The sequence below is a fragment of the Candoia aspera genome, chromosome 15 (genome assembly GCF_035149785.1).
Source record: "Candoia aspera isolate rCanAsp1 chromosome 15, rCanAsp1.hap2, whole genome shotgun sequence".
Classification (NCBI taxonomy): Eukaryota; Metazoa; Chordata; class Lepidosauria; order Squamata; family Boidae; genus Candoia; species Candoia aspera.
In genome coordinates, this window is record NC_086167.1 from 10,798,101 (window position 1) to 11,086,458 (window position 288,358).

General features: G+C 44.2%; 3 protein-coding genes across 12 annotated transcripts; 1 reads left to right on the forward strand and 2 right to left on the reverse strand.

Moving 5' to 3' along the window:
- Nucleotides 1-948: 948 nt before the first annotated feature.
- Nucleotides 949-40,318, reverse strand: TXNRD2 (thioredoxin reductase 2). 3 transcript variants are annotated; one of them, XM_063315286.1, is made up of 18 exons: nt 40,151-40,317; nt 35,054-35,119; nt 33,610-33,666; nt 32,560-32,704; nt 31,525-31,599; nt 30,665-30,743; nt 29,591-29,653; nt 29,205-29,275; nt 22,595-22,614; nt 21,070-21,161; nt 18,967-19,141; nt 12,025-12,161; nt 9,761-9,856; nt 8,972-9,064; nt 7,690-7,761; nt 6,726-6,823; nt 4,654-4,864; nt 949-1,421 (listed from the first exon to the last, which is right to left on the reverse strand). In XM_063315286.1, exons 1-17 carry the CDS (start codon nt 40,221-40,223, stop codon nt 4,741-4,743), a joined length of 1,536 nt encoding a protein of 511 aa, XP_063171356.1. In that variant the 5' UTR covers nt 40,224-40,317; the 3' UTR covers nt 949-1,421; nt 4,654-4,740. The 3 variants fall into 3 exon arrangements, with proteins under 3 accessions (XP_063171356.1, XP_063171357.1, XP_063171358.1); XM_063315287.1 differs by lacking the exon at nt 949-1,421 and adding an exon at nt 3,814-3,928 and having other exon boundaries at nt 40,151-40,318; XM_063315288.1 differs by lacking the exon at nt 949-1,421 and adding an exon at nt 3,986-4,004 and having other exon boundaries at nt 40,151-40,318.
- Nucleotides 37,401-62,440, forward strand: COMT (catechol-O-methyltransferase). Of its 8 annotated transcripts, none has more exons than XM_063315289.1 (6): nt 48,503-48,746; nt 49,238-49,412; nt 57,979-58,267; nt 58,819-59,012; nt 60,924-61,055; nt 61,536-62,440. In XM_063315289.1, exons 2-6 carry the CDS (start codon nt 49,344-49,346, stop codon nt 61,713-61,715), a joined length of 864 nt encoding a protein of 287 aa, XP_063171359.1. In that variant the 5' UTR covers nt 48,503-48,746; nt 49,238-49,343; the 3' UTR covers nt 61,716-62,440. The 8 variants fall into 8 exon arrangements, with proteins under 8 accessions (XP_063171366.1, XP_063171365.1, XP_063171361.1 ...); XM_063315290.1 differs by having other exon boundaries at nt 49,238-49,385; XM_063315296.1 differs by lacking the exons at nt 48,503-48,746; nt 49,238-49,412 and adding an exon at nt 37,401-37,425.
- Nucleotides 62,441-74,725: 12,285 nt separating this feature from the next.
- ARVCF (ARVCF delta catenin family member) lies at nt 74,726-236,439 on the reverse strand. The gene is made up of 17 exons (XM_063315283.1): nt 236,344-236,439; nt 169,939-170,097; nt 154,445-155,052; nt 141,906-142,405; nt 136,552-136,735; nt 120,864-120,981; nt 119,271-119,442; nt 112,774-112,845; nt 89,000-89,127; nt 87,612-87,762; nt 85,306-85,498; nt 82,904-83,015; nt 81,710-81,800; nt 80,000-80,053; nt 79,227-79,318; nt 78,323-78,437; nt 74,726-76,018 (listed from the first exon to the last, which is right to left on the reverse strand). Exons 1-16 carry the CDS (start codon nt 236,362-236,364, stop codon nt 78,336-78,338), a joined length of 2,757 nt encoding a protein of 918 aa, XP_063171353.1. The 5' UTR covers nt 236,365-236,439; the 3' UTR covers nt 74,726-76,018; nt 78,323-78,335.
- Nucleotides 236,440-288,358: the final 51,919 nt, after the last annotated feature.

A 288,358-nucleotide genomic window follows, 5' to 3' on the forward strand; every position in this document is an offset into this window, starting at 1 on the left:
TGGAGCACCATCTAGTGAAGCACAGTTTGAGACTGGCAGTGTATGCCATTTTTAATCCTTTTCAACAGCTGCTGCTTTTAAGAAATTCTCTTCTTGGCAAATCTGTTCCAGGGAATCCTACCCAACACACATTCCTCGCAAGTGGAAGTATTAATTCTCACTAAGTGGATTTGAATCAGGGGGGCAATGCCAAAACTCAGGTTTTCCCTTCTCTTCCTTGCAGACAGAAGAGTCCACCAAACTGTTCACGCTGTTGTGAAGCAGCATTTCCTTGGGGGGGCTTTTGGGACAGGAGCCTAGCCTAAAATTTGAGCTTTAGCCCAAAACTTTAGCAAGAGTTCTGGACCCCTGGAAAGGGAACTGCAAGTTTCCGCTCAGTATTTGGAGACGTGTCCGAGCAATGGGGTTGTTAGCGCCTTGAAGAGGCTCCCATGAATTAAATGAATTTAACTTTAGGACTTTCTAACGTCTCTCTCTCGGATTTTATGTTTATATTTTTATTTAAGAATATTGTTGTTATTGTATTTTAATCTTTATTTATTCCCGTTTTATTGGAAACCGCCCAGAGTCACTCTTTGAGTGAGATGGGCAGTGATGCAACTTGAAATATAAATAAGAAAGAAAGAAAGAAAGAAAGAAAGAAAGAAAGAAAGAAAGAAGGAAGGAAGGAAGGAAGGAAGGAAGGAAGGAAGGAAGGAAGGAAGGAAGGAAGGAAGGAAGGAAGGAAGGAAGGAACAAACAGACTGGAAAGGACCAATTCTCCTATCGATGGTTTAGTGTTTTGCTGTTTAGGTTTTGGTTTTTTTTTGGTACTGGAAAAATCAAGAAGTGTGGTAGAGACAGGAGAAAAAAAACTAGAATACAGTGGCTAAGAAAATGGCAGTCTATTTTATACTTTTTTGGGGGTGGGGGGGGAAGCTATCACAAATTAACCACAGCCTCTACCAGTTCAGGAAAAAGATTTTTTTTTATTCTTCTGTGAAATTGCCTACCATAAAGTCAATAGAATTCCTTGTGTTTAGTAAGGAACCAGCAAGCATCAGACCTGTGTTCCCCAGCATGTGGTTTTATACACAAGCCATCATTAGCTGGCATTCCATGATTCTGAGTATATTCCTCAAATGCACAGATATCTGCACACCCAGGAAATTTTCTGCAGTGTTGGTTTGATTGTTGGCATCAACGCGAGGCTGCTTGATGGTGCTGCAAATAAGCCATCCCTGTGGGGTGGGGGGAGCAAGGCAGAACTTTTCAGAAAAGGAGCAGATCTCTTTGGTTTCCATCTACCCCTGCTTTGGTACCAGTTCCAGTTCATCAGCATCAATCTCGGTTTGTGCATAAGACGAAATAAATAGGAGGATTGGAATCCCCAGAAATAGGATCGGTTCGCAAAAGGCATCAAGGGAGCTGGTCTCGTGAGTCTAAAACAACAGAAATGAAATATTTGCAGCGTGAGGATATTGATTTCAATGGGAGACTTAGGTAGAGGGAACACAGATTCGTTCCAAAAAGCCATACGGAGGACTGACATGAGGTCCATCAGAACAGAGCTACTCTAATTAGTTGGAACGTTGGTTATCAAAATGTAGATTCACGTCACAGCCACCACGCAGTTGCAGGTGGTTTTACAAAGAGTTGGCCATGGCCAAAAACTCAACAATGGGAGAAAAAAATAAATTCATCCACACAACTCAAACTCTTGGGAGCCTTTTAAGTTCCAGAATGAACTTAATAGGCTCCCACAACATAATGGAATTTGGATAAACAGGGGCGTAGGGGAACCAGCAAGGCATTTGCTAAGCCTGACCTTCCCTAAGTTGAGAATCACATTCTTTAAAGCTAGATTCAATATTCTTCCATCTGCACTGCTCCAAGGCAGGAATAACAAAGTCCCCATAGCTGAGTGTACCTGCCCAAGCGGTGACAAGGAAGTAGAAACCACCTCACATGTACTGCTACACTGTAAATGTTATAGGGATATCAGGTCAATCTACATTTTGCCCCTAATAGATAAACTCCCTGGGTATCCAGATCATTTGTACGTGAACTATCTACTTCAGGACCTGAAACCATACATTACGTGTACAGTTGCCAAATTCTGTGTTGCTGCAATGAAAATAAGACAAATCCAGACAAAGAAATGACTCCCTATTTTAAAAAGCCCTTTTAAGTTTGAAATATTTTAATTGATAAATTGTCAGGGGATATATATTTTTACTCTTATTTTATAATTCCTAACGTCCTAGGCTCACCCCGCTAAGCTAACAAATGTAGTACTAATATAGTAACAGCAGAGTGAACGCTGTATTATTGTGTGATATATCTTATTAGTTTGTAGTATATTACTATATTTCTTTGTTTTACTTTGCTTTTCTCCTTTTAAATTTTGCTGGTCGTTGACCGAATAAATATGATTTGATTTGATGTGACTCTTTTGCATTGGAAGGAAGGTTGTTTCGGCCATTGGAGGCCATGTAAGGGGCGGGGCCACAGCAAGCAGTGGGTGGGGCCAAAGCCAGGGTGGGCGGGAACCCTTTGGAATCCTGGGGCCCCGTTTTTCCTCTTGCAGAAACCATCTTCTGCACCTCTCTCTCCCAAGCAGCAGGTTGCAGGGAAGACCAAGTTCTTACCCACACGCATACACACAAATGTACACCCAGATCCAGATCCCTCATGCTGCTGTCTTTGGAGAGCAGCAACTTCATGCAATGCACATCCAAAAAGGAACTAGGATTGTGCAAGTGAAAGACAGGACACAAGAGAAAAAGAAAGACAATCCAACCGGATCTGATTTACACCAACACCATCCATTAGACTTCTCCATACCTTGCTTCCACCACATTCATCCACTTCATACATTGCCCTTTCTTCATTAAATCCCTCTCTTTCTTGGAATCTCAACTCCATCCAGCCACTCCTTTCTCAGCCTTCATCTCCACCCCTTCACCCTCCCTTGCTTTGAGATTCAAACCTGTGGTTTCCTTGTTAAACTCTCCCCCTGTCCTGCAGTTCTGAAATCTAGCTGTGGAAGCGAAGTCAGAGAGAGTACTGCACCAAATGGAACAAGATGCTGCGCCCATTCCTAGACCGAGAGGCTTTGGTCACAGTGGCTCATGCCCTCGTGACCTCCTGTCTGGACTACTGTAATGCGCTCTACATGGGGCTGCCCTTGAAGAGCATTCGGAAGCTTCGACTGGTGCAGAATGCAGCCGCACGGATAGTAAATGGCGTCGGGTACTCGACACAAGTAACACCACTACTACGTGAGCTGCATTGGTTGCCGGTGTGCTTCCAGGTGCAATTCAAGGTGCTGGTTGTCACCTTTAAAGCCCTTCGTGGCTTGGGCCGGGTTACCTAAGGGACTGCCTTCTCCCAGTTATTTCTGCCCGTCCAATTCGATGTAGTAGGTTGGGTACGCTGCAGGTCCCGTCAGCCAGGGAGTGTTGGTTGGCGGGAACTAGAAGGCGTGCCTTCTCTTCTGTAGCGCCTGCCCTCTGGAACATCCTCCCTCCAGAAATTAGGATGTCCCCAACCCTGCTGGCCTTTTGTAAGGCCGCGAAGACCTGGCTTTGTGCCCAGGCCTGGGGCCTCGAGTGTGTGGACGGTCCCGTCTCTTGGCTGTATTAACATCCATGCATTGCTCACTTGGCAGCCATGTATATTTATTTTGTATTTATTTTGTATTTTAACTGTTTTAATTGTAATTGTTTTAATTGTTTTATAGTTTTATTGTTGTAAGCTACCCAGAGTCACTTGCTGAGATGGGCGGCTATAGAAATCAAATAAATAAATAATAAAAATAAAATAAATAAGATGTCAGAATCACCTTTCCCAAACTGGTTTCAACCTCCTCCACGCCCATTCTGATCCCAACTAGCAGGGCCCTGAAGTATTGGATGGAGGGAAGTATGGTGGACCCAAACTTGTACTATGATGAAGATATTTTTCATTACAACAGCCCAAGTTTCTTAGATGTTTTTGCAGTAGCAGATTATCACAGTTGTCTGGAAATAAGGAAGGACAGTGATATATCTTTATGGCTTCTCCATGGCATACAGCACATGCACAGACACACAGCATTCCTCAAGTGCTTGTCTTGGATTTACTGATCCCACACACTCTGGGGTGAACAAAATTGGGTCTCCAGATAACCTTTTCATCGTATTGGAAATAAACACCAAGGCAGGGGTATCCTCATCCAATCGCTAACAATAAAGGTCACCTGGGATGGCATTTTTATTGGTGTTTTCCTTGCAATGCTGCCCATTTCATTATCATTTGATATCACTTAACTCCCTGCCTAACCTCTTAGCCAGCATCTCCACCTTCTGGTTGAGATGGAAATAGGAAGCAGACCATGGGGAAAAAGTATGTTCTAGAGTTGGGAAAATAGGAGGCAACGCCTATTGGTTCCTTCCACCTAGAAAAAAAAAAACATGGAATATTTAGGGGCCCAACCAGGTAGCCAGTTGCCTGGGCCCTTCTCCCCAAGTCTCCACTCTGTTCCCCACAGCTTCAATCTCTCTTCTTCGTCAGTCATGTCAAATTCCCACTGACCTTGCAATCTAACACACACGATTACTGGATTATCCCATTCTGGGGGTTGGTGAAAGACATTCTAAAGAGACTAATGAAAGAATCAAAACAATGGACCTGCAGATGCTGATCTGCTCCTTCCTTCTCTTCCAGGTGCTTCTGCCCCACACACTTTCCTTGGTTAACCAGGGATGGCATTTAACCTCAGCAGCCCGTGACGGTTGGATCCAAGCCTGATCGTTTGGTGATGTGCAACTTTGCGACTTCCTCAGCACAAGTTGGGTGAATCCCAACTGTCTTCATCATCTGAGAATAAGTAGCACCACATCTGCAGAAGAAAGGGGAGATCAAAAGAGAAGAAAATGGGGAAAAAAGGAATCTTTGTGCTCTGTCTGGCGGAGTCTGCTCCAATCCCAGGCACTTTTCTCCAGAATTAACTTTGTTCATTTAGTAGGAAAGCCCACTGCATTCCAGGGTTGACCATATTGGTTGAGAATTGGGAGGGAGAATAGTCCAAAAGATCTATTGTAGGGAAATGTCTGCAGAGCGTTCAATAAGGAGACTGGGAAGACCATTCGAGTCCAGACTTATCCATGGGGATCACTGGGAGGCCCTCGGCAAACCATTATCTCCCAATCTTTGTCACAGAGCTGTTGTGAAGATTAAAAAAACCAGGAAAGTGAGGGGAAAACGCTTTGGAGCAACAGAGGGATAGAACTCTCAACCAGATTCATGGTATACCTACAACTACTTATAAAAATCCACGTAAGTTGAGATTCATAATGAAATGAATGCCTCCTTTGCAGCAGAAGCAGAGACACACTTCTTCAGAGTTCCCTTCCGTCCAGAATTGGCCAGAAATTGTGCCGTTAACAATTATGGCCCGGAAAACACAGTATTCCATGGTTCCTGAAGCGCTTCCCCATATGCGATCTTTAACAGGGTCTGTTTACCTTCTGGTGAGATTTCAGGGAGAAAAGGAAAGCCATGGTTCCCACCCAATGGTCTATTTTCATTTCTTAAGACTTAACTCTGTCCAAACACTAGAGGTCAGCATCGGCAAGAGCAAGGAGGGCACACAGAAGCACACTCACACAGACGGAGCAAAAATAAAAGTTGGCTAAACTGAAAAAAAAACCCCATCCATATTAGGCCAGGCCTTTTATAGGCCAAAGACCATCCCAAATGGACTTTGCAGGGGTAGCTATGAAAGGTGAACTGATTTCTGGGGGAACAAAGAGAAGAAATGGTGTGTCTTGAGCAAGAACATGCTGCAACATTTCACTGGGGTTCCCAGTGACGGTTTCTTAATCTAAACAAAGATCCGACACAGCCAAATCTTCTTCAACTTGTCCGGGTGCTTTTGACTCTTCATGGCTGGAGGGACATCCTTTTTGCCAGAATCTTGGCTGCTGCTTCTCTTAAGCTCATGGGATGTCAGAGGTAGTATTGCACCATCTTGCCTTCTGCCAGCCTTTCTCTACTGCCTTCAATTCTTCCAAGCGTGACAGTCTTACACTGGTTGTAAGTCGTGTTATTCAGCACCGTCGTAAGTTTGAACCGTCACTAAACGAATGGTCATGAAATGAGGACTACCTGTAACTTTACAAAGTCTTTTGGGTGGGGGTGGGAGATCATGGGCCATAACATAATAGATAAAGATTTGAAGAGAGGCAAAAACCTGAAGTTTCCCTCCAAAGTTTTGATGATTCTTTGCGTCGAAAAGAGAAATATAAGCAAAACAAGCTTTTAGTCCTCTCTCTTTTAAAGAAAAGCTTCTGAATGATCATTTATTATCCTGAGAATAGGGGGGGAAAAAAAATCAGGAAACGCTTTCCCCCTTTGTTATACTTTGAAGAGTCAGCAGCTGGACTGCAAAGCTAATTTTTAAATTTTTTTTGCAGGGGGAGGCGGATCAAAAACACAGCTTCTGCCAAGAAACCCATTTTGCAAACATGAATACAAAAAGCTGATGTCCGTTCCTAAGCTCCACTTTTATTAATAAAGGATGCCCATCTTTTTCATCAAAATAGAGGGAATGAGAGATAAAAGAAACCCAAAACATTGGGTATTAGTTAGTCTGGCCAAAATTGCAACCGCTATCTTTTTATTATTTTGCAGCGACTTGAAAGAGCAGCTTTAGGAAACAAGGTGGCCAGGGGCTGGGGGGAAACATTCTTTCTACCTACTTGATTCCAAGCGCAAAGCCCTGAATAACTTCGCCAGCGCTTGGGCCGATGAAATGAAGGCCAAGGATCCGCTGATCTTTCTCACGCAGGCACACCATCTGCAAAGAATTCACAAAGAATACGGAGATTGCAACTAGCCAGGATTAGAGAGAGACCAAGATGAACGAACTGAGCTTACAGTTAGGTTTGGGAGCCACAAGCAAACTCCCAATGTTACTATCACGCCCTAATTTTTAAAATAAGGGACCTGGAATGAAATCAACGACAGAAAAGGGATCCCATCAGCAATGCTGACATTTCTTGAAAAGAAAATTGAGTTTTTGTCCCAGATCTACCCACCCCATAGAAGTGGGTCCTTGGGCCAGAAGTTGCACTCCCCTGCCTCCCTTCTCAAAGGCTGCAGCTAAAGAATCAGAATTTAGTCAACAAGATTGTAGGGTCAGCAAGCTGGAGCCCAGGCTTTACATGTCGTTCTTGGTTCAACTTAGTTTAGCCTTCTGGAAATCTCTTAAAACATGGCTTTTCCAGCAGCCTTGGGGATCCCATGAAAACAGCGAGCCTGCAAGATGGTTATATTGTGTATAGGATGCTGGTCCATTCTCCTGCAGTCTTACTTATATTTATGTTTAATGGTTTTTAATGTTTGCCTATACATTTTTAACAAGTTTGTTGTATGCCACCCAGGGTCACGTTTGTGAGATGGGCAGCTATATAAATTTGATAAATAAAATCAAATAAAATAAAACAAGTAAAACAAAACAGAATTCCTTTCAAGTACAAGGAATTTGTTCCAACCTCTGCCAGAGATCTTTCTCTCCCCTAGGGGGGAGTGGGGAAGGAAGGGCCAGGAAAAAACACAGGAAAAAGGTGTGTGTTTTTTTAAAACTCTCCTACAACCCGAGGGGGGTTCGATATAGATCATAAGCCCCTTGAACTGAAGGAAACGTTACGGATGCCAACTTACTTTTATGTAGCACTGATTAGCATCTCTTTCTGCCACAACAAATTCCAAGGGTTTATAAAATGCGTGGTATACCTGAAAGAGAAGCATTACTCGGCTCCAAAGGTCTAAGTTGTTCATGGGCAGGGTTTTCATAAGATAAGCAGGTTACTTAACTATAAACATGGGAAGGAGCATGCATGATGTTCAGGCACATGCATGCTGGAGAAAGCTGCATGTGTCATTTTATTTCAGATTCCTTTCCCAGGGTCAGCCCCACCAGGTAGATCAGACCAGGAAATTAATACAGGCAGTCCTCACTTAATGACCGTTTGTTTAGCGACTGTCCAGAGTTATGACGGCGCTGAAAACATTCCTTGCACATACAACTGTCGATTCAGGCGACTGGCAACTGTCGCACATTTACAACGATTGCAGCGTCCCGCGGTCACATGATCTCTATTTCCAACTTTCCCAGATGGCTTCCGATAAGCAAAATCAATAGGGAACCAAGCAACTCACTTAACAAACACGTGGTTGGCTAAATGACCAAATGGTTTGCTTAACGACCACGGTCATTTGCTTAACAGCTGCCGCAAAAATGGTTGTAAAATTTGTTCTGGATTCGCTTAACGACCCCATCGCTTAGTGACCTAAATGCCAGTCCCAGTTGTGGTCGTTAAGCAAAGACGGCCTGAACCACAGACAGGCTAAAACTACTTTTATTGAGATTGGAAATAACAACAGAACCCTGCAAGTCTGGCTGTGCTGTATCTCTGCTCATCCCCACCCTCTTATACCCCACTGAATCAGGGAGGCATCTGCCTGAGCCCTTCTAATCGTTATCTGGAAGTTCTGGACTGAACAAATGTTTCATCCCCTTTTGCCTATGAAACAGCTCCTTCATATCTCCATCAAGGTCATCTTCCTTACTCTCTACACTCAGGGACCCCTGCCCACCCTGGAATATGGATCTTGCTATTCTCCCAGCTGCTGTGTGCCAGGCTGGATTAAGCATCCTTGAAATGAGCTAGCTGGGATTTAATGGGGATTCTCTTTTGGGGGTTCTCTATGGAAGGTCACCTTGTGTAGCAGAAACGGGAACAAGCGCTAACTCATTCCATCTTATTCCACCGTTCTGCCTGAGACAAGCCCTCCCCCACAGCTCACCTCTCCTAGGTCTTATCTCGCCAGCTTCTAAAATTGGGATTCACCCCAAAGGCTGAGAACCTCATAGCAGTACACACCACTGCAGCGTAAACTGGTTACACCGCTCTGCTGACCAGAAAACTAAATGATAGCACACCTCTATGTTGTCTGGACCATACCGGTTGACGGCTGCTTCTTCTGAGATGCCGACGCTGCCGTATTCTAGAGGGGTGAAAACCGTTGTGGGCACCTACAGGAAGAGTGCGAAGCCATACCATTAGTCATGATCCAGAGAGATTGGGTCTTCCTGCATCTTGCAATTTCAGCAACATGAGCCTGCAGGATCTAATATCTCCAGATACTTCTCCTGGGGATCATTTGTAATAAGAAAATACTTTTCACCCCCAAAATGAAGAGAATGAAGGTTCCTTCAGAGAAAAGGACCAGTCTCTGGCCTCATGTCTATTTTCAGAAAAGGATCTAAGCATCAAATACAGTACAGTGAGCATCTACTGACCTTCTACATGTAATCCTCACTTAGCAACCATTTGTTTAGTGACAGTTCAGACTTATGACAGTGCTGAAACAAACGACTTACGACCGGTCTTCACACGGCCGTTGCAGTGTCCCCACAGTCCTGCGATCATGATTTGGGGGCCTGGCAACCGGTTTGCGTTTATCACCGTCAAAGCATCACATGGTCACATGATTGCCATTTTCAACCTTCCCAGATGGTTTCTGGCAAGCAAACAGCCACGGTGATTCACTTAATGACTGCCGTAAAAAAGGTCATAAAATAGGGTCAGATTTGCTTAATGACTGCTTCGCTTAGCAACCAAAATTCCAATCCCAATTGTGGTCTTTATGCAAGGACTACCTATAGTCAAGATGGGCTTGTCACTGGCCATGCCTACTACAGCTGCCATTTTACCGGCAGACTACTCACATCGTCATAATCCATGAGTTCGGAAGAGAGGCCAAACAACCGCCGAGCCAACAACTTTCCTGCAGCAATTGCTGTTGGTGTTAATTCAGGGCGGCCCTTTAAAGGGAGGAGAAAATTAGAAGTGATTTTTACAAACTTTCTTAAAGGAGGAAGTGGGGTGGAAGAGGAAGAATCAACCTCCAAAACCTTCCCCAACCGTTTCAGTTTACCTGTTCGTCATTTTAGGGCTTCCCACTTCTAAATTCATTTCCCCTCATCCATTTTTTAAAAATAGTCCATGCAGAGGGAAGGCAGAAAGGACTGCCCTCACTCGGATTTCGCTTCAGGCCCACCAACCTCGTTAGCTTTTTCTGGGCTTGCGTTCCAGCTGTCAAGTTCTACTTATTTGCCACTAAGAATTGCCCTGTGCTCTGTTCTTCCACCCAGCCATCCACCCCCCAACACTTGCCCCCGCATGTTTGCCTGAAATGTGTTTCTAACTCATTTCTGGGGCAGGAAATACAAATGTTATTTTGACATTCCAGAATAGAACAGAACAGGAGATCAGAGAAAGAGATAAAATTTTAGAAAGATTCTGGCACGCATTCTATTGGAAAACGAAAAGGACAGCACCTCCCTCAGCTAATTACTCAAACACCTTAGCAGATATAAGCTTGGTTCTCGGAAAACAGCAGCCTTTGAAGAATTCCTTAAATAAATCGTTCATGCAAATGCTTGCTTTGCACCCAGGTGCAAAACTATCATGCCCAGGAACTGCCAATCTGAGTTGTTCAGGATTTAGTGGGAATAATATATTCAGTGATGCACCTCCTACAAGAATTAATAGAAACTTTTCGATTGAAGTTAGGAAGACACTGGATTGTGCACAAGGCTTCACAAAGCCTGTCCTGGAATGATTTTAGAAGTGGAACATGCCATGGCTGGTCCTCGGATGTAAGCTGCCCAGAGTCAATACTTATGAGTTAGGTGGCCGTTCTTTACACCAAGATGTTAATTGGGAGCAATGCCAGGCTAAACTCTGGGTACCTTCAGGAAAGTCTCCTTCAACTATCTGAGCCATCTCTCCCAGGAGAAACTGGGGGCAGTACCCCAGTTCTGGGAATGCTGAAAGGGACCAAGGCTGGAAGGCATCATATCTCCACGATGGCCCCGCATAACCTCTGGAATGGTCCCACGGAGGCAAAATCAGCTCCAGGTGTTGGGGTGAACTGTGAATCAGGGTGGTGTTAGGTTGATCCTATTTCATTTAACTTAACCTTAACTTTAACTGTCTTTGGATGAAGGACCTCAATGTATGCTGCTTTGAGATCCTGAAGGCAAGGGGCCGGCGGGCTAGAACCCTAACAAATAATATAAATGAAAGAAAAATAAAGTTGAATGCTGCTTCCATCAAATCCACCTCCTCCCTTGTGGGGATCTGTCTACTTTTCGGAGTCTGGCCCCCAAAGGCCGCCTGAAGGCTCAGAAAAAAACTTTGCACACCCTGGTTGTATTCAAATCACCAACACCCAGAATTGTGCTGCTTAGAAAGCGGACTTTAACGAGTTGCAAAACCTATTTATTCCACAGGCAGAAATGATATGGGAGAGATCGTAACAAGGCATGTCAGGTAGTCACTGACCTATGAGGCTGTGCCTGATGAGAAACAGTAATAACAGCTAAGGCTGTGTGTAAAGGGAATTATTGTTTGAGGTGGGGAGGGAGTAATATTTATTTCTGGGACTGAAAAGCAGGGCAAAGACCCCTCAATGCTTATATAGGTAGTCCTCAACTTACGACCATTTGTTTAGCGACCATTCAAAGCTATGATGGTGCTGAAAAAATGTGACTTACAAACAGTCCTCGCAATTACAACCATCAGTGTCCCTGCAGTCACATGATCACAATTTGAGCATTTGGCAACAGCTGCGCATTTACGATGGTTGCAGCATCCTGGGGTCACGTGATTGCCATCTGCGACCTTCCCAGCCAGATTCCAACAAGCAAAATCTATGGGGAAACCGCACGATTTGCTTAATGACCACGTGATTCACTTAATGACCATGGTGATTTGCTTAACGGCCACTGCAAAAAATGTTGTGAAATTGGATGCAGTCATGCGATGCCTCGCTTTATGACCACACTGCTTAACAATGAATTTTCCGGTCTCTATTGTGGTCGTAAATTGAGGACTACCTGTATATAATGCACCATGGCAGCAAATAGATCTGGGTTATTAACCAGGCACCAAAGGAGGTTCCCTGTTATGTTCAAAATGTTTATACCTCAGTTATGTCTCCAATTGCAAAAATATGGCATATTGAAGTGACTTCTCCTGCATCAACAAGGATCTTCCCAGTCTCGGGGTTGGTTTTCACACCAACACGATCCAAATCAAGGGCTGTGGTGTCTGGAGCTCGGCCTTTAAGAAAGGGAAGGGGAGGGAGAGAGATACGATGGTTAAATCAGACCAGTTTTGGCCATTTCCAATGTAACTTCCCTGATTGGTGTTTCTAAAATACAGCAGCAAAGTTGAGGCAGAGATTGCAAGACCTGGCATAAAGTAACTGTTGATCCAGCTGCGGGTGATAAAAATATTAAGACCTGGTACTCGAGTCTGTCTTTTTCCTCTTCCCTCTTCTTCGCCTTTACCTTTCCCCTGACCAATCCATCCATCTCTTTATTTCAGCCTTTGAGCAGCAAGGATCTATACACTCTAACGATAAACACAGATCCACCTAATTATTATGAGAACTTCCATACGAAACTACAAAGATTAATGTTTTATGCCTCTATTAAAATATTACATTTCTGCCAGAATAAAAACAAAGGAATCTAATAAGACAGCATCCTATATTAGCTAAAGAAATAGACAAATAAGCTGTAATAATCGGAATTACAGTACTGAATAACTAGTGACCGTATCAACTTTATTGGTCATAGTTAGTTCTTACTAGCAACCAGATGCTGTCGGAGTTTGCAGGCTGCAAATTTTACACATGTATATGTTATAGGGACGCGGTGGCGCTGCGGGTTAAACCGCTGAGCTGCCGATCGGAAGGTCGGCGGTTCGAAACCGCGCGGCGGGGTGAGCTCCCGTCGCTAGTCCCAGCTCCTGCTCACCTAGCAGTTCGAAAACATGCAAATGTGAGTAGATCAATAGGTACCGCTTCGGCGGGAAGGTAACGGCGTTCCGTGTAGTCATGCTGGCCACATGACCACAGAGGAAGTGTCTTTGGACAAACGCCGGCTCTTGGGCTTGAAACGGAGATGAGCACCGCCCCCTAGAGTCGGACACGACTGGACTTTACGTCAAGGGAAACCTTTACCTTTACTATGTTATAGCAGGACCACAATCATTGAGGAGGAAGGAAACAGAAAATAAGTTACCTTGTAAGTAATGGAGATACAAGCACTACAAACGGCCCTACAGATTGTTATTCTTAATTTTCTCATAATATCGCCATTTAAGACGTTTATTTATTCAAGACATTTGTATAGCTGCCCAACTCAGATGTGACTCTGGGCAGCATTCAAAAATCATTAATCAAAAATCCGAAAGAAAAGTAACACATACCGTTGAAACAAACTAACACAATTAAATGGAGATTGATTAATTCGTTATAATCTATTTTAATCTCATCCATCTGGAACTCAACTCAACTTGACTCACGTGCCCACAGAGTCAGGGCCAACATTATGCACATGACCTTGAGTTGTACAAAACACAGGCAGGAGATAAATTACACAACAACATCATCAAGTGTATATCAGAGGGGAGATCATTCCATAGAATGCCACTGACAGTTAATTGCTGGTCAATGACCGAAATAAAGAAGTTGGTTGATTGATTGATTGATTGATTGAAATCTGATAGCCAGGACTGTCTTGCTACCAATAATTACAAAATTCTTTCTTTGAGGATTCAGTGTCAAGTAACAGTGACCATATTTCCTTGGTTAAAAAAAAAAAAGGTCCAATCTGAAAGCAGTTCATAAGGGTTAAAAAAAAACCTTAATGGTTTAGTTTAGAACTTTGCTTTACAAAGGAAAATTCAAGAGCCAAGCCAAGAAAATAGATAATTAAATTAAATACATCGAAAGGACAGCTGTCTGAAATAAAGGACCGTCCTTTAGAATAATAGACGTATGGTCCCCATTATACAGTTGATAGACTGTAGTGGAGAACAGCTTGGCGACCTCAAAGGGAACACAAAGCTTGCAGATCGGGAGATGTTAGAAAGCAAAATCCAAGTTAGGGTCACCCTTCTGCCTTTTTAAAGAAGCCTGCATCCATTTGGGGAGCCCGTGCAGCGCCCGGGCGAACAGTCTGTCTGCCAGAGCGAAGCTGTACTGTTTTGCGTTTGACGTGGACAAGGAGGAACGAAATGGGAAACAGGCTTGCATTCGGAAAACCAGGGGTGGTAAATAAATGGGGGGAAGTTGAATTAAAGGTTTATATAGTTGCTTAGATAGATAGATAGATAGATAGATAGATAGATAGATAGATAGATAGATAGATAGATAGATAGATATAGATAGATAGATAGATAGGAGGGAACAATTGTTTTTGGCAATGGGACGATTTATAGAAATAATGTGCTTTTCGGTGGATTTAGAGTAAGGGACTAATTATGGAAATTGCTGTATTTTCTTGGGGTTGGAAGTCGGAAGTCACTGTAATGTCTTAAAAAATCTTTTTTCGTTTTCTGTTTTTCCACTTGTTCTTTCTCTCTCTCTTTTCGCTTTTTTGTAGTTTTTTTTATCTTTGCTTTAAACTTAACAAAATTTGTATTAAAAAAAAAAAGGGAAACCAGGGGGAGGGGTGTTCACATATTAAGGTGTTTGATGTCAGCACAGGAAACGATTAAGCTGAAGGGAGACCTAGGATTGCATTATAAATAAACAAACGATGCACTGGACCAGCCTTTCTCAACCTTTTGACCCTGGAGGAACTCCTGAAATATTCTCCAGGCCTGGGGGAACCCCTGCCCATTCAGGCTCAAAGATAGGCCACGAGTTACAAAATCATTATATCCGTTCAACGTGCAGGCCTGTCTAGATGCATTCACAGTGTTCTTAAACTAGAAATAAAGAATGAAACTTCCCTCTTTAATGTGAAATTGCCCAAAAATGAAATAATTTTTTGAATAAATCGTGATCTTCCAGGGAACCCCTAGTGACCTCTCGCAGAACCCAAGGGTGCCACTGACCCTGGTGGAGGAACCCTGCACTGGACAGCACATCTGCTGAAAAAGCCAGCATCTACACACACACACACACACACACACACACACCCCTAAACTCCCAAAGAAAACAACTGTGTCACATCTGAATGGCTTGCCAAAGACCCCTGTGGATGAATTTCAGACGGAGAATTGATACTTCCTTTGGGAACACTGATGGATGCTGTCGGCACCCGTTATCTGTCTGTCTTTTCCCCTGCGCCCCCCTGCAGGATGCCAATTGGCTGTTCCTTCCCCTGCCCTCGTTCTTCGGCCCTGATGTTATCAGCCACCAAAAATAATCAACCCAACAAACCTTATCTCAGCTTGGATGTGAAACAACTTCCTACCATTCCGCTTCTTTGTGTACAGGGAAGGAGATCTGGATGAGCATGGCAGATGGGCAGCTAACGGGGGATTTTCGAGTTTCCCCTTTTCCTCTTCCTCCTCCTCATTTTTTGGAAGGAGGGGGTTGATTGGTTTTAAAGGCCCTGTTGCAAGGCCCTCCAGCAGGTTAGTGCTGAACACTCCAGCAAAAACCACAGAGGAGCTGTAAAATAATGAGTATAATAATTTTGTAACTTCTGGCCTTTGAGCCTGAATGTGCAGGGGCTCCCCGAGGCCTGGAAAATATCTCAAGGGTTCCTCCAGGATCAGAAGGTTGAGAAAGGCTGTTCATTCTTTAAATTATCCCAAGACTCAGATGATTTATCTTCCTTCTCTCAAGTTGCATCTTTATAGGATATCCATGCCAGCATTTTGTACCTACAGCACCAGAAGTACCCAGAGTTGCAAAACTTTGAAGTTCTTAAAATATCTCTTTGGTTCAACGTGATGTGTGTAACAGTCCGTGATCAAACTATGATACAGACACGCATACGACTCATGCACTTCTGTAGATAATAGTCTACAATCCCTAAATCCACAGAGGCTCACAAACTGCTTCTGCACAGCTCTGCTGACTTTGGAATTTCTCAATTCCGCTGGGGAGAAAGCTGGAAGGGGACGCCCAGCAGAGGCTGAAGGCATGTTGCAACAGATGGACTTGATCAAAACAACACAGTGCAGGGTGGGAGCATCATAAAACAAAACTATTTTCTTGGGTAATCAAAACTGATGTGGTTGTCCATCTGGCTATGTAACTCACCTTTAGCATCAAATACTAAAAGCTCTTAGATCAGCCATTTGCATTAAAAAAAAAGAGATTCCCAAGATGAACATGGGCCAAAAAAATCCCCCTAACCCAAGGCAAAATGCATGATATGCTAACACAGAGTAGGAAATGTTGCAGGTAACAGCATACTTAAGAAGGATTATATTTTTTCAAACTCCAAGGGACACAAGGATGCTGTAAGGTTGCATCGTAATGAGAACTTGGATTTTGTCCTTGTTGTTTATTTAAATAACATTGTAGCCTTCTTTGGCTTTAGAAAACATAGCCTAGTCAATGCAAAGTGTTTGATACTTCATGAAAACAAACCATACAAAGACCAATGAAAATATCTTTGGGGTCGGATCTAGACGAGCGATGCAACCCTACATACCTCTATTCAGCCATAGGTCTTTTTGGGCTCAAACTGAGAATGGGAAGCCTTGACCTTTCATTCCCACAATCCTGGGGCTTATGGGAGTTGTATTCCTACCTCTCTGGAGGGCACCGATTTGGAGAAAGACTAAAAATAAAGGGCCAAAGATTGACATAAGGAAGGCCAGTATCATCAACATTTGAGGCAGTACTACTACTAGTAGTAAGAATGGTAGTGATAATATTATTGACACTTTTGAACTTTGGTGTTGGAGAAGAGAGCCAAGACTACCATGGCAGCCAAGAAAACAAACCAATGGATCATCAAAGAAATCAACCAGAGGTCTCGCTCAAGGCACAAATGACCAGGCTCAAACTATCCTACTTTGGACACATGATGTGAAGACCCAGCTCTCTGGAGAAGGCCCTAATGCTGAGAAAAGGGGAAGGAAAGAGAAGAAGAGGAGGACCAGCAGCAAGGGGGATGGACTCAGTTACAAAAGTGATGGGTGCACTGTTGGAAGACCTGAAGGATCAGATTAGGGATAGATCACCTTGGAGAAGGTCTATCTTTGTAGTCATTAAGAGTCAACCTGACTTGATGGCACATATTCAGTCATTCACTCAATCAGCCTGGCCCATGCATGGTCATCAAACCTACTCAGGGCACTAGCCCCCTTGAAAACGAATCGCTCTCTTCAGATGCAGAAAATGTAGGCCTTATCAGCCTGGTACTGTTTGTAAGACTAGGCAGACTAGTTAGATCAACAGTCTTTCCCGTAATGATGTGAGAGCTGGACAATAAGAATGGATGACCGAAGAAGAATTGAGGCATTTGAATTGTGGTGCTGGCGCAGATTGTTACATTTACCATGGACAGTCAGAATAACCAACAGAGATGTGCCGGACCATATAAAACCTGATGCATCATTAGAAGCCGAAATTGTAAGACTACGGCTGACTTCCTTTGGCCATGTCACACGTGCAAGCTCACTAGAGAAGTTGGTGATGCTAGGAATCGTTAGCGGAACAAGAAGAAGGGGCAGGCCAAGAATACGCTGGCTCGACACCATAAAACAGACACCAAGGTGAGCATCCAGCAACTGAAAGAAGCCGTGCTTGATGGGGCTGCACGGATTGCTCTTGTCCATAAAGTCGCCAAGAGTTGGACACGACTGACTGGTTAAAGCAGCAGCAGCGGCAACCGTTTGTAACTCTGCAGATGACTCTTCGCCTGCGTGCAATTACCGAGCGCATTTCAAGTCCTGGGATTTGTTGTTTAGGTGGTGTAGGGAGGCTCAGCAGGTGCCCGATTTCCACCAAGCTCAGCAAGCTGTCCCTTTTCACTCAGGGTTTGTGATGGACACATCTGGAGACAGGAAATGCTCCCCAGAATGAAGTTTCCCAGTCGGTTAGCACAGACACCTGGCGTGACTGTGTGGATAAGAGAATTAAAAACCAAGCCAAGCAAAACCAACAGTGAATCGCACATCAATTAGGCAGCTTTAGTCCTTAACCAACTTAATCCTCAGTCCCTTGGGGGATGGGGAGTGCCTAGACTTTAGCTCTGGATTTGGAAACGGCAGGGATGGGGAGCTGGATTGGTTTGCCCCAAACGGCTGGAGTGAAAAACTCCTGGCTAATGAGCAAAAATAAAAGACTGGGTCTGTTGTGGAATCTTAAAACATCAGTTGTGTTTGCATTCCAGGGCAAGCCGGGGTTCTTCAAGACTGTAACTTCGCAGGGAATGAATAAGCAGGCTGATGCATCTCCCCCAAACCGTACCATTTGGCTCCTGCAGCTGGTGGGGGCAGCTGGAATCAAGCCAAGCCAAGCCAAGCCAAGCCAAGCCAAGCCAAGCCAAGCCAAGCCAAGCCAAGCCAAGCCATTGATTTAGAGGGCATGTAGTAAACCTAGATGGCTTTGTCACAAGCCAGAATCCAAGGTAATGACTTGTGCAGGGAGAATTATCCAAGGTAATCACTTGCACGAAATATTCATCAACCATGAATTGAGTTCACTAGGTTTCTCAGCTGGGACCGTGGGCAAAAACTAACCGGGATTAATTCAGCAACTGACACATTCAAACTAATTGTTCTCATACCAATTTTCAGCCCACCCTGTGCTTCCCAGAGCACATAAAGCCACAAGGATGTGGGTAAAAGACTTGGAAAGAATTCCTGAAGCCATGCTTTGCATGCTTTCAACAAACGGTTAATTTAAAATGCTTTGGCAAGATGGGCAGTGAAGAAATGTGAGGAATCAATCAATCACCCAGTAATTCAGAAAGCTAAATAAGTTCTCCCCAAGTTGTACAACAGGGGCTAGCAGGAATATTCCCATTCTCAAACACATATATCAGGGCACCCATGAGATCATTCACCCTTGCAAACCACCCTTTGAAGTTAAAGCTAGAAAGCTCGGGCTTTGTAGGCGCCCACCTGGCCCAGGTTTCACAGGTATTTGAGTTGCTCTTACCTACTGCCCATATCGCTGTATCAAACTCATCGGACCTTTCCTTGCCAGACTCAGCATATTTCCACGTCACGCGCAGCCGGCCATTGTCCGCCTCCTTGACCTTCGTTGGGCTGCATTTCTTTAGAAACCGTGTCCCTGAGGCTTCCATGTGATTCGTCACAAGGCTGGCCATTTGCTACGAAGAGACAATGGTGACACAAAGCTTAATCTGTCAAAGCCCTTGGTGCAGGAAGGGGTCAAAAATGGCAGTGTGATCAAAGTTCTGCCTTTTTTTTTACAAATACCCCGCACACGGGCCTACTTCATGGCACCCAGATATTAATTACTTCAAAAAAAATTAAGCAAAAGAAAGCACTGGGCCAGAACCCCACCCCCAAAATCCAGTTGATAAAGTCCAGGTATTTATCTTAGAATTGTAAAGTAATGGAAAACTAAGTTTCAATACCACTGATGCTTTACTATTGTTTGATATTATTCGCAGGAGCCAACAGGCGACGGCTTCATCCCTTTCTCTAGAATGAAAATATCTGGAATTAGACAGCTGAAAGGGGGATCTTTCAGAGCGGCCTTTCTCAACCTTTTGACCCTGGAAGAACCCTTGAAGTATTTTTCAGGCCTCGGGGAACCCCTGCACATTCAGGCTCAAATACAGGCCAGACGTTACAAAATTATTTTATCTGTTTCATGGGTAGGCCTGTATATATGCATTAACAGTGTCCTTAAACTGAAAATAAAGAATGAAACTTACCTATTTAAGGTGAAGTTGCCCAAAACTGAAATAATGTTTTTAAATAAACTGTGATCTCCCAGGGAACCCCTAGTGACCTCTCAGGAACCCTCAGGTAGAGAAACCCTGTCTCAGATGCTCAGCTTGGAAATACTTCAGGGAAGGGGATTCTGGGTAACCTTGCAATGTTCAAAACTTGTTTTGGTATAAGCAATAGGTGGAGGAGCAGGATGCAATGGGACCCACTGACTGCTATTGCTCTGTGGCCCGTACGGTGTCAGATCTTTGAGGAAGTCCAGAAAAGACGCATGAACCATGAGTGCTAACACCACCTTAATTTAAGTTGCAGTAACAGAATCTTGCAATTCTGAAAAGTACATCTCTCCCCTCCTCTCCTTTTACTTTCCAGAAAACTAGGGAGGGTCCCCTTCTGAAATGCTTCCCACGCCCTTTTTCCTTCTGTGGGCTAAGATACCTTTTGCATGATAGTTGTCTAGGCTGCGGCTCTTCCCCCCATCTCTCAAGATTATTCTCACAGACCATTACGTGGAGGCAGGGGAAAAGGTACTATTTCAATTTGGAAAAGGACAGTGAAGGAGGACACCAATTTGCTTGCTATCATGCTATGAGAGCCCTTGGGAGGGAGTGAATGAAACCACGTGCCAAAGGGGAGAATGAATGGGGAGGGAGGGATGACCTTCTCTGTATGGCCTCTTCCTCAATCCTCAACCCAATCAGGAGGCATAAGAGGGAATTTGGGGTGGAAAAACCAGAATCAGCAGTAGGTTTGTTAAGGGTTTCAAGAGCAGAATGAAGGCCGCAAGATGTATATTTTGAAGATACATAAAGTGAAGGCATTTTTTGTTATTTAAGAACGTTAAGAATCACTGGGAAAAGATGTCTCATAAGCTTAAAGGTTTTTAAGCTGAATGTGTAATTAGAATTGGAATTTATCCCTTGTAACTCTCCCTGCGACCCGAGTTCGATCCCAGCGGAAGCTGGATTCTCACATAGCCAGCTCAGGTCGACGCAGCCTTCTATCCTTCCGAGGTCAGCAAAATGAGTACCTGGCTTGCTGGGGAAGGTGACGACTGGGGAAGGCGATGACTGGGGAAGGCAATGGCAAACCACCCCACTCTAGAGTCTGCCAAGAAAACGTGAAAGCAGCGTCCCCCCAAAGGGTCAGACATGACTCGGTGCTTACACAGGGGACCTTTCACACAATATTTAATAACCCAGTCATTCAGGTGATCCTCAGACTTTTTCTCTTACCATGATGTGCCTCGAGCAAAGGAATTGGGCAACCCTCTGCCAACAAGGGATCAAGTTACTGTAAATCCAAAAAAGCAAAGCAGGTTAGCAGCAACAGAAGCTACCTGGTCAAATCCTCGAAGCGGGATGCTCCTGATCATAACGGTAGTGTCCAAGCCGAGGCCGGTGAGAAAGCCAGCGCACTCGAGGGAAACGTCTAGTGAGCGCCCGGGTCAAGGAAAAAAATCCTGCTTGATTTTTGAGAAAGACAAGATACGACGCCGAAAAACGGCAAGACTGACGAGAGAATTTGGAAACGGTCCGTTGCATCCAGATAGACTGAAACCTCCTATTCTGTAACGTTCATTTGCAACCTTGAGCTTTAAAAAACTGAATCAGCGCTGAGTATCAGACACGTCCCTCACTCGTTTTCAGTGATGTTCCTGCCTTATCTGTTTTGCCCTGCCATTGTGCAGTTCAGTGTGTCTGCCTGTGTGAATGGCAATTTTGTTCTTCCTGGCGCAAAGTCTCTATTTTAAAATCTTGTGCAGAACTGGACAATGTGCCAGGCCGGTAATTCAACTCTTAGGCCAAATCAAAACACTAAGCAAACAATTCTATGCATATTTTGGCTGGAATCTGAGAATCAGACATGATTGAATGGATTAAAAACAAGGCCAATAAATCTGGCAGGTTTTTGTCTTGTTTTGTTTTAAACAGGCATGGGAACAAAATCATACAGGTAGTCCTTAACAACCATTTGTTTAGCAATGGTTCGGACATACAAAGGTGCAGGAAAAAAAAGACTTATGACTGGTCCTCATAATTACGACCATCACAGCATCCCCCCGTCATGTGATCACGATCTGGGCACTTGGCAACCAGTTCGCATTTATGACTGTTGCAGCATCCCATGATCACATGATCGCTATTTTCAACCTTCCCGGCCAGCTTCTGGCAAGCAAAACCAATGGAGAACCATGTGATCTGCTTAATGACCATGTGGTTTGCTTAATGCCTGCGGTGATTTGCTTATGACCACCACAAAAAGATTGTAAAATCAAGTCGAATTTGCTTAATGACCGCTTTGCTTAGCAACCAAATTCCAGTCCCAATTGTGGTCATTAAGTGAGGACTACCTGTACTGCCGATTGCGTGGTTCAACCACTAGCCACATCATTTAACGCCTTCACAGTTCTCAAAACCCCGATGAAGGTCTGCAGGAGAAAAAGCAGATTTTCATTCCGAGCTTAGTTTTAAGCTCAGAATGAAAATCTGCTTCTTCTCCTGCAGACCTCCTTCCGGGTTTTGAGAACTCTGAAGGCATTAAATGATGTGGCTGGTGGATGAACCACAGAATCAGCAGAATTATACAATGTGGCTCTCGCATGGACTAAACTGTTTTTTAAAGGCAAGGAAACCTGATGGAATTGCAGATAGGGACATGTCTTTGGACCAATGTATGAATCTGCTGTAGTGCTGTTCCCTGATGACGTCCTCGCTGTGGATTTCAACTTGCAGAAAGTGGCCGAAGGATTACAGAGCCATCAAAGACATGCATGACAATAATAATAATAATAATAATTATTATTATTATTATTATTATTATTATTATTATTATTATTATATGCAGCTTAGTATAAAAGATACAGCTGGCTCCAACAACCAACCTGTTGAGTGAACAGAGAGAGAAAAAGAAAGAACACTTGAAAATCAAAACAAGTTGGTGCCTTTTGTCAGAACTAAAACAAATTCTTCTTAGCAATTCCATCCACTAAGTTTCCAACAAAGAGCAGCATAAATCGATCTCCATTGACCCACAAACATCACTTTTCACACGTGAAAGGGAGGGAAGAAGGAAAATTTAAAGCAAAACAGCCTGCTCAAAAGGTGAAACAGCCAAAAATGACGATAAATCAGTGTTTCTCAACCTTGGAAACTTTAAGACCTGTGGACTTCATCTCCCAGAATTCCTCAGCCAGCCATGCTGGGGAACTCTGGGAGTTGAAGTCCACAGGTCTTAAAGTTTCCAAGGTTGAGAAACACTAAACTAAATGCTCCCCTTGAGCTAATAAATGCTTCTCAAGGAGGACTTTAAGGGTTTTTAAACCTTCTTAAAAGTTTACTAAACATTTCAGCAGTTGGGCCTGTTGGGATTCTACCACTGGGCTGTGCAAGATACTGTAGAAGCGACAGAAACGGGGGAGATTTTCAGGGCTATCAAGCAAAATGTCACTACCAGAAGACCTGAAGGACCAGGCGGGGGAGAGATCATCTTGGAGACAATCTTATCTACATGGTTGGGAAGAGTCAACACCAACTTGAGGGCACGTAAGCAATCAAAGCAGCGCAAGGAAAGCAGCCTGCCCCTTTCCAAACTCATTCTCACAACCCAGGGTTGCAGCAGCCACATTTAAAAAAAAAAAATCACATCAGAGACTATAACAACCCATTAAAAGCACAGCCAAAGGCAGAGGCAACAGATAAAAGATCATCTTGGCCTGAAACCACCGCCGCAGGGCAAGCTGAAGCCTGTCGAAATAAAAACGTCCTCTCTTTCCCTAAAGAGAGAAAGAAAAGAAGCGATGCAGGAGGGGAATTCCTTCTGCAAACAAAACTTTTTTTTTTTAAAAAAAGCTCCCCTGACAGCAGAAAAAGGAGGTGGGGGAAGCACCTTCAGATGCAGGCCTACGATTTAATACCAGTAATTTGTATGCAGGATGCCGCCACCACCCCTTTCTCAACGGAGGAGATCCTCCCTTTTCAGCGGCGAGAAATGGAAAGAATGCACAAATATTGTGCACCAAAGTGACAGCTCCTCCGGTAGACAAGCCAAAATGCGGGTGGCCAAGTCAGCAAGACAATGCCGATGTCACCGCTAATCCTTACAGGTACTAATCATGTAATTCCATTTTGGAGGAGGAGGCAAGCGTGCTCCTCCAGGGCGGCTGCGCGCTGTCAGCGCTCCGCTGCAAGAGTCGAAAGAATGCGCCTGCAGGTATTTGTTGGAAGCAATCCACACGAATCTTCTGCAGACAAGAAGGCCTTGCAACTGTCCGGTTCTTCTAAACTGGGATTCAGCACAGAGAAACAAAAAAAAAGCGGGGGGGAGGCACTGGGGAGGATCAGACTGAGATTTGGCAACACAAAAAAACGAGACAGCTTTGACGGAGGAGAGATGAGCAAAAGGCTCCTTCCTCCTTTCTCCTTGGGGCCGTAAATCTTGCACGTTTCTTAAAGGCGCTGAGGCTGAAGGTCAACACGTGGGTTCAAAAGGGGCAGATCATGCTCCATCGCCTGTTGGATACCACATGTGGAAACCTGAAGGGGGAATATCTGGGATCCCCTTGGAGCTCTCAGATGGAGAGTGAGGATTTGGAGTTACACATCAAGGTGAGGATGAAGACATAGAAGAACCCACCAAAACACGCTAGGACTGTCTTGGCTAAGCGGGGTCTCCCTGGTTATCTGGGCAGCAGAACTCCTGGGCAGCCAACCCCATGGCATTCCCATGGGAGACCCTTGGAGAGCACCAGATTAGAACAAGCCACGCTAGATGGAGAAAGGTGAAGGTCCAACCCAACTGGAAATTCTTTATAGCACTGTAGCTTGCAAGGAGCTCCTTACTGGCCAGTCTGGGGCTGGAAAATATCCCACTGGTCTGGGCATTACTGCCCACATTACCATCTAGCAGTCCGCAGCCTCCCTGGCTCCCACGCTTCACTCGATCCCAAGGGGAGACCTCAGGACAGAATTTCTCCTGCTGGGCATGTTCAGATTGGGAAGTACAGCCAGCCAGGGAGGCTGCAGAGTGATGGAAAGATGTGTCACAGGAAATCAAGTCTCCTGTGATCTGCAGCCTCCCTGGCTTCCCCCATCCCCACCTAACCATTCGCAGCCTCCCTGGCTTCCCCCATTCCCACCTAACCATTTGCAGCCTCCCTGGCTTCCCCCATTCCCACCTAACCATTCGCAGCCTCCCTGGCTTCTCACATTTCCATCTAATGATCTGCAGCCTCCCTGGCTTCCTGCCCTTCTGCTTCAATCCCAAAGGAAGTCCTCAAGAGAGAATTCCTCCCACTGCTTGGGATTTGGACAGTCAGGGAGGCTGCAAACAGATGGAAAGGTACGTCACAGAAAAACCACACCAGCCATGGTGCTCTCCAAGACTTCCAACCATCAAGTGAGCTCAGAAATACTGCTATGAAAAATCTGAGATAAACTCTCAAGCACCCTGAGGAGGGGGGATGTTCCTTCCACAAGGGAGGAAAACTTTAGAAAACCCACAACAAAATTAAGGGCGGCTTTTCAGTCTGACTAATCTGCTTTCTGGCTCTGAAGGAACAGCCCCAGCCCATCTGATTCTCCTCAGCACCTGAGGATAAGGCAGAAACTTTGCAGTGAGAGATCCAGATTTGAACTGAGGAGGAATTTCCTCACTGTGCGAACTATGAAACAGTGGAACTGCCTGCCTCCTGAAGTTGTGGAGGCTTCACCGCTGGAGGTCTTCAAGAAAAGACTGGACAGCCATTTGTCCAGAATGATATGAGGATTCTGAGCAAGGGGTTGGACTAGAAGACCTCCAAAGTCCCTTCCAACCCTATGGTTCTACGATTCTAGGGCTCTATGATTCTAGGGCTCTATGATTCTAGGGTTCTACAGTTCTATGGTTCTAGGGTTCTAGGACTCCATGACTCTATGATCCTAGGGTTCTAGGATTCTAGGGCTCTGTGACTATGATTCAAGGGCTCTATGATTCTAGGGTTCTAGGACTCCATGACTCTATGATTCTAGGGTTCTGTGATGATATGATCCTAGGGTTCTAGGACTCTATGACCATGATTCTAGGGTTTTATGATTCTAGGGTTCTATGATTCTAGGGTTCTATGATTCTAGGACTCTACAATCCTATGATTTTTAGGGTTCTATGACTTTAGAGTTCTATGATTCTAGGATCCTACGATTTTACGATTCTGTGGTTCTATGACTGTACGATTGTAGGGTTCTATGATTCTAGAGCTCTATGTCTCTATGATTGCAAACACTGAACCAGAGCTGGACGAGGCACCTGCATATTACAAAGCTTGGGGCAAGTCTCTCCTTTCCAAACAGCCTTGATCAACCACAGCCAGGCCATTTGCAAAGCAACAATCCACAGAGATGAGTTCTTAAAAAAAAAATCATAGGAGCACGGAGAAGGGGAGACCCATTTGACGGAACGGTTACTCAACACAGGCTCTGGCAGCCTCTTTCCCCGGCTCCTGCAAAACACGCTTGACAAAGCACAGCGTTGCTACTGTACCCCTTTGGGCTTATTTTGACTAAAGCTGAAGAATGCAATGTATACATAACAGGCAGCTTCTACCATTACACTGTTACAACATGCAACAGGAGGATGGGGCCAAAGCGACGTTTTCAGAGAAATCTCTCAGCCGCGTAAATTGTTTGCTTAGTTCTTTTTCAAACACCCGCACATGACACGCACGCTGATTCCCCTGGCATCAATCAGGGCCTCAGAACTGTATGGAGATTGATGACTGCAAGTTCCTTTTTCACCGGAGTCCACCACCACCAGAGCGGTGCTAGGCTTGCCTTTCTTTTTTCCTGGATGGTTTTCCAAATGTGCATAAGCAATGATGGTCTATTTGGTTGTTCCCTCCCTTTAAATAGCATGAGATGGTCATTGGGGCATTATTATCAGGAAAGGGCCCGGGGCCCACAAAACTCGGGCCACCGCTTGCCTCCACCTGCAGGCTGAAAAACATTGCATCCATCCTTCGTATTGATAAACGTTGCATCCGTCCTTTGTATCGTACTAAAATGCCTGCAAGCAAATCACCAAGCTCAGAGAGCACCAAGGACTCTGCAAAAAAAACCCCACCCCAAGCCTCTCCCAGGCTATACTCAAAATGCAAGAAAAAGGAATCAAAGCAATAAAAAAGACTGACCAAAAGTCAGGCCCCATCGGCCAATCACAGTAAGTTTTATGAATCAATGAATAGATAGATATCATTCATATATATATATATATATATATATATATGTGTGTGTGTGTGTGTCTGTGTGTGTGTGTAATTTTATAATTGGTATTGAAGAAATTTTCAACAAAGGAAAAACCGTAAGAGGAAATAAAGATTATAAAGAAAAATCATAAGTATAAAGAAAAACTGTAAGTAGAGAGAAAGAAAAAATAGAAAAAGAAATAGAAAAAGGAAAAGGAAAAAGAAAAGAAAGATTATAAAGAAGCAGCTTCTGATCTTCTCGACAGCGGTGATAGAGGCATTTATATTTTGCCCTCTCTCAAAGGTTGCATCACAATTTTCTTCTTTCCATAAGCTACCCTTTCTAATTTTCAAACCCATAAATCACAAGTTCATTTCCCTCTTTTTCCAGCAAAAAGTCCATAAGGGAATATGAATATATAGATATATGTATGTCTATGTGTGTGTGTATATATTATATAGGGACGTGGTGGCGCTGCGGGTTAAACCGCTGAGCTGCTGAGCTTGCCGATCGGAAGGTTGGTGGTTTGAATCCGTGTGACGGGGTGAGCTCCCGTTGCTAGTCCCAGCTCCTGCCAACCTAGCAGTTCGAAAACATGCAAATGTGAGTAGATTAAAAGGCAGGTAACGGCGTTCTGTGTAGTCATGCCAGCCACATGACCACGGAGGAAGTGTCTACGGACAAACGCCGGCTCTTCGGCTTCGAAACGGAGATGAGCACCGCCCCCTAGAGTCGGACACGACTGGACTTCATGTCAAGGGAAACCTTTACCTTTACTATATATTATATATGTGTGTGTGTGTTTAGAAAAAAACTTATTGCACTTGGGAATGTTCAAAGATCATGCATCAAACAAGTAAGGAAAGTGGCAACCGATCTGAACATTTAATGTAATTTATACAATAAATTCACTATGGGCCTGACTGGAGGGTGGGTGAAAGGACACAGCTTTATCCCTACTAACCAGCCATCCCTCGATTTCTCATCCTCTGTCCCTAAATATAAGGGCTGGACTGTAACGGCATCTTTTTTAAAATCCCTTCTGATTCTTCTGCAGCAAACCATCTGCATCTCTCCGACTTCCCACCAACTAAAGTTCCTGGAAACCAATTCCTGCTTTCTATATTTCAACCCAGCCAGGCTATAATGAACAATAGTGGTATTTCCCTCCATAATAGCCAAGACAATGCAGCAATGGAAGTAAGATCGTTCCATAACATAAACCCTTGCTGCCCTCTCATGGTTCCCGCAGGGGCAGCAAATCCAACACAGCCAGGAAATTGGACACTGAGTTTGGAATTGCTGTTGCACATTCAGTATAAATGTACATATCTGCAGATCGGTTAAAGCAATGGTGCTCCCCGTAGTAGCATATGGCTGCGAGAGCTGGACCATAAGGAAGGCTGAGCGAAGGAAGATCGATGCTTTTGAACTGTGGTGTTGGAGGAAAATCCTGAGAGTGCCTTGGACTGCAAGGAGATCAAACCAGTCCATCCTCCAGGAAATAAAGCCAGACTGCTCACTTGAGGGAATGATATTAAAGGCAAAACTGAAATACTTTGGCCACCTAAGGAGAAGACAGGACACCCTGGAGAAGATGCTGATGCTGGGGAGAGTGGAGGGCAAAAGGAAGAGGGGCCGACCAAGGGCCAGGTGGACGGATGACATTCTAGAGGTGACGGACTCGTCCCTGGGGGAGCTGGGGGTGTTGGCGACCGACAGGAAGCTCTGGCGTGGGCTGGTCCATGAAGTCACGAAGAGTCGGAAGCGACTAAACAACAACAATCCGCAGGTCGCTGGCTTTAGATACGTATGTCTCTGTACAATCTGTAAATCACAGTCTTACGTATTCTGAATTGGAACCTAGGTTGCTGGCTCTATCGAGTTAATAAAGCGAATGGCAGAACCAAAATGCCAAGGGGAGAAAGTTTATATTCAGAGGAAGAAAAGGTACAGACATGCTCAAAATTAAGCTTAAAAGGATCAGTCGACGTTCATCTGTATTTATTCAGTAATGTCCCCATTTTTGCACAAAACCTTCTTTAACGCAAATATTCCTGCACACGGTTTTTGTGCGGGGTATTGCACCGCAGGCTTTGGAGAAATGCCAGCCCCAAAAGACAACTCTCTTTTGAACCCAAATGCTAAATACTAGATGAGGAAGCCAGGAGGGACCTGCATATAAAAATGCAAACCCCATAAAATTCTCTCCCTCCCCAAACGATTAAAGAAACAGTCCTAGAGAGAGGAGACTTACGTTTTTCCAGGGGATTTTTTTAGCCAGAAAAGGTCATCGCTTGTAATTCCAAATTCCCGTGCCCCCGCAATCTGAAAACAAGGAAGAATTTTCTGCAATATCCATGAGAAAGATGGACATGTAAAGGTCAACCTGGCTGAAGAATTAAATTGGACACTTATCGCTCTCCATAACCTGAAGTTGTTTTGAAGGTTTTTGGTTTTGTTCTTTTTAAAACTTATTGTTGGGGCATATGTACCAAATGACGAGAAAGGGAAGTTGTTTAAACATCTTATGGATCACACTTTTCATATCAGAAGTGGTGTTTATTGGGAGATCGGAATGGAACCGTTTCTCCACGGGCAAAGAAATTAAATTCCAACTAGGACCAAATTAAGACAGGTTACCTCCGTAGGGTATCTTGGTCTCCCACCAGTGGCAAGTACTATCTGGTCTGCCGTGAGCAGGATCTAATAATAATTTACAGAAAAAAGAAAATCAGGAAGAGAAATTCAGACTGAGCATCTCTAGTCCATCCTGTGTTTTAATCTCACACTGGGAGAACATGGTTATCTCCAAACGTACAATATCACTGCAGTTATAGGCCGGCAGACTGGCTCACACAGTGGACTAAAAGGGATTTTTATTCCTGGTTTGCCAGACACTTTGCAAGGGCTGGGCCCACCCAGAAATCACGATTGACAAACCCCAACAAGCTGGTTCGATGGCATCTGAGGGGGAGGGAGTCAAAAAAGTCAAGATGGCATCCGCATCCACATGAATGAAGTCCCAATCCTTGTATGGGCACCTGGGACACATCCCAAAGGGGCAGTGCTTAACTTTTTAACACCATCATAACTTTTTAACAACCCCCTCACGGATGACAAATGACAAACCAAGAGAGTGACCTGGATTAATTTTTTCCTGCTGGATTTACAAAAGAGGCTTGTTAAAGCCTTGAAGAACTCTGTGTGATGGGACAAAGAAGAAATGAAGAGAAATCAAATTCTACAGTCTTTGAATGAACTAAAGATTAAGACTGTTAGGAGTAAAAGGAAGGAATATAAAGATGGTTTATTTGATCAAGGTTAAAAGAAGGTATGTTGTTACTTTTGGCTACCCGTTTTGGACTTTCTGCGGACACCAGGACTGAAAAAATGATGTTTTATGGATTTGTTTACAGATGAGATGGGATATGAGATGAAAAGATAAATGTTTGTAACCTTAGAGGGGGTGAAGAGTCACTAAATTTGTTTATACTTGTTGTGATGAAGGTTGGAAGTCACTTCCTTATATATTTCTTTTCTCTTCCTTTATTATATTCTTACTTTTCTCTTGCACTTTTTACCCCTTTCTATTCTTTCTTTAAGTTTAGTTTGTATTACATTTTACTATTATAATCAAAATGATTAATAAAAATTGTATACACATAAAAGTACAAGGTAATCCCCTTATTAAAACACTCCCTTAAGTCTTCCTACCTCCTTGCCTCCTTTTGCTACCCCGCGGATGGTGTGTGCATCCACAAAACTGCCTTTTAGGTTGAAGTACTTGACTCTTCTGTAGGAGAGAGAGATGGAGTGGGAGGAGGAAGAGATGAAGATGGAGGAGAAGAAGAGAAGGAAGAAGAGAAGAAAAAGAAGGAGGAGGAGAAAAGCAGTAGTTGTAACAGCTACAGGTCCACTCAACTCCCATGTCAGACAACTGAACCATCTTCCATGCATTTTGCTCTCAATTAAGCACCTGAGATCTAAACAGCCTTAGGAAATCACTGTGATCAACCCTAAGTGCCTTTAAAGGCAAAGCTGTACCAACTGAGAGCCAGCGTGGTAAAGCTGTTGAACGAGGAGTGGAGAAACTCAAGTTTTAATCCCTCCACAGTCATGGAACCTCACTGGTGATTTGGGGCCACACCCTCTCTCTCAGCTCAACCAACCTCACAGGGATGTTGTTGGGTGCATGAGTGCGAAATAGGCCTTACGCTATGCCTAGATGTAAGCCATCCCAAATAACATTCCTAAGTACAAATGCTAAACCAAGGCTCCTTGGTTGGAGCTCCATATTCCAAAGAGAAAATTTATTAAATACAAAGAAGGGAGAAAGGATTAAATACGTGAGTAATCACATTCAAGGTATTTAATTTTAATTTCCTGTAAGGGCAATGGAGTCAAATCAAACTTCGTTTTCATCCCCTTCCTTTGTCTAGTGCACCAGAGATCATCTTCCCCTGCAGTCTTTTGGGGAAGGTGATCTGTGGTGCACTAGACAAAGAAAAATGTGACAATCCAACCCTGCTCCAAACTGAAGTATTTGGAGGCAGAAGGAAGAAGGAGGGACTGACTTATCTTGCAGCTGCAACCTGTGCCCCCAATTCAAGGATTTAACGTAGTTCTGGACTCCTTTTGCCATCACAGACCTGGAGGAAAAAGGAGAAAAAGATAACAAGGCCAAGAAATAATGGATTTAAGGGACAGGAAGTGATGGATGTTGGGTGGGGGCGGGGCGGGGCGGGGTGGGGGGGACAAAACTTCTAAAAATGACAGCATTGTTATTTTTTAATTAGAATATTTCAACACAGTAAAAGTATACCAAACAAAAAGAAGATAGAAAGTAAGAAAGAGACCCTTTAGGGACTTTCTGCTGAAAATGGAAAAAAAAATGAACTTGTGATTCATTGGTTCGACGATTAGAAAGGGAAGAATACGGAAAGGAAGGAGCTAACCAGAGAGAGAGAAGATCAAATATAAATGCATTTATAACTCCTCCAAACAAGAGTGAAAGCCTCTTCTATTTCTTTTTTCTTTTCCTTTCTTTTCTCTTTTATTCCTTACTTATTCACCTATCCCTTTTCTTTTTTTTCTCTAAATTTGTATTGTTTTTACTCTGCAAAAGAGCTCTCCAATACAAATTAGTAAAAGAAAGTAAGGAAAAGAAAAGAAAAAATGGTTTTCCACTTCTAAAACAAGTGCTACTGGTTCCAATCATCCCAAATGAGCTGCAGTGGTGTTTTACACACAGGTAGGATGCAAATGAGGGACGCGGTGGCGCTGCGGGTTAAACCGCTGAGCTGTCGATCGGAAGGTCGGCGGTTCGAAACCGCGCGGCGGGGTGAGCTCCCGTTGTTAATCCCAGCTCCTGCACACCAAGCAGTTCGAAAACATGCAAATGTGAGTAGATTAATTGGTACCGCTTCGGCGGGAAGGTAACGGCGTTCCGTGAGTCATGCTGGCCACATGACCCGGAAGTGTCCTATGGACAACGCCGGCTCCAAGGCTTTGAAACGGAGATGAGCACCGCCCCCTAGAGTCGGACACGACTGGACTTTACGTCAAGGCTACCACACAGGATGCAAATACGGGGAAGAGATTTGTCTTACCAGTCGTGGCTGACGCGACGGGGTACGTTCCAGCCATAATGTTGGGCATCTCTGACCGAATTCCCCAGGAGAGCCGCTTGGTGCATCAACTTCTTAGGGATGCAACCCACGTTCACACACGTCCCGCCAAGCCCCCATTTGGTTCCTGGCAGAAGGGAAAAAGCCACACCCCCATTCATTGGCTGAGCTTGTTCTCAAGGCAAGCACCTCGTTCTCAGATCTTATCACACCCAACAACGCCCCACCCGTATCTGCTGCATTTAGGGACTTTGTGAATGATCAGGTGTCATGTATCCCATTTCAATGTTCTGTTAACATCGTAACGTTTCACATGTCAAGTTCTTTCCCGTGTTCCTTCACCCTCCAGGGTTTTTCCATTCCTCCGCCCTCTGTTGTTTAACAGCCTTGGAATGTGTGTTTGGGTTTGCGCTCCTGTTCAAGGTTACTTTCCCAGGCGCGTCTAACGGTTCCTAGGACCTGGGAGGGGGTGCACACTGACGGGGGATTGGGGCAGAACTTGCTCACAGGCAAAGCTTTTAAGTTTGCATTTGGCGCGCTTTTGCTCATTCTCAGCTTTCTCTGTATTTGCATACTATTCCTTTAATAAATCAGTTATCTTTAAGCCCGAGCTTGTGAGACTGAGTATTTGGGATTAGGCAACCATTACATAAAGCTGAGAATCATTTCAATCATCTTCCGCTAGCCCCGTCCAAACGTTGGATAAGAGGGAGCGCTAGCGATGACCGACCAACAACTTCGCGCGAGTGAAGGGAGCAAGGAAGAGCAGGAGCAACCATTACATCAGGCCTCTACATCAGCACAGAGATGGAACACAAGACAGCACATGAAGACCCATGAAAGAACAACACCATCAATCTACCATGGACACTGTTTCACCCACAAGGACTCCTTCATTCTGGAAAATGGGGGCAAAGTAAAACTTTTCATTTCACCCACAATATCCAACAGAAGTAGAGAACTACAGTAGGTCTGGGTGACTTGGATACTCCACAAGAACTGATTATGCGATGCGCTTGGATGGTTCCTTACCTCTTGGAGAAGGATCCACGTAATCTAGGACAGCTACCTTCTTTCCAAACTGGGCAGCTTAAACAAAGAGAAATAAAAAGTTGCAGAAGTGTTAAAAGAAAAGGGTACGGTCATGGTGATGCTCCCAAACTGGTCCAAAGATGGTTGATGCTTTAGATAAAGATTCATCTGGGCCTTATGCGAGATGTCTCAAGAATTCCCTCCCATTATAAATGGGGTTTATAACTTTTTCTTGTAAGTTGTTATATTTGCTACTGACCACTAGGAGGCACTACAGGATCAATTTCAGCCTTGAGTACCAATACAGGAATAAAACTGGTCCTATAGAGCCTCTAGTGGTCAGTAGCAAATACAGCAATTCTGGGAGAATTGTGCACAAGAAAAAAAGTTACTTTGGCTTTAGGGAGATGGCAAGGAGACAGATTCAACCCCACCTATTTGCCTTGTAGCAAACAGCCACCTCGCAGCTGACATGCACAGCAGCCAGTCTGTCAAAGTAGCAGCGACATGCTTTCTTGTTGTACAATATAAAAACAGAAACTTGAAAACTCGTCCAAGTTTCATTCTGCCCCATGGCTTGATGTGAAAACAGCCTTCCAGATGTGTTCAGATGTCCCTTCTCTAGGCTGGGAATTCCCAGATCTGTAGGCCCTCAACACCTCCAGGGCCATCCTGTTGAAGATAATGAGGATGGAAGATCTCCATGCCAAAGCCCATCTCTGCTTAGGAGTGGAAATAGCTTCATTGAAGCATGTTTGTAAGCTCAGTTTTTATTCTGTAGACCCATGTTGAGAACTATTAGGTTGATATATAAAAAATTGGCATTATAGACATGATTGCAATCAATCAGGACTGGGAAGAAAGATATTCTTAGAAGAAGTTGTCAACTAGTCTCTGTTAATGATTTGTACATTTTTGTTTGGGAAAGCAAAATGTCAGGATGTGCCAGTTCAGCTCAGTTCCTATAATGGTATGTGGGAAAGACCTTGGGAGACGGGTTAAAGAGATGCTGCCTATTGAATGGTCAGATAAGAGGCAGCTTAGCCCCCAGCTGGATAATGGGTGGGGCAAGAGGCTCAGAAGGGACCCGCCCTAGTTTCTCAGGCTGAAAAGGAGACAGGGGGGATGAGTCTGAAGGGGAGGGTGATGTAATGGTATGTGGGAAAGACCTTGGGAGACGGGTTAAAGAGACGCTGCCTATTGAATGGTCATAAGAGGCAGCTTAGCCCCCAGCTGGATAATGGGTGGAGTAAGAGGCTCAGAAGGGACCCGCCCTAGTTTCTCAGGCTCTAGAGGAGGAAGCAGGGAGGGATGTGCTTTCAGACTTGCAAGATTCTGTCAACGTAGCTTGACAATAAAGTAGAATTAGCTCATCTGGTTGTGTTTCCTGTTTGGTCCACCTGGTAAGGCTGACCGTTCCACACCACAAATCCCATCTACAAACCTTCTTTCGCACAAGCCAGCCCCCCAGAGCCGCCTCCAACAACAAGAAGATCATATTCATTCTTCCCTGTATAAAAGAAATAAAACATTTTTAAAAGCAGTAGATATTATTAAATGTCTACCTTCACCTTGAAATGTAAGCCCATGAACCATATTTATATAATGAATTGTAATATCATAACTTTGTTTCTGCACTTTTTTTTAAAAAGCAACACTATTCTGGAGAGGAGGATACAGAGGGGGGCTTTAAACCATCTTATTCCTTTTTTCCCCATTTTAATACAACAATCAAAGGAAAAGAGAACAGAAAAGGGGAAAAAAACCAAAGAAAAGAAAATCAACAAAATCGGGAAGCCAACTGCATAATTTTAAGCACTCCTATTCAATATTGCTAACCAGAAAAATATGCGCAAAGGAAAAATGTGATTATAGCTAAAAAAAAACACCAATGACTCAGTGTGAATTAAATAATATTTAACTATAAAATTTCCAAAGTTATTTGCTCTTTATTTTGCGGTCAGAGCCATTTTCCACCCTTTGAAACGACCCAGATCATAAGAAAGGCGTATTTCAGTTTTCAAGTGTTTTGCGATAACAATTCTGACCCAAAACAACAGGATTCTTGGATTCATTTTCATCTCTGAAATGGTGGAAGTCCACCCAAGATTCTCTCCGCCTCCTCCTTTTTGAATTTCTAAACATCAGGCTGAACAAATGGGGGGGAAAGAGATAAGTCACACAAATATTTGTCATTCAATTTATACATCCCAAATCTGTTGCAAAAGCAGAAAACATCACATCATGTTGGCCACACGCCACATCCAGCAGGAATGGACGGGAAAACAGGAAGAAAGTTACAAGCAACCAACGCAAGAACGTTCAGGAAATCAAATGCCACTGAGTAGTGCAGAAAATTGTGAGCTGGTTTGAGGTGTGTGGGATTATCAAGGATCACAAGATGCACTTGCTGAAAGTGTGAGAAAGGGGGGATAGCAACGTTGTTTTTGCAAGGCCTACAACAGAACAGGACTTGCTTTCTCAGTAACTTGCCAACTGAAGCTGGCTTTCTAGTAGCTAGGCTTGCTTGTCAGTATATTGAGGATGTGGGATATGCGGTTAGGGGAAACAGGAGACTGTATCTCCATAAGGGCAGGTATAAAGGAAATAAGCTGCCTAACCGATGCTGAAAATATGCTCAAAACCAGTTCTAGCGAACTTTGTGGTCAGACAAGACCTACTTACTCCAAGGGGGCTAGCTGCCTTATAAGGAAAAGAATAAATAGGGGACTGGGGGAGGTAAAAAGTGAGGAATGAGAGATATAAACAAAGGTGGGACTTGCTGCAAAATCTAAGGCATCTCCGATAGGCTGTGAACTCCCAAGTACCTATCCAGTGGGGAACAGGAAGAGGGATTTCACCGGCCTGGGGTAGGGAATAAAACTGCATGCTTTGTGTGAAGGGGTGTGCCTATCTTGGCTGGGCGCCCATCTCGGCTGGGCACCCGTCCTTGCGAGAACGTTAATAAAACCTTTTTGCTGCTTCTCAAGACTTTGTCAAATTTATTCCATGAGGGACTTTTCCCACAACAGCAGGACCAAGGATATCCAAAATATTTGTTTAATCCAGGTTTCCCAACCAGAGGTCCATGGCACCCTAGGGTTCCGTGAGAGGTCCCTAGGGGTTCCTCGGGAGATCACAATGTATTTAAAAAATTATTTCCAATTCGGGCAACTTCCCATGAAAGAGGTAAGTTTTATTCTCTATTTTTAGTTGAAGAGCACTGTTCATGAGATAGACAGGCCTACCCATGAAACGAATAGAATAATTCTGTAACTTCTGGCCAATCTTTGAGCCTGAATGGGCAGGGGTTCCTTCCCTGAGGCCTGGAAAATATTTCAAGGGTTCCTCCGGGGTCAAAAAGTTGAGAAAGGCTGGTTTAATCACACAAAAAGAACCTCTTCCACAGGTGTTCTAGCAACCAACTTCTTCAGTTCAGGCACGTATTTATTTTTGTAACTTGCACTTGAGAAAACTGCTGAGATGGTTTGTCCATTTGCCGAGATGGAGAATTGTGCAAGAGATCAGCAAGTATTTATAAATATGATGTACCCATTCTGGTATTGTAGCTTTAATCTCAACCACAGAAAACCAAGCCTCACATTCCAGACTTGAAGTTGGAGTCCATCCAGTTCTTCCCATTTGACCCCATCATCATATTTCTGGACAGCAGCTTAACTAGCTCAACAAAGAGAAAGAAGAGAAGAATCAAGGAAGGGAACTTCATGGCCAGTTGAGGCATTCACCTGTCCTGCTGAGAATCAGAAATCGTTCCTTCCTGACTACATACACCTTCTTCAACCAGCAGAGGAAAAGGTAAGGATTCTTGCTGAAGCTTCAATATTCCAGATCCCCCATTAATCAGTTGACAGGAAACATTATTTAATGCAGGAACTGTTGATCTATAGCTTAGAACAGCCTTTCTCAACCTTTGGACCCCGGAGGAACCCGTGAAATATTTTCCAGGCCTCGGGGAAGGAACCCCTGCCCATTCAGGCTCAAAGATAGGCCAGGAGTTGCAAAATTATTACATTCATTTCATGGGTAGGCCTGTCTAGATGCATGAACGGTGTTCTTAAACTGAAAATCAAGAATGAAACTTGCCTCTTTAATGTGAAGTTGCCCGAATTTGAAATAGTTTTTTAATAAATCGTGATCTCCCAAGGAACCCCTAGGGACCTCTCGCAGAACCCGGGGGCGCCACGGCACCCTGGTGGAGAAACCCTGGCTTAGAACCATATCCAGACCTGCTGTGGGTAGATCCTGCCCACAATCAACTTTGGCCCTGTGCACTAGCAGTGTGTATCTAATAGATTACACACTAGGAAGCCCTAGATTGGCATTGCAGCTGTCTGGGCAGGCAAGATCAACCCAAAGAAATAGGTGGGTCCACGCCGATAAAAGTGCCCAAAAGCTGAGTGAGTCAGCAGCAAAAGATGCTTCAAATAAATATTTGCTTTTGGCTTTAATAACAATTAAACACTGTTAACATAGCAACACCCCATTAACTCACTCACTTCCCCTTCCGTGACATTAAAATAATTGCAATTCGGCAGGAACTGTTTGAGGACTTTTGGCAATTGCCCAGCTGTCTCAAGGACGCTCCGTTGGTGCACATTTGTCGTTTTTTAAAAAGTGATCCATCCTGGTTTCAGAACCCCTTCTAAATTCACAGCGAGGGCTTCAGCTTCCCAAGCAAACGAGGCTTGCTGGTTTCCACAGAGGATCATTTGTCTCTGCACTTCCATCCTGAACATTTCCGTGGAAAAAAATTACTTGTTTCTGGGCCTTCCTTCACACAAGCTGTCCCTTGCAGTCAAGCCGTGTTTATTACTTTGTGGAGAAACAGCCCAATTATCGATCCATTTATAACCTGCCAGGAAGCCATGGGTATCAGATAGCCAGGAAGTTTACCCAGCCTGTTTCTTTTTGGGTGTTAGAAGCAGCTGATATGGTGGGTAAGTCAAAATGCAATTAATTTTATCGTTGTATTGAGAAGCAAGCTGAATTGTGGTTACTGGTTTATACTGCGTGGGGAACTACATCTGTGTGTCTGTCTGTGGTATATCTATATCTAAGGACTGATATTTGAAATGTTTTTCGTTTTCACACCAGGCACATCACTGCAGCAATGATCTTTAGGAGAAACAGAAGATTGGGCTAATTTTGGGGGAAGGGAGGAAAATTATAATCTTAATGTTTGAATCTTTACATAAGCCATAGAGCCAGTTTGGTGTAAGGCATCCAGGCTAGAAACCAGGAGATCCTGAGTTCTAGTCCTGTCGTGGGCACAAAGCCAACTGAGTGGCCTTGGGCCAGTCCCCCTCTCTCAGCCCCGGGAAGGAGGCAATGGCAAGCCACTTCTGAAAAACCTTGGCAAGAAAACTGCGGGGACTAGTCCAGGCAGTCTCCGAGAATTGGACACAATTGCATGGATTGAAAAAGAAGCCATACTGAAAATTGAAGGACAAGATGGTGATTGCAAAGTTGTACCAATCCTGGGCGCACCATTCACACAATGGAACTTGCTTATTAACCATATAGTCACCTATATCATGCCTTCAAGTCAGTTTTAACACTTGGTGACTGCCTGGACAAGCCTTTGCAGTTTTCTTGGCAAGTTTTTCAGAAGTGATTTGCCTTTGTCTTCTTCCTCCTATGGCTGAGAGAGAAAGACTGATCTAAAGTCACCCACCTGGCTTTGTGCCTAAGGCAGGACTAGAACTCCCGGTTTCCAGCCTGGCGCCTTAACCACTGCCCCAAAGTAGCACTTATATACAATGTCTATATAGATACAACTGTTGTTAGCAGTCCAATCACCTATTTGTCTAATCAGAAGTAGCTCATCCGGACTGCATCCTATTTTGATTTCTATATATGCCCCTTTTGCCAATCCAGATTGTTTTCTTCTTGACCTGGCCTGGGATTCTCGGATCCTCTGTGTTCACACAACCCACAGAACCACAGACTAGCTGGAACTGCACAAGGTGCTGCCAAGGGGACCACAGGCTGCTGCTCCCCTGGGTGCCAGCCTGTATTTTCCCCAAAACCAAGCTTTGCAAAGCCTTGGCAGGTTTCAAGCTGACCATCCCCAACGAAGTTGTTTGAGAAACCGAACAAGGCTGAGCACCCTCTTTGCAGATGTGGCTGGACTGCAATTCCCATCTCGCACAGCCAGCCCACCCCCATGGGCCAAGCCCACCCCAAGAAGCAACCCACTTCGATTTCATGGGCTCCTTGGCAAAGCAAGGGAAAAAAGCAAATTTCCATCCAAGCAAACTGGCTTCTTGCTCCCTTTCTCTCCCCAACTCTCTGCTAGAGGGGAAGAGGCTGCAGCAGGCAGGAATGCAACCGGCGCAGCCTTCCCAGGCAAAGCGAGGGAGGGTCGGACACGCTCGACCAGTTGAACGTCTGCCTGTGCAAGCACTGGCAGCTCTGCTGGACATGCGGGACCCCTTTGCAAAGCCTCTTTCCCCTCCCCAGCCCAGAAGGAGGGCGACCTCGGGGCACCTGCACCCCGCGTTTGCTCTGGGGAACCCACCTGCCGAAAGAGGCCGCGCCGTACAGCGGAGCCAGGGCTCAATCCGGAAGCGCCCTCGCCAGAGCGCCGCCATGTTGTACGGCAGCTTCGCTTCGCCTCAGGGCCCCTGCAGGGGCGCGTCGTCCCTTTGGAAGGTGGCTTAGAAAGTGCCTGACGGCTCCTCCCGGCGTCTGCGAGGCTGCTGCCTTTTCCCCTCCCGGGGAAAGAGAGGGCGAGGCGGAAAGAATGAGGGAGTTCCCGCCCTCATCCTCACGGCTGGAAGCGCAGAGCCTCACGGGCCAGGCGGACGAGGTAGGAAGCAGGCACTTGGTTTGGCGCCGATACCAGAGGGGTGCTTACTTTGGCCCTCACGGGGGGGGGAAGGAGGCGGAGCTTGTGCTGATCGAGCGGGCGTGGCGTTTGCCCTCTGCATTTCATTATTATGGGTACGGTGATGTTATTACGCTATTTATTATAACTACTGTATGCATGTCTAATACAACTAAAACCTTAGCAACATTGTTACTATATTCTTATTTATTGTTTCTTATCTGATTCAGCTCTTGCATTGCATCCTTTTTCTGTTGTTTTAGAATGGCTTTATTTTCAGACGTTGCAAGGCTTGGGGGCTATTTTTAGCTGTCCGTCCAAAACTTCCTATTAATTAATCCAAAATAGGAGGGAAAAAGGATTTGCCACTTCTTTTCTGCAAGGGGCTCCTTTCCTTCTTGGCCGGCAGGCAGGCATCCAACCGGTGCAGATCTCCTTGGCATTAATGCAGTAGGTAGGGGAGAAATCAAACTGGGGAAGAGTCTTATCATATATTAGACTCTAACTCAGTGTTTCTCAACCTTGGCAAGTTTAAGATGCTGGCTGGGGAATTCTGGGAGTCGAAGTCTGGCTGGGGAATTCTGGGAGTCGAATGCTGGCTGGGGAATTCTGGGAGTCGAAGTCCACACATCTTAAACTTGCCAAGGTTGAGAAACCCTGCTCTAAATAATTAATATTTTTAAAATTCAGAGTTAAGACCGTTTCCCAATGATGTTTCGCCTCCAAACTTCGTTGTTTGGGGTTTACTTAAAATATTCAACTGTTTTTATCGATAGTAACTCATCTCCCGAAAACTGAAAAATAGATATTGCTGCAAGTATGGATTTTCTCTCATTTATTGCTGTTCATGCCAGGGGAAACATGATCTGTTGAACACCTGCCTGTTAAAAATGCAGGAACAGTTGTAAGAAGAGAGGTGGTAGGGGTTTATTCCTTCCTCAATTATTGTGGAAAATATGTTTAAAAATCAGAGTAAAGGGGAAAGGAAGGGAATCCTGTCTCTTTCTCAGTGGGGTTCTTTGTCTGGAGCAGGCAGACATTCAACACATGCATATTTTCCTTGTTGCAAATGTGGTGTTGGGGCGGCTAACTGCTTTACAGAAGTTTTGATCTCTCAAATGTTTGTTTGAAAACTATCACAACCCAATATCAAAAGAAAAAATGTAGCGAGCGAAAAAGAAGACATTAAGTATAACTCAAGGATGTTATTGTTACAAGAGGGTGTAACAATATGACAGTGTTTTTAAATACTGTGTTTTGCTTTGCATGCCTGGTGTTTGATAAATATTTTTGGATCAGAATTCTGGGGCCAGGCTGGTAACCATACTAGGAAAAATGTTGGAACAGCATTTAGGAAGGAGAACAGAAAATAGTTCTCAGTGCTGCTGAAACCTGTATCAGTATAAAATACTTGGCTGGTGGTGCCAGGACTGAATACAAGTTTTGAGAAGAATGGTTGATATCTGTTGGGAAAGTAATTCACTCAAATATGGGGGTGTTTCCAGATGGAACACCTACAGGCCAAGAATATACTACAGCAGCTTAGCCCAGCTTTTCTCAACCTTTTGACCCCGGAGGAACCCTTGAAATGGTTTTCAGGCCTTGGGGAACCCCTGCCCGTTCAGGCTCAAAGATAGGCCAAAAGTTACAAAATTATGATATTCGTTTCATGGATAGGCCTGTCTACATGCATGAATGATGTTCTTAAACTGAAAATAGAGAATGAAACTTGCCTCTTTAATGTGAAGTTGCCTGAAATTGAATTTTTTTTTAATAAATTGTGATCTCCCAGGGAACCCCTAGGGACCCCTCGCAGAACCCGAGGGTGCTGTGAAGGTTGCCTTATTCCACAAAAACACAGACTCACTAGCCAGGGCTGAGGATATCTAGTTTATTAGGAATAGAATGCATACACGGAGAAAGACGGGAATGAGCACATGGCGTGCGAGGTAGCCGGTAAATACCCGCGGTGCGGACCTGCTCCTTCCCCACCCCCCATTGTCCCAAAGTCCTGACCGACGGTGAACCCGGAATCTCGATGGGCGATCAGGGGGCGATTCCGGAGTCTCGATGGGCGATTAGGGGGATTAGCGCTGATTACCTCTGTCCTCTTCCTGTGTCCGGAGCAGGTGTGTCCCCCGTGGTAATGCAGATATGTCAGGGAGATAGGATGATGGCTTCCCTGGTCAGGGCAAAGGTATGGCTCCTTTGTCCTTTATTTGTATTTGTCTTTTAGTGCTTAGGGACGCGGTGGCGCTGTGGGTTAAACCGCTGAGCTGTTGATCGGAAGGTCGGCGGTTCGAAACCGCGCGGCGGGGTGAGCTCCCGTTGTTAATCCCAGCTCCTGCACACCAAGCAGTTCGAAAACATGCAAATGTGAGTAGATTAATTGGTACCGCTTCGGCGGGAAGGTAACGGCGTTCCGTGAGTCATGCTGGCCACATGACCCGGAAGTGTCCTATGGACAACGCCGGCTCCAAGGCTTAGAAACGGAGATGAGCACCGCCCCCTAGAGTCGGACTCGACTGGACTTTACGTCAAGGGAAACCTTTACCTTTACCTTTTAGTGCTTATGAGATTAGCACTGATTCTTTCCTCTCCCCTCCCCTTCACCGGAGGGGCATGTTCCCCATTGTGATGTATGTATACATTGCAACAGGGGACATGACAGGTGCCCAGAACCCTGGTTAAGAAACCCTGGCTTAGCCTGATAAGAAAAAAGACCAATGAAGCAGCAGAAAAACGAGGGTTGCATTCACACATTACCTGACACCATTCTCTGCTTTACACACATTCATCTCTTGTCCTACAGATATATGTGAAGCAGGCCACCCAGGCTGTTGGCAAGGGAAACTGAGACCCCTTGTGCTTGTCATCTTTTATCTTTATGTTTTATTGATTTTATTGTAATTTCTTGTTTGATTGTTGTGAGCTGCCCAGAGTTGTTGAGAGTCAGGCTGCATGCCAGTTTAATTTAGGGTTGGTTGCACAGTCAGCCAGATGTTTAGACTGGGTTTGGCATTTTTGTCCATCTAGCTAGTCCTTCCCAAGGACCTGGGATAGGCAGATGTTGTGGTTTAATAATATTAAAGGGACCGTCGCAGGATGTCAGCTGTTCCAGGTAAAGCTGCCTTTTGCAATTGACTGATGGTGATTTTGGCAATGCCAATGTTTTCAAGTGGGGCTCCAGATGGTTTGAAATTGCACTCAAGGCGCCTATTATTATTGATACAGTTTAATTTATCACTATTACTATTATTATTACACACAACGTGAAATCACAGCTGCAGTTCTTTAGCTGGTGTTGGCCTTCATTCACATCGAGTTCTTTCCAAGAACCTAGGATGTTGTAATGGATCAACGCAGTATATGTGTGGATCCAAGCATTGTGGCCTTTGTAATTGACAGATGGAAATTTTGTCAACACACAGATTTTCTTAGCGCCGTCCAAGACTTTTTGGTATCCAGCATACCGATAACCACTGGGACCACCATGGCCAGTTTATGCCATAATCTTTCAATTTTGATTTTCAGATCTTGACACTTCGTAATCTTCTCCAATTCTTGGTCTTCTATTCTACTATCCCCTGGTATTGCCATATCAATTATCCACATTTTCTTCTTTTCAACCACAGTTAAATCTGGTGTGTTACACGCCAAGGGTTTATCAGTTTCTTTGGAAATCCCGCAATATTTTAACCTGCTCATTTTCGACTACATTATTATTTTTATTATTTATTCAACAACTCAGTTTGTAGAATTGTGGGTTAGCATAAAGTATCCCCTGGAATCTGTGAATGGGGCAGGTTGATTACATAGTTAAAACCTGGCTTGGAAGCATCCTTCATTCAAAGATTAAAAGCTCTTGAGAACTGATTAGGGCTACCTTATGACCAGCTTCACACATGCTAAAAATCCCTGCTTTAACTTTAGTGGACTTATCTCCCAGTGCAACCTGATTGCACCTGTCTTTGCCTAGAAGAAAGTCGCACAATGACCAGGTTCCCACACCCTTTGTTTAACTGTGGTTTGTTGAATAAGCCACAGTGAGGTGGAACAAGCTGCCTTTGACTTGATGCAGGATGCAAACTCAAGATCTTGAAGGAAGGAAGGCTGAAAGAAGAGGGAGCTTTAGCATTCATCACAATGGAACTTTTAATATTTCGTTGTCACACTAACCTTGATTTCCCAGTGCTACTACCACCAAATATATTGTGGTTACAAAGCTGTAGTTGTTTATGCAATTGATTATCTAAATCCATGCATTATATCCATATGCACATTTACTGATTATTATTAATTGCTAGAGATCCCTTTAATAATGCAGAAAACCAGCTGTTGCAACTGGCCACCTTTAGATCTTTAGTCTTTTAAGTTATTAAACTTAAGTTATTAAAATTATTATGATGCTTTCGAATACCATTCTACTTTATACCACCTTATTACAGTTCTGAGCATTACAGTATTAATCTCACAGCTTCTCTTAGATTGTAGTAATATAGTGATTTTATATTCCGTATTAGCCACTTTTATTTACCTTCAATATTATTCTATAATAATTATTCTGGTTTTGCATTTTGGTTTTCTGTTTTAGCCTTTCTCTTCGTTTTTAAATGTTTTAGACCATTTTAAATTGCCCAGAGTCGCTGGGAGTTGGGTGGCATATACATTTAATAAATTATTATTATTATATTTTCTATTCTATTCTATTCTCTATTGTTCTGTAGTTTTACCCAAATGATCTAAATCTCTACTATATTCAAGTTTGTCTTTAAACTCTTAAAACAACAATCTTAACTGTCATCGTTTAAGAAAGCGAGTGAAAATGGTTTGCACTGTTTTTTTGCAAAAGAAATTTGGGAGGATCCACAGCCGTGTATCACTTGCTCTCCGTGACCTCATTGAAGGGTTTAATTGCCAAATAGGCTGATGAAGTCACTGCAAAATTTATTTTCTGGTTTAGCAAGTTGATTTGACTTATACTTAAGCTACAGTTCAGACTTCCAACAGTGAATATGAAGTGCTTTTTTTTTTTAAACCAGCGTTAAAGGCCTAGAGGATTTGAAAAGTGGGGTCTACATAGGATCGATTCAGGATCAGAGGCCTCTGTTCCCTCTGTGGAGTACTGCTAATTACAGGTTTTTAAAATGCTTTTCTTTAAAAACTGACTTGAAATCTAGCGTCGTCCTTCACATGTTTGTTACAATCTCCTTGTACTTGTATGTTAGACAAAAATAGTGCAGTGTTGTTTTCTCCTTTATGAATGTCTTCTTCTTCCTCTCCTTCTTCACCTCCTCCTCCTCCTCCTCCTTTTTCATTTTTAAGATTTGGTGAGAAGGTATATTTGACCTGCAATAAATCACTCCTCTTTGGCTCGATTATGGTTTCAAAATCAAGCCTTCCTACGCTTGACTCAGAGTTTTCCTTTGGGATCATGACTAATCAGCTCTTTCTGCTTTGTTTTGATTGCTTCCCTGATTTAAAACTATCTTTTCAATAACGTCCCCCCATTTTTACCCTTAAAAAAAAACACACTTCAGAGCTGGGCAATTTGAAAATGCAATGGTAAACAAATGCTATAAATGCAGCATTAAAGATTTTATCACTTGGCTGAGGAGGACAGACTTGGCTTAATGCCTGAATGGCCAAGTTTGTGGGTCTCCTGCGGGAGTGATTCTCATCTTAAGGAATCCCGAATCCCAAAGATCTCATTCCTTGGTTCTGGAATCCAGACGCCATGCAGCCTTGAGGAAGGCCTTGGTTGGCAGAAAGTTCATATACAAGCAAGCTGTTTACGAATTGATTTTGTGCCATTGCTGTAGATTGTCATTATTGTGCTTTTGCAATGAATACAAACTGGGTAAAAAGTGAAGGTGTTGTGAACACTAATGTAATGTGTAAAGTCACTCCCCTTTGCCCAGATGGATCTAAACTTGCTCACCTGATTCAGGAAGGCATCGATCCAAGGCCAGGCCAATATACTTTGCCACCTAAAATAGAAAAGCAAATACTGCCAGCCCCAAATCCTTCCCCCCACTGAAGATGGCCAAATTATTTTGACATAGAAAATGTCCCAATCGCATTTTCTGTGTCTAGCAACACACACGTGCTAATGAATGTAAAGCCATTGATCTTCTGGAACAAGCGACACTTGCCTCCTGAGATACTTGCTTTTCTCTGCTTCATCACCAAGCCAACCTGGCAAAGGTGGACTACGACCTCTGTTTACTGAGAAACAAGTAGCAGTTCTGACACGTCAGCATTTACAGCTCTCCAGAGGAGCCATAATTACGTATTGTGCAGATGGCAATGTGTACTGGTAATCTCCCCAGGGAAGGGATAATCGTGTACTCAGAATGGATCCCTTTATCCTGAAAAAGACCTGAGAGAGCAAGCAGAGCAGAGAAAGATTTGGTTTATTTGGAGCACAGCCCACTGTGAATTTTTTTAGGGATGCAAATAAATATGAGCTGCAAAAATTTGGTTGATCTCTAGATGGCGGCACAAGGTCTAGGTTTCTCTGTGTGCTTGCTGCCCTCTACTGTTTGGCGGTTTTTCAGCTCCTTTCTGTTTTTTTTTTAATCCATTCAATAGAGCCCAATTCTCGGAGACAGCCTGCACAAGTCCCTGCAGTTTTCTTGGCAAGGTTTTTCAGAAGGGGTTTGCCCTTGCCTCCTTCCCAGGGCTGAGAGAAAGTGACTGGCCCAAGGTCACCCAGCAGGCTTTGTGCCTAAGTTGGAACTAGAACTCACCATCTCCTGGTTTCTAGCCCAGTGCCTTAACCACGACACCAAACAGTTCCCCATATTGTAATTTGATAGATGTAGACTTCTATATTCTTCTGTAGTCTTCCTGATGTAGTCATACTGACCTTTTATGATCCCCTACACCCATCTAATGCTCCTACCCTTTTATATACTGTAGATAGATAGATATTTAATCCATTCAGTCGTGTCTGATTCTCAGAGACTGCCTGGACAAGTCCCTGCCGTTTTCTTGGCAAGGTTTTTCAGAAGTGGTTTGCCCTTGCCTCCTTCCCAGGGCTGAGAGAAAGTGACTGGCCCAAGGTCCCCCAGCTGGCTTTGTGCCTAAGGCAGGACTAGAACTCACGATCTTCCAGTTTCTAGCCTAATGCCTTCACCACTACATCAAGAAACGTATGTTTCTATGTTATGAAAAGGCATGTGCTTTTGCAGTCTTCACACTTCCTGATTGCTCAGCCTAAGGGCTCCAATCCTCAGAGCATGGACCTTCTCTTACTGGAAGCCAACACTGATCTTTAACTAAGCTAGCAACGTTAAGATTGGGGTCATGTTCTGCAGAGGAGCAAGCAAAATCCCTGTGGGTTTTTTTTTTTGCAAATGGTTCGACTGCTTGCAGCCGTTTCCATGACACCTCGTTTGGGAACTGTAGGCTTTTGAGCTGGATGCCTTTACGGGTTAAAATAAATTCCCAGAAATTCAACCTCAGGGTATCCTTGGGAAGAAGATTCTCACAATGACTAGGACTGTGGCATTTTGCGCCGAAATGCCTTTGGTGAATTGTTTTCAGGGAATCCCAGCAGGAAGAATGCTCCTGAGGGAGGAAGGGAAGATGGGCCAAATCTCTCTTAGGGGTGCAGATGTCCATCCTAGACTGATGTTTGCCACCCAGAAGGATTCAGGTCTTCCAAACATGGTCCACAGAAAAGGGGAGCAGGAGATGAGAAGATCCTTCAACTCACTCTGATTGGGATCAGCTCTTCCCAAGGTGTGGTCTCAGACTACAGCCCCCATCACAGCTGGGGATGATAGGGTGGGAAAGGCTCCCCAACCAAGTGTCTCCAAAGAGAACTTCTCCTCCCAGTTCCTCACCAGCAGAGCTGAAGGCCAAGAGCTGCGGGGAGCCGAACCTGCCCTCTCGCCAACTGGAGCCGAGCCGATCAGAGAGCAATCTCACAGCACCTCAGCCCTGATGGATCCGGTTGGATTGAGTCAGCCCAGGGGTGTAGTTAAAGCTCACCTGACAAAACACGGTAACCAAGAAACGAGATCTATGTCAGAAGAGAGCGCTGCTGGCCCCAGCCAGGTGGTGCCGCTCGAGGTCACCATGAGAAAGAACTGGCTGTGCCAAGCCGAGGAGGGTGATTCAAGAGCGGGGGCAGGAAGGGGCAAAGCTGGAACCATCCCTGGACCCACCCCCACCCCCCAGGGATGTGATCTACTGGGACCAGAGACCACAGTTCATTGCTTAGGCAGCCAGGAAGAACCCACATTCCACCAAGGCACAGTTCATCCTGTCCAGAAAGGTACCTGCTTCTATTTTTCTCTTCTGTAGACCTCGATCTGGGGAGTGGGGTGTCTCTGTTTCAGCTGGATGTGCAGCTGAGTGGCAACACCCCTGTTTTTCCAAGGGCCGAAAGACGGGAGAGGGGAAGAAAAAAACCGTTGTCTTTCTTTCCTCCCCTTCTGCGTGCCCTGCTTATCTCCCCTGGAGAGGGAACTTGAGGACCCAGAGGGGGGCAGATTTCAGAATGGCAATGCTGGGGAAGCGGGGTAGAGGCAGAAATGCAACAAAAAAGGCTGGGCTGTAAGCAGAAAACGTCGTGATCTTTGATACTTAGCTGCAATCCGATGCATGTAAACGGGAGGGATTTTGCCCAAGAAATAACAGAGCGTGCCAAGTTGGTTGGATGTTGGTGGTGACTTGACTTTAAAAGCAGCTGAATTGTGTCGATTTCGGGACCTCCTTCTTTGAAAATCCCCTCCTGTTGTAATCTCTCTCTCTCTCTTTGTCAAGGACAAAGCAGCAGCTGATTCTCTGGCGTCCTGGAGACACCAGTTGAACTGAACGGCCTCGGCCCATTGCAATGGCTTCTTTCTTTGGCTGAACAAAAACTCTTCTGATGTTGAAATGGTTTCAAGCCCTTAAGTTGCTTCTTCCAGAGGTCTGCCTTTCTGGAGCTTCTCGCTCTGTAAGAGTGCTGCACCCTTGTTTTGTGTGGTCCGTTTGTTTAAAAGATGCTGGTTACATAAATTGCACATTAGCTTTCTTAATTTTTTTAGGAAGGAAGGAAGGAAGGAAGGAAGGAAGGAAGGAAGGAAGGAAGGAAGGAGAGAGACAGTGCAAGCAGATTCAAATCTGGCAGTGGACTTAGACTTTTGGTTAGAATGAGCAGCACTGTTCACTGTACTCCTTTTAAGCGTGTGGTTTTATTCTTCCTCCCTGCTGGTTGTGTCTCCTGAAACCTGGTTTCACCACCTGCCCAATCTGGGGGAGAAGAGCTATCAAATATGTTGGGCTTGAATGAGCTTGGGTTTGAATCTCTTTCTCTGTCTTGGATTTAGAAGGTGTTTGGAGGCAAACCTTAGCTTCCTCATATATTTCACCAGCTTGAAAGTGGCCCCACCCAAAATATGCTTCGAGCCATCACCCACCAACGGTAGGGAAAGACAAAGCTTGGTGCAGGAGAATTGCTTCCTCAGATGCTCCATCATGTCCAGCTTGGAAAGGATTCCTCTTGTCAACCTCCCTTCCAATGGCCTCCTCTTTGTTCCTGTCACATTGACATCAGCATATCTGGTAATTCCAGTTAGGGAGCAGTTATACTTTAACGGAGGGCCCATAACTTAGATCAAGATGTCCTGAACTAAGAGTTCTTCCTCTCTCTCCTGGAGAACTTTCGTAAGCCACACCAGGCAGCACTGAACCAGCTGGAGAACTGGTGGGACTCAGTAAGTAAGGCGACTTCAGATGGTCCAGCGAATCGTGGAAGAGGGAATTTGATGTGATGCCTGACATCTAATTTGGGGGTCTTTTTTGTTGCCTACTTCAAAGCTGTTCTGCAGAGAAGCCTGCGTGGGCATCTAGAACAATGTGGTGGGTTTGAAGCAAATCAGAATTTGAATAGGCCCACCAAGGTAGGGGAAGAGATTTATGAAATTGGTGTTTGTTTTGCAATCGAGTATAATTTATAGCAAGAAAACGGGATGAGGAAGGGAAGTGGATTTTTCCTCTCTTTTCTACCTCCCTGGTTAGCTGCTCCTCTCTCCTCTATTACAAGTTTCCACATCTTTGGACCCTGAGTTGGCATTTAAAATCTTGCTAGCCACAAAACGCAAGGAAGTCTTGAAAATAAGCTTGCGCTGAATCTTTCTGAGTTGATTGCACAGAAAATATTGAACGGAAGAAATGTGTTTATAATGTGGACAATGCATTCAGGCTTCAAGGAGGGTTTTGATTGGTTGATTGATTGATTTTGGTGAATTTTGGAGGTGATGTGATAAAGGGGGAGGGAAGCATTCCGTTTTAATTTGTGCACATTTGCACGTATCAGCTTTCTAATAGTCTTCGGCAAGGTAACACTTCGCAGAAAAAGCAAATTAAATTTGCAGGGCGTTCTGCAGAGAAACAATCCTGGAAATCCCCTTGTGAACTTTGTGAAAAATGTCAGAATTTGCTGAGATGGCAAAGCTGACCGGTTTGGTCAGAGAAATAAACCACAAAAGCTGTTTTGAAAGGCTGGAAACCTTACAGGGACTTTTTGCTGAAAGAATTAAAAAACATGATACGATGATTTATGGGTTCGAAGATTAAAAAAGATGTGGATCAAGTGAGAAGCTGAAGGGACTTGTAAGATTATAAGATTGTAATTGACTGTTGAAGAGAAGGTTGGGAGTCATTACATTTCATTAGTTCCTTTTCTTTTTTCTTTTCTTGCACTTTTTTCCCTCCCTCCCTCCCTCCCTCCCTCCCTCCCTCCCTCCCTCTTTAGATTTGTCTTTTGCTTTGTGTAAAATTCTTAAAAAATAAAAAAGAAGAAATCCAAGGAGTACTTGTGAACCAAGACTGCACTCTGTTGTGAAAGTGTCTAGTGATGAGTAATAACATATCTTGAATGAGATCAAGAGTCTAGTCCTCAGGCACTGTTTCATGGTGATATACTCTCTACTCAGTCTGCAGGAGAATTCATTTCAGTGAAAATAAATATTTTAAAAAGCACTGTATATTTTCTCCTGCCTGGGCAGACATTGATTCGAGAGAATGAATAACACGTAGATCAGTGTTTCTCAACCCTGGCAATGTTAAGACGTGTGCACGTCAACTCCCAGAATTCCCTAGCCAGCCATGCTGGCTGGGGAATTCTGGGAGTTGACATCCACACCTCTTAACATTGCCAAGGTTGAGAAACACTGATCTAGATAAAATTGCAGTTCTTTTCTTAATATCCAAGGTCTTCTACTCCTGGTGAGACCTTGCAATAACCTTTTAGTAAACAGGCATCTTCCATAAGTACTCTTATTTAGGATTTGCTGGAGCAGAAAAGCACTTGTTGGTTGCCTTTCCGCTCCAACCAAACAAATATATAGTTTCCTTGGATGTTATGTTGTCTTCCTTCCTAGTTGTAATTTGTTGGAGTGTTAAGCAGTTTATTATTAGATATTTGCTAAATGGTACAGGTCATAAATTGAATTGGTATTGGGAGAATATTGATCAGTGGGCTGAAATAAAATTAATGGATGAAGCTAGTTAGCGTTAATGTGAAAGGGCTCCAAGAAATCCAGAAACAGAATGTAATCTTAGCATATTTAAAATAATTAAGAGCAGATATAGCTTATCTACAGGAGACTCATTTAATGGAAGAGGATCATTCTCTATTGATGAAGGATTGGGTAGGACAGGGAAATTCCAGAATTTCCAAGTAAACATACAAAGTTCCCATTGGGAGCAAGAAATATCCTAATTTCACAACTGGGTAAGTTCCCTTCCTTGAGTTCAGTCTTATTTTTTTTTAAAGGTGCAGGCCAACTTTTGAACTCTTTTGCAAGCCAGCAGTCCAGGTTGTGGGTTGGGGCAGGGCAAAGCAGTGTGTGTATTCCCCCTTGTTTGAATAATAATAATAATAATAATGATAGTGATAATAATAATAATAATAATAATAATAAATTAAACTTGTATGCCATCCGACTCTCAACAACTCTGGGCAGCTCACAACAATCAGACAAAGGAATTGCAATAACATCAAGGAGAAATAAAAGTTGGACCAAGGTGGAGGAAGAAAAAAAAGGGGGGGGGCTCTTCCCCACCCATCTTGGAATGAAAATCATAGCTTTCAAGTGGAAACACTAAGCCAAGATAAGTTAAATAACTGAAGTGCGCAACTCTACGTATAGAATGCTTCTTTGCTCCATCCATGAATCCCCTGCAGTCAAGTGACACCATTCACCTCCCAGACACACTACGCCGGCACAGAATGAGCTGAAAAATAACACTTTGAGATCAGCAGATGCTTCCAGGATAATTTCGTAGGGCTCTCTCAAACTGGGGTGGGGCCTGAAATATTTCTTGGGGGTAGTATCCATGCTTTGCAACATTCCTAATTCTGTGCATTGATCTCCAAGGCAGTATTTGTACAATCTGTGATTATTCAGCTTGTGGGGCATAGGAAGGAGGCTGGGGAGGGGGCTGCTTCCCAGCATTCCCTTCTGAGATAGTCCTCCCATTTTACCTAATGTAGATAGGGCTGGAGCCTAACCATGCTAACCAGTTTTTTTTCCTGGGTCTCGGTTTTTCATGCCGAGAGCAATGTTGTATTAGCCGTGGTATGGGGTGGCCTCATTCCCGTTTCCTCCCCTCTTTCTCTCCCCACTTCCCGTATCTGACAAACTCAACTTCATTCCAGGAAAGACCCACGTGATAACCGAACTGATTATCCCATAAATGTCTCCTGGAAACTAAGTTGTCTTGAACAGAATTCTAGGCTTCCGTAGAGAGATTAAGTGAGGTGGTCGGAGCATTGTGGTTCTCCAACAGTCTCTTTACAGAGCTGGGTCCTCTTCAGGATCTTCAACCCTTTAGATCTTCTCCCAAAGTGAGATGGCAGAGAACCACAATGCTTCTCCAATGATCTTTTTACAGAGGTGGGTCCTCTTCAGGATCTTACTTCAACCCTTTAGAGCTTTTCCTGATGGATTGAGTAGTCCTGCAGTGCTCGGCCCAGAGCCTAGGGGTGTTCAGGGCAATTTCCAAAAGCTATCCAGATTGTGGCACCCAAGGTGGTTGCTGAGGAGCAAACCGCACCATCTCAGCCTCTCCTCTCCTCCTTCCTGCTTTTCCTCTACCTGCTGAACTTCCTTTTACAACCTGGCTGATAAGAAGCTCTCCAGAGCACAAAGCATTTCTTTTTCTTTTTTAGCACATTCAGGATTCAGGAAGTGGCCTTTCATTGTTTGCACAAAGCCCACTTCCCAGAAAAGCCACCCTTGGCATGCAGCACCGTCTCCCCAGTGCAGAGTTGTGGGCACCCAGCTCCATGTCCCTGGGGGATAAGGGAGGAGGGTGGATTCTCATCCCAGCCCTGGTGCCAGCCCCAGCTGCTGGAGCTACAACCAACAACAACAACAGGGTAATCTAGGCAGTGGAAAACAGCAGGGCTGGTACACAAGGGAAGGAGATCAGACTGTGGAAGACAGGCCTTGGCACTTCCAAGTGGGGAACTCTGAAACCAGCCAGGGCTAAGTCAGAGAACAAGCAGGTATTCTTATATTTCAAAAAATGGAGGCGGAGGAGGGTGGGGGAAAAGCCAGTCACAAATCTTTGGGGAGCCCCTGCAAGAGATGGGGCTCAGACGTTCTTCTCTTTTGGAGTGGTCGCTTGTTTGTGACCTACTACCCCTTGATGAGAAGGTATCACATTCTATGGAGAGCCAGCAGAAGCCCTAAGAGATACGATAGGTGTGTTATTTCAGTTTATTACTATGTCCACAGGTTTAGATACAGGCTTTCTTCTTTTTGGCCCCTTCGAGTCAGCGTTGACCCCTAGCGACTGCTGGACAGGTCCCAGCAGTTTTCTTGGCAAGATTTCAGAAATGATTTACCATTACTTCCTTCCTAAGGCTGAGAGTGAGTGAGTGGCCCAAGGTCACCAGCTGGCTTTGTGCCTAAGGCGGGACTAGAACTCATGGTCTCCCGGTTTCTAGCCTGGTGCTTTTAACCACTATGCCAACCTCTTTGCTTTTGAGTCATGCTTGAGTCCGAGTGACTACATGAACAAGTCCCTGCTGTTTTCTTGGCAAGATTTCAGAAGCCCTGGCCTTCCTCTTCAAAGGGCTGAGAGAGAAGGACTGATCTAAAGTCATCCAGCTGGCTTTGTGCCTAAGGTGGGACTAGAACTCACAGTCTCCCAGTTTCTAGCCTGATGCCTTAACCACTAGACCAAACTGGCCCTCCTGACTGCCTGGACAAGTCCCTGCTGTTTTCTTGGCAAGGCTTTGCAGAAGTGGTTTGCCATTGCCTCCTCCTCTCTCTCCTAGGGTGAGAGAGAGGGACTGGCCCAAGGCCACACAGCTGGCTTCGTGCCTAGGCAGGACTAGAACTCACCATCTCCCGGTTTCTAGCCTGCTTCCTTAACCGCTACACCAAACTGGCTCTCCTAGACATATAGCACCATTGTATTACTCTCTATTCATCTAAAATATCAAGTTGAGCTCAAGTTTTCCCCGGGCTGGCTGGGGAATTCTGGGAGTTGAAGTCCACCCACCTTAAAGTTGCCAAGGTTGAGAAACTCTGCTCTAGATAATCTGGCAAGGGCAGTTCTGTTTCTTAGTTTAAAAGTCAGCACTTGATAACTGCCGCTTAATAAGTAAGGAATTACATGTACCAGGAGCAAGCTTACACATTCAGCATTTTAATTTTTTTTTTTAATGATCTGACTCAGCCTTCTAGCTCTTGCAGTCTTCTAAAAGCAAGGCATGACCTCTGGATGAAATACCTTTCCTAGTCTCTCTTAGTTCGTTACTTACTTAGTCTTATTAACTTACTTGAAAGAAGAGATTCAGATGCTCTTCTAGGCAGTCTGGTGTGGTGGTGAAGGTCCTGGGCTAGAAGCAGGGAGACCTGGGTTCCAGTCCTCCCTCCCCAGCCAAAGAAGCTCCTGGATTCTCCCAAAGACCCACAGCCAGTGTGGGGTAGTGGTGAAGGTGTGGGATAAGGAGTGGGGAGACCCAGATTCTAGTTCCCCCTCAGCCACAGAAGCTCTCTGTGGGATTTTGAGCCTCCCTCTCAGCCCAGAGGCAGAATGGTGGTGAAGGTGCTGGAGAAGGAGTGAAGAGACCCAGTTTCCAGACCAGTTTTTCTCAACCTTTTGACCCTGGAGGAACCCTTGAAATATTTTCCAGGCCTTGGGGAACCCCTGCACGTTCAGGCTCAAAGACAGGCCAGGAGTTACAAAATTATGATGCTCGTTTCAGGGGTACGCCTGTCTATAGGCATTGACAGTGTTCTTGAACTAAAAATAAAAAATGAAACTTACCTCTTTAATGTGAAGTTGCCGAATTTGAAATAATTTTTTTGATAAACTGTGATCTCCCAGGGAACCCCTAGGGACCTCTCGCGAACTTGAGGGTGCCCCAGAACCCTGGTTGAGAAACCCTGTTCTACGGAAGGAAGTTCCCTGTGTTTGAGCCAGTGGCTCCTTCTCAGCTCAAGAGACAGGATGGTCCAGTGGTGAAGGTGCTGGACTAGGAGTGGGGAGACCCAGGTTCTGATCCCCCCTCAGCCACAGAAGTTCACCAGGTGATTTTGAGCCAATCCCTCTCTCACAGCCAAACCTACCTCACAAGGCTGTTGGGGAAGGAGATCTTCATGGAAGATTATTTCAACACCTGGAAGCAGCACAGGATGGAAGCCAAATAAATGAACTGAGTAAACTTGTGAGATTAAGCTTGTGTGATCAACCAACCAGACCAGGACATTTCCTCTAGAGATTTAAACTTGGCTCAACTTTTCCCCGGTTACTACCTTCCACACCGGTGCAGTGTCAGTCTGTCTGGTGGGGAGCATGGAATGAGTCTCCAGAAATGGAGACAACTTGGAAGTCATGGCCCTTGCCACTTTGGCAACGTGCTGTGGGAAACTCAAAGTCCCTGGAAGGACCTGAACAAAGAGATGGGTGAACAAATGCCTGCTGTGTTGCAAGGAGGACATGTCTCCATGGCAACTTTAATTATGTTCTGGATTAAAAATGTGCTTTGCATAATAGTAGGAATTTTAATGAGAGGAGGTGGAAATGTGCTGGTTGATTCAGAGCCCCTCCTTCTCCATCCCGCATGTAGCCAGGCATTGTCTTGTGCCAAGCAACCAAGGAGCACAGTTACACTGAATTCCCACCACACTGGATTCCCTGCTCTCTGCAGCATTCCCTTTCAAATGTGATTATTTTGGATTTTAAGAGTCTGGGGGTAGAATCTGGGCAAAGCTTGTATGCAAACAACTGGCCCCCGGTGATTTGCAAAGTAGGGGCGATAGCCAGGACTAAAAGTGCAATCTGTTGTTACATGAGATTTTTCCTGAGTTTTTTCCCCCCCTTCTTTGGGGTTTAGTTCACATGTCTGCAAACAACACAAAAGTTGTCAAGATTCCTTCTGTTAAGTTTTTCTTTCAATAATAAAGGCTTGCTGAATGTTTGCAAGTGGGGCAGCTTGTTTGTTTGCAGAAAAAAATTTTTTTTTTATGGCGAGGTGTGCAAAAAACAAGCTGGTGTTTTTTCTGTCTTCTCCTCTGAGCTCAGTGAGGGGCAAAGTCCCTTCTGATTGGAACAGAATCTGAAGCTACAATATGATCTCCCTCCAGTAATTTTTTTCACCCTATAATAGATTACATTGTAGGCGTGTTTTGTTTTAAAGTTAACCAAAGCAACAGAGTTTTAACGTCCACTGTTGCGAGCTTTAGAAACACATCTATGCAGCTGTTGTAGCTGTTTCTTTTTCTTTTTGTCTTACTTCCCAGTTTAGCATTGAGACCTGGGATTTCCTAGTGGCCTCCCATCCAGCTACTGTAATGGTATGTGAAAAAGACCTTGAGAGATGGGGCAAAGAGATGCTGCCTAGGGAATGGTCAGATAAGAGACAGCGTAGCCCACAGCTGCATAATGAGTGAGGAAAGAGGCTCCGAAGGGACCTTCCCTAATTTCTTGGGCTGTAAAGGTGCCAGCGGGAGACTTGCGCTTTCAGACTTGCAAGATTCTGTCAATGTAGCTCTACAATTAGATAGAATTAGTTCATCTGGTCATGTTTCCTGTCTGGTCCACCTGGGAAGGCTGACATCTACTAACCAGATCGTGAAGGTCAGCCAAGCGCTCCCACCTTCTGAGACTTGGAGAAATATGGCAACTTATTAACAGAAGCACATACTAATGACAGGATCTTGTGACCATCTTCTTTAATTAACCTTAGCCAGCTAGAAGTATCCAGCTGTGGTGATAGCTGCTCTATGTTAAGTCAGATCACTGCTCTTGTTAAGTTTTTGGATCGATCTTTTCCAGGGCTACCTGGAGATGCAACACGTGTACTTTTTTCTATGCAAACCATTGCTTTCAAATTGTAAGGGGAAAAAGTCCCAAGTCACCATGCACTTCGAGGCCTTAAGGTATCCCCTGCTTTATTCCTATCTTAGAATATGTTCATCCTTAAAAACCCAGCAGCGTCTGCTTCCCTTCTTTCTGCCACCTTGACTGATTGTTTGCTTTCATCTCTCTCGTTCCAGATGCTGGAGAATTGGATATTGACCATCCTCGTTTCATTAGGCGTTGGCTCTGTGCTGGTCCTGGTGGCCACGTATATGCTGCTGAAAAATAACGTCCATGCCAAAATCTTCTGGAATGAGCTCGTTTTAGAGAAGATCACCAACTTCGTCATGGATCAAAGCAAGGAGCAGAGGATTCTGAATTCAGTGTCGTACAATGCCGTCAAAGGGGATCCGGAGAGCGTGTTAAAATGCATTGATAAGTACTGTTCCCAGTACGAATGGGCCATGAACGTTGGGGATGAGAAAGGTAATTGATGCTTCACCTTCTTAAGAGATTAAAAAGAAGATGTGAGAACAGATGGAATATAGCTAGAACATGGCCTCACTGCAGACATAGGGGAGAGCCATGTTGCTCTCAAACCTGGCAACATTGAGACGTGTGGACTCCAACTCCCAGAATTCCCCAGCCAGCATGCTGGGAGTTGAAGTCCATAAATGCTGGCTGGGGAGTTCTGGGAGTTGAAGTCCACACGTCTCAAGGTTGCCAAGCGTGAGAAACACTGCCCTAGGCCATTACGGCTCATCCCCCTATGCGGTCTTCAGTGAGAAAAGGAAATTTCACTCTTTGAGAGGCAGCAGATTCTGAAATCCATCTGAAATCTTCAGAGAAACCAGAGTCCATCTGCTCATTTTATCGTCGTGGTGCATCGTTCTTCCCCTGCATGGAAGTTCAATCTGACTTGCACTGTGAATCTTCCTACAGTTTAGTACATGAAGTTGCTCCCTAGGAATCAACAAATGCCTAATGATTTCACTAAAACCAACCTTTCTTCCCTTTTGTTTCTCCCCCACCCCCAGGTGTGATTCTAGACAAAACTGTTGAGGAAGCCGACCCATCTGTAGCTCTGGAATTTGGAACCTACTGTGGTTATTCGGCCATCAGGATCGCTCGCCTTTTGAAACCCAAGGCTCGCCTTCTCACCATCGAATTCAACCCTGAATTTGCATCCATTGCAAAAGAAATCATTGAAATTGCAGGACTCAGCGATAAGGTCTGGGTGATGCTGATGTAGTGTTCTTCCAAGCAAGGCAGAGAAGGGTTTTGTTTGGTGGTTGGTCCAGTGAATTTTCTTCCTCCTTCCTTCTTAGTTTGACGACGATGCTATCCGTTCAATCGTGTCCAATTCTTGGCAATTCTATAGACCAGCTCTCTCCACATTTGCTGATCTTGTCCAGTTTCTTTAGTTGCTTCATGCTCTGGCTGGTGATAGGGTCTAGCCACTGGGTTTTTGGCGGCCTTCTTAGTTTACTTAGTACCAATTCAAGGCCAGGGATTGGGCAAAGTGACAGACCTTCTCAGAAGTCTGGAGCAGCCCAGCACTTGTAAATCACCTAGCCATGATAAAAATAGAAAATGGCATAGAGAAAAAAAAATGCACCAAGAATGGAGAGAGAATGGGAACACAGTGAAATATAGCAACTACAGTAATTTTACATTTCTTTAAAAAGTGTTTATATTTAACTCCATCCCTTTCCTTTTGAGACCCAATTACTTTCAGACCACCTTTCCCATCTTGATCCAGAAAAATCAGTGTTTCTTATTTCCTTCCTTCCTTCCTTCCTTCCTTCCTTCCTTCCTTCCTTCCGAACTTCATTCTCCTTCCCTCCCTCCCTCCCTTCCAAGTTCATTCGCCTGCCTGCCTGCCTTCCTGCCTTCCTTCCTTCCTTCCAAAGTTCATTCTCCTTCCTTCCTTCCCTCCCTCCCTCCCTCCCTCCCTCCCTCCCTCCTTCCGAACTTCATTCTCCCTCCCTCCCTCCCTCCCTCCCTCCCTCTCTCCCTTCCAAGTTCATTCGCCTGCCTGCCTGCCTGCCTGCCTTCCTGCCTTCCTGCCTTCCTTCCTTCCAAAGTTCATTCTCCTTCCTCCCTCCCTCCCTCCCTTCCTCCCTCCCTCCCTTCCTCACTCTTATTTATATAGCTGCCCATCTCATAGAAAGTGACTCTGGGCAGCGTACAATAAAAAGAAACCATAAGACATACATTAAAACATTCCATAATAAAAACAGCAATATATTCTTATATATTCCCCTGTTTAGTTCTGCTGCAAAACACCACCATTGCAGCTTTTTTTTCCCCAAATAATTTTATTAATGATTACAAATAGAAAGAATAAAAACCACCAAGTTGGTTAAATGTGTGATGCAAACACAGCTGCTGGGTTGTTAAGCTTTTATGAGGAAAGATGATTAAAAATAAAAGTGGGGAGGGGGCTCAGAGGAGCCATTAAGCTGGACCCCGAATTTACCCCTAGCTTGCTGGGATGGAAAACCAGGCAAACATTGGATCCCCATTTTTGGGGAAAGGGGAATCCCAATCTTAAAATGGAAATCTGTTTCCTTTTTCTGCAAGATTCGAAAATCCCTTCGCAGGTGAAAAATCCAAGAGGGATCAACTAGGCACACTTGAGACCAATGTTTTTCAACCGTGGCAAGTTTAAGATGTGTGGGGAATTGCTGGCTGGGGAATTCTGGGAGTTGAAGTCCACGCATCTTAAAGTTGCCACGGTTGAGAAACACTGCTTTAGACTAAGAAAGCTGGAAGTAAGAGCTTGTTAAAAGAAGTAAATTGACATTATGGAAGGTTTTTGATCGATGGGCAGTCTTGAGAATGGCTCAGGTTTGAGGGGCCCCTATTCTGTGCTGGATTTTTTTCCTTAGGTTAGCCCTCTATGTGCTTTCCTGGATGGGGGAACGTTGGCATCATAAGCCACTTTAATTTCCCAGAATGCTCTCTGGGAATTGGGAAGCATTGTGGGACTATGCAAACAGCGTCCAGATTTAATTTTCCACCACATCAAAACAGACAAGGATTAGGGGAAAATTTGAGACCGATCCCAGCCAAGGGTCCTGGGAGCGCTTTGGGGGCTCAGCCTGTGCTCAGACCAGTTCCCTGCTCCTGCTTGCAGGTGACCATCATTGAAGGCCATTCACAGGACATTATCCCTCAGCTGAAGAAGAAATACGAAGTGGAAACCTTAGATTTTGTCTTTCTCGACCACTGGAAAGAGAGATACGCCCCAGACACTATTCTCCTTGAAGTAAGTTAATTTTATCTTTGGAAATCTTGAGGGTTGGGACAGATTTCCCTTTTGTTCTCCTTAAGGGTGTTTTCTTCCCTCCTCCCCTAAACACATTTGGCATTTTTGCAGCCTGGGTGGGGAATCCTTAGAGCCTGCTACTTTCTCCCTCTTGGGCCCGAGTCTTATTTTGATGGGCAAGGAGAAACTGAGTTGGAGGCGTTTTGCTTTTGCTCCTAAAAGCCTCCCTTTCCCCAACCACTCTAATCCAAAGTTCTAGGGTCGTCTTTCTCAACCTTGGTGTGGGGACTTCGACTCCCAGAATCCCCCAGGCTGCACAGCCATTGCTGAGAACTCTGGGAATTGACGCCCAAACATCTGGAATTCACCCAGGTGGAGAAAGAGTATTATAATCCGGTTCTAAGATGGTTCTCAAAGTCCCTAATCGCAGTAGAAGTTGCTCAGAGAGGGCTAAATCTTTTTCCTTGCCCCTCTTTGCAGGAATGTGGCCTCTTGCGCAAAGGCTCCATCCTTCTGGCAGACAACATCGTCTACCCGGGAGCTCCGGAGTTCGTCAAATACATTCGGAGCAACAATCGCTTTGACTGCACTAGCTACCCTACCCACTTGGAGTACATGCAGGTGGAGGATGCCATGGAAAAGGCCGTGTATCTGGGATAAGGTGTCGGGGAGAGGAAACTAACTAGGGTTCAACCTCTGTGTGTACGTGTGAGCACGTGCAACTTAGCTCTGTCGCATTACTTTTCCATCATTTGGGGCCTCTTGCGAGTTTCAGATCTAGAGCTGGAGTTTAGGTACCAATAGCCAAGACGACTCAAGATCCACTTCCTACACCAGTGTTTCTCGACCTCAGCCACTTTAAGACGGGTGGACTTCAACTCCCAGAATCCCCCAGCCAGCTAACGGCTGAGGTCGAGAAACACTGCTCCAGCCTATCCCTTTCATTATCGTATGGTTTGTGAGCTTTATTTTTTTGCTGCTTAGTTTGAGTTCCCCAGCGCCACCCCAAAGGCAGAAGCTGGCTGTGAGAACTGTGAGAACTATTCAACAGTGGAGCAGATTGCCTCTTGGTTGTGGGTGCTCCATTGCTGGAAGTTTTCGTGAAAAGATCGGAGAACCGTTTGTCCAAGATGGTATGAGGATTCCTGCCTGGGGCACGGGGTTGGACTAGAGGACCTCCAAGGTCCCTTCCAACCCTGTGATTCCAACTCCAGGGGAGAAGGCCCATTCTTGTCTTCTGCAACCCAATAGGACCAGATGATCTTTTTCAGAAGTGATTGGGGATTAGGGGACGGACAGATTATCTCCTTGCCAAGAATGGTGGTGTTTTTGTTGTTTTGTTTTGTTTTTGGCAAAACGTGGAACACAATAAAATGTCACCCTCACCCTGGCTGTCTTCCTCAAATGCTGCCAGGACTAACCATGGAAAGGCTGAAGAGGCGTCTTTGTAGGAAGGACCCCAGGGGAGCGATGCTGGGCGAAGAAAGCCCAACACTGCCACAGGGGCTGAAATCCACAACCTGTATCCCGGTCACACAGTAAATGTGCTTCTTTTGTACTGTGGAACATTTTCCAAGCATACGCCTGACCTCTCTTAAGATGGAGCAAAGAAAAGAGAAATGTCTTTACCTTAATCCCCATCAGCACCATTAGAAAGCACTTTCAATGGGCTGCAAGATTGTTCAGATGCTTTTCTTCCATCGCTTGAGAAGCCCAAAGGCTGCTTAAAGACAGTTCAGAAGGCAAAGGGGGCATAACAGCCACGGAAGAAACTCTCAAAATTTTCTGCTGTCTGTGAACAGGTAGGCCAGTGCTTCTCAGCTTGGCAACTTTAAGATGGGTGGACTTCAACTCCCAGAATTCCCCAGCCAGCATGCTGGCTGGGGAATTCTGGGAGTTGAAGTCCACCCATCTTATTTATTTATGTATTTATCAAATTTTTATCACCGCCCATCTCCCCCTCAAGGAGGGACTCTGGGCGGTTTACAATAAAAACAGAGTGAAAATTCAAACAATTATAAATACAACAAATACCTAAAAGTAAAAATGGAATGAAATCCAGATGGCTGAGAGTTCTCTAGCAGTCCGGGAGTATAACGGGCCTTTTTAAAATCATTCTAACTTCTTAAAGTTGCCAAGTTGGAGAAACACTGAGGTAGGCATTAAGCTACCAGTAGACTATATAGATCATTCTGATCGATTCTATATATCCCTCTCTGTAACACTGCTGAGTACCAAGAGCCGGATAGCTCCATCCTCTAATGCCCTATCTATAGTCGTCTGAAGTGCAAAAGTCTGTGAGTTCAATCCCTGGTAGAGTGGTTGAAGCCCACAGAGAAGTTCTGGCTACATACATCTGACCAGGCCCAATCAAGTTGACATGGGTTGGGTCCTGCCTGCTGCTCCTCAAAAGAGCTGTTAGCCCAGCCCTATCCAACTTGATCTTTCCAGGATTTTTCCATTCTACTCCCCCTTGCTTCCCTATTGGCTACGTTGGCAGGGGCAGATGGGAATTAAGAGTCCCAGCCACTTGGAGAAGGGCTGGCTTTTCCACTCTTGGGGAACTAAGCCAAAGCAGCCAACAATTCTTGCTTGGGGATGGATGGATGGATGGATGGATGGATGGATGGATGGATGGATGGATTCAGCTGGGGCTGCATCACTGCCAGAGACCTTGGGGGTGACACCAGATTGCAAAGAATGAAAGAGAGGGCATGAATATTGGGTCCTCTTAGGGGGAAGCAGAGACAGCCGAAATGAGGAAAGGCACATGGGACACACTTTGCCAGTCCTCTGCAGCAAAGAAATCAATAGAAGAGATGGAAACAAAAAGGCCAGAACACGTCCTCTCCAGCAGCAAACACCCAGATAAGCAAGGATTAACACAAACAATCAAGGAGACAAACAATACCCTAATCAAGGAACTACCAAGGAGAAAACCACACCCCACCAACACTGGCAGGGTGAGCTACTGTATATAAACAGGGAGCAAAGCCCACACTCACCAGCACTGATGATGTTGCCTAGTGGGGCAATGAGACGTCTGCAAGCCAACCACCAAGCTCAGAGAGCACCAAGGACTCCATACAGCAACTCAGCCTGGGAATTCTAGGCATTGTAGTCCTACCTGTCTGGAAGTCCCTGGTTATTGCAAAGGGGCTCTGAACAACTTCAATTACGGTTTCCATTTTAGAGATTCAGCTATGATTGCTCGGTACTAGAATGATTAAATCTACCCCAAAGTGACGTACGTTCTGCACGACTGACAGAGGTGTCTTTCTATAACTAACTCTGCAGATTTATACATAAAATTGGTGGTCCCCCCCTCCCCTCCCTGAAGGCATTGCTCTTTAAATGGCTGCCTTTCCATTACATCCTTAGCTTCTCTACATTATTACAAACTTTTGAAAACCCTTGGCCCCTTTTGTTCTCTTCCAATTTCCTAGTATCCAAACCGCTCCCCCCACAAAGAAATTAGGGAAGCAGAGTGTAATAATAAAACAGCAACAAAAACAAATAGAGGTAGTCCTCTACTTATGGCCACAATAGGGACTGGAAAATTGTTAAGTGTGTTGGTCGTTAAGTGAGGCATCATGTGACTGCACCCAATTTTATGGCCTTTTCCCCATGGTCGTTAAGCGAATCATGTGGTTCCCCATTGACTGTGCTTGTCAGAAGCCAGCAAATGGTGATCACATGACCCCAGGATGCTGCAACTGTTGTAAATACATGCAGGTTGCCAAGCACCCAAATGTTGATTATGTGACCACAGGGATGCTGCGATGGTCATAAGTGCAAGGACCAGTCGCAAGTCACCTTTTCCAGCACTGTCGTAACTTCGAACAGTTGCTAAACAAATGGTCGTAAGTCGAGGGCTGCCTGTAGCAGAAAGGCTCAAGTGTAAACAAAAGACCCACCAGAAGCCAAATGCAATTTAAGCTTCAAATAATTTCACAGCCAAATTCCATCGGTCCTGAAACACTTTCCCTTAAGAAGGGAGCCAGTGCAAAACATTCAAATCTTCCACCCCCAGCTAGAGTGTGCATTTTTCAGATAAGTGATCCTAAACAATCCTGACAATCCTAATTAAGACCAATTAGCTAAATAAGAAACATTGGCAAATCCCAGCAATTAAGGTGGTCTGTTAACATGGAGGAAAAAAAAAGATTAAGGTCACGGATAGTTTTTCCCCCACTGCTGCTCGTTTATTCAGGACTCATTTGATTTGGTTTAATCAAGTCGAGCAAAATCTTCCATGAGAAGGGTAGGGATTTGCTTGTAATGCTGGAGCTTGCTCATAAACACAAGGAGGAAGAACAGTGATGCAGAACCAAAATAACTCAGAATCCATTTTTGATGGTCAGAATAGAAATGGTACATGCCGTATGGAAGAACAGAGGTAAAACTGAATTGTAGCAAACCTTGCAGCTTGCTTGTTACAAATACATTGATTAGGGATTAGATGTTTGGTCTCCCACAATCACCTGACCTTATGTTGGGCATGAAGGGTGAACACACTCCTGTCATCATTCCACCCTCAAAGTTTTTTTTTTTTTTTTAATCTTGCCAGGGAATTTGCGTTCTACAAGATGACCCCCAAATTGCAAAAATCCAAATGCGTTTGCAAACAGTAATTTGATTGCATGAAGGGACTTCCTGCAGCAGGCTTTTAAAACCCACAAGCATCAGCTCTTTATTTCTTCAAGCCCCAGATTTTCTCTCTCTAAACAACAACTTGTGAGAAGAGGAATGCTTTCCCAACTTTTTTTTTTTTTTGGCACACTCACCTTATACGGTACAACGACCCTTGTAAAACCAAGAATTCAGGGTCACCGTTCCCGATCACCTGTTGTCTTAGCTCACTTGAAAGAAGGGCAGCAATTGATGGGGGCGGGGGGAAGGGACCCAATACTTGAATTATTCTCAGATGTTAGATAAAAGGGATGGAAAGAAGAAAGAAAAAGCAACAGGGTGGTAAAAAAGTAACAGGGCAAAATAGTTTTTGACTATTAAAGCTTAACACTGTGAGCTTGGAAAGCAGTTTCAGACCAATGCATAATGAATCACATTTCCAGTTGATTTCCTTTTGGACTATGGCCTTGTTTTAAACTTCCTGTAATGACCAGTATGCTCGAGCATTCACTCAAAGACAGTCTGGAGACTTGTGCTCAATTAACTGTTTAATGAAGCGAAGCATTCCGGTACAATAAAAAAGTTGTGAATGACCTTTTCCTGCACATTCTGCAGTTTAAAATCACAAACCTCTATTCCCCCCACCACCACACTCCCTGCTTAGGTATGCACCCCTCCCCGGTACCAGCAGATGGCTTGAACGGTTTCTGCCTGTTGACCTTGGCAAGGGGCATCTAACCCAAACAATATAATTCACACTCCAGTCTCGTTGCCCCTCCCTGCTGGCGATTCGCAGTCTGCTGACATGGGTTTCTGGATTTCTTCAAAATGGAAGCAAGTTCGATCAGCTGTTGTATTGACATTTGGTCGAGGAGTCTGACAATTCCCTTTATATCATCTTGGTCCTTTTTGCACTGTGAACTGCAGACCAGCCCAGGAATAAAATAATATGATCCAACGCAGAGGGGGAACTGGAGACCGGAATCTGCTTGCTGTTAGCAAGAGACGTCAGAGGGATTCCCCTAATTATGCCTAAACCAAGTGGTGAACTGGATGCAGCTAATATCTGAACCCACCACAACTGAGTATTTATTTATTTATATCCCACCTTTATTATTTTTATAAATAGCTCAAGGCGGCACACATCCCTAATACTCCTTCCTCCTCTTTTCCCCACAACAACCACCCTGTGAGGTGGGTTGGGCTGTGAGGGAGGGCCTGGCCCAAGGTCACCCAGCCGGCTTTCATGCCTAAGGCGGCACTAGAACTCACAGCCTCCTGGTTTCTAGCCCAGCACCTTAACCACGGGACCAAACTGGCTCTCAGTTTGAGTTTGAGTATCAGATGCACCAGCTTCCAAGTTCAGCCTGCATTTCAAGCCTCCGTCTTCTCAGACCGTGAGACCGTGATAGGCTCCAAACGAAAAGGTTTTGAGAGTCGTAAAAGGGAAAAATAAAACGGGGAAAGAGAATGCTTAAATTCCACGCCTTGCTAGCAGCGTCTTTAATTCAGCATATTTGGGAAGAAAGGAGAAGGTATTTTCTAAAAGTCCTCCCCACCCCAGGTCTTGGCTAAGTGAGACAGGAGTCGGTAGGTCATGGATCATTGAAAAAAAAAATCCCTTTTTTGCCAACTACCCTTACATTCCCCCAACCCCAATTTTGCTCAGGGAAAGCCGAAAAAATGGAGGTGACGCAAGTTCATTCCAGGCATCATTTATTGAAAACACACCAAACTGTTAAACCTACACACCTGGTTTTCATCAAGCATTCTACTTGTCAGGGTTACGGAAATTTCCTAGAATAATATTAATACATTCGGGTTATGTTAAACATTGGTTGTGTGAAAGCAAAATCCATCCCCCGCTCCCTATAGTTTTAAAACCCAACTGATCTGTTTCTTGTACAGTACAAATACAATGCAAAAAGGGACCATCCACCCACAGCCTAAAACTACCGCATTGGTCTTGAGAAGGTTACAGAAAGACAAGTGTTGGTTTGGCTTTTTTTTTTTTAAGGGTTAGGGTTATGCCCTACCCCTCACCTCATCCCTAATCCCCCCAACAAGAAAAAAATTTAAGGCACATGATTGTTACAAACACATTGATTAGGGGTTAGATGTTTTGGTTTCCCACAATAACCTGACCTTACATTGGGCATGAAGGGTGAACACACTCCTGTCATCATTCCACCCTCAAAGTGTTGTTTTTTTTAAATCTTGCTTGCACTGAAACCATTTCTTTTTTCTTGCCAAAGCTATTATCTTCCCCTTGCAGGGCAGCCTAAAGATTCTTCCAGCAGTTAAAAAAACAAATACATTTACAGGCTTATCACTGTCCAGGACTTTTTTCAACATTGTCCCCAGTTAAATGCAAAGTTGGTTGGCACATCTCTGCTGCGGAACAACACAAGTTACACACTGTTCACACGCAACTGACTATTTAATCATCTGGCGCTCACTTAACAGATGTAGCAGAAAGGGTGTCAGAGTCCTGATGTGGACCACAGTCCTGTACCACTTCCGAGTGAAGTGAGGGGCATGTTTTCTCTGCTTGCATCGTATGCAAGCAAACAAGAACAAGCAAGCAAACAAAAAGTGCTCAGCAGACAGCAAGCTAGCACAGTAAGGCACAGGAGGGACTACACCTGTTCTTTAAATCATTCTTGTAATTATTTTAATTTTACTTGCATAAGCAGCTTTTTAGGGTGTTTCATTTTCCAGCATTTTTAAAACAGATTAGAGGATTTGCACCTTACCTTCCAAATTGCTCCTCACAAACGCGGATGGACCAATCTGGATATTTTGATTTCTCCCACATTTTTTTAAATGAAAAAAACAAGATTTTTAGCACGGCGAACCCAAGATTGGGTTGGCAGCATTCCAACCCCAGATTTTAAAAACGAAGCAATCCGAGCCCCTTTGCTTGGATTGCTGAACTGGTTTTGCTTTATCCTAAATGTCATTTTTTTTAAAAAGAGGCACATCTGAATTTCCCCTCAGTATGTATATAAATGTTTGTGTCTGTGTGTGTGTGTTTTCTCTAATCCATGCTGCCTGAATGTAAATGCAACAGGGTTGCGTACCAAAACCCATACTTTTCCAACGTTTGTGATGCTCTTTGCAACTCACCAAAAGAACACAAATACTATACACTAGGGGAAATCATACACAAAAAGTGCATTGCAGCAGGAGGAAAATTGACCACAAAATCTTTGCATAAAGGTAGCCCCCACTTAACAACCATTTGTGTAGTGACATTTTGGACTTACGATGGTCCTGAAAAAAGTGACTTACGATCAGTCCTCACACTTACAACTGTTCCAGCGTCCCCGCAGTCATGTGATCACAATTTGGGCGCTTGAAACCGGTTCGCATTTATGACCATTGCAGCATCCTGTGCTGATGTGATCACCATTTTTTACCTTCCTGGTCAGCTTCTGGCAAGCAAAATCAATGGGCAACCGTGTGATTCACTTAACAACCACATGGTTTGCTTAACACTTATGGTGATTCACCTAATGACCGCTGCAAAAAACGTACTGTAGAATCAGGTTGGATTTGCTTAATGACTGCTTTGCTTAGCAACCGAAACTCCAGTCCCAATTGTGGTTGTTAAGCGAGGACTACTTGTATTGAAAAACACAAGAAATACACAAAAGCTACATACATGTTTTCATGCAGGCCTTTTTTAAAAAAAAATGTTGGATTTGCAAAGTAGAAGGAATCATTCGAGGGGAATGAGAAAATTAGCAAGGCCAAATTGATGAGTATACGCATTCCTCTGTAAGTCCTTATTTCATTTCCTATGCCATCTGGCTGTGTTAATAAAACCACTCACTCTGTAGCTCTGAGGTTTTGTCTACCACCTCAACCTGTTCACATGTATTCAAGTCTGGGCTCCAAAGATGGCTTGGCTAATTTCGGTTGGCAAAGTCAACGTGAATCATATATGGAGACAACTCTTTGATCAACTCAAAAAACCAACGCATTTTGGCAGATCCGGCCCAACAATTTAGTTACGGACCTCCACAGGGAAAGAGATCCACCGTAGCTATATTTGTAAAGGTAGGTGAATCAACACTGGCTTCAGAAGGCCGGAACAAAAGATAACAGGAATGGACTGCACCCTCCTGCTTTGTTGAATTTGTCAGTCTCGTCAATGTGCAAACACAGATGTGTACATAAGCTGTACGCAATATGGATGCTTTCCCAATCACATAAATGGAAACACAAGGGGTGAAGAATGGGGTTTAGAAGCACAGAGGGGCGTGCAAAGTTGAAACTCGGCAATTCTGTCATACCTTCAACCTCCGAAGCCAAACAACTTTCCAGACTAGATAGCTCATTCACATCGAACCACCCAGTCAACTTGGATGCTTTCAAACTCAGCTGACGATTCAATGATCTTTTCTATTTTCCCCAACCTGAAACAGCTTTCCAGATCGACTCAGTGATCTAATTAAAAAAACCTGGATCAGTTGGGTGACCTGAACAGCATCAACAATTGGAATCACATCAATGAGTAATCTATACTTGAACTGATGTTCAAACTGGATCGAGTCTGATCTGCACATCCCTCTAGTACTAAATTCCACTCCCTTCCCAACCATACACTTTGCTTACAGACATTTGCTATCCTGCTACCCATATATTGAGAGCTCTTCCACTAATGTCAAATTCCTTGCATGTCTAATCCTACTTGGCCAATAAAGTATTCTATAGCTTTAAAAAACTACAGAGAGCACTTCAGCCTTTTTGAGGGTCCATGAAAAAAGGACTAAAATGGAGATCACCACCAGATCACAAATGTGGGCTGCTGCGCGGGCGGGTGGGATGCCCACACACTTCCCTACAGTATCCCAGTGTGGGAGTCAGGAAGGAGTGTCCTTAACATTACTTGATGATGTGTCTAAAGCCAAATCAAAGTGAAGATGATGCTCCTTGCTTTCACTCTGGACTCTTGTGCGATAGAACAGTGATTCTCAATCGCAGCAACTTTAAGATGTGGGGATTTTAACACCCAGAATTCTCCAGCCAGCATCTCGTGGGATTTCTGACAACGCAATCTCCAGCAACCCTAAACTTTAAGACAAGTGACTGTGACAACAATAGAGGGCAGTGAGGGAACATTTTGTAGAATGGTCTTCTCCAAAAACTCTCACCTCCAAGCCAAAAGCGTGACTCTGTAGGTCCAAGGTGAATGATCCTCAAGACTGCAGATACCACTGCCTTTTGGCTAATTTGGTTCTACCTCTTTTTGAAGAACAACGGTGGTTCCACATCTGGATGACTACTGAGTCCAGAACCACATCCAAAGGTTCTGAAAACATGGGGGAACATCTTATCTAGTTCATGCTCAAACATAATGACCAAGGATTTCTCCAAGTTGTTCCAGCAGCAGATGATAAAACAATAGATATCTAGCAACACCTAATCAGTTCTGCACAGATCGCCCAACATCTGCACAACACTATATAGAGCAACGATGAAGCCCAGCCCTGTAGCAATCTCAAAGCAAGACATACATTTTGTCAGACCGATTGGACACTGTTTGGGCTCCACGCACGTCGAGAAAAACATGGTGTGGTATGAACGCAGCCATGAGATAACTCCCTGCTGAAGGAGATCAAGTTAATCCCCTGGGGAGACGTCCTAAATGCCTTGGAAGCTGCCCCATAGATCAGGAAGGCCAGAGTAACACCCTCTTCTTGACAACCAGCCCTCAACTTCACAAACCTGGAATACACCTGAATTTCGAAGTCACGTTTTCAACACGCAAGGACCAGAAGTAAGAATGGACAATGAAAGTTTGCAAAATGGATTCTTCCTTTTTGACCCTGCCTAAGGAAAGCTACTGGGGAACAGCAGCCCGACAGCATGGCCAAGAGAGTGACGTTTGACCTACGTAGCACCATACAAGAGGCAGGTTAAAGTCACCCCTGGAGATCCAGAAAGGAGGAGCAATTTAAATTCCCATTTGAACTCCTGGCACTCATCACCAAGGCTTTTTCATGGCCCATCAATATCTCAACGTGCAACTGACATTAGCAGGATGCAGCAAAACAAAGCAGCAGGACACAACGTGATACACAGGACACAGCACTGCAAACACTCCCAAAAAGCCAGCGGGCGAGGCGAGCGTAAAAATAATGTTTCCTGCTGAAAATGGAAGAGATCTTGAGCTTTAGGTGGTTTTCTCTGCAGTCTTCACCACCACCCCTTTCATTTCTCTCCTCTAAAGAGGTATTTATAGATGCTTTCCAGTTTTGATTACAGTGAGCGGCCAGCCCAGAGAGGGTTTGGATTAGGCCTCCAAGTGAAGACTAGGTAATCTGGCTCTTTATCAGTCCAAGCTAGGAAGCCAATGGTTTGTAGAAGTGGCATTTCAATGGATCCAGAGAGGAAGAATTTCTCCCTTACTATAATTTATCTCACAGCATCAGGTTTCAAAACCATGGAAATGATTGCAACTTTACTGAAGGGAATTCTTGGCCCTCTTGGCCTGATGGAGGAGATTCTTGTGTTGATCCAAAGAGCAGCTGGGTTCAGTTCCTCACCCCACCCCACCCCACCCCAAAAGAAGGGCCAGAAGCTTTGGCCCCAAGAGCCATAATTCAGAAGGAGCGATACCAGCCAGAAGCAACAGTATGGACTCACAAACATCTCCTGCCCATCCTCCTAAGTGGTAAAGCTTTGTAAGCAGAGCAAGGTCTTGGCAGCTGTTGAATGAACCTAGGGACACCACCAGGACTTAGGGATCAGTGAGCTTCTTCCTTTTTCCCAAGGGGAAAAAAGCAAACCAGCAAAGGACAAAAACTGAACTAAACTCACTGTTGGCTCACTGTTCAAAGCAAGCAACTCTGCTCAAATCTTTGGGGACATCCTGCGCCGACCCAGTGGGGACCGGCGGACTGAAAGTCCAACTCATTGCAAGCCACTTTGTCCATTAGCAATGGATGCAAGTCCAAGTATGATGCTGGTTCTCACCATCCTTCTGGAATGATCCTTCTCCACACTTTGGTGGGAAAGCAGAGTCTAGGCAGGGTGCGCATAGCCTGCCCTGGATCCCCGAGGGCCAAATGATGCAGAGAAGAGAAGGGGTGCTCCTATCTCACAGATACTGCCAGTTCAGCAATGCAGAGATCAGGTGAATAGGCAATCAAAAACTCAGACTGAGATTCCTGCGCTGGTCCTTTCCACCTCCAGTTCTATGTTGGAGGACTCTTAATTTTTTTGGAGGGGAGGAAGAGAGACATGTATCTCCCCCCCCCCTCCACATTTGCTCTGGGTTCTATGCAGCCCAGATTCCTGATTTTCTTCTCCCTCTACCTGTTAACTTCTCAACAGCTTTTCATCCATCATACCATTAGACACTACAAGGAATGTCTCCTAGGAATGTGAAAATCTGGAGAAAAAGAGAAATCTACAGAAAATGAAAATTACTAGGGGCAGGGAGAAGACCTTGCCTTCTGCTAAGTTTTTATATTCATAAAAGGGAATAAAACAGTCCCATTTTTCTCTGTTTTATTCCCACCCTCTCCAATTTCAACTTCCTTCCTGCCACAACTTAATAGAGGAGCTGAGTGATGGTTGGTGAGAAAGGCTACCCAGATGGCTTTCCAAAATGCCACTGGGCTGATGCAGGCTTTAAAAAATAACAACCACACCAAAATATGGGTCATATTGACTTCTAACACAGAGAGAAGGGAACCAGCTTTAAAAGTCCAGTCTGACTTAAGCCATTCCCTCCCACCAGCCTAAAACAGAGCAGACTCGATTTTGCTAAAACCTGCGGACGAGCTATTTTTTCTTTTAGAAACCAACGCCAAAAAAACCAACCAACCAACCCAGAACAAAAAACCCCACAACCTTTTTGTATACAAAAAAGAGAAAAAGAAAATAAAAGACCGATATTTGAATTTTAAAGATGGTATAAAAATGTACAGCTTCAGTTAAGAAACAGGGTTTCCAGCTATCAAGAGTAGAAATATGAAAAAAAGCACCACTGAAGGAGTTTTGTATCAGAATCGATCCGTCCGGAAGGGCTGGCCCCCGAAGGCCTACGTCCTAAGCAGCTTGATGATGCTGCAAAAGATCATATTTTTAATTAAAAAGCAACTTTGAACAGCAGGACTGAGATGTAGGAGGGAAAGAAAGAAGGCCCAGTGGTAGATATTGTGTCTGTACCATTCAAACTGCTAAAACAGCACCAGCTTTCCCTGAATCAAAGCAAAATGCTTTTCTTTGCTACAAATGTTATTTTATGTTTGGCAACCTAGTTTCTGCACAACAATATATAGATATAGATATTTATTTATATATGTCATTCATGTCAAATTTTATTTTCTTTATATTCCAGAAGATACAAAGCTCTTGATGCTTGCTTCCCACCCACCCCACCCCCTTTGTTAACGTTTTCTTTCCTTTTTTTAAAATGGGTTTTGATTTTTTTTTTTTTTTTTTTTACAAAAATGTGAGATGCTTAACTAATACAGGAATTTTTGTTTCGTTTTATTCTCCCCCACTGACCCCCACCCCCACCCCCTTTTCATGTTTAAATTACAAAGGACACAGCAGGCACTGAAATTCACCCAAATTAATCTTGCTGGACTTAAAAAAAAAAAAAGAAGAAATGTGCTTTCAAACCACACTGTTTCAGTGAACATGGCAACCAAATGATTTTTAGCAACAATGAAGGAGAGAAGCCATCCGAATCAAAAACTGAAAATCCTGCTTTTGTTGTCTTTTTGCCACAGACCAAACCCCAAAGAAGTTAACATGGTTCAAACTCAAAAAGATCACTATACATTGTATAGGGGAACCAAATATGATCGTATGCGCCAGGTGCCTTGACTGAATCCCATATGACTGAAATTTTAGACAAGCTTCCACACATAAATGTCAGTTTTTTCAAGTATACAACTCTAATTACAGACTAAAAGCACTAATCTTTTAGTTTCATGGAACTGACCATCAGATCCATGTGCCTGACAACACCTTCACTGTCCATACATGGATAGTTTTGTTTTTGTTTAAAAAAAAATCCAATCAACAGCAAGTTATTATATATCTCTTTGTTAAAAGCATAGTGAAAATAAAATATGGGATAGAGCAGGGGGTAGCAATTGTTTTAAAAAAACAACGACAGAAAGAATCGATGATTCGAGTGTTTGGGGGTGTTTTATCTTTCCCATGAAGAAGGTCCCACCTTAAGAAGGACCTTGGTAGAGCGTTGTCCATGGTAGACGGCCTACGCAGACATATGCTCCGGCTCACGATGGGCAAGTCAGATCAGCTTCAACCCACCATGAGCAGGTTGGAAATTAAGAAAGACATCATCCACCATGAAAGGTCAGCCATGCTGAGTTGAGATTTTTGTTAGCTTCTTTTTCTGATCAAGGAAAGTAAAACCTCAGTCGAACCATTTATACATCAGTTTGCTACGAACCATTACAGAAGTCAGAAAGGGAGATGAATTGTACACCAAGAATAATAGAGATCAGCACAGTGTGATACCATTAACTCAAAAAGCAGATTATGAGCTCACATCAATGTCGGCTCCCACTTTTTTCAAGCCTGACAACCACAGATGCATTTTTGTTGTTTTTTTCTTACCCTCTTTTCATCCAAACCACTCCCCCCCCCCTCAACTCAGCACAAGGATCAAAAATAAAACCTCAACAACAGCCCACAAGAAAGGACGGGGGGGGGAAAAAAATCACCGTCAATCTTGTTTTTCTCTTTTTAAAATTCACAGTTCCGAAAGGAAGAAAGAACGATACAAAGAAAGAAAAAGGAAAAAAGTGCCGGTTTTTTATAACAACTCTACTTATCATATCAAATATCCTGGAGATTTTCATTCGTGTGAACTTCCTTTCTGTTCTTTTTTTTTTGTCCCCACCCCACTTTCCTTGTCTCTCAACCTTCATCTCCTAACTTGGCACCATCTATGCTGAAGAGTCAATGAAGAACCAAATCCGTTTGATGTAAACTTGCCTTTCTCTTTCTGGATTTTGATTTCTCCTGCTGGGAGGTGAGAAAGATCAGTTTTTTTGTTTTGCCTTCTGTTTCTGGATGGGAATGCAAGAAATTACTCCAGAGCAGAACGGTCCAGGGCACAGGGCAAGCCCTCCAGATTCGGTGGATGGTCTTCTCCCCAACACTCAAATCTGCAGCTTGGTTAGTTTCACTGATGCAGTCAGAATGGCAGTGATGGGTAATGCAATCCTCTGTGGGTATGTGTGTGTGGGTATGCGTGTGTGTAGAGTCTTCTTTTAGTCGAGGAAAACAATGACAACAAGAATCGTAAAACAAACGGCTGGATCTTAGCCCTGGAAAAAAGAAGAATCAATGCTGGTTAATTCCAAGGACAGAGATGGGGAGATAGGTTTTGCAGCCAAAAGATGGGGAGGGGGAAACAGAGCACCCAATAACTCCCCCCCCAAAAGGAACATGTGGAGTTTGCCTCCCCTCCTTAAAGCAATAATCCCATCCCCTACTTTCCATCTCCATGGTGGGATCTCTTCCTTTATGAGACTGATTGCGCAATTGCGGCTTCTTCCCTCATCTCAAAACACCTCTGATTTATTTTCAGGCTGGATGGATGCCCCATGCAGAAGCTATGTCAAATGGTACCTTGGCCAGGTGATTTTCACAGGGTTAAATGTCCTTACGTGCTCTGAACGCATGGATAGTTGGGGCATGACCAGCATGTGCTAAGATGGTGGCTTAACCAGCCCTACCATTAGGCACAGCAAAGTAGCTTGCTCCAGGAGGTGGGCTTGGATGGGGGGCCAAGTCCCTACCCACCACTCTTCAGACCTCTGCCCAGAACCAGCCCTGCCTGGTGGAGAAATGAAATACACTGCATTGTTCTTTTTCCTTCAAATGAAAGCAAAAGGAACAGCTTTAAGAGAAAGTCTGTGCAGAGAAAAAGCTAGAGGGACCATGACGCTGAGGCTAGGCAAGACTGACTCTGCCATTTGGTACAGAGCAGAGACTGGGAAGTGGCTCCAAGGTGTTAGAGGAGAAAGCTGTGTATCATGCAGCCTGGCCCACGCTAACCTGTCACCCTTAGGTGTAATGAAGGATACTGTCCCACCATCTTGACGACACAAAGTTATAATCGTCCAAGCCAACTAGTATGCAGAATGAGGGGGAGGGGTCCTTTCAGAAGTGATTGCAGGATGAAAATGATGAAACAAATGCAATGAAGGCATTATACAAGCTCTGCCCCTTTGGGGTATGTGCATGACATCATGACATGCATATCAAAGGGGAGGAGCATGCAGCACCACACTTGTTCCCTCATTTGCCCTCCTTCTCCATGGAGATCTCTGGTTCCATTTCAACCTAGGTAGCAAAAGGTCCTGGCTCCTCCAGAAGCTACCCAACAGCCAACTTTCCAACAGCAGTGAGTTCTAGAAGAGAAGCTGAATTTTGCTGGCCGTGGAGGTAGACTGTGAACCAGCCATAGGCAAATACAGCTCACAACAAAACTTTGAAAGATGTTGACCTCGATGACCATAAATGGATGTAGAAGGTCATCTTCGTCATTGAACCTGGTGCAAGAAGCTGAACTGTTCTTCTCCATTCCTTCTTCTCAGTTGGCCAATAACAGACAAGACAAACACCAGTCTGGGGCTCCAAGTTTCCCCCAGGAAGTAAACTCAATAAGGGGACTGGAAGGTCTAATAGAATCTCAGTTAACTTCTTTTCTGCAACTTGGGATGCAGATGTCCCTTTCACCAACCAACAGTGGGGAGCTTCACTGACCAACATCATTGCTGTGGGAGATTGTGGGAAGGCTGCAAAAGGAATGGAACAGAATGCGGACCTCAACAATCAAGAGACAACAGAAGAGAATATCTGTAGCTCATGGTTGAACTGTGCAATCCTTGGTGGTCTCTGAGCTTGGCTTGCTTGAGTGCAGATGTTTTGTTGCCCGACTGGGCAACCTCTTCAGATGTTGAAGAGGTTGCCTAGTTGGGCAATGAAACATCTGCAAACAAACAACCTTCTCAGAGAGCACCAAGGGCTCCACAATCACGAGGCAGAAGGTGAGTCTGTTGACAGCTTATCTCATAAATGGCAGCTTAGCTCAGGTGCAGAGAAATCTGGGAAGAAGCATTCAAAGCATTCAAAGAGGCTCTGCCTTAATGACCTCACTAACTGGCGCACAAAATTTCTACTACTGTTTCCAAGCGTTATGTCAAGCCCCAGGCAGCTGGGCAAGATCAAGGAAGCCAGACCTACACAGACTTCAGGAAGGTGCACTTCCATGCTAGTCTGGGGTAAATGTAGAATCTTGGAAACTGTAAGAGGAATTTCCCACTTCATCTACAGTAAGGTAAAGATTGTTTGTACGATCTGAAGTGCTTCTTCCCAGATTTCTCACCACCCAGGTTGAGCTGCTATTTGGCCCATAAGCTGCCAATGGAGTTGCCCTCCATCTCTTGATTTTCTGTGTCTCCTTTCCCTTTCAGCCTTCCCCCAACCTCCCTCAGTTGCCTTCCTTACATCTGCCTCTGTCTCGAAAGGGGCCAGTTCGGAGAGAGAACAGACAGTGATGCAAGGTCATGCAGAGACCGTGTCAAGTTAATCATAAGTGCCAAGGATTGTGAAAAAGAACCTACCATGCATGCAAAATTAGACCCAGGAGTCAACAGGCTGGGGTTTAGAATCCCGTGTGTCCACCAGAGTCACTGAGGGCCTGTTACTCCTGTTAATCGTTTTCCTGTTTGTGTCATTCTGCAGCAAACAGGGGTGAGGCGTTAAAAAGGCAAAACACAACAGATTAATCAATCAATCAATCAGACAGACAGACAAACAAACAAATCAACCCATCCATTCAAAAGGTTTGCAAGGAAGCATTAGTGCTGAGACAGGGAGGGAGAGGAAGAGAAACAGAGGATCCAAGAGGGCTCCTTTGCAAATTTCAACAGTAATTGGGGACGCCAAGCAGATCAGCGGACGCTGGAGCATGGCTGACACTCAAAACATTGGTTCTCATGAGCAGCTGAGCCAACGGATTGCAAATCCTGGAAAGCAACAGCATCAAACTCCTGTGTAGATGTGTGCATGCATCAGAATTGTAGATAGTAGACTGCTCAGCGTCGCCATGGTGGCTGTAGCCCGCTAACCCAGAGAGTGAAATATGGCAGAGAAACTTAACCAGTATTTCCTGCTCGGTGGAGCCAAGGAACACTTACGAAGGATTGGACCACTGTTCCAAGGTCAAATGTAGTTCTCTGCCTGAGAGAGGTTGCACCCACCAAGTTCACTGCAAGGAGTTTGCACCTCTCTTGCAAAGAGCAACGTGCAAAGCCTTCCTCGCAACACTGCAATTGTCAGAAGTGCACCGGGAAGAGCACTAGAAAATGTCCTCCTGTCCAATCTCATTTCAGCTCACAGCGATGGTCCCTTGGAAGCCCACACATGCTCTGTCCCACTCCATCCTGCATCCTGTAAGTGCATGGCAGGCCAAAGACAGGTTTGCAAGGAAACTGCGGTGTAACTCCCGAGAGACCTGCTTCCTACCTTTAGTGGTTCTTTCTCCGACGCATCCCCCATGTTGTCATTGGCTTTATATTTCCGCTCCTTGTCCCGGTGATCGATGGTGGAATAGCCATCTGTAAAGAACAGAAGCTGGTTGCCAAGAGAGCAGTTGCGTGGCATGAAATGAGTGCCTTTTCAGCTTGGTCAACACCTGTCAGCCCTTCAAGGTAGTCCAGACAAGAAGCACCAACCAGGAGTACGAAAGCTACCTTTATTGTAAGGCTACATTAAAAGAATCTTGCAAGTCTGAAAGGACATCTCTGCCCCCTCACTGCATGCCTTCTGTGGGGCTAAGCTGCCTCTTATATGTCCGTTGCCTAAACTGATCCTGATCCCCCTCCTCCTCATACACAAACACTCATTATGGTTCCAATTGAAGAGAATATTTGAAGCTCAGGGTTGAACTGTGGAGTCCTTGGTGCTCTCTGAGCCTTGTTGTTTTCTTGCAGATCTTTCATTGCCAGACTAGGCAACATCTTGAGATGTTGCCTAGTCTGGCAATGAAAGATCTGCAAGAAAACAACAAGGCTCAGAGAGCACCAAGGACTCCACTCATTATGATTCTCCTTCCAAGCCTGACTGATCTTCATGGGCCTAATTTCTGCATAGACATTATTAAACTTTGGGGAAGCAATGTTCTGCTCCAAATGTCAGACTCATTTGCTTAAATAAACTCCTGGAGAATATGCAAAACTCCAGAGTGAATGACAGGATTTACTATCAACAGTGACGGGAATGGGTTGATCCACCATTACCTGGCCCAAGTTCATCCATCGGAATCATGTCCCGGCTTCCGGTCTTCTCATTATCTATAAAAAGGAAGAAACGAAACTCGGTTTTTGTGAGATCCAGATCCCAGACATCATTCTTGAAGAACGAATAATTCACTAAGCGAAGAGGGAGAGCTTAAGCCGATGTTTCAGGCAGCATTTTTCAAACTTGGCAACTTTAAGATGTGTGGACTTCAACTCCCAGAATTGGTTGGGAGTATGCCCAGCATGGCTGGCTGGGGTGTTCTGGGAACTGAAGTCCACAGATGCTGGGTGGGGAATTCTGGGAGTTGAAGTCCACACATTTTAAAGTTGGCAAGTTTGAAAAACACTGGTTCAAGGTTTGCTAATACAAGAATGAAGGATGTGAGGCAATCTTTAGGCGCTTCACCAAAGTACAAGTACTGTGTAGAACACTAGTTTTGAATCAGTTGTACAAATTACTGTATGTTTTCTATTCTGTTTACAGAATGGATGCTTACCTTTGAAACCCTAAACAGCTTGAAATGGGCAATTTGAAGAATCGCTTCTACCTTTAAGAATGCCCTGAAAGTTTATTTCAACTACAGCCTGTCCTATTTCAACTACAGCCAGTTGACCAGTCCTGGTCTATGGATCAGAATCTGCCTTGCTATAGTGGGATCCTCTGAGCCTGGGAACAAGAACGGATGTTTGCAAAACACTGCATCAAAAAGAAGAGATGGGCCTTCTGGTCGTATCTCATAAACAGACAGAGCTCCCTCTTAATCAAGAAAGAGCCCAAAAGAGAATCAAAATCATCTGTTTAGAAAGAGGGTCAAAGGACTAACACGCTGATTAAACAAAGGGGCGGGCGGGCTAAAGTACACACATGTCCAGTTTCCAAGATATTGTAACCTAATCCTTTTTCCTTGCAATAAACCTGGTTCATGAGGTTTTATGAGGGCTTAACCTTCCTGACAGTTAAGGGTCTTGAAACTCACAAGGGATAGACATGTGCATCAAGGATAAGAAATCCAGGAGAGCAGGGAAGATAAAATTTCTGCCCTTTTTAGGAGGCTCAGCTATTTGTAAAGCAACAAATCTGACTCCACAGTAAAGGCCGGAAGTATTGCCCTTACTCAGGATGGACTATGACACCACAGCAGAGCAAAAATCCCCCCCCCCAAAGTTTTTTTTTGAAAGTGAAAAATGGTCAGTACAAAAATAGTTGGGACAGAGTATTAGAAATGAGAGCCAGCTTGGTGTAATGATGAAGGCATCAGCCTAGAAACCAGGGGAATGTGAGTTCTAGTCCTGCCTTAAACACAAAGCCAGCTGGGTAGCCTTCAGCCAGTCATTTCCCCTCAGCCCTAGGAAAGAGGCAATGGCAAACCACTTCTGAAAAACCTTGCCAAGAAAACTGCAGGAATTTGTCCAGCCTGTCTCCGAGAATCAGACACGACTGAATGGATTAAAAAAATATAGTAACAATTCAACAATAAAAATTGCAGAGTGTCCAATTTTTCCAGTGCTGTGGGCTTAATTTTGCCTTTAGACTGCAATTGGTTATGAGCTTGCTTTTTTTTCATTTTTGCAAAAGCATATTCCTTTTCGTGGTTTGGGGAACGGCCCAGACTGTATTGTCCATGGGGTGACATAGAAATGCAATCAAATAAATAAACTCCCATCTCGCTTGGCCCCAGTCACAATTACGCCCCTGGCATGAGCACAGACCTTGACTTTTATCCACGAGAGGCAAAGTGCTATCATCATATCCAGATTTACAAGAGCTACCTTTGGATCCCTTAGCAGCGGCCGACGCAGACTAGAACATTGAAGGGGGAAAAAAAAAAGGCCGTAGTCAGCAATCTGCATGCAACTGAGCAGAAAGCAAAATCCATTTTGAAAAGCTATCATGAAATATCCATTTCAGAAACAACACCCCCCCCACGCCCTACTTCTTATTTTAATCCGTAGCTCAACACTATGTCAGCACAGGAAAGCCTCACTTTTCAAGTCCATGGTTATATGTAAGTACTGCGGTGACCCCAGGCCACAGCACAGGAGACTTGTGCTATGACAACCGATATTTGGGGACACTGGCACTTAACCCATTTGTTTTTAAGCAGTTGCAGTCTGTGACAATTGCCACAGACATTCTGGACAACTGCGTCGGTTGAAAGTTTAAATGCAGAATGTGTTTAAATTGATAAAATAATAATTACGAGCTGTCTTGAGCGTGGCTCTTTGCTCTCCCGAATTAGATCCCATCACCAAATCCTGATACCGGTAGTCCTCGGCTTATGACCATTTTATTAGCGACCATTTGAAGTTACGATGGAGCTGAAAAAAGTGACCTACAGCCGGCCCTTGCGCTTATGACAGTTTCAGCGTTCCTGCGGTCATATAACCAAAACTCAGGCACTTGGCAACTGGCATGTATTTACGACGGCTGCAGCATCCCAGGGTCATGTGATCGTCATTTGCGACCTTCCCAGCTGGCTTACGACAAGCAAAGTCAATGGGGGAAGCCGGATTTGCTTGACAACCACATGATTTGCTTAACAACCGCAGCGAAAAGTCATGAAATTGGACTTGACTCACATAATGACCACCTCGCTTAGAAGTTGCAGTCCCAATTGTGGTCGTAAGTCGAGGACTACCTGTACCTGATTTCCCGGTGACAAGATAATATTTCCCCCACACTTAAGAATACAGAATATAAATGCAGACACAGTTTTATATAGTCCAGTGACATTAATGAATCTGGATCTCCTTCACCTGGGAAATTCGGTTTTTAAAATCATCTTGCACACAGCATGCTGTTTTTATTTGTTTTATGCCAAGGAAACATGGAGGCCAAAATGAGTTGAATTCTTATCTGCTCTTACTACAATTCTCAGCTAGAAACTGCATGGGTTTTCTTACCTGGAAATGGGATTTATTCCAACCTTCCTTTTGCAAAATACTCCGTAACTCTTTGTAACTCCAGGTCATTTGAAGGACATGAGAGGCTGCCTTCATTTCTCTGGAGGACTGGCTGATTTTGAAGAGGTGGGAGATAAAACACACGGACACAAAAACAAAGCCAACAAACATCATATGCAGAAGAATTGGTCAGCCAGTCTCTTAACCTATCTGTAAAATTATTTCAAAGAACTAGCTCTTGGACCTTGCAGGATGTGGTGGAAGACTCACATGGGAGACTCCAAGGGAAATCCATCTGTTCTGATCTACCCTGTGATCAACTGCTAGGTTTAGAATGGATCCAACAGATCTGAGACTGATAAAGCAAGTCCAGATAGTTTCATCCAACACACTAAAGCTGATCACAGATTGTAGAAGACAACTTCCTTCTACTGACCTATCTCAAGACAACTTAAACCACCAGGAATCCATCACTTGGAGCTCTCCAAGGTCCTGTTTTCATTTGCCCTTTCAACCAAGTGGAGAGCTACAAGCATCAGTCAGCCACAGAATGGGAGATTCCCGTGGTCATATTTATCCCATAATAAATTTAGTTATGATTGTGGAGTCCTTGGTGCTCTCTGAGCCTTGTTGTTTTCTTGCAGATGTTTCGTTGCCAGACTAGGCAACATCTTTAGTGCACTGAAGATGTTGCCTAGTCTGGCAACAAAACGTCTGCAAGAAAACAACAAGGCTCAGAGAGCACCACGGACTCCACAGTTCAACCCTGAGCCACAAATATTCGCTTCGATTGGTTAGTTAGGATTATGATGCTCTGATGGCATGAAAAGGTCAGGGAAGATCTGCGCTCCCAATGTAGTTAGCATGCTTCTGAGAAGCATCTGCTTGGTCAGTGTAGGAACTGAGGTGCTGGAGAATTGATCAAATCAAGGAGCATCCATAGTCTATGAATGTGCCATTTGTCTCTCTGGGCCAATCAGAGGATGATGGACTAGAATGCTGGTCTTTGAGTCAGGCTAAAAAAAACCCACACCCTTCCTCTAAGCTTTTCCTTGAGTCACTGCTATGAGTTGGGCCACCGTATTAATCATTTAAATAAGTAAATACTAAAATAAAACTGCTGTGATCCAAATGAGACCATTTTCAGATTATCTTCCACCTCCTTACAATGGCTGCATACCAGCCTGTTTATTTTATTAACAGTCTGATCCCTGCTGCCCGTCTCACTGAATATCCAAAAAGGACAAGCATTTCCCATTTTGCCAATATATGTCTGGATTAGCTTAAATGATGAGGCTTGATAAATGCATGCTCAAGGCTGAGGAGGAGAGCAGGCAGCAAGGGAATCTGTCCCGGGATGACTGATTGGTTCATCGGATCGATTTTGCCTCGGTGTCAACTCAGCCTATTGCAAAGCACTGGTTGAGAGATGCATGGGGATGGCATGTGCTTTAAATGCTCCAGGGCCACAACTGAAAAATGAGGGGGCACTTGCTTCTTTAATACAAAAGACTGGTGAGATCTGGGGTTTCTTGTTTCGGGACCATCCATCTCACAAGCTTGGGACGCTCCACTCAAACAGGGACTCTCAAAACTTTGAGCCTGGCTCAGAATGAACAATACATAGGATAGGGTTCAAAATTCTTTCTAGATGCAGGAGACATAGCTCGGTGCAAGCAGTGATAGAGGACTGACATTTGCATGCCAATGATCCAGTTCCATCCAAGCATCTCTACTTAAAGAAAGAAGGATTTGGTAAGCAGGTGTGGGCACCTTGGGCCAGTCACACTCTCTCAGCCCTAGGGAGCAGGCCAGGGCAAACCACTTCCGAAAAACCTTGCCAAGAAAACTGCAGGGACTTGTCCAGGCAGTTGCCAGGATTCAACATTGACTTGAAGGCACATGCACACACAATTTCTAGGATAGAAAACCTGGTAGCACGGCATTTTACAAATATTTGGGGTTTCAGTTCCCATCACTCCTGGCAAGCATGGCTAATGGCATCCGAAATTTAGCCTGTAGCAATCAAGACAGCCACTAGATGGCTGCAGAGATATAGGAAACTAATTCTGTGCTGCCATCTAGTGGTCATTCATGGTTTTGCAGCCCCAAACTGTCAGTCCTACCCTGTGAGAGTGGAAGTCCACAATGCCTGGGAACTCCAGACTGCAAAGTTCTGCAGGCTAGACCAGTGTTTCCCAGCCTCGGCAACTTTAAGATGTATGGACTTCAGTTCCCAGAATTCCCCAGACAGCACAGCTATTGCTAAGAATTCTAGGAGCTGAAGTCTACACATCTTAAAGTTGCCGAGGCTGGGAGACACCAGGTTAGATGATCTGCTCAAAAGTGACCTTATGTCTTGATATTCTTGTACGTTACTGGAATTCTTTTTCGATGCTAACCTTGATTTGCTGATAGCAACCAGCTTCTGAATGCCTTGCGTCTGGATCAGGGACCTGGCATTTTCAGAACTGTCAGTAATAATTTCATGGATGGTATTCAGGACAGCAACAATGGTGTCCTCTTCTAGGTTTTTTGATGATCTCTGCTGCCGACTAGGCAAATTCCTCACCAATTCCCCCATGGCGTAGCTACCTGAAATTAGAAAGCATGCCTATCAGTGCAAACCAACTCTTATTCCAGAAAAACAGGGCAGCTATAGCTGAAGGTAGAACCCACAGGTGCAATATGAAAAAGTCCCTAGTTCATTTTCCAGTACATCTCCTAAAAATGTCAGTGAGGTTTAGAATGAAATTGAAACTGATTCCAGGGATCTTGCAAGCCAGTTTAATCTCATGTTTCTGAGTTCCATCCGCAAATTTGTGTTTGGCATCTAACTCATTTTCCTACAATAAAATATACTATTAATCTTTGTTGGCTGGACTGGGTAACTAATTCTCTTCTACATTTGACTGTAATTAGTCCAATGAATCTACATGAGTCCTTATGGAATACTGGTCATTATGCACTTGTTTAAGTGGTAACAATGGTTGGTTGCTTATCCATATCAGCATCAGGATCTTCCTCTCTCTCCATTTAAAAGAAAGACTTGCAGATCAGATGTTAGATGTTGTTAGAGTAGCCCAAGATGGTAATGTTGGAATTATCAGGGGTCAACTCAGCATTGTCTCACAAGCATAAGGGGGTCTTTCTAGTAAACGCATCTCTATTGTGCTTATGAGATGTCACATGGGTCGCCTGATTTCCACTTCCTCCTCCTCCTTGGGTTTGGGGATTATCAATCTCCATTACCTCTTGGGCACACCTGCAAGCAGGAGGTGCTGCAGAATGCAGCTCTCGTCCTTTCATCTCACTTGCACACAGACATTTCTATTTCCATAGAAAATGTCTACAAAGAGCCAGTGATGAATAAGTGCTTTCTACTACGAAGCTAATTGTATCCAGATCTACTGAATAAAAGTAAGCTACCTTTCTTCTTCTTCTCTTCATCTAACTGCTGTGGGAAGACTGAATTCTTTTCTGAATGCAATTAAGCTTAATGTGCAAGTTTCTTTTTTGGTTCACGCTTCTGCTTTGCAAGATGGTTGTTAGCTGCTTGGAGTTCTTTTATTACCCTTTAGAAACTCCATCAAGATGTTCTTAGAGTAGCCCAAGACGGTAACTTCAACGTGGGCAAGAGCAGGGCCCAACTGGGACCAGATTCAGAAGTTTTCAGGTTGAAATGGGTGTCTTAAACTGCCCCCAAATTAAAAAAAAGGGGGATTCTCACAGTTTTTGCTCCCACCCAGTCTAGCAACCAAGAAGGGGCACCTCTGGGATTGACCATTAAACGTTTTCTTTGATTAATTTGTTAGTCCTGCTGCCTCAACCCTGCTCTTTATGTGGTTGCCACCCAAAAGAATTGCCCACCCTTGCCTACAGGAACAGAACAGCTTCAGAAGAACATTTTTCACAAGTTCACAGATGCTTGCTTCCAAGGAGCTGAGAACTTGCCCCACACCGCAGGAGAGAAGTTAGGGATTTAAACGAACAAACAAGAACTTTTTATCCCTGGTTACAAATTCCAGGGCTGCCATATGCAGGTAGTCCTCATTTACTGACTGCCTTGTTTAACAACCGTTTGAAGTTACGATGGTGTAAAAAAAATAGCAATGGGACCAATCCTCGCATTTACGACCGTTGCAGCATCCCGCAGCCACACGATCACCATCTGTGTGTTTTGCAACCAGCTTGTGAGAAGCAGAGTTAACAGAGCAGGAGGAAGTAAAATTGTAAATCATGGTCATGTGATGTTTTGCTTAGTGATGGAGTTGCCAGTTCCAACTGTGGTCACTAAACGAGGGTACCTGTATTATCCTTTGCAACCCATCATTCAAACCAGGGCTGGGGAACAGCTGCAAAGACTAAGCATTAATGCCAACAGAGGTGCCCACATTTTTGCTTTTTCCTGACATCTTCAGAATGGCCCTGCTGGGTCAAAAACAATGCTGGCTTGTGTTTCCCAGCAGTCTCCTCAAAAGAGGCAAGCCCTCTGCTCACGCAATTTTCCCATTTTAAGCAAGTGCTCGTGAATTTTCTTTTGCATCCTAAAGCCAAGCTGTTGCTTCTTCTCCCACCTTAAGTTAAAATCAGGTTGAAATGGATCTGGATGCCTTCCATCTCAGAACCGGCTGTGCACACTGGGCCTCCTAAAATAGGATCTCTGGAGGTTCTAAATCCAGTCACCTTGGAACTATGCAGAACTCACCTATGAGATCCTTGTTACGGCGGTCCATGGAGAGGTTTCGCAGGGCAATGGACACTGCTCTCACCACCTTGTCTGAATCTGACTGAAGGAGCTCCACCAGGACTGGAAGTCCTCGTTCCTTTCGCACCGTTGCCCGGATGTAGGTAGACCACTGTTCCAGAAGGAAGGGAGAAAGAAAAACACAAGCCACTTAGAGGAGTTACCAAGACTCAAACAGAAACTCAAAAAGCTGGGCTAATCTGTACTCTGGAAGAAATGAAGACCATGCTTGTGGTATAGAACTTCTAAAGACCAAAGCTCGGGAAAGTGGAGAGGTATCTCCTGGGAGAGAATATGGCTTAGTGTCTTTTATTTCTCAATGCAAAGCTATGGTCCTCCTAACAAAATTGATCAGTGGTTGGGAGCGTGACTTACTTCTGTCTGAAAAGAGTAGTTTTCCCAGGATGCTAGAAGACGATAATAGACTTTCCCTAGATCTTGTTCTCTAGATGTCTTGGAGTATAAAGAGTAAGGAAGATGATCTTGTCAGAGATCATTACCCAGATCCATTACCACAGCGACGGGGAAAAATGTGGTTTACGTCCAAAACAAGAAGAAGTCGTGCACAAGCAACTCAGGCAGACACCTCCCTAATTCACATGAGTATTGGGGGGGGGGGAGTAAAGCACAGTCAGACTTGTAAGATTCTGTTACTACAGCCAATATTAATAAAAGTAGTTTTAGCCTTCCTGTGGAGTTGATTTCTTGGGCCTGGCATCAATTTTGCAGTTTGACTGTGCTGACTTGGGAAGTTGCACACTGCTCAGAGTTGGTTGTTTGGAACAGCTTATAGGCCCTGGTAAGTAAGCAAGTAAGTAAGTAAATAAGTAGATTACCAACCAACCAAGTAAGCAAAGTAAGCTCTCATACTCTTGAAGACAAAAATATAACATGTGTGAGTGTTTATTAAGGTAGTCCCTGAATTTTCCAGCTGCTGATTTAATTGCCCAGGGCCACAGAAACTTTGAGAAACACTACTACAAAGGGACAGCCTTGTAGTAAGACTCAGGTTGGAGTAAAAAATGACTGGGAACTCAGTTGCAGTTGCAATGCATCTTGAGGGCATTAAGTGGGAAGGCTTGATTGAACCTGGTTATCTGCCTCATTAAACAAGTGGCATATGGAAGATGGGCAGTTCTTTCCCAAGCTTTTGATGGCATTAAACCAGTGTTTCTCAAGCTTGGAAACTGGAAGACCTGTGGACTCCAACTCCCAGAATTCCCCAGCCAGCACTGGCTGGGGAATTCTGGGAGTTGAAGTCCACAGGTCTTAAGGTTGCCAAGTTGGAGAAAGACTGCGTTAAAGAAAACCAAGGAAATATTTGCCATGAGAAATAGGATTTCACTCACCGTCCAGTTTCCAGCACTGAGGTTCTGCAGAGCACCAGCCGCTGCCTCCAGAGTATTGAAATTCTGACTTTCGGTGAGAATCGAGAGGTAAAGCCGCACGACTTCTGGCTGGTAAAGCAATTCAAAGCCTAAAAATGGAAGGGAGGATGCAACACTGAAGGTCTGACTCGGCTTCTGCAAGAATGGTAGTCTTAGCTGATTTGAGCAAAACAACCATTTACTACAGTGTTAGTGGACAGGAGCCACCTCCTGATGTGTACAGAGTTATCTTCAGTTGGCAAGGGTGCGCTTCTATCACACATACTCATGCACGTGTGAATACCCAACACACACAACCTTTGCAACAGCTGCTTGGGCACAAGTCAAGCTGAAGTGGGAAGGGCATGGGAGAGCCAATGCGCCCGCTGCATTTCCAGCTGCCTTCTGAATCTTTGCACGTTGAACATGGAAGTTAGGAAAGACTTTCCAAGCTGGTAGACTAAACTACCAATCAGAAGAGACAGGTTGGCATAGTGGTTAAAGGCACCAGGCTAGAAACCAGGAGACCGTGAGTTCTAGTCCTGCCTTAGGCACACAGCCAGCTGGGTGACCTTGGCCCAGTCGCCCTCTCTCAGCCCTAGGAAGGAGGCAATGGCCAACCACTTCCAAAATTGCTGCCAAGAAAACTGTGTGGACTTGTCCACGTAGTCACAAGGCGTCAACACTGACTTGAAGGCGTCAAAACAAGGATCCAGATCGGTGTAGTGGTTAAAGGCACTGGACTAGAAGCCGGGAGACTGTGAGTTCTAGTCCCGCCTTAGGCACCCAGCCCGCTGGGTGACCTTGGGCCAGTCCTTCTCTCTCAGCCCTGGGAAGAAGACGACAAGGGCACACCACTTCCAAAAACCTTGCAAAGAATGTTGCAGGGCTAATCCAGACAGCTGCAAATTTTGATTTCACACTAATCTTACCAGAACAAGCGTTTGCCCATTGAACATGCTGACGGTGGAGTGGATACAGATTAGTGGGTGGTATTGGTATATGCCTATGACCCTTCCCTGCTGTAACTCCAGACTAGCTTCTGGATCTAAGGCTACTCAGTCTTCCTGCCTTGCCCACTTAGCTGCCATTTTGCTTCTGGCCCCCCGAGCCCGTTTTTGCAGCTCTCACAGCATTGCGAGAATTCCTCTGGCACACAGGAGCTATGCTTTGCGTGGCTGATGCCTTTTTTTCCTACATACACAATATGGAAAATAGATGGACTGAGCCTCCCCAAGGTTTGCGCAAAACACACTTCTGTATCATTCCCACAGAACTGGAAATGAATATACAGCTAGTCTTCGCTTGACGAGCACAAATGGGACCAGAATTTCAGTTGCTAAGCAAAATGGTCATTGAGTGAATCTGACCCAATTTTTTGACTTTTTTTGCAGCGGTCATTAAGCGGATGACTGCAGTCATTAAGCGAACCACACGGTCGTTAAGCAAATCACACAGTTCCACATTGATTTTTGCTTGCCGGAAGATGGCTGGGAAGGTCAAAAATGGCAAACGTGTGACCACGGGGACGCTGTGTTGGTCATAAGTGCGAGGACTGATTGTAAGTTGCTTTTGTCAGCACCGTAGTTCAGTCCAAACTACCACTAAACGAATGGTCATTAAGTGAGGACTACTTGTATGTTTAAGCTGAAAACTGTAGCTACCTCTACTTTTCCAAAGTACCCCTTTCCCCACTCTTAGCTTCCCAAAGAATAAATGAATGAAATATTATTTTTGTCCTCCTTGACAAAGATCTCTGGGGTTGTTGCTATTCTTATTTTACTTCCACAATTTTAAATAGACATTTTGCCTCTTCGCCCCATGTCTTTAGAGACAGCAATTGCCTTTGTGTCAGATCTTTTACACGGCCTCCTGTTCAGCCTCCTATTTCCAAACCCAGTAAGGGAGCCCTTCTGGCATTTGGAAATTCTTAATTCAGTAATTTTATTAAGAATTATAAATGAAAAGAGTAAAAGCCAATGCAAACTACAAAAAAATACACACTGGAAAATACAAAAGAAAAAGAAGGGAGGTGTGGAAAAGAAAAAGAAGAAAGAAAGAAAGAAGAAACAAGAAAGGAGAAAGAAGAAGTAACTTCCCCCTTCATCCCAGCAAGTAAAAACAATTTTAATCGCTTATCACTATCTCTTGGCAGAATCTGGAAATTCTGTTGCTATTGTTGGCCTTGAGAATTTTCCAATATATCAAATTTCTCCCTGCAACCCATTTCTGTAAGAACACTGTAAATTTCACACACACACACACAGCTCACCGGCACCGCCAGCTCAAGGTTTAAGGAAAAGGGAGATCCAATTTTTATACCAAGCTTTTCGTCTGTGAGAAAGGGATACATCAGAGGTGACCTGCTCTTATTACAGCAGATGGGCAGAAATCAAAATTAAGGTGCCCTCAGCAGCTCCTGCTTAAATATTTCCAATGATAGCAGAGTCCATCCCCTCTCTTAGTCACTGACCACACTGGCAAGCTGTTCCAACCACTGGGATTTTTTCCCCTTAATTTTCAGTTCGGCTCGGTTTTCCTCCAACTTATGTCCACTGTTCCGTCTCCTCTGCATGCATGCAGACTCGCTTCTGCGTGGAATTGATATCTCCTGGCCGTGACTTCTTCTCAAGGTTAAACACACGCAGTTCCCTCCCTCACTCCTCATAAGGTTTAGTCTCCAGCAACCAGACCATCCTTGCTGCCATTTTCTGCATCTGTTCCCATTTCTTTGACTCTTTCTTAAAACGTGGTATCCAGAATTGATCGCGATGCTTGAGGTGGAATCTGACCAAGGCAGAATAGAATGAAAGCATTAACTTCCTGGCCAGAGGACCATGTGGGTCTTGGTCGAATTTCAGAAGCTACAGAAGGTGGCCCCTGGAGGACAAGCTGCCATCATTCCCACCATTAACCATCCAAACCCAGGAAAGAATCCCAAACTGCTGAAATTCAATAATACTGCTGATTTTTTTTAAAAAATCAGGTGTCGGAGGCCAGATGCAGGAGGTTTCCAACCTTTCAGCTACTCTTTCTGAGCAAATGAGCAAGGACAAGACTGAAGATCAGAGAGGAGGAGGGAAGAAGAAGGAGAGGAGGAGGAGGATGGAAGAAGAAGAAAATGAAGGAGTAGGAGGAGGGAAGAAGGAGGAGGTGAAAAAGAAGGAGGAGGAGGAGGAGGATGGAAGAAGAAGGAAATGAAGGAGGAGGAGGGGGAAGAAGGAGGAGGTGGAGGAGGAGGAGAATGGAAGAAGAAAGAAATGAAGGAGGAGGAGGGGGAAGAAGAAGGAGGTGGAGGAGGAGGACGGAAGAAGAAGGAAATGAAGGAGTAGGAAGAGGGAAGAAGAAGGAGGTGGAGGAGGAGGAGGAGGAGGAGAATGGAAGAAGAAGGAAATGAAGGAAGAGGAAGGGGAAGGAAGAAGAAGGAGGTAAGAAGAAGGAGGAGGAAGAGAAGAATGGAAGAAGGAGGAAATGAAGAAGGAGGAGGTGAAGGAGGAGGTGAAGGAGGAGGAGGAAACACCTCCACCACTGTGCTCTGATTCTGACCTCCTCTTTTTGTATTCTCCTGTTAGCACAGACATCCCAAGTCAGGTGAACAATATATCAACACTTCCTTTTTAGGTGATGAAAAACAACATACTTCCTGCAGGAGAAAGCGAAGATAGGATGAGGAGGAAGAAAAATGAGAAAAACACAGCATTGATAATGCAAGTTAGGGCTTATGAGAGTCGTTGATTCTTGAAATGGTGATGGGCTACAGCTACTGCCATCCAGAGCTATGAGCCCTGTAATACCACAGAGGAACTGGACTACATTATCATTATCTTCACCCACAGATAAAAGACTTTATAATAGCAGCAGCTGGGTGCTCATCTGCTATTACAGAGGTGCATTGGATTCTGAGCAGGCCTGAAGACTTTCCTTGGATGGCCACCAGATGGCCATCAAGGAATCTGAAAAACAGGGCCATCGCTGCAAGGTCATACGAAAAAGAAGGATGCGTTGTTGAGAAAGTGCCCTGTTGTTCCTGAACAACTAGGGAAATGTGAGACAAAATGCCGAATGAAGGTCTCAGCAAGGGAAACCAACATCAAAACACCCCATGGAGAACATCACCCTCTAAAAGCCCAGCCAGAAAGTGCAAGTCACATTTTGTGCAGCCGAGGGACCAGTCTGCTCCGCTGTTATTCTCCACCTGCGGAACCCATATGCAAACAACGTCAGGGTGTAACTAAACCACTACTTTCGAAGGGGGAGGAGGAGGAGGAGGAGATGGTGGTGGAAAGTATTACGATTTTGCTTTTAAATATAGCCTTTCTGCAATCAGATCTGGCTGCCAAATGTGTAGCATGATAGATGGAAAACTCAGCTTAATGCTGACTTTGATAAAATACAGGAATGACCTGCTGAAAGAAAGATGGGGGACAGGCCATGGAATGCTGAGAAGGAGAAGGACCAAGCAGAATGCCCCACAGAGGTGCAGCTGAAAACAAGGAGACCATTCTGTAATGTTAGGAGCTGCTGCAGACAGAATGCCTCAGCAAGAAAATCGTTCAGCAATAAACAGCCTTTTCTGACATTAAGGAACTTACTGGACTTTAAGGGATCTGCCTGGTAGCCTGCTCCAAAAAGTAGGCAGAACTGGGACAAAAAACCCCAAATGCAAGTTGATCTACTGATTAGGTGTGATCAAGTTGGTATTGACTCTTAGCGACCACATAAAGATACCTTCTCCAGGATGATCTGCCCCAACCTGGCCCTTCAAGTCTTCCAACGATGCACCCATCACCATTGTAACTGAACCCATCCACCTTGCTGTTAGCCACCCTCTTTCTCTTTCCTTCCACTTTTCCCAGCATAAATGCAAGTTTATTTAATGTAATTATGTCACATTACAATTTGTTTGCAACTCTTAGAGGAATCGGCCAGAGTCCCTCTGATGGGAGGAGATGCACGGTGACAAATGTGATAGATAGATAAATAAATAAATAAATAAACCTTTGGAGATGCACTTATGGCTTTTGGGGTCACACAAGGCATTAGATTATGGAGCTGCTTTTAGGGGGCACATAAAGTATTAAGTTAAGGAGCCACACTTGAGGCTTTTAGCAGGCATATAAGGCATTAGGTTATGGAGTCGCACTTAAGGCTTTCAGGCATATAAGGCATTCAGTCATGAATCTTCCTCCATGTGATGAGTTATTACAAGAACTACAATCTGCAGCGACTTCCAGAGCTTTCCATAGGAACCATTCTCTTTATTTCTGATGTTAAGGAATGAATGACACTATTTAGGAAGATGAAAAAGGTGCAGGAAGCGCTTGTGGGCCACCTCGATGTTCTTTTCTTGGAAGGCAATGATCAGATAAAATATCATAAAAATAGAATCAGTCCCCCCCCGTCCCCACAGTGTTCTGGAACATAGGCCCTTTTGTTTGATTTTTTCTAGTAGTCATCCATGGTAGAATAGTGGCAAATTGGCAGAAATGTAGGAGCTTCTGTAGAATAATCACTGTCTCCTGACACATTTCTGACGGAGACAATATAATCATGAGCGCGCAATTGGCTCAGTTCTCAGTCGGCTTCCCAATTATATGATGCACTGGGGAACTTGCCATTTTCCCAGGATTTTGCATGACCCTCCAGTTTGCTTTGTAGCACATGTTTTAGTGCCACTGCTTTGTAGCAATGGGCAGGTGACCATCCTGATCTCTTCAATCAAACCAAGGAAGGGCAGTTTCACGTAATGGGGAGGTAAAGGTTTGACAGAAATGGTTCCTGCGCATCTTACGACCTTCAGCCGCCTCTTCGTGAACAGGAATCTTCCTGGTGCATAAGTACATAGCACTGCAGTACAACATCCAGTTCAATATGCTGATTTATAATCATGGAAGGAGCAAGAATCTCTCCACCATGGAATCTGATGTGGAGTAAGTGTTAGCAGATTGAGTTTGTATCCTGAACATGCTTACCACCAGGTTGGGGACCATCACAAGAGAACATGGAATGCTCCTGGCTTCCAGACCTCTGGTCCATTTTGCCTAGTTGGCCACTTGGTGCTGTCCAGGTGTTCTGGACTACAATCCCCACAGTCTCTTGGCACTGCTGGCTAGAACTGATAGAAGTTGAGGACCAAAACTGTACCTTCTCAATACAGATGGTAGCAACACTTCAAAACTTCAAGCTGGAGGGCCCTCAGCTTTTCTGGACATGCTATGGATTCAGTCTAGAACTTCCTGCAAGCAAGCATGATCTCTACTGCTGAGCCACAGCCAGTCTGTGAATTATCATCTTCGATTCACACTGGCTGAAAGGCTATGCAGATCCTCCTGTTTGGGCTGGGCTGTCGTTTGTGTGACCAGCTCATGGTGACGGTGTATATGAGTCACCTTTTGGCTTTGACTCTTTAGCTCCCTTCTTACAGCTGTCTGCAGATCAGGCTTGGCAATGTTACTTGACCCAGATGCACTGCTGGATCATCTGGATCATCTTTGGAATGCAGCAATTGCAAATAAAAGCGATAGAGAAGTGAAGCCAATGCGAAGCAGCTCGCCAAGGCCTTCAAAAGGACCTCGTCTCTCAAACTGCCATGCCAACCAGCAGGAGGGGAGAAGAGCATGCATGCCCACTGAGTGCTGTGCCAGGCCATTGTGCTTCCTGCTTCACACTGCCAGGATTCCCCCTGCCAATGAGCAACAAGATTTGGATTGGCATGTCTGAAACTGGCATTGCTAACCCTGTGCTGGCATTAGGGCCAGTTGAGGAAGAGGTTCAAGAATGACGTATTCTAACCCAGAGTCTTCCTGCTTTTGAAGCTAGGAAGCTAGAGCAAACAAGGTTTATCTCCCCACCCTGGCTGGCCAAGCTCTCTAGGGTTAGTGGCAGTGGAGGTTTGTGGGCAGTCACGGAGTCCGAGGCTGAACTTTGTGGTTGTTACTGTATATTCATATTTCTTTCCCATCCTCTGATCAACTGCAGACTGTGTGGGGCTGGAAAAGCAACTGAGATAAAGTATAGGTCCTGGGATGAAGAGGGAGAAATAGAGCAGGTTGATGTTGCACAAGGATGCCACCAGCATTGGAATCCAAAGCCCTTTCAAGGCAGGAGATATGCAGGATATGCAGGCCACGCAAACAGCCTTATTTCTCTAATAATCTCCCCAGGCTCGCAATTTACCATGGATTCTTTCAAGCCTGCCACACTGGATGTTAATGGATTCTTTCGTTCCACCTTTCCCAGCTCCAAAACATTTTATTTATTCAACTGTGGAGGCAAATGGTTTTGCTTCAAAGCTAGATGAGGACGGGAGGGAACACGCCAAGCTGGAATGCAATGCGGTATCTGCAAAATATCTACACAAGGAGTCCTTTAAAAAACTGAAAAATACGTCAAGTCTTAAAAGTTACATCAAGTCTCCAGAATTACGGAGGTTGGTGCCCTGCAGCGCATGGATGAATTTTGCCTTGAAAGCCCATCCAAGCCACACAATTTGTAGCTTGTTGGGCTCTGCTGCTAGTAGACAGCTTCGTGTCTAGACAGACGGTTGGCTTAGTTACATAATACTTGGCTATTGGCCAGATAAAGGCAAAACTGAAATACTTTGGCCACATAATGAGAAGACAGGACACCCTGGAGAAGGTGCTGATGCTGGGGAGAGTGGAGGGCAAAAGGAAGAGGGGCCGACCAAGGGCAAGGTGGGTGGATGATATCCTAGAGGTGACGGACTCGTCCCTGGGGGAGCTGGGGGTGCTAACAACCAACAGGAAGCTCTGGCGTGGGCTGGTCCATGAAGTCACAAAGAGTCGGAAGCGACTGAATGAATAAACAACAACAATTGGCCAGATTGACCAGGGTTTATAGGAACTGTAGCTCAGACACATAGGGAAGGCTACCAGTGGCTTAATTTGGTGTTAGATCATGTATGAAAAGCCTCTAACTAGACTGCTTAGAAATTAACTCTAAATATTCCACTACAGATGGTCTTGACCCATCTCTCTGTATCAACATGCAATTCAGACACAGGTAGCCATCAGAACTGGTGTTTTACAAGAGCTGAATCTTGTAAAACTAAGACTAGACTAGAATCTAAGTGCTAAGACTAGACTAGACCAGACCAGACCAGACCAGACCAGACCAGACACAGACAGACAGACAGACAGACTAGAACTGTTGGGATCCTTTCAGATGTTTTGAAGACGGCTATCCCATCCCTCTGAAGTCTTCAGAAGAAAAGACTTCAGCGGGATGGGATAGCCGTCTTCAAAACATCTGAAAGGATGTCACGGAGAATGTTCTCTATGAACCCAGAGCGCCGGACATGGGCTAGTAATGCATTTAAACCACAGGAAAGCTGATTCCAACTGATTCCAACTTCCAAGTCCCAACAGTAAGAGCATTTCAACAGGAGAACCGATGGCCCAGAAAGGTGGTGGTCTCTCTTTTGCTGGCTATGTTGAAGCAGAAACCCAACTCAAACTACACACTTCCCTTGCAGAAGGCTCAGTCCACAACATCTTCAGTCAAAGCCATAAAGCGACATGCTCGGAAAGAACATTCTGGTTAAGCCCAAAGAGAGCTACAGCCAGAATTAAGGACACAAGGAATAACTGTGGAGTTCTAGAATACAAGCATGGAAAACTGGGACTCAAAACCACCCAGGATAGAGTAGAGAAGACATAGGGTGACACTGAAAGGCGAGCTAATGGTAGTATGCTCATCCCAGCTCCCTTTTGTGCAAGCCCAGATGTTCTAAAGAGGGCTCTAATCTTCTAAGCTTCCTGCAGGCTGGTGGCGCAAGAACTAAAAGTGCTAAAATCTAATGGTTTGAGACACATAGACTCTACTCTGTATAAGGCAACCCACTGCCAAATCAGAGTGAGGCTTCTGAACTGGGGAACGTTCTCATCCTCGGTCCACAACCCAGTTGTTGCTGTCTTTTGCTGAAACGGTCAGAGGTGGTGCATCTCAGAAGAGTGAACGGCCTTGCAAAACACAGCCTTGATCACACTTACTGAAGTTGCTCTCTCTAGAAATGAGCAGGATGGAGTCTCTCTGAGCCTGGTTGTTGTTTTGCAGACGTTTCATTGCCCGACTAGGCAACATCTTCAGTGTGGACAGGGAGAGGGCCTTGCTTTCAGTTTATATACCATGGCTTGCCCTCCTTGTGTTGGTGGGGGTGTTGGTAGGGGTGTTGTTCTCTCCTTGGGAGTTCTTTGACACCCTCACCAACACAAGCAGGGCAAGCCACATTCCCTGTATATAAACAGGGAGCAAATTCCACACTCAGCAGCACTGAAGACGTTGCCTGGTCTGGCAATGAAACGTCTGCAAGAAAACAACCAGGCTCAGAGAGCACCACGGACTCCACAGTTCAGCCCTGGGCTACAAATATTCGCTTCGATTGGTAATGGTCCAATGTGTATTTTAAGCCACTCAACATGGACATCTCTCTGGGCACACTGCAACATAATCGTCTGCCTGCCCTGTACACCCCTAAGCCTCTTCATCTGCCCCCTTTATTATGTCTTGCTCCTTGCAGGTTAGACAGTACTTTATGTTCAGTCTAACCCGCGTTCATTTAGCCCCGCGTTCATTTCTAGTTCCTGATGGTGCTAATTAGCAAGCCTTCGGTCTGTTTCTGAATGCAAAGTTAGAAACTGCCGTTCAGCTCTTTTGTGCTCTCCAAAAAGCTGTCACATGTCCTTTAAATCCCAAGTCGTTCTGAAAAAGCCTCTTGGCTATATCCATCACACTGTAGCAGGCAGGCTACCTGGATGACTTCCTTGGGAGAGGAAGAAAGGGAGGAAGACCAAGGGGTATTTGAAGAAAAGAGAAAAGAACACTAAGATTGGCACTGGAGAGAGGGAGGGAGGGAGGGAGGGAGGGAGGGAGACAGAAGAAAGTGAAGGGATGGAGGGAGGAGGGAGGGAGGGAGGTAGAGAGAAGGAAAGAAGGGAGGGAGGGAGGGAGGAGGGAGGGAGGTAGAGAGAAGGAAAGAAGGGAGGGAGGGAGGAGGGAGGGAGGTAGAGAGAAGGAAAGAAGGGAGGGAGGGAGGAGGGAGGGAGGGAGGCAGAGAGAAGGAAAGAAGGGAGGGAGGGAGGAGGGAGGGAGGGAGGCAGAGAGAAGGAAAGAAGGGAGGGAGGGAGGAGGGAGGGAGGGAGGTAGAGAGAAGGAAAGAAGGGAGGGAGGGAGGAGGGAGGTAGAGAGAAGGAAAGAAGGGAGGGAGGGAGGGAGGAGGGAGGTAGAGAGAAGGAAAGAAGGGAGGGAGGGAGGAGGGAGGGAGGGAGGTAGAGAGAAGGAAAGAAGGGAGGGAGGGAGGAGGGAGGGAGGGAGGTAGAGAGAAGGAAAGAAGGGAGGGAGGGAGGAGGGAGGGAGGTAGAGAGAAGGAAAGAAGGGAGGGAGGGAGGAGGGAGGGAGGGAGGTAGAGAGAAGAGGGAGGAGGGAGGGAGGGAGGTAGAGAGAAGGAAAGAAGGGAGGGAGGGAGGAGGGAGGGAGGGAGGTAGAGAGAAGGAAAGAAGGGAGGGAGGGAGGAGGGAGGGAGGGAGGTAGAGAGAAGGAAAGAAGGGAGGGAGGGAGGAGGGAGGGAGGGAGGTAGAGAGAAGGAAAGAAGGGAGGGAGGGAGGAGGGAGGGAGGTAGAGAGAAGGAAAGAAGGGAGGGAGGGAGGAGGGAGGGAGGGAGGTAGAGAGAAGGAAAGAAGGGAGGGAGGGAGGAGGGAGGGAGGGAGGTAGAGAGAAGGAAAGAAGGGAGGGAGGGAGGAGGGAGGGAGGGAGGTAGAGAGAAGGAAAGAAGGGAGGGAGGGAGGGAGGAGGGAGGGAGGTAGAGAGAAGGAAAGAAGGGAGGGAGGGAGGAGGGAGGTAGAGAGAAGGAAAGAAGGGAGGGAGGGAGGGAGGAGGGAGGGATGTAGAGAGAAGGAAAGAAGGGAGGGAGGAGGGAGGGAGGGAGGTAGAGAGAAGGAAAGAAGGGAGGGAGGGAGGAGGGAGGGAGGGAGGTAGAGAGAAGGAAAGAAGGGAGGGAGGGAGGAGGGAGGGAGGAGGATGGATACCATGATGATTTTGAAAGAAAGAAGCAAGCTAACTGACTGGCTCTTGCTAGGAAGGAGCCAAGCACCTTCTTGGTGCTGCTGCTGAAGTGGTCAGGTCGAGATAACGCGTCTCTCAGCCTCTCCCCGCCTCCCTTTCCACGGACACAGAACCAGAGAAGCCCAGGCGGCAGAGCCACCCCCCCCTCCAAATCTCGACATCAGCGATGAAAGCCTTTGCCGATGGTTCCCAAAATCCTGTCTTTCCTACCAGACAGGATCCTCGGCTTACTGCTGGGGGCAGGATTCATTCTTAAGGGCCTCCTCCGGATTTAGGAATCTGTATCAGCAGCAGCCTGGTACCTCCAGTATTAGTAATGAGATATTGTATCAGATCATATCAATACCCAGCACTAAATGAAAGCAGAGCCAGAAAGTTCTGAGCACAAACCATCTGATTGGTGGAAGGAACAGACCTTTAGGAAGTTTGGGGGCAGTTAACACAACACCCAGTGCTGAACCCGTTGCTGGTGATTTGTGGATACAGAAGGTAGGAGGGCCTACAAATGCCCTTGAGATCAAAGTTCTCAAAGCAAGCAAAGGTTCTGAGAAGGAAGGAAGGAAGGAAGGAAGGAAGGAAGGAAGGAAGGAAGGAAGGAAGGAAGGAAGGAAGGGAGACAGGAAGGAAGGAAGGAAGGAAGGAAGGAAGGAAGGAAGGAAGGAAGGAAGGAAGGAAAGGAGACAGGAAGGGAGGGAGGGAGGGAGGGAGGGAGGAAGGCAGCCTCTCTAGCATTCCCACCAATCCCAGGAGAAGCCCCAGGACTCCAGGGGAGCCAAGTACTTAAGGAATGCCAGCTGGGTTCATCTACCTGGATGGAGATCAGGCCACAAAACTATTAAAGTCCTCTCTGATGATTGTAGATTTTAGCTAAAAAAATGTTTTATGATACATCCTCCCCGCACCCAAAGTGAGGCTGGCTTGATCCCTGATGATTTTCCAGAAGTCCCTCAAAACCTGGCTGGGTCACCAGGCCTGGGAATCCCAGTGGACCAGTGAGACACTGAGGTGGCTCCCTTGATATCAACATCTGCTCTTAGCCTTGTGTTTCTTAAAGATGATGATGATGATGATGATGATGGCGACAAAAATGCCAAATCCAGTCTAAACATCTGGCTGACTGTGTGACCAACCATAACGTTTCACAGAGGAATAAAAGACAAAGAAATGGAGAAAGTCACAAAATACAAAGACCTGCAAATAGAAGTAGAACAACTGTGGCAAAAGAAAGCACAGATAGTACCAGTAGTAATAGGTGCCTTGGGTGCAATCCTCAAACATCTGGAGCACCCCTTGAACGCCATCAGCACTGACAAAATCACCATCGGTCAATTGCAAAAGGCAGCTTTACTCGGAACAGCTGACATCCTGCAACGGTCCCTTTAATACTACTAAACCAGAACATCTGCCTGTCCCAGGTCCTTGGGAAGGACTCGCTAGGTGGACAAAAATGCCAAACCCAGCCTAAACATCTGACTGACTGTGTGACCAACCCTGATAAGGTTTTTTATGTATTAATTGTTTTTACCTTGTACGCTGCCCAGAGTCACTCGTTTGTGAGATGGCCGGCCGTATAAACTTGACGAATAGATAAAATAAATAAATAAGGAAAGCAATAGTCTAGCTTGACCTTCCCCGGGCAAATGTTCTCCAGATGTATTTGATGTGCAATTCCCAGAATTCTCACCATGGAACACAGGGAGCTGTAGTTGCAATGCTTCTACTGTGTTCCACTCTCCTTGGAGAGACGTTCTCCTGGACGTTCTCCTGCAAAGTTCTTCTTGATTGGGCGCTTTCTATCTGACTCGTCTCTCCTAACAGTATTTCAACTCCCCAGCTGGGTTCACCTCCTCCAAGCCACCGCCCTGCTAACTCTGTCCTTTGGGGTCTGATCCATCCATCCGCCCCAACAGCGCACCCAGTTCAAGGTCATTCTCCTCCTCTGCCAGAGAGATTAAGTGACAATGACCACCAGGAGCAGCAGCTGTTGGACCAGGAAGTCCTAAGGCTCAGGAGAAAGAGGCCTCTTGTAGAAGAACAGACCTCATAACAGATTGCTTAACTCCTAATTCCTGGTGCCAGCTCTGGGATGCATTTATGGCTACCCATAAACCTCCTGGCCCCCAACGAGTCTCACCTTGGAGGGCTCAGAACAGACTGCAGGGCGAGGGTGCTGTCTTCAGCAATCGGAGGAAGGGCTGCAAGCTACCTTAGTTATTAGATTAACCCAGAGCAGGCCGCTGCAGAACAAAATGACATGACAGAGAGCAGACAGGATGTAGCTTGCTGCAGCGGGTCAAAATGAACTGGGGGCAGAGAGAGCCAACCGTCACAGGGAGCAGAAGGCTTCCAACCGTGCCTCCATTTCTGCTTGTGAAAAGCTCAATGAAATGACATGTAAAAAAAAGAAGGGGGGACTAGAGCCACCCCCAGCACACTCAAGAGGTTGGGGGAAGGCCAATCTAACTCTTGAACAACTTGTCCCCGTCTTTTCCATATTGCGTTTCAAGGCCTCGCGTCCAATTCCACCCGCATGCACCCCCAGTGGCTGTGAAAACAGATGTCTTCCCCCTCCTTCCCTCTTCAAAAGCTCTCAGCAGTTCCTGGTGATAATGAGATCCTCCACAGAGGTTGCTGCTTTGAAGTCTGCACTAACAGAGGTCTCCAAGTGGAATTCATTACCTGGAAACGGTCCCTTGGTGTCACCCTCAGGGCTGTTGGCTATGAGTCTTAGAAGCAAGGGAACCTGGGAAGGGCCAGATTCCTTCTCTCCCCCTCCCCACAATGCAAGGCCATTGGGAGGTTGCCATGCCATGAAGGTCTGGGACTTCTGGGAAAATAAAAAGGGCAGCCACTAACAAGGAGGCAGAGCTGGCTCGGACACAGGAGGGTAGAGTAACCTGAGTCAGATGCCACCATATGCTAGAGGACAGCAGGACCTACAGTTGGGAGAGACCTTTTTGCTAGGGTGGGAACACTAGGCTGCTGTTCCAGCTGCAAAATTTCCAAGCACATGCCTGGATCCTTTTGCAACCTGCAAAAGTCCAGGGTTTGGGCCCTAAAGAGATTTGTTCGCAGGGATCTCTACAGGCTGGATTCTACACACAAGCTTGCAGGAAAGGTGAGGAAGAGGTAGATGGCGTGGCTCATTTTCAGACCCAGAGAGGTTATTTTGAGCTCCCACAATAGGCAGACAATGAGACCACGGGCAGGCAACCCCCTCGGCAAGTCCAAACGCAATTCTCCTCTGTTCCCTCCCCCCACCACCTCCTTCTCGCCTTCATCCCTCCATCCCCTCTCTTTCACGCTCAATAAATTGCCGGCACTAGGAGATTTAAAAACCGGGAAGGTGAAGAATTATCTCGCCCTTTTTTCTCTTGCATTCCCTTTTGCTGCACAGAGATCGGCTGCCTGTGTTTCTCAGTTAAAAAACCGGCACGATCAAAACATGTTCCTGCTTCAGAGAATTCCAGAGCGCATGGTGGGCTTGAAAAAAAAGAAAGAAGAAGGCCTTTCTTTATGTTTTAAACCTTAACAAGCAGCTCAGGGCATCTGGTTTGCAAGCTAAAATGTGCCCTCTCTGTCTCTCCAAGCTCAAGTCTTTCTTCCCCCCTCCCCAAATGATAAATATGGATGCTTCAGCTGCATTAAAGGTGGCAGCATCCAGATATAAGGAAGAAAAGCTTTAGAAATGCTTTGAAGTGCTTGCATACAACAAAAGGCTGTATACAGCCACAATTCTACTAAATTGGTCCTGCAGATGAGCTCACCATAACAGGCATCTGCTTTGCAGGTTTAAGATCCCCAATACCATTTTGGGGGGTAGATAGGTTGATTTATTGATTGATTTATCAAATTTATATGCTGCCCAATGATTCTGGGATGTTAGAAGGTTTGGAAAGATTTTTGAAACTCTAAAGATCCATTGCCTAAACCATTAAGTTGGGTTGTACACAGTTCAGCAATAATTCAAACACTTCAAAGGCCCTACAAAAAAATTCCATTATGAGGTTATGTGGGAAGGAATTGAGCATGACCTGAGATCTCTAAAATATGCCTAATTGACTCAACCAATTAAGAGGGAGTTAGATTTAGCCCCAAAGAAACCCAATCATGCACAGGGTCAAACGAGCTCTTCTCTTGACTTTTCTGACTTCTATGACCAAGACAAAGTCCTAGAGAGGCCACGAGAAACAAGACCTCTCTAGGCACTTAGTCCTTGTGGCTGTTTTCTTGTTCACTAACTCCAGTAGCCACTTGTAGAATGGTGAAAAAGGGACAGAAGATTGGTTAAGAGTTTAAATACTCTTGAAGGTCTCCAACCAGACTGTCCCCAGGGAACTGAGTTTATGTCTCCTCTAGACTTTCCAGCAGTTTCTCCTACGTAGGTAGCCCAGTCATCTGGCCAGGGGGCAGAGGAAGGAAATTCTCCTGCCTCAGCTGTTTCAGAGGGACCGGGCCCTCTGTGTCAGCAAAAAATGTGCTGCGCCAGCCAAAACCAAGCCTAATTTTGTGAAACGGAGCCTCGTCCTTTGTGCCAATTTTGCCTCGGCACCCCTGCTGCTTACAAATGACCCTTACGCTCCTTTTAGAGAGTGGGCCACGTGTTTGTACTGTTAAAATGTACACTGGAGTGACCGGCTTTTCAATTTTATTTTATTTTTATAATAATTTAATTAAGCATTACAGCCATACGGATAAAAACTAATCCAAACTACAAACAAAATAAAAAAATAAAAATAAAAACAGAAAGTGCAGGAAAAGAAATAGAAAAGAAAAAAAAATAAATAAGAATATAGCCAAGAAAAGATATATATATATAAAGAAGTAACTTCCCCCTTCGTCACCAGAAGCACAGACAATTTTAAAAATTCATCACGTTCTCTTAAAATACAACAAACAAACTCCATCCCATATCTGATCTCTTATCTATAAACAAATCCTTAAAGCCTCTTCCTGCAGCAAAAGTCCATTAAGGGTTACCAGAAATAACATCATATCTGTTTTAACCTTAATCAAATAAACCCACTTCTATAAGCAAATCCTTAAAACCTCCTCATTCAGGTGTGAATGAATGGAGTGACTGGCTTTTCACGGATGAGTTATTCTATTGTTGCTGCTGTTTTCCTGAAACAGCAGAGAAGTGACATGGCAGGGCCCTGAATGGTTGGGCACAGAAGGACGTGTCCCTTCTTGAAATGGGACTGGGTTGGGCCCTGACCGATTGGGCACAGCCATTTGGCAGAGGGACGTGCCCGTCTTGAATGGGACTAGGTTGGGCCCTGACCGATTGGGCACAGCCATTTGGCAGAGGGACGTGCCCGTCTTGAATGGGACTAGGTTGGGCCCTGACCGATTGGGCACAGCCATTTGGCAGAGGGACGTGCCTGTCTTGAAATGGGATGAGGTCTCATTTGGCCTCTTCATAATTTCCTTTTCTCCTTGGCCTTTTAAAGCCAGAGTTAATGCAGACATCACACCCCATAGGTCAAAAGCTTTCTGGAAAGACCACAGTCTTTGGAATCGGTTGTGGCTGCCATGACAAAAAGGAACATTTAAAAACAAATTTCTACAAAGAGCTGCCACTGGGATAAGACTTTAAGCACTCCACACCACACCCCCAACCTTGCTCATTCATTACCCCACAAAGGAAGTGGCAAATGTCCACACTGAGGATCACAGACTTTGAAAGGCTCATTTAAGGCCATCAAATCCAGCCATTTACTGAGGGGAGAAGTCCACCTCAAAGCATCCAGAGTTGTTTTGGGCAAGTCCTAAGACAGAGGGCTTTATTCATGAAATTGCTTCAGTTGTCATGCCCTTGGCACAGCAAGGCTAGCCTCTCCTTCTCTGCCTCAGTAGTTCCCATGTGAATTATTTGGGGCGCAAAGAATGTCAGCAATGCCTCTTTCCAGATATCACCCACCCAACCACCTGCCCGTCATCAAAGCATGGGTGAAACCAACAGAGGACTGATTTTCCGAGGGCCGATTTCCCTCCTGTAGATTCCTCTCTCCATTCTAAGAAATTTTAATGACTCTGGTCTTTTAAGAACTGCTAGATTTGGCCAGGATTACAGGGGGATTTTTTTCAGTGGCCTGAATCATTCCATAATGTTCTTACTGTTTCTTGCATTCTGTAAAGAAAAGCCTGGAGATTTCCCCCCCTCCACTCGTATGTAAATCACTCTGGAGATTCTCTACATGGAAAGGCTGGATTGAAAAATAATGTTGCATAAAGAAATCAAACCAAGCAAATCAATGGGAAAGGACACAAGGCAACTTTAGCAAACCTGCAGTGGGAATAAACAGTACCACAAAATCAGAGCTGGCAAGCACGTATGGTCCGCTCCCAATGGTCTGTGTGTGATCGTCTTTTATTATCAGAGAAAGAAGAAAGAGTAAGAAATCCAATTCTGATTTTTTATTGATCAAGCAAGAAAGGAAGGTCAGATGCTCTAGAGATTTGGGTTTGCAAAGCCCCAGCATTAAGCTAACAACCACCCGGATGGCCCCCCTCAGTGAATAAAGACGTTCTATTTGGGCAGCCAATTTTTTCCAAAAAGGTCTGCAATACTTCTCTTGCCTTGAGAGACTCCTAGCATTGCACGGAGCCATTGCAGTTAATGTTGAAACTTATACAGTAACTAACACTCTCCAAAGGGAGGGGAAAGGGAACGTCTATAAAGATCTCGCAGGAAAACCATTTGACACCTGCCCTGTTAAAACAGGTATCTGGGCAAAACAGTTTGAGGTAGTTATGGAGTCTCAGACTCATCCTCAGGACATGCAACAAACCAATCAATACTTAATAAGCTGGGAAGCCTCCATGAAGTTTTTCCAACTGTGGGATGCTGTGAAAATGCATTACGTACAGTTGAACAATGTACGAGATACCTAAACAATTCCTGCCCCCACACATACGTATATTCTAGGCTTGTGCTTCTTAACTCAGATTAGATAGGCCAATCAACCATTTCTGGTGAGTTTGCATCCCAGGAACTGAGGAGGGTGTGTGTGCGTGTGCGTGCTGTCTTTGTGAATGCTGGAATAGTCACGAAAAACAATAATTTAATATCCAAGTCATTTTCACCCCACCCAAAAGCACATCCCAGTGGAAGTATAAACCATTGTATTTACTGCAGCTGATGCTGAAAAGAAGCCAACTATTGTTCAACGTCTGTTTTTGTGATGAATGAAGAGGATAAAATTTAATGTAGTGAATGGGGAGGTAGAAGAAGTTCTGCAAAGATCTGCAAAAAGGAAGGGGGAAAGTGCCCTTCTATCCAAAATAATAAAGTTCTACTGACATAAGGCATTGCAAGACCGATGAGGAATTATTAGTCCTTTTGCAAATTATGAGCACCACAGGGGATGATGATGAACAACATACTTAGCAAAACCACAGAAGTATGAAGCTCTTAGCAGCCCTGGTGAGAATTCTCAACCCTGACCGTGAATCACAAAAATGAACTTTCTTGAAGTAAGTGGATGCCATCTAGGTCTTCAGAGCCAGGGTTAGGGCTAGGTTTTCAGAACAAGCCTAGTCAACCGCCATGGTCATCCAAGTGTACTGGTAGATGAGTGGTAGCTTAAGCCCCAGTGAGCATAAAAGAATTCAGAGATGACTTTGGGGAGGACATGAGAGGACCATTAAGGAGGGAAGGAGGGAGTGAGCCTGGTGGCTTGGAGAAGAGATTATTCAATCCAGAGATAGAAGGAAGTATGAAAAAGAACCTCAAGGTAACCCTGCCTTGATTTTGTTTCATCTAAGATGGGACAGAGAGACACTTGGACAGGCTACGCTTTTACAATATTGTTAATATATCCTACAACAATAAAGCAGCATTCCTGTTATCCTTGCAATGTCTGTTTCTTGACCTGTCTTACCTCAAAGTGCTGACAATCGTCCACTTCTGGCAAGCAAAATCCACAAGACTTTCTCTACACAACAGAATGGAAATGGACACTTCCTTCAGTCCTTGTTCTGATTATCGTATTTCCTCTCTGCCAGTTCTCATTGCCTCAAGTCTGACTGGCACTTGTACCCACCTGGCCCCATCACCAGCTCTCTTTGTAAGACCTGCCATCCCTGTTGGGGGTGGGGGGGAAGCTGGGTTGGCTGTCACATTCTGCCACAACAGGAGCTTTCTTGATCTGGTGAGAGGAGATTGTATTATTTCTGCAGGTCAGTTTCTAAAGACAGGATGTCACTTAACTACTGCATGGGCCTGAATAAGCAGCCTCTATATTGGAAGTGTTGACAGAAATGTAGGAAAGGAGAAATAGAGAAAGAAGTAACTGGCTCTTGTTATAAAGAAAAGAACAGAGAAGGAAGGAAGGAAGGAAGGAAGGAAGGAAGGAAGGAAGGAAGGAAGGAAGGAAGGAAGGAAGGAAGGAAGGAAGGAAGGAAACTTAAGACTGGCACTAGGAAGGAGCACTTGCTAGAAGGAAGAGAAGAGGACCTAGGACAGAAGGAGGAAGGAAGGAAGGAAGGAAGGAAGGAAGGAAGGAAGGAAGGAAGGAAGGAAGGAAGGAAGGAAGGAAACTTAAGACTGGCACTAGGAAGGAGCACTTGCTAGAAGGAAGAGAAGAGGACCTAGGACAGAAGGAGGAAGGAAGGAAGGAAGGAAGGAAGGAAGGAAGGAAGGAAGGAAGGAAACTTAAGACTGGCACTAGGAAGGAGCACTTGCTAGAAGGAAGAGAAGAGGACCTAGGACAGAAGGAGGAAGGAAGGAAGGAAGGAAGGAAGGAAGGAAGGAAGGAAGGAAGGAAGGAAGGAAACTTAAGACTGGCACTAGGAAGGAGCACTTGCTAGAAGGAAGAGAAGAGGACCTAGGACAGAAGGAGGAAGGAAGGAAGGAAGGAAGGTAGGTAGGAAGGACAGAGACTTAAGATTGGCACTAAGAAGGAGCACTTGCTAGAAGGAACAGAAGATAACCTAAGTCAGAAGGAAGGAAGGAAGGAAGGAAGGAAGGAAGGTTAAGAGCAAACAAACAGAATCTTGACTGGCAGAATGGAGGGAGAGAGGGACTGGCAGTTGCTTGAAAGAAACTGAACACTTGGAAAGAAGGAACACTGTTCTTTCCTGGAAAGAAACACCAAAAGCACCTCTTTCTGGTAGGGTGCAAAATGAACCTAAACAATTCGGCAGAGGGATCCAAGCAGAACCCAAAACCACGGTGTGACCCAGTTACGTCAGATTCAAATCCATCTCGACTTTGAGCACTAAGACCCTTGGGCAGGTTAAGGTTTCAGGACCCTGGACAGTTACAGGCAAGAGATGTGCTTTGTCAAGGCCAAGGCTGAATCCTGGACCTTTTCTTCTCTTTAGGGAAGTTACATGAATTGTGTCCACATGTCTCCCTCCAATGCCTTGGCTCCTTCCCACAGAAACCCTCCATAGGAACCACTGGACTGTAATTTTTAATGTGAAAGAAAGGGGTGGTTTGAAAGTGGCAAATGCTCATATTAAGATGTGGGAACTGAGAACAGAGCGATTCTGCTCACTGTCTTTCCTTACCATCCTTTCATGAATGGGATACAACATCTTGTGAAATTGCCAAGAAAGCACACGCAGAAATGAAGAGCTTTCTTCTTTGCCTTCATGTTCTGCACCTCCATCCTACCCAATTTCCAAAATTCATTTTTGGGGTTTGCTTCAGCTTCAAAACCAGGAACACAATGTCCTTTAAATCCACCATTGTTTAAACAGACTACAGTGCTGCAAACTATTCAAAAGGCCACTCTGATTAAAGTCCCGTGGAGAACAATTTGGCTTTTCAGAATAAAGGAGAGGGGGAAAAAGTACATGTACCGTTTCCAGCTCCCCGAGGCTATCATCAATATTAGATCGATTCGACTCAACCATCCCTTTTCTATGCACATACTGTGAAAAGGATCCTGAGAGGTCTTAGCTTCAGGAACAAAGCTTTCCTGCAAAACGGATTAACGTATCTTTCTGTTTGCATATCCACCAACACCCAGAGTGTCTTGAACATCGTTGTAATGGGGGCAGCTCCACCGCTATGCTAGAAATGAGCAGCAACTTGGTGACAAGTCCTCGGTCTGTAGATGCTTCCAATTCCTAGCCCTGCTGGAACTTTGAGGTGGAATCTGCCTTCAACTGAAAACTCGATCCCTCCAGATAGATCCAGCTGGTGCACCAAATGGCAGGCGGCTGTGAGATCAGTCATCTCAGACAAGGAGACAGCAGGAGATGGAAGACCGGGGACAAGGGAGCATGAAATGTTGGGGACAAGCCAGTCTGAAGCTGTAAAAGAATCTAGAGATAACTTTGATGAGGGAATGCAGGAATAGTTAAGGGAGGAGTAAGGACAACTAAGCCCTGGGAAAGAGGACCGCTTAAGAAAGAAACTCAAATTAGCTGTGTTTTGATTCTGGATTGAAGATGAAGAAGGAAACTCTTCTCAAGATTCTGTTGTTATACCCTACAACAATAAAGTAGCATCCTTGGAATCCTTGAGATGTCTGTTTCCTGATCTGGTCTGCTTCAAAGGGCTGAGAGAAACGTTGCTGTCATTCGTATTGACAATAAACAATTTTGTTCCTCAGAGTGAGAGTCTAGGAAAGGAATGGAAGGCAGAGTAGAAGCAGAAGGCGAGTCTGTTGACAGCTTATCTTCTAAACCAGTGTGTTTTTTTAGAACTTGGCAACTTTAAGGTGTGTGGACTTCAACTCCCAGAATTCCTCAGCAAAGACAATCCTGGGAACACTGCCTCATATTTACTAAATGGAGGAAGGAGAAGCAGGTCCGTTTCATGAGGTACAGAGTTCCTCAGACTGGATGCCATTACAGAAAAGACCCTCTTATACTCAAGAGCTTCACCTTCTTTAAAGGACACAAGCACAGCATCTTTTACAGATCTTAACTGGCCAGCAGACTCAAATATACAATTCTTCATCGTTCATTCTGACCTTTCCACAAAAGATCCTTGAGTGATTACCTCTATTATTTCCATTTGTTGAAAAATATCCTGCCTAAGGTACATGTTAATATGAAAAAGATTAATGTACAATGCTTGGCTTAACACACACACACACACAGCATGTCATGATATCATTCGAATCAAATCCATTTGATCATTTAGAACCTTTCTGGTCTTAACAGTGAGTCTTGGCTTTAGCTGGGAATTAATCTCATCTGAAAAGAATTAAAACTCCATGCCACAGATCTGACTTTGCCATTAATAGATCAGAAACTGCCTTTTTATTTTTGCTTATTTGATGGAAGAACCCCCAATCCCATTATAAACTAAGGGAACCACACAGATTTTTAAAAGGGAAAAAAAAATTAGAAATAGAAGACACATCCCTAGAGCCCTACATTCCAAAATACGTCCTGGAACCAACCAGCAACTCTCCCTAACTTGCTTCTTTTCAAGTCTGTCTTTTAAATAAAGGCAAACTTTCATGGCTTCAACTTTTCCCAAAATCTAGACATGATGCATATAAATTCAACTGGTATATTATGTCTAGGTTCTCCCTGTAGGCAGGAATGACTCACTTAGGTGGGCTCGCAAGTCATCCAAGGACTTCAACGAAGCAATCTTAATCAAAGAAAAGTTAGAACTAAAGCGTTTTGGCAACGGCTCTGATAAAAAAACAAGGCCTCTATAAACAGCATTCAAAACACTTTGTGTCTTTCTCCTTCCCACTCCATCTGACTATCTGGCCCTCTCTTTCTGGGGGGCTGTCCCATTTCCATCTCACCTTTCCTTTTGCAACCCTCCGATTGTTTATTGTGTTATGTGAGGACGAACCCTCACATCTGGGGCTCCCCAAGATTCAGAGAGAATTCCAAAATCCCTTCTGCTACAGTGGGAGATGGTTTACTGCTGCAATTCTGCATTCATGGACCCATTCCTTGATGCTCACTTGCTCTAGAGCCTCCTCTCTCTACAGTGGCCAACTCAGCTCAAGGACAGTGACCCCTTCCACCCACGCCATTTCATCCAGGCAACTGAACGGTTGCTCCCAGCCCCACAGGACCCCTATTTCCATTCTCATTCATGCCACAGCAAGCAAGTTCACCAATTGGTTCTGGAAAAGATAGGTTCTGCTTCATTGCTTTTGATTTAGAAGAACATTGGCATTTTGCTTCCTTGCCTTTTCAAGGCACGTTCTTGTGCAAGGCAAGGAAGAAATGCTGGCTTTTTTAAGAGGAAGAAGGAGAAGAAATTAAAAACACATGAGTTTCTCCACATTGTTAGGGCTTCATTCAGACCTCAGTCATGGCAAGTCATGGATGTGTATGGGTCACCAATTAGGAACAGTCTGGAAAAAATACAGACTCATGCCATTCATCATTTTCATCCCCTTTTGGGATGCTGAAGAATGTTAAGTCCTTGCTAAGAAATGAAATGATCAAATCTGCAAGGAAGTTGCAACAATCAAGGGGGAAAAAGTTGTAACTAAAAAAAGTTCCTTATCATCCTATAACCTTTGATAGGAGACTGGATGAAGAGATACTTGGTTTGCAAAACAAAAAATCATTTCTCATCAGTACAATACTATGCATGGGACAGAAGCTTCCTCCGAATGCCCATTTCAGAGGGAAATTAGAGAAGCATGAAATCGAAGGAGAAATACTACATTTTTCATGCTGCTTCTGCAAAACTTAGGAACCCACACTTGAGTCTTTGCTGATCTTTGAATTACCTTTTGCTGACTCGGATCGCTTAGGTAAATCCAGTGTATCAAAGTTCCGGTCCACATCTCCATTCTTCTTTCCTAAGCAGAACACACAAAAAAATGAGCAAATAAACATGATTTGGTGTGTGAATAAACCTAATCCATTCCCACACCACCCCGAACGAGGACAAACAGAACACAAAGTGCAAAATTACACCCCCACACCCCCACCCTGTATCATCTGCACATGCATTTTGCACTTATGTAAGCCTGGGACATATTTACTGGGCATGCAAATGAGCTCTTCATGGATTAGCAGAAATGACAAACATGTGGTGGGATGTATGATTGACTCTGACATTGTTTACTTATTGTTTACTGCGTTTGTATTGTGGTTTTCTTCTAGAAACTCAGGGCATCTTGGGATCTGCCTTTATTTGACCTCCCTGTAAGTAAATTGGATTGGGAGAGAGTGGCTGGGCCAGAATTTTCCAGCAATATTAAAATCAAATGGAGACTTGAATTTGGATTTCCCCAGGAGTAATCCAATATCATAACCAGGTTCTAACTATATTGATTGATTGATTGATTGACTGATTGATTGATCAAATTTAGCCACCACCCATCTCCCCCAAAAGAGGTACTCTGGGCAGTTTACAGTAAAATATATGGCCTGACTCTAGTTTTTTCTAGAAGTCCAACAAAATGAATTCATTTCTTTCCAGTCTTTCAAGCCAATGAGAGGCCTTAATACACAAGAATTTATATCTCATGGAAAACCTTTAAAAGACTTTCCTCTCAAATCTAAACAAATGAAATGTAATTCCAAAAGAAAAATCAGCTTTTCTCAAGCTGAGAAAGTTACCTGCCTAAAGGCAACCAAGTGAGGCATTTCCAGACACAAGGTCAGCAGGATTTGGTTACTTTAAAAAAAAAAAACTTACCAGGAGGAAAATCTCAGCAAAGGAAATAAATAAAAATAAATAAAGTAAAAATTCCTTCCTGAGGTTCACAAATTCAGGCATATTACAAACATAAAGCTGCTTTTAAATGGTTTGGCAATTTCTAGCTCCATCGCTTGGAATTGTATACCTTGGGGGAAATTCCTGGTGGAAATTTTTGTTCAATGCATCTCATGAACACCCTTTAAACTTCTTCAAAAGCTAGCTTGATGGGGTTGGAGGAATGCCACAAGGAAACAATCAAGTGGTGGAGAGTGCTCATCTTTACTCCCCTCTCCATTTCCCCTCTAACAAGTCATCATCAACAGCAACCATAATATTAAATGGATATGCTGTCTGACTCTCAGCGAATCAAGCTCTTATCTGCCTATTTTGGGTAAACATAATGATCCAGATTTAATGGGAGAGATCAGATTGTGGATTTTTATTCCTTCCAATCATACTCATTGTACCAGTTAATTTTCATTTGGTGTCATACACATTTCTGCAGCCCAAGTGGGGTAGATGGGGTTTAACGGAGGAATGGCATTCCTTCCTAGCAGCATGCAAGGTTGAAAGAGAGTCCCCAGATTTCTCTCTTCCTCAGCCAACCCAGCTCCTGACTTACTCTATTGACTACTGCAAAAAAGGGAAAACACTGAGTGAAAATGAAAAATTTTCATTTTATCAATGACCACGTCAGGAAGGCAGTGGGAGCCTACTTCGGGAAACAGCCAGCACACCGCTAAAGCAAGTTGTCAGGCACTGTGACAGAACACCACAGTCTGGAATGACAGCCAAGTCAAGCTGCTTAGCTAAGAGGAAAACTCTAACTTGTTGCTCCTCCCAGCTGTGGAAATAAGACGGGATTTTCTGCCAGAATGGAAGACAGCGCCGGAGAGGCAAAGAGACAGAAGAGGAACTTAGAAGAGATAAGTTTCAAAACCAGAGAATGCCCCTCTCCATTGCATACAACAAGCAAATTCCATTTGTATCCGTGATTCGTATCTTCCTGAAGGTCCCTAAATTCCTTCCCTGGGCATGTCCAGTTTCCACATTTCCACCTGGGCATCTCCTGGGACCATGTCCTCATTCCCTAAATGATCCAATGGCCAAAGAGCCTTGTAATTCTCATTCATGTGAATGAGCTCCAATTTATTCCAGAGTCACAAGCGTGAGATGGGTGGCTATACAAATAAACAAACAAGTGAGCAAAAAAAATCTAGGCTGCACCCAGACAATCTTGAGTGATTGGAAAAAAAGTGAATCTGGTTAAGAGCTGATTAGTATCAGGATGGGATACCAGAAAATTGCAGAGTTGTAGGCTAGACTGAGAAATTAAAAGAAGTATTCCAGAAGGTGGCAACAGCAAATTGCTTGGCTATTGTTAAATGCCATGGAAGTCTTTAAAAAGCAATTAAGACTTAGGAAATAATAATAATAATAATAATAATAATAATAATAATAATAATAATAATAGTAACATCCTCCTCCTCCTCCTCCTCCTCCTCCTCCTCCCAGGACCTTGGGAAGGACAATAGGTAGACAAAAATGCCAAATCCAGTCTAAGCATCTGGCCGACTGTGTGACCAACCATAACGACTTATTAAACTTCTATGCTGCCCCACTCTCGGTGACTCTGGGTGGCCTACAACAATCAAAGGAAGACATTACCATAAAATCAATAAAACATAAACATGAAAGATGCAAGTGCGATGAAGCAAGGGTCTCACTCTTGCCAAAGGCCTGGGTGAAGACCCCATAAAGACCTAGGCTTATTCTTCAGTCCCACATATAAAGACAGAACGCACGTCAAAATGAGAAGCAGTGATGGGTGACGTTTAAGCTCTTCTTTTCTCCCCCAAGCAAGGGTCAAAGAGAACTTCCTGAAATCTGGTTAGTTCTTACTTGGTTCATCTTGCCCAGCTGTGGGGCTTGAACCTCACTGCACAGAATCTGCATCCTAAACTGCATTCCATCCATGAAATGGGCCAAGCCTATGTTTGCCTAACAAGGACCAGAGTGGCCTCATTCTTTGGGCATTGCTGGAAGCATCTCTCCCTTTCATCTGGATTCCTGCCCCAAGCAAGGGGTGTGAGATTCAGTAGCCTTCCAAACCTACAGTTCTGTGATTCCCTGGACAGAAATAGGAAATACAAATACGCTGCATTTCCAGGATCATGTGTGTAAAGTTGGGCCCCACAGACATTCCACCTGGCAGGAGGGTGAGCTGTCTTTGCCCAGTAACACATGCGTCACGATGCACGCGTCTTTAATAAAATATCTTTACGTTGTCCCAGAGATGAAAAAGGAGGAGGAGGAGGATTTTTTTCCCATAGTAATGAAGAAGGGAAAGGCAAGGAGAAGGAGAACTTTTTTTTTTCATACTGTAGTAGAAGGAAGATGAGATTTTTTTTTTTTGAAGATGGAGGAGGAGGAAGAGGAAGAGGGGAATTTTTTTCATAATAATGGAGAAGGAAAAGGAGGAGGAGGAGGAGGAGGAGGAGATTTTTAAATATAATAAATAGTAGAGAAGAAGAAGGGGAAAGGAAAGGAGGAGAATTTTTTTTCACAATGAAGGAGGAAGAGGAGGAGGAGGGGAAGGAACACAACTTGCAACATTGCTTGTTGGGTCCAGCTCTTCTGAAATCTGCCCTTTCTTCCCCTAAAATCACCCTAAATTCATCGTAGCCTCTTGCATACCCTGGCAGTGGAGAAAACAAGCAGGATGGAAAAAAAGGAAATGATGCATGCAGACAGGAAAAAGCGAGGCAAGAGACCAGCCATTGTTTCTCCCAGCTTTTATCCTTATATTGAAGGGAGGAAGAAGAGAAAAATCTAGCCAAGTGGGGAAAAAGGAAGAAAAAAGAAATGGGGACCAGGGGGAGAGAGGAGAAAGAGACGGACACTCACCTTGATTGAACCATTCCTCTAATAACCAGAAAAGCAGCCCAAGTGGGGGGGGGGGAGGAGAGTGAAAACAAACAAAAGTTTTCAAAAAGCGAAGGCTAAACCAAAGGGAAAATCAGACAAGAACTTGCGCAAAGCCGATTTTAAACCTGTGAGCTGAGGCAAGCCAAAGCTTTGAAGTATCTGAGATGGGAGGGGGCACCTTGGCTCTGCCCGCTTCCCAAAGGGCTCCTCTGTCCCCGCAGCTCTCCTTCTGGCCTTGATTTGGGGTGAACCCACCCAAGACTGTGCGTTCTCTTGGGAGGGAACCAAGAGTCGGCTACCTCCAACCCAAATGGGATTCGCGGTGGGTAGAGGAGAAAGGATTTTGGACCACCAGGGAGAAGCGGGCAAAACCTTTATCAGCTGCTGATGGATCTTGTGCACAGGACTGGCACAAGACAAATCTGTAGGTTGTTAGCTCTGGCCTCATTTTAGGAGACTAAAAAATGGGGCTGGCTTGTAGTGGTTGGATCAACATATTCCAACTTGGTCATCAATCCCGTAGATCTGGCTCTGGACTTTCTCTCTTTGAACTGCATTATTCAATGCTACTGGGGTAGAGATGGTCCTCGACTTACGACCATTCGTTTAGCGACCATTCAAAGTTACAATGGCACTGGGAAAAGTGACTTGTGACTGGTCCTCGCACTTACAACCGTCACAGTGTCCCCGCAGTCACGTAATCAAAATTCAGGTGCTTGGCAAACAGTTTGCACGTACGACGGTTGCAGTGTTCCGGTGTCAGGCGATCACCATTTGCAACCTTCCCAGCCGGCTTCCGACAAGCAAAGTCAATGGGGGAAGCCGGATTTGCCTAACGGCCACGGCGATTCACTTAACTACAGCGGTGATTTGCGAAACGACCACGGCACAAAAGGTCGTAAAATTGGGTATGACTCACTTAACAACCGCCTCGCTTAGCAACAGATGTTCCAGTCCCAATTGCGGTCGTAAGTTGAGGACTACCTGTAGTATGCATGTATGTGTGTGGTGTGTGGTGGGGTGCTGGTGGTAGTAAATGTGCTGCATGTACAAATGCAGCCCATCAGGGGAACTCATTTTAGACCAGTGTTCTCCTTGGCATGTTAGTTTCCTACATACAGAGATAGCTCTCTATGGCAGAGCATCCAGTGTTGTGTGCCTCCATCTGTACCCTGAACTGATACACACACACACACACCAGAGTATGCCAGTGCTCTAAATTCCCCTTTGGTCTGCCAAGTACCTCCACCTTCTCTCTCATTCTTTGCCATAATGGTGGTCAGGTATCTGGGCTTGCCCAGCAGCCAAGATCACTGCTAAACGCTTCCTGGTCCAAACAGCGGAGCAGCTGTTCAGAAAGGTGCCAGATTACCAAAGTCTGTGCATTCACTGCGAGTCGATCCTGAAAAACCTGCACCGTATGACCCTTTAGGTCTCAGCCACATGCTGGCCCGGTTCAGCCCAGATTAAGTTAAAATGACATTCCAGGGAAGGATCCTGACTCAGGGCACAAATGCAAATCACATCCTGTATTGTCTTGCTGAAGATATGTTCCAAAGCAGGTGTACAGAGATGCCTGAAGATTGGATTACTTCTGCTCATCCCTAGCTCCTAATCTGGAGGCAAATGTTTGCTGGGGCGTCTTTTTGGACTGGAAAAATTTAGATAAATGTATGTGTCCTTGCCGCAGCATATTCTCGCATGACCATTGCCGTGGCATCATGCTGTGACCTCACCCCGGCTAAAACAATAGAGTGTGCCTCCCTGTGGATTAAGGTTTCAACGACTTCCCTCGTCACTGGCAATTATTCAGCACCCTTCTGTAACCCTGATCATCCAGATAGGCAGGACTGCAACCCCCAGAATTCCCGGCTAGCCTTGGCCATCTTCTTAGGGAAAGGACCCAGCAGGAATCTAAACCTCCTCCTAAGGGGTTTAGAGTCTTGAGTATTGCACAGTAGAAGCACAGTTCCTTAAAACAGGACGGCGACATGCAGAGAAAAATCAGGAGTCTGGTAGCACCTTTTCAGACTAACACATTTTATGAAGAGACAGAAGCTTGTGCAGCAGATGCCAAACTGAAGCAGCTCACAAAAGCTTATGCCTTTTAATAAAATGTGTTAGTCTGAAAAGGTGCTACCAGATTCCTCCTGATTTGGGGCTACACCTCAGATTAACCGCAGACTAATATGGCTCTCTTCTCACAATGCCTTCAAATATAGACAGACATTCTTGACATGACTATCTCCCTCTTTAGTTGGAGAGGCAGGAGGAGGAGGAGGAGGAGAAAGAGATTGGTAAGGGTAGAAATAGATAAGGGAGGGCAGCCGAGCAGAGCAACCATCTCCCTGATCAATGAGTTCCAAAGATCACGCTGAAGAGGAAAAATTCAGGAGAGATTAAAATCTGCCTGCAGTTCCAAGCAGGAACAGGAAAATGGTGGCTTCTAAGATGTCACTGAAATGCGACACACAGCATCCCGGATCATCGACCAGGCTAGCTTGCTTGGAATTCTGGGACTTGGAGTCCCAAGGCAACTGGAGGGCACCACACTGGAAAAGGCTGGCATAGGCCTAGCCAGTTCTGCAACGAGATCACCGGCTGGGTGTAACCTGCCCCATCTCTCCAAGACGGTAGAACGACACACACCTTTGGCCTTTTTTCCACCAAAGCAGCCTGCATCATCTTTCTTCTTCTTCTGAGTTCCTCCAAGACTCCCCAGTTGGTTGTTTTCTAGTTCTCGGTACTTGTCGGCTCCGGGAACTTCTTTGTGGACGTGGTAGGAGAGATTCCTCATGATGCAGATGCAGTTCTCTACCGACTGAGGCCAGGAGGTTCCAAAAGAAAAAGAGGTAAGACGTCACAGAAGCGTCACAATCTGAAAGGTCCTCAGAGATGCTGCAAAGGCTTTGAAAAGGCAGAGATCACGACCTTCACCCAAATCAGACTAACTTCCACCTAACCTAGGATCTCCTACTCTGGCTGGCTGTGAATCTTCCATGGTGTCAAGCCAAAGAAGGCTCTTTCCCACTCCCTGCTACCCTTTCCAATGGAGTAACCAGCATAGCAGGCCAGCAGAGGAGTGACTTCTAGCTTTTAATAAAAGGAAAACCCATCAAAGCAAACACTCACCATTTGTAAAGTAGCTGGAGGGAAATGATATTTTACAGTATGCATCTGTGCTCCCGCTCAAAGCCAGAAAGCCTACACGGGAGGTGGGAGCCCTGCCCGTCCTCTCTCCAGGTTCAATCTCTAGCTAATGAGTTACAGATGGCAAAAAAGAGAAAGACCACGGGGCAGCTTGATTTGTTAGGGCTTGTTGAGGATCTGGAAGCAGCAGCAAAAGTGTCTACATTCCACATGGTAGCTTGGCTGGAATGTGTCCCGGTCCCTGCCCACCCCACCCCAAAACATACACACATTCACAGACTGCCAGCAGCTGGGCAGTAGAGGATAAGACTGGTAGGTAGAACTTGGCAAGCTTGATTCTGCACACCTTTGGAGAAGGACTCTGTCTGAAACCTTGGCGAGATGGACTTGAACAGTGGTAATTGCCCCAGGTCAAGGACCACTGGACCAGTGGTTTGGCCCAAAGGAACAGAGCATTCTGACTTCAGAGCAGAGGCCTTATCTCAGGCCATTCCTCATTCCTCAACTTCAATCATCACCTACTCCATCTAAGTCTGGAGAAGACTTGTACATCAAATCCACCCCAACTTGGGATGAGAAAAGACCCCAAAATTCTAGGACAGGTGGGTAAGTTGTAGTGCAGGAGATGATAGGACTTAAACATGATGCTAAATCCTCCTGTGATTCGCTTGACTTTGCCTTAGCTAGCTGTGTTTGCTTTAGGCCCGAAGGTGCCTAAAGATCCAGCCTGGCAACTGTGGCTTATCCAGCAGATTGTGGTGAAGTGACTGTGGCAAACCAGGAGGTGCAAAAGGAATGACCTTTTAATAAGAGAGGACCGAAATTTTAAGAAGCAAGGCCTGGTTGTTTTTTAAAGCCAGCATTACCCACAGATTCTCTGTTGAGGGCACAAGGTCAGGGAAGGCTGTTTGAAGCATTTGCCAGCACAATCCCCAGCCCAACAGGCAGAAACATCTAAACCTCCATGCTGAGATCATATGCCCTCAGCACATCCCACGTCTTCTACCTTCTAAAAAAATTCACACCTAATAAAGGCAAGGGTTTCTCCTCCAAACTATGACTCCCTTTCAGATAATGGAGCCGGGAGATTACCTTGTTATCTGTATCTTTTTTGCCCACTGCAGACTGCAATGCATGAAGAAGAGCATCCACCAAGCCTTCACATTCCCGGAGTCTTCGGCGGGCTTCAGCACCATCTGAACTTACATTTCTGCAAAAAAAAAAAAAAATTACTGAGGCACATGCCTTGCCCGAGCTTTGCAACCACTTAAGCAAGCTCCCCATTTTAGCACATCTATTACAGTCATCAAGACTCTAGCCCAGTGTTTCTCAACCTTGGCCGCTTGAAGATGGGTGGACTTCAACTCCCAGAATTCCCCAGCCAGCCATGCTGGGAGTTGAAGTCCACCCATCTTCAAGTGGCCAAGGTTGAGAAACACTGCTCAAATCATTCTGAACTGGCCAACACATTTTTAAAAATTCATCATTTTCCCCAAGGTGGTATAGTGATTAGGTGTAAAAGAATGTAGAACCTGGGGAAGGAAGGAGTGAGCAGTTATGGGCGGCATGCAGAAAAGATGATACAGCCCTAAGAAAGCGGGAAGCATGAGAAAGAAACTCAGAATAAACCCACTTTGATATTTTTTGGTATAAAATGGGACCAAGAGGAACTTGGACAGGCTTTCCAGATTTATGTCAGTTCTTTGAGATAGGCAGGTCAAGAAATAGGTATGGCAGGAACTCCAAGAATTCTACCTTAGACTAAGGTAGAATAACAGAATTGTACTACAGGTAGTCCTTGACTTACGACCATTCACCTAGCGACCGTCTGAAGTTACGACAGTGCTGAAAAAAGTGACTTGAGGCAGGTCCTCACTTACAAATGTGGCATGGTCATGTGATCAAAATTCAGGTTCCTGGTGACTGGCTCACACTTATGACGGTTGCAGCATCCCGGGGTCACGTGATCACCATTTGCAACCTTCCCAGCTGGCTTCCGACAAGCAGTCAATGGGGGAAGCCGCATTCGCTTAATGACTGCAGTGATTTGCTTATTGACCATGGTTATTCACTTAATGACCATGGCAAAAAAGGTCATAAAATCAGGCATGACTCACTTAACAACCACCTTGCTTATCAACAGAAGTTCTAGTCCCAGCTGTGGTCATAAGTCGAGGACTACCTGTATGAAAATTCTGATGAGGTCCTAAACACACTTAATTGGAGTAATTTCCTTGAAAACAATAGGTCGCCCAGCTAACAATGGAAACCGGACTTGTCCAAATAAAGAAGCCATCTATTTCATCCCTCTCCTCATTTTGCAAACTGTCCATTTCCTTCAAATTATGTTTGACCCCAACCGCATCTGCAGATGACTTCAGAAAGAGTTGCATAATTTTCAGCTCAGAAGACAGATCCTAATATTTCAATCTGTGCATTTTTGGAATAATTCATCCATCCACCTGAATGATGACATCTGTACAGTGAACGGTTTCTGCCAGACACGTCTGTATAACTGGGAAAAATACATCTTTTTTTTTTTTAAACAAAACCAAAACCTTTCTCTCTCCATTTCTCACGCCTAATTTCAATTCCCCTATCTGTCATTTCCTAAACTGAAAAAAATATAAGACTTCTCACTTGAAGTTTTTCTAAGTTGCATCATCTTATAAGTTGGCAATCAGCTCTCACCAATTATCATGGCTCTGGAAAGTGTGGCTTAAAAAAGACCATGAGGTCAATGCCCCTTTTGTTTACTTCCTACCCAATCCAGCTTTAGTTAATATCAATGAATGGACTAAGAGGGTTGCCTGTGTGCAAAAGGAAAAACTAAGACCCATTAAAGACATAGAACAATTAACTAAAGCTAATTAACTTGAGCCCCTTTATAAAACGTAAACTAGAAATCCAAATACTGGGATGACACCTTGAAGCGATCAACATGATAGCCACTTCCAAACCGCATGAACAGAAATGCGACGTTTTTATTTAAAGCTTGAAGGAGGGACAAAGCGGTCATTTAAAAAAAAAATAACAAACCACCTGGAGCTGTTTGTAATTTTGGACTTTTTCTCCTTTTTTTAAGTCCTTCCAGTATACATTTTAATTCTCTCTGGTTCTGAAGCCCCCTTCATTTATGGCAAACCTAACAGAATTTTAATGAAGAAATGATCAGATTACTTCCCTGAAACAATTCCCGCCTCGCTAATTTTCTGTCACCTCTTTGGAAGAGAATTTTAAGCGCATCGTTTAGGCCACCGCACTTCTAAAAACATCAATTTTTGCAGATATTAACCCTCCAGGAAAGCAGCGATAACTCTGCTTTTTATTGTCTTACATTGGTAAGCATTTGAATTAATTTTCTGATTAGATGACAAAAGAGAAGATGTGGTAAAGCCCTGGAGCAAACTTCATGGAATCCATAAAAATCACAGAAACATAGATTTGGGAGAAGCAACTTAATCCCCTAAATTTAACCCAGTGCTGAGTGTAACCCTCTGCTTGAATCCTGCCATGGGTACACCTTTGCAATAATGTAATGCTCTCTCCTCCTTTGTGAAGTGCCACAGTTAGATCTTGGCTTGTGCAAGAGGCAACGAGATAGTCCAGCTTCTTTCAAGATGGTTCTGTTCAGAGGAACTGGACTTCACTCCCCAGAAAACATGCAGCCACTAGAAACCTGGAACAATTTTTATGGCTTCTTGACCCCAGAAGCTTCTATCTTATCTCAGCACACAATAATTCACGGACCCTTGCTTATACAGGCGGTCCTCGCTTAACAACCTTTCGTTTAATGACGGTTTGGAGATACAATGGGGCTACAAAAGTTACTTCCGACCCGTCCTTGAAGTTATGACAGTCGCACCACCCCTGCGGTCACGTGATTGCTATTTGGGCACTTGGCTCGCATTTACAATCGCTTGCAGCGTCCCATGGTCACATGATTGCAATTTGCAACCTAAGCTGGCTTCTGATCCAAAAAATCAATTGGAAATGATTGATTCGCTTTACAACTGCCGTGATTCACTTTACATCTGTGGTGACTTGCTTCACAACTGCCGCAAAATGGTCATAAAATCGGGTCTGGTCACATGGTGCCTTGCTTCATGACATCACTTAGCAACCAAAATTCCTGTCCCTACTGTGGTCATTAAGCGAGTACTACCTGTACTCATACCTGTGAGGCTGCCATCTTGGAAAATGGCAGCTATTTCTCCATAAATTCCGCCCTGCAAGGTTGACGTGACTAAGATAAGAAAATCTGCAATGTTGGATCCTCAAACAATTGTCTCATGTACTTTTTTTGGGCTAGCCATACAGCCAAATATGGATTCATACTACAAGCAAGATTTGAGTTCTGAATTCAATGCTTAGGCACCTCCAATGATGAGAAATCTTCCCCTGTCTCATCTCCTGGTAATCCTGTGTCACCTTGGATTTGCAGCAAAGATTTCTGTTTAAAATTAGCAGAGGAAGCAGACCCCACAAAGTGTACATAGACGCACTTAAATAAATGGATTGCCACTTGTAGGTAGATGCTTATGATTTCACCAACCAACTTCAGATACTCTTTCTGTGTTTGGCTTTCCTTTTTAAAAATGATCATTTCCCAGAATAAACAATTTGACTTGGATTTAACCCATTTGACATACTTTGGGGTCCTTCCTCCCTCCCTCCCTCCCTCCCTCCCTCCGTCTTCCCCTCCCTCCAATGTATCATGCAACCTGCAACTAACTACGTGTTCTGAAACCATAAAAGTAGAATTGATCCCTCCTTAGCCTGATCATGCTTGAAGATCTCCAGAAGACGTCTGCCTGTCTTTCGGTCCAACATCTGAAATAACTTTGGTGGGAAATCAAAAAAATACCCACTATCTACTATCTGCCCACTGTTTAGAAGAGCAGGGTTAGGTATTCTTCTAACCAGCCAATAAATCTTCCATTGAGAAGTCAATCAATAAGTGAGAGAGGACAAACACTAGAGGGATTTCCTTAGTAGCTGCTTCTTGAGCTTTGCAATTCCTTGCCATGGGCAGGTTGTTCTAACCCAGCCCAACTCCTGCTTATGGGACCTTCTGGGAAGTGGTTGTCCCAACATATCTTCAGGTCTCCAGGCTGGACTGACTCTTCCCCAATGACTTTCTACTGGCAGACAAAGATGTGGCAATTCAGACAGGTTGTTGGCTGAATCCGCTGATGTATAATTACTATAAATATTGCAATTTGGTCAACACTGTGTTGCAAATTGCTTTTTTGTTGCAATATGGTGGTTGGGTTTATTGACATTTTCTGCCTGGTTGCTTTTATGTTTAAATTGTTATTTTGTATGTTACCATTCCCTGACCATCCACAGATAGAAAGGAGAGGTACATATTTTAAGAAATAAAGCAAAACACTGCTTGATAATGGGTACCACAAAATGATACGTCTGTAGACTTTTGCTATTTCCCGCAGTAATGTCAGATTTATTTACACTATCTGAAGAGCTAAATTACTGCTTTGTATTGGTCATGTCTTTTGTATTGGCCATGTGACAAGGCCCACCAGCACGGCACAAATATTCCATGTACCATAAAAAAAAAGGCTTTGTAACAGACATTCAGTAACATGAAAAAGATTCCTAAAATTGACTAATTAATGAAATATACGTCCACAGCAAGAAGAATATTACACATTTTGAAAATGGCCCAGTTTTTTCAGTGCTGGTAAAATCTATGGGCTATGTACTTTTTCAAACGCTAGCCCAGTGTTTCTCAACCTTGGCCACATGAAGATGTGTGGACTTCAACTCCCAGAATTCCCTAGCCAGCATTCGTGGACTTCAACTCCTAGAATTCCCCAGCCAGCAGTCCACATTTTAAGATGCTGGATGGGGAATTCTGGGAGTTGAAGTCCACACATCTTCAAGTGGCCAAGCCACACATCTTCAAGGGAAACACCACGCTAGATAGAGGGCTCATCCATATAATGAGTTCTTGTATGTATGGGCAGAAAGACAGATATCCAGGAGATGAGCCAACTCAGCCTTTCTCCTGATATGCTAGCTTTCCACCTACAATGATTTGCTTGCCTAATTTATGCCTTGGAGAAGGTGAGCCTCCCCCTGTACTTCTGAGCAAGCGCAGACTTCACATCTCAAATGAAGCTGGAGATCATTGGTCGTCATCTGCTATTTTCCTTTGGATAGATGAGGCAGGGGGGCAGCTTTAATTGGTCTTCTTAAGGGTCTTCTGCAAATCCACATCATATATACAGAAGGGCTTTCTGTTGACTCAGACTGTTTGTCTATTTGGGTTGCGTAGTCTGGCTTGCTAGCTTGATCTTGTAACTGGGGATTGACCCTTGGACAGCTTTCAACCAAACAGAATGACAGCTCCTTCATAATCCTGCAATACCGCCTTATTGCATTCCTCCAGTTGGCTCCCTTGCACCAGCCAAGCTCCTTCTCATACCTGCAGAGAATTCTGCCCCAGTGCAGCACCCCCATTCCCTATCTCCCCCCTGCCCCATTGACAAACATTTCAGGAGACAGAATGAGCTCTGCTCACTCCTCAATTCCCGTTGCCAACCCCCAAGGTAAAATAATGCAAAGAGGATCTTGTGTTATGGTTGAAATATCTACTTTCCTTAGGAAAACAAGACAGAATAGCCTTGAGTAAATGTTAACAGAAAAGTAAAATCCTATTGCTGGAGAAATCCATCAGGCAGAGTGATGGGGAAGGGTTAGTGTTTGCGTGGGGGAGAACACTGAAAATCTGTTCCCGGTGCAAGGACATCTGAAGGACTTGGAATCATCTGTGAGTCTCCAGAAACACTGACTGCCTTGGAGGACAAGCACACCTCAAAAGTAATTTGTCAAAACTATCATCTCAGAAATGTTTAAAGAGTTGGAAGGATTCTGCGTTCACCCCAAGCCCATCCACCCCCAGGAACATACACACAGGCCTATAAACAGCTGGGTCTGTAGCCCTGCAATTGTCTCTTCCCACCCTTTGCTATTTGAGAGCTTTGAGGACACAAAACGGCATGCAGATTCTTCTTCCCCTTCTTTTTTTAATCTTTGAAGGCACCCTTTAAACTCGACCTTTCTGCAAGAGCTTGGCTTTGCCCTCCTGTCACACTGAGCAGCTCACAGAGCCTGCTTGAGGAGAATGACGGATTGGGGAGGGAAGGGGGGTGCCAGCTCAGCTCTGGAATTTTTAGTTTGCTTTGAAAGGCTGCTCTTGGCTCAAGATGCCACGCATATTTGTCACGACGTGAACAGCGCCGGCAGGGTCCTTTTTTTCAGTCACCTGGTGCAATGTGGTTACAGTTACAGAGAGAGACAGTTGGTTGAAGAAGACAGCAGCAGCAAGATATTAGTCTTCAGCTAAATGTCTTTGTGGCTGCCGCTTTTAGATTACTTGTGGTCCTCCTCAAAGACCTGAGATGAAGGGCAGGAGCAAAGAGGCTCCCACCCTGGACCCCCAGCTTCCGGACTGTAAGTTGGAGCCACATCTGCCCACCAACCCTGCTCTCCAGAACCAGCATTTCACCGCTGCTTCACTGGAAGAGCCTTATTATTATTCACGGCACGGTACCTGAAGTACCCATGTCCTAGAGCAGGGATGGGCAACGTGCAGTTGAGGTGCGCCCTGTGGCCCCCAGCACCCTATTTGTGGTTCTCCAGCACCAAGCAGCCATGTCTGAGTGACAAAATGGCCCAATGAATGGCCAAATGGGAACAGGGTTGCTGTGACCAGCCTTCTGCATGACACAGTGGCCTAGAGGTTTTGAATGTTTAGATTCCTGGTTTAGGTACAGGTAGGCGTTACGGTTTTTAGTTTTTAATTTGATTATGTTACTGATAATGTTATATTTATCTTATCTATTTGTCTTGACTGTTTTTATCCTAAGTTATGAAGCTGGGGAATTATGAGCAGAGTCAGTTTAAGTGGAGTGGCTGAAAAGACTTGCAAATGAACAAACAAATCCTTGGACAGGCCCTCCCCTCCCTCCCTCCCTCCCTCCCTTCTCACTGTCCCCCTTCCCTTCCCCTCCCTTCCCTTCCCTTCCCTTCCTCTTTTTGCAAGACTTCAAGGTAGAATAGAAACAAGACATTTTTGGGATCATAAACCTTTTGAAACCAGCCTCAGATGAAGCCCTGAAAAAAAAAAAGGCCTGAAATTGTGCCATTGAAATTTAGCCATTTTCTTGCTAAAACTTGGCAGCAGGATTTTGGACCATTTTTGGCCTCTGGGAGAAGGTGTAAGGGTAAATCCAGAAACACTTTGCTTCCCATTCCCACTCCTAGCCACAGTCTCCTTCAAAACAGAGCAATGGGCTGGAAAGATTTGGCTCTGCCTCTTCTGGTGACATCACTAGCATAGCTTCTCCAGAATGACCTTCACAACACAACTGTCCTTCAACAGAGCAGCAGTCATTCAAAATGTCTCCTGCAGCTGCAGGATGTGACTTAAACAATCACACCCTGGACTGCGCCTTGGTGTCCATGTGATCGGTCTGATATTCCTGAGCATGAAGCAATATTAAAACTGATGCATCTCTTCCCTACACTAACTTTTAGAGTCAGAGAGCTGAAGCTTGAAGCATGGCATCTTGAGAACTTATCCCTGGATCCTGCCGAGAGCTGAAGAAAGAGGAATCTTGTTCTGATGTTCACGGTAGTGCCCCAAGGTAATGTGCAGACCAGAACTACTTTAATGTATGTTTCAAAGTTGCTCAAGAAGCATGAAAGGGCTGGGTGGAACTGGGCCATGACTCTGCAGTTAAAAACAATGCATAATTTATGGCTATTAGCAGGAAAACGTCAGGTGCCTTCAAGCTCAACTCAAATGGTTCCTACAGAGGCACAAATACGCTGTCTTGCTCATGATAAAAGCCTTCGAACAACCAGATGCTGTGATGTTGGACAAGACTGGGAAGTTAATTCAGATTCTCCTTCAGCTCCAGCTTCTTGCTCATTTCTTGCAAATTAGGAATGGTAGTAGATTCCAGTCGCAAACTAATGCTGTCCATCTCCCACAAGCCTCTACACAAACACTGCATTTCAGCCCAAACCCTGCCTAGCAGAATACCATTGCAATGTTCCCACAGCTTGCAATGCCCAACATTAAGATCAGGGAAAACTCATTTCAATGGACCAACTGCAGGGATGGAATGTCCATTATTCACAAATGTCCACTGAATATTGAAGTACATCATATCAATCTACTTCATTTGCACACCAACAGCATTATGCAAACCCCGCAGATCCTATTTGTAGCAATTTGCAATATTGTCATGCAAATCACACCACTTACGTAATAACATTACACAAGTGACATGAATTGTTCTGGAAATTTGGTCCTCTGGATCAGAAGTCCATTGCCAGTTTGGTCTAGTGGTTTAAGGCACCAGGCTAGAAACCAGGAGTCTGTGAGTTCTAGTCCCGCCTTAGGCATGCAAGTCAGCTGGGTGACCTTGGGCCAGTCCCTCTCTCTCAGCCCAACTCACCTCACAGAGTTGTTGTGGGGAAACTAGGAGGAGGAAGGGGTATTATGTATCTTTGCTGCCTTGAGTTATTTATAAAAATAATAAAGGCGGGATAAAAAATAATAAATAAAAATTGCATTGAGGTCCATTAAATTAAAGCATCCCTGGATGGTTTAAGAATAGGAATGTCTGTGCTTTCCAGAACATGCCATTCCAGGGGCAGGTCAGCAGTTTCTGGAAGTAAATCCTCTGAACTGGAAGCTGTTCAAGATGACCCAAAGTACCCACGGAACATCTGAAGAAGGTCCAGCATTTTAGCCTAGTCTACTGTGTTCTATGAGCCTACTCAAGTATTGTTGAACTTTAACTCCCAGCATCTTCAGGGAATATGGTCAGTGGTAAGGAAAGTTGGGAGTTCCTTTCATTTTTTCTTTTCTTTTTTCTCTTCTTTTTGTATACATGCAATGGTATATTTTTGAAAACTGAGTTATGGGTTTTGTTCTAATTTATTACCTAGTCATAGTTGTATGAGGGGACGCGGTGGCACTGCGAGTTAAACCGCTGAGCTGCCGATCGGAAGGTCGGCGGTTCGAAACCGCGCGGCGGGGTGAGCTCCCGTTGCTCGTCCCAGCTCCTGCTCACCTAGCAGTTCGAAAACAGGCAAATGTGAGTAGATCAATAGGTACCGCTTCGGCGGGAAGGTAACGGCGTTCCGTGAGTCATGCCGGCCACATGACCACGGACGGGTCCTTAGGGACAACGCCGGCTCCAAGGCTTAGAAACGGAGATGAGCACCGCCCCCTAGAGTCGGACACGACTGGACTTTACGTCAAGGGAAACCTTTACCTTTACCTTACATAGTTGTATGAATTTATTCCTACCCAATAAAGAGATTGAGAGCAATCTGCGTTGAATTGTAAGAAGCATTTGGACATCAGGAGGAAGGAAATAACAGGCTATGACTATGCGGCACAGTTCTACATCAGCTTAAGATGCCCAACTCTATCTAGTGGTCAGAAAGCTGGGTAAAAAAATGCAGGCGCCTGCTCATCAGAATCAGGATGTGTTGGATGTCTGCCCCAAATGTGAATCACTGAACTGGGCCTGGCAGCTTTCATAGTGAAAGACCTTCAGCCCTATTAGCAGAAAGACATCAGAGTGGTGGGATTTTTCCTGGCAAGGAATTAAGGTGGAGAAACTATAGACCAAGATTGATCAGGACTGAAAAATACATGTGGGTAGGATTGTGTGCTTTAGCTCTATCACATTCCTAGCCAGACCAGCCCTTCCCTGCTCTTCTTCCTCATCTCAAAGGGGGTAGTAATGCAGAGGTGAAAAATGAGCTGTATTTCTTCTGGGACAAAAGAACTTGCACACCCATGTAACTCTCATGGCAACAATAGGGAAGTGGTTTTTCCTTGTCTTCTTCCAGGATGCCTTCTCAACTTCCCAGTCTACATAGCCCTGGGGCTTCCTGAGGATCTCCCCTCCAAGGAATAACCAGTTCTGATCCTACTTAGCCCTTCAGGATCAACTAGATATTGCCACCTAGCTGGACCAAAGCCATTAGGCTAGCAACACAATAAACATTGTGCAAAAATATTTACTGTAATGACAACAGCTTTGAGAGTAGTACATGCGTGCTGTGAAGCACCATCAATAAGTTATTGAAAACATGCTCTACAACCTTGACCTTTGAAATTCAGCTCCATTTTCCCTACTTAACTGTTTCTTACCAGGGCTCACCAGTGATCAAAAGAGGAAGAAAGTCTCCAAAAAGGCCCAATCAAACTATACATTCTGTTTATTCTAAACAGCAAAGCAACCCTCCCTTCATCTTTAGCACTATTCATTAAACCTTGGGTTTTTAGCTCTAATGCTATGTCGGAAACCGTAAAAGAGACAAAGTCAGTCAAACAGATGACTGCAAAATTTATTCTCAGCTGGTGTCCACCATGTTGGTGGCATGTTTAGAACTTCCCAGCAGAGAGAAGCATTTATTTATCACACCGTGGGAGCATCAACACCAACAGATCTAACAATCTGGAGTTCTTGCAGAGAATATTATTCCTCGTGCCCCAGCCACAGGGACAAACAACAGGGAAATGGGCCTGAAGATCAGCCATCTAAGTTCAGTTTTACTCCAGATGCCATCAAGGTTATATCCACCCAAAGGAAACAATATGGTACCTCTAGCTGGAGAATCAGAGAACTAGAAGGGATCGCTGAGCTCAAGTCCAACTTCCAGCTCAATGCAGAATCCAAATTAAAGTATCTTCAGACTAACATCCAGAGGAAGTTAGCTATCTTCTTTCTTATTGGTTCTTATGTTTGATTGTTCTTAATTCTCCCTACCTTTCCATCAGAATCTTTCTTCCTGTAATTTAAGATCATTATTTTCACACTCTGCAATGCACGGAAATGGGCTGATGCCTTCTTTGGGGTTGATGCATCTTCAGACGATTTAAGGAGGGCTTAAATCTTGCTCAGGCTTCTCTAACCAAGAGTTTCTTCCAGAGGAATAAGAATTCCTATCCCCTTAATTATCCTAAGAAGTCTGCCTGATTCTTCCTAAACTGCAATGCCCAGAACTGGATGTTCTGCTGGCTCTGATTTCTGTACTAGCCTTTCTCATCCTAAAGTATGGTTTCCATAATGTCTCACTAGCTAGGAACCCAAAGCTACTTTGGCTTAGAGATTCCAGAAGAACTTGAAGACCTGGTTCTGCCACCTGGCTTGGGGTAGGAGAGGCAACGGTTCTTCCTGGGGTTGACTAGCATCATAGAGCCATCCCCAAGAATAACATCTGCGCTTCTTGGATTCTGCATTTATTGTACTTATTTTTTTCTTATGTATACTGGCTGTTGTTATTAGAATTATATTTTTATGGTTTTAATTATGGATTTTATTGTGAACCGCCCAGAGTCCCCCTTTTGGGGGGAGATGGGCGGTGATGTAAATTTGAATGATAAATAAATAAATAAAAATGAATCCATGTGCGTGTATTTACACATACACAGATACTCGAAATCAAAAATCCGCTCCAAAAAGGCTCGGTAGAAAAGGCGTATCTTTGTTTGGCAAGGAAAAGGCTTTGTCATTTTGGCGATGCTCATGGTACGGCTTTACAGCTCTAATCCGGATTGCTTCTTTAAAAAATGAAAGACTTTATTTACAAAATTTGTGTGCTGCTTCAACCGTAGACGCTAAGCGGCTTACTGCTAGTGTAACACAACCATCGTAGCAAGAACAACAAAGATTAATTATCAAACCAGCATAGCGGCAACACAGTTTAGTTATCCAACCAAGAGCTCCTGCATCATGTGCCGCCGACAGCAATCTAGCATGGGTCAAAATGGGTTCCAGGTGATGCTTGAACCAAAGGTCTTCTTGGAGGTGGGCGCAGACCCCTTGCAATGGGGGAATAATCCAATCTATTAATGAGCTCCTGAACCATCTGCAGAAGCCAGAGCACTAAATTAAGAAAACAAAAAGGTCACTTCTAATATTTGCTTAACTATAAAGAAGTCTGGTGCATCTGTATGAAAAAATTACTATGCCTGGATCCTACACAGAAGGCTAGTCTGTTCCTTAGGGGATCAGGAATTTAGGAAACAGCTAAAGACCTGGTTTTGTAATTATGCCTGGGGCGGGAGGGAGAGTAGCCATTTCCGGGGATAGTTAGTTTCTTAGCAGGACCCAGCTCTGCCTGCAAATCATAAAGAACTTTTAACCATTGAGGTTTTTATTATATTTATTGTATCTGTATTATAGGGTTTTATAGTTTTATATTTTTATCTCTCTTTTATTGTAAACCACCCAGAGTCCCTTTTGGGAGATGGGCGGTGATAAATTTGATTAATAAATAAAAATAAACAAATTAATGATTATTCCAGCAATGGGGCTCTATAGAACACTTTTCATTACTTTCTGCGTCTGTAAAGTTATTCTCAGGGGAAGCTGCTGGGCTGAAAGTCCAGCACATGAAAATGAACAAGACATTTGGCAGGCCCATATTAATCAGTGGAAACGGGACTGAAGTTCACTCCAGTCTCGGGAAGATTTAACACAGTTCCTTTTATTAGCTTGGCCTGAACTCTTCGCCCTCGTCGTAAAAGCTGATCAATCTGAAGGGACCTAGAAACCAGAGAGGGAACGAAAACATCTTTTTATAGACTGTAGGAAAATGCTTCTCAAGCTGAAGATGGTTGGAAACGCAGAAGTGTTTAACTCTCCCAAGCCTTGGATTCGTGTTCAATTTTAAGCTATCCCCAAATGAGCCTTGAGTGGGGAGGTTCTGCCAAATGCATTGATCAGATGTTGTTTAAACAATGGATATACCTCCTCCCAGATAAGAAAACATATCTCAACACAATGCACAACAAGAACATTTTAAAAAACAACACACACATTAATGGATTAATGCAAGGGGAGGAATCTTATTTCCTCTGTGTCATTAATGCAGTGTTTCTCAACCTTGGCAACTTCAAGCTGTGTGGACTTCAACTCCCAGAATTCCCCAGGCAGTTGAAGTCCACACAGCTTGAAGTTGCCAAGGTTGAGAAACACTGTGTTAATCTAATGGACCTTCCATTAAACTTTAAAGAGGAATCAAAATTAACGTTTTGTTTTCGTCCTCTTTCTTTCTCTGCCCCTGCTTATTTTTTGGAATATCTCCCAACAGCTAAAGGCAACGGTTGGTACGAATATCAAACCATGATCTACCAACCATGGTATGTGTGAGTGTGTGACATTTTGGTAAACCGAAGCCAAACAAACTATTTTGGCTAAATGTGATGGAGGAAGCCAACCAGAGTTTGTGAGAATTCTACCCTCGCAAAGAACACAGTGTGTTTCTCTGTCTTGGGAACTCCAGATGAGTGGACTTCAACTCCCAGGATTCCCTACCTGGGTGGCCATTGCTGAGAATTCTGGGAGATGAATTCCACATGTCTTCAAAGCTAAATGGAATGGCAGTTTTCCTATTCAGACATGGCCCTAACCTCTTCAAGAAGCTGGCTGGCAGTTTTTCAATGCCAGACTTTGGGGTGTTGCCCAGCGGGCTGTGGGGGTGGGGGGAAGAACTGCTGCACAATTCACCTCCAAGTCCCAGGAAACCCCTCCAAGAGAACATTTATTTGTCCCAAAGCAAAAGTGCTCGGGACCTTATGATATCATCAGTGCACAAAAGCTGGTTTTGCTATAGCACATCTCTAAGTCCTGCTAAGCTAGGAACCTGCCAATTTAGGAAGCTGTAACTTCCAGAGCAGGATGCCAAAAATAACATGATATGTTGGCAGGCTGTTAAAAGTTTCAGGGGAGCTGGTTCTCAGGATTGCAAGGTGCACTCCTCTTTTGAATTGCCACTTTGGCCTTCACCTTGGTGTCAAGTTATTTAGCTTTGAAGCAATAACAATTTTAATATTTTAAGAAGACAAACAGCAATATAGAACAATCAAGCAGAAAGCAATGCCCTAATCAGGAACTACCAAGGGGAAAACCACACCCCCATCAACATAGGCAGGGCAAACCCCACACTCACCAGCACTGGTGATGTTACCTAGTGGGGTCATGAAACATCTGCAAGGAAACCACCAAGCTCAGAGAGCCCCAAGGACTCCACAGTTCAGCCCTGAGCTACAGAGATTCTCTTCTATCGGAACTGGTTTTTTATGATTTCATGGAAACGTCAGATTCAAGGAACTACCACGGAGAGAAACAATCAAGCAGACAAGCAATCAAGTAGACAGACAATACCCTAATCAAGGAACTACCAAGGAGAAAACCATGCCCCACCAACACTGGCAGGGCGAGCTACTGTATATAAACAGGGAGCAAACCCCACCCTCCCCTGCACTGATAGGGTTACCTAGCGGGGTAATGAAATGCCTGCAAGCCAACCACCAGGCTCAGAGAGCACCAAGGACACCACATTTCAGCCCTGAGCTACAGAGATTCTCTTCTACTAGAACAATATAGATGAGTTAGAAATTATTAGACTGTGATATATACATTTATATCCATGCATTCTATTCCTTTTCCCTTTTTTCCTTTATTTTGTTTTTTCTGCTGCTTTTCACTTAATTTCCCCCCCCCCCAGGAATTTGTCTCTGTGCAAGAAGTTAAAAATACCCATCTATTTGTTTCTTGCATGGATGATCAATCAACATTTGCCACTGCTCTGTCAGCATTTACAAATCTCTATTATTACAGGAGGCCTGTATGCAAGCTAGCAAAGCACATAAAATACATGCTGAGTGATTCATTTCATTTTCTCTTCTTTATTTATATAGTCCTAAAAACTGATCAAACGTAAAACAGAATGTCTGAAAATGAGGTCAATCAATCTTCCCCCCCCCCTATTTTATTTCTTGCCTGGGGTACTGCACTGCACATACACAGACATGCTGCAGGTTGATTCAATGGTCCAGAAAAGAATGCAATAAAATAAATGGATGGATGGATGGATGGATGGATGGATGATAGATAGATAGATTAGTCTAATTTGTGCCTCTTGAAGCCATGTGCAACCCAAGATGGAAGATTGCAAAGATCAATTTACAATAATTTCCTTTAAGTAAACTGTGTTTACCTGTTTTGCAACAAACCAGGAACTGTAACTGACAAACCGTATTTTGGATCATCTTGGTTGATTCTTAACTCTAAATGAGGAATAAAGGACTCACATAATCTTCAATCGCAGCACTTAAAAAGGAGAAAGTGTGTCTTGTAGAAAGAGACAACATTCAGGCATATCTCAGATTGATATAACTTACAAACCAAGCCAATGTATCTTCCAAATACCAGTACATAATATCAGTGTATGAAAGTAATTTTTAAGACATCACTGTTTAAACCTGACACCAGTATCTGGACCTATTTCTGAGCATATACCCCCATGTAGCAGACCTTACGGAATCGCATCAGAGCTGTAAAAAATATTTTTAATGCAAAACACTTCTGAATTTAAAATACTCCTTTTCAAATATGAAGCAACTGATCCACTTCCCAAACTGGTTGTTTCAATCACTCTGAAAAAGTTCTGATTTCCAAATTGAGCCATTTTGAGCTTAAAATACTTCCAAAATATATTGGCCTACTTCAGATGCAAGACTGCTATTCTATATGCAAAGATAACTATTTTCCATGCAAAACAGGCAGGTCAAATTTGACCTTGTTCAAGTTTGAAAGATATTCCCCACTGTTGTTTTTAACACAGAGACTGTTATGTGCAACTGAATGGAGTTCCTGCTTGACGTCCTATACCTTGCTTGGCCAATGGAACAATTGTATGGACCCATTCTCACCTCAGACACCCTGACGTGTTTTTGAAGACGATGGTCCATTCTGCATCCCGAGGCTTTGAATCTTCATTTGGCTCATTCTCCCACCCCGAATGGGGGATGATCACTTCATTGGTTAGCGTCTGAAGACCATGGTTAATGATCACCATTTTGAGGGGCTCGTAAGATGACAGATTCCAAAGGGTGCCTTGAACAGGAGAAAACAGGAGAAAATAGTCAACAGACCTTGCCACAAACCATATACAGGTTGCACTGTGGTGGCACAAACAATGGTCTGAAAGTGGGACATTTCAAGAACAATAAATGTACAGTGTGTTATCCTGGTTAGAGGATTGTACTGGCACCAAGCCCTAATCAAATATGGGTGCCTTGAAATTATTACCCACAATGACTTGGGTAATAGTCTCTTTTTCTCTCAATCTCTCACCCCAACCTACTTCACAGGACTGTTGTGAGGGAAAAAAAGCAACATTGCAGGACTACACAGAGGCAACACTGAGCAACATCAAGCAAAGGTGGGACAGAACTACAATAAATATAGCAAACGAAGATTAAAAATAAATGTATGTTGATTTCATCTACTCCAACATACAACAGAAAAAAATGTTTTCCTGGCAAAAGCAGTTTTGTAGCATAACTCTACTGGTTAGTTTGGTGCTGAAGGTCACACCCTTGAAATGAAGGTTCTCCAGTAGTTTCATCCAAAGTCAACCTTGGTTGACCGGGGGACTGAAGTAGAGAAGAAACCACAGACTGAAGGGCCAGAATTATTGTCAAGTTAATGAGAAAGAGATAATACAGCAGTAATCTCTCCAAACATCCTAACTGAATGCTAAATGAGAACATTGAGGGTCATAGGAATAAGATTACCATGGGATCATTAACTTTCATAATTTGAGTATGTTGCAAGAACAGCCAGGAAAGAAGGAAGGACACATGTCTTCTTATTTCTTAAATAAAAGCAACAAACTCAAATACCTCCTCCCATATTCATTCCATCAAGCCAACCACATAAACCAGATGGAAAAATTACTGAATTGAGCCATCTCCTAATCTGGGTTGGAAGTTATGCTCAGGTCTTCCTTGCAACAAATCAATGCCTTCTCACATCTCAAGGGCAACAGCTTTTTGGCTTCAGTCCTTTTAGGAGTATTGTTAGAGGAAACATGTCCCAACAGGAATTTTATCTTCAACCGCCCAAAGCTTAAGTGGCACTTCAGCTCCAGAGCCTGAGACGGCAAACAGATCTTGGATGATTTAAAACGCACCTCTGTCCAATGTGACCTCTGAAAGAGGCTTGTCCCTCTCTGAGTGGGACATAATCGCCGTGACTCACCTGCATTATGCTTCCAAATGGGCCTACTGCCAGGTTAACGATGGAAATGGCAAAAACAACATCAGGGCAGGTGTGAGAGCCACCAGACTTGCATCCATGGCTGATGGGGCTAACAGGATAAGCCACAATGGTGTATTTTTGCCCAGCCCTACAAAGACTCTGCTGAAGTTCTATCTCTGTTGAAGCTCTACCTCTCCTTCAAAATGGGCCAACTGTTAGCTCTTCAAAGTAGACCACACTAGGAAGCCAAAGTTATGAATGCTAATACTACTTTTATTACATGGTTACAGTAACAGAATCTTGCAAGTCTGAATACTCCCCCTCCCTCCCTCCCTCTTTTCGTTGTGAGAACTAGGGAGAGCCAAGCCTGAGACGCTTTCTCAGATTACATTTCTATTTTGAACTCAAATTTCTTTTATCTAATGGTTGTCTTGGTTGCGTCTCTTCCTCCTGTTCCTCTTCCTCCTGTTCCTCTTACAGCCCATTCCACCAAGAGAGCTAATTCTGATTGGCCTCCTGAAGGAATATAGCACTATCTATGCATCTATCATTCAATTAATTATTGGGGTTTATTCTAGAGTAAATGTGTCCAAACTGGACAGTCATAACCTAAGTAGGTCTGCCTGAAGCCCTTCTCACAGGGAAGCATGTAAGAGGAGAGCAATCATTAGCTCATAGACCTAGACTTAGTCTCTGGTAGGGTGTTTCTCAACCTTGGTAATTTTAAGATGCTTGGACTTCATCCCAAAATTCTAGGAGTTGAAGTCCACACATCTTGCCTAAGTTGAGAAACACTGCTCTAGAACTGGTGCCTCTGAGCATATACAAATTGCCTACCCCTTGCCCCCATCTCCGCAGTAAGGAGCAAGGCCATCTTGAAAGTCAACCACGATTGGAGACCAGTGGTCCTCCAAGTCTTGTTGATACTCCCAGCATTGTGTGTCATGGCCATGCTGGAAATGGTAGGGCCCCTTAGCTGCATCTGGAGGGCCCCAGGTTATCTGAATATCTAAACTAAATGCAGCACAAAACCACAACTGAAATCCACCTTCCTATCTTTAATAAAATGCTACAGCACCGATGCTTGCTCCCCGCCGGAGCGTTAATCATCACATTTATTTCCCTGATATATTTGGCTTCCTGCATCAAAGCTTATATGCACACACTTGGCACGACAGCAATTACAGTAATATGCCTTTTTAAAAAAGAGTCAGCTTAACATTTAAACATAATATAACAGAATAGAATAGAATAGAAACTTTTCAAAAAGAACCAATTAGCTCCTGATGGCTAGCCATTCACGGTGAAGGGAATGAGAAAGTAATCCCAAATCCATTTCAAATCACCGAAGTGTTTTTTTTTTTTATCTCCTTGGCTAACTAGAAGGTTTTGTTTTGTTTTGTTTTTAATTCACTTAACGAGCAAATCTGTGAGGAAACATTAAATTATACAGCGGCCCAGCATTCTCCAACTAGCTGGGGATCATGGGAGTTGTAGTTAGATGTTCTTTGAAGGCACTGATACACAAACTCAGCATGTTGTCACCGAAATGTAATCCGTCGGTTTTATCCATTGAATTCTCTTTTCTTCCAACATACTATGAAAGAACACTGCTTTAAGAGCATCTTCCCTTGCTGATGGATGGTGAGACCACAAGGCTTAGAAAAAATCAGCTTCTCCTTGTGGCTCGGCGTCCTTGTCATCACGCATATTAGTTTTCAAGAAATGCACGAAAATGGTTTGCACACCAACCAGGCGATTCTCTTTGATTCCTTCCCTAGGAGTTATTGTAAAGGGCCGAAGATTTCCAACCCAATGCATTTCAAAACCAACTAGTATAAACATCAAACTCAAGAGCAGAAAAGGTTATTTTTGTCGTTGTTTTTTAACGATTGCAACAGCCAAGCCCAATTCAAAAACGAGAAGATACTGCATTACATATTCACTTTGCAAATCATTCAATTTGTGGGCCCAGTGACGAAAGACTTATTCAGATGCTTGGCTTTGCAATCACCGATCTCGATCAGTCTGTGGCTGCTTGCAGGCTGGCAAAATTTGGGCAACATTTTTGGCACTTCCCAAACAAATAAATAGCTTGTGATTGGCTTAGGGTAATTTTCAAGCCATACCAGTATGGTCTGTTTAGCAAACCAAGACTAAAATTGTGGTTTAGTTTAACAAAGGAGTGAAGTCCCTGTTTTTCTTCAGCAGGTGACAGTCAACATACACCTAGGTAGGGGAGATTGTCAAGAAATGGGCATCACTTTCTGTTTTTATTTGGGCAGTCCTGCCAGAGTGAGGGCATTAAGCAATGCTGCCCTCACTCCAAATTGGCTTCACAGCCATGCTTTCTGCTCTCATTCCGATGCCCTCTGAATATGGGGGGAAACAGCATTCAAGAATTATAATTCCTTCTACCTCCAGCTGCAAAAAAACTCTATCTCAGGAAACTTTACGCCCTGCTACCAGTTCCCAAACACTTCCAGGGCAACTCAGCAGTGAGCTGAGCAATAGATTTCCTTTAACAATGGAAGTGCAGCGAAAAGCCACATGTTGCAAGCACATGTCAAGAGGCCCGCTCCCGAGACAGCTTTCTTTGAAAACAAAAGGCGCACGTTACCATTTCTGCACAGCTGCTGAGTCCCCGCTGCAGAGGAGAATGTGAGAAGAGATTCAACGCAGACCCAGAAATGGAATTTCTGCTCTACAGGTTCAGGGCCTTATTTGTCACCAAGCATCAGGCCGCAGCTCTGGAATATTTTCAAACTATCCAAAGAATTACTTTGCAATAAATACCCCAAGGGGAAACCAAAGCCAGTTAAGACGCCTAGCTTCTCCAGCTGTTCTCCGAGGCAGAGTAATGAGTTCGCTGCGACTGGGTCTCCATTGGGAACTTTTATTCTACACCAAGCCTTATCACGCAGGCAAAAGTCAGATCATATGCTGCTTTCCCAAATCATTTTTTTTTCCCCTTTAGGGGCCCCTGTTCTCATTCCGCTCTGCGTTGGGAATCAGAGAACAATCAGCGGAGATACAATGGGGTCCCGGGAGATAGCGCCCGAGTTGAGGCATAAACAAAAATGTTATGGATTGTGGCTGGTTCCAAATCAACTGACAATATAACCAATAACGGCCATGAGTTTGCCAATCACACCACCCTAAGTTTTAATCTAGGAAAAGACACTTGAACAGAAACACCCCCCCCCAAAAACACCACTGGACTCACCACAAGTGAGACCAACAACATAATGTGGGTGTTGAACCTCACCCCCTACGGATTCACTTGGCTGGCTAAGAACAGCCTTTGCTATGACTCTCAGGGAAGCCTGGAGGGTCCTCCATGAAAACTGCAGGCTAAGGAGTGGGAAACAAGTAGGACATGGTACTTCTTCAGAGTTAGAAGCAGTACACTCCTTGATATCAGTCTGGGGAGTGAGTTGAACTGAAGGGACTACAGGTAGTCCTTGCTTAACAAACATTCATTTGGTGATGGTTCAGACTTACGACAGTGCTGAAAAAAACAACTTATGACTGGTCCTTGCACTTAAGACCGTCATGTGGCAACCAGTTTGCATTTATGACTGTCGCAGCGTGCCGTGGTCATGTGATGGCCATTTTTTTACCTTTCCTGGCCAGCTTCTGGCAAGCACAATCGGTGGGGAACTGCACAATTCGCTTAACGACCACGTGGTTCATTTAATGCCTGCAGTGATTTGCTTAACAACCACTGCAAAAAAAGGTTGTAAAATCAGGTCAGGTTCGCTTAATGACCGCTTCGCTTAGCAACTGGAATTCCAGCCCCAATTGTGGTTGTTAAGCGAGGACTACCTATAGTAGTACTTCCAAGGTCACACAATGGGTGGCAGCCAAAAGCCGTCCCCAGCTGCTTCCCAAAAATGCTATCCAGGACCATGCCTAGTTAGAAGTTGGATGGGAGACACCAGGGAAACCCCAACATCATTGACAAGACCTGGCCAGAGATGTATGAAAGCCCTTCTAGGAAAAGAAGAATCCAACTGACCTGTAATGAGCTCCCGCACTTCCATATCGCTCGTCTTGCGCAACAACCTGATCAATGCCGGGATCCCATCACAGTTCTTGATCGCCACTTTGTTCTCATTATCCTTCCCAAAGGATATGTTCCGGAGGGCCCCACAGGCTTTGCGGTGGACCTCCGGCTTCGGGTGGTCAAGCAGGCCCACCAGGATGGGAATGCCCTTGAGATGCCTCACATCCTTCTTGATCTTATCATTCTCGTAGCAGAGGTGCTGGAGGTAGGCTGCTGCGTTCGACTTCACGGGATCGATGGGGTGGCTGAGCATGGCAATGACTTCGGGGAGATCTGGGTCGCGCCACCGGGGGTCTTTGCGGATGCTGTCGATGGAGGGGGAGCGCTTGCCCAGGCGGTCGATGCTGGCCATGCTCCCCCTTTCCGGTTGCGCCAAAGGCGCTGCGTAGCTGCCGTGCAAGTACGGGATCCTCTCGTTGACGATTTCGCTCTCAATCGGATCCTCGTAGCTCCTGTTGAGAAAGCAACGACAGCAAGGGATGGGTTGCGTTCTTAGGCTGAGCAGCAAAAAGGCACACCTCTTTCGACTTCAGGGCAAGCTAACCGCTCGGGCTAATTCTACATGCTTGGCCAGCTGGGGCAGGAGGAAACCAACCAAAGTTCAAGTTAGGCCACGTAATGCCCAAGTACGGGCAGCTTACACGAGACTCAGGTGGCCCCAAGCTTGCAGATTTCCAACAAGGTGAGTCTGCTGAGAATTTTGATGCCACGTTTCCTTGAAAGCAGGAGAGGAGCCTCCCACGAGAGGGCACGGGAGTGAGAGCCGTGGCTGGGTCACCTCGGGCAGCATTCGCGAGCCATTGCTTCAGAAAGGCTGCTGAAGGAGACTCCTCTCCAAGGAGCGCATCCTGACAGTGATCCCACCAACCTGGCTTCTGCGCACACAACTGGATCGCTTGCAGACTCTGCCTCCTAGCTTGCTCAGGCCTGCCTGACCGTTATTCAGGGTGGCCGGTTGTCACATCGATGAGTTTATTATTTTAGGGGGTCACGGAGCCCCAACATTTGAGAATTCCCAGTTTCACAGCTGGTGGGAAGCCAGCCTTTGCCACAGGCTTCGTGGTTTATGCAAAGCCAGGATTAAATGAACCCTAGCTGAATAATGCAGGAACCCCAGCGCCGCCATTGGCACGTTTTCCAGCCAAGCAACACTACAGCCAATTGCCAAAAGCGTGCTTTTTGGTTTCTTGGCTTCGGAGCGCTGCAACGAACCCAACTGCACAGAGGCATTTCCCTTCATTTCCAGATGACTTCATCCCTCGATTAAACCTGGATTACATTAGCCGAGCCTGAACTAAAAAAAATAAAGGCTGATCGCTTCCGAGTGTGCCACCAGACAAATGATCCGGTCAAGTCACTATAAGAAGTCTGATTTAAATAAATAAATAAATAAATAAATAAAGCTGTAATATAAACTAAACAGGAAGTTTAATGGATACGAAAGCCAGAACTGAAGGCAGCGAGGAGGAAGGAAGGGAGAGGGAGCGAGAGAGACCTTTTATTGACACCCTTATTGCAATATGTATAATTCATTAGTTTTCAGGGCTGCGATTTACAGTGTCTCCGCAGCCATTATGTCTGCTTTTATGCAGGAGAGTGGTTTCCATTCTTCAGCATAAAGGAAGATAATAATGTTACATTCATATTAACATTTTTCCTTGTGAGAAGCAAAAAGCCTTCCTTGAGTATTAAGGAACGCCGAGAGAGAGGTAAACCAGATCTCCCTCCTTATTCACCACGGGGTGGACGTGCATTAAGCCCGGCTTGGAGTTGGGCTCCGAAAGCTGAACTATTTCCTCCCTTCTCAGATACTGCAGATTTAATTGAGCATCCTGCAATGCCCCTAGAGGTGCACAAGGCATCTGCTAAATCCCCAGCTGGGTTTCCCGGCTGAGCCTCCAAGCAACCCTTCTCATCCACTCGCTTCCTCTTTGCTCCAGGGACCGGGATGGGAAGAAGAAGAAATGGGTTTCTTCCGGGGAATGGTTCACCGTCAGGCGAAAAGAGGTCGGAGGAGAAAGGGAGAGAGAGAGAAAAAACATGCTCCCTTCCATTCCGTAGCCAGAGGAGCAGGAAAGGTGGTTGTGGAATGATTACGACTCCCGGAAACAAATGCAGTGCAGAGAGTAAAGAAGACGACCTTGATGGAAAGGCACAGGAAACTGATGCCTAGGCAAATGGGGCTAACGCATTTCTAAGTCCAGTATGTCCAGATAACATTCAGAAGCGGCTCAGGCAGACCCCTCCCTAACTCACTGAACTTTAAGGAGGAGGAGGTACAGGGAGTCCTCGCTTAACAACCATTTGCTTAGTGACAGTTCGGACTTACGACAGTGCTGGAAAAACCAGCTTACGGCTGGTCCCCGCACGTACGACTGTCACAGCATCCCCGCAGTCACGTGATCATGATTTGGGCCCTTGGCCACTGGTTCACGTTTATGACCATCACAGTGTCCTGTGGTCACACGATTGCCATTTTCTATCTTCCCGGCCGGCTTCTGGCAAGCAAAATCAACGGGGAACCACGTGATTTGCTTAACCACCGCCGCAAAAAAGGCAGTAAAATCGGGTTGGATTCACTTAATGACTGCTTTGCTTAGCAACCAAAATTCTGGTCCCAATTGTGGTCGTTAAGCAAGGACTACCTGTACAGCACAATCAGGCTTGCGAGATTCTGTTATAGCCAATCTCAATAAAAGTAGTTTTGGCCTTTCTGGGGAGTTGATTTCCTGGTCTGGTCTACCTGGTGGGGCTGGCACTCTGAGGGCTTTTGCAGCACTGTTGCCAACTTTCAGGGACCCACCAATTTCAGAGAGTTTGAAAGTCCTGGCAATCCTTTTTCCAAATTTTCAAGGTGATTGCTACGTACTTGAAAGCATAAAGTCTAAAGAATCCCACAACGAACCGACAAGAGGATGGAAGGTAGATGTAACTGGAGGTTTTTCCACACTATCCAGACAAAGCCTCATTAAGGCTTCTTGGACATGTGTGAGTTGTCAACCGCAAGCAAGAGGATGGTGCGCAAGTTTTCAGCACGTCTGCCACCCCCAGCTTTCTGATCTGTGTATGGAAATCAACGAAGGAACATAACACAAAGGTATATACCAGGCTCAATATCACACTGCATGCGCCAGCATTTATTTTTGCCTTTCAGAGATGGCTTGGAGAAATCCAGTAACTAGGCCAGTGGCGTTCCATCTTCCAAACAAGAGCAGAGGGAAAAAACCCTGTTCTTGGAAGGAGAAAGGATGCGGCGAGCAGTGCCCGAGTCCCAGTAATTGATTGCCCTGCTATTAAATTCCTTCCAAAGCGCCTCTGTTTGGTCTTTGCTCCTACCAACCAAAGCCTCTGTCAGCGAGTCCATCACTGCAAAACCAACAGGATTACAGACCCCACTGCTTCCCATTAGCTCTTACAGGCACTGCCCTTCAAACAAGATTAACCCTTGGAAACATCGTTCCCAGGCAGACATGATGCACACAGGGGAACAAAGGATGCTCTCGACTCTGAATGCAAGCTTCCTTTCCTTTGCACAGCCTCAGGTATGCATTTGATGGAAAACTCTTCTTGCAATTTTAAAACTCGGGGGAGGCCATTATGGAAATGCGTTTATCTAGATAAGGGATGGTGTCGAGGTAGCTCTTGTCTTCTGTTGCCCACAGTGAACTTGGCTGAGATTTTCTGGGGTCTTATCTACATTTTTGTTATCTCCAATTTAAATGGTGTGGCTGCTGAAGTTTGACATGGGAATATAGATCATTCCCACTTAGCAGACCCCCATGAATATACCTCCTAACCATCTCCAGAAATGTCAGCCTGCCTAAATTCCTGGCACATTCTGAGAAAATAGCCGTTCCATGCCTTGTGGAAAATGCCACTCTGCTTAAGTGAATTTACTGAATAAATGATCGTTGGTTGTGTTCATGCAAGACACTACACTCAGTGTGAACAAACCCTACAGTGCTCTTGCATGGTGTATGAATCAAGATAGCTTTCTCAAAAAGAATACTGTATTTCTTATGTATGTTTTTAAAAATGATATGCATATATTTGCAGACAAAAATGGAATTTCAAAGGATTTGCAAAGGAGTTTCAAAGAAAGCAGTTCAATTGAAGTTACACACCAGATCAATACTACAGTTCTCAAATGGAGACACCACCATTATCCTAAAATCCAGTAGTGCAATATTACAGAAATAAAAACAATCTATATTCACTTAAACAACAGGTAAATATACAATTGATCAAACTTAGCAATTTCAGCATGGAAAACTCATGAGAGTGAAATAAGGCAGGCCCAGAATCCTGCCTTTATTAGGATAAATCTTACTTTCTAAAAATACACCTTAAAGAGACATTAAGGTGATTTCTTTCTCAGTCTATTTTTTTAAAAGCCCACAGACCGCCCTCTAAATAGATGAAACACAGAGGTGATGGCCAGAGGTAGAATTTGGGCACAGTACAAGATTTTACAAGAAGGAAATACCTTGGTGCTGAAGTACCTGATGCTGATCGGTAGTCTTCACATTCCTGATGAAAACAGAGGGTGGGAAACTCAACATAAATGTAAGATAGTAAATCCTTCTGCCCACCAAACCTGGCTAAGTTACTTAAAAATATGTATTTCCACCACTTCTATAAACATTGTGGCTTCCTCTAACATGCCACAACCTTTTATTACTGTGTATTGGGGGCTGATGGAGTTTTGGCTGGCTGCTGGCATCAAAGGATGAAGTGTTACTCTACTCAGGCCTAAGTTTGTTAGTTCCCTGATGAAAAGTGAGCTGGAAACATCACCTAAAGAGGCTTCTATGTGGACTTTGGGGAGGAGTCAGCCTGCAAAACGTGAGTAAAATTCAAAGGATGCATCCCAACAACCAAAGATCCTTAATCTCCTGGGTCGTGGTGAGTGCTTTTTTGTTTGTTTCTTAAGCTTAAAAACAGCCACAGAAGAGATGTTGGGGACAGAGTGAGCACCAACCCTTTTAATCATTAAGCCTATTAACCCTAAGAAAGGCCTCCTACAAGTTGACTTGAATTCCTGGCGACTTTATGGACAGCTCCATCTAGTTTTCTTAGGAGCTGGTCATTGACACCACTTGGCACTAGGAAGGAAAATGTATTAGCTGCCCAAAGTCCCTCTTATGGGGGAGATGGGTGGTAGCAAAGTTTGAATAATAATAATAATACTTATTATTATTATTTGAATAATAAATAAATAAATTATCCCCACCCAACTGAGCCGCCTTTTTATATCTTGAGAGATAGGAACATAGGATCCTGGCTTAGACCACTCCAGACTTTTCTCCATTCACCCCAATATTGTCTACTCTGACTTGAGACCGTTCTTCAGTACTCAGCCCAAAAGATCATTCCCTACTTGCTCACCCTTTACCACTGTGCTCTAGTCCTTCCAGTGATCACAGTCAGATTTCACACACCATGGTTAATTCAGTCCCATGCTCCCTCATCCCACTGTCCAAAACTGAGCCAGAGATTCAGTTTACACATCCCATTAAGCCATCCGCTGGTTTCTTTGCTTTTGGCTTCGCATGCTGAGATCTAAAAACAAAGCTTAAGGCTGTGCATGTTGTGTAGGCTCAGCCAACTGTGGTTTATTTGCGCAACCATGGCTTAGCAGGATATGTGAAGGCCGGCACAGTAGTAGTTTAGATTAATCCATGGCAGACAGCCCTATCAAAGGTAATCAACCAAGGGAACGATGCGGATCTCCCATGTTCAGAGGCAGTATATCACTCAATGCCAGTTGCAGGGGAACAGCTGCGGATGAGATCTATCACTTCCATGCCATGCTGTGGACTACCCACTGCCATCTGCTCAGTCTTTATGAGAAGCAGAAGATTATGGCCTTTTTCTCTCAACACATAATTAAAACAGAATTTGCTTCTAGAAGACCTAGTAACAAATGCCAACTTGAATAGCTCAAAGAAGCTTCGACAAATGTGTGAAGGGCAGGGACTATCACCGGCTAGTAATCAAGATGGATATATATGTTACATCCAGGATTAGACAAGTCTCTGGTTTGGGAACATGAGTGAGTACTATGCCCTGGTGACTTCCTTGTAGGTTTCTCAGATGCTTTGGGTTTACCACCCCAGATACTGAATGTTTTCTTGAATCTCTACTCAGATGCAGCCCTGCCTTTCTCTCGCAATTATCATGGGACCAAAATTAACTCGGGCATATACATTTCCTGGCACGCAGCAAACGAAAAACTGCTTTTGTGCACTAATTTATATTTGCAGGCGCTTTCCGAACCAACTGTTTCTATTCTCTCACCACCTCCCAATCTATATTCAAATGTGAGCGTGTTTGGAAACTGGGTCAACAGTGAGGAGAAAGAGAAAGAGAGAGAGGAAGGGAGCATCATGCAAATGACTAGCTACCTGCCTGGTTAGAGACCGGTGGAAAATGGCAACCCACAATTAGGACAAGGGGCACAGCTATAACCACTGGAACCATCACTGGACAGAACTGGATTGTTTTGCAGTGTAAATAAGAAGAACCAAGATGCTTTGAGCATAATCCAGTTGATTAAGACCAGGAAGCATCAGGAATCAGAATCCTAGAGTTGGAAAGCGTCACGTAGGCTGATGGACCAACAACTTGCTCAGTGCAAGAGCATTAATTAAAACTTCCCCAATAAAAAAAGGCAATCTGCCTTTTTCAAAAGCCTACTTTTACTATTACTCTTATCTGGAAGGACAAGAAGTGACTCATTTGGGCAGGCTTGCAAGAAATCAAGACCTTCTGGTGAGTAGTATTTATTGAAGAACATCAGGAAGCCACAGTGAAAGAATTTCAGCAACTGCTATCTTTTCAAGAGCACGTCTTATGTACACAAGGCCCTCTTGCATACCATTTTTCTTCTCATCCTACCTAACTTGGCCCCCACTTTTGAGTGGTTTGGCTTCTCTTCCATCAGCCAGATGTGCTAGCATTACACTGACCGTGTGAGAACTCTCTCTCATTAACTCATACAAGTGAAGGTTAACCTTTGAAGCTGCCAATATTGACCTAGATTACAATGGTCCTCTTCTAATGCAATGCCCATAGTCCCTAACTTTGGCCATGCTGGCTAAGAGTCAACAGATCTGGGGAACACAAGCTGCATCAGTGCACCTATTCATGCATCAAAGTTTACCATCATATAACTGAAAATGAACAAAGGACCTATTGCTTGCTTTAAAGACCTTCTCTCATTCTCTTGTGGTGCCCACCAAGCATAGATACTACAACCAAATGTGAGGTATAAATATCATAGTTTTCCTGTGGGTATTTTTCCCCTTTCCTGCATGGAATCTCTTTCTTCCCATTGCTGTTTTTCCATTATTCAACTTGGGCTGTCAATCTTTTGGGAACAGAAACATATTTGTACCATTCCAGAGTCAACGTCCATTGTAAGAAACTGTATGTGGGACTCCCTGGCATTCAGAAGGAAATATGGGGCCATTTATGAATTGAGAAGAGTAGGTAAAGTAGGTTTACACCTATGTTTTAGTTGTGAAATTGGTTGCCAATTTCTGGACCAAAGTCAAGATACTGGTTTAACCTGTTAAACTGGCTTAGCACCTGTTTATTACAAGATCATCTCTCTCAACCAGAATCAGACCATCTTGTGCATTCATCCCCCAAAGGGCTGCTGAAGGTCCACATCCCATGTGATGTGAAAGCAGTGGGGGCCCAGATATTCCCCTTTTTGTTGGTGGTCAAGATGTTATAGGATACTTTACCCTCTGTCTTGTTTTCCTTTTCCAGACTTTAAGTCCGTATTGCTTTGATGGGCTTTTTATGCAAATAATGGATCTGGGTTACTTCTGTAACTGACTATCATTTTTTTCCTATGTCGGTTTATGGTTGGTTTTACTTTTTGACAGACTGTAAACCATCCTGAGACTTACAAAGTGGGGTGAGATACAAATGGCTGCATAAATAAATAAATTCAGGTTGTGAAGCCAAGAGGTAATCAGAGCGGGTAGCGCCATTCCAAAATGAGTGACGTTCCTGCAGAAGAGAGGGCTCCATCTTGGTTTGTTTCAAAATGCTCCAAGAACATAGGCTTTCAACACTCCTCTGCCAGCTGCACTGTTTATCTATGGGCCAAGTTTCATTTATCGGTAGAATTATTAACCTTTCAAGACTTATTGAAAATCAATCCCTTCGCTCATTTCTAAATGGGAAGAAAGCTGCTGGACTCACACTTCCTATCCAACCATGGTATCACCAGAAAGGGGGAGAAAAGAAAAACTACAGTAAATCAGCCAAACGTGTCACTAAGTGGAGAAATGGATGTCTGGGTGATTGTAGCAAAGCAGTGATATCTTGACAGCTGACGGCCCACTAATGGATATTTTCAGAAGTTAGCAGAAACAGGGCAGTATATCACATAAACTGGATCCCTTGCTGCTAATTGAGAAGAAAGGCGACTCTTGGTTCTGATAAGGTGGCTTCTCCAGCTTTTGATGTCTACAGGATAGAGTCTGAGCTTCAGTGACCAAACCAGCCCAATGCAGGGACAAGAGAAGGCTGAGAATTAACATAATAATAATAATAATAGTAATTTAAAAATCAAGGCTATCAGGATAAATCCTGACCTAACAAGTATGGCCAAACATCTGAATAGTAGGTTCTTCTTTCCCTATTAAGCGACCATCTTTCACCAACAAAAACCAGGGACAATTCTTCTGCAGTTGGAAACCACCCTTTTGAGCATTGTTGTTGGATTGTAGACCTTGGAGGTAAGGCAATGCTGGTCCCGTTTTAGATCCTTTATTTCTATGTTGTTTTTGGCCAAATTTGTTTCTTTTTCTTCGTTTTCAAGATGAATGAAGTTTATGGGAGGTTTAACAACCCCGTTGGGCTGAATTTCCCAGTCTTTGGCAGTTTGTTATCAATTTTTCATGGCCTGATCTCAGGTGGCTTTGGAGGGAGTCACAAAATGGATGGGCCCCAAGATCATTCCATCAACATTTGGCAGCAAACTACCAAGTAACAATGGTGGGAAATTAACCAAGGGGGTCTAACTGGGTTCGTGTAATACACAATCGCATAAAAATATTAGACATCCTTGAAACAGTATGAGATGATGATTAGGAATTCTCATATAGTAACGGGGAGGCCAATGTCTCATGACTTTCAACAGATAAGATTGAGAACATGTGCTTGGCTCAAGGTCATCCTTAAAGCATGATATCTCTGGCTAAGTGGGGACTTGAACCCATAGCTCCTAGTCTGGTTCTAGCCACTTAACATTACTACCAAGGCAGAAGGGGAGGGTGGACAGAGCAAACCCATCTATAGTATCTTGACTGAATTTTGCCAGCAAAGTTGTGCCCTCATCCCCTTTTTTCCCACCAGGTTTGAGGGGGACCCAGTCTACCACCTTTTGCTGAGCAGGGATTTTGCTTTTAAGGAAGACGAATAAAATCTATTTTACGAAGATACCCTTGCAATCAAGGGTTAATAACTGGGACCTTCATCATTGCACAGAAATCATTATTTATTGCCAGACATTCCTTGGCAGTGAAAGACAGACTAATTTAGTCATGCAAAAATCGCTTTGAGAATTTCTGAAGTCGGTGAGAGACGGTGCTTTCAACAACAGACCCTGCACATGCCTCTTTATGTTTCTACAAGGTGCATTCAAATTAAGCTGCTTGATAAAGTCCCTTGATCGTATTTAAATAAGAAGTCTCCAGTCCTTTAAATGTGCGAATGTATCAGCAATATAAAAGAGCATTGATTCTTTCGTTGCATCTAATCTTGCAACACGGGGACGAATTTCTTAGGTTGATGCAGTATTCAGCAGGGCACACTCCACAATGGCTCTAATTTGGAAACAGTGGTTTAAAAAATTGATCCAGTAGAAGTGAATCAGTGCTCCATTTACAAAATGTGGGATAACTTTCTAAAATGTGGGGGAAATGAAACTATAGGGTGCACACACATTTATTAGTGGAAACAACTGCACATTCCTTGGGTGGGTGGGCACCAGTCCTCAGTACAAGGTCAGCTGCTTATTTAACAGATACTAGAGTGAAGGAAGGAAGCATTGTCACATGGCATTACCCCAAAGCCAAATCCAAGTAAGGGCAATGCTCTCTATTTCCTGCCCTTACTCATGAAGCCAGATCTGAGTGAGGGCAATACTTCCTGCCCTCCTTACTCACGAAGCCAAATCAGGGTGTAAGCAAGAGAAGAAGACAAGGTAACCATCATGTATTAGGGCTGGCAATAGGTATGTCATACAACCAAGACCAAGTACAGACATAATCACTGATACTTCCTAGATCATAAAACTATTTCATGGAGCAAAGGCAGGAGATTCTGAGATTTATTTTAAATAAATAAAACCAAGTAGCAGAAAAGCAAGCCTTGAAGAGCAAGGTCTTATAAAATCTGTACTCCTTCCTTCCCTCTACTCCAAATGCTTCCTAAGGCAAAGAAGCAAGTTTTGCAAAGGATCTTGTTGATTGTGCTTGTTAAATCAATGCAATGATTTGATTATTCATAGATTATATAAACATGAATTCTACGCCTGAAGAGCAGTTTCCCCAAAAGGAAAAAGCAGTTAAATTCTCTCCCTCCCCGTCACATATACACATATCATACATACTCAGTGTTCAGGGGCTTGATCCCCAGGACTTCCAAGAAAGGCTGGGAAATTGTCATGCCTGCCTTTGATCTCCTTCTTGAAGGAAGAAGAGGTGTAAGGAGATGAGAACCTGGATCAAAATTGGGCTCAAGGAGATCTGATCCCTTCTCTACCAGGAGATCCTACAGCTTGAGTCTGTGATCCAACTTCACAGCCACTGAGCCAACAAGAAAGTCCTTCATCCAATCAAGGAGCAAAGGGCTGAGGGCCACAGAAGTGATCAACTGCATGGTTTGTCTTCTTGATAGAACAGCTTCTTTGGAAGTCAAAATCATGCAGAAATAATAACAGGCATAGCTTGAGCCTGGGAATAGCCAGCGATACAATGCTTGAGAGAGCTATCTTAGAACAAAGGGGTTGCTAGAAACAATATCTGTGCCCTGGGTTCAGGACCTTCAGTTGTGACTTGGTTACTTGGACTTCCCAACCCTGTTCTGATGCATGCAACTCAGCCAAGTTCTTAGCCCACTTCCTTCAGATACTGTACTGAATTTGGAGCACTTGACTTACGGAACGGATTAGGATTACCTTTCTGCCTCAAAGCCCTACGGAACTGCTCTGTGTCCTCACAATCCTGGCCACCTGACTAATGTCTGTTCCTGTCACTCCTGATGAGTCTGCAAGGTAGAATGGATACTCCACCCTGAATCCCCAGAGACTTGCAATCCTGGTCAGAGTAGACAATTGGCTTAGTTTGCAGAGCACATTTAATCAGGTTAGTTAATCCATTTTCTAGGCTGCCATAACACACTGAAGCATACCTCACTGAACAGGATGGGTTCAGTTCAATTCACTAAACTTCCCCCAAAGTTATTCATGGTTAACACTGATCAAACTTAGTATGTTATGCCCATACCACCACCAAATATTTAACACTTCTAGTTCAGTGTACTGTATGAATACAGTCAGCTATGAGCCAAAGAGCTTAATGACAGATGAATGAGACAGACGGCATCTTACCAACTTTCAATGATTAAATTCTGGGCCTTGGATATAAGTGTCTGGCTAGTTGTATTCATCGACTGGGATACTCCTGCTAGTGCAGTATTATTGCCACCCAAAACCTCATCGCTTTTTCAAAGCACAGTAGGGATAGAGACCCCAGACAAGCATCAAAGGTATTGATAAAGTGCCACATGTAATCAGACAACTGTTGCATATGGTAGCGAGGGCTTCTCCACCATCTGTAATGGTCTGTGGGAATGTCCTTGGGAGACTGGGAGAAGAGATGCTGCCAAGGAAATGGTCAGATAAGAGAGGGCAGAGCCAGCAGCAGGATAGCGGGCACGGCAAGAGGCTCAGGTGGGATGCCTTGTGTGATCTCAGGAAGTTCCCAGCAGAAAAGGGAAGTGACATAGCCACATTTCATTCTCACAGCCCACAATCTGTTTCCCCTGGGAACTCAGGAAGCGGGGATGAGTCTGAAGGGGAGGGTGATGTAATGGTATGTGGGAAAGACCTTGGGAGATGGGGCGAAGCGATGCTGCAGGAACGGTCAGATAAGAGAAGGCATAGCCCACAGCTGCATAGTGGGTGGAGCAAAAGGCTCAGAAGAGATTTTCCCTAAGTTCTCAGGTTGTAAAGGTGATGGCGGAAGAACTGTACTTTCAGACTTTCAAGATTCTGTTAATGTAGCCCTACAATAAAGTAAAATTAGCTCATCTGGTTGTCTTTCCTGTCTGGTCGACCTGGGAAGGCTGGACCTATCAGCCCTCAACCTCTCCTGCAAGCCAGATCAAGCAGACTTCCACAGCTACTGCAGGACAAGAGTCACACAAGGAGTGGCCTACCATCAACCATCTAGTAATGCTTTTACCTTCCCTTGTGAGGTCTCCCTCTCTCTGGGATCCCGGCCAACGTCCTCCGATTGACGGTGGAGTACTCTGGATCTAGCTCATACCCTTCATCATCAACCCCAAGGCTGCGGTTGTCATCCTCAAGCCCGTATGGCTCGGGTTGGAATCGTTCTGGCTGGGAGCGATTCAAGTCTGCGTTACTCCCCGTTGGCACCTGGGCTTGTGGCACAGGTCCATAGTTGTCCCTCCTGCTTGGCAAAGTGAAACTCCCATCCTCTGGTCGGTAATTGTTCCCAGGAACGTAGGCGTAATGTGGGCGGTAATTGACGCTGCGCGACAAGCTCCCGTAGTTGTCAGGGAGGTCGCCATAGCCGTTGTGGCTCACGAATGAACGGTACTGGCCATCGTGACCATCAGGATAGGAATCACTGTAGCTGTTGTAAGCTCGGGTCAAGGTGGACGACGCCTGGGGTGTGATGTATCGTTCCCCGTTCTTCGTGTGCCTTCGGTCTATGGAGTCGGTGTAACTACCCATGGGAGAGGATCCATCCATCACGGGGAGGCCATCTGGTCCGAGGGGGACTTGGCGCACCGTTCTGGTTGTGACGGTTTTGACCATTTTTGTCACCTGCGGGGCAGAGAAAGAGGGACACGGACATAATTTATTTTTTGTACACCGGTGTGCTTCAGTGTAAACTGTTTTCCACCTACACATCTGCACAAATGCAACCCGACCCAAAGAAACAGAGGATGCGCCTTTTGCCATTGGTTGGTATCACTCACAAGGACGCTGGACGTGCTCTGCAAAAGATCCAGGTCTATCTTAGCCAGCCTCCTGTTCATCCCCTGGCCAGTCAGATCACAGGTGTTTGGTAGAAGCTACGAAGTCACATGTGATATGACATCATCATAATTCATGTCATTTATCTTGTGATGTCACTTGTCCCACCACCATGGACAATCTCGGATCAAATACCTTCATGAAGTCCCTACACCGGCAGAATATGAAGCCAACACACTTCCCTGCAGTTTTTCTTTTGCACCTCCTAATCTGGAGGCATCATACCACACATAGTCCCCTAACTGTGTTTAGTCAACACCTTTAAACTGGATCAGTTAAAGACCCAGTGGCTGCATTCACACAACATGCTATATTTTGTTAGTTTTACGCTTGTTCGAAGGTTAATTGCATGTGTGTGTGTTGTGAAAACCCATCACATTTAATGTATGATTCAGTGGATAGAGCAATAAAACCTGATGCATCATTAGAAGCCGAAATTGTAAGACTACGGCTGACTTCCTTTGGCCACGTCATACATACAAGCTCACTAGAGAAGTCGGTGATGCTCGGAATCATTAGCGGGACAAGAAGAAGGGGCAGGCCAAGAATACGCTGGCTCGACACCATAAAACAGACACCAAGGTGAGCATCCAGCAACTGAAAGAAGCCGTGCTTGATGGGGCTGCACGGATTGCTCTTGTCCATAAAGTCGCCAAGAGTTGGACGCAACTGACTGGTTAAGGCAAACAAGCAAGGATAGAACAAACCCAGAGAATGGCTAAATTCCCATTATATGTGAAATCTAGTCAATTACAGGTAGTCCTCATGTAACAACTGTTCATTTACTGATGGTTCAGACTTACAACGGTGCTGGAAAAACTGACTTATGACTGGTACTCACACTTGTCTCCACGGTCACTTAATTATAATTTGGGCACTTGGCAACCAGTTCACATTTATGACCATTGCAGCATCCCGTGGTCACAGGATCGCCATTTTTGACCTTCCCAGCCGGCTTCTGGCAAGCAAAATTAATGAGGAACTGCGTGATTCACTTAACAACCACATGGTTTGCTTAATGCCTGCAGTGATTCGCTTAGCAACTGCCACAAAAACGGTCGTAACATTGGGTCAGATTCACTTAATGACCTCTTCGCTTAGCAACCAAAATTCTGGTCCCAATTGTGATTGTTAAGTGAGGACTACCTGTCTGCTTATTCAGTGAACCATGGTAAAGCAAACCAGGTCTTAACATAAAGACTGAATCCAGAACCAGCACTGTAGGTTTAAGGCTGGAGTGCTTCACTCCATTCTGGAGATGCTATGGACTGAAAGCTTTGATCTTGCCACGAAGTTTCATGAAACATGACCTTCCTTTATAGGGGAGAAGCTACACATTATCTTGCTTCAAAATCGTGCACCAAAAGTCCTCTTTAAGACCTTCCACCCATATCAACATGCCCCTTGGCTTGAGACCCATGCAGGCATTCACTCATCAAGGGGGAGGAAGTGGAGTAAACCACTCTTTATGACACAAACACATATTGTCAAAGGAACAGGGCAAACACTGCATGTTCTGTGAATGTCTGACACTGTGGGTGTTTAGTATGCATGGGTAACAAACACCACACAAAGCTTTGAACAGCCAGGAGTTTATGAACAATATTTATAACCCCCAATGGACAGTATGAGTTTGGAGATGAGCACAGAGGAAAATCTGTCTTTAGGCACATTTTTTCCCCTGCCTTCCCTGTTCCCAACTAGAGATTGACTTGAATCCCAAACAGGATTTACCCAGAAACAAAACACTTCACCCTCCCACCAAGGTTGGGGCAGAAAATTCCACAGAGCCTTACAGTAGCAATAACAAATACACTTTTTGGATGAGCGGTAAAAAGACTTGCTCACAAAAGGAGAAGAATGAAGCCATTTAATTTAGTTCAAAAGAGAAATCAGTAGATCAATAAGCAAAGGAAGAAGAGAAAGACCTAGAAAGTGGGATCAGATGCTTAAAAACGGTTTTAGGACACGTTTGCAAATCAATATGTGGCTGAAAAAAAGTTCCTCTACACTCTGAGCCAAAGTCCATCAGACATCGGATCTGTAGCACTGGGAAACCTACATTCAACATGCTTAACGATTTAGAAATTATGCAAGGGGAGAGAGAGGAAAGTGGAGATATTTTGACCTGCAATAACTGATTAAAATAGATAGACCAAGCACCGGAATAGCTAAGTCACTTCAACAACCCTCTGCAAAATAATTAGAGCTTGTTTTGAGCTGTTCCAAACATATGGTCCCTCCCTATTCCAGCACCATGTTGACAAAGGAAAGAGAAATGCAAACCCACCCAAGCAGTGAGTGTCTTCTTCTAAAGATAGCTTTGAGCAACTGAGATTTGCAAAGTATACACAACATAGAACCTGCTGAGATCACCACTGGTGGAGTAATTAAGGGGGTTGCAGACAAGCATGCAAAACTAGCTAATGACACTACAGGAATTACTAAGATCTCCCTCCATCTTACGGAAATGTCTTCATCAGTAACAAACCTGCCCACTGCATTTTCAGACTCCCCCCCTTTAAAAAACATTTTTATTTTTTCAATACAAATTAGGGAATCCCAGCTCATACCTTTACTTTGTTTTAAGAGCTAAGGGGCACCTCAAACAACCTGCCCTTAAAGGGTCTGATAATTCCTAAGGTGAAAGAGAGCAAACACAACAGAGTTAGTCTTCCCACAGTCTTCTAAGACAACTTTGCTGGGACAACAATTCCCAGCCAATATTCCTCTGTCCATGGTCCTGACATCAGCCCATCTTGCTCAACATCTCTCAGCTCTTCACTGAACACTTTCTCTTCAGGCCAATAAGGTTTTTATGATTGGCACCAAGACTGGCAAGGCAAATTGGTATGTAGAAACAGCCACCAAACTCCACTCTCCCATGCCTTGATGATGTTACCCATGCTGGCAACGAAAGGACTGCAAGAAAACCTCCAAGTGCTGAGAACACCAAGAACCCAACAGTTTTCAACCCTGAGCTGCATATATTCTGTATTACTGGACATTTTCCTGAGCTTTGCACCATCATAGAGAAGAACCGTGGGAATCTTTCTAAGATCCTACGTGCAGAGAACAAGTTCTGGGCAAGGAAAATAAGCTTTTCTTCTTGCATCATAGCTCTGACAAGGGGGCATCAGGAGGAGATGGTTGAATGTCTGAAATGAATGTCCTGGAACAGGAGAGGACGCTGTGGGAGACATGATGTTGGGATGTTTAAGGTATTATAGAAATAAGGCTCCCAAATAAGTTCTAAGAACAAAGAGGCTACTGATGTTGGCAGTGAGGCATTGGATGGATACAAGGGAACCCCAGTGGAATGGCAGAGTGATCTTCTCCCAGACATACAATTGGGGTTGACCCTGCTGGCCTTTAGAAAGGATTTAAAAACCTGGACCTTTCTTCTAGTGTTGGAGCCTCAAAAAGGGGCATCTCCATCTGGGAAGAGTAATAATTGCTGGTTCCTGATGGTCTGTTAAGGGGTGCTTTTATTTTAGTTAAACAGTTGATTGGTTTGTGTTATTTTTTTGTAAAGGCAAGCCATCCAGAGTCACCTTGTTTGAGCTGGGCAGCCATGTAAAAATCAAATCAGTAAATAAAAATGGAAGACCAGCGATGATGCCCCATGATACCACGATGCTCACAAAGAACAAAAATGCAGGACGTGCCACAAGAAAAGCACGGGAGCTGCTTCGGAGTCTGCACCACCCTCCTGGAAATTGTGAAGAATTAACACAACCCCACTGGCCTACTACCCTTCCTGCACCTAAACCCTAATAAATCAATATAACTCTCTCCAGGAGCACCTAACAGAAACACTAATGCCTCCCTCCTCCCCCCCCCTTCATCCAAATGAAGCTATCCATTTGGACTTGTTAAGAAAAAGAAGAAAGATGCTTTAGATGGATGCAGCACTTGATAGAAGCTGTCAAAACCTGAAAGATCCTTTTGTCTGACTCGTGTCATAAAACACCAAGTGGGGAAGGAGGAATCACTCAAGGATAAAAGCATTTTGACATTTCTGAGCTTATTTTTTGACATCCAGACTGTAAAATTATGAGGCCAAAAAGGGACAAGCCATTATCTTATTAACAGAAGGCCGTGAAAGAAGGTGGCCTCTTGAGGCCGATGAAATGGGAAGTTCAGGCCTCGCAACCCAATGGCCATTTTAATTGAAAATGGCTTTGCTTTTCAAAAAGGGCGGGAGGAAGCCGGGACGTTTCTTTCTTGAAGAAATCACAAGGAGGGCCACGATCAACTGAAGAGATTAAACCAAAGAGATTAGACCAAAGAGATTCAAGACAGGGCAACTCTATCTTTCTTGTTCTCCTGGACTGAGCACATGTTTTGCTCATGGTCTGACCTCTTGCTTTGCTAATGGTCTCTGCATATTTTCTCCAAGGCCATCTCTGAGTTCCTCTAACTAAAATACCTTCTTGTCCAGGAGGATCTAATGGCCACCCTACTGGTCAAACCAGCCTTCCCAAACCTGATGGTCAGAGATGAGGCATACCTGGAGGCTATCTGGTGAGGACCATCACTCTGGGGTATTTAATTAAAAAGTGACACCTAGAGTCAAGTGGTCCACCATGGAGAATATATGCTGCCCCATGTAATGCGCTAAAATGGACCCAAAATCTTGAGATCTGATCTGTGCTGAAGCTTCTCCTGGGTGAGGAACACATAATTACTCACCGTCTAGACCTCTTCTAGATGCAAAATCTACAACAGTTGTAATTTGACCAAAAAGACACAAACTCCAATGACTGCAAAAGGAGTTATCTGCAAATCAACTGGGCCTCTCAACTGTCACGTTTTTGAGGAAAAAAAGGAGTGGGAACTTTGCTGGAACAAAACCTGGGCCATGATAATGATCCAAGAGATGGTGCACAGAAGAGACGTAAAGAAATTCTTTTCGTCCAGAAATCCTTGAGCTTTAAAACACTCGCTTTAATCTGCCGCAGTGTTCATCTGCTGGGAAACTTAAACAGCCTGTACCTTCCCGTGCAAGGTCACCTTTCTTGGTTTAGGATGTGAAAATGTTGGCCTTCTAATCGCAGTCACAAAAATGAATGAGCGATGCCTCCAAATTAGTCCTTTGGGTTTGAAAGCTACCTGCATAGAGTTAGAGACCGAAAAATAGCATTTTTCAGCCTAAGACCCTCTAGATGTGAATTCCCCTCACTCCTGGCCATCCAAGGCATCTGGCAAGCACTAACTAGAATAAGGCAAGTGAGCCAAATGAACAGATTTACAGAAACTTCATGGTCATCACTGCTCAGAGCCCTGATGAACTGATGCAGCAGATAAAAGAATGCACATGTGCGTATATGTCTATGCGGGTGTGTATACACACCCACCTCTTTTTCTGGACTGGAATGACAATGGCTAATTTCCATTTTCTTTTTTCTCTTTCTGTCCACTGACTATAACACTATTCCCATTATTTACAACTGCTAAGATTTCTCTTCTTTCCCATTGCTTGGATAGCAGCTTGCTGAAACTCATTGTTTAATGTGGCCTTTGGCAACCTTTTGACCCTGGAGGAGCCCTTGAAATATTTTTCAGGCCTCGGGGAACCCCTGCCTGTTCAGGCTCAAAGATAGGCCAGAAGTTACAAAATCTGCACATTCAAGCTCAAATACAGGCCACACATTACAAAATTATTCTATTCATTTCATGGGTAGGCCTGCCTATATGCATCAACAATGTTCTTAAACTAAAAATAAAGAATGAAACTTACCTCTTTAATGGGAAGTTACCCGTATTTGAAATAATTTTTTAAATAAATCGTGATCTCCCAGGAAACTCCTAGTGACCTCTCATGGAACCCGAGGGTGCCACAGAACCCTGGTTGAGAAACCATGGTTTAATGTGTTGTTTTTAACCAAGTTTCAGGTCTTTTCAAGCTGCTGTTTCTGCTAAGCTGCTGTTTTCAGTAGGAACTTTTTAGAAACTTTGCAGATAACCTGTTGATACATTCTCTCCTCTGCGAGAAGTTGCAAATCAACCCAGGGAAATCAGAAATGCAAGTTAACCCAAGCTTGAGGGATGAGGCAGCTGGGTTTCTTTTGAGCTCTAACTGAAACCAGAGTTTCAAGATGAACACTGTTCTTGAGACTGGGCGGGCATCACCTGCAGGGACCTATGACAAGCAGTGGGGCAGGAGAAAGGCTCTGAGGACACTGCGGTTCTACAAGGCTCACTGCAATTCCTGAAGTCCAGAACCTTCTTCTCTTCCCGCAGCCTACATCTCCTCACTCTTCAAATTGTTCTGCCCTGTAGCTCACCTGCCCCAAGGGAACCTCAAAAACTTGCACCCCTGTGCATGGGGCAAGAATTCCTAGGCAGCTTTTCTCCAACTGGTACCCAACAGGTATGTTCTCACCAGCCTTGAAAGCTTCCAAGCATCTCCATCTAAATCCCATACATCTCCAGAGTTAACGTGAACACTGAGAAGATTCCCTCAACCCATTTACCTTCTTATTCAGCATCTCAAGCAGTGGTCAGTGGCAAGCTTCTTCCTCAATTCTGGAGTTGTACGTTGAATACGCTCCTCCTGAGTACCAGCTACTGGCAACACTGGTGCATCTTCTAATCCCCTTCTAAAGCTGTGAACATGGATTATTGAGATGGAACCAGCAGATTCCATAATCCATGTAAGGGATGTTGAGCCATCTTGGAGTGGTTACTTTACCTTGAATCTTAAAGGGTGAGGATTATGAACAGCAAAGAAGGATGGTTCCAAGCTCACCTTCCCTCATGTTACCAATTTCCATAGATGAGATTTGGCACTTTTTCTGCCTGGCAAAGTCTTGAGTTTTCTAGCCTATAAGAAGTGATTCCAATCATTGGAACACAGAAGACCTCCAAGGTCCCTTCCAATCCTATGATTCTATGATTGTACAGCCCTTTTCCTGTTCTTTCCTCCAGTTTTATCAAATAACATTCAAATAAAGGCAGGGTTTATCTAAAAAAAAAAAAATGCAATACAGCATTGCAAGATTGGCCATGCCATAGATGTTTACGAGGACATTACAATATCAGCAGTTGTATTTTCCTTCTCCTTCTTCTTAAACCTCCCTAGAATGGCATTCATTCCCACTTTATTCAGCTTTGTTCAGATGATTTTTCCCCATCCCCAGAATTTGGGATCAACTGACTTTGCTCCCAAACGTGTTGGAGTCGTTGCAAGAAAACACAGTATTTTCCACTGTATGTGTTCTTTCTTTCCCTGCTAAAACCAAATTGAAGTCACGATCCTGCATGGTTTAAGTGCCTTCTAATTTTATGATTCATAGCTACAGTGGCTGTAAAACAACAACTGTAAGAAGCAAACATGTAATTTGAAAAGCAATGTTTATCTAGCATTTAAAAAAGTGCAGTTATGGTTGGCTTTCAGGAGAGCAACTCCAGGGCTGGTTCCTTCTGTTGTCCTAAGCCAAAACATAGGATGTTTTTGGCTTGGCAGATTGTGCAAACTCAGTCCTTAGGACTGGAAACCATAGTTCATGGCTTAGGGTGTCATACCAATCCAGCCAGCTGCAGTTGATCTAATAAACCATGGTTAAGCAAATGATGGCTTCACACACCGTGTAAACCTAATTGCGGACTTTTTGAAACTCTGATCAGACTTCTGCTCCTTTCACAGCTCGGTGCAAAAGAAACTTAGAAAAACCCGTATTACCATTTAATCAAGTATCAGATTATCTATTGTAAATATATTGCAGAAAAGAGCTGTGATTGTGCCTTAGGAAGGAGACAGGAAGCACACCCAGATAAACTAATTCTACTTTATTGTAAGGTTACATTAACAGAATCTCGCAAGTCTGAAAGTAGAAATCTCCCCATTACAGTCCAAGAAACTAGGGAGGGTCTCTTCTGAGTCTCTTGCCCCACCCACTATCCAGCTGCAGGCTAAGCCGTCTCTTATCTGGCTGTTCCCCAGGCAATGTCTCTGGGCCCAGTCTCCCAAGTCATTCCCACATACCACTACAGACTGTCTCTTCTATCACAAGAAAGGAAGGCTGGGGCCCTACAACACACTTGATTATTGAATCAACTCACTTTCTGAGTTCCCACAATGTACTGACCCCCCATAACTAACCAAATGGGCCACATGCCCTGTGACCCCAAGTTTCTAGCTTCCTGAGGCTTTCAATGACAGCTCCCCTTGGACGATTGGGAGGGAGCAGATATCAATGTGGCATGCAAGGGATGCCTTCTGGCAGGAACGATGGTCTCTCCAAAATAGGATGCTTGCTATAATTGAAAAAGATTTCTCTGTCATTTTAATGGGAAAAGATAACAGTACTGTATCCATTTCAGTTTTGATAATTCTGGCTGTAAACATGTTTCTTATCAGTTACATGACTATTCTGGGCAATCCCTATCACCCATGTGCCAGTCTTGTTTTATCTAGCTGATAGCACACAAATGAAGCATGCTTCTGAAGTGCAAGGCTTAGTAAGGTCCTCCCCTTGGCTTCATCTTTTTTTTTTTAATTTACCGATTACATTATAAAATACAAGTAATAGCCAAGTACAATGCTATTTACAACAGGAACAGGAAGCGACCAACACTGTAATGATTACAGGAAATTAAAACATTCACAACAGAAAATGTGTATCCATGTTAAATATGATTCTGAGATGTAAAAGGACAGAGGGTTGCTTCAGTGGTGCAGATAATGCTGAATTTAACACTGATAAGAAGTTGCAAAGTACCGCGAGCTATTTTGTAATGTGAAAAAAGTGCAGATATTTGAGCTTAACACTTTGTATTTATTGTTATTTATGAGTACTGAAAGAAAAAGAAAGGGAAAAAAAAGAAAAAAAGAGCATCCTGGGAAATGTAGATAAGTATTGAGTCTCTCTCTCTGCCTTTCTCTGTACTCCCACAGATTTGCAGTGCTGCTTTATCTTCTTGTATGGGTCAAGGTCTAGCCTCATCCAACCTACACCAGAGCCAACGAAAAAGTGAGAGAGGAGAAAACGTGAGCTCCACCTCACGTCTACCTTTCCAGCTCCTCCAAGATCAATTTCTATTTTGGTCATCTCAAAACCACAGGGATGATTCATATATGCAATGGGCAGGAAGAGAACTTTTCCAAACATAGATTCAAAATAGACGGAAGGGAGGGAGGGAGGGAGGGAGGAGAATGAACTCTGGAAGGAAGGAAGGAAGGAAGGAAGGAAGGAAGGAAGGAAGGAAGGAAGGAAGGAAGGAAGGAAGGAAGGAGAATGAACTTTGGAAGGAAGGAAGGGAGGGAGGGAGGGAGGGAGGAGAATGAACTTTGGAAGGAAGGAAGGAAGGAAGGAAGGAAGGAAGGAAGGAAGGAAGGAAGGGAGGGAGGGAGGGAGGGAGGGAGGAAACTTAAGACTGGCACTAGGAAGGAGCACTTGCTAGAAGGAAGAGAAGAGGACCTAGGACAGAAGGAAGGAAGGAAGGAAGGAAGGAAGGAAGGAAGGAAGGAAGGAAGGAAGGAAGGAAGGAAGGAAGAGGGAGGGAGGGAGGGAGGGAGGAAACTTAAGACTGGCACTAGGAAGGAGCACTTGCTAGAAGGAAGAGAAGAGGACCTAGGACAGAAGGAAGGAAGGAAGGAAGGAAGGAAGGAAGGAAGGAAGAAGGAAGGAAGGAAGGAAGGAAGGAAGGAAGGAAGGAAGGAAGGAAGGAAGGAAGGAAGGAAGGAAGGAAGGAAGGAAGGAGAATGAACTTTGGAAGGAAGGAAGGAAGGAAGGAAGGGAGGGAGGAAGGGAGGGAGGGAGGAAGGAGAATGAACTTTGGAAGGAAGGAAGGAAGGAAGGAAGGAAGGAAGGAAGGAAGGAAGGAAGGAAGGAAGGAAGGAAGGAAGGAGAATGAACTTTGGAAGGAGGAACTTTTCTACTTAGCTTTTTTTCCCCAAGATTAGTCAGGTTTTGGGGTGTGCTTGGCCTGCAGGTAGCATTCAATCCCAAAACTAGGTGGGACTGGAATGTCAAAGAAGGCATGGCCAGGACAGAAACTAAAGGGGAGTAAATATGCTAAAAACTGAAATTAAATTAAACACTATTCATATAATGTAGGTCAACATGTTTAATCATTTTTTCCATCTTATCTCTTTAAATATTGCTGTTTAATGGCAGCTGTGGAAGGACCCCTAAGAACATTTTGGGGATCAAAATGTGGTTTCCCCCAAATCCTCTGAATTTGGGGGACTGCATGTGACCAGGTGTCATGAGTAAGGATGGCGAGCAGGGGGCTCCCATCCAGACTGTTAAGCGCATGCGTAGCACTGAGGAATTAGGTAGCCATTCAAAGAGACACAGATCGGAACCGCCTTAGCCTTTGGGGTTTATATGGCTGGGGTTTTCCCACGCTTCTTCAGTTTGTTAGGATTCCTGTTATGTACAAGCAATAAAACATTAGAGACCAGTTCCTTGTCTCAGCGTGTTTCCTGGCAGTTAGGACATCAATCCTAACAAACTCCTACTCCCATCGAAAGAGGGAGGAACAAGAAGTTAAGGAGAGACATTTGGAAATGTCTTCAGAAAACCAAGAAACGCTGCTCGCCATCCTTACTCATGACACCAGGGGTTTCTGACTGAGGAGCCTTAATTAAGCCTGTGAATCAAACTGTGACCCAGGTAAGAGTGACCGAATTGTTATCTCTGGCGTGTCTACCAGAAAAAGTTAACATCCTGACAATAGAGCAGTGTTTCTCAACCTTGTCAGCTTGAAGATGTGTGGACTTCAACTCCCAGAACATCTCCAAGCTATCACAGACACAAAATCTCAGCAGTTCCATTCAGGTATTAACAGCATTGGGAAAACCACTGCTAAAAATAAATTGGGCATAAATAGCGGTAGGAGAGCGCTTTGTCTTGTATGGCTGCAGATGTGCTGGCTTCCAGGTGAGCTGATCTAGCTTACCTGGATGCCCAGGTGGAGTCTCTTCCTGCAGACATTTGCATTCAACCTACACAAATGTAGAAGCTGAGATCTTCTGAGCAACCTGCTGGGAAGAGGGGCCTGATCCAAAAGGCTCAAAGGGTGAATACTCCAGAATATCTATCTATCTATCTATCTATCTATCTATCTATCTATCTATCTATCTATCTATCTATCTATCAAATTTATCACCGCCCATCTCCCAAAAGGGACTCTGGGCAGTTTACAATAAAACATAAATAAAAATATAAAACTGTAAAACACTATAATACACAATAAAATAAATATAATATTTAATTGGTTCATACAAGGGTTGAACCAACCAGCCTTTGCTTGAAAATTCAGGGCAGAGGTCCCTCTGCTATCTCCACAGGGAATTAGTTTTATGGTTGTATTGCTCTTCCGCTAGGAAGCTTTCCCCAACATTCAATCATCCCACATCCTGCACCATGGGTGATGGAAAGGATCTTCTTCTGTACAATGTCTTTTCAGATACTTCAGGAATGCCATCATATTCCCCTTCTGTAATGGCATGTGGGAAAGACCTTGGGAGACAGGCGAAGAGATGCTGCCTAGGGAATGGTCAGATAAGAGACAGCATAGCCCAGAGATGGATAGTGGGCAGGGCAAGAGGCTCAGAAGGGACCTTCCCTAGTTTCTTGGGCTGTGAAGGATGTGGGGGATGAATCTGAAGGGAAGGGTGATGTAATGGTATGTGGGAAAGACCTTGGGAGATGGGGCTGTAAAGGAGATGGCGGAAGAATTGTACGTTCAGACTTGCACGATTCTGTCAATGTAGCCTTACAATAAAGTAGAATTCACTCATCTGGTTGTGTTTCCTGTCTGGTCTACCTGGGAAGGCTGATCCCTTCAGCCTCTTTTCCTGTCCTTACTTCCTGCTCTGAAGCTATTCTAATTTGTCTAAATCCCTTCTAAAAGATGGACCAAATAGGGCCATACAGTGGATTCCTGCATTGCCAAGAAGCCAGACTAGTTCACCTCCCCTCCCAGCCCTTCTGTTCTACACTTCAAAGCATCTCTTCTTTCTGTGCATCCTGCAGATAAATCAAAAAGACTACCAATGTAAGCACAGATCTCTTCAGTCATCGGACGGGAAAGAGAATGTAATTGAGTGGTTGAATCCGGAAAACCAATTCACCTTTCTACTGCAACCCAACATATTATAAGCTGGAAGCAACCACCACCAAACAAATTTGCATCTAGCTTTGGGATAATATCTGGGGATAATATCTGGGGATGGCTAGCGCCCTAAGTGATTTTGAGTGGCTTGCAACACTCACGGACTGATTAAAATCTCTTGCCACTTAGTTTTTACTATTTTCTTATTTTATTGTATTGTTGTACTGAAATGGTTTTAAGTTTTAACTGCATTTTATTGTAAACCGCCCAGAGTCCCCCATGAGGGGGAGATGGGCGGTGAATAAATTTATAAATAAATAAATAAATAAATCTACAAGACATTTTTTTTTCTTTGCAGAGCCAAAATATTCTGCCTGTACCTTCTTCCCTCCACCCTTTCCTTTCACTGTAGCATATACAACAATAATAATTAAAAAACAACCTGTACAGCTTAAATACAGAAGACCAGTACAGAACAGGATAGAAAGCTACCCAATACAAATCACCCTTTGTTTACAGTAATAACTTAACCCAAAAGGAGGGACGAAATTAACTATGAACTCTGGCAATCATTCTTTAGCATTCAAATAAAGAATCCAGAAGTAACGGATAACCATAACAGCTCTTATCTTGAAGGGAATGGAAGATGTAAATAGCTTAATAGCAAGGAAGCAACACCCATAAAATATCACAAAGTGATCAGTAATCAATAGCAGCAAAGCAAATGACAAGAACACAAAATGCAAATATTTGAACGGCTTTGCAAAGTAATCTTTAAAAGTGAGTTAGAAATAGGGTCCCCGGGGGAGGGAACAGAAGAATTTGTTTTGCCAGATGCCTCCTCTGAATCTCCATATAGGGCATATCTTTACGTTTTTGTTCTGTTGTTGTTCTGTGGACTTAAATTCAGAGGTTCATTTGATTTTGGATGGAATATGTAGTTACCATAGCAGGTTGTCCTTGTGGATTCTATCATCTACAGAGGTCTGTAATCCCATATGAAAGACATCAAAGCCGGTAGCTGTCAACACATCTTGTGGCAAAGAATCCTACAGGGTAACTAAGTCACTGGATGAAACACACAGTTTTTAGGACAAGTGCCAAGCTTTTCTTTTCTCCCCTCCTTCCTCCCAACTTCCTCGCTTTCTTTGTGAGCCATGCCCTTAAAATCTGGGGGGGGGGGGAACCCACCAGGGCAGGAATTGTCTCACTATAGCTGTTTGGAACTCTTTGGGGTTCTCCATACATTACTTAATTTATAAATATTCTTTCCTGTTCCATTCACAGGATTCTGGGCAGCTCCACCAGACATTCTGGTAAAGCCGTAACAAGATATGCCTGGAGAAATCATATTAAAACTAAGATTAAATTGGAACGACAACAACAACGCTTCCAAAACAGAACAAAAGATGCCCAGGGAGAATGTACTTTCACCGCACATACATAGTGGAAGTGTTCTTCTCAGCACCTTTCAAACAGAGTTGGGATCCTCCAGATCTCGGAGGACAAGCTATTCCAAAGAGATGGGCTGCTCCTAAGTGGGCTTGTTTTCAGGCCCCCAATCTCCTCATTCTGAGGGTGTGTGCACAAAGCATTCCTTTCTGGCTTTTATCTCAAATATTTAACTTCAGTGCCACCATTTTGTCTCTCCTCGTGGTCCTGCTGTTGAGCCCTCAACGTGGTCCCCAGACCCTGCTCTCCATTTCATGAGGGGGTTCAACCTTCTCTTATTCTCTTTCTTCCATACCCTCAGTCGTTTTACAGAACTTTACAGGGGTCTGCCACCACCATCTCTTACTCACCCCCTTTGCTTAATCTTCCCCCGGAAAAACAAACACATTCAAATGCGTCAACAGCTTCAGAAATAAACGTCCGTTTGAGAACATCTGCTCAAAAGCCAGACAGTGTTTATCAAGCGGCCTCCTATTTTTTTTTTCTGATTTATTCATTCACCTGTTACCACTGCTTCCCATCAGCTTCCAGAGAGACCAGCACTTCAATCACGCTGAGAAAGTGCTTCCATTCTCTGCTAAACATCCAGGTAATTTATTTGTGCATTTCAGTTATTTTTGTCCCCAATCTGCCAGGAATCAAAAGTACCAATTTAGACTGATTTAGGCTTCAACTCTAAACACCAGGAGAAGGCACCCAACACTCCTTACAGCATATGGGGTTGATTTCTGCAGCCCCAGAGCTCCTACAGACACCCGCTGCTGAAAACAAGCAAAGCAAAGACATGAACATTCAACTTCAACCTTAAATTACACTTTAGTGTAAAAGCAAGCAAGCAAAGGAAAAGATCAAAACGGGGGTGAAAGAAAAAACACATCCTGAACGCCAGTCGTAAGTGTGAGACAAAACCTTGGCTAATTTGCATGCCTGCCCCGCCCACAAACTCTCACCCCTCCCCCACATTCTAAATGGAGCCTCCATTGCCAGGTAAAAGCTATGTCCAGCACACAGTATGCTGGATGAGATCCCTCCTACTGTGCACACCCCGAAGGTTAATTCAGAAGCTGAGTTAAATCTGCTGTAGGATATGGCTACACACTGGGAGGAAATCTGAGCCCCAACTGAGGAAATGCTGCAACCATCGCTTCCTACCTTCGTCTCAGTCCTCCTTGTGGTCCCGTCTTCTGAAGTCACAATAGAAACATGAGATGTGGGGGTACCAGGATCTTCTTCTACAGTCACAGTCTCCTCTACCATCTCCTGGGGTTCTTGCATCATTGCTATGGATGTCTGGTTGCTGGGACTTTGCTCCTAGATAGGAAAGAATGGACCATCTCAAAAACTTGGGCAGAAGAGGAGGAGAAGAACCCTACCGTACGATAAAATGTAAGGAGGGTGTAAAACACATGCCTAAGTCAGAGCCAAGAATATGTAGGTGTCCTGCAGCTTCCCAAACCTCGTGTCTGGCTCCATATTTGCAAGTTAAAAGCAGCTGATGAACTCTCTCTGTTGAAGCCCATAGTCCAGTGTTTCTTCACCTTGGCAACTGTTAAGATGTGTGGGCTTCAACTCCTTGCTGGCTGGGGAATTCTGAGAGTTGAAGTCCACACATCTTAACAGTTGCCAAGGTTGAGAAACACTGCCCTAGGCCATCCAGATGCTTGCTCACTCAATTCAGAGGTGGCTTCAGGCATTCAAGAGAGCCACTTGGTATGAGAGGGGCCAGGCTGGGTTCCAATTCCATATGTTTGGGGATCTTCCCATCCCTAGTTATCATGAAAACCTGGCTTATTATGAAAACCTGGTTTATATTGTGAAGGTGGTATGGAAATAAGGTTTATGGATTTTGGTCAGAATATCTCTGTGTGCTTTGAAGGCCTTCTGGAGGTCCCCGACACTCACTTTTCTCCTTGACTTGAAGGAGGAGGAGAAGACAAACTAAAACCCTTTAAAAGCAGACCCACAAATCTCCTTTCACATGAAACAACCACTGTTCTGAAAAGGAACAATGTAGGATAGGGTGGGTACAGCTGTTGTTTTTCTACAGTGTCTCATTTTACCTATGCTAGATCCATTTCAGCCCATTCTGCCAACAGTTTGCAATTTTTTAAAAAATAATCCTGCCCTCAAACTCATTAATATGCCTTATTTTCCATGCATATTTCTTAATGCACTGATGGCATTTTGCAAAGGCTATTATTATTATTATTATTATTATTATTATTATTATTCAGAAAAGTCAGCCAAACGTTTGTAGCATTTTGGGGTCCAATTCGCCAAACACACACCTTCTGTTCCTCTGCAAGGTTCCTTAACATAGGCCCTTCCATCCATTTTTTTCAACCTAATTTATGTGTTTTCCCCCACTGGCGTCTGACTTTTCCCTTAATACTCATACTTCGAGGTTAAACTGACCGAGGGGCCACCCTGTTGTTATAATGGATGCACTAAGTAACTCCAGTAAGTGGCAATCTTTCAAAGGCACCATTTACTGCTTATTCACAAGAAATGGTTTTGTCATATTTAAAAGCAATTTCCATGCTTCCTCCCCTCCTTGGGTCAAGCTGCTGTGTTCATAGATATGACACCTCTAAATAACAAATGCTCGGCCAACTACCGGACTCTAAATCTATGTAGTTACTCAGTAGCCTTGCACCACTCTTAAACCAGTCTCTCCTCCGTGACTGGGGGCTATTCTTCACACTCCCGTTGATGGGCTTTCCTCCCATCCTTGAGATGGGAGGAAAGTACATCAATATTAAGTGCCTGGCCTGACTGCATTCCTTTTAAATGAACTACAGCAAGGAGGCTGGTTGTGTTTCTGCACTGGGAGAAAATTCAGAGATTCAATTCCAAGGGAGTTCAGTGAGTCAAAGTAACTCTCCAAAGTAATTCAAAGCACCGAGCTGAATTGATTTAGAAAGAGCTGGAAACAATACAGGGATGTGACAGGCTTCCACAATGTGCAAAGATGCCTCCTTCCAAGGATCTGAATTGGAGTCATTCCAATTTTCCAAAGTGATTTGCCCCCCACTCCCACCCAACCCCAAACTTGCATCCTCCCCACCGGCAGAAGGAAAGTCCATGATATTTAAGGCAGAAAACCCTTTCTGAAAGCACCAGAATGAGATTCTCCTCAAACATCTACCCACTGACAAGGTCCTGCTGCTATACCCAGTGCTTCCATGTTTGTTTCAAACTGACCCACTGCATCCCTGCTCCCCAAAATAGGGAGCTGGATTTTAATTCTTCTCCATACTCCCATCATTGTTCTCCAACATTACACGAGGGTACAAGGAATGGTCCTTGGTTTTCCAAGCTTCTGCTGCTTATCAATGTGTCTCCTACAACCCACCAAGAAAGGTCCTACAAGGCTTATGCATGGTTTAATGTCTTATGTTCACAAAAAAGAAGCTTTAGTATCCAAAGCACTCTTTACTACTGAGATATGGCCGCCATCCCATCAAAGTATCCAAAGCGCTCTTTACTACTGAGATATGGCCTCCATCCCATCAAAGGAAAGCAAACTTGGAGCTGATGATATAAAGCTGGCCTCTGAATGATTCTGAAAGTAAATACGAGATCTGAACCAAACCATGTCCTGATCTACACACCTGCGTGTTGATGGTATCAGCGTAGTGACTACAATACTGATCTGCCCCGATGCCCCTGGTTTCATTCTTATTACTGCATCAACTCAAGAAACTGCCTTGATTTTCTGAACTGAACTCCTTTCAATCCACCTCCAGGCCTTTGAAAGCTGGAATATGAGTGTTCAAGAAATTAGTAGGTTTAGCCTGGAGAGGAGAAAACTCAGTGCCTGAAGAACTAAGGCTTAGGACAGGACAAAGATTGATCTCCCTTCTGGCCTAACAAGGAGAAATGGACACTGGGATTGAATGTTAAGTGTTCCTTAGTAGAAAGAGCAGTTGAGACACGGAAGAGTGACCCAGAAAGAAAGATGGTTCTCTTTCAGCGAAAGCCCATGAGCAGACGACATTTTTGGGAAAGGATCTAGGTCCCTTGTATCGAACATGGGGTTGGTCTAAAAGACCCTCTCTGACTGTAATGTTCTAAGAAAGTTTTTTAGTTTCATTTTTCTACAGGGTTTGTTTTTCAATATAATTTATTTTGAACTTCCATATGGGGAAAAACATCTGCTTGAGAATCAAGCCAATAGAACAGAAGATCTGTAGCTCAGGGTTGAACTGTGGAGTTCTTGGTGCTCTCTGAGCTTGGCTGTTGGCTTGCAGATGTTTTGTTGCCCACTTGGCAACATCTTCTGTGAACACAGCCAAGCTCAGAGAGCACCAAGGACTCCACAACGGAGAGTCAAGCATTTGAGATGACAACTTCTGCAAGCTGTAAATATCTGTCCCTGCGTTTCTTCACTAGCATCTTCTTTTCCTGATATTTTTAAAATCCTGTGGGTGAACAGGGTAAGGCATATCTGTTCTTGCCCAGCAGAGATGATCCTGAAAGTGTCTTTCCTGTGCAGCTGAAGGAGGCTGCCAAGATTTCAATGCTCTTTGTTCAAACTCTGCATGGGAAGAAAATGTATCTCTTAATTCTTACATGATCTCAGGCTTCCTTTGCGACAAGCTGGCTAAGGTGCCCTTGTTTGCCCCGGCTTTATTTACCGCCTGACGTTGTGGAAGAAGATGCCATGTCAAAATGAAAGGCTTCGATGTTAACCTCAAGAGCAGCTTTTGCTTCCAGGGAACTCCAACAACAAGGCCCATCACAATGCTGTTCTTCTGTCCCCAACCCACAGAGAAGTGACCGGGAATAAATGGAGACATTTCCCTCCTTGTTTTAATGAGGACTGAACTGTCTCTTCCTACTCACAAGCAAAGTGCAGTCTGTTTAAAAATGGCTTCCTGGATCAGGGTCGAGTATCTGAGCCAAAGCCTGTGGCACCAAAAATTGTCAGTGGGAGAAGCCAGAAACGGACCCCACCTTTCCCACAAGGCCTTAGCAGTTCTAACTGAGACCAGGTTTCTTACCCACCCTCGTTCACATCATCTCCTTGCAAGCAGCTTGCAAGATTGACTCGAGTTCTTCTTTCACTACTCCATTTGTTAGTCCTTCAGTCCTGAATTCATTCCACATCTGCAGTATGTGTCCTTGTCTTGTTATTCCCTCCCTCCCTCCTTCCTTCTTCTTCTCCTCCCCTTCTATCACTTTCCCTTCCTTTCTTACCTTGCAACTCCCTTCTCCTTCCCCTTCCTTCCTTGGTTTTGTTCTGTTCCTTCTAGCAAGTGCTCCTCCCTAGTGCCAATCTTGAGTACCTCCCTCCCTCCCTCCTTCCCTTCCTTCCACTTCTATCACACTCCCCTTCCTTCCTTCCTTCCTTCCTTCCTTCCTTCCTTCCTTCCATCCATTCCTTCTAGCAAGCGCTCCTTCCTAGTGCCAATCTTGAGTTCCTCCCTCCCTCCCTCCCTCCTTCCCTTCCTTCCACTTCTATCACACTCCCCTTCCTTCCTTCCTTCCTTCCTTCCTTCCTTCCTTCCTTCCTTCCTTCCTTCCTTCCTTCCATTCCTTCTAGCAAGCGCTCCTTCCTAGTGCCAATCTTGAGTTCCTCCCTCCCTCCCTCCCTTCCCTGAACTATTCTTGAACTTATCTTTTCCCTTCAGTGTTTCCTCTGGCTGAAAATAAAAATGCAAGGTGATAAGATTGGGGGGGGATTCAGTTCTGAACCTCTAGCCAACCATGAAGATCATGGTTAACCTTGGGCCAGTCCTTCTCTTTCTGTCCATCTTGTCTGAGTGGGGGATAAGTGCAATAATGATGTTTCTTTGGAAGAATGAAGGTGGTCTGTGTGGGTGTCTGTTGGGGGAAATCCAGGGTTCAGATTCTGGTGAACACAAAGGGAAAACCAGCTAAGTGTGTTCTGGTTCACAAGTGTTGCTCATAAGTGTCTGAAGCCTTTCATGTTTGCTGAGAATCTTGCACAAAAATGCCAACATTTCAGCTCATCACACCATACAGGTAGTCCTCAGTTAATGACCATTTGTTTAGTGATGGTTCAGACTTACGACAGTGCTGAAAAAAGTGACTTACAACTTGTGTTCACACTTATGACCGTCGAAGAATCCCTGCAGTCACATGATCACAATTTGGGCGCTTAGAAACCAGTTCACATTTATGACCGTCAGAGCATCCCGTGGTCACTTGATCACAGTTTTTGACCTTCCCAGCCGGCTTCTGGCAAGCAAAATCAATGGGGAACCACGTGGCTTGCTTAACAACCGTGGCAATTTGTTTAATGACTGCTGCAAAAAAGGTTGTACAATCGGGTTGGATTCACTTAATGACTGCTTCACTTAGCAGCCAAAATTATGGTCTCAATTGTGGTTGTTAAGCGAGGACTACCTGTAATCACTGCTTAGAGTGATCACTGCTAAGAGTCAACATGCACTTGATGGCATATAATCAATCAATAATCAATCAGTAATCAATACATTCTTAGAAGCAGTGATGTCTTCCAAACTGTTGTTCCATCTCAGCTCCACTCAGCTGCCTGTCCTTCCATCTCCCCTTGGCTCAAATCCCTGAAGCAGCAAATGCCTTCTTTGTGACATTAAGTCTGAGAGGCATACTAGGGCAGAAAAGAATATTTTCACCCTTTTCAAGTTCTTTTTGCAACTCTTTTTTGAAAATACGTTTCGAATACAAATAAAACTCCCACTTTGCATCCTGCTTTGCCTGTGGGCGAAGCCAATCTTTAAAGCTTGGAACTTACCCATACATAAATAAGTTTTAAATGAACCATGGAGCCTTTTTTCACAAAAATAATTCAGTGACAGACTCAGAAATGACAGTCCTGGGAGATTTTTAGAGTGGAGCTAAATTCCTGAAACAGCATGCAAATAGTTTGGAAGGCCAAGCCCCGCCAGAGTGGAGATTAACTCCCCTGCTTGGATCAGTTTCAGGGAGATTTGGCTGGCACCAATATCCTTATTTGGACTTCTCCAGGCTCTGTGCAATCAATACCAAAGTAGAAATCACATTTTTTGGCAGATGCTTTGCCTCATGTTGTAACAGTTCAGAAAAGTCTGGAAAAAGTATGATCTCTTCTTCAGTGTTGATCTCTGCTAAGCCTCGGAGAACCCTAACTAAACGTAGGGTCCAGGTAGTCCTTGCTTAATGACCGTTCATTTAACGATGGCCCAAAGTTACGACAGCCTTGAAAAAACTGCTTTACGACCTGTATTCACACTTGACTGTCACAAATCGCCGCACCACCTCTGTGGTCACGTGGTCTCAATTCAGGCGCTTGGCAGCCGTCTCGCATTTACAACCAGGTACAGCGTCCTACGGTCATGTGATTGTGATTTGCAACCTTTCCAGCAAAAAACTTCCCATTGGGGAAGCTGGATTCGCTCAACGACCGGTGATTCGCTTAACGACCATCGTAAAAAAGGTTGTAAAATTGGGTCCAGTCACTTGGTGACTCACTTAACAACCACACCACTGAACAACCAATTTTCCAGTCCCTACTGTGGTCATTGAGGACTACCTGTACAACGAACTTGGGCTACCATCATCCCAAGAAACCCTTAAAAAGTGACACTCATTCTTTCTAGGACACAGCAAAAATGCTTTGACTGGGTCTCTGATCATATGATCACTACTGAAGTATTAGTGACATTCTCCATATACACACTACCCCAAAACACGTGCATGGTGTACACATCCCGTTTCACCTAATGAGTGAGATTTCCAATGCTGCATTAGAAAACGTTAACGTTTTTCCTCTGCTGAAAATTATTTCTGAAGTATACCTGCTCTCCTCTTTTGCCTGCAAGAGAAATTCACCAGCAAGTTCTATTGAGGCTGGTCTGTTTGTTTAGTTTCCTCCTTCTGAGACCTCCTTCCACTGCCCAGGATTTTTTTTCCTCAATTTAATTTTGAACTAAAGACAAAAGTTTGCAAAGGTCTCCCAGGGAACTTAAGCTCACAAATAAAATGAGTTTCCTCCCTCCAATTTAATAGCACGGCATAAGGTTCAAGGATCCAAAACAAATAAAACAGTGAACTCCAGATAGGTTGTATTTATAAAAGAGGAAAAGTTTAAGAGTTTATAAGCGTTTACCAAGCATCCATTTGCCTTTAAAACGAACGACTGTTGAAGCAAGTTCTCTCCCTCTTACAATTACAGGAATTCTCTAAAACAAAGATCTCTAGAGAAAGGAGAGTCCATTTTTAAACTGAATATATCTTGTTGTTCTATTTAGATCAACGTTCCAGGTGGCTCTTCCCACACAGTTTAGGACAGAGAGAGCGAGCTATATAAACCTAATAAGTCAGCATCAGCATTGAGCACCTTGATTAAGGTGAAGTTAATAACTCCTGTGGATTTGGGGTTAATAATGGAAGAGAAGAAGGATACATAATTTGCTTTGCCAGTTAATTTTAATTTCAAAAGTTTGAATCCTATGAGATGAATCAACTATATATACATTATTGGTTTGAGTCAACAATCAATGCTGGAAAATGCCAGCCAGCAAGCAGAGGATGGAGGGATGGAGGGAGGAAGGGAGCTCCATTCCTCTATGTGGCAACTTCACATAAGGACATGGAATCAACACTGCCCTGTTCCTCAACCAAAGGAATTTTATAGTATTTTAACAATCTGAAGTGCCTACTTAATAGAACAGGAGACAAACATGCAGCCAACCCTCTCTGATTGACTGAGATGGTGGATGCCACCAACCCACAGAATCTCTTATGCATGGAGTAGATGATGACTACACTTCATTATAGATCAACAGTTTTATCTCTTTCAAGGTTGCTTAGGAGAAAAAAAAAGGAGGGAGAAGGATTTTTTTTAAAAATGAAAATAGTACCAAAGAAGTAGAGGAAGTTAATGCAATGGTGCTCCCCGTAGTAACATATGGCTGCGAGAGCTGGACCATAAGGAAGGCTGAGAGAAGGAAGATCGATGCTTTGGAACTGTGGTGTTGGAGGAAAATTCTGAGAGTGCCTTGAACTGCAAGAAGATCAAACCAGTCCATACTCCAGGCAATAAAGCCAGACTGCTCACTTGAGGGAATGATATTAAAGGCAAAACTGAAGTACTTTGGCCACATAATGAGAAGACAGGACACCCTGGAGAAGATGTTGATGCTGGGGAGAGTGGAGGGCAAAAGGAAGAGGGGCTGACCAAGGGCCAGGTGGATGGATGATATTCTAGAGGTGACAGACTCGTCCCTGGGGGAGCTGGGGGTGTTGGCGACCGACAGGAAGCTCTGGTGTGGCCTGGTCCATGAAGTCACGGAAGTGACTGAACGAATAAACAACAAAAAGTGGAGAAAACAAGTATAGCACATTCCCTTCCCTAAAGATTGAAAATGGCCCTTTGTCATGTTGACAAGTGGAATGTCTCTCCGAGATCCTTCAGCACCTCATCTCTCTGAAGAGTTTAGGGGGGTGGGGTTCCCCCCCCCTTCCACCATTATACTGATGGGACAGAAGCATCTGCAAAATGGCTCCTCTACAAACAGCATATTGTGTGTTAAAGTTGGGGGTGTGCAGAGTGTTTAAAAAGGACAGAGAAGGGAGAACCGCTGGCTGACCTTCAGAGCACCGAAATTCCCTGTGGTTTTGAAGCAAGGGGAGGGAGAGGTGCAAAGGGCAAGTCAAGTCATTTAATGCAGAGATTGCCTGGCTAAAAACGCAACCACACTGTGTGGAACAATGAGAAAATTACTCTGGTCACAGGGCCAACAGACCTTTCCTGCTTTTGAAAGAAAGAGGCCAAATGTCATGCGCTGCCTACCTCTGAATAACGTTCAGACACTGGTTTGCAAAGCAGGCTCTGGTTTATTTCAGGGTAGGTACAACGTTGGTAGAAAAAAGCTGAGAGTGACAGGAGCGCGCCGGTGCGGGGTTTAAATACCCCGCGCCGGTCAGCGCCCCCTCGCTCTCGGTCACGTCACCCCCCTTTGTCCCATGCGTTGCCCTGCCATTGGTTGAGGGTTTCCAGGATCGCCCATCCTCAGGTTTTCATTCTTCTGCTGATTGCTTTCAGCTGGGCGATCCCCGTTGTATTGCCGCTGATGGCTTGGGTGGCTCCGTGATCCGTTTAGCTATTGTTTGTTAGCCGTTAGTCGTTGTGGGTTGATGGCTACTTAACTTGTACCCCTTCACCTATTTCCTTGTCATTGTCATGAGTGCCATTGCGCTGATGACTTTAGCTCAACGGCACTCATGACATACTGCCCCCTTTCCGAATAGTGTTCTCCCCCGGGTTTCTGGGTTTTCCCCATGGAGCTGTCAAAATGCCACATTTTTTTTTTTTTTTTTTTTTTTAAAGTTCCCGCCGGAGTAGTTGTCGCCCCTCCCTTTGCTCCTCCCTCTACCACGTGCCTTCCCAGGGTGTGTCCATGGTGCGCATGCTCGGGTTCTGACCTGGCGTGCGCATGCTCCAGCCACACCCTGTTTGTTTGGCTCAGTTCGGCGAGGCGAGAGGCGTGGCTGGTCGGGTGCTTCTCAGCTCCAGGTAGGGCCCTTCTTTTCTTATTTAGAGTGCGTCGCCTTTGTTGTGTCTCTTGGGCGTTGCCCCCAGGTTGCCCTGTTGACTTGCTTGCCACTCCCCCGCGGCCGGGGGGCGGGGGGAGGGTGCTGGCGATCGTTTGTCACCACCCCGTGGGCCCGGGGCGGGGGGAGTGAGTCCCGGGGGGGGGAAGGTCCACCCAAGTCGCGGGCTTGGGGGGGGCCCTTTCCCTTGGGGCACGGGAGGCGGGGGGAGGCCTGCGGGGGGGGGTTTGGTTTTGCTGACCTTGGTTGCGGTTTGTCGGGGTATGCCCGGTGAAATGCTCTGGTCAGGTCAGGCGCGTTAACGTTATGCGCCGCCACCCATTCAGGGTGGGGGAAGTGTTTCCACCTGACCAGGTAGTGTAGGGTTCCTCGTTGTTTGCGGGAGTCGAGGATGTCCCTTATCTCGAAGTGGTGTTGCCCGTCGATCATAAGCGGTGCGGGCTGTGGCGTGCTTGGGTGCCATCGGGAGGTGGTTGCCGGTTTTAGGAGGCTGGTGTGGAACACCGGGTGGAGCCTCCGGAGGTTGTGTGGCAGGTCCAGGCGTATTGCTACCGGGTTCACTATTTGCGTGACTCGGAACGGCCCGATGTACTTAGGCCCCAGTTTTTTCGAGGGTTGGGTTGACTTTAGGAACTTGGTGGAGAGATAGGCCATATCCCCCGCCTGGAACGTCGGTTGTAGGCGCCGGTGCTTGTCGGCCTGCTCTTTGTAAGCAGCCTGTGCCTCCTTTAGCGCCGCCGTGATTACTGGCCATGCTTCCGCGATCTTCCGTCCCCAGTCGCTGGCGTCCACCTGGGGTTCCGGGGGTTGAGGTAGCTCCGGGATGGGGACGAAGTCGCGCCCCGAGACTACTTCGAACGGGGTTTTCCCCGTGCTCGTGTGGACGGCGTTATTGTATGCGACTTCGGCGAACGGGAGCAGTTCAGCCCAGTCGTCTTGGTGGTAGTTCGTATATGATCGTATAAATTGCTCTAAGGTGGCATTAAGAACCTCAGTGGCTCCGTCCGTCTGCGGATGCCAAGCCGTAGACAGGGCCTGTTGGGTCCCCGTCAGCTTCAGGAAGGCCCGCCAGAATTTGGAGGTGAACTGTGTGCCCCTGTCGGTCACCACACGTGCGGGACATCCGTGTAGCCTGTACACGTGGATGAGGAAGAGTTTGGCTAGTTGTTGCGAGGATGGGACCGACGTGCAGGGGATGAAGTGGGCCTGCTTTGAGAAGTAGTCCTTCACCACCCAAATGGCCGTTTTCTTCTGGCTGGGTGGGAGGTCCACTATAAAATCCATAGAGATTTCCTCCCATGGGCGGGAGGGTTCTGCCACCCGTTGCAGTAGCCCCGCGGGTTTGCCTGGTGCCCGTTTGGCCCTAGCGCACGTTGGGCAGGACGCCACGTAGGTTTTTACGTCTCGCCTGAGCGCGGGCCACCAGAATTGGCGCCGCGTTAGGTGTAGGGTCTTGAGGAACCCAAAGTGTCCCGCTTGCTTGGCGTCGTGTGACCTATGCAAGATCGCCTGGCGTTGCGAGTCCGGGACGTAGATTCTGCCTTCCCCCCATGCCAGGTCTTGCGCCATTGTTACCTTGTCGGGGTTTGCCAGGAACCAGGGGTCGGTTTTGAGGGCGGCGGCGAGGTCCGTGCGCATTCCCCCTGGTAGTTGCGGTTGCCTTCTTTCCGTCGCCGGTTGTCCCGCCGTCGGCTGCGCCGTAGCGTCGAGCTGCCTCCGTGCGCCGCTTCGGGTGGTCACGGCCATCCCCAGTTGCGAGGCGGATAGGACCGTCCCAATGGTGTCTGGGGCGGGCTCTTCGTCTTGGGGCAGCCGGGAGAGGGCGTCGGCCAGAAAGTTCTTCTTTCCCGGCATGAACTTCAGCTGGAAATCAAAGCGGCTGAAGAATTGGGCCCATCGGACCTGTTTTGGGCTAAGGCGTCTAGGCGTTCGTAGGGCCTCGAGGTTCCGGTGGTCCGTCCAGACCTCGAATGGTTGGGTGGCTCCCTCGAGTAGGTGACGCCATGTCTCTAGTGCCGATTTCACCGCGAAGGCTTCTTTCTCCCAGACGTGCCATCGCCTCTCTGTCTCGGAGAACTTCCTTGACAGGTAGGCGCATGGTTTCAGGAGCCCCGTGGAGTCTTTTTGTAGCAGGATGGCTCCCAGGGAGAAGTCTGAGGCGTCGGCTTGGACCACGAACGGCCGTTCTGGGTCCGGGTGCGCGAGGATTGGCTCCGTCGTGAACAGCGCTTTCAGCTTGTCGAATGCGGTCTGGCACGCGGGAGTCCAATTCAGCACTGTGCCTGGGTTCTTGGCGCGTCGGGTGTCCCCCACCCCTTTGGTTTTGAGGAGGTCCGTTAAGGGGAGGGCTATCTCAGCGAACCCCCGGGCGAAGGACCTGTAGAAATTCGCGAATCCCAGGAAGCTCTGTAGTTGCCGTCTGTTGCGGGGCCGCTCCCAGTTTAGCACCGCTTCGACTTTTGCGGGGTCCATTTCGATGCCGTCCCCGGAGATTCGATACCCCAAATAGTCTAGGCGCTCTTTGTGAAACTCGCACTTTGTGGGCTTTGCATAGAGCTGCGCCCTTCTGAGCTTGTCGAGGACTTGCCTGACTAAGGTTACGTGTTCCTCGTATGTTTTTGTGTAAATGAGGACGTCGTCGATGTAGACCAGGACCCCTTTAAACAGATGTTCATGCAGTACCTCATTGATGAGCTGCATGAACACCCCAGGGGCCCCCGCGAGTCCGAAGGGCAGTACCTTGTACTGGAACGCGCCTAGGGGGCAGTTAAACGCCGTCTTCCATTCGTCCCCCTCCCTGATTCGGATGCGATAGTACGCCTCGCGCAGGTCCAATTTGGAAAAGACTTTGCCCGTGGACAGGTGGGCGAGCATGTCCTTCACCAGGGGTAAGGGGTATTTGTTGGACAGGGAAGCCGCGTTTAGGCCCCGGTAGTCGGTACAGAGCCGTAGGGTCCCGTCTTTCTTCTCCCGGAATAAGACGGGGGCTCCGACCGGTGAGCATGCTGGCTCTATGAATCCCCTGTCTAGGTTTTTATCGATGAACTCCCGGAGGGTTGCCATCTCCTTCGGGGTCATCGAATAGATCTTTGGTCTAGGTAGGGGGACGTCGGGCAGTAGGTCGATCCGGCAATCCGTCTTGCGGTGGGGGGGTAGTTGGTCTGCCTCTGCCTCTCCGAAGACCTCGGAGAAGTCGGCGTATTGTTCCGGTAGGTCTGCTGTGGTAGCGGCGTTGTCTTGTGTGGTCGCCTCCGCTCGTCCTACCGTGGGGTTGCTTTCGCCAGCTGGTACTGGTGCTCGATACTCGCCGTCGCCGAATGTGAAGGTGCGGGTCGCCCAGTTGATCCGCGGGTTGTTTTTCGCGAGCCATGGCATCCCCAGGACTGCAATGGGCCGTCCGATGGGCGTGACTACGAACGACGTGCGCTCGGTGTGAGTGCCCATTTGCAGGGTGACCGGCTCGGTTTGTAGCGTGGCTGGTTTCCCTCCCGCTGTAGAGCCGTCCAGCTGGTGGAATGCCAGCGGCGTGGGGAGGGGGAAGCAGCGGAGGTCGAGTTTGGCGACTAGGTCGGGGTGGATGAGGTTTTTTGAGCACCCCGAGTCCACTAGTGCCGCGGCCGTGGTGGCTCCGTTGCCGGCAGAGAGTTGAATTGCTGCCAATATTACGGAGCTTTTGTCGTTTCGTTGAGGTGGTCCGCGTTGCTGTCCCACCGCCTGCCTCGCCACGCGTCTCAGAGCAAGCGGGGAGCATTTCCCGCCGGCTGGTCGGGGTCGGTATTGTCCTCTTCCCCCCAGTAAGTGTCCCAGCCCTCTTCCGGTGTCGCTGTGGCCACGGTCATTCGGCGGTGAGGGGGCGGCCCCGGGTTGGGTGGTTTGGGGCTAATTTTCGGGGCGGGCTTGGGCGCGCTGGTCGGCGGTCGGTTGGCGAAGCAATCCGCCGTCTTGTGCCCTAATTTGCCACACCTCCCGCAGGGCTCCCGGTTGAACTTCTTTTTTGGGTATATGGGGCCGGCCATCCCCCCGTGTGGTGCGGGTACCTTTTTCCCGACATAGTTTGTGTCTTCCGTGGTTGTCATCAGGAAGGTGCGGTGCGCGTGTTCGGCTTTTCCCGCGAGGTGGATCCACCCGTGTAACGTTTCTGGGTCGTCGCGGTAGAGGGCCCATTGGAGAACGTCGCGGTTGAGCCCCCTTTTGAAGATTTCCAGCAGGGTGGTCTCAGACCAGTCGCAGACCTTTCCCGCGAGGGCTTTGAACTCCAGGGCGTAGTCAGGGACCGTGCGTGTGCCCTGTTTAAGTCTCTGGAGTGCGCTTTTCGCCCGTACTTTAGCTAGGGGGTCTTCGAAGTAGGTTTTCATCTCTTTGATGAAAGCAGGGAAGGTGGCGAGGGCGGGGGAGCTGGACTCGTACAGTTGGACGTACCAGTCCGCCGCCCTGTCTTGGAGTTTGATCGCCACGGCGGCGATCTTGTCGGCCTCGGAGTCATAGGAGTGTCCGTGCCTCCCCATGAACTCCCTAGCGTTGGTCACGAAAAACGAGAGTTTTGAGGGGGTCCCATCGAAGAAGATGGGGAAGTCCTTTGGGGCCCGGGCGTTTTGTGCGGCCCCGCCTCTCGCTTCCCGGGGTGTGGTGTCGGCCGCCTGTGCCGTCTGCTGGCTCTCCGCTGGCCCGTGTGTGTTCGGTGCTTCGCTCGGGGTGTGGGCTTGTGCGGGGACGTCGTTGGGTGGCGCGGGGGGCATGAGCGCCTGGAGCATGGTCCGGAGTTCCGTCAGCTGAGCCCGCATGGCCGCGAGTTCAGCTCGTGCCTCCTCGTCCACAGCCCGCGCCGCCGCTGGGGCCGGTTCCGTTGGCGCGTCCTCGGGGGTGGGTTGCCGGTGGGGTTCATCGTCCCTCCGCCGCGGGTCCGCTTCCTCCTCCGTCTGATGGGTGTCTCCGTCGTCCTCCTCCGTGTCGAGCATCGTGGGGCTGTCGCTCCACGCCCGTTGCTGGGGTGCGATGTGGGGCGCGGGGTCCTCCGCTGGTTTCGGAAGTCGTGCTGCTCCCTCCCGCGGTCGGGTTGCCTCCGTCGCCATCTCCCCTTGGGGTTGGAGCTGAGGCTCGGGTCGGGTGGGGTGGGCGTCCATGGCTCCGGGAGTCCGCGGTGCCTCTGGCCTCGGTCGGTCCTCCTCTGTCTCTTGCCGCGCGGCTCGCCCTCCTTGCCCGCGTCGTTCCGGCCTCATCTTGCTGGTCTTCTCGCCGTCTACTCCTCCCGCGGCTCGTTGTCGTCCGGTGGGGCTCGGCGAGGCTGAGTTTATGACTCTCAGCTTTATGTCATGCGCTGCCTACCTCTGAATAACGTTCAGACACTGGTTTGCAAAGCAGGCTCTGGTTTATTTCAGGGTAGGTACAACGTTGGTAGAAAAAAGCTGAGAGTGACAGGAGCGCGCCGGTGCGGGGTTTAAATACCCCGCGCCGGTCAGCGCCCCCTCGCTCTCGGTCACGTCACCCCCCTTTGTCCCATGCGTTGCCCTGCCATTGGTTGAGGGTTTCCAGGATCGCCCATCCTCAGGTTTTCATTCTTCTGCTGATTGCTTTCAGCTGGGCGATCCCCGTTGTATTGCCGCTGATGGCTTGGGTGGCTCCGTGATCCGTTTAGCTATTGTTTGTTAGCCGTTAGTCGTTGTGGGTTGATGGCTACTTAACTTGTACCCCTTCACCTATTTCCTTGTCATTGTCATGAGTGCCATTGCGCTGATGACTTTAGCTCAACGGCACTCATGACACCAAAGGATGAAAGGCTTGGCATGAATTTTCTTGGCCTCCCATTAACACAAGCAAGATCTATGCCCTCAACTCCCTCCTCTGGAAGGAAGGAAGGAAGGAAGGAAGGAAGGAAGGAAGGAAGGAAGGGAGGGAGGGAGGGAGGGAGGGGGGGAAGGGGAAGGGGAAGGGGAAGGGGAAGGGGAAGGGGAAGGAAGGATGTCTCTACCAAGCAACTCCCAAAAAAGTTTGTTGGTACATTTTTATTGCCTAACAGATTTTGGGTCAGTCTTTGAGTGAAATTTGGGAGCTTCCCAAAAGAGGCCAAGTGGGAAGAAATGGGACAATCCACAATTGGGGGGGGGAATGAAGTTGATTTGGAATGGGTTGTTGTTGGCTAATTTGGGGAAAATTCTTTCCTGTCCCTTTCCCATCTTCCTTGTGCTTGCTTGCTTGTCACCATGAAGGACTTCCCCTTGCAAGTGAAAATGCCACGAATTGCTTTGAACCAACAAAAACCTTGCATATAAACCTTTCTTGTGTTTTGAGCCAAGTCACCCTGAGCTGCTACCTGTTGTTCTGAAACACTTCTGCAGGGGAGAAGACCCTGCAAGAAAAACCTGCTAGAATAGGGAAACACCACATGCTACTGTAATGGAACGTGAGAATGACCTTGGAAGATGGGGGGAAGAGATGCTGCTGGGGAATGATCAGATAAAAGAGGGAGTAGCCCACAGTTGAGTAATGGACAGAGGAAGAAACTTAGGAAGGACCCACCCTAATTACTCAGGCGGTAAATAAAGAGGGCAGGAGAATTGTACTTTCAGACTAGCTAGATTCTGTTAATGTAGCCCAACAATGAAGTAGAAGTAGCTCATCTGGTCATGTTTCCTGTCTGGTTTTCCTGGGAGGGCTGATAGCTCCCAAGGACTGGCTAACAGGGATCTTTCCATTTCTCTCCACCTGCTACTGGCACCATGCCTGCAAAGAGATCTGTGTCTGCTTGTTTTTTAAAAGGACCGAGTCATTTGCAAATTCTTTCCTTTCTCAGACATGCCTTTCCCCTTAACTCGGCCTGGTCCTGGAATTAAAATTAAAATTAAGCAGATGCAAATGTGTTCCATTCTGCAGGGCTACATGTATCCAACTCTACTTTTTGGAAAACCTAAAAGTCACATTCTGGCCCTAAAAAAATAAAAAAATAAAATTATAAATAATTTAAAATAAATTTAAAATACCCAATACCCTAATCAAGGAACTACCAAGGGGAAAACCACACCACACCAACACTGGCAGGGCAAGCTACTATATATAAACAGGGAGCAAAGCCCACCCTCCCCTGCACTGATGATGTTACCTAGTGGGGCAATGAAACATCTGCAAGCCAACCACCAAGCTCAGAGAGCACCAAGGTCTCCACAGTTCAACCCTGAGTTACAGATATTCTCTTCCATTAAAAGATGGGTCTCCATTTCCCAATGTGAGTATTTTACCACTTGGCAGAGTGGTATCCTTCATCAAGACACAGCTTTGACAAAATGGGAAATAGGCTCATGCCATCCTGTGTCTTTTAGATGACCCATGAAGCTCTTTTAGCTAAAAATTATTATTTTATATCTGCCAGAATTCACACTTCACCAGAGGTTGTGGCACAATTCTAAGCAGATTTAATACATCAGCATACGTATTGAAATGCACATTTAAATAACTTTTATAAATCCAGATTACTGTGTCTAGAGAATGAAAGGTACCGAAATAGATGTGAGCTTGAGATATATTTGCTCACCCTTATTATTTTCCATCAGCAGGTATTTAGTGACATGCAAAGTTGAACATGGAGATTACATTTATTTATTTGCATATTGGTTGATTTCAGCTACTTGGGCCACCATTCCCCAACGATAACGGAAAAGATCAATTTGAAAATGGATAAAAATCATATTGGGGCAAAAGAACATTGCAGGAGGAATGAATTAAAGAAAATCAACATAATATGTCAGCAAAGCAGATAACCCAATTGTTGCTAAGTGGTGTATAAGCCTGTGCAAATTCTCTGGATGCCATTGATTAGCTGACGCTGGGAAAGTCTTCCATTGGTGCACTGCTAATTTTGAAAAGTAATTGTTAAGAACCACTTTTTTTTTCCTTCCAATGCTAGCAGCTCCACCAGATTTTACTTAAGAAAGCATTTCTGTCATTATTTCACAGACAGCCTATTTCTCCTTTAAGGAAGACGGCTCATGGTTCTTCTCCTGCCTTTTGACTTCCCCAAAGCCCAACAAGGTAGACTAAGTGTGGGGGGAATGTGAAAATACCCCCAAATACCCGATAAGCTTTCCCCTGGGCTCCTGGAAGAAGGGAGGAAAACAAGACTAATAAACAAGTCACACCATAAATACATCTTTGCAAATCGTTTAAACATAAGAATGGCCCTGCTGGATCAAGCCAAGGTCCATCTTAGTCCAGCACTTTGTTTCTTACAGTGGCCACCAGATGTTTTGGGAAGGTTTGCAAGCAGAAGATGGAGACCCACCTCTCTCCTGCTGGTATCTCCTTAAAACTGGTATTTGGAGGCGTTTAGGTCATAATTGAAGAGTGAGAACTCTCCATGGTTCTGTCTTCTATGAATTTACCCATTCTTCCTTTCATGCCACCCAAGGGAGTGGCGGTCTCACATCTTGTGCCAGTAACTTCCACAGGTTAATTATTACAAAAGCTGCTGTAAAAGCGAGCCTGATTTGGAGCAGAGGATGGTTTCCCCAAAATGTGGTATTAACAGCCAGGGTGGGGGAGAAGCAACAGGCATAACACCAGGACTGTAATGCTTCTATGATTCTCCTTTGTAGCCAACATACAAAAGTTGGTGCAGAGAGATTTAAGCTGTACTTCTACATATGCATAGCTAAGCTCTATCAAGCTCAATGGGTTTTGACACAAGTACAAGGTTGAACTATTAAGCCATCTGAAGGAGAGGAAAAGGATTATCTCCCAGCATTGTGGTCCCTGATCTAAATTCCCCCACCCCTACCCCATGGGCTGCTTTTAGCAAAATCACAGATCTCCTGTCTTGGCTCTTTTTAACTCTGGGTAGTTGATTCTGAACTTTATTGCAACTCTAGTGTCAAAGTTCTATTTGGTCCTGGACTATTTGAAAAAAAGAAAAAAAGCAATTGACAGGTAAGGTTAAGAATAAGGGCCAAGTGGTGCCAAAGAAGGCAATCTAAATTCTCTCCTCCAAAGAGTTCTTCTTGGTCACTCAATGTGTTCTTTTGGCATTAAATCAGGCAGTAAAGGATCTTCCTTGGAAAGGAGGATTTTGGGCACTCAAGAAGCAAGAAATCTATCATTCACTGGCTTGCAAATCCATCATCCAATGGCTTGCTCAGTTGCTGGGTTGGAAAGGATAACTCTCACCATCCATTCAGGGTTTGTTGAATCCTTGGACACGGAAGGGAAAGAGGCATGGCAAATCAGTGCTTTCAGCTGGGAAGCTTCTATCAAGACAGAGAAGTTTTTTTTCTTTCTTTCCAAAAGATGAAGGAGAAAGGGCCAAGCACTGCAGAAGTGATCAGAAGAACTGCAAGGGTTCTCCTGGCCCTCTTGCAAATAATATAGACCACAGAGACGTCTTCAAGGCTGGTAACCACCCAATGTGTACAAGCACAATCCTCCAGTCTCCGAAAGCCTGGGTAAGAGTTCATTACAAGATAAATAGAGAAAGAGAGTAGGTGAGATGGTTAAGGTGTTGGAGTAGGACCAGAGACACCAGGTTCTAGGGACAGGAGGATTTTTATGACAAGGTGACAAATCAGTGTCAGACCTTGCCTGTCCAAATCTGTGAACCTTGCAGAGCCCCTTATAATTTACAGAAAAACGTAATTTCTGCTCTTTGAAAGCCCACAATAGCTTGTTGTTTACTACCCTTTGTGCAAGCATATTAAGCATCCTTGGTTTGTTGGCTGGATGCAAATCAGTTTTGCTAGGTCTACAAACATTTCAGTAGCCATCAAGAGGTAGCTAATGGCTTTCACAGCTAAGGCTTATGGCTCTGAAGGATAAGAGAGGAACTGGCTGCAAATGCAAACGAGCTAACTAAAAATAGTGCGGGTGGCTCATGTGAATTTTGCATGCAGACTTCCAAGAATGTGAATAAATCTCTGCAGCTTACATCTCTTATCCTGCCCGTATGAGATAAATCAGGTTTAAGAGAAAGGGTACGGTTGACTGTTTCCCTCACTGCACTTTTTAAAAACCTGCAAGCAAAGAAAAATAACATAGAAAATATCCTAAAGAGACAAATACCTGTTTGTAAAAAGAAGCTTAACAACCACAATTGTTAAAGAAAGATACAACAAATTTTCCTGGGGGGCTCAAAATTATTTTATATATTATATATGCCAGCAGTTAGCAACCTTGTCACCACGCACCCTTACATCATGAGCTGCCCAGAGTCCATTGGAGTTGGGTGGCTAATACATTCAAAGAAATAAACAAAAAAAGAAATAAATATGGCCTGACTGCAGTAGAATTTTGAAAACATGGGGGAATTATCTCATTGGGTGGCCAGAGCCCTTCTAGCTTTTGTGGACACCACACTGCTAATCCCAGAAGTGTCTACATTCACACAACACCTTCATTCCGCGAATAGAGTAAAAAGGACGTGTGAATGCCGTTGAGTATACAGCTGAGATCAACCAAGATATTCTTGATGGTGAAGCTGTTTTAGGGATGAATATCGGTCTTATATTATATTATAATATAATAATATTATATATTATATATTATAAATATATAATTATATATATATATATATATATATATATACACATTATATAAAATATATAGATTATATATATATATATATATATATATACATTATATAAAATATATAGATTATATAAATATATATATATATATATATACATTATATAAAATATATAGATTATATAAATATATATATATATATATATACATTATATAAAATATATAAATTATATAAATATATATATAATATAATATATATATATATATATATAAAAATATATAAATTATATAAAATATAATTATATATTAGAAATATATATATATAATATATATATTATAAAATATCTGCTGAAACTGGACACAGATCTTGACAACCATCGCTTAGCTGAACAGCTTTTCATTCATAAACAGCTTTGGCTATGTTGGGAAGTCTCCTCCAGGATCACGAGAAATTCATATGTTGCCCCAAAGCCTACATGATTTAGACCAGGCCTATAATATTTCAAGGTTTGCCTAAAAAGATGGCCTTTTTTTAAAGCAAGACTTGCAGACCTGGTTCTCCCTCCATATCCTGGGCTAGGAGATGTAACAGGCTCCTTTGAGGAATAAGTGGCATGGAAGGTTATGATTTTATTGCTTTCCTTGGATGTCTATTGGCCTTTTCTACAGGATATAACTTTTTATAACTGTTTTTAAATTGGTTGCACCTCAAGGTCATTATGGGGTTGGGCAGCTTTGACAATTTAAAAAACAGTAAGAAAATTGATCAACAGTACAATAAACAAATCCAACAAGCTCACAATGATGGCTCCAGAGGAAAAAGACTGGCTCTGCTTCAGCAGTAAAATAAAAACCATTAAAAGTAGGCTTCGAACTCCATTTGTGTGTGCATGCATGCATGTGTTTTATATATATAGGTATAAATATATGCACACACACACATTCTATTTATAGATACAACCATGATATGAAAAGCAATTAGCATTAAACTGGCAATAAAAACATTTTCCCAATTTGCACTGACAAAATAATTGCAACATGGAATTGAGAAGTAGGCTTTTGATCCTGTTTTCATCAGAATTGTCTGCTGGCTGTGACTCTAAAGGAGTAAAATGGAGATTAATCCACTGCTGATCCTGGGTGCAGCCCAGGACATCCCCACCGCATTACAACAAAGCACAGAGGGAGGTTCAAGGCTGATCCAACAAGACAAAGATCTGGTCATGTGTTGACATTCCTATACTTGATTCCCAGAACTTCCAATTAAAGCTGGCCTGGAGGATTCATCTCCCTTCACACGTTACTGGGCAACATAGTTCAGCCGTCCTGGCCAGTGTGGAATGTAGCTCAGCACCATTTGGAGCCCCCCCTTCCATGTATTTCAGAGGAAGTTTCCTCCAAAAGGAAGGAATTCCTCAAGCAAGATGCTCAATGGACACAACAGTGAAAGCTGTTGGAGCAGAGTGAATGGAATGGAGTATCCTAAAAAAGGGCCCAGACAACTGGCTGGCTGCAACCTTGAAGGCTGATGTTCTACCAAGCCCCCTGGGCCTGGGCATCTGCAGGAGCTTGCCACTTTCACCAGTATAACAAAGGCAGTGTCACAGCATTGGGGCACAAGCTCAATCTCTTTCGAACATGTGTGACATCATGGGGCTCACGTGGCCCAGCTGCAGCTTTTGTCATTCTACTCCACCTTTGCCGATGTCCCTGGACATGCATGCAATCCGAAGGAGCTATTTCTGATAGGCTTCTCTACCTGGCAAGGTCCCCCACATGCTGCGATCACTTCTCGATGGTAATTAGGAAGACCTTTCAAGAGACCAGCCATTACTGAATATCAGCTGGCAGGCTCCAGGACTCCTGTCACTGCTTGTGGGAGATCTCCTCCATGGATCGATCAGGCTGTGCAGAAAGTGTGGAAACTGCTAAGTGTTGGAATTCCCCATCCTCTGCCACTGTTTCCTCCTTAGAAGTCTATTTTCAGATTAAAATATAAAACACTAGTTTGACTGGTTTACCCCCCAAGGACCCCACACTTATCTAAATGTTTGGCTGTGGCTTTTGCTATTGTAGGGCGTATTTATTTATTTTTAAGTCCAGTCGTTCTCCATGTTAGTTGGGCTGCCTTAAGGGTTCCTTGAAAGAAAAAGAAGGGACATGTATATATAAGGATAAATCTCATCCCAGGGATGGGCCATCCACAGAGGAAAAGGCCAAAATCCTCCTCCTCTTCCAGACCAGTTGCTGTGCTCAGCTGGGATTTCTACTTTTCATCATCATCATCATCATCATCATCATCAATCATCTCCAGACCTTTGGGAATCCAGATGAACCTTTTTAAAGAGGAGTAATTTCAGTGGTGGAGGTCCTGGATGCTTGCAAGAGACGTTGACTTTAATCCTCACAGCATCAGTCAAGGAAGGGGCCAGTAATAGGCAATAATCTTGAGCACACAAGATAGGGACAGGTCTATTTAGCTTCAATTTTCCTATGAATTAATCTCCATTCCGTGCTTCCTCTGCATGAATAGGAACCCAGCTCACCAGCAAACCTGCTCCTTTGAAAACATGACTATCCAACTTGTAACTAACACCCTCCCACCCCTGCAGGATAATAATATATTAGATTGAAATTGATGCCAAATCAGAAAGACTCAAGGCAATTTACAATTAAAAACTCAATAAAAACAGTCAAATACATCAAATAAACAACTTCCTGCTTGGGGAAGTAGATAAAAAATAATTTCAACCATTCTTACTCATTACTCAGAGAGACTTCAGCCCAGAGACTGTTTCAAAGACCAGGTTTCCAGTGTTTTCCCAGGGTAGAGATGGGACCAACCAGACTCTGGGGGAATGGTATTCCAGAGGGCAGGAATCTTTATTTCTAAATAAAAACTCCTGGACAGTTCAACAGGACTGAAAAAACCAGTACCTTGGTACACCTACCAATACTGTCAATATTAAAAAATCCAAACACACTGTTTAGAAGGAAACAAGAGTCATACGTTAAGACCATTCAGGAATTCTCTAGTTTTTCAAAACTGAACCAATTCATTCCCACTCAGGAATTCTCTAGTTTTTCAAAACTGAACCAATTCATTCCCATTCAGGAATTCTCTAGTTTTTCAAAACTGAACCAATTCATTCCCACTCAGGAATTCTCTAGTTTTTCAAAACTGAACCAATTCATTCCCACTCAGGAATTCTCTAGTTTTTCAAAACTGAACCAATTCATTCCCATTCAGGAATTCTCTAGTTTTTCAAAACTGAACCAATTCATTCCAGCTCAAACCATCACGACCATTATAAACCAAATAAACAGGTTAACAAATTTGCACACACAAGGATTGGTGCTGAATAAACAACCTAGGGGAGGTAATTCAATTTGTCCTCTGCCCTTTCCACCTCTAGGAGGTCAATGGAGCAAATAAAACTGACTATAGTTAAAACCCAGCTAAAATAACACCCTGGCCCATGCCAGCTGAGCTTCCTGCCGTCTCTTTTTATTTTTAAAAGAATAAATGGGTATGGCAAAGCATGAGGACTGCCATGCACGCAGTTGCAGATTCTCAAATTTACTTATCCAGTACTGCTGGACTGGAGTGATGTATAAGCCAAAAAATAAATAAAATAAAATAAAATAAAACCTGGCTTTATGAAAGGAATCTCATAAGATGATTAAATGTATGGCTAATACCACAGGAGCACAGTAGAACCCACACTGAAAGTATTCTAAAGTTGACTCCAGTATTTGGGGATCATATTCCAATCAATATATGCAGTAGAACATTCTTGCCGTGGGCCATGTCATAGTTGAAAAGTTCCAAATCAGTCTTTGGAAACTTGAAGTCACCTCTGGCTTGGAATGGAAGCCAGAAGTCTCAAGTCAAGGGGTGTGAGCCAGAAGTCAAGCAAGAAATTGCTCTTCTTCTCTGGACAAAGTCCCTTACATAAAAGGAAGCTTTCATCGTTGTCTCTTCTTAGAAATGCCAATGACCAGCCTGGAGAAGTCAAGCCACTCAAGGACCCTTGAAGAAAAATGACACAAGTTATGGAAACTTCCCATAATAAGGCAGCTTTTGTACAGTGCCCCGAGCTGCCAATTTTAGATTCAGCAGCCCCTCTCTGAAATGTGTACAGCCTCAAGGGTCAATCTAGCAGAGGTCTGGAATGCTAAAAAGATTGCACTCGCAAGAACTGAATCTCCACCCGGCCTGTAAACTAGGTCTGCAGTTGGCCTCGCCTTCTAATTTTCATCCATTCATCTATATATTTTAACGACAGCAACCCAGGAGCAGGAAATCATTCCCTTGCTAAATAAGCAGATTGCATTCCAAAATCTGCTGCTGTTTTACAGTTATAATAACACACTGTCAAAAGCAAGCTGTTCTGGCCAGAGAACACAAGTTTGATCACCACCGTGGTGGACCTGTGCCTGATTTTGATCCTGAAGACAACGGAAATGGAATAAACTCTTGCCATCTTAACAGATAGAAGCTTTCAAGCAGAAAGGTACCTTAGATAAGGCAGGATACCAATAAGCGGATGAGACCCAACTGATATGAACAAGACTCCCAACTGTTGGACTGTCAGCCCTTTGAGGTAGCCCAGACAAGAAGCATAACCAGGAACACTAACACTAACACTATCTTTATTGTAAGGTTACATTAGCAGAATCTTGCAAGACTGAAAGTATCTCTCCCCTCCTCTCCTTTTAATTGTCCGGAAATCTAGGGAGGGTCGGTTCTGAAATGCTTCCCACGCCCCTTTTCCTTCTGTGGGCTAAGATACCTTTTGCATGATGGTTGTCTAGTCTATACCTCTTCCTCCTGTCTCCCAAGGTCATTCCCACATACCATTAGATGGACCGTCTCTATTTTTCAATGCTTGCCTCTTTTTTATATTTGTTGCAAGATGTCATGAGTAAGGATGGCGAGCAGGGGGCTCCCATCCAGACTGTTAAGCGCATGCGTAGCACTGAGGAATTGGGCAGCCATTCAAAGAGACACAGATCGGGACCGCCTTAACCTTTGGGGTTTATATGTCTGGGTTTTTCCCACGCTTCTTCAGTTTGTTAGGATTCCTGTTATGTACAAGCAATAAAACATTAGAGACCAGTTCCTTGTCTCAGCGTGGTTCCTGGCTGTTAGGACACAAGTATCCTTCTTACTACTTTTCTTAACAGTAGTCCTTCTCAGTCTTCTGAACTCAGGTTCTCCTTTGAGACGCAGCAGCCCATCCTGACGTGATGAACAGTCGCGTCATCTTCAGCCTCAATGCACATCCTTGAGCACCAATGTGCCATGCAGAACTCAGTTTGCCAAGTGTAAAAAGTGCTGGGGTATGTCTCAAACTCAACCTGTAGGATCGTTCTGTTGTTGTTGTCTTTCCAAGAATGAACACATACTGTACCTCTTCATAGTTCTTAGAAAAAGACCAGGGGTTGCAGAAGAAGTAAATGTTGAGTTTAGAATGCAGAGTTGAATATTCATGAATAATCAGTTGAGGAAGGTTTGGGACCATAATGATTGCTATGAGCACTGGGGGGGGAGGTGTTTAAAAATGTGATAACAGTTCCAGCCATGAAATCTTTGGAGAGTCTGTCAACAGTGTGATTTCTTGATAACCTTATCTCTGCTCTTCTTGCTAAGACCAAACAGGGTGAACTGTACAAACTAGTAGCGAGAATCTTTTTTGAAATAAAGTCAGAGGCTCCCGTGTGTATTTTTCCTTTCACCTCTGCAGGAAGTGATTTAAACTGACCAACACAAAAGTCAAGAACCAGACAGTAGGAACAAATAAATCCCAGAAATCAACACAGTGGTTTGGATGTCTGGTCCTACCCATATGAACTTTGGCTATGGAAAGAAAATTCTATAAATTCAACCCACATGAGAGAAAGCCTAGCAAATTAGGGGGTTAGGGAGAATGAGGAAGGCGAGGGTAAGAAGATAGTCACAGGGAAATTTCAGCAAAGAAAAGCCAAGCAAACTTTTACAAACTTTAGAAGAGCCTGCAAGACTAGCCGTGGTGCAAAGATAATAGGCAGGGTTGTTTTCTTCTTCTCAATTACAACAAAATAGACTGGTTAGCAATCTGAGAAAGATGAAACCAAGGCTTTCACAGAGAGCACAATTAATCCTTGAATTAATTATTAATTATCCTACCTACAGTTTATATGGTTTTAAGGAAAGCTTAAATTCAAGTCCGTTGGTGGTTAGATTCATTAGCATACACCTTCAAAAGAGTGAGAAGCAGTTCATTTGCAAAGTCCAGCAGTTAAGAAGCAAGGAGAGAAGACTACTATCTTCATGCTCAGGATGATGACCATCTGGTTGACTATCACAGACAAAGAAGATTGTATCAAATGGACCTTTGGGAGGATTCAAAGCAAGATGCTACTTCTGAGCTTCCACCTCTGCTTTACTAAGACATCAGCCTCAAAAATGTTTCCCATACAATGAAACTTTACATGAGGTCCTATGAAGGACCTCATCCCACGTCACTATTTGCCCATTTAAAGAACTGGGTAGGGAACCTCCAGCCTGCAAGCCAAATTTAGCATACCAGGATGTCGTGGTGGGCCACCTCAGCAACAAACAAGGTCCCTAGCCTCATCCTTCACCTCCAGAAAGAGCCACCAGTTTGCTTCAAGTGATGAATAGTTTGGACTGGTCCTTCTCCAGGTCCATAGAGAAGTTCCCCTGCTTCTTCTCCCTTAAAAAGGAACATTGCTTCCAAGCTTAAGAACTTCTGCATCAATTCCTTCCTGGTGTTCCTCCAAACTTGCTAAGGTATAAAGCAAGCCAAAAGAGCAAAAAGAAAAAGGAAATCTTACTAGTGGAATTAAAAGCCAATGAATTCTTAGATTTTTTTTTTTTGAAAAAGAACTTTTCAAAAGAATTATCATATCAGATGCACTCCAAGCTTGAGATCTTTCAAGTGGGCTTTTTGCTGCAGGCGATCAGTTTGAAGAGCTCCAAAAATAAATGTCGGTATTATGTAATGTGCTTGTAACAGCCTCTCCTATGAAGGGAAGCACAGCAGGTCGTGTCTCACCCCAAATGATGGAGAGCAAAGATGAAACTCAGATTCACATTTCCAAGTCAAACTCTGCTAATCATCATTTGTCAGTGAAAAACAAAATACAAACCAATCTCAGCCTGCAAAAACAAAGGTTGGATGAAAAGAAACCTTCTCAGAAGAAATGGCTAAGAAGTCCATCACACAGGGAATGAAATTAACTGAACAGAGGAAGGTTTGAAGTTGGTTTTTATAAATAGACTGGTTCTTAATTAAGTGCCATTGCTTAATTTTTCTTTTGCTTGTGGCTTCCTAACTTCCTTTAATAAATGTTGCTTATTCTCAGCTCCTGGATCTCTTGTGAACTTGTCTACATGCTTCTAGACATTGCCTCCTGGATGAAGCCTGAAACAAATCCCATTCAAAGGATATACAAACAAATATCATCAAAGGCTCCAGATTTAATATCTAGCTTCTTTAGGAAGGGCTGCAGAAGACCTCTGCTGGAAACCCTGGAGATTCCCCCTGTATTTTCAGATCCTGGACTCCTCATTAGACCCTGTAGAACCTAACTCTCCAAAAAACTCAAATGCTTGAAACTCCTGTAATCTCACCAGACTGCAGGTGCAACGGGAGGTGTGAGACTGGAGGGAGGCTGAATGTCTTCCCAGGTAGACCAGGAAGGAAACGCGCCCAGATGAGCTAATTCTACTTTATTGTAAAGCTACATTAACAGAATCTTGCAAGTTCAAAAGTACAATCCTCCTGCCATCCCCTTTAGAGAACTTGCTCCGCCCACTATCCAGCTGTGGGCTCGGCTGTCTCTTATCTGACCCTTCCCTAGGCAGCGTCTCTTCCCCGGTCTCCCAAGGTCTTTCCCACATGCCATTACATTGGAGAGAAATGGAAGTGAAAGTAGACATAAACAAAGGTCAGAAGCTGGCATACCTCATAAACTGCCATTTGGCCTAGGTGGGAAGATATGTTCCCAATCATTCCAAGTAACTCCACCTTAATGAACTCACTATAAATGGGGTGGGAAGTTCCACTTGCAGTTTCCAAGTTTCTGTATTTACCCCAGATGAGCAATGAGGACACCTTGATGTTCGTGTATCCTTGATCTCGCTCAGATGTGTGGGGCTTGACAAGAAAGATCTCAGAGGCAAGTTTTCTACAAGATCCCCCTTCTTGTGGAACGCCCTCACACCAGAAATGAGATCTATTTAGGAAGCTTTTAAAAACACGGACATTCCAAAAGGCATTCAGGGACTGTTCATTGCTTGTACAGGTAGTCCTTGCTTAACGGCCATTCGTTTAGTGATGGTTCAGACTTACAACGGTGCTGAAAAAACCGATGTACAACTGGTCTTCACATTTATGACTGACTCAGCATCCCGTGGTCACAAGATCACCATTTTAAACCTTTCCAGCCAGCTTCTGGCAAGCAAAATCAGTGGGGAACTGCAAGATTCGCTTAACAACCACGCAATTTGCTTAACGACCACCACGAAAAGGTCATAAAAATCAAGTCGGCTTCGCTTAATGACTGCTTTGCTCAGCAAACCAAAATTCTGGTCCCAATTGTGGTCGTTAAGCGAGGACTACCTGTATCTGGGATGAGTGAAGGTGCTAGCAATATTAATGCTTCTTGTGATGATCAGAAGGGTTATTACTTTGCCCTTGTTTTACAGTTACTGAATTGCTGCACTGCATTTTCCTGCTTGTAAGCTGCTTAGCATTGCAATGATTGAGGCAGCATAAAGCTTAAATATAATCTCAAGTAAAAATGCAGAAGTCAGAGATCAGCCATCTGCACGGAAGGGATTCCAGAGCCGTTAACAGAAGTGAGTCTAAACATTAACTAGATAACCTTAGATTACAAGAGAGTAACTGCCATTGAGTCAACCACCGATGAAGTAAAAAAAAAACCCAGCTAAAGCCTCAGTAGGAAATGCTGGCCCCTCTGCAATGTCGATCAACCCCAACTCTGGCCAGTTTCAGCCAGTACTGCCAACGTTAAGGGTTGTTAATATCTAGAGGGTAATTTAAAGGAAGAACTTATTTCACTTATTTATTTGTATTTCAAATTTAGTCACCACCCCTCTCACTCAAAGAGCAACTGAGTCTAACTCATGGGGTGGGCGACCAAACTAATTGAGAGGACATCTGTTGGACAGACATAATTACGTTCTCTCTCTGCCATCATCCTATCCGGCTTCATACACCAGGCAATTCACCTCCCTGCTAATCTACTGAAGAAAACCCATTCACCAATTGATGCCACAGGCCAGGCCAAAGCATGCTGTACACACGCAGGGAGATCTAAACAAATCGGCTATGCTAATAGTGGTACGCATTGGTGGACAACAGAACAGAGCTATGTGGAATTCTGGTGACCGGTAGATTAGGGGGTTGTTTATAGCTTTAGGAGCAGTTGAGCAATCTGTCTCCAAAACACAACACAACCACTGTCCAAGTTTCACAGTGGTGGCTCAAACAGGGGAAAAGGTTAAAAGGGAAAAGGGTCAACATGGGGTGACAACTGTTGTTAATATCCAGGCTTCTACAGTAACTAAGAAGCATGGAAATTCACCAGGGCAGGAACCCCGGTAAATGACAGAGGCAGATTTAGCAGGCTGCAATTAAGTTTCTCCCCACTGCAAAACTTTCCTGGTGCTTGGTTCCACGCCTCAACTGAGAATGAAAGAATCTCCATGATTCTTAAACCGAAATCTTATACCCATTTCAACTTGGAAGTCAATTCTGCAGAAAAGAATGCCACTTGGAACTCTAGTAAATATATATTAGAGTGCGCTGCAAAGGCCTCAATTTACATTTTGTGCCAATGCAGATTTTCAACATTAAATCAGGAGTTTTGTCCTTTTTCATAAAGAACCACTGAATCTGGCTACCATGCTGTTCCCTTCCTTCTCCCTCCTCTACTCACAAGGAAACAGCTTGGAGAATAACTAGGTTAGCAGTTCAAAACATTGCACTGTTGGCGACAGCTAGGATGAACCAACACCAAGACATTTAAAAAGTAGCATACATGGCAGTTTTGTGTTTCAAAAAATATACAATACAATCAAGACTGCCAATTCAAAAAGGTATGGACCACGTGCATATTTAGTTAATATCATGGACAAATGATCTCATCATCTTCTTTGATGGTCTCCATTCCCTTGGTGCTTGTCCACCATGTGATGTTTCCTCATTGAGATGTTTGTTCTGCTTCTCAATTTACTGCAACTCTCCCCAACAGGGACAATAAAACACTTCTCAACAATGATCACAAAGACCACTGTCCACTGACTTCCCCACTAGCAATTTATAGCTTCTTCTGGAGTCATCCAACCCTTGTTGTACCAAAGTACCAACAAGAAGGACCAGCTTTATACCGCTATAGCAAGGGTGATAAAGATGCTCTAAGTCACTAGTGGGAAAATGGAGTAACTCAGAGAGGTCTGTTCTACCATCATAGAACAGATATATGTTCTCTATCTCTATCTCTATCTACATCTACATATATATCTAGTGTGTTCATAGCTATGGGGAAACAACTGAGTTTCACTGGGAAGAAGAACCATTGACAGTGCAAGCCAGAAAAACTCAACGCAACTCTACCACCATCTTTTCAGAGTTGGAGGGTGCCCCCGGAAGCAATCAGAGGCAATATCACTGCCTGATTTTTATACCAGGGGATGGGTTTCTGGAATGGGCAATAGGAATAGGAGGAGAGCCACAGCCAAGACAACAGTCAGATAAAAGAAACCTGAGTCAGGGGCAGAAATGTAATTTGAGAAGGCATCTGAGAATTGACCCTCCCTAGTTCTCATGAAGATAAAGGGATGGGGGGAGACCTGTGAAATTCTGTTACCGTAACCTTATAATGGAAGTGATACTAGCATTCAGAACTTTGGTTTCCAAGTCTGGTCTATCTTGAAGGGCTGACACTTGGTTTATTCTAGCAGGGCAAGGGGGAAAACCATGGTTGAAGGCCATCATTCCCCACCCATTTGGTTTATTAGCTTGTTGGGTTTCACAATGGCTGTTTACGGTTTCTATTACACCCCAATGGTACATTTTGAGCCCCTTCAATGCAATTTTCATGCACGGTTATGCTGTGGGCACAACTCAAGGATCTTTCCAAAGATGGGGTTTAAATGTGTTAAAATAAAAGAAAGCAAAGCAACACAAAAAGAACTCACAGAAAGCACCCTTCTTTAAAGATCACCTTGTTCCAGTGAGTTACCTTCCTACTGAGATCAGCACCTTCCCGTGGTTCTGGATAGTGTAGGAATCTGGCCACAGCAGGTGATGGTGGGAAGAAGCATTTTTCTTCCTTCCTGTGCAAAAACGTCTCTCCTAAAAAATGCTGATGTTTGTTTCTTCTGCAGGATTGCTCATATTAGAAACAAGGAACTTTAAAAAGGACATGAGCTGGATCCAGGTTGCTTTGATGTCCCAGTTTTATTTTGTACAACTCAAGGTGGCATGCATAATGGTCCCTCCTGTTTTCCCCATAATGACCCTGTGAGGTGGGTTGGGCTGAGAGAAACAGAGGGACGGGCCCAAAGTCATCCAGCTGATTTCCATGCCTAATGGAGGATTAGAACTCAGGATTTCCCACTCTCTAATCCAGCACCTTCACCACTACACCAAGATGATCTCTGAGTCAAACTTCTGGTAGATTCCAAGGACATGGATGACTTTGGCAACAATACAGAAGTGGCTTGCCATGATATTTGATGAGGATTCTTTTTACTTCCTGGTCAAGCCTATGGTGCTCCCCATAGTAGCATATGGCTGCGAGAGCTGGGCCATAAGGAAGGCTGAGAGAAGGAAGATCGATGCTTTGGAACTGTGGTGTTGGAGGAAAATTCTGAGAGTGCCTTGGACTGCAAGAAGATCAAACCAGTCCATCCTCCAGGAAATAAAGCCAGACTGCTCACTTGAGGGAATGATATTAAAGGCAAAACCGAAATACTTTGGCCACATAATGAGAAGACAGGACACCCTGGAGAAGATGCTGATGCTGGGGAGAGTGGAGGGCAAAAGGAAGAGGGGCCGACCAAGGGCCAGGTGGATGGATGACATTCTAGAGGTGACGGACTCGTCCCTGGGGGAGCTGGGGGTGTTGACGACCGACAGGAAGCTCTGGCGTGGGCTGGTCCACGAAGTCACAAGGAGTCGGAAGCGACTAAACGAATAAACAACAACACAAGCCTATGGTGCTGAGAGTCCTAGTGGTCTCCTATCCTAAGACTCCAGCATTTAAACAAGTATGCTTAGTTCTTCAAGATTAGCCAAAGTTATGTAGGTTATCAATCTGCTTCAGAGTCTGAATGTATTCCAGTACTTTGCCCTGATCAATCAGAGCTGTCTTTTTTAGACCATTACAACATTTTTTAAAACAATTGAACAGACTGATTAAAACATGCACCTTTTCCATTCATTTTATAATCCCAGGGAAATATATTTCTTTGACATTCCCTTCTTGCATTCGGTCATTCTTGCAATTACTGGATTTTTAGTTTTAACTGAAAAGTGGCTCTTATAAAACAATTAAAAATGAATCCAAGCCATCACAGCGAAGGGTTAGTAGATAAACTTGCTTTTAATTAAGTCGGTCCATTTTAATTAAGTCGGTAAAGAAAATCAATGCCAGATGAATCCAATCCGAGGGTATTGAAAAGGATCCACGCTTTTTCATTCATTCTTGCAGCCAAGATCGTTTCTTGTTTGCAAAACAACCTTCAGTATATCACCCAAGTGGGAAATGCACATTCACGATTTTCCATAAGGAAGAACATCTTCACCAATAGCTGGCTGGGTTATTTCAGACCGGTTAGCCTGAACTTCAAAGCCACAGCTAATCTGCTTGCAATTATTGTGATTGCTTATCATTGCTCTAAACACGACAAATGTCAAACTGTCATCCTTATTCTGAAACAGTCTGAAGATGTGACATCTTGCACCTAGGCTCAAAGCGCCTCCAGCTGAGAAATATTTACAGATCAATATGACATTCCCTTTAACCGCTTTTTCTACCAGGAGAACTAGAACCATGGTGGGATTCTCCTGCATTTTAAAGCCTACTGTTGTGTGAGAATGTTTTTGCTACCAAACCCTGCAGGATCAACCTTGGAGAAAAATTCCAGCTTGCAGGACGGGGGACTTTCACACAACCCTTCTTATACTCTGCAGCATATCTGTATCGCTGCACAAATGTTTTCACTGATGTTTGCTGAGATCAGACAAGATGAGGAAGGGATGGGAGAGACAGACCCTTCAGCTGGCCAAGGGTGGAGGAGAAATATCATTGTTCCAGGCAGAACCTCCCCTCTCCAGAACACAATATTAAACACTGCAAATTAACAAAGCGTGTTCCAGCTTTCCAAGATGCATCGGTACCGATCCTGGTGAAGTTCATTCCTGAAGGCTGAACCTGATTGTTAACTTGCTCCATTTAGCAATAGTTTTCATTGCCTGGAATTTGCAGCTGCAAATGACAGAGTGGAACCCAAACAGTCCTTCTTATCTACAGTTATCAAGCCCATCTATGGCAAACTTTCAGCAAATATTCGATTTAGAGGGGAAAAAATCAATTAATATCACCTATAACAGAAGAGAGATGCTCCTTTTTTCCCTCTTTACACCGAATAAATAAGCAATTCCTTTGTCTTGGTAATCAACTAAAATGTTGTAAGAGCAATGATGTTTGTTTTCAATCTTCCAGGTTTACTACGCCGAGCAATGTAGTCCCGGCGCTTTATTGAACACCCGAGATGTTGCAGATCATTACCTCCAGCAGACACAAAAGACATTAATGGCAGGATTGATGAGGTAGAAGGGAACAGCCCCACAGCATGCCAGACTATTCGCACAAGGTATATACAAAGAAACAGCCACACTTAATGGAACTGGGCAAAGAGCTTGGCATTTGCCAACTTGCTCAATCACCAGAGGTGATCAGGAATTCAGTTGTCTTTTTTAAATCTGTTCACTCTTGTCCGATTCTCGGAGACTGCCTGGACTAGCCCCTGCAGTTTTCTTGGCAAGGTTTTTTAGAAGTGGTTTGCCATTGCCTCCTTCCTAGGGCTGAGAGAAAGTGGCTGGCCCAAGGTCACCCAGCTGGCTTTGTGCCTAAGGCAGGACTAGAACTCACGGTCTCCTGGTTTCTAGGCTGATGCCTTCACCACTACTCCAAACTGGCTCTCTGTAGGAATTCCATACTGGTGAATATATATTATTCCAGGAATGTGATGGGGGAAGCTGGTAAAAGCAGGACATCATTTCTATCCTGCAACCACCACAGAAACCAAGTGAGCTGATGGCAAAAAGATGAAACAATCAATTCAGTTCTCTTGTTTTAAGTCCACTTGAACCTTTTAGGATACACCCAGGGTAAGTTTAAAGATGCTGTTTCCTTTGGGTTGATGTGTGGTTAGTCATTGCTTTCTTCCAAGATGGGCCTTTTTGGGACCTCCCAATCCCCTAGCATTTTCTGGTGGTCTCCCATCCAAGTATAGCCAGGCCCAACTGTGCTTAGCTTCAACCAAAGTTGGCTAAAACACGAAGAAGATCTTGAGCAAAAGGAAGACAAAGGGAATCTTCAACCAACCTATGTTAGATCCATTTGTGTCAGCTCTTCAGATGGCTCCCATCATTAAACAGGCCTGGCCACCAAAGCCCACCCTTCTTCTATGACTACATTTCAGGAGAAATCTTCATTAAACATGGCCTGATTTATCCCATTCTACGGAGCACTTTTCTGCTCATCCCACCGCTTAGCCAGTTTCTATGTCCTGCTAGTTGTCACAGCAAAATGTGTTGGCAAAAACAGGGTGGGGAAGCACAGTTATTTGGAGAAGACAGATTGCCAGCTTTCTGTTTTTTGTTTTGACGTGACATCAGACAGCCCCAAGCAGGCAAAGAGGGAAACAATTAGAGCAGCTTCCCACTGGAGCATATCGCTAAGCGTTTTTTTCAGAAATGCGGAATGCAGATGTTGCACATTGCTTTATAATGCCCTTTGTGGAAATGCAAAACTTTTGCTCAGCTTTGTTGCATCGGAGCAATTAGAGGTGCAAGAATTGGATGCAAAATTAAGTTGGCCCCACTTTTTTTTTTTTTTTTTTTTTGCAGAACATCAAAATGACAGCCTTGCTTTTCAGGCCACTGTTTCATCTGTTCTTCCTTTACACATCTGTTACCACCACGGGCATATCTTAGCAGCCTGGTCTCCTCTCTGAATCTTCCCCTTGATTTATCTGCATTTTCCATTTGCTTCACACTCTTTTTCCTGCAAGTCAACGGTGCCATACAGGCAGTCCTCATTGAACAACCACAATTGGGACCAGAATTTTGCAGTCCAGCTGCTGCAGAGGAGTGAAATGGCTGGTCGTTAAGTGAATCATGCAGTTCCCCATTGATTTTGCTTGCCAGAAGCTGGCCGGGGGGGTTGAAAATAGTCATCATGGGACACTGCGATGGTCATAAATGTGAACCAGTGGCCAAGTGCCCAAAACACATGACTGTGGGGATGCTGCAATGGCCGTAAGTGTGAGGACCAGTGGCAAGTCGGTTTTTCCAGCACCGTCATAAGTCTGAACCATCACTAAATGAATGGTTGTTAAGCGAGGATTACCTGTAGTTTGCCTCCTAGAAATTCTCAGGGTTAAATCACTTGCCCATTCAATGTCACAACCATTTGCAAGAGCACTTTCCAGCTTTTTCACATCTAGCTTAACTGGGCATCGACCAGCTAAAATCAACCAGGACTGAGCAACTCCATGCAAGTATCCAGGCTAAGCTCTCTGTTTCCAAATTCCCTGTTACACCCACAGTCACCTTCTCTTTCCTATGGTCTCTCCAGGAAAGCGTTTCTCTACATCAGCAACTTTAAGACATGTGGACTTCAATTTCCATGCTGGCTGGGGATTACAGCTCCCAGAACTGCTGAGAGATCTCACAGGAAACAAAGAAAGGTATCAGCCAGGTGAGGTAGGCCAGGACAGGAAGACAAACTCCACAAGAACTACTGGAATTCTACTTTCTTGTTAAAGTTATAACAGAATTCTGAAAGCCTGTCAGAGATTCTCTTTCCCCCGTCTTATACCAAAGAAAGTCAAGGCAGAGCAATCTTGAGTTTCTTTCCCACTCCTTCCTCATTTCCAGGGCTAAGAAGATATTTCTTATTGGCTGTTGAATTCCTCCTCCAAGGCCACCTTCTCAGTCCTCTACAAGCAGTGAGAATCATTTGACCCCATGAATTCCAGTTCCACCCGTGGATCACCCAATGATCCCTTGATGAGATTAGGATAAGAACGGAAGCACAGATCCAAAATTGCTCAAATTCCCACTCCCAAGGTGATATTTAAGTCCCACTCAAAGAAAATGGACATTCCCTCCAATTAAGGGTATTCACCTCCATTAACATCACATGTAATTTGGCTCAGAGGTGGGAAGAGGGCTTCAAATGGTTTCTTAGATACATCAATGTGCAAATCTCAGATTTCCCCAGCACGAAGCCCTCCAGATGCATCGGGATCTTGGATGCTAGAATTCACAGCAGCATTGCCACTTTGAGGAAAGATCAAATGCCCACCCTTCTTCTCCCCCATCCCTCCCTTCTAATTTGAAGTCTGGTTCACAGAAAGGTTAGTTTAATATTTTCCAAAATGATGGAACTTCCAGTTTTGTTTGAGAACTCAGTGGCTCTCTCCACTGTTTCAGGCAAACCACTGAATTACTCACTTTAAAAAAAAAAAAAGCGAGGGGGGCTGAATAGGGAATTAGACCAGAAGACCTCTAAAGTCCCTTCCTTACAACTCTATGATTCAATTCACGGTTATAACAAAAGCTGCCATGTTGCTCACGTCATGGTTGGCCAGGGTCCAGATTCAAATTGGACTTTATAAGGACTTTGCCCTTGTAAAGAAAATTCATAGCAGCCTGTAAAGAGGCTCCTACAGTCCAACACTGAAAAACAGAGTCCAGCCTGGATTAAAAAAGAAAATAAATCTATTACTGGCAGTCTCCCCAGCTGCACTAAGAGATTTGTGATCTCATTCATTCACCCCGAGCGAAGCTACCGGGGATCATTGGAGGTGGGTGGAAACGCAATAGCATAATCAGCGTGTCAAGAAGCTGGGAAATTAATCTAATTAAACCACATAAGAAGAATAGCACTAAGGGGAGGAGAAAAATGAAGAATTAGAGCAAAATACATCAGAGCCTAAGTAATTTGCCCACTCAGGTCAAAAACCTGCCTTTAATTGACATCAGTATTCATCACAGACTCAGAAAAGCATTTATCTTGTGGATTCTGCGTGGAAGGGCTCCCCCCCAGCCCTTTCTGCTATAAATAACACCAATTTATGAGTAGAAGAAGAGGGACTAATTGGCCAATCTTTTGACTTACCTACTTTAGAAACATGCTAAGATATCAGGAGAACATGGTCACCACTGTCCAACGAGTGGAGATTTTGCATGGATGAGAAGAAGCGGTTGAATTAAGTGCCCAGGAGAAATGCAGTCCAGCCGCTGCAGCGGAGTGAAATAGCTGACATTTATCAGATGGAAGTAGGAGATATGAAGTAAGGATTGGACAGATGTGTAGCAAACAAGCTCTAGAGACAGCAGCACCGGCTGCAAGCAGAAAATCAGTACAGATGTTACTTAAATAGCACAGTCACTTTGGGGGGGGGGAAATACTCAGGGTTATGTGTTTGCTCCTATCCTACAAGCTCTCCTCCTGCAACTGTCTTATAGTGTTTGTCAATTCGTCCATCTGAGGATTGTCTGTGGCTGGCTAAATCATTGGGGGATTTCCCTCCCTACTTCTGAATCCCCAGGACCTCCTATGGTTGCCAAGTAAATTTCCCAAGCATTGATTAACCATTCCATGCATGCTTTGTTGATCTTGAGTCTTCCAAAGTTAAAAACCTAAGTCCAGTTTAACTCAGTTGCAAGTGAATAAGGAGGAATTTCCTGAATGTGAGAACTATTAAGCAGCGGGGCAACCTGTCCCTGGAGTCTCTCCATCACTGGAGGTGATTGGACCCCTATTTGTCCGGGATGGTATGAGCATTCCTGCCCTGGGCAGGGGATTGGAGGAAACATTTTTCTAGGTCTGTTCCAACCCTTATGATTCTCTAAACCAGCCTTTCTCAACCTTTTGACCCTGGAGGAACCCTTGAAATATTTTCCAGGCCTTGGGGAACCCCTGCACATTCAGGCTCAAAGACAGGCCAGAAGTTACAAAATTATTCTATTCATTTCATGGGTAGGCCTGTCTGTATGCATGAACAGTGCTCTTCAACTAAAAATAGAGAATGAAACTTAACTCTTTAATGAGAAGTTGCCTGAATTGGAAATAATTTTTTAAATACATCGTGATCTCCCAGGGAACCCCTAGTGACCTCTCGTGGAACCCGAGGGCACCACGGAACCCTGGTTGAGAAACCCTGCTCTAAAGCATTGCCTTTGCATGTCCCCTGTCTTGGGGACAATCCTCATGGGATTAGAAAAGAGATCCACCTGAAACCTTGGAGAGGTTGCTGGCCATTGTAAACACCACTGATCTAAAGAGACTGACATACTGACTGATACAAACCAGCTTTCTGTGTTCCTAGAATGACCCAAGGGATCATTCAGGGAACAGCAAGTATAACAGATGTTGTTTTTTTAATTGAGTTGGTTTGATCGTTACAAGAACGAAGCACCAATTCTGAAAATGATTCCGTAGACTTCCATTAATGGGAAGCCTGTGTGGCTTACTCAGAAGCATGTTGTGCAAGAATGAAATAGTGGGAGTGGGGATGAAAAGACTACTCAAAGCACTTGCCATCCTCTGCCAGGCAGGATTATCTTTCTGCAATATTTCAGCAAATCCCTGTTGTTCTAACCCCCCAGCACACAATGCCAAGCCTTAATCCTGTGTGTCACTGGGAAATTCACAGCTCAACAATTCCCATTCAGCCTCAGCCAGGACTGGACGAAGCCAACGCACTATTCTATGGGAACGGCAGCCATAGCTAATCAATTTCAAATGATCAAGGAAGATTACTGTGTGAATGAGAAAGAAAGGGAGGAAGAAAAAGAACATTCGGACAATATTCTAACCTAATCAAGGGCCACAGTGCCAGGAAATAATTATCCTTTGGCATCCACATAAGAGTCAGAAGAAGAGAAAGAAAGGTATGGGCCAAAGATTAGAGTCCACAAAGCAGCAAAGTCTTAGCAGACGGTGTTTCGCCCTTCAGTACAGATTTGGGTATTGGACGGTTCTGCAGCCACCCTGATGGAAAACGAGTCAACTCCGGCCGGCTATTTCAAGCAGGGTCCAATCCTTGTCCCCCATGTGTGTCAGCTTTGCACCAACGGTGAGGCCTGAGAGTCACAAGTAAAAATGCCCTAAACGAAAACAAAGATGCTGACAATCGTCCGAGCTCGCATGATGTGTTCCCTTTTAACGCACGTGGCAACACTAGCTTGGAAGTTACTCTGGCACCAACACACTAATCCTAAAGGCTAAAGGATGGCAACTTTTGGTTAGGGTCTGACGCTCTTCGAGCTGAGATTTCCGTAGGCGTTGCAGCATGACGGCCTTCTTGGCTAATGGGGTGCGAGGGTGGGTGGGCTGACTGCACAAATTCTTCCTTTCAACAACTTCCCCTTTTGTTATTCTGAGCTGACAGACCTGAGAAGCTGCTTTATGATGATTATCAAGCGATCTGCACTTCCATTCGCAAGAAACAAAAGCTTCGGGCTTTCAGGAAGAAATATTTCCCAGCATTATTTGGAGATACCAGGAACTGAACCTGAGAACTTCTACATGTAGAGCAGCTGCTCCAGCAGGAAGCGATGACTCTGCTATCTTTGTCCTTACAACTATCACGCAAAGTGCCAAGTTGGTTGTTGTAAAGCAAAGAGAAAGAGGTGAAAGACAGAGAAAGCAGTTTGCTGATCTGTGGCTAATAGGAGAACGGTCAAGAAAGAAGACATAGAGGTAGTCCTCGCTTAACAACCATTTGTTTAGTGATGGTTCGGACTTATGACAGGGCTGAAAAAACTGACTTGCAACCAGTCCTCACACTTACAGCTGTCATAGCATTCCCTAGTCACACCATGACGATTTGGGCACTTGGCAACCAGTTCACACTTAATGACCGTTGCAGCATCTGTTGTCACATGATCGTCATTTTTGACCTTCTCGGCCAGCTTCTGGCAAGCAAAATCAACGGGGAACTGTGTGATTCATTTAACGGCCACACGTTTCACTTAATGACCACAGTGGTTCACTTAACAGCCGCCACAAAAAAGGTCGTAAAATCAGGTCGGATTCGCTTAATGACTGTTCCTCTTAGCAACCGAAATCCCAGTCCCAATTGTGGTTATTAAGTGAGGACTACCTGTATTACATCTACCACATCAAAGCTAGCCCAATGGTTCTCGTATGTGGCACATCTCAAGTCCATCACGTATGACCTGTATGGTTTTAATTGAACCCCTTCCTTGTTTTTATGCAAAACTACAAAAAAAAAAAAAGGAAACAAAATGAAAGTTTGAATTTTGTTCCTGCCAAGAAGATCTCATCAGGAATCTTATCCTGAGTTGGAGCTTCTGTCATTCCCAACCAGCATGGCAGACAAATACAGTCCACACCCCATCTGTTAATGGAAGTATCACTTTAACATTGATAGGCTTTCTCTAACTTCTTTTAGGGGGGAAGGGGAACCATTCCACTCCGGAGTAGGAAAGCAAAATGTCTCGGGCACACACTGCCCAAACTTCGTCGACTTGATGCCAAGTCTTTGGAACCTACCCCTCAGCATAGTGGGCTCCTGCCTGTAACGCCTTCAACAGCTGCAGCCCGTGGGTGAGTTGTACACTTCATCAGGACAACTTTAGCTGGATGGTCATTGAATTTTTTACAGCCTACATCTTTCCTACCATGTTGTGGGCATGAAATGCCAAAAGCAGCTTGGGAACAGCTGTGGAAGTCAATTCTTCAGACCCCAAGCCAAGTTCCTTGGACCCACTGCTTCATCGGCCCTCGCTGGCTTGCCTCCTGAAACATTGGTTCTTCTTCTGTTACAGGGAGACCTTACACTCGTTCCCTTCCACCGGAGAGAGGAAATGTGTCCTTGCTTCAGGTGTCCCTTGGCTTCAGCAACAGAAACGTAAAGAGAAATCTCCTCTGTTAAGAAGTTGCCATGAAGAGGCGACAGAGAACAAGAACCATCTTGCATCAGAATCCACCCAACAGCTTAGAGAGAAGGGGGAATGTCTGAAGGTTTAGCAATTGGTCACGTCCAACTTAGTTTCCTACTCCTGCCTGTGCAGATGCATTACCCTGATGCAGAAAAGGCAACAGAGAATTTGGGGCCACTCTGGGCCCCCACAATGGCATCAGGCTTGCTTAAGGGCCGGAAAGCAGAACCTATTAATAACAGCCATAGCTTCTGTGCTATGCTGACAAGTCACTTTTTCAAGGTCTCCCCTCTAGAGCGGTGGGGCAGAACGCTTCCCACTGGCAAGAACTCCCAACTCATCTCCTCTTCCAGCTTTTAGAGGCCCGCCTCCTCCAGTAGGCAAAGCCCCATGGCATCTTGCCACTGGTCCACCTTCTCCGCTTGTTCTGAAAGGTGACTTTGCTGCTTGCCTCAATCAGCAGCCGGGTAAGAGTTGATGAAGCTTCAGCCTGAAGACCAAGTATGGGAAGAGAAGAATGACAGCAGGGCTGGGTGCTGAAGGGGTCAGTAACACAAGAGGCTACGTTGCAGTAGGCCAAAGCTGCTGAACAGTGTGTGAGAGATGAGTGCTTGCAAAATTAGTCAGCTTGCTGTTGTGTACATTTTCGGGACAGAAGCCCACTTGATGGGAATCATTAGGCTTCACTGGAAAATCTCACACACATTCTCTTTGATTCCTTTCCTTTCCTTTCCTTCCCTCCCCCTTCCTTTTCCTTCCTTTATATTACTTTATATTAGTTTTTAATCTTCCTTTTTAAAAAACCTTTTATATATAGATGATATAGATATAGATATATAGATGATATATAGATACATAGAAATCTCACACACACAGGTTTCAAAGGCAGGCACAAAACCGAGCCAAGTTCCAAAAGGTAACAGTAGATCAGACATCTGAACTCAAGAAAAAAACAAATTCAGAACAGCCCTCGTATTATACCAGCTTTCCAGATATACTATATATCAAGCATGCGAAGGAAATGACTCTGTGGAGTTGCTGATGGATCCTAATTTGACCGTTTCACACTGGAATCTCCCTTTGATGTTCTCTGGTGGAACTACAATGGATTTAATGTCTGGGTGCAGAATGTCCTCTGAGACCAAAATGTTCTCATGCAGGCTTCTGAACACGGCCTTTTCTGAAATGTCAAATTTGTGTCCATTTGTTCCTCTGGAGAGAGACTGACCTCTTTGTCTCATCTGGAGAGCAGAAGGGGACCGACAGCAGAGGACCACACATCAAATGCAGCTTGGCAAAGAGGACGTGTCAGCTGCTCCCCTTCCTTAAGGAACACGTCCTTTCTTGATGCCTACTCCTGCCTTCCTCTGTTACTGAGCAGGCTAGCGAACCTTAAGTGTAATTCCATCTTTCTAAGCCAGGGTTTCTCAACCAGGGTTCTGCGAGAGGTCACTAGGGGTTCCTTGGGAGATCATGATTTATTGAAAAAATTATTTCAAATTCGGGCAACTTCACATGAAAGAGGTAAGTTTCATTATTTTTAGTTTAAGAACACTGTTCATGCATCTGTACAAGCCTACCCATGAAGCATAATTTTGTAACTTCTGGACTATCTTTGAGCCTGAATGTGCAGGGGTTCCCCGAGGCCTGGAAAATATTTCAAGGGTTCCTCCGGGGTCAAAAAGTTGAGAAAGGCTGCTCTGAGCTATCAACTGGCAATCACATGTTCATCAAATGCCACTTGGCAGCCAAATATCCTGGTCTGAAAGCTCCATCACAACACAAATGTGGGAATGTCAGCGAGAATGCTTTCTATGTTGGGAGTCATTTAAAAATAATAATAATTCCCTGCTTAAAAGCTGGAATTTAAAAGCAGGCTCCCGGGCTGATCTGTGGCCAAATCGAGAACTGCTGGTTACAAGGAAACATCACCATGGGGCAACATTTCTCTGTAAATTTGGGAACTTTATAAACGCTTTATAAACTTTACAAATGCATCATCATCAAGGCTATTTTTTCTGCTAATCAAAAAATGATACAATGTGTTTCCCTTTGGCATAGGTTCCACAATATTTTACAAGAACAGACCGTTTAATATGCAGCTTGATATATTGTTATTAAATGACCATGTCATGTATTTGGTCAGTTACATCAATTTAGTATATAATTCTTAGGGAGTTTCTGTTTATTCCTTTATTTTTAATTTTTTTTTTTTGTCTATTTTGGGTATTATAACTTCACATGTAATTCATTTGTTGGCGGTCTGTGCATTACTGTCTTGGTTTTTGTATACTGTCTTCTCCGTAGTTTTGAAAGAACTTCACCATCACCTCTTCACTTGCTTTTTCCAGCTAGAAAAGAAGTCAGCGCCATCCACTTTAGCCACACTTTCCCAGATTGAGTTAGTTAATGGGGATTTTAATTGTTTTTGTTGGATTTGAATTGTGCTTTGGTTTCTTCCTTATTGTTCTTAGCCACCTTAGAGTTACCCCCAGGCAGAAAAAGGAAAATAAAATTATAGCTCCACCCTTAATTGTGCACCTCAAGCAAAAGTAAAGATAGGAAAGTAAATGGCCAGCTGGAAATGGAAACAGACAAGGGTGCAGATGTAACCTGTGTTCTTTGTGGAAGGTAGACTTTCCAAACACAGGTCTGTGAGCACATTAGACCTAGGGACAGCAGTGAGCATTTTGCAGCATTACTAAGCAACACATTTCAAATGCGCAGATCTCAGGCTTAGAGTGTTCTTGGTTAGCCCTCTCTCCTGCCTCCAGCAATGGTCCTCCTCAACTGGGGTAAGTAATTCTGCCTACTCGTCCAAGAACTGCATCCAGACAGCAATTTTTCAAAAAAAAATTGAATTTTTTTTTCAAATAAATCCAAAGTTAGCTTAGCAAACCTGGGTTTTCTTCCAACTAGCATCTTTCTAGAGTTTCCCCCACCCAATATGTGGGTCTGATGCAGTACCCACTTGGACACAGAGCCTAATTAGAAGTCTGCCTATTTCAGAAGACTGCTAAATGCTCCTTGCCACATCCAGCTTCTTGGAGACTCAAACAGTCCATCTGCAAAGCCATTTCGAGAAGCATACAATAAAATGATGACATAAAATTGTAGAGGATGCAAAAATGATAGTAAAAATCATCACCCAGTTATGGGTTGACATTAAAATACTCCAAATAGTATAATGTGCTGCTCTTAACATGGGGAAAATATCTACTTATAAACAGTTAATATTTTTCAAACAATCTCTTTGATTATTCAATCTAGCCTAGATGAGAGATGGTCAACTTCCATCTTCTTGGAGTAAGACCCAGTTGACCAGCAGTAGAATCTTGGTTAGCACAAACCATTAAACATGGATGGGTCATGCTAAGCCATGGGTTGTTTCAACCATGATTTGTGGAATAAACCATGCTATCTGTTCTTGCACATCATGCTCAATCTAGCCTAGATGAGAGATGGTCAACTTCCATCTTCTTGGAGTAAGACCCAGTTGACCAGCAGTAGAATCTTGGTTAGCACAAACCATTAAACATGGATGGGTCATGCTAAGCCATGGGTTGTTTCAACCATGATTTGTGGAATAAACCATGCTATCTGTTCTTGCACATCATGCTCAATCTAGCCTAGATGAGAGATGGTCAACTTCCATCTTCTTGGAGTAAGACCCAGTTGACCAGCAGTAGAATCTTGGTTAGCACAAACCATTAAACATGGATGGGTCATGCTAAGCCATGGGTTGTTTCAACCATGATTTGTGCAATAAACCATGCTATCTGTTCTTGCACATCATGCTCAACCATAAAGCATGATGGGTTTACCAGCCACTGTAATAGCTGGATTCACACAACACACTACGCCCAAATTAAGCAAGCCAAATTAGAGCAATGTACGGAGCCAGCATCCTATTTCAATGAGATGAGAGGAACACATCTTAGCTCAGAATAAACTCAGCAAGATGAACAGTGTTTCGGAGAATATGAATGTGACATATACATGGTAAACACATTGGTGGTTTCTTCTTGTAACAAGTGAAACAGTGTGTGAATTGCTAACTCAGTTAAATACTCGGATGGCTTGGGGGGGGAGTTAAATTTCTGCAGAAAATATCTAGTTGTGGCTGTTAATGTTGAAGAAACAGCAGCAGTCAAAGAAGTAGAATAAAAAGGTTGTTTCACTTGAGTTCACTGGTTGGAATTCTGATGCAATTCTGTCTCTGGGTAATTCAGTTTTGTAAATTACCAAATGGAATTAAGAAGGAAAGGGTTCTGCAGTTCAGGATGAATTAAGAGCCTGAAAAAGCTGGAAGGCTGAACTTTAAGTGACCTTGCTCAGCTCGAGAATCCACACCGACCCAGTGGAACAGACGGGCTCCAGAGAGGCCCTTAAAAGACTCACAAATTGATGGTCCATAAAAAAGCAGGTCAGCGAAGTGGCAAAACAAGCCACACAGCCTTAACACAGCATGTGCACCCAACAGCCTGTGTTTGGAGAACCATCACCGGACTTCGCCTCGTTCAGAATGGGAAGAACCACATTTGGAAGGCAGGGGCATGTTTCAAGCATTGGTGGGTGGAAAGCAGTGTCCACAAGGACATCAAAGGGATGGCACACGCCTTGCAGTGCAATCGCACAAACAATGCACTTCTGTACATATGCAAGGCACATCACTTGTGTGATGATGTCACCATGCACTTCTCGTTTTGGATGCTCATGTGAGTGTGGCATCACCATGGATCAATTTCTGTCTTCACTGTCCTAATTTGGCACTGCTCTGCCTTTTCCCTTTTAGGAAACCCTTGTTTTTCCTTCCATGTCTCCTCATTTCAGGAAACCCTTTTATTCAACCAACCCCATACTGGCTGGATTTACAAACAAACTTCAGAGAACTGCTTTGGATCAGCCTACTGTCCTACCAAAATGAATCAACAAGGGTGAAGACAGAATTATGCTACTGGACGACAGAGCCATCAGACTGAGCTATCTAATGACAGCAATCATGGCAAGAAGGGATATAAGGTTCCTGATGTTTAGGCTGCAATTAGCAGATCAGGCAGTATAAATGATATGTGGGAATGACCTTGGGAGACAGGGCAGAGATGCTGCCAAGGGAAAGGTCAGATAAGAGACGGCTTAGCCCACAGCTGCATAGTGGGTGGGGCAAGAGGCTCAGGAGGGACCTTCCCTAGTTTCTTGGGCTGTAAAGGAGACAAGGGGGAGGACTGTACTTTCAGACTTGCAAGACTGATGTCAGCCTCGAGGGATAAACCAGATAGGAATCACAACCAGATGAGTTAATTCTACTTTATTGTAAGGCTACACTGACAGAACCTTGCAAGTCTGAAAGCACAATTCTCCCCCTGTCTCCTTTACAGCCAAGAAACTAGGGAGGGTCTCTTGTGAGCCTCTTGCCCTGCCCATTATTCAGCTGTGGGCTACGCCCTCTCTTATCTGACCATTTCCTTGGCAGCATCTCTTTGCCTAGTCTCCCAAGGTCTTTCCCACAGACCATTGCAGGCAGTAAGGATTCCCAGGCCTGTTCTCACGAGACAAATGAACTACTGAAGCGAGTGAAAACAGTGGTAATCAAAATCAAATATTGTCACATGGAGCATATGAATCAATAAGAAACCAAGCAAGCAAAATTAAAGGCAGGGAGGAAGAACAGGTAGAGGGAAAACAAGTCTCTGAATTGTGATACTCAGGGATTGGAAACAAAGCCACATCTGTATCGCGCAGCAGAGCTGGTTTATTTACCACTGTAGATACAGGATGAAGTATATGGCAAGAGGCTCCCCCATTTATTCATTTATTCATTTATTAATTCATTCATTCCTTTTTTTCTTCCCTAGGCAATCTAAAGTGCTGCCATTCAGAGACAATTATGTGAATTTCTTCCTCTGCTGGATTAGAAAGTAATTTCACAGACTCATAAAACGCATAACTAGAAAAATGTATCACCTGCATCCCCCAATTTGGTAATAATCTCTGCTGGCCACTGCAAAGAGCTCCTGTAACTTCTCCAAATACTCTTTGCCTTTCTTTTTACTGTCACGCAAGGTTCCCAAAGCCACTTCGAGAAACCAATGCACTACAGGTAGTCCTCACTTAACAACCATTTTAGTGATGGTTTGGACTTACAATGTGCTGAAAAAACTGACTTACGCCCGGAACTCACACTTACACCTGTCACACTGTCATCGCAGTCACGTGATCACAATTTGGGCACTTGGCAACCAGTACACATTTATTTATTTATTTGTTTGTTTGTTTGTTTTTATCAAATTTTGCCGCTGCCCATCTCCCCCCAAAGGGGGGACTCTGGGCAGTTTACAACCAGGATAAAACATTAAAATGCCATAAAAATATAAATACAAATACAATATACAAATAAATACAATATGAAATCCAGATGAAGAGGCTAGTTGGAAAATTGCTCACATATATCTAAGAGGCCATTTAGGGCGCTAACCATCTCCAGGAGTGATTACTCCCCCTCCCACCCAAAGCGAGGTGGCAAAACCAGGTTTTTAGTTGTTTACGAAAAGCCACAAGAGATGGAATCTGCCTCATCTCTGGGGGATGACCGTCGTAGCATCCCGTGATCAAGTGATCGCCATTCTCGACCTTTCCGGCCAGCTTCCGGCAAGCAAAATCAGGGGGGAAGCATGTGATTCACTTAATGACCGCCACAAAAAGGACACCTCACGCTTGTTCCTCTTCCAAGAATAAGGTGCTCACTTTCATCCAGCAACACAGTCTCCTGTGTATCATAGATTCCCATCGCACTTATTTAATGCAAACCATATCCAAATATCTGTAAAGCCACATGGGCAAAACATGGGAGCGTTCAATTTCATACCAGCCAAGTCTCCCCCCCCCTCTTTTAGCATTAAGCTATTTCTCAATCTTGCTTTAATTTCTTCATAAATCTTGACGTATTTTCTTCTCTGTGACAGTGGACTGCTTTTCTTTATCATCAAAGATTATGCATCAAGCAGGACTGTCTTCTGCTGAACATGACCTTTTTTTAACCCGTTCAATCATGTCCGATTCTCGGAGACTGCCTGGACACGTCCCTGCAGTTTTCTTGGCAAGGTTTTTCAGAAGTGGTTTGCCATTGCCTCCTTCCTAGGGCTGAGAGAAAGGGACAGGCCCAAGGTCCCCCAGCAGGCTTTGTGCCTAAGTTGGAACTAGAACTCACCATCTCCTGGTTTCTAGCCCAGTGCCTTAACCACGACACCAAACTGTCTCTCAGACATGACACACTAGGATACAAAAGACCTCACACAACACACTAATCCATAATGTGAACACAACCATTACAGCTTATTTAAGCAAAACAAGACTTAATGAGATTTCTGTGAATCCAACCACACTTTTCTATTGGATAACTATATGGAACTACTCCTTGGAAAATACAGTTGTGACAATTATTTGGTGGGTGCGCGGAAGCTACTGCATATGAAAACTATATAAATCAGGACTGTAGAACTTGTCTTCAAGATGTTGCTGAATTACAGGTCCCAGTAGCTTCAGCCACATGAGCAAGACTGAAGACCACACATTCTCCAACTCTGATGTAAGTAATAATAAGCACCAATGAGCAAGGTGCACTTACACTACAGGGAAACACGCCCTGAATTCTTTATATCCTTTCAGAATAGAATAGAATAGAATAGAATAGAATAGAATAGAATAGAATAGAATAGAATAGAATAGAATAGAATAGAATAAACTTTTATTGTCATTTCACTATACACCAAAGTGTACATTAAATGAAATTTCATTGCAATTGGCTTGAGCAATAAAACAAGAATACCATAATTGCTATAAGGTAAAGGTCAAGGTTTCCCTTGACATTAAGTCCAGTCGTGTCCAACTCTAGGGGGCGGTGCTCATCTCCATTTCAAAGCCGAAGAGCCGGCATTTGTCCATAGACACTTCCTCCGTGGTCATGTGGCCGGCATGACTAAACGGACTCCCGTTACCTGCCTGCCGAAGCGGTGCCCATTAATCTACTCACATTGGCATGTTTTCGAACTGCTAGGTTGGCAGGAGCTGGGACCAGCAACGGGAGCTCACCCCGTCACGCGGATTTGAACCACCGACCTTCCAAACGGCAAGCTCAGCAGCTCAGCGGTTTAACCCGCAGCGCCACCGCGTCCCTTAATATGTTATGTAATATATATTCTTTACCCATTCCACTCCTCTAATCTTTATCCCTAGTAAATATATAAGGATAGAGAACTGATGTCTAACAGCCAAGATAGGCGAACAGGAGTCATCTACATTCTACAACATACACTGCAAGGACTGTGAAAAACACCATGCGGGGGCAAAAGGCAGAAAATTGAGAGAACATTCATTAACATCAACTGGCAATCAGAAGATGGGCATTCCTTAATCTTACAACACTTGGGTAAATTCAACCACTATTGTATTTCAGCTGGGAAACTGCAAACAGCTTAGACAGAAGCTACTTTTGCAGCCCTGTGTGGTCTGAAACCTTTGCCTTTGGACTTTCAGTCTGTAAGCAGTTTCAGAATAATAAAACGGGGGTCTGGAATCCTGAAGTTTTATTGAAAAGTTTCCCTACAATCAATTTTTTTCTCCCTTCCTGGTTCATTGACCACACGAGTCTGCCTGATGCACGTCGACAGTGAGAAAACTTTTTTATTTTCTGCCTATCAAGTTGCTGGACCTGACAAATTAAAATTTATTATGGGTTTATTAACAGGAAACCCATTGCCGTGTTTTAATTTACTGTTGCAATGTTATCTTCACAGCTTATCCAGAACTTGGATTTTGGACCTTTTACTTGCAAAATGCAATGCTCCCCTCGAAAGAGAATGCAAATTCTAATTCTTGCTGAAGGATCAGGTTATAAACACAGACTCAGGTGTTCTGCTCTGCCTTTATAATCCACTCCAAATCATACGAAAACAAAAGAACCAGAATTAATTGTTAAAAATTGGCAGTATCCACTTAAAACGTATCCTGTTACTTCAAAACAAGACATGCTTGAATTACTCTCTGCATTCATCTGAAATACCAAAGTGATTTTTCCTGTTTTTCCTGCACATTACGCATCACGCTCCCACCTTCACAGTTGTTGTTTTTTTTACCCACATCACATTTTTTTTCAAACTTTCCACAAGAATAAGTAGGTTAGCTTCAGCCTGGGATTTTGGACGGCTTCTGTAATTTCTGCCAGCCATGACTGCCGAAAACTGGCATTTTCCAGGGGTTTGGAGGGGCCAGCCTGGTTATTGAATTAGCCCATCGTTCTGGGTTTGCATACTACATTGAGCAAAAAAACCAACTGCACAGCCCCGTCTGTACAATATATTAAGCTGTCAAAAAGTAAGCCAGCTTCACGCATGTTGTGTGAATGCAGTAGGCCTTTAGGTGAACTGAGAATTGTAGGAACACAGTCCAAATGTGGCATAAACCCTAAAATAGGTGTCCCCTTCCCCTTTTTTGCTCACACAAAGAAATTTAGAACTATGAACACCCTACTGGCTCAGCTAATATTTGCAGCATCTTTCACTGCTTCCCAAGTGAATTCCCAGTAGGAATTCTACGCACTGATCTGTCACAATGCAAATTCTCTCTCCAGATACTTGGCATGTCCCTCCTGGGGTTCAGTTCAACCCAGGAAAGAAAAGAAAAGAAACGACAGTTTTGCACACCTGTTGGCCCAACTTCAAAAGGCCTCTAAAAAGAAAAACATATTCTAAAACCAGAGAAGTAACGAGGGGTCAGCATTTGATTCAATGCCTTTCTCCTTCCAAAATTTCCAGCCCTGCGTCCGAAGCACTTTGATGCTTGCCAATAAAAACAACCTTGCATACAAGTTTGCTCTTACAAATAAGCAAACAACAACAACCACAACCACACAACCACCCACCTCAAAATATATCTGGAAACTAAGAGACCCCACAAATTTTAAAAGGGGAAGAAGGCAAAGAGAAATAAGAAATATAATTAAAATCCTGATTGGTGTTTTGTTTACAGTGGTATATAGGTCATATAAATGAACACTTGATATAGCTTCTGATTTCCTCTCCTTAAGATACAGATTCAGTTCAAGGGCAATGAAAAAAAAACTCTTATGGTATTTTCAGGACAGAAAAAGCCAAAATACATCTTGAAATCAGGGTCCAAATCAGAGACTTTCACAGTTATTCTATCTTATAGTAAATATTAACATATCGTTAAATATTGTAATATATGTTGCAGCACCTGATCAGCATCCAGTAAAGTATGGCCACTTTCAATAACAATTAGTTGAGACAAGGTTTTGTTTAATCCTGGGTTTTGGAAGTCCAAAGCCAAAGATGAAGGATTGCTAAACATCATAAACACCTGAAGATGATCAAGAAACCATGAGAAGCAATTTGCAGAAAGTTCTCAAGGCTGGCCTCTGCTGGAGTCTCTTGTTCGTCCGCAAGATTTTAAGGCTTACACCAACAGCAAAAATTAAAAAATGAATAAAATCTCCAAAGTGGACCTTTCCCCACGGTAAAAGAAACAACAACATACAATAAAAATAACAACAACAACAACAATCTATAACTGACTATATCCTGTCCTTTAACTGCATCTCAAATTCTGCTCCTTGCAGTGGGTCATTTTATCCTGTAGTGTGTAAAGGAGTACAGAGAAAATATTCAAGAAGGAATGTAAGACACTGTTAAGCAATGACATTTCAGGCCTCGGAAAGAAGAAAGGGTGAGAAAGAAACTAAAAAAAAATACCTGCCTTGATTCTCTTTAGTATACAGGTAGTCCTCACTTAACAGCCATTCATTTAGTGATGGTTCAGACTTACAACTGATTCTCACACTTATGACCATTGCAGCATCCCCGCAGTCACATCATCACGATTTGGGCACTTGGCAACTAGTTCACATTTATGACCGTTGCAGCATCCCATGGTCACATGGTTGCCATTTTCAACCTTCCTGGCTGGTTTCTGGCAAGCGAAATCAATGGGGAACCGTGTGATTTGCTTAACGACCACGTGGTTTGCTTAATGCCTGTGATGATTTGCCTAACGATGCCGCAAAAAAAGTCATAAAATTGGGTTGGATTCACTTAATGATGGCTTCGCTTAGCAATGGAATTTCCAGTCTCAATTGTGGTCATTAAGCAAGGACTACTTGTAGGAGGGGAGAAAGGAAAACTCTGATCAGTTTTCCCCCAAATTTAACCATGTGGCATTATTCCTGGAATTCTTAATCCATGTAGTATTCATGGATGCTGCAGATAAATAAACTAACTAAATAATCATCTGGCTTGTGAAAGTGATGTCAGAAAACAGCTAGAATCAGTGCTACTATGCCAAAAGGCTGAGAAGAGAAACTTTCCCCTACAAATTAATTGCTTAGATATGGAAATGGTAGGTAATAAATCAAAAATTGTAATCAAGGGAGCGTGTGCCATTTTGGATTGTGATCTATTAAATGGCTATTTGCACAGTTTCTCCACAATATGCAAAATTATCCAATTGATTGGTCCAGTTTTTTGCTGACAAAAATCTTTGCATGGATGGTAAAGAGTTCAACAGAGAGCTTCAGCTGTATTAAATGGGTCATATGTGGCTCTCTTTAACTAAAGGCGATGCTCTTGCAGCAAAGAAATAAGAAAAAGTATTTCACATCCTGCGTTCTCTTGCACAATTTAAACATGGTGAATAGGTTAGGAACAGAGTGTAACGATTGTTCAGTTCAGCCAAAAATAAGATTTAATATAAATCGAGACAGAAATAATTTGAAATTTGATGTTCACATTGGTTGCTCTAAGTTGGATCTCAAAACCCTGCTCTGGGTCTGTCTAGCTGTCTGTCTGTCTACACACACACACACACATTTTTTAAAGAAAGATAAAAACTGATACGAACTAATATAAAGTGAGAAAAAAGAAAAGAAGAAGAAAGAAATCGAAGAGAAAGGTAAAAGTGCAAGAAAGGGGGAAAAAAGTAAAAGAAATATAGAAAAGAAAGCAAAAAGATATAAAAGTAGCTTCCGAACTTCTTTACAGCAGTTTTAAGTACAATTATAAATTTACCTCTTCCTCTACGGTTACAACATGACCCTCTTCTTTCTATAATGAATAATAATGTATCCTGTCTAATCATCAAAACCATAAATCATCGGTTCATTTTTTTCTGTTTTACGCTAAAAGTCCATGAGGGGTTTCCAGTCAGCAATAAATGTAGATAAGTGTCTTTTCTCTAATTAGAGAAGTCAATTTGGCCATCTCAGCAAGTTCCATCATCTTCATCAACCATTCCTCTATTGTGGGTCATGCCAAATCCTTCCCTCTTTGTGCATACAATAATCTCACTGCACTTATCATATACAAAAACAAAGTTCCATGACTTTTTCCCAATTGTTGCTCTGGGTCTGTCTTCTAATCTTTCTAGTTGTGGGTTTTTGCAGCATAATTTGGACTGAGTCCTTCAACGCCCTTTCACATCTGCTCTGCTCTGCTCAACAGCTGTTGAACTAAATCGAACAGGAGATGCTCCCTGTTCGTGCTGACAGAGCAAGCTACCAGCAGAACACCTTGCTGGCTATTTCTTGAAGAGGTGGAAAGAGGGCCTGTGCTTAGAAAATAATGCCAGGCTATGTTGCAATGAAGGGACACGGTGGCGCTGTGGGTTAAACCGCTGAGCTGCTGAGCTTGCCAGTCAGAAGGTCGGCGGTTCGAATCCGCGTGACGGGGTGAGCTCCCGTTGCTGGTCCCAGCTCCTGCCAACCTAGCAGTTCGAAAACATGCAAATGTGAGTAGATTAATAGGCACCTCTTCAGCGGGCAGGTAACGGTGTTCCGTTTAGTCATGCTGGCCACATGACCACGGAAGTGTCTTTGGACAAACGCCGGCTCTTTGGCTTTGAAACGGAGATGAGCACCGCCCCCTAGAGTCGGACACGACTGGACTTAATGTCAAGGGAAACCTTTACCTTATGTTGCAATGAAGACTGAATCTCAGTTGGGGGGGTAAATGTTCACTGCAAAGGGGTCTGGAGATTGGGAGAGCAGTGAACAGAACTGGGGTTGATACAGAGCTGACAAAAAAAATCTGGGGATCATACACAGGAATGTTTTAAGTCATGAGGCAGGAGGCCAAGAATATGCACAGTCACAAATGCTCATGTTTATTTCACCTTGTTTTGAAAATGATACGGTTCTGTTCTGAAATAAAATCCCCTGCTTTCAAGGACTATCATACATCTAGAATCTCTCTCCTTAACCACCACCCATGAAGTTTGTAGTCTAAGATGATTGAACTGCTCCACTGAAGCTAGGTAACAATCCAGTAGAAAGGCTCCTGGTCCTTTCCTACAATCAGAACGCAGCCAGAAAATGGGTTGGCCAAAAATGAAGATAAAGGAGTCAGAAAGAAAGATAGGGAAACCCACTCCAAAGATGGCAAACTAAAAGCCATCCTGTAGAAGTCTACTCAGCTCAGTTTCTTGAGACTTTTTCCCAACAGGACAAGGCTTTCAGGAGGTTACGAATCACGAGCCAATGCATCATGAGCCAACGAATCCAAGATAAACATGCATTTATACCAACCTCTCCCAACCTGAAAATCTTAGCCAGCTCACCTTTGATGCAGCTTGTACTACTCTAGGCCAGTGTTTCTCAACCTCAGCAACTTGAAGAGGTGCGGACTTCAACTCCCAGAATTCCCCAGCCAGCAATGCTGGCTGGGGAATTCTGGGAGTTGAAGTCCGCACCTCTTCAAGTTGCTGAGGTTGAGAAACACTGCTCTAAGCATTAGCATAATCTTTCATGTACCCCTCCTATTAAATCTGCTCGCCACAAAACCAACAAACTCAATCTGCTTTAATCCCACTGCAATTCTACAACATTCCCAACTATCGCCCCTGGACAACTTGCACAACTTGAGGTTGGTCTTATGCTTTCCTAAACGTTGAAGTGCCATCTGGAAGAGCAAAGGTTTCTGCCCTAGGCAGGGCAGGAATTGACCATGAAGGAAGCAGAAGCAATCTGAGTAACATTACATGGATACTGCAGCAGCTGGTAATCATCGACAATCTTGAAGGCCAATTAAGGAAATTTCTGCATCAAAAAATATTGACCAAGACCAAGACATCTGTACCTCCTAGAAGGCAATCAATGTATTGATGGTTCTCAGTGCATTAGAGAAGTCCCAACCCTTCAAAACCAAAACAACTGTTTTAGAGTCCTTGTGTAAGACACATGGGTGCAAAGAATTAATTCTGTGCATATCACAGGCTGTTGCACATATTGACTCACTTTACGCATCATACTATGATAGTTCAATAAACTACAATTAGCTAAACTCATCCAAAGCCCCAAGCCATAAAGTACGGCTTGGGCTCACAAAACAGAGTGAACCAGAACTAAATAAATTACATTCTGGATTAGAATAATGCATGAAGCTAAACAGTGCGTTGATGGTAACATAGTCTTCACACAGTTCCCACTGGAATAGTTTTTATAGGTTTACCATTCCAGTACCACCCTAATCTATAGACTTTGGGTGGTGTACCATTAAGCCATCAATAACAGAACAGCAGCAAAAGAAAGCAGGAAATAACAAAAATGTTGAAGAAGTCATGATCCTCAGTGTTACTCATGTAGGCACTTCTAAAGGTATAACCAAATCTACAGACACCATGAACAGAAGACCTACGCAGGTAGTCCTTGCTTAACGACCACAACTGGGACTAGAATTTTGGCTGCTAAGCAAAGCAGTCATTAAGTGAATCCAACCCAATTCTATGACCTCTTTGCGGCAATTAAGCAAATCGCCACAGTCGTTACGCGAACCATGTGGTCATTAAGCAAATCACACGGTTCCCCATGGATTTTGCTCGCCAGAAGCCAGCTGGGAAGGTTGAAAACGGCAATCACGTGACTGTGGGATGCTGCGGTGGTCATAAATGCGAACTGGTTGCCTAGCGCCCGGATCATGATCACGTGACCACGAGGACACTGCAAGAGCTGTAAATATGAGGACTGTTTGCAAGTCAGTTTTTTCAGCACTGTTGTAAGCCTGAACCACCACTAAACAAATGGTCGTTAAGCAAGGACTACCTGTAATTCAGTTGGCCCATGTTTTTCCTCACTATGCTTCCAGTATAAGACCACCATCTGGAGCAATTTAATTCAGGATACCCCAACTTTGATTATGGATGTCTGAAAAAAACCTCCACAGAAGCCCTGGATAAAGCCAGTGGATAAAACACCTTTATCCAATGTCCTTCTACCAAGTTTCTTGAACAGCAGGATAGAGAAGCTGCACTAAAATATCCCGTTTCTCATATGCAGACACAAGCCAGAGCAGGAATCAGTCTTTCTTCAGCTATTTTGTTGTACGAGGCAGATGTTGAGGTTTATCAATTTTCTTTTTCTGGAAGAGTTTGGACGGCAGTGAGATTTTTGAGGGGTTTAGTTTAGCATAAGCTTGGCCTCTGTTGAGGATAAGAAGAAGAGTATGAACCATAAAGAGGGAAGAGGGTTTACATTTTATTGGGATTTTTTTCCAGAAAGTTGGCTTTCTGTCAAAGGTTTTCTCTCTGTGTGCACGTGTGTGTTTTAATTCAACTGGGTAAAAACTGGGCGGGCGGGGTTGGACGGCCTTTTTAGCAAGGCGGTGAACATCTCAAGATAACGTTTATGGCGATTACAGTAGCAGGCCAGCAAGCCATGGGCACTGCAACTCCAGATGTGAAGGTCATTCTTGACACTTCGTAAATAACCCAAACCGCCTTCCCTTCTGCCTCCTTTTAATCTTCCCATAAAGAGGGAAAAGCTTGAAAATGTCACCTCTCATTTTCTCCCCCATCAGTACTGTTTTCTCGTCTCTATTTAGCCATCGCTGCTTTTTAGGGAAGTGGGGAGAATCCAACAGTCGTCTGATGGATTCTCTGTCCTTTCAGTATCATTTCAAATCTTTGTCCCTTCCAGAAATAATGGGCTGGGAGAAATGGAGTCCCCTGGAAACAAGATTTGAGGGTTTTGTTTCGGAGTCAACCATGGCAAGACCCACTTAACACTCAGTTTTGATATTACTGTGCCCTTGGCTGGAGTCTGGACTGTTGCTGATGGATGAAAACTTGAACCCCCAAAAGTGGGATGATGGTTAGGAGATGAGATCCCACTATCAGAGCAGAAAGGAACTCTTTTAGCTTGATGGAGTGGTCTTGTCAATGCAGGACACCCAAATATTGAATGCGGTCACGTTGCTTAGTTAATTGAGGGCCTGGTAGATACCATGAACTTCATGACTGTCCCAAAAAGGCAATCCTACAATACACAGGGTTTTTTGTTTTTAAATCGTATGGCATAGCAGTTCAGTGTTCATGCTGCTTTTTCTTGTTGGGAAATCCTTGTGAGGTCCAGCAGCCAGATGTGTAAATTTAGCCATGACAAGTCATGTTGCCTGGGATGCACCACAAGGAGGCTGGTCTACGTTGCACCAAGTTGGGCTGAGAGGGAGTGACTGGCCCAAGGTCACCCAGCCAGTTTTCATGCCTAAGGCGGGACTAGAACTTTCCTACTATGCCTGATTGGCTCTTGGGCTGAAAGAGAGGGACTGGCCCAAGGTCACCCAGCCGGCTTTCATGTCTAAGGCGGGACTAGAACTCACAGACTCCTGGTTTCTAGCCTGTTGCCTTAACCACTTGACCAAACTGGCTCTCACACAGGGTCATGAGTCTGGTTCTCTGGAACTGCAGGGTGGCCTTTTCTGACAACCCTTGTAGCATCAGAGAGCCTACAACATTGCTCCAAATGTGCAGCTTGCTTTCAAAAACTAAAAATCTTTGAGTCAAGTTGGACTCTTAGTGGCTTCAGGGGTAACTCCATCAGTTTTTGTGGCAGGTTAAAAATGGTTGGTCATTGCTTGCTTCACATCTAGACAAAGTCAGCCAGATACTACTTTCCTACAGTTAGTAGGTTTCAAGTTCACTAAAATAATATATTATAAGCACAATGGTATATGTGTATATTGTCTGTTTGTCTGTCTTACTTCTTACCTACCTACCTACCTATTCTGTCTATCTTGTCTGTCTATCTAGTCAGTCTGTCTGTCTGTCTATCTTGTCTATCTATCTAATCTACCATATCTATCTTGTCTGTCTGTCTATCCAGTCTATCGTATCTATCTTGTCTGTCTGTCAATCCATCTTGTCTGTCAATCTATCTTGTCTGTCTGTCTATCTGATAGACATTCCCAGCAATGCTTGCAAGTTACAGAACTGTGCAAGAAATGGGGGAAGACGGTAGGAAAAACATTTCATTTTGTTCAAGTAAAATATCTACCATTACATCTGTTTCTGCCTTCAGCTATAGATGGGTTAAGCAACCTTCTGAGAGCAGCATTTAAAATTGGGTAAGAGGCCCAGAGGATAAGACTATCATACAAAGTAGACAGGGCTACATAATGCAGGAGACGGGTGGTCGGAATTTCCTACATGGGGAGGGCCGAAGTTGGTTGGTGGGTTGATTTTTAATTGCGTTACCTCTATTTCAGGCCATGTACTGCCATTTTTGTGGGTCTCTTGCTCGAAGAGTAGCAATCTACATCCTCCATTTTCCGTCTGAAGGCCCAGTGGCATCAGGTTGCCCACTCTTGTCAGAAATGATGGTTTATACACCAGCAGTAAGCCAAAACCAAGCATTCCACAGCATGACTTCATGCCAGCTGTGACTCCAGATTTACATCCTTCTCAGATCTTTCCTTTTCAGAGCGTCCAAACTGGCAGCCACATCTACATCTTCCATAATTTAATGCCCCTTCTTCCCTCCCTGCATAGTCTAACCTACTTCACTGGGGCGTTGTGAGCTTCTGAGCCAATAGAGAGAGAGATTGCCTTCTCTATTGCTAAATCCAATCGTTTCTCCTTCATCAAAGCTTTGAGCTCTACAGAAATCCTGGGAGAAACAGAGACCCTTTCTTTGCGAAGAGTGATTTACAGTGGTGCAGCTTGAACAAGGGAGCACACAAACCCACATACACACAAAGAATGTTTAGAAGCTGATAACCAACTCCCTGGTAATGCACTTCCTTGGCTGAATGTCAGCATTGTTGAATATTATCAACTCAAAAGGAAACAGGCACAACGTAGTAAGAAGGAGGCCAATCCAACAGAATGGAGGTGATTCGGTCTTCAGAAGTTTTCTTCCCGCACGTACAGGGGACAAAAGGACAAAACCCCAACTTGACTTAACGCTCTTAAAGCCTGAAAGGTAACGCCTGGGGTCATCCAGCCCTGTCATTCTCAGCTTCTGGATAAATCCCAGAACTGCCAAGATTTTTAAGCATTGTTTCCCGTATATGCCACCTGTTGGGGTTCCATCTCCAGAAAGCTTGGCAATCTCAGCCAAGTCACAAACCAGGATGCATCTCCAGTTCTGTTGCAAGAAGAAGCAGGACCAGCTTTCTGGCAAGGACCAGGCTGAGCATTAGTGGAGAAGTTGGGCTTCAGTTCATCTAGAATTCAGATTTTTATAGGTTGTTTTGTTGCCTGGATGCTGGCTGTTTAAAAAGAGCTGCAAGCTACCCTGGGTCTTCTAGAAGGACTTGGAGCTAATGCTCTACAAATGGGCAGCTTCTTTGGGTTGATATGTGGCGGTTTTATTCCTAAAAGTAGAGAATAGAGAACAGTTCTCAATCCTGCTGAAGAACCATTCAGAATTGACCCATGAAATCAACTGGCGTGAGGCTCGGGCCATCCTGAATAAATCATTTCTGCATTGGGCACTTCATTCACCTATGGAAACTCAAGCAGGGCCTGTTGGCACAGACAGCTTTGAAAGGAAAGGAGACACAAATATGAAGCGCCTAATAACTGTCACTAAGGAAAATGCCATGTTTAGCAGCAGTACAGCTCCTTCAAACAGCGAACAGGAGGAGAGAAGCTGGTGTCAGCCTTGTGAGGTAGTCCAGACAGGAAGCACACCCAGATGAGCTAATTCTACTGCTAGTCCCAGCTCCTGCTCACCTAGCAGTTCGAAAACATGCAAATGTGAGTAGATCAATAGGTACCGCTTCGGCGGGAAGGTAACGGCGTTCCGTGTAGTCATGCTGGCCACATGACCCGGAAGTGTCTATGGACAACGCCGGCTCTAAGGCTTAGAAACGGAGATGAGCACCGCCCCCTAGAGTCGGACACGACTGGACTTTACGTCAAGGGAAACCTTTACCTTTTACATTAACAGAATCTGGCAAGTCTGAAAGTACATTTCCCCCCCCCCTCGCCTTTACAGCCCAAGAAACTAAGGAGGGTCCCTTCTGAGACATTTGCCACACCCCCATTCCTGCTGTGGGCTAAGCTGCCTCTTACCTGATCATTCCCCTGTCTTCCAAGGTCATCCCCACATCCTATTACAGATGGACCTGGAACCAAAGTAAGGATGCTGAGGAGCAAAACTATCCACATTTTGCAGGGAAACCATGGGACTTAGAGCAGCAGCATCAGGAGAGCACCCTCCTCTCTAAAAATTGGACCAGAACTTGTTTGGAGGTCAGAGTGCGTTGCTGCAAAATGTTGTTGCAGATCTCAAAGGGAACTTGGAATTGCTGAGGTCAGATCAGGGAAGGGTAGTTGGTGGTTCTCATTCCCTGCATCCCTCACAGAACCTTCTATCATGGCCTGTCGGGTCACTGTTGCAAAAGGGACATTCTGAGGTCACAGAATTCTTAGGATGCCCCAATTGAGGGACGTTTAAACTGCAACCCCCCCAAAGACTTACATGCTCTTTCAAAGCTCTTTGGAATGCAAGAACATTCTTAGATCTCTGGAAGTGAGAATGGTATTAACTGAAAGTATTTTTAATCCACTCAAACACTGAGTGAGTCCTGATCTACAAAACCAAGCTGGTTTATTTTTGTTTACTTCTTTTATTTTTTAACTGCCAAATAGCTGAAGCTCCCTGGTCACTTTATAATCACACACACAAAAAATACAGTTGAAGTTAAAACATCCATACAAGCAGATCAAATAAAAAATAAAGACACATACAAATTAGATAGCAAGGTTCAAAAATCTAAAACAATATGAATTCAAATACAGTGAAAAATGAAAATGCCTGGGAAAGCAGAAAGACCTTCATCTGGCACCAAAATGATGTTAATGTGGGCACCAGTCGTCTCTCTGGGGAGGGAATTCGTAAATGGGATACCACCACAGAAAAGCCATCTCCCATGGAGAGATCCACCTCACCTAGTTGAGGTTAAACATCCCTTAGCCAAGGATTTTAAAGCTTCCTTTGCATGACACAAGAGTTTTGGACTTGCTCTCTGCACAGGGATGTTTTCGTTTGTTTAGTCTTTTTCAAAACAGCAAAGAAATGGAAAGTCAACTGACAATCAAACGGAATCACACAAAGTAGGCCAGTGTTTCTCAGCCTTGGCAACTTTAAGATGTGTGGACTTCAACTCCCAGAATTCCCGAGGCAGTTTTGCTGGCTGGGGAGTTCTGGGAGTTGAAGTCCACATACCTTAAAGTTGCTACGGTTGAGAAACACTGAATTAGGCTGTCTAATAAAGAGCAGTGAAATTATGTGATTTGAGGGACACCTGGGCTAAGATGTAAAAGATGCTTTGGCACATCTCCACTTCTCAGTATATTGAGTTTCAACGCCTACAGCAGGGATCAATTTACACAAAAGGCTAAGAAAAAAGGAACAGAAAACACCCTTCAGTGGCTAGATAACAGCTTCTCGTACCATTTTTGCCAAACAACTCAAATTCCACACTCCACTACAGAGACTGGCGTGAGAACGTCAGCCCTCAAAACCAGGTATAATTCAGTGAAAAGCCTCTGTGCTACACAGGTGTAGAATTTTCCTTCCTTTTCGAGCAGAGACGGATTAATTACAAATGCCAACAAATCCTCTCCATTTGAAGGGTTTTCTTTCGCACTGGACTGTTCTTGAGGAGGCGGTGTTTGGGCTTGAAAGGGATGTTCTTCCCAGCTTTTACTATTCGGCTCCATTTTCAAACAAATAAATTAAAAAGCTGCTATTCTTCCTTCGAGAAAAAAGATATGAGGGTGCTGTTGTGGGCAACACAGAATGGATGCTAACTCCGGGGGGAAAAAAACTCTTTGAATGGGCAGCAAAGGGTTGAATTGGGACCTGACCTTGGAGCCAAAACTTGATTGAAATGTGGAAATTGAGGTCTCCTCGGATGTTACAGATGGGAGTTACTCAAGGGCTAAAAGGAGGGCCTGAGGGACATTTTTCTTCCATATGAACCTCTCTGATTTTTAAGGCCTTCCTTAAGATGCTTATGCCACAAATGGAAACTGAGCTCATCCATGGCGGCCTCCCTTCTGCAATTACAGAAGTCTCCCCCGGACCAGTTCCTGAGACATTAACCAGAGGACTTTTGGGCACAATTAGGGTTTCTTAACATCTCAAGAAGGTTTTTAATTGAATTGTTTCAGGCAGTTCGAAGACAGGCAAAAATAGTTCTAAGCTGGTGACTGGATGGGAGACCCACGAATAGCTTTGAGCCTTGAGCTGAGAGGCAGGCAGGATGCAGAGCTAACCACGGTAAATGAGATGTTATCCATAAACTGGCTTGCCTGCCTGCCTGCCTGCCTGCCTGCCTTTTTTTTTTAAGAAAAAGGCCAGTTAGCTGTTTTAAGTCCATAAAAACAAACATTCCTCTAATGGTGTGAAACCCAGAAGCCAAAGTAGATACCATGCGGAAGTTGGATTCCCACATGTGAAACATCCCAATGTGGGCACACTAAGCACAATAGCTGGGTTCGTACAACATCAACACCCAAGCACATTAAATTACCTGATGGTTTGGTTCACCTGAAGAGGCTGCTAACCACACAACGTATCCAAGCTTGCTTTAGCACAGTCCAGCGTATTGTGAAAATCCTGCCAGAGGCCTCTCCTAATCCTATTTTCTAAAGGGTTAAATTAAAAAAAAATGATCACAGCAGTAAGGCTGGAAGAGAGATTGGTTACCCTTTTCCATACTGCTTTGCTATTTTTCCCTATTTAATAAGGCAGCATTATTTTGATCTCTTTTTTTCCCTTTTGGTGAGCCTCAGAGCAACTTTGAGAAGGAAGCTGTGGTTCACAACAGAGATAAAGGTGCAGGAGGAAAAGAATATTAAGCATTGATCCAGAATATCTGGTCATGCTTCATCCTTGCAGGGGACATCCAAGTTCACAACAGTGTTGCTATGTTGGTCTTTTGCACCACAAACAGCCAAGAACCTTGCTCTACTTTAAAAACTGGGAAGAAGTATTTAACCTTTAAACCACCACCAAACTGGGTTACCAAAGATTAGTCTCCCCAAATCCTGAGCTCTTTCAAAAATGGAGAACTCCCATCATCCACAGCCAACACATTGGAGTTCAGCAGGCTAGGAGGGCACCAGGTTGGGGGTAGCTGATTTTTTTAGTAGTTAATTGTTTAATTGTGTTATAAGATGCAAGTAATACAGATATTAACTGGGTGCAGCAGTATTTATACCATACAAATGAGACATCATTAACACTGTAACAATTTAGATAACTTAAACCTTTAAAAATAAGGAGGGAAAGTTTGTATCTTTCCCTTTTAGAATAGCTTTCATTAAAAAAATTACATATATAATAAGAAGTACATGCAGAGAAAAAGGTATAATAAACGTGAAAGAGAAAAGAAAGGAAAAAAGAGACATAGAAAAAAAGAAAGAGAAAATAGAAGAAGAAACATGAAAAGAAGTATAAAGAAATAGCTTCCGATCTTTCTCTCAGCAGTTATACATACAGTTCTAATCAAAGCACTCTCTACAAGATTTCAACATAATTCACTTTTTTCCTATAACTTTTCCTTTCTAATCATCAAAACCCAAGTCACAAAATCATTGTCTTTTTTACACAGAAAGTCCACAAGGGGTTTCCAATCATTGATGAATGCCAATAGTGACCTTTCCCTAATCAAACTAGTCAGTTTGGCCATGGGTAAAACGTTGATGAAGAGGTTGATGAACGCCAAGGTGCTTGAATTGTTCAATTAAAGCTAAGTATAGCCTTGATCGACTATTACGAAATGCATCAAATTATTTTGTAGTGTGAGGATTTCTATCTTGAGCTTGATGTTTAATACCAAGGTCTCTGTGCTGTTTTTCAACATGGTGCTTATCCACCCTTCCCTATATGAGGATTGGGAAGCAGTGATTTACAACCATCCTCCTCCCCTCTAAGATGCCCCTGCTGTTGTTCCATACATTTTTCTAACAGCCTTTTGCTGAGGAGTCACCTATGCCCTTAAAAGGAAGGCATTACAGTTTAAGCCATGTGAGGAATTCTGGCTTTGAAACGGAAAAGAAGTCCTCAATTAACTGAGTCTCCTGTGCCATCTGCAAAGTGGGAAGGAAGTAACTCAGACATGTCTTCTCTTAAATGCCTGAAGGTCCATTCAAAAATGGGAGCTGTAGCACTGATCCTTCTTAGCTGGACCCTGTCAAATAAACTGCCTTGGGAAAGTGAGGCATCCCACGCATTTAACACAATCCACAATCATTGCCACAATCCACAATCATCGCCCTCCAGCGTGGGCAATCCCTCCTCCTCCCAATTCATGGATGTTGCAAATTTGCCCTGAATATTTCTGTTAACATTCTGCCCTTTCTTCTTCTCCTGGATGTCCTCCCTGCAGGAGGAAAGTAACCAAAGAAGAAAATTTCTCCTCTAACTTTGGGATCCAATCAACAGCTGATCCACGGAAAGAGACAGCTGCATGGGTTCGGGGGTCAGCACAAAGACATTCAGTTTTCGCCACATCCACAGGTGGTATTCACACAGAATAGAAATACGCCAGCCTTCAACACACGGGTAGAGCTTTTTTTAAAAAAAAAAATCCCCAGATTGAATATGCTTTTAAAAAAATGTTTGCAGTCCACCAGCAGGGACCTTGCTTAGCATTTTCAAAAAAACAAAAAGGAAAGGACAAGCCATTTATTCTTTTTAGTTTTCAAGAAAACTAATGCTGCATTCTTATCAGCTGAACGACACTACAGGGATTTCCATAAAGCTGGAGATCACCCCATCCTGCCCCCATGGTGGTTTTTCATGCTCATACGTATCTTACAGGCCACCTTTGATCCTGTTTTGAAAGCTGACATGCATTCAAAGTATAAAGAAAGCCAATGCATCGCACAGTCTCTCCAGCCAGATGTATGCCACCGGGAATTCAAAAACTCAAGTTCCGCCTTTCGCTGCCAAGATTTTTTGAGCCCTGAGGATCGTGCACCAGCAATCTTCTCATCCCGGGGTTAAAGACCAACTCTCACACACAGGCTAACCTGCCTTCAAAACATCAGCAAGCAACTTTTGTTCATGTTTGCTTTCTGGATTCCACTATTTTCAGCGCACAAATTAAGACTGACGGCCGATCAGCCCATCTGAAATCGACAATTCCAGCCGTCCTGATCGGTTTCATCTTGGCAATCAAATGAATTTCTGAAATCATTATTCAGTTTCTTTGGGAGATGCAGTTTACACGAATCCTTGAGCAAAAGTTGGCCACTGACAAGTGTTCTATTTTCTAAGCACTTAACTGAAATCTGCAGGGAAATGCAAGGGAAGAGAAAAATCTATTTAAATAAGTGCCCAGTCCAAGTGTAATAATAACGATCCTTTACACATCTTTTCTTTCTTTCTTTTTTAAAAAAGAGGGCATTCATTCATTCATTCATTCATTCACCTGCCCTAAAGATAACTTGGCAATGATTTCCACCAACAATCTCTTTTTTTGGTGGTGGTTTTCAATACGTGCAACCCGAATACCCCATAGGAAAGCAAACACATTTTTACTTCACTAAGGATGATTCTTACTTTCAAGCCATTCAGCGTCAAAAGAACACCCTAGATTTACCGGGCACTAAAAGGTCGAAGAAAACACGAACTACTTGCTTCTCCCCCTGATTCAACTGTTAAGACAGAGGAGAAAAAATAAATAAATAAGGCAGAAAACCTCTCCATCTTTCTGAAAAGCTATAGGTAAGCAGTTAGAATGCCTTTCCTCTTCTCTCTGGGGGAGAAAAGAATCTATTTTTCTCTCCATTTTCCTTCCAACTGCCCCCTCCCCGTTGCGTGCATCTCATTCACCGACACGCCCTCCCTAACCTTTCCCACCATCACACACCACCACCACCACCACCACTACCACCCCGGTCGGTTGTGCCAGGCAGAAAAAAAAAAATTAGCCAGAAAGACGGGCACCCGTCGTCCACTCACCTGTTTGAGTTCTGCGGGCATTGATGCAATCCCTATGGTGTTCTTCCTTTTTAAAAATAAATAAATAAATAAACGAGGGCGCCTGCCCCCTCCCCAAGTCCCCAAATTAATTCAGTTTCAAGGCAGGGTGTTGGGGAAGAAGTGTTGTGCAGGGGTGGGGGGGGAGGAGAGGGAAGGGTCAGCGCCGGCAGCTGAGGGCTCTGACAGTCCCTGTTTTTGACTCCCTGCCTCCCTCCCTCCCTGCGGTGCCTGCCCTTCTGGATCAGGGAAAGGGAGGGAGGGAGGACCAATTGGAGAAGAAGGGAAGGCTGGAGGAGGAGGAGATGAGGAGGAAGGCGGGGGCCCTTTTCTTTCATGGCCCCTCCCTTTCTTCATTCCTGAGGGGTGGGGAGAGAAGCGTGCCCCTCTCGGCCAGAGGCCGCCGCTGCGGGGCAGGGGGCCTGGTTTTCCAAGGAGGATTGAGCAAACTCCTACCAATTTGCTGCAAGGGGAGGGAAGGGGGGAGCAGCCGAAACTGACAGGCGCAGCTGGTTGCTCGCAAATCAGCCTCCAGACAACTCCAGCCAGCCAGAGGTAGCCCGGCTTGGCATGGCACTCAGCAGGACCACGTAAAGCATCCCAAAGCTGCAATGAGCCATCTCTCTCTCTCTCTCTCTCTCTCTCTCTCTCTATCTATCTATCTATCTATCTTCTCCTCACCTTCTTTGATGGTGGAGAGAGAGGAATGCCCTGTAGCAAAAGCTGAGGATGGAAATTGGAGAGCTTACTGTCAGCTCTGAAACTTCGCCCAATTCGTTTGTTTTCCCATGTGGTTTGGAAAGCCCCTTGGCACATTAGCAGAGGATGAGAAATCCTAACTGTGATCCACCTAACTGCGATCCACCCATCGATCGATCGACCAGGAATATCCCAGCCTTCCTCTGGAAAGAACCCAGAACGGTGGACAGGGCAATCTAATTCCAGCATCACCGGAAGCACCATCGAAAGCACCATCAAAAGCATCCTCCAGTAAAATAATATTCTATTATACATTTCTGTAATCCTGTGAACCACCATCACAATAAAAGTATGTATTGTGTAAAACACCCCACCAAAAAGTGAAATGAAAAACATACCTTGGATGTCTAAAACCGGCCACATCACATTGTTTTGCTGCAGAACAGCCAAAGGATTTCAACACATGCTGATACACACACACGTGCACACACAAACACACACGCATGGAAATAATTCCACGTAAAGAAAACTGAAGGAAAACGAAAGACTTCTAAAAGCAGAGCGCCGTTACAATTTTTCAGCCCTTGTAGGGTTTATGGACACCTCGTGCAAATCCTTGCATTTCAGACTGGTGGGCCAAAAAAGGTCCCAATTATCCTCACTGTAACATAAAGCCCACAGAGTTCTTCTGCCCAGCCTACCACACTGGGTTGTGGTGAGGATTAAATGATATTGGGGGAGAGGTCCCTGTATGTAATAATATGAAGGAAAGGCCTTGGGAGACTGGGCAAAGAGATGCTGCCAAGGGAACAGTCAGATAAGAGTCAGCTTAGCCTGCAGCTGCATAATGGGTGGAGAAAGAGGATCAGAAGGGACCCTCCCTAGTTTCTTGGGGTGTAAAGGAGACGGCAGGAGAATTGTACTTTCAGGCTTGCAAGATTCTGTCAATGTAGCTTTACAATGAAGCAGAATTAGCTCATCTGGTCATATTTCCTGTCTGGTCTACGTAAGGCTGACAAATCCATAAAATTAAGGTCAGCTTATCCATGGGTGGCTCAGTTTTCACGGTGCTTTGGTTAAAAATTTGAGGGTCTGCTTATCTGCGGATGGGCTTATTCCCAAGTATATAAGGTAGCTCATCTGACTGTTCTCCAGTCCAGTCTGCTACTTCCTTACCAGGCTCAGAAGGGACCCTCCCTAATTTCTCAGGCTGTAAATGTGATGAAGGGAGAATTGTACTTTCAGACTTGCAAGATTCTGTCAATGTAGCTTTACAATAAAGTAGAATTAGCTCATCTGGTCGTGTTTCCTGTCAGGTCTACCTAGTAAGTCTGACGCTATACTGGAGGAAGAGAACGGAAGGACCTAATTTTCATTTTCTAGATCTAGCAGCTCCAGAATCTCGAGTGGAAATGTTCTTTGCTCCCTTTCATTCTAATGTCAAGAACTGCACCTATCTTAACATGGCATTCCAGGCTTTCCCCCCAGCTGAGGGAATATCTAAACATCTTTTGTTAGCAACTGAACAAAACCGAGATGAGGTCATCCAGGGCAGCTAAAATACCTATTTTACACAATGCGCATTTTAACCTCATACACACAGATGTACAGTATCTATCCATCTCTCATTCTCTTAGTCTCAAAAACGCATCATCAAACAACAGTACAGAAAGTTGGAATTCCCATCAATGTTTCTAAGTGTAGGGCATCTGATGGGCTCCAGATTTAGAATCACAGAGTTGGGAGGAATCTTAAGAGGTCATCTGCTTTGATGGAGTGAAGTGTGGGACGTATCTCCAACATCCAGTTCTTGAAAATGCTGATTTTCATGTCCAGGGAGAAGTTTTGACCATCTGAATATAGTTTCACCGGGTCACGGAGAACCCAACATTGGAGAAATTTAAACTCCCAGGAGATCACACCTGAAGCACTAAAAATTCAGCTGTATTTACAGCTCAGTCCTCTATCTGACTTTTCAAAAACACCTCCCCAATCATCTTTCTGGGCAGGTTCTGAAAGGCAGGTTGTGATTGAACATTAGGAGATACGAAGGTGATAAGTAGGCCGATGGAGATGAAGGATTCTCCTCCTGAAGGTCTTTAAATGAAAATTATGTTTTCCTCAAGCACTCCTGCTGCCGAAAACTTTTAAGTAAAAATAAAGAATTAAAGAAACAGACAGCTCCGGATGTTTTATTTTGCTATTTCCTGAATTCTGTTATACAGTGAAACCTGCTTCCAGAACATTGGATTCAGGTTCTCAGCTGGTTGCTCTTTCAGACATGGTCAGTCAGATGCTTTTGCTTAACTTCAAAAGGTGCTCCAGGTTAAATGATTTTATGAAGCTTTTAATTAACGTTAGTGTGAGTTCTTAAAACAATGGTAAGGATTAATGTTTTCTGAAGGGAAGACTGTCTCTCATTCATTGACGCAAGCTTCTGCAGAACCCCATCTCATCCGTAAAAACAACGTATTCTTTCTTTAGCACCACTGGCTTCCCCTGCTTATATGTAATATTTATTTATATACTTGCTTGTGCATGCTATTTAAAGGCCTCCCCTTATGGAACAGCAGCACCAAACTTTCACAAATCAGATGACAATAAAAGACAGGAAATAAAACCACCAGAATTAAACAAAGCAGATCATTAGATCAATTTACTCACTTTCTCCCCCACCCATCCTTGCATACCACGAAGTTAAAAATATAGTAAGAGACGAGGGCATCTTTTTCAGGGCCCAGGGAAATTAAAAGGCATGGAAAAATGATTACATGAGGTAGCTTGGTCTGAGGAGGGTATTCTATAGCTGAAGGGCCATTACCAGAGATTTATTTTATTAATCATTTAAAATTCTGACTCCACCACAGAAATGTCTCTAATCAGGAAACATCCTGAGGGATAAATATTGATAAATATAAGAAGATCCAACAAGTACAAATTGCATTAAGATAATAACTCCCATATAGCAACTATCAGCCCGCATTTTAGGAAATCTTGGTTACTCCTTCACCCCCAGATTGTGGCTTCCACCTGTTTTAGCAAACTCTTGAAGGCTGTGGAACTACATCTTACATAGGTTTTCAACCATCTTGGTCTGTATTGGCCAAGGAAACTATGAGTTTTAACCCAGAAGGTGTGGAGGTTGGATGCAGATGCTTCAAAGCGAAAAATATCATTAAATTCAAGCTGTGGATTTTGGCTTATTGTCCATTAGCTGTGCTAGGATCACGGATCAAGGTCTGGTCTTGGTTTAAAACCCTGGCTCCTATGGGGGACAAACCAGGATGAGTTTTGGTTTGGAGGACACGCTAAACCAACAGCAGACGGTATGCTGAGGTCAACATATTCGAATGCTAAGAATATCTTGCAGGCCTTCACAAAATAGCTTTCAAGATGACTGAATAGCTGGTATTTAGATTTGCAGTGTGCTGTGTACATTCATAATTTTTAAAAAATGTACTGAGGTCAAAATGGAGCTTGGCGTTTGGCTAAAACCAAGGGGAAGTGTCCACAGGTACATGATAATGCCACATGCAAAACATTACCTTTCCCTGCGCTAAATGTTCTGTCTCTGGGTGGCGTAAGTACTCCCACGGTGGTAGGAGAATAATAATAATAAAAAATGAAGGGTTTGCATCTTCTGGGAAGGAGTGGTTGAGCAGAATGTAGGGATTCATAACATTGCTGAAGAACGTTCAAGTAGTCCTCGACTTACGATCACAATTGGGACCGAAACTTCAGTCGCTAAGCAATGCGGTCATTAACTGAGGCATCACGTGTTCGTGCCTGATTTTATGACCTCTTTTGCTGTGGTTGTTAAGCAAATTCACCTTCCCCCATTGGTTTTTACTGTGAACCGCTCCCTCCTTGTGGGGGAGATGGGCAGTGATAAAAATATGATAAATAAATAAATAAAATAAACTTTGCTTGTCAGAAGCTGGCTAGGAAGGTCGCAAATGGCAATCACGTGACCCTGGGAAGCTGCAACCGTCCTAAATACATGCCAGTTGCCAAGCGCCCAAAGTACAATCATGTGACTGCGGAGGGGGGGGGAGCTGCAACGGGTGTAAGTGCGAGGACCAGTCGCAAGTCGCTTTTCCCAGTGCTGTCGTAACTTCGAATGGTCGCTAAACGAACGGTCGTAAGTTGAGGACTACCTGTAGCTTATATTAAAAAAAAAAAGGCAAGGAAAGTAACTAACCACACTGGATGGCATTAATTTCCTTTCATAATGAAGCCTGCAAACCCCAGTGAAATACTCAGTATTATGTGCATCACTTTGAAGTCACTTACAGCTGTATCCCCACATCGGTTGCACCGCTTAATCTTCCCTATACCTACATCAGAAGCTCCTCAGTGCTTTAGAGAGCTTTGTCTCAGGTGACTTAGCAGAGGACGACGACTGCCTCAATGCTTACCTTTTGTAAACACGAATGCAACCCAGCAACCCTGATCTTTTCTTTTTGAAAAGGCATGTCAATTCCTTTGGTGTCTCCCAGCAAAGTTGGTTTTTCTCCTGGAGAATCACAGCAAGTCCTTTGATAGGAGAGGCAAAAGGTTCCTGGCTCCTCTGGGTGATTTTAGCCATTTTGCTAAAACGTATAAACTTTTACTGAAACTTGAAACAGAAGAACAAGTGAAAGAATGTGTGATAAAGTGGCCTAAGAACTTTGCTTAAAATATACAGATGGGACAATGGGAAAATATGTGGTCGAAAAGGGTTGAAATTGAGATTGTTATCATCGTAAGGGGAATTTTTACCAAATGATGTACTGTTGGTATATGTCACCAGAGAAATTGTCTAGAATGTATAAAGGCACTTCAAATAGATGTTGGAAACGCAAACAACAAGAAGGGACATTTTATCATGCTTGGTGGTCGTATAAAAAAGCTAGAAAATTTTGGATTCAAATAAACACGGTGATTCCAAGGATTTTAAAGACTGATATACAATTGAAACCAGAGGTTTTTCTTTTGGGATTGATGGACAAACAGCTGGGGAAAAAAATCTTGGAATTTTGTTTTTATATATGGTAACTGCAGGGAGATTATTGTATGCACAAAAGATGGAAAGATTCAGCACAACCAGTGGAAGAATGGTGGGTGAAGATGATGGAGCCTGCAGAGATAGCTAAATTGACTTCTCTGATTAGAGAAAAGACAACATCCACATTTATGGCTGACTGGAAACCCCTTATGGATTTTTTTGTGTAAAGAAGAAAAAAATGAACTTACGATTTATGGTTTTGATGATCAGACAGGCTAGATTATAGAAAGAAGAGAGCGATGTTGTAACTGTAGAGTAAGAGGTAAATGTATAATTGTACTTATCACCCCGTCTGTAAGAGAATTCCGTCTGGCGGGGTCCAGGAGGCGGGCCTTCTCTGCAGTCGCGCCCGCCCTTTGGAACATCTTGCCCCCGGAGGTGAGATTAGCCCCATCGCTCCTGGCCTTCCAGAGGGAATTAAAGACCTGGCTCTGCCATCGGGCTTGGGGCAGGGAGGAGAATAATCATACTTGGGGTTGGCTAGTGCCTTGAAGTGCCCCTCCTACACAAGGATTGTGTCCTAACAACCAGATTGAGACCATAGCCATCAGGATTTTATTATTTTTGGTAGCTTTTAAAATTGTTTTAGTCTATATTTTATATTGGAATTTTATTGTATGGTTACTGTTTTATGCTGTAAACTGCCCAGAGTCCCTCCGTTCAGAGGAGATGGGCAGTGACAAATCTGATAAATAAATAAATAAAATAAATAAACTGCTGTAAAGAAGATTGGAAACCACTTCTTTGTATCTTTTTTCTTTCTTTTCTATTTTTCTTTTCTTTTCCTTTCCTGCAAATTTAGCTTTCTCTTTGAGTTCTTTCTTTTTCTTTTCTTTTTCTTACTTCGTATTAGTTTGCATTCGTTTTTAACTTCCTTTTAAAGTTTTAATAACCTTTTACGTATATGTATACATATATATACATATAAGCCGTGGATATAAGCGTATAAACGGTGGATGGACCGCATTAAGGAGGACACGGAATGCGTGAACGTCACCCCTGAAGATGCCTTGGATCGAGCCAAATGGAGACGGATATGCCAACAAGCGGACCCTGCCATAGCATGGGAAAAACGGCAAGAAGAAGAAGTATATGTATATGTATATGTATATAGGTTCCTGGCTGCAAGACCAGATTGTAGAGTTAAAAAAAATGCAACTGATGCATACAAGCCCAGGGGGACTCATGGCCATTAGCAGTTTGATCTGCAGCTACCCCGAACCTGCTGGGTGTGTGAAAGGGAGAGTGTGTTTAGCCTAAGTAAACACCGACTGCATGTTAAAATTCAGGTCATCTGCTTCCCTGAGCAAGATTCAGGTCATTCTGCTTGCCGGTGGAAGAGAAATCAATATATTGTGGACTTCCCTAGCCCTCACAAAAAAAAGCACTGAACATTCAGAAACCCATTGCAAACTCAGCTACCTTTGGAGGATAACGTTTCTCAAAAGAAGGAGAAAATGGATTTATAACTAGCTGAAAAGGGATAATGCAGAGAGGTTTTTTTGGAAAGACCAGTACATCAGGGTAGTTCCAAAGCAGGAGACAATGAAATCTTATTCTACCTCCTTCAACCTCCATTTCCTAAAGCAATGACTCCATATGCCCAGAGCAAAAAATATGTGGCTTTAAGATGTTTGCAGTCCACTGTACCAGCAATTTGCATGGAGATTCACAATACACATGCAGCAATTTAAACAAGAAACAAGATCCTTGTAACAAAACCAGCAAAGGACAGGAGAACAATGCAATACATTAACCAGCAAAGCTTAGTTTTAAAATGTTGAAGGGGGAACTAATTAACTTTGCAATGAAATGTCGCAGAGATGGTAGCAGTAGCAGCCTTATAGAGGAGATATACCAAATTCAAGGAATTGTTCCACCTTAGCATACTTCCCTTGCAAGGCAACGTGGAGAAGTATCTCACTGAACATATCAAGAGACAGACAACTGGATTAAGTAAAGATAAAGGTTTCCCTTGACATGAAGTCCAGTCGTGTCCAACTCTAGGGGGCAGTGCTCATCTCCGTTTCAAAGCCGAAGAGCTGGCATTTGTCTGTAGACACTTCCTCCGTGGTCATGTGGCTGGCATGACTAAACCGAACGCCGTTACCTGCCCGCCGAAGTGGTACCTATTAATCTGCTCACATGTGCATGTTTTCGAACTGCTAGGTTGGCAGGAGCTGGGACTAGCAACGGGAGCTCACCCCGTCACGTGGATTCGAACCGCCAACCTTCCAATCGGCAAGCTCAGCAGCTCAGCGGTTTAACCTGCAGCGCCACCGCGTCCCTGACAACTGGATTACTGAGTGGTTTTTCCACATCTTTAGGGACCTTCAAACGTGTTGGAAATTCTTGAACTTGGAAAAGACTATTATAGAAAGAAGAGCTCCCTTGTAGAAGAAAAACAAGAGGGTGGCCTAGTTAGGACCATCAATATGACAGTCACTGCTTGGACCCCTGGTACCATTTGTAATGTACATGTTATTAATGAAAATATTCCATAAGCAAAGAAGTCCATTATTTGGAACATGGACTCTCAACCATCAAGACTGTCATGAGTAAGGATGGCGAGCAGGGGGCTCCCACCCAGACTGTCAAGCGCATGCGTAGCACTGAGGAACTGTTCAGCCATTCAAAGAGACACAGATCGGGACCGCCTTAACCTTTGGGGTTTATATGGCTGGGTTTTCCCACGCTTCCTCAGTTTGTTAGGATTCTTGTTAAGTACTACTAATAAATATTAGAGACCAAGTCATTGTCTCAGTGTGTTTCCTGGTAATCAGGACAAAGACAATGCAAAAAATTGGCATAGATATATATCTCACAAAATAACCACAATTAACCGCAGACAAATACTGTTAATAAGGGAGTGCCACCAGATACTAGATAAACTCAGATCAGATGAAGGACCTCTACGTGAGTTCAGTTGCTGTTTGTTTGTAAGATCATCTTTTTCTCAGACAGGTATCTGGACAAAGAACAAAACTACAGTGGGAAGAATCCATTCTTCAACTGATAATAGGACAACCCCAGTCAAGGCCATCCTTTGGAAACACATATATACATACAAATACACACAAACACACAATTTGGCTACATCAAGGTCTCTATCTCTGCACATACTGGCATGAGGACCAATCTCACAACTGGTCCCCAATTTCAGGATCTCGAGAAAGGCCTGTTTTTTGTTTTGAAAAAGCTTCTCTTCATTAAGCCACGAAGGCAAGTTGGAACACATACAAGCATTATCTGAAGGAATCCCAGGAGCCTGGCAGAGCATCTCTGGCCTGGGATATGGTCTAAGATATTCTTCCAATCTCCATGGGCCAGCTGAGGAGAATAAATTACACAAAACAAGGGGGAGGGGGAAATGGCTTTCATGGAAGATAAATCAAAGGAGCTGGGGGGTCCTCAGGTGGACCAATATAGACCCACCATGTCTCATTTGTATGGAAAGTTGGTGGGACATAGGAGGAAGAGAGAAAACCCAGCAGGAAAAAAGAAGAAATTGAATATGGCATATGGTACATAGAAAAGGGTAGGACTAGCCAGCTGGCTGAACTCTTGAAGAAAACACTCTGCATTACAACATTTTGGTGCAGAACCCAGCAAAATCCGGGTTCTAACAAACCAGAGGTCTGAAGCAATGAACCACGGCTTGTTTGCTCCACACCTTATCATCTTCCAAGCCCTGCAGCCAAGCCACCTTGCCACCTTAACTCCCCCCGTGCACCAGCCAAACCAAAGCCCAAGGAAGCCATGGCAATCCCGTCCCCATTTCATCTGCCCCCATGGGTAGAAAGAGGGAAAGGGGGCAAAAACATCTTGGGTTTATGGCATGAAGTGGGGAGATGGCAACACCATTCTAAGCATTCACAGATGTGCACATCTGGGGTTGTGGGATCAAAGGGAGGACGTGGATGCCGAGAAATAAACAGATGAGCAGGTGGTTTACCTGCAGAACCAGCTGCTGCCAAGCAGTTGCTAAGGGCTGGCCGCTGCCAATGCTGCACACATTTATGCGGTCCGACGGCTGGTTGGCGCGCTCGAGCTGCAGAGAGACATTGCGCCGTTCTTCTTCCAGGGCGCGGGTGAGCCTCTCAAAGCGAGCCTCTTGCTCTTTAACAGAGGCCAAAATGCTCGCTGCGGATCTGATATCATAGTCATCCATGGCTGGGCTCAAAGGATCTGGCCTGGTCGCTGATAGGGCAAAGGAGAAAAGTTAGGGGGCCATGGGTCAGGAATCAAAGGGACGCATGTGTATTAAAGGTTCCGTGATGTGCTTCAGAAGCATATTTTCCAGGGAAATGTTCATTAAAAAAAAAGCACAAAATCCTCTTTGTAGAACACGTTTATCACGTATAAGTTTAGATGTAACTCAACAGGAAACTTCTTTTTTTAGGATTCCCATCCGACAAAAGATTCTCATCCTTTGCACGAATGCAATTTCACCACGCAAGGGGGAATGCTCACACATGCCTCCGTTTCTCCGTCTCTGCTAGATCAAGGCCTTTCCCCCCTTCTTGTGCTTTCCTGGGGCAGATGGATCCCAGCTAACTCTTTTCCAGCCTGCAAAACATCTGCCTGAAGTGGAGCTGTGTGACCCTGAGGCTGCTCAAGGTACAAAACCACATCTCCTAAGACAGAGCTGAGCAATGTTTACAGCTCAGCTTCTGGACTTTCTGGAGGACCAAGGGGTCATCTGGTGACGTTGTGGCATCTCTGAAAGGCACGTCTGAACACCTGGGGCTTTTTTTTTGGCTTTGGGGTGGGGTCAGTGAGAATAGGAGACCCCCACCGCACAAGAAGCCAACTGCTCCCCTTCCTATCATTAAAGCCTGAAAACAGAGACAAAACATTTTGACCCAAATCTGCCTTTTTTAACCACTGAATTCTGGCAACATAATTTCAGGGTGCTGTAGGTTTGTCAATGGGAAGGTGGGGGTCACAGGGAGGCTGAGTTACTGGCTGCTCTTCTAGGGGTTGGGTCTACTCACTACACTGAAGAGGAGGAGGAAAACCAGCTAATTGACCAGACGACTTATCAATGCCACAAGGCAGGATTCACTCCTTACCATGAAGTTCAAGCAGATGATATCTATATGCACCCTACTCCCTCTAACCTTGGAGTTAATCTGGCCAGGCCAGCAGCCAAACTCTGCCCAGGTATCAAGCTGTCCTCATTTAATAGATAGGCCAATAGCTGGGCAACCATGTTCCGGAGCAACCATTTTTCTCAAGACCCTTTTTCTTAGTTGTTCTCAATACAGCCTTCTCCAGATGTGTTGCCAGTGCAACCCCCACAATCCACAGATGGTGGAAGTCGAAGCCCAACACATGTGGGACAGTGCCCAGCTCCAAAGAAAAGACTTAGATGAAGCCCCAAAGCAAGGCAACTCGAAATATACTTCCAAGCTCTGATGATAGAATCTAAGATATACAGTACTAGCCAGCCTGAAGCAGAACACGCTGTATACCACATGCTGCAACATGCTTCAGAGACAAACAACTAAACACAATTGACAGACTGAAGAAAGGATTAATATGTTTCCATGCTTACATGCCATCACAGTAAAAGAAATATCACTTAAAGAAAATGTAATGTTTTTGCTGCTATTGAGAATGTGAGCTTCTTCGGCAGTGGCACCGACTGATTGACTCAACAGGCTGCGTGTCTTATGTTCAGTGTAGTTTTTAGCCCCCATGATTGCAAAAATATGCTTGGTGGCAATATCTGCTTTTTAAATAAAAGTAGAAAAGGGAAGGCTGGGTTAACAGATTTTCATCTGCCAACGCTTAGCTCCTAATTCTTCTGCATGAGAATTTTATTTATTTATTTAATTTCTATCCCACCTTTATTATTTTTTATAAATAACTCAAGGTGGGGAACATACCTAATACTCCTTCCTCCTCCTATTTTCCCCACAACAGCAACCCTGTGAGGTGGGTTGGGCTGAGAGAGAGGGACTGGCCCAAGGTCACCTAGCCAGCTTTCATGCCTAACATGGGACTAGAACTCACAGACTCCTGGTTTCTAGCCCAGCACCTTAACCACTAGACCAAACTGGCTCAAGAAGAATGTATTTTACAAACCAATGCACAACCTCGAGTGCACCCTTTATCTTCTCCCTTTGAGAGAAGTTTCCAACCTCAACATCACTAAAAGAAGCACAGAAAGTTGACCTCCTTTCTGAAATCCGCAACATTCTTCTGGCAATTGCATCCACCACCAAAAATTCCTATCATGCATGCCGAGACAGCGAGACAATCAAACCCAGTAAAACCTCACCTTGTTCTTCCTTGTGTGTTGTGATCACTGATTAAATCACACACACCCCTACAGCTGAATGATCTTGGGATGCCTGTACAGAATTTGGGCCTTAGTGCTCTGAATAATTTAGAACAGCACTTGGCTCCTTTCAATGCTGTTCAAACAATCAAACAAAACGATAACCAAAAAGCAATGACATAGAATAATGGAGGGAGTTGGAAAATGATGCTTTCAGATCATCCTTCTCTTCCTACCACCTGTTTTTCCCAAAGACTCACTTTCCACACTGGGCAAAATTCAACACTTGCTCTGCACCAGAGGGGCTGTACGAAATACAGCAGAACAGGGAAACCATTTCATATTACCCAGGCCAGTAGGCCTTATCATTGTGAAGAGCCAATATCGATCTTTTAGGCCCCAATCCTGTCTCCAAGCCGAACTAGTTTTTCAAAATCTTGGCTTAAAATGGCAACCCGGCATCTAGAGGATTTTGCAGTGCTGACATACCAGCTGTTTCAAATTTAATGATCTAGAAGGGTAGAATTGGTTCTTATAGAGGGAATGCCTACAGTAGCTGTAGCTATCTCAATAATGTCGCACCCAGCAAAATCCTGGTTTTTTTTTCATGGCTGTATCTTCTTGCAATTAAGTTCTCAACTGTTCCCTAAATCCCAAGAGTGACTGAACAGCCATTGTTCCGGCTGTTTTATTTTTTCTTTAATTTTTAGCATTTGCCTGAGAACCAGTGTGGAAAAACAACTGTTCTAGCCTTTACCTTAGAGATTGTTTCATCCTCCATCACAGAAAGAAAGAGAGAGAGGGAAAAAAGCACTTTCCAACTCAACTACTCAGCAGCTATAAAGCTTCCCAAGGGACTTCTGAATTTTCAGAAGATTTTTTTAAAAATGTCTTTAGGAAATAATTACCTCTGCCCTCCCCTTAGCCTGTGGTTTCTTAGCTTGGATCCCATGGATAGATTGCAAGGGGCTCTGAGCTTGGATAGAAAAAAAAATACAACTCTATTTTCAGTAACCTATAACTGAAATTTAGCTTTTTGTTCAATCATGTATGTAGGCAACAGTGTTATATGGCCTGTAGGCTCCAAAAAAGATTTGTTAACTTTAATAAATCTCACTATCTACCAACATTATGCCCCCCCAAAAGGATCCTGTCTTCTTACTGATTTAATGGATTAATAAAGAGGCACATATATTACGTTTTTACTATATTATAAACACGATGGGACACACTTGCTATTTTTTTTTAGTAATAACTATATTTGAGCATAATTGGTTCCCTTTGTAACACAATCTATATACATTTTATTTTATGTGTTTCAAAGGATTTTTCCGAGAAGGGTCCATACCAGGGTTTCACCAGACTCTCAGAAGGGTCCACAGCAGCAAAAGGTTTAGAACCCCTGCTTTAGGCTACATGAAAATCTTGCAGCTATGGAGAGGGTGTCATGTTCATCGTTCCAATGGTTTGAATACATCGTAACATTTCACATGTCACTCTCCTGTTCCGTGTCTGTCATTTGCGGGGAGGGGAATTTCAGCCGTGCTAGGCTGTAATCTCCTTGCTGTTCTGCAGGAATGTATGTTTGGGTTATGACATGTCTTCAAGGTTACTTTCCCAGGCCGATGGGTGACAGTTGCCAACACCTGGGAGGGGGTGGTTGCTATGGTGGGGCGAGGGGCGGGACTGGGTTTGAAGCGAGGGTATTTAGTTTGCATTTGGCGCGCTTTTGCTCATTCTCAGCTTTCTCTGTATTTGCATACTATTCCTTTAATAAATCAGTTATCTTTAAGCCCGAGCTTGTGAGACTGAGTATTTGGGATTAGGCAACCATTACATAAAGCTGAGAATATGTCATGTTCATCGTTCCAATGGTTTGAATACATCGTAACGTTTCACATGTCACTCTCCTGTTCCGTGTCTGTCATTTGCGGGGAGGGGAATTTCAGCCGTGCCGGGCTGTAATCTCCTTGCTGTTCTGCAGGAATGTATGTTTGGGTTATGACCTGTCTTCAAGGTTGCTTTCCCAGGCCGATGGGTGACGGTTGCCAACACCTGGGAGGGGGTGGTTGCTATGGTGGGGCGAGGGGCGGGACTGGGTTTGAAGCGAGGGTATTTAGTTTGCATTTGGCGCGCTTTGGCTCATTCTCAGCTTCCTTCGTACTTTGCATACTATTCATTCAATAAATTAGTTTTCTCTAGTAACTACTGATGAGACTCCTTGTATTGGAATAGGCAATTGTTACAGAGGGTGAAGAACCACCTCAGCCTTCCCACTCTCCCTAACCTCGATAGCTTGCCTGGTTCTTGTCCCCCCCCCCCCTCCTTCAACATCTCATAAAAGGATGCTGATACCATTTTAGCAATTCTAGATTTTTTTTAAAAAAACTGTTGAGTTCTGTTGCTTGAGACTTGGAGAGCGGGCTTGAGCTGGTTACCCAAGGAGGAACTGGGCGATTTTAATCCCTGCCCTTTTAAAAAAACAGTAACTGCCTGCGACCATCTTCCCAAACCATCTTTCAGCAAGTTAAACCACCCTTGCTATCCGTGAGGACTTTGAGACATTAATTCACTAAATGTGTGCCCTGCCTTTCATTCAGGACCTCAAGGCTGCTACACAACATTCCCTCCTCCTCTTTTTCATCACAACAACAACCCTGCATGATAGATTGGGCTGAGGGAGATAGACTGGGCCAAAGTCATCTAGGGAACTTCTGTGGCTGAGGTTGGACTAGAACCTAGGTCTTCCCACTTCTGATCCATCACCCTCACTATTACACCACCTTGGTTCTTGGGCTGAGAGGGAAGGGCTGGCCCAAAGGCCCCTAGGGAGCTTCTGGAGCTGAGGGAAGACTAGGACCTGGGACTTCTCAGTGACAATCCAACACCTTAACTGCTACGCCTCACATTCTGCAGCAATTTCCACTTGGAAGAGGCATAAATACGGCAGGTGTAAACAAACCGTCTCAAGCAAATCTCTCAAATCAGGAACCGTCGAACAATCCTTTGGATTCCTTCTGAGGAGTAACTGAAGGCATTAGCAAGTGAATTCCCACTCCTGAGAAGGAAATCAAGAGTATCATCCTCTTGTGTAGGCATTCTGTAGCCCTCCAAAGTCTTAAACGGAGATTCAAAAGGAGAGATTAAGCCTAGACGCTCATATAATGTGCAAGGGAGGGTGGAAGGCAAGGGATTAATTTCTTACTGGGGAAGGGGTTCATTGTTCAACACAAACCAGCAATGGAAGGAAGGCCTGCGTACTATAAAAGGCCACAGAAGTAATGATCTCTTGATTCTCTGCACAAAAGGCAGGTCTACCTCCATCTAATGAGACCTTCAGGTCTTTGATTCTTCTCTGTGCAATTACCTTTTGGCTCTCCTGCAGACCTCTCCTTAAAAAAAGCTCCATAAATTTTACCCGGGGGAGGAGGATGAGGCAGCAGTGGGAGAAAAATGGAGCATCCCAGAACTTCTGTATGTTGGACAGCTTGATTCCTGGTGAAAAGGGACAGGTATAGCAACCTTTGGTCCCCCAGAAGACTGGGATGGATGCTCCAATAAGAGCTCCAAAAGCAGACCTGATATGTTGCTCAGTGTCTGAGGGGAAGGGGAGGAGATTGTCCACAAGAGGGCTCTGCCCAACTACCAATTACTCATAAAGAGTAATGAAAAAATAAGCTTAGCTGGACAAGCCTTCATGACTCAGGTCCTCGTATTATCCCTGCACTGCATCCTCCTGGAGTGATACCTGGCAGTGAGAATCCTTGGAAATGGTAATCCCACACCCAAATGGCACTACAAGTAGTCCTTGCTTAATGACCGCAATTGGGACTGGAATTTTGGTCGCTAAGCGATGTGGTCATTAAGCCAGGCATCACCTGACCAGACCTGATTTTAGGACCATTTTTACCATGGTTGTTAAGTGAATTGATGATTATCTTTTGGTCTGGCTTGTCAGAAGCTGGCTAGGAAGGTCACAAATTGTGATCACATGACTGCAGGATGCTGCAACCGGTCATAACCGTGAGCCAGTTGGCAAGTGCCCAAATCACGATCACATGACTGTGGGGATGGTGCGACAGTTGTAACTTTGAGGATGAGTTGTAAGTAACTATTTTTTAACTCCGTTGTATCTCTGAACTGTCATTAAATAAATAGTCGTTAAGCGAGGACTACCTCTACATCCCACTTGGGCCCATAGAAAATAATCCATGGCCTTTTTTCAAAGCATATGGTAAGTGGTTGTAGTTACTCCACCCAACATGCTCTTGTGACTTTGTGGTCAGGTTCCCAGGCTTGGAGAATGAGCTATAGGTTTGGAGGAAATAGCAGTCAAACCAACCAACACTTGAAACGTATCTTAATGTCATTATCTTTGGACTAAGGCAGCCCCACTTGTCCACCAATTGTCCCTTGCGGTACTTTAGCCAGGAGTACCAACAGCAGACAAAACCCATTGACCTGAAAAGAGTTGTCCCCAGCGAAGGTGGAATGAACCATGTAATCTGAATGCAGGTCCTATGAAAGTTTCCATCGGGGGTGGGTGGGGTCTGTCTGGGTCAACTCTGTGGGGTAAAGCAGAGAAGGTAACTGACTCCACAGAAAGTCTAGAACTATATTGAGATAGGCTACAGTGCCAAAACCTTGCAAGTATGCCTCTGCTTTCCCTTCCCTCCCTCTTACGCCCTAGGGAATCGGAAGGACCCCGTCTGAGTCTCTAACACTTTCCTCCTCCCCTGGACTTAACCCATGCTTTGTTGTTGTCCTAACAGCTGCTGGATGGCTTCTCCAAGGCCACCCCCATGGCTCCCTACAATCTGCATGAAGAAAACCACAGCTCAAGATAACGTTGGCTGAAAAAAGGCTCTGAGCAAGGGCAAGAATCACTTGATGCTCCAGGGACAAGGGCACTGATCTGACAAGGAAATGCCCATCAAATGGGGTTGCCACTGCCTCTGAATGCCCCCTGGGTTCTCTGTTGCTTGAAGCAACCTCTGTGTCTGCTCACTAGTCTGAGCTCTAACTGGAGCTATCCATGGTGCTACCTGGAACACGATCTTTGCCTTGGCTTGCTGGAACCAACAGCACTTTGTCCCGCCTTGATAATGTATCTTCGGTAGACAATATTCTGAACTCTGATCTAGAGCTATCTGATTCAGCTGGAATCCCATTGGACTGATCCTGCCATATGGGACAGAGCCAAGGTTAATTCAAGGGTCTTGGTGAAAGATTCTAATCGAGGTTCTATTAAAGTCTCAGCTAGTATAATCCTAGCAAGATGTCAGCCTTGCAGGGTAGTCTAGACAGGGAGCACAACCAGGAGTACTAGCTCCGTCTTTATTGTAAGGTTACGTTAACAGAATCTTGCAAGTCTGAAATTACATCCCTTCCTCCTCGTTTTTACAGTCCAAGAAACTAAGGGAGGTCCCTTCTGAGATGTTTGCCACATCTCCATTCCTTCTGGGGATCCAGCTGCCTCTTATCTGACTGCTGTCTAGTCTGCAGCTCTTCCTCCTGTCTCCCAAGGTCATTCCCACATACCATTACACACAACTACACTACATCATGAAGGCCAGAGTCAAGTGGTAAGTAGAGCTGGCTGCACAGGAGTAAAATTGTCAAGAGTCAAGAGGGCAGAGGTTAGAATATTGACCAAGTGTTGGGTAGACCCTGGTTCAAATCTCCCCTCTGCTTCAAAACTCACTGAATGGAACCAAGCTACTATTTGGGTGCAAGAAAGAGAAATGTACTAAAATGTGCTTGGAGACACGGATGACACTTTTCTGCACAGTCTCAATTATTTTCTGGTTATTCATCCGGGTGTAACTAACTCAGTTAATATTTGCATCACCATCAGTAACTAAATGAACAGACTAGAAAATGTCAGCCACAAAAGTATTGGAAGAATTCTAATTAAACCTGTTGGTTTTGCTGTACTATTTATACATTCCTTAACAGCTTCAAAAGTTGGATTAAGGCCAGATTCAGTATATAATAGCTTTCAGTTTCCTTCCCTACTTCCTACTCCTGAATTATCCTTTCAGATAGTTTCTAGAAGTAGATTTAACGCAAGCATTTTTGGTCAACAATGAGGGCCGCAAACTTGTTCTGAAAAGCCAGTCAGAATTCTTGGGAATTCAATTTTGGTGTCAGAATTCTGTACGCCAAAGCCAGAAAATGTGGCTGTGAAACAATTCTCAATATGTAAAGTGTGTAGTTGCATTGTTGCTACACATGAAGAGAAATGACCTTAGGTGTTGCTTTATTAGTAAGCAATGGAGCACAGTAGTTAAATCTGCAGAGATCTCAAACAGCATTCAAGGGCATGCAACATTTTCCCCATGCAATTCTGGAAAGCATGCATTGGAAAAAAAAATACACACCTAAGAAGATTAGGGAGGTCTTTATGTTAAGATGGCTGGGACATCACACATTAAAATCTAGAAGAAATGAAGCCATGGGCAACCTTAAGCTGAAAAAGCTGTAACAAAAGAGAGAGGAAAAGAGAGAGAGAAAGAAGAGAGGTTAGCTTGTAAGGTGTTAGTAAGACTATTTGCAGTTGTTTCCAGGCATTTTCTTTCACCAAAGAAGATTAGCCGCATATTGAGAAGAAAATGAACAAAAGCAGCTTTCCTGTGTCTAAATACAAAAAATCCAGAATGTTTTACAGCAGTGTTTCTCAGCCTCAGCAACTTTAAGATGTGTGGATTTCAACTCCCAGAATTCCCCAGCCAGCATGCTGGCTGGGGAATTCTGGGAGTAGAAGTCCACACATCTTAAAGTTGTTGAGGTTGAGAAACACTGTGTTATGGTATGTAAAATTGTGGACCATACAGTGCAACTCTATCAGTCTTCCTCAACTAGGGGACTTCCAAAGGTGATGAGATCACAACTCCAAAGATGATGGGACCACCACTTAGTCAGCATGAGCATTGGAGGGCACCAGATGTGCAAAGACTACACTCTATCAACTTGAAAAAGAAAGAAGGGGCTCAAATGCCATTTGTTCAGCATTACCAATTCCTCTTTCTTGGTATGTAGACACTGGCTGGAGTTCAACTCACTCCTTGCAGGAGAATTCCAAAGGGAAGGTTGGTTTCTAAGAGACCCAGCATCAAATTCAAAACCAAGAAGGGACCTCTCTCCGATTTGACTTTTTCTCCAATCTGCCCAATTATTCTGCCTGTGACTGGCTCACCAGGCCCCATCTTCACATTCCCCAAAAGTGGGAGGTGAATCACAGTCCCGTGGGCCAAGCGTGGTCTTCCAGCCCCAATTTTATGCCCTCCCCAGCCATAAAACTGAGAAGCAAAATGGAAATTTATGATGCTATGATTTAAAAGAAACTCCACAAAATACATGCATAAAGGTTCTGGTTGGAAGCTATTCTGGATTTTAAAAACATTAACTCTTCCAACCTGTTGAAGTGAATATTTGTAGCTCAGGGCTGAACTGTGGAGTCCCTGGTGCTCTCTGAGCCTTGTTGTTCTCTTGCAGACGTTTCATTGCCAGGCTAGGCAACATCATCAGTGCTGCTGAGTGTGGAATTTGCTCCCAGTTTATATACCGTGGCTTGTCCTACTTGTGTTGGTGGGGGTTTTGTTCTCTCCTTGGGAGTTCTTTGATTGGGCTGTTGTTTGCTGCTTGGGTGATTGCCTGAGTTAATAGTTCCTTGATTCCAACCTGCCCCAACCTACCAGGAGAAGTGAAGGTCAGGAGACCAGCAGGCTTTAGAGGACCCCAGCAGGCTATTAATTTCTCTTCCCCACATTTCTATACTGGTTTTTTTCCTGTTTTGTGTTTTCCCCACTACATTACAGTAAACATAGCTAATAGTAAAGGTAAAGGTAAAGGTTTCCCTTGACATTAAGTCCAGTCATGTGCGACTCTAGGGGGCGGTGCTCATCTCCATTTCAAAGCCGAAGAGCCGGCATTCGTCCGTAGACACTTCCGTGGTCATGTGGCCAGCATGACAGTCACAGAACGCTGTTACCTGCCCGCCGAAGCGGTACCTATTCATCTACTCACATTGGCATGTTTTCGAACTGCTAGGTTGGCAGGAGCTGGGACTAGCAACGGGAGCTCACCCCGTCATGCGGATTCAAACCGCCGACCTTCCGATCGGCAAGCTCAGCAGCTCAGCGCTTTAACCTGCAGCGCCACCGCGTCCCTTTTTTTATAGCTAATAGACCCCTGACTATTTCCCAGTCCATCTTGGGCAACTTGGAACTGGCGAATAGAGGAAGTCTTGTCTTGTCTTGTCCTTCTGTAGCGATGTAGGGATTCATCTGTGTGATACCATCAGCTCTATTTTGCTTCTCAAGAGCCCTGTTTTTGCTGGGTGCTGAGTGAGCTGCTGAAGGAAGTAATTATTACACATTATTCTGCAACTGCCTTCTCGCAGGGACCAGCAAATTCCATTTCAAAGCTAAGCCTTTCTCCTCTGCTCCAACGAGAGATGCTTCTTTCTCTCAATGGCCTTTGCTCTGGTTGTAGCTCCAGTTTGGCTGATTATCAACAATCCCACACCAATGAAAAGCAATGAACAAAGAGGGCAATTTCAATGCAGACACAGACAGGCAGTCTCAGTGTGCTGATGTCAGAAGAAAGAAGGGGGAAGAAAAAGGATCTGTGAAAGGGTTTTGTTTAAGGTAGACACACACACACACTCACATCCCAAAGTAATCTGTGAAACAAAGAGTTCAGCCAAGGAAAGAATGAGGGGAGAGGAAATGTCATGATGAAAAGAAGAAAAGGGGAAATATTTCCCAACTCCATGCCCATTTAGGAAAAAAACGTCTGGAGTTATTTTTAATTTCAACTGTACAGGTTAGTCCATGAAATCTGTGCCTTGGCAGAAAGGAAACAAAAATAGAAGGGGGAAAAACATTTTGGTTGCAGATTGTAACTGCTGATCTTAGAAATTAAGGGATCTCTGATGGCCTCTTGGTGATTCAACCAGATGAAATTTAATATTCACAATGATAAGAAAACTAGGGATCCCACTGTGTTCTTACCTTAATGATTTCCTTAATAAACAGGAAAGAAAGAGAAATAAGATAATTCATGGAGAAATTACATCCATTTAACAAACGGACGACTCGGACAAGTTCCATTTTTTCCCCAACCTGTTTCTTGAGGTATCTAGAGAAAGCCTGCAGGTGATCTTGGGAGGGATGATATTAAGTCAGCTTGCTAAGGTGTGTAGAAAGACACAGCAATGTGTGGAGGGCTGTTTCACTCTATATATGGATGGGGCTTTACTTAAGTCATTTCTTTCTCTTTCAAGGCCAAGTGAAGTCAGGTCATAGGGCTGAGATACATCTTTTCTACACAGTAGGGGACACATTGTATGTAAGAAACAGGAAGAAATATTCTTAGCGTCCCATAATTGTTAATAAACATTGGGCCATTTCACAGCAGACCTTATACAACATCCTCTTGACTCACTCACCAGTATGTCCATGAGTTGCATCCTGATTTTTTTAAAAAATTCCATTGAGCAGGAATGAGCATGGGCTTATTTAGGTACTCAAAGGTCCCACTCCCACCTCCAATGGAGATAAATCTTACTCACTTTAAAAATAAAGATCATCATCCAGGTCAACAGGCTATATGAAGCAACTAAAAACACTTAGCATCACCAAGGTTTACTGAATTCCATTGCAAATCATCACCTCTCAAACCATAATACCAAGTCATCCATAAGACCAAGAACAAATGGTTGCTTGGCTCCGTTTCTGAACAGTCCAGAATAGCATGGGTTAAGCATTAATCAAGTTCTGCCCCATCAATCTTTTCTCCAACCACAAATCCTGCTCATGTGCTAAAATATCCTTAACAACAAGACCAAAACTCTCAGTCAAAGCTTTGTGCGCTAATCCAAAAATCATTTTTCCTATTAATGATCAAATGTCTATTGTGAATCTCTTTTTTTAAAGAAGTAAGCAAACTTGTTTAGTAGTTGGCTGCTGCTGCTGCTGCTGCTGCTGCTATTATTATTATTATCTGGGCACATTTCCAGAAGGATGTCAATGTGTCAGACTGAAGGAACTTGGGATATTCAGAATGAAGAAAAGAAAACAGAGAGAGACATGATAGCTGTGTTCATGTGCATTGAGGGAATCTTCAGAGAAGATGGTCAAAAACTATTTTTCATGGCCACAGAAAGTAGGACCAGAAATAACAGGTCTAGGCTGCAGCTCCATAAATTTTGTTTAAATATAAGGGAAGCCTTCCTGACATTAAACTCTGCACAACAGTGGAACAGTCAACCTATGGAAATTATTGGTTCTTCATCTCTGGAGGTCTTCAGAAAAGGCTGGATTTCTGGTGGTCTTCAGAAAAGGCTGGATTTCTGGTGGTCTTCAGAAAAGGCTGGATTTCTGGTGGTCTTCAGAAAAGGCTGGATTTCTGGAGGTCTTCAGAAAAGGCTGGATTTCTGGTGGTCTTCAGAAAAGGCTGGATTTCTGGAGGTCTTCAGAAAAGGCTGGATTTCTGGAGGTCTTCAGAAAAGGCTGGATTTCTGGTGGTCTTCAGAAAAGGCTGGATTTCTGGTGGTCTTCAGAAAAGGCTGGATTTCTGGTGGTCTTCAGAAAAGGCTGGAGCTAACGTTTTTTTTTCCAAAACTGGATCTTCTGTACCAAAAGAGATATTCCACCAAAACAGATGTTCCACCACTGTGAGAGCATTCCTCAATATGCAGACCAATCACTCTTTGGCCAGCTTTCATTTCTCATCCATTTCTCCAGCTAACCCCCTCCAACTTTAGAGTGTTTAGGGTTCAGCTCTGCCAAAAATGCATGTCTGTATGTATCTGTGTCTGCATAATTTTCATCCTGAGACTTCTAGAGAATTGTGAAGGTTGAACTTCAGTGGTAAGAAAACTCTGAATGAAACCAACGCAGAATGCGCAGGCATTTGTATGCATACTTTGAGACAAAATTCTGTGTGGGCTCCATAACAGATGTGTCAAAGACACATACCAAGAAGAGGAATTAATTGATACTATAAATAGCCTTGTGCAAGCATTAGGTACACAAAGGGCTTAGTATGCTTATCTACAACCAGAATCTGGCTACAGTTAATTGCTGAGGTGAACTTGAATGCCAAGAAATTCCTGCACTGGAGGACAGGGGAAAAAGAGACAGAAGGAGGGGGATAATTTAGGCCAATCTGATCATTTGATTGCAAGTCACTGGGAAACATCCCTGTGTTTACATTAGGAAATGCACCACACTGCACCTAATTAGGTCCAAAGATGAATGGAAGAAAAGCTTCTGATTTATTTTTTCACACCTGAAAAAACATGTAACTGAATCACTTCATTCTTGCAAACACAGGAAAGCAAAATGCTCTTCCTGCTCCCATTTCCAATGGATTTATGAGGGCAACTTCTATTGCTACTCTGGGGAATAATGCAAAGAAATCCATCTGGGCCGAATTGATAAGACAGAAGCAAACAAGAAGACGGGATGTTTGGTTCCTCTGCTGTCAACAAACACGGCTAAGAGGGAGGAGAAGACAATGCCCCGTGAATTTCACAAGCTCCTTGATCACAATTTCTTCGGGTGTTCAGGAAAGCACCCCCTTCTGTTGCTGTAGGCTGATCCAGATCACCCCTTCTCCTCTGCTTCACCCAGAAAGCAGAACTGTATGGCAGCAGAGCGTTCTTCCTTTTCAGGATTCATCTAGTCCATTCCTCACTCCCCAGTTTCCCATCCTAGACCAATCTTCACAACTTGTCAGCCTTGCTGGGGACCTGTTTTACAGCTCCCGGTTCTTAGGGTTCTTCCCGCATATTTGCAAACCTCAAGTTCATCCCTAGCTTGCAATGCCCTGCCCTTGCATACAAGTCAGCGAGTCTGGCCAAACTCATCAATGCCCCCAAGTTGGAAGGAAGAGAGAACAATGATGTTCCAGAGTACTGTGAGAACAAACTGGGATGCAATTAATGTCTACCTTGGGGCCGGAATATCGATCTTCCACACAGAGAGACAAAAGAGGAGGGTGTGTGTGCAAAATTTCCTTCTTGAAGAGCATGGTGATGATTTTGAGGCTGCATCTTTTTTCTTTCCCCCAAAGCAAGGCAAACTATTTCACAGCACCAGCCAACAAGAGCTGCGTGAAGCAAATGTGCAGTGTCTCCCTGGTTGTTGGGAATAATCTGTCTTTTTGCACCCAGACGCTCAACGGCCTGAGAAGCAGATAAGTTTTAACGACAGCTTCTGTGAGCCTCATCACCGGATGTGATGGATTCTGGATCCAGCTTTTCTTAGCAGCAGGGCCCAACGGAAGAGGCTTTGTAGCACTTTGCTTTGGAAATCAGCAGGAAAATGGCAAATGCTGGCAATTCACTCCTTGATTTGAGGAAGGGTGAGTGGACTGCGATATGAAGTGGTCTCTGGTAGGACATGCCACATAGTTTCTTAAACTCAAGAGCTAACGTTTTGCTTCAGTTGCCAGCTGGATGTCAGCAGGATGGCAAAGAAAGCAGATCACCAGAGGCTGCACACCACCAAGCCATGACTGAGACAAGAAGCAATGATGGATCTCCTACTTTGGCGGAAGACAAGACGTAGCTTAAGAAGCTAAATCCATTAGTAGGGACTCTGGAACTCCTCACTACTCATAGTGATCTCCTAATACAGCCTTTCTTTACCCAAGCAGAGCATGAAAAGCATAGCAGAAAGGCTTTTCCCCTTCTTCTCCCCCTAAGTACTCCCTGTACAATGAGGAATTCTTAGCTCTTGATCTCTCTCTCTGATCTTCTGAACTGTCAGGGACTATTTTTCTTTCCTGCACATCTGAGCCCATTCTCAAGCTTATATGGCTCTCTTATTTAAAAAAAACAAAACAAGCAGAGGTTCCCCACATTCCAGGAAACCACCCATCTTGGACACTTTGATGAAGGGGAGCTAAATCCTAATGAAGTGTCCACTAGCAATCTAATGAAGAAGGGACAATCCATTTGCAGGCTGTAACACCACCCTCCCTGCAGATCATGAGGAAAGCTGCCAACATTTGCACTAGGGGTTTACAGTGGTAAAGTGGGTCAAGTTGAGCTTGACTCCTGGGGATTGTGCCTAACCATTTTCTTGGCAGGGTTACAGAAGTGGTTCGCCATTGCCTTCTTCTGAATTTTTAAAAAAAATTTCTCAGTTGAACCAACAGCCCTAAGATTCTCACCCAAGAACTAATGAAAACCGACTCTATTTAGCTTCTGAGACCAACCAAGGTTGGATTGATGCTCCAACTGTACGTTCGTACACCAATCTTTATGGAGTAACGTTGGATTTCATACTCAGGACTTTCATGGCTCATAACAGAAAGAAAGTGGGGAAGGAAATGAGCCTTCAGAGACTGCTCTCACCCATCCCTTACCTACACCCAGTGGATGGATGGCTTAGCAAAGAACAGCTGTGAGTTTCTCTCGTTATTCTCTTCTTGAGCAGTAGGAAAAGAGAGCAGACTTTGGTGGCATCTTTCTCTGGGTGATCTTGGTGTACCACAAAGACTGTCTGAGTTCCAGCAAACCAATGCCCCCATCTCCCTAACTTGGACATCACCCTCCTCAGAGACAAATGGACAAAACAGCACACACACACGCCGCAAGAATGTAGAATATAAACAGTCAAGCGATCCACCTTTCATTCCCAATCATCTTAGAGATGGTTTCAGCTGGACACCGTCAACATTCCAAATCCTTTCAGAGATATTTCCAACAGCTACCAGTTACTATTCTACTTGGATAGAGAGAGTCTGGATCCAGTACCTGTTTAAATTACTGCAGTGCCTTCTCGGTGAAACTAGCCTTGAAGATGGCTGGAATTAGATGTTACAATGATATTATGCCAATATCATGCTGGCTTCCACCCAAGTCAGAGGGGTGGCACAGAAATGAAAGGAATCCAGGAAGTCCTTCATGGCTCTGTAGAACATCTTTTTCCCTATCTTTCAAAACTTGAGATCCTCAGGGAGTCTCCTCTTGAGATCTTCATGGAGACTTCACCCCAAGCAACTTTCCCTGATGAGTTATAGCCTATCACAGAAGCAGATCTTCTGGGCACTCACTCCCTCCAGCATAGAAAGGCTTCCCCAGAGATCTCCTGACCCCACATTAGTTATTTTCCTGGCATCAAAGAGCTTTGTGCTTCCTGTTAAGCCTGTCCCTGAGCTAGGTTCTTAGAATTTTATCTTCATGATGCTTTTAAATTATTCTGATGCCCATCTTAATCCTAGAAGATTGTCCTTGATTGCTGGTTTTAATAAATGGTTTCATTATGATTGTTTGTTCTTCTGTGATGTATGAGGATTTTATTTGTATTTTATTGTGCATTGCCATGAATATGATTGGCTATAAAGGGGGTAATAAATCTGAGAAATGATAAATAAATCATATTAATAATCCTGACATATGGTAGGAACAGCACCTGATTTCCGGGAGAAAAGAAAGCTGTGGCAAATATGGCTTAGCAAGCTTTGTTTGCAAAAAGAAAAATATTTAAACAGACAGAGAAGAAAACCTGCTGTTGCTTATTTCTGAGAAGCAGAAAAGAGTTCTATAGTCAGCTTTTATTATCTAACTTCATTTGCAATACATTTAATAATAAATCTCGCACGTGTAAATGGCTTTAACTATAATAAACTGTTTTTTTTTAAATGCCAGGCATAGAGATAACAGCACAACAGGAAGAAAGCCCTTTGGACAAATAACCTTAACTCTGCAGAATGTTATGAAAAGCAAGAAATTGCCTGTTGTGTAAGAAAAAGCAGAACAAAACAGCAATTCAGAGTTTCAGGGTAAAACTTTCAAAAGGGCAAACTTCTCTACTGAACTGTGGCAAATATTTCCATTCTGAGATTGGAATCGCTCAACAGAATCAAAGTACCTCTGCAATAACATAAAATAAATAAAATAAAACTCAAAAAACCAGCAAGTACTGCTGGGTAAGATGGGTAGAGGCTGTTAGAAGCCACATAAAGGAACCTCAGATGCAACATTTGGAAAGGGGGGAGGGTTTCGTTCAAAATAAAACTTTTGCAGCCAAAGCATGTTGGCATTATAAGATGACGACAACGACGACGACGATGACGACGTATTAAACTTGTTCAAAGATTGCAGCAAGAAAGGGCTTGGTGGCAGTAACATAAATTTGTTCTTGATAGAATCAAAGAAGCTATTTCAGGAAATCAGAAATAAATGGATGGAAGATGCGGAGAAGACACTAGACCCAGCTGCTTGGACATACATAAAATGCAGCACGTAGAAAGAGATTGTTTTTCAGGGGAAATAAATCAGAACAAAACAAAATCCTGACTTCCCTGGGGCCCTCAAAGCACCACAATTCAGCTTGAGAAGCCCAGGGTAATTGCTAAGACAGACACATTACAGCCACTAAGAGTAACATTCATACTTCTCTTTTCACTAGCTGAGCGTGCAAAAGAATGAGTTTTTTTTTCTTTGACATCTTTCAACTGTAGTTAATTAATTGTAACTGTTAATTCTGGACTCTGAGCTTCCAAGAGAGTTTGGCATTGCTCCAAATAGAGCGTGTCTCCAATCTGCCAGGTAACCCCGGCAAGGATGTGACAGTATTCCCAGCGATGATTGAAGGCCACCCTCCTTGTCCCCACCCACATCACAGACACCTGCACACAGAGGGTTCCTGGGATGTTGCATGGTGCAACGGAGTTATGAGGACATCCATGGAGATAGGAAATTGCCCTTTACGGAGTCAGAATATCACTCTGGGTATTCTCGTACTGCCTACGTTGATTAGCAACATCTCTCCAGGATGTCCGCCAGATGTTTCCTCATAATCTGCTGAAGCCTCTTCCCTTGCTTACTGGAAATGTTGACTTGAACCTAGGACTCACTGCATGTACATCCTACCCCCTATCATTATATTAGTGCCCAGGGTAAAGAATTTAGTATCTCTAGATGATTTGAACTACACAACCCACAGTTTCTTGGTATTGGCTGATACTTATTTATCTCTACTCCAGCTTTTTCCTTAAGGATCATATCACTATACACATCTTTGTAGCAGAAGATCAGTCTATTCTGCCCACAAGTCCATCCATTCAGCAGTCCCCATATGAAGCAATTTCCAGCTCTGGTTTCCCATGATCCTGTTAACTGGAGCAGTTGGGTGTTGAAAATAGGTCAATCTCCCTCCAAAGCTTGGGTTCCACCACTCAAGTACATTTGGGAGAAGGGGAAGGTCCGTGAAGTCCATCTAGGAACGGGAGCAAGCACTATGTGGACCGAGTTACCTGGAGTACGTGCCAAGTGTCAACATTCAATACTGTTTGGGGTCAGCCTCTGCTTACCATAGCTTTAGTGCAAAATCCACCTCCTTGGTATTAAAGCCCAGGGAATTCCCAGCTCGATAAAAACTGTTAAGGAACAAGAAAGATACAGCTTAGAAGATGACAAATGCAACAGAAAAAAAATATTTACTGAAATAGGAGCCGTGTATAATGAAAACGTTTTGAGAAGTGTAGGGAACCATTTTGTTTTACCTGATCGTAACGTGGGTGGAAAAGATAACACATTTTTTTTGGTATCTCATGCTTTGGATCATGTGGTGACTGGTGTGGTGTGGTTGGACCATGTGTGGGAAAGGCCTGGCTTCAAATCCACAGAGCTGAAAGCTCAATGGATGACGGGCTCTCTTCCACCATCAGCTTAACCCACCTCATAGTGATGTTCTCAGAAAATGAAAGAAAAACTCTATCGCTTCACTCTGAGCAATTCATGGAGGCAACCAGCTTAGAGACACACAGAAAGGTGATGCAATATAAATACGTCATAAGTTTCAACTGATGGCCTATAACCTTGTCTCAAAAGTTTCCTTCGAGGTCTACCATCCATATGTTGAAGAAAAGAAGATGAGAGCATGGAAGACCATAAGGTGCTTCCTGAAAACCCTCCACCAGCCAGCAGAGACCTGTGATCTCTCTCTTTAGAAAGCAGCTCCATATAATCAAAATTAGAAAGAGGCCATAGCTCAGCGATAGACCACTGAGTGACAGACCATTGTCAGTGACAGACCATTGTCCAGCATCTCCAAGTACCGTAGACTCTCAGTTAACCAGAACTCAATCAACTGGCACTCTCAAGCAACCAGCACAAACATCGAACTGAAAAAAACCCAGTACTCTCAAGCAACCAGCAAAAAAATCTGTATCTCTCTGCTGCCATCTAGTGAGTATTAGGGTTTAATAATAACTCTCAAGCAACCAGGAACTACATGTATCTACCAATCCCCATGGGTGCCGGTTAACCGAGAGTCTACTGTAGTTTATCAATGGCTTTCATCTGTAACTTAGCTGTCCCACAACTTTCGATTCTCAGCTCCCAGCTGACTGTAGTCTTAGAGCAGTGTTTCTCATTTCTCTCCTATGAGCTGTTCTTTACCCATAAATCTGTTTTAGCCCCTACAGCCCAACAGTCTTTTTCTCACCTAAGCAAAAACCATTAAAACACAAGCTTTGCTACTTATTTTACAGAAGATGCGCTCCATGGTTGTTAGAAAGCTGTCGTCTATTCAAAATGTCATGCTGTTAACTCAGCAAACAAAGAGTGGAATTTTAGATTCATGGATCCCTCCAGGCAAATGACTAATATAGCCGTAGCAGGGTAATGCCCATCCCACCACGATGGACAGAGCAGACTGGGGATGCTAAAGCTACAAGAAACTGTCACAAATTTTCAGAAGAAGCGATAATTGACGTATTTTGCCAAGGAAGTTTCTAAATAAGCTTGACACCTTTGCTGAGGAACATGTCCCCCAATCAAACTGTCTCTGCTAGGATTTGTCCTGAAACATCCCTGCATAATTTCCTCTCGTAGCAAAGATGAGAAAGTTCCCAATGTTGGAATCAATTTGGAGACAGATCCCAAGCAATCTCCTATGCATCCTAAAATTATTTAAAAAGCAAACATCCTTCCAGGCTCAGCTTAGTTCCTGTTGACTCCATGTAGTTTTCTTGGCCACTATCAAGATGTGCTTTCTCTTGCTTTCTTCTGGAATCTCTTTTTAACTTCTTAGTTTAGCAATCTACATCCCTGTTGGTATCTCACTCAAATGCTAATCAGGTCCAACTCTATTAATGTTTCAAGATCAGTCAAGTCCACTGAGGCTTCTGTCTAACTTGGCTCCAAAAAACAGCGCCTGAACACCAAATCTCATATTGAGTTCAGCATCCTATAAGATCTGCTCTTTGGGGGAGTGTGACACGTCTTGTAGATGAGATTTGGTGGGATGGTGATGTGTCAGACCAAGGTCCACCACCACAAATCTACCAGAGAGAAGGAAAATATTCATGATTGACACCAACGTGAAAGCACACACCAACTTTGCCTTCCGTAATGTTCTTACGTTGTCCTACTTTCCTTTGCTCTGCTCTTGGCTCTAGCCACTTCGACAATATGATCTATGCAGGAACAAAGGGTGAAAAAAAACCCCCAACATTTCATAAAATGCGAGCTATACTTCATTATCAAATGCAATTCCTGGCTATACTTCTGTGAATTTTAATCAAATATCTTACAGCTCTCAGATGAGAAAGGTGGAGAGAAAAAATAACTGCAATGGCTCTTCTAATTGCTTGTTCTATGTCACTTGTAACTAATTACCCTAGTCACACCTTTGTGGACTCTTTGAATCTTTTTGAAACACTCTTTCGAGTGAAAATCACCTCCAATATTAGCCAAAGAAAAGGAGATACGCAATTAAGCTTTCCTTGCAACAGCTGCCTCTAACTAGCAACGAGGAAGGTGAATTAAAATTTTTGGACAGCAGGATTTTGAGGGATCAAAAGTCCTCCAAGCAGCCCAAAAGCTGGTGCTAGCCTTGCACAGGTCACAAAATGAGTCATATTTCATGAGATGCTTGTGGCTTTTAGATGACCTAATTACTTATTATGAATAATTCTACAAGAGCAAGTTCTATTTTCAAACTCAACTCCATCAGTAGGCATTTAATTATTTTGCATGCTGTCTCGAAAAAACAAAACAAAACACGGCCATAAATTGAAATGGATTTTCAATGGTTAGGCAGAACGGTGGTATGGTTAGATTCAGTAAATATTAAATGCTGAGAAAATAACTGGAAACCCCAAGTAAAATAACTGGAAGCTGAAAACCCCAAGTAGTGGTTAATTCATTAGTTAAGGTTGCTTGCTAAGTAACTAATTATGCAAGTCAAAATATTGGCCATTATAGGTAAATTGTGTATAAATGTGGCATAAGATGACAAAACCGGCAGCAGTGCACAAACATGCCATAAACAAGAACTCTGGCTTTAAAAATGCAAGCCTTCAAAATCAACTGAACACGATAAAATACCATCCAAGTGACTATATGATGCAAACTGCAAAGCGTTTATTAATGACAGGCTGAGTATGAACACAGGGAAACTAAGTTTCCTTAAATTAAGGAATTAAGTGTCCTTTTAAAGGACACCGCAAAAGGTCCAGATCTTCCACACAAGTTCAAGGGAACAAAATCGGTAGGCTCACCCCTTGCATTGTGCATAGGCTTTCCAACAACCAAGGTGGACCTAAGCCAGCATTTTTCAGCTTCAGCAGCTGTAAGGGTCGTATGTGTGGATTTCAACCCCCAGCATGCTGACTGGGGTATTCTGGGAGCTGAAGTCCACACATCTTAAAGTTGGCTGAGGTTGTGCAAATCTTCAGAGTCAATTGAAGAAGCAGTAAAATTCTCCTTCCTGTTCTAATCAGCAGATCAGGAACCAGGTGTCCACGCGTGTGAGGTGCTGTGCAGAATTTCAGTTTTGACTAAGGGAAGCAGCAAAAAAGGTGTCTGGATCAAACCCTTCAACAAAGAGAATGGTCTTTGTTGAAGGTCTTTGATCTTTGGTCTCCTGGTCATTGGAAGGCAGAGGAATCTCACCTCTGCAGCATGAAGCATCTCATCAGGCCAAACTGTGCCTGCAACACACAAGAGAAAAATGAAAGTTCTCTGGGAAAACGTAGACTTCAGAAATTTCAGAGGGATAATTCACCATCCTACCAAGCATAAAAAATAGAGGATTATGGTTAGCAGGCTCTTTCCAAACAAAGGTGGCATTAACCAAAAAGCTGCATCAGGCTGTAGGACAATAAATAAATTTTATCCCAATGGAAAGTAATCATAGTTGGGGATATGGATCCTGCCTCAGATTTGATTGTGTGTGTGTGTGTGTGTTTTGTTCCACTTCTCACTGAATTAGCTTTTATGCCAAGCCAAGACACGTATTTTAGGTTTCCCTTGACATTAGGTCCAGTCGTGTCCGACTCTAGGGGGCAGTGCTCATCTCCGTTTCAAAGCCGAAGAGCCGGCGTTTGTCCGTAGACACTTGCTCCATGGTCATGTGGCTGGCATGACTACACGGAACGCCGTTACATGCCCACCGAAGCGGTACCTATTAATCTACTCACATTTGCATGTTTTCGAACTGCTAGGTTGGCAGGAGCTGGGACTAGCAACAGGAGCTCACCCCGTCACGCGGATTCGAACCGCCGACCTTCCGATCGGCAAGCTCAGCAGCTCAGCGGTTTAACCCGCAGCACCACTGCGTCCCTAAGACACATATTATCCTTGACTAAAAGAATCGCTTTCCAGGGGGTGACAAAAAGGCTCGTACCATAACGACAGATAATTTCTGGAGTCTCACATCAAGTGACGGCACATCCAAAATTTGTTTTCCAATGAACCTTGCAGATTAACAGCTGTACAAAACCAAGACATTTGCAAAGCCCACTGAGCATCCATGAATTATGAATTATACATTTCCAACTGTTTAAAGCTAATGTACCATAATCCTTCTGTGAAGATTGTGTGGAAAGGCTGAGATCATTATCTTTTGTAAGGTTAACGAGTCCAAATAAAAGATATTTAGAAGCTGAAAAACAAGCCAACATTCCACATCTTACATTCACAGAACATAACAATGTGCTAATAAGTAGGTATAAATAATTACCTACAAACCTCAAATTCTTATATGCCCACAGCAGAGGCTGCTGCCTTGGAATTTATTTCACAATGAAATTTTCATTACAGAACCCCACTGTTTAATTTTTTACAACCTAAGATGCACAAAGGTCCACAAGACCCAATTAAGTTAAAATGTAACCTACAATCACCTTTTATGCAAATGTGTAAAAGGGCTTATTACATGATATGCTAATTCTGAGTTTCATACTCCTTAGATGATGGATGAACACTAGCACTAAATACACTCCAAACCAAGTTTTTTTTAATTCTGGTCTCCTTTAGATAACAATCAGTGGGACGTGGGCTGTATCATTTTCTGGATGTGGGGTAATTGTTGTATAAATGCTATTTTGAAGATCGAGCAACAGCTTAATGGCAGTTACATTTGAAAACCGATGCCACATGGTGACTCTGGAAACTCAAGAGCTTTTTTCTGTTTAAAATTCCACTTGTCCTGGGTGTGTCTTGGACTGTCAGAAATGGAATAAATTTGAACCAGCATTATATACAAAATGTCTTACAGGAGGTCAGATAATTTGTCCTACAATAATACTGTGCTTTGACAGGCAGCAAAGAGGAGTACAGAAATGGCACTGAAGAAGGTATTCAATAGCCATCATGTAAATATCAGCTTAGCTGTTAGAATTGCACTTTCAGACTTGCACGATTGAGGTTGGTCTCATGGGGCAAACCAGATGGGAATCAAAACCAGATGAGCTAATTCTACTTTATTGTAAAGCGACATTGACAGAATCTTGCAAATCTGAAAGTACAACTCTCCCGGTCTCCCTGAGCCTCTTGCCCCACCCACTATCCAGCTGTGGGCTGTGCAGTCTATCTGACTGTTCCCTAGGCAGCGTCTCTTTGCCCTGTCTCCCAAGGTCTTTCCCACATACCATTACATCCCACATATCCTTCCCTTCAGATTCATCCCATCTCTTTTACAGCCTGAGAAACTAGGGAGAGTCTCTTCTGAGCCTCTTGGCCCACCCACTATCCAGCTGCAGGCTATTCTGTCTCTTATCTGATCGTTCCCTTGGCAGCCTCTCTTGGCCCTGTCTCCCAAGGTCTTTCTCACATACCATTACATTCCACATACCCTTCCCTTCAGATTCATCCCCCCATCTCTTTTACAGCCTGAGAAACTAGGGAGGGTCTCTTCTGAGCCTCTTTCCCCGCCCACTATCCAGCTGCAGGCTAGGCTGTCTCTTATCTGATCGTTCCCTTGGCAGCCTCTCTTGGCCCTGTCTCCCAAGGTCTTTCCCACATACCATTATATCACCCTTCCCTTCAGATTCATCCCCCCATCTCTTTTACAGCCTGAGAAACCAGGGAGGGTCCCTTCTGAGCCTCTTGCCCCACCCACTATCCAGCTGAGGGCTGTGCAGTCTCTTATCTGACCATTACCTTGGCAGCATCTCTTGGCCCAGTCTCCCACGGTCTTTCTCACATACCATTACAATCAGGCCTTCAAGATTCTGTTGTGGTACCCTTTAACAACAGAGTTCCAATAGTCTTTGTGGAGTCTGTTTCCTGCCTTCCTTGAAGGGCTGAAAGAGAGCAACTTTCCAAGGTCTCGGCCAAGGAGTGCCTCTTAGACCAGATGGTACCTAAGATTCTTTAAACTTGAACTGCCAAGAACCACACATGGGACTTTCTCCTTGCACGCAGCTGTTTTTCCACAAGCTATGGCTTTTCCTTAGCTCAACGCTGCTCGACTCCCCACATCTGTAGAGCATCACAAAATTGTGCAGCACTTTGGATTCAAAGGCAAAAAGATACTGTGGAGTATACAGGGTATGCTCATGTATCACCTGTCTGCAGCTCCTTATCCTATCCGTGCCTTTTCCCAATATCATAAATCCACAGAAAAGAAGCATCTGATTTAAGGATTTTTAGACAAATGGTAAGCATGCATGTTCTGAAGCACCATTCTGCCTTTGAATCCAGAGAGCTATGAAGTCCAAAAATGTTGCAACTCAGTGATACAACATTTTTATGGAGAAACAGTCTAGCATGAACCCCAGCATCTCTAGGTAAAGCTTGGAAAATTGCTGGAAACACAGGAGAGCAAATGTCAAATTTAACTGAGTCAACAGTTGGGTAAATGGGAGGTGCAAATCTGTAACTTACTCAGCAGTTGGAAAAGAGAGGGTTACAGGTAGTCCTCACCTGACAACCATTTGTTCAGTGATGGTTCGGACTTACGATGGCGCTGGAAAAACCGACTTGCAACCAGTCCTCACACTTATGACCGTCACAGAGTCCCTGCATCACTTGATCATGATTTGGGCGCTTGGCAACCAGTGCACATTTATGACCATTGCAGCATCCCATGGTCACATGATCGCCATCTTCAACCTTCCCAGCCAGCTTCTTGCAAGCAAAGTCAATGGGATTCACTTCACAACCATGTGGTCCGCTTAACACCTGCAGTGATTTGCTCAATGAACACCAACAAAAGGTTGCAAAATCGGGTCAGATTCTCTTAATGACCACTTCGCTTAGCAACCGAAATTCTCGTCCCAGTTGTGGTCGTTAAGTGAGGACTACCTGTAGTTGTAATTCAAAAACACTGTTTGAATTCTGCAGTTACTGGAATTTTGTTAGAATCCTGCAGTTACCACCTGTGCCTCTGAAGACCACCCTCTCCAAGTGGTGGTGGTGTTTTTGTGTCTGTGCTTGTGTGCACCTTCAAGTCAGTTTTTGACTGCTGGTGACTGCCTGGGCTAGTCCCTGCACTTTTCCTGGCAAGTTTTTCAGAAGTGGTTTGCCACTGTCTCCTTCCTAGGGCTGAAAGAGAGTGACTGGCCCAAGATCGCCCACTTGGCTTCGTGCCTAAGGCAAGACTAGAACTCTCAGTCTCCTGGTTTCTAGCCTGACGCCTTAGCATGTTCAAGAAGACCCAACCCTTGCTCTGTGCCACAAGTACTTTTCGTCTTCCCAAAGCTATTGGGAATGCTTTTAATGGAAATAAAAGGCAAAAAAACAAAATAAAACAAAACTGAACTGAACCCCAAAAAGTAAATGAATGCTGGCACTTTGCCTATTATCTATTCATCCTTGATTGCATTCTCCAAAACAGAGATTAGCCGCTACAAAAAAAAAAAACACAAACAATACTGAAATAATTTGGTTATTACTGCAATAACCAGAAGCACTCTGCAGCCAATACTGTCAAACAATCCCAGGTTTAGCAGACGTTCCGCCCGAATTTTAATTACCCAGCACAATGGTAAGCTGCCCGTGACCAGGATTCATCGGCTGAGCAATTAAACTTGGCAAGGGCTCTAATCCAAACAAAAAACAAAACAAAACAAGACCAGCAAGACAGAAAGGCAGGAAGTAGCTACTCATGATGGAAGTCAATGCACTGTTTTTTTCCTAACAAATGTATCTTGCAAAAAGGAAAAAAAAAAGACAAAACCTCTTCATGGGTAAAAGAAGAGAATCCCCATGCACAGAAAATGCAGACAACTGAAAACATTTGTCAGCAGGGAAGAATCAACCTTGGAGAACGCTTCCAAAGCTCCCTGAGATGGAGGAGCTCACAAGGCTGGCTTCAGCCCGCATCAGGAACTTGATTGGCTGTCTAAGATCCATACAGGTAGTCCTCACTTAACAACCATTCGTTTAGTGATGATTCAGACTTACGACGGTGCTGGGAAAATCGACTTGCAATTGGTCCTCACACTTATGACTATCACAGCATCCCTACAGTCCCGTGATCACGATTTGGGCACTTGGCAACCCATTGGCATTTATGACTGTCGCGGCATCCCGTGGCCACCTGATAGCCATTTTCAACCTTCCTGGCTGGTTTCTGGCAAGCAAAATCAGTGGGGAACCATGTGATTCACTTAACAACCATGTGGTTCACTTAACATCCATGGTGATTTGCTTAGCAACCGCTGCAAAATGGTAATAAAATTGGGTCGATTCACTTAATGACTGCTTCACTTAGCAACCAAAATTCTGGTCCCAGTTGTGGTCGTTAAGCAATGTACTGCCATTGGCCATCCCCTAATCCAGGTAGAAAAAGCTAACTGAGATATGGCCAGGACAAGGATGTATGTGAGTCAGGGCAAAAACCAAATCCACTCAAATTAAGTTGAATTGATTAAATATAGAGAATAGGGTTACTCTCTGCCTTTTTAATACCTTCACCCAGAGTTACTACTCAGGACACAGCTTGAATCCCTCTCATCCATAGAACTAGGAACAAGTCAGATACTCAAGACATTAAGGACAAAAATGTCTCTTGTTCAACCCAAACTATCCTTTGTGAAGTTTTAAGGAGACAGCAGTTGGAGCCCTTTGAAAGAAAGGAAATATTTTTCAAAGCAGGAAACTTAACTCGGGAAGCATTAAGATGTTCATTGCCCAACCATCCATAAATGCTTGTCACTTAGACAAGATACCCGCAGATACTTTCAGTCCTGGAAAACCTTCATCTCATCTATAGATTAATTGATCAACCTTTGGAACAGGGTATACTTTTAAAGAACAGTAAATCCGCCAAATAGCTAAGAATGATTTATGCATAAACTGATCACAACATTAGCAACTTCTACTAGAAAAGTGAATGGCTAGGGACTCTCTCCTTAAGTGAGAGAGGCCTCCTGCAAGAATACATAAATATACACACATGCATGCACATGTGTCTTGTATCTTTACACATGTGCCTTCCTTGGACAGAGGAAATATGGTCAACAGATGGACAGAGTAAGGGAAATGTCCTTGACAGAAAAATACAAGAACCGTCACAGAAGCAAAGAGGGCTGAAACAGTCCTTTATTCCTGGGAAACAAAAGAATATTTGGAAGAAACTCAGGCAGGATCCTCCCCAATTCACTGGGGAGGAAAAAGAGGAGGATGCACAATACCATCAGGCATGCAAGGTTCTGTTACTATAGCCTACCTCAATCAAGTATAGTTCCAGTCTTCTTGCGGAGCTGATTTTCTGGTCTGGTCTACCTAGTAGACTGACCACAGGAACGATTTCTGAGCAGAGAACCAGGAGGGAGAAATTACTTATTTTGCGGGGACCTTCTCCTGGTGCCTTCCAATCTTGCATGGGGCACCATTTCTTCATCTAGAAGCAGCACTTCTGTGGCCAACAGGGAAATAGGTGGGAATGCAAAAAAGTGTCACAAGCCATACCCAGCTCCTTGATTCCATCCATCCCAGCATTGCTGGGATGGTACAAGCAGTGGTGCCTACCAAATATATTGGGTGGCTGGCACCGTAGATCCCTCCCCAGCGAATGAGATCCTCGCTCCTTGGATTTTGTATTCATTTTATTTTTATTTATTGGCTGTTTATATTATAACTTAAATAGTTAAGAGCAGAGACATCACACTGACAACAAAGGCCCGCATAGTTAAAGCAATGGTGTTCCCTGTAGTAACATATGGCTGTGAGAGCTGGACCATAAGGAAGGCTGAGCGAAGGAAGATCGATGCTTTTGAACTGTGGTGTTGGAGGAAAATTCTGAGAGTGCCTTGGACTGCAAGAAGATCCAACCAGTCCATCCTCCAGGAAATAAAGCCAGACTGCTCACTTGAGGGAATGATATTAAAGGCAAAACTGAAATACTTTGGCCACATAATGAGAAGACAGGACACCCTGGAGAAGATGCTGATGCTAGGGAGAGTGGAAGGCAAAAGGAAGAGGGGCCGACCAAGGGCAAGATGGATGGATGATATTCTAGAGGTGACGGACTCGTCCCTGGGGGAGCTGGGGGTGTTGACGACTGACAGGAAGCTCTGGCGTGGGCTGGTCCATGAAGTCACGAAGAGTCGGAAGCGACTAAACGAATAAACAACAAAATTATAACTTAGGTTTTTATGGTTTCAATTGCTGCTTTTATTGTAAACCGCCCAGAGTCTCCCATTTTGGGGGAGATGGGCGGTGACAGAAATGTGAGAAATAAATAAACAAATAAATTAGGGACCGTAACTCCCAGAATTCCACTAAGGGGAACTCCCGGAAGTGAAGTCCTTAAACCAGAGGTTGGTCAACTCAAGATTCTACAAGGGTATCACTCAAGGAATGTCTTCTCTTTTCCAATGACATTCCACAGCTATTGAGCATGCTCCATTTCCTCCCCTGAGCACACCAGTAGATTAACTCTACTAATTAATTCGTTCTAAATGGCCGTCCAAGACACAACGTCTCCCCCAAGGGCCCACCACATGCCATAAAGACATAACAACAAGCATCAACTGAAGAGACAACAGTCTGATTCCCCAACATTAAAAAAAAAAATCCACTGAATTCACCACTGCAAGAAAATGTTTTATTGTATTCAGGTCTCCTTCCCCAAATCATCTCAAGTCTAGACAGCAGGATTGATCTCCACTGAGCTAAGAGCAGACAGAAGATGTTGAAACACAAAGGAAGGCAGAATGTCCTGCACCCAGCGGGCCTCAGATCACCGGCAAGGTAAGCACTGGGCTAGATCGTAATAGCGGAATATGAATGCTTTCAAAGAAAAGAAGGTGAAGGTTTATGCATATTGGCTTGAGAGAGAAGAGGATTCATTGCAGGGACAATGAAAGGCAACACAGGAACCGAATCAACCAGGAAGTAACTACAAATATTTAGACCACTGACTGGAAAAATCAGTGAAAGGGAATAAAAGGTTTATATTTCTGTTAGTGTTGTCATTTATGGATCCTTACTGGAAAAACAGAAAGGAAGAGGAAATTTTTAAAAAAACACACACTTAGCAAATGGCAGTATAAGAGAAGAAATGAACACAGAATGTTCCTCCGTTGGGGCAAGGTCCAATAGAGCGGCTGATGGAAGGTTGCTCTCGGGGTTCTCTCAGCTGCGGAGTTTATTTGATGACTAATGTTGGGCTCTAGAAAAAGTCCTCGTTCCCTGTAATGCTGATTTGAATTGTTCCATGTTCCCTCAAACATGGATTTTCAACTGGGGGTGCTTGTACCATCAGTGAGGTATAGCAGCTCTCCAGGCGTCCTTCAAACTTACCATAAATTAATATTATAACTGAATGCCTGTATATATATCCTTCTTAGAAAAAGCAGCGTTTTTGTTTCTATCTGGATGGAAGTCAGTCCTTTGGGCAGACTGATTGAAGCAAGGTAAGATATGAAAGGTGGAGAATTACAGTCTGGGAAACTTCTCTTTGGAAGATCTAGAGTTCCTTGGTATAAAAGGCGGGTTGAAGCATGGTGCATGGGGTGAAACAGGAGCTTTCTACTCTATTGGAGGACTTGAATGCAGCTCCCTCTCTGATACATGAATACCAGCTGACCTACCACTATATCCTCTACAGCACAGGGAGTAACAATTGTAAACTCTTTTTGCAAATGGACAGTCTGGCAAAGGACCATTGTCTGAGAAGCAAATCCTGGCAAGAAATATGTCACTGTTCAGCTATCAAGCTTTACCAGGTAGACCAGACAGGAAACACGACCAGATGAACTAATTCTATTTTATTGTAAAGCGACGTTGACAGACTCTTGCAAGTCTGAAAGTACAATTCTCCCCCCGTCTTCTTCACAGCCCAAGAAACTAGGGAGGGTCCCTCCTGAGCCTCTTGCCCTGTCCACTATCCAGCTGTCAGCTATGCCTTCTCTTATCTGACCATTCCCTAGGCAGCATCTCTTTGTCCCGTCTCCCAAGGTCTTTCCCACATACCATTATATCACCCTTCCCTTCAGATTCATCCCCCCATCCCTTTTACAGCCCAAGAAACTAGGGAGGGTCCCTCCTGAGTCTCTTGACCTGTCCACTATCCAGCTGTCAGCTATGCCCTCTCTTATCTGACGGTTCCCTTGGCAGCGTCTCTTCCCCCCATCTCCCGAGGTCTCTCCCACATACCATTACACCAGCAAATGTCCAGACCCGTTCTTCCAACCACAGGAACATGTTTAAAGTACTTCTTTCTCCAAATCATAAATCATTCACTGCTGATATTTAGCCAGAGTGGTTATTAAATATCACATCTGTATTGTGGATGAGGTCATGTCTATTAAGACAGATTTTCCCTTGGTCTTTTAGCGATGGCCAACTCTTTTCCCCCAAAGGAACTCAAGGTGGTCGATGTGCTGTTGTTATTTTTAATCAATGTGCCCCCCTGAAGATAATAGGGTTTGAGCAAAGTGATTTACTAAAGGCTGCTTGAAAGGTTTCACTACTAAGGAGGAGTGTAAACCCTTTGCTTATAATTAAGTGATTATGTTGATGCATCAAATTGGTTTGTGTCTAGATGTAATGGGCAGAAGGAATAACCTTGAGGAACAAGAGGGAGAGCCTCAACCAAGACAACGGTCAGATAAAAGAAATCTGAGTCCAGCACAGAAATGTAATTTGAGGAAGCGTCTCAGACATGTCCCTCCCTAGATCTCAGAAGATAAAGGGAGGGAGGAAGCACCCTCCGACTGGCAAGATTCTGTTACTGTAACTTTATAATAAAAGCAATATTAGCTTGTGTTACTTTGGTTTCCAAGTTTGGTCTACCTTGAAGGGTTAACATCGGTTGCTCTCCCTCCTGTTCCTCAAGGTTATTCCTTCTGCCTGTTGCATCAGGCAAAACTGTGCTGCTATTCCACAATCTCTTTTGGATAATTTAACCACTTCTGCTTTTTTATTTACAGGATGTGTGACAGAGTTGGGATTTGGAGTTTGAAGGTACCACCAGTTTTGTTCCTGGAGAATATTTGTGGGTGTGTGGTAGAAAAATGGCATCGATGAAAAAAAAACCTTGAAAGCCTGACCCTTCCCTCCTTATACCAAAGGAGGCAGAATTAGTTTAAGTTTGTTTCTAAGATTTCAGACTTCGTTGGACCAACTGAAAGTGAGGTCTTAAAAAAGGAACTAATGAAAGACACACTCTGAATCTATGAACAAAACTTCCGGTAGGTCCATGTCGTTTTCCTTCTCAAACTCAGGATATCAAACAATTCCTGGAAATGATATATAATTCTTGGAAGCATGTTCTTGAAAAGGTATTTGAAGAAAGATGAGATCCAATCATACAAACAGGGCCATTAAGACACAATTTACACCTTTGCAAGAGCAGTTCTGGGACCACACCGTAATATTCCAGCAATTGCCCTAAGAGATTCAGTAGTAGAGATATTTAAACAACAAGGTAATATATTCAGACAGACACAAATTAAAAATGTTGAGCATGCCAGAAGAGTTCAGTAACCATTTATTTTAGCGAATGTAACACGGGGAAGCGGCGACAGAAGGTGCCGGGCGCGAGCTTCTCCACCCAAGTTTGTTTCTAAAATTTTCTTCATTTCTCAGGATTAATTCATGTTTTGCTAACCATCACGTTGCTTCTCCAAGGTCATTTTTGTGGTTCTTTACTGGGAGGCTCCATGGATCAACCTGACCAAGATCACCTGTTTCTTTCTTTCTTTCATTTGTCCCCGCCCATCTCCTTCCATCGGGGGACTCTGGGCAGTTTCTTATGCCTGCAAACTAACTCAAGGACATAAAAAAATAAACTTCCTACTCCCAGATTCCTTGGTTCAAGCCTGCTGGTCCTCAACCTCACCTTCCTGCAGCTTCCCATCACAAATCTAGGCCAGTTGTTTCCCTTACTAGGACCAGGATCTGCAAAATATTAACCTTTCAACAGATTCCCCTGTTGAAGACAACCCTGAGTCCCAAGAGACATCAACTCCAATTTCAGCTGGAAGGAAGGAAGGCAGGAAGGCAGGAAGGCAGGAAGGCAGGCAGGCAGGCAGGCAGGCAGGCTTCAAAGGAGACTGTTTTCAGTCTGTCAACACCAGCATCCATGCCAAGGAAGCACTGGCAAAATATGAAGGTGTCAAAGCACATTTTGGAGCTAAAAACAGAAATGGCAGCAAGCTCTGAATCACTGTGCCACAGTGATTTTCTCAACAAATATACAGTGGGTGGCAGGTGGCTGTTATGGGAACATGTCTAGGAAGAAGACAGTAGGTTACAAAAGAGTGCTGAAATTAGGATTCTCTGGAGAAAGCCCTAGTGGTCTTTGGGAGGCCATCAACCCAAAATGCTAGGATGAATCTATTTCAGCTAAGGATGGGAGTAAGGCTAGAGTATGGGTGGAAGGAAACTGGACAGCTCGGCTGATCAGCTTTACTGAAACACAAGGAGGCCAACAGAAACAAAGTATGGAGTCATGATGGCTTCTGGGTGACTCTGAAGAAGAAAACCTGTAGCCTCTTGCTCTATGTGGGTGTCCCCTCTAATGTATTATCAGCTTTCAGCAGGCTGTTTATCAGCCATTTTCTGCTACTGTAAGTTGGGGAACCAGTGAACATTGTAGTGCAATCCTTTAATAACTTAAACATGGTTTTGAAAAGGAAGCATCCCCTTCCCCAAACACCTTGAAAAGAGTTCCACTCACTTGGAATCACCCTCCCACTTATGCTGCTCTCGCCCCTTCAAACAAGAAAACAAACAAACACCATAGCCAGAAGCTTGAGGTGTCCCCCTCAGCTGCCCCACTGGGCCCCCTGGAGCAGATCACAGAGTCAGGACCTGTAATGGTCTGTGGGAATGACCTTGGGAGACAGGAGGAAGAGCCACAGACTAGACAATGGTTGGATAAGAGGTGGCTAAGCCTGCAGAGGGAATGGGACGTGGCAAACATCTCAGATGAGACCCTCCCTAGTTTCTTGGACTAAAAATGAGGGGAGAGAGACGTCCTTTTAGACTTGCAAGATTGATGTGAGCCTTGTGAGGTAGTCCAGACAAGAAGCACACCCAGAAGTACCAGCTGTAACTTTACTGTAAGGTTATATTAACAGAATCTTGCAAGTCTGAAAGTACATTTCTCCCCCGTTGCCTTTACAGTCCAAGAAACCATGGAGGGTCCCTTCTGAGACATTTACCATGTCCCCATTCCTTCTGCAGGCTCAGCTGCCCCTTATCCAACCACTGTCTAATCTGCGGCTCTTCCTCCTGTCTCCCAAGGTCATTCCCCCATTCCATTTCAGGACAAAACATCCAGACGATTCAACATAGTACTAGAAGTACCACTCTTAACTCCCATTTTGATTTTTTTAATTCATTCATATTTTTAGTAGTAGTAGTGGTACTAAAATCCTCACCTTCATTGATTGAATTTAGGACTACCATGATCTCTGGCAAAATAAGTTTCTTTTTGAACTATAACCATGGAAAGATGTTAAAAATGTTTGCATGTGAATAGGAGCTATGCTATAGGGCACCGCTCCCTTTCCAGAAAGCTTGTTTTAATCAATATACTCCATTCCAGTGTGGCTGCTGTTGCAAACTGGCATGCCCCAAAATATTTATTTTTCAAAACCCAATGAAGGTAAGGTAAGTTATAAAAACTGCCAAGTTCACATAATTTAAGATGCATGAAATCACAGGAAGAACTCAGTTGCTTGAACTAGTGTGTTCGGCCAGGGGGTTGCTCAAAACAGATTTAATTATAAAGAATCTTCCCTTTTTAAAACAAAATGCATATTTTTCATTAACTAGGAAGGGGGAAGTCCAGTTTCCATTATACTCTTCAGTTGTCCTTCTCAATTCAAAGAAATATATGTAACCAACATCATCTATTTAACTGGACAGAGTGAAAATACCAGGAAAGCTTATTTATACACACAATGCTTCAGAACTATGAATGGCAGAAAAAGGAAGGGGGGAAGGAAAATATTCATCTTCCAGAATAATATTGGATTTTCCACAAGCTGTAATGCTGGTGGAGAAGTCATATTATCCTCCAACAATGGAGTTTGTTTACACAATAGGAACTCATTTGTTAGTGCCACCTAGAACATTTTGCTTCCAAAAAAAGCACACATGCAACAAAAAAGTTCTCCATCAAGTACAAGATAGGGGAAAATACAACAAAGAAAAAAAGAAAGAAAGGGAGAAAAGGGCGACTTTGAAGAAGAATCAAATTGAATCAATACTTTAAAGATGAATCAGCTTTGAAGAGTTATACATGCTGACTTTGCAGTTGGGCTAAAATGATTTTCCACCCTCACTCCAATCTGTTTTTCTAGATCTTGTTTGTTCTTCAAGTACACACACACAAATCTTTTTTGAAAAATACTCTCCATTCTGCCTGGTAGAACCTTGTTCCAACACCCACCGGTTTCCTCAACTGGACAGACAGGATCAGAAGTAGCTTCCTTTTTGGCCAGTCTCATGACTGTCCTTTGAAAGTGGAAAGTGCCTAATTTCAATTCCAGCTTCCATGAAAAATGGTAGTAAAAGCTTTCTTTTTCTTCCCTATATTTGCAAGGGCATAATGAAAAGATCTGCAGGGGTATGAATTTGAAGCAGGGGTGCAAATACCCCCTCCTTGAATGGCTACGAGCAGAACTGAAGCAGCCTCAAGCCACCTTGCGTGGGCCTGTTTGCTGAGATTCTCCTTGTATGTACCACCACCACCAACAAAATAAATTCTGGTCTGCCTTTGCTGACCTGCACAGAGACCGCATGGAAGAATGAGAGAGTTACCAAAAGCCACTCAGCCCAACCCCTAGCCAAAATAGAAACCACCCCAAGCAAAAGGCAGTAAGATTCCAAGAATCATTCCTTGCCACATTCCATCAGAGAAAGAAGTCTTAACCTCCTAGCTTGCTATACGCAGAGAATTTGGGAGGGCAAGTCCCCTTCCCTGCATCTGAATGAAGAGAACCTCAGCTGAAATAAAAAACAACACTACTTTGGTATAGACCAGGATTCCCCAAAGTGATCAATATCAACAACCAAAGGTTGATGGACTATCCAAGGGCTAATAAATGGCTGGGGGCCAAGAGGTGGCCGACAAATGATAGAAGGTCAGTTGGAGTCAATTGACCTTTTGGGGTCTCTGCAGAGCTCCACGTCAGTCCCTAGTCCTGAAGGTGTGGTGGCTAGTGACAAGACTACCCAGGGTTGGATGGTCACCCACCAGCAACAGCGGCCTTGAGTTGTCTCTATTATTAGTAGTAGTAGTAGTAGCAGCAGTAGTAGTATTGTTAAAGTAGTATTTATTAAATTAATTTCATATAATACGTGTTTTGGGGTTGGTGAACAGCCTGAAACTTTAGGAAGGGGTCAGTGAGCTGAAGGGTTTGGGAATCACTGGCATAGACTGTCTGTATCAGGGTTATCTCAGCTACAGGCTAGGATGCTGCAAAGGTCTGGACAGGGCATTCAGCTAGGACAATGCTCCCACCAAACTCTGGACAGCAAAACAGCAGATGACCAAACTTTCCAGAAGCAGGGTGACCCTACTTAATTTCAGCCACTGCCCCAACAGGATCAGAAGCTCTGGGACAGAAGGTTGAAGGAGCTGAGGGCACAGAGATGTTCTCTTGAGTGTTTGAAGAGTTCCTTGCAAAAAGAGTCCCCTTTTCGGGAGAGATGGGAAGTGATAGAAATTTGAAAAATTGAATGAATGAATGAATGAATGAATGCCCATCAAGACTTCCCAAGGGCCCAGATGGAACAGTAGAACACCTCCAACGTAGAGTGGAGGTCAACTGCTTTTCCCACTGGACTCAGAGGCTGCTTTAAGAAAGCTACGGGTTCCTCCAAGTTCCTCCAAGTGGTTGAGAGGGTTGGGGACCCAACACCACCTTGCTCAGGAATGACAAGAACGCAGGACCAGGGATGACGCAGCCTCTCGCCGGCCCCAGTCCTCACTACTTGCATCCTGGGGAGAACAATTCCTTCCCAGACTTATTTTCCTTCCTACAGACAGCAAGACGAATCATTCCATTCGAGTTATTTTAGGAAGCCAATCTGCCAGAGTGTTTTTCCCAAGCCAAAAGAAAAAATACACAGAAACACATTCCAGAATGTGGCAGGAACAGTCCCATGCCATGTGGGCTCCCTTGTACTATGCAAACAAGTAAATGGAAGCAGGTTTCTTTTTTCGAACTCTTTTGCTGGGCCAGATGTTTTCATTCAAGCCCCAAAGCCCTCATTCTTACACACTCATAACTGAACTTAAACCAAGAAAACAGATGCATGGAGTCCACTGATGATTCAATGCCTGTGCCTACAGAACTTCTAAAGCAACAGAAGAAAATACCTTACTAATCTTGGTTTGATTTTCAAAGAAGACCTTCCCTTATGCTCAGAAGCTGGATGTTCACTGAATCTGGGAAGCCACCGAGCAGAAGAATTCAAAACGTGAGCACACCCATAACTTCACTGAAAATCATCTTCTTTCAGCACTTGAATCCCTGAGAGCAGCTTGCATGGAGTTGGGAATGAGAACCTGTTAGAGAATTCTGGCTTTGAGAGCCAGTCTGGCGTAGTGGTTAAAGGCACCCGGTGGGAGACTGTGAGTTCTAGTCCTGCCTTAAGCATGAAAGCTGGTTGGGTGACCTTGGGCCAGTCCCTCTCTCTCAGCCCCAGGAAGGAGGAGGCAAGGACAAACCACATCCAAAAACGTTGCCAAGAAAACAGCAGGCATTCGACCGGACAGTTCCTGGGAGTCAGGACTGACTCAAAGGCAACAAAAATTAGTGGCTTGGTCAGTGTTGACTTTACAGTTCGACTAATCTTATTTCCATGGACCCCTAAATCTGATTGTTCTCCCCTCCCCAAACTGCATAAGAAATTTTTTCTACCAGCTTTGACTATTCTGCTGAGATCCCTGCGCCCATCAGAGCTAGCCACCTTGCTCCAACCTTCATCCTGTCTAATGTCTAGGATCAGCTTCCTTTCTAACCCCACCCCTTGGTTCCTAGGGCTCAAAAGGGGCAACTTCAATCCCTATGAACCTCTGCCTGCTGCAGAGTTAAAGCTTTGAGACAATTAACCAGACCACTTCTGCAGGCAACATTCGTTCATACCTGAAAGCAGCGTGTTGCTGTTGTTTTTAAAAGTCAAGGACTCTTCACACAGGGGGACCAACGCCAGAAAGCAACACATGCTTATCCAGTGCAGTTTTGTGTAACCTGCAGTTTTTGCAAATCATCCACTCTTTCGTCTACACCTACACACCTTTTACACACCTATTTACACACGTTTACAATCCTACCTTCCAGGGTACCCGCTGACAAAGAGGGCCTTCGTCTGTGGTAAATCAGTGTTTCTGGATGTCCGTGGGACATATTCTGTTCGACAGAAAGGAATTGGGGTGACTTTAGAAGGGGTCCCACAAGCTACCTATTAAGTAATGTGATCCTGTAAGGTGAAAGACACTGCATCATGGAATCTAGAACACCAGGAATCATATTGTGCTGCCTGAATAAGTTACATAAATTTGCATTCATTATTTTTTTTGCTTTTGCTACTTAAGGAGAAAAACAGAGAGCTGTGTAAAAAAAATAAAACAAGGGTGGCATATGCCAATGATTGAAAGGGCTGGAGCCTCGTTTCATGCATCCTTCTGTAGATCCAGAAAACTGAGAGCTTCCCTTCCTCTGATTTTGGGGCTGCCAATCACATTTGGTGCCTTTCTTCCCTTAAATTATTAATAAAAAAAATAAAGTATGTTAAAGTATATTAATCTCTCCCGTGGTCTTTTTATATTCATGTTTTATTGTTTTAATGGTTCTATAAGATATGTTTTATCATGCTGTTTTATTGCACGCTGCCCAGAGTCATATTCATGAGATGAGCAGCTATTTCAATTTGATAACTATAAATAAATAAATAAAATCATTAAGTATGTTTGCCACCTTGAGTTGACCAAATAGGTACAGGTAGTCCTCAACTTGTGACCATTCGTTTAGCGACCATTTGAAGTTATGATGGCGCTGAAAAAAGTTACTTACAACTGGTCCTCGCACTTACAGCCATCACAGCATCCCTGTGGTCATGTGATCAAAATTCAAGCGCTTGGCAACCGGCATATATTTACGACAGTTGCAGCATCCCGGGGTCACGTAATCACCATTTGTGACCTTCCCAGCCGGCTTCTGACAAGCAGAATCAATGGGGAACTGTGTGATTCACTTAATAACTCTGTGACTCGCTTAACAACCACTGCAAAAAGGGTTGTAAAATTGGGTGCAGTCATGTGATGCCTTGCTTAATGACCACACCGCTTAATGACAAATTTTCCTATTGCGGTTGTAAGTTGAGGACTACCTGTATATTAAAAAAAAAGGCAGGATAAAAATCTAATGATAATGTCTCCAAACAGCAGCCAGAAGCAAAGGTGACTCATAAAACTGCCCACCCGTGTTCTGCCAGGGACCCTTGCCCATCATTTCGATCCTCTCCTCCCAAAGGCTTCGTTTCTGCAACCACTGTTATGCATCAGCATGAAAAGGCCCATCCCCAAATGTTGCATCTTCTCCCTTCTGCACCACTTCCAAATTAATGGCAAGCAATTATTTCAACCTGCAAACTGCTCTGAGTCGCCTCTAAGCACAGCAAGCGGGGAAGGAAATGAATTAATAAATCACAAATATTGGCCACAATGGAGAACAGGAAAAAGAACACAGGTTTTTCCCTTGTGCGCTCACACGCACGTGCACACAAGCGGTTTGGCTCTGCACTGCCTATGCCTATGTGCCTCTTTGTGGGCCCTTTTAAAACATTTATATTGAGCTGGAAAGTCGGGTCCCAAAAAGCATTAAATGCGAAGAAACGTGTAAAGCAGAAACTGAAAGGGGTGCCAGCATATTTAATTCATAAACATCGGCCCAGAAGGAGGATCAGCTCTCCTAATCCATAACGATTTCTTACACACCTAAAACAAACCAGCATGCAGTGTAGATCTTTTCAAAGAGCAACTGAAAAAAATTGGCCTGGTTAATCCTTGATGTAGTCTGCCATATGCCATGTGCTTGGAGAAGAATAATCCATCTCCCCACATTTTACTATTACGTGTGAATAAAATAATTACAGGTCCATGTCAGCCTTATCAGATAAACAGACATGTAGCACACCCTGTTTTTTTAAATTCAGTAATAATAAAATCATATAACCTGATTCCCTCTTGAAATTCAATTTCCAACCTTGTGAATCAGCTAACAAATCAGCCAGCAGAAACCATTTGTTCAAATTCAGGACATCAGAGGGTATGAGATCAACCCATTAACTGGAGCAATTGTTTTCAAACAGAGTTTAAAAACAACAAAATCACGTATCTTTATCCCAAAAAGGAAGACATGAAGAAGAGATGCATTGACTAAATGGTCTTTGAGATAAGACTCTGGGCCAAGTTCATCCTGCTGGTGAGTGCTCACAAATACGTTGCCACCTCCAACTAGTCGCTCTGTGTGCGTGTTCATGCGTTTGTGTGCATTTGGAGTTCCAGCAAACCAACCACGTCACCTTCTCCAACATCCTCTTCCAATTTCTTTCTTCATATGACTGCCAGGGGACTGATTCATTTATCCCCCTCCCCATTATTTTCTGTTCTGTTTTCCAACAGAGAGCTTGTAATTCTAGAAGCCCACTCAGCACACCCAGTTTCCAATCGGCTGGTTTCATTTGGAGTTGATCTGCTCTCTCTCTCTATTATTTGATTCCAATCTAAGAGACAGTGGCAAATTTGGTACCCCAATACTGAAGCTACTTGAACCGTTCTTCTCCTGGTTTCTCAGAAGTCCCGTAGAGCTCCATTTCTATTGGACTCTCAGTACGGTTACAAAGAAGGCAGGTTCCTGATGTTCTCAGAGCTTGGTTGTTTCCCTGCAGATGTTAGGAGTAAGACCTTGCCTTGAATAGTGTTATCTAGGAAACTTCTCCCTGGACCTCCCCCAGGCCCCAAATGTCCCCATGTCATTCAAGCATTGCAATGCCAGCATTTGCTGCCCTAAACCAACAGTATGTGTGAACAATCATATTTCCTATTTTGCACTCCAGAGAGCTTTACCAATGACGCGGGCCTTGACCGCAACCCAGTTGAATTAATGTGCTTTGGAAACCAGCCAGCCTTAGGAAACGAATTGGCACTTGCAGGTCTCTAGATATACCTTGGAAGCTAATGAAGCAAAGGAAACACAGGTGTTTAAAAAGGAGAAGGGTGGAGGATAGAGAAACCTCAGATACCTACAGTGTAATCTGAAAAATGTCCCTTGATGCATCACAACTGTGTGCCAATCACTAATTGTCCCAATGTTTCTTCTTGCTTCAGTAAACAGGGACTACAGCTGAGCAAAGGAAGCTTCAGTGGTGAATTATTTGCAGTCCAAGAACCAGATCTGACCTGACCAGAAATTAATATTTACTCGACTGAGTCAGCAGCATTGTTCTTACGGCTTCCACTCCTGCATACATGGAACTGCATTTCAGGATGGAGACCTTGAAAAGACTCCACCACAGAAAACATCAGATAAATTTAAAAATAGGATAAAATAGATATACAATAAAATAAAAAAAGCCAAGGAACTTCATGAGGTCATCACTCCAAGATAGGACATCTTAGCCTTCTTATGGAAATTGCTGTGGGTAGAAACAGAACAACTTTATGGGTGATAGTAGGATTTTGATCTGTGAGTAGGAAACGGAAAGCCTCTCCTTCATGTTCCCCCCCCCCCTTTGGTCCTAAGATGTGTGCTTGACCACTGGACCTGGCACCCTCATTTAAATTCTTAATACTCAGGAAAATGTACTGATGTCTTGGACCATAAATAAAACAAGCTAGCTCCATCAATATCAGGAACTGCTAGGTTGACCACCAGCGAATTCATGCGCCCAACTTGTATCCAGGCCAAAGTTCAACCCTTTTTGCGCTACACTTGTTTTAAGCTCCCTTCTATCTCTTTGAGATGTCCAAAGCCATAGCATTCTCAATGAGAATGAGGCCAAAAGCCCACCTAGGTCTACCTTCTGTTCTCCTGATGACCAGGTTCCTTCCACCATATGGAATAAATTTAACCATCATGACAAATAGGCAATGATGGGTCTCTTCGTCCATGAATTTGTCTAATTCCTTTTTAAACTCTTCTGACCTAGTAGCTCTTGCTCGGTCCCCTAAAGACACAGTCCAAAAATCTATGAAGCAGGTCTCTGGGCAAGTTGATTGGAGCATGCTCCCACT

Coding starts and splice junctions, on each gene's coding strand:
- TXNRD2 (XM_063315286.1), bottom strand. CDS start 40,223: ATGGCGGCGCTCTGGCGAGGGCGCTTCCGGATTGAGCCCTGGCTCCGC. Junction 32,705..33,609: donor CGTGGATCCTTCTCCAAGAG/GTAAGGAACCAT, acceptor CCCTTCTGCCAG/GAACCAAATGGGGGCTTGGC. Junction 22,615..29,204: donor AAAAAATCCCCTGGAAAAAC/GTAAGTCTCCTC, acceptor TTCACTCAACAG/GTTGGTTGTTGGAGCCAGCT.
- COMT (XM_063315289.1), top strand. CDS start 49,344: ATGTTGAAATGGTTTCAAGCCCTTAAGTTGCTTCTTCCAGAGGTCTGC. Junction 58,268..58,818: donor GAACGTTGGGGATGAGAAAG/GTAATTGATGCT, acceptor CCCCACCCCCAG/GTGTGATTCTAGACAAAACT. Junction 59,013..60,923: donor TTGCAGGACTCAGCGATAAG/GTCTGGGTGATG, acceptor TCCTGCTTGCAG/GTGACCATCATTGAAGGCCA.
- ARVCF (XM_063315283.1), bottom strand. CDS start 236,364: ATGCCCGCAGAACTCAAACAG. Junction 155,053..169,938: donor CAAGGAGGACTGAGACGAAG/GTAGGAAGCGAT, acceptor TCTGCCCCGCAG/GTGACAAAAATGGTCAAAAC. Junction 142,406..154,444: donor GGGAGACCTCACAAGGGAAG/GTAAAAGCATTA, acceptor CTTTCTCAACAG/GAGCTACGAGGATCCGATTG.